The sequence below is a fragment of the Pieris napi genome, chromosome Z (assembly GCF_905475465.1).
Source record: "Pieris napi chromosome Z, ilPieNapi1.2, whole genome shotgun sequence".
NCBI classification, from domain to species: domain Eukaryota; kingdom Metazoa; phylum Arthropoda; class Insecta; order Lepidoptera; family Pieridae; genus Pieris; species Pieris napi.
In genome coordinates, this window is record NC_062259.1 from 7,887,540 (window position 1) to 8,133,658 (window position 246,119).

Below are 246,119 nucleotides of genomic sequence, written 5' to 3' on the forward strand. Positions count from 1 at the left end.
TCTACACCAGATCATGAGGCCCAGGTTTTTTTTGTTCATTTAGCCGTTTAAACGTTTTTCTGAAATACCCTATTGCTTTGTATAATTACAAAACGGGCCTGTACCTGCTTATATTATTCCCCTGTTAATGTTCCTACATTAGATGTCATTCATTGGTACGAGAAGTAAGATAAGACTTTGAAATTAAAATAATTACTTCATACTTACACGTTGACACAGCAAATACTGCAAAAGGACTAACGGAATCCAGCAAAAGTGAGAAATACCTGTATGTACAAACGCATGTATCCAGGGAGAGAAAACTTCAATAATAACAATCACAGTATATTTCTCAAAAACATTTTACAATTGAATTATTCACTTTTTATTCAGACATATTTACCAAGGAGTATACCAAATTTGTATTGTATTCGGTGGACGTACACTTCGCCTGGGTTTAAGACGGAGTTCGGGAAATTTCTCTGTAAAAGAAAATAAAATTTCACTTTATAATGCGTTTCGCTTTTGGTTTTTATTATTTAATTAGTAAACCAGACAAAATGCGCCTACACTATGAATATAATCTGGTCCATTTTTATTCTAATTCGATAGAAACCTATCCTACATAGCTAACACAAAGCGTTACTAGTTTCTAATCCCCTAAAGTTTCGCAGAATCTATACGATAAAGGTAAAGGAAACGGAATCGCATCTAGTCTTAATAGTTCCAAAAGGAGACAATTAATTAAACTCCACCTAGACCCATGTTCCTAATCCATTTTATGTGAATACACAACTTGTCTAAAAACAATCGCTCGCAGAACTATCCAGAAAATAAAACTCCGATATGTCAAACGCCTGCTAAATGTCGTTTTCCGTCTCTATACGAGTACATGTCAATTGCGAACTTAAATTCGAAATGAGATCCACAAGCTTAAACGCAAGATGGCTTATTCTTATAAAACAAATCAGTTGCACGTAAAACTCTTTAAATGTAAAGTCTCTAAAAGGCACTCTTTTCTTTAATATAAAAGGTTAACACTACTAAATGAATTTGAATCGAATTAATTCTGACCATATTATAAATAATACAAACTATATAATATCTTCCAAACCATAATTATATGAATTAATTTAGGTTTAATAACTTACATTGTTAACTGCATCGGGATAGTTTTGTGGCATTACGCAGAATAGTCCATGCTTTTTATAAAATGTTCCCTGCTTGCCCTTTAATGGCACATATCCGTAGCTCTTCTTACCCTGAAATATCAAAAAATATATAAATAATGGTGTAATTATGAACATATGTATGAAAGATTTAAAAACTTGTATTGCCAATTATTCACAGAATTCGTTAGAATTTTTATATCAGCATAAATCGTATATATATTCAATCATTTTAGATTCACGTGTACTAGATTCACTTCAATCTAGATGGTGTAGAAATAAAGAAATATTTGTAAAAGATTTCTTTGCCTATTTTCTTGAAAATTTTTCTTTATAGGCAAGTACTTCTCAGGTATGCTTCAGCGTACGGGCGATTATTTATTGCAAACATAGGAAATCCAATCATGCATAAACTATGTTCGAATAGACGACCTCAGGGTTGAAACATCTACAGTTACTGCTCTGAATAGTAGAAATTATATCCTACAAGTATTATAAATATCTGTATACCGTCAGTTTTAGCGAAAGTTCTCTAAGACTATTTTTATGTTACGTACATTGTGGTTAATTCTTTTAAATTTGTATGATTACCTAGTTTTACATAAATTGTGTAATTTTTTTTAATAATATATCTTGTAACTCTTGAAATTTTTGTGTAGTCACATGTGGTTTATAATCCCGAATCGGACCATACATTTTTTGTAAACAATCCTTTATAGTTTTGCTACAGATATATTCACCTCACTCTCCTCTTCATTCGCTTCTTCTCCATTCGCACTTGTTCTACTGCTCGAATCACTATCACCCTCACTTGCTTCCTTGCTGACTTCTCCGGCCTCTTCACCGTTCTGTTGCACAAAGTATATACAATGAAGTCTTCAGTTTACAATCAAAGCAAAAGCTGTCTCAAACTTTGGAACATGACGGGTGTGCTAGGGTTTGATTTTGGAAACACCTAACAAGTGTGCTGCCCGTAAAGTTATTTTTAATTTCATTCGTTCGTAGGAATTATTATCATAATTAATTTAAATAAAAGGGTGCGTCTACTTATGTACGCGCGTAAGAAGTTATACTTTTTTGGCATTATTAAAAATAGTTTTTGATTGCATGCAAATAATTAATTACAATTAAATAATCAAAGACTGCAAAAGGAGTCATTATAGTCAATAAAGTTCAGTTTACATTTGAAAAATTAAATAAATAAATATTTATTATTATTCTCTTACACTAAGTGTAACATAAATTCTATTATTATGTTGTTTTTAAATTAGGTCCAATGCCGTAGCATCTTCCGTGGGCAACTTCATTCTGTTAATTTTGTGTCACGGTGCGCGCGCATCGTAAAATTTCACTCTCATCAATTTTTCATAACGCGCCTAAAGTATATCTTCAAAAACTTTATTTAAGTGAATCTTGTGTTTTGGTAAATATACGTTACGTAGGTAAATTAATAAAAATGCATTTGCATTTATAGACTAGATTAACTAGGGTGTATGAAAAGCTTCTTAATTCTAGATCTATTAAATGAAGAGTGGTAAGCTAATGACCGGATTTTATTGTCAATGGACAACAAAAATTGGATAATTGACAAAATGCGACTAGAACAAAAGAAAGGTGACTAAAAAATAATAATAACTAACCTCAACAATTTTATCAGGATCTGGAAGCAGATTGCCGGTGTAAAACTGCATGCCTGGCTGGTTACTGTATACCTCTAGTACACGGCCTGATACGGGATGAAGGATACTGAAATTTTATAGTCTAGTTTAGGACACTGCTGCTTGAGTTTCTTTAATCAATTTTTTTTATTATCAGGACACCAGGCTTCTTCCTTATATACGCCGTCGATTGGTGTATGTCTAGGGGATTTTTACGAGGGGTAAAAATTTTCTAATGAGATTTTTTTAATCAAATTTCGTTGTTAACATAGAACTGCTTTTAGTAACCTTTTAAATACTCTTTCAGAAAAATTATATACTACTGGGGTCCAAATACACAGTGCTCTGGGATGTCAAAGTCGTTTTAAACCAGAGCACTTGATACTATTTTAATACTCACCGAGCTTGGAAGGTTAGATCTTGTTCAGTTCCTTGTGTTATACAGTAGTTGAGGTCATAGCCGCCTTGGGGTATCTTCGGCAACATCGTTCTTAATACTCGTGGTATGCGAAAGTCAAATGCTGTAGCTCCAACAATTTTCTTTTCACCTGGAAGCAGTAATATAATGCAGAAGTAATATTAACCCAATGTGCACGGAAAATAGATACCCTTAACCCTTAGGATAAAAGTGGAAATTGTACCTGTTACGAGCCCGTCGTCGTCCACTGCTGTATATTTATCCGCATTTATTGTGAAAATGTGATCGTACATTGACTCATTGCCTGCGTGCTGAAATCATAGAATTAAGATTTTTTAAATTCCACAATTGTTAAATTCATACTGTTCACATTTAAAAAAATAGAAGGAAATAGAATTCTGTATTAAATTATTGTACCTTGTAAACCTTTACTCAAAGTAATAAAATCGCTATTATAGTTCGATAATTAAAGAACGTTCAATCTTTTTAGTAGAGCGTTACCTCAGAATCTAATCACTTATAGTAAACCGAATGCATATAACAAAAAATGTTAGACTCCTTTAAATATAACGCAGACGTTTGTCTCTGTCAAATGGCAGAGCTACAAAACATATATGTATACTTATATACTATATAAACCATATATGTTTACTTACATGACCACCTAAGTTAAAGTATGGTGACATACTAAGATTCACTATCGTCGGTTCACTAGTTGTGCACTTCATTTCAATCTTAAGCGTGTTATCGCAGGTAACTTCAAATGCAATTTGAGCCATCAAAGTACCAGGATACCCTTCTTGGAATCGATCAGACACATGACTCATGACAACCTTATTTCCAACAACGTAGGACCGCCAGTTAACCTGAAAATGTATACAAAGTTACAGTAGTATGATCCTACCTCAAATATATACATGATTATTTAACAATATCAATCATTAAAATCAATTTTCCTTCAGTTTTTATAATTTTTTATGATTTTTTCTCTTCTGGATTGTTGTGCTTGTCACATTAAAACTTGTATTTTTTAATTTACTTAAGTATCAAAAGTCTTGTTAAGTCAAGTATGGCAACGCACCAACACTAAAACAAAGTTTTAAACGCAGGTTTAAAACTTTGTTGTCTATATTTGGTGATATTATCAAATATAAAAACAGCAAACTGATTTGGTTATTATACTTAAGTTCGTAAGTGTCAAATGTTTATTAGAAAAACATGTTCAATCAGCAGAAGAAAATGACTATATTATGTTCACAAGAACCGTGACGTTAAACATTATTATTTATAATTTATATATAAATATGGTTGGCTAACTAAAGCTGAGTCATATATGAAATATATTCTTTAACTAAAAAGTAGTACAGTTAAGTCATTTTAAATAGGTAATCAACTTTGGGTCTATTTTGTGTACAAGGAATTTCATTGGTTTATTATGTGCTGAGTTTTGTAATCGTCTATATATTAAAGTAATTTATACAAAGTTTTACATTTCACTTCCAATTATCTCTTATTGTTAATTAAACATAGCATAGCATTTGTTTGAAATTGGAATAAAATTAATTTTTTTTTTATGCTATAATATGGCATATATATAATTCTTAAACGAAATTGAACGTACAAGATGTAAAAGTGCGGATGACAGATGGCGAAGAGGAAGTTCCCACGTGAGGGCAAGTTAGAGGGCAGAATAATAAAAATAATAATAACTCTGTCAATCAGCCGAATAAATCTGTGTTTCAACAGCAAAGCTTCTCTAAACTCCGCAATTTTTTTTAGGGTCAATATAATAAATTCCTTCTACTTCCAAAAACATCTATATAAATATATTTATATAAAAACAACTTCCGGACAAGAATTTAAATAAAATGTTTTCTGAGAAATGCCTTAATAATATAAATCTTACCTTATCAAATCCCATATAGCCCCCATGATAGTGGTTATGCCCTCGATTCGTAGATAACATATACATTCTCCCCGAAGGCCTTACCACCATTGTGCCATCGCGTATATAGTTTGCATATCGTCCTATTGTTGCGCCGAAGTATGGGTTTCTTGATTGGAAATATTCTGTATAAAAAACAAAATGTATTTTTTATATAGGCCAATGCCTAGAGGCAGAACATGTTAAATGGTGCGCAGAAGAATGATTATTTCTACTAAAGAACTTTACATTACTCATGAATAATAAATGATGCAATATCTAGATACCCAATCTACGGCACTTAGTAATAGTAATCTATACCTCATAAGTGACGGTCCTATGGAGTTGTTTATATATAATATATATATATATATATAGTTATGTTTTTTCATTCAAACATTCAATCTGAATGCAACAATCATCGTGAACAGAAGAGTAAAGCTATTATTAAATAACCTTAATAGCATTGACATTTTCCAAGTCCAATTTTTTACAATATCTGGGAAAATTTCGCTCAGACTGAATCAAATTCCTTTTTTAAATTTGTAACATCCGAGTCATGCTCCGAATAAGTAACAAGTATTACACAGCGTGTAATACGTTAAGGCGTTTAGCACTCTATTTCTTTTAAATTTATAGATTTTGTTAAAGGGTTCGATTATCTCTATTGTCGCTCGATTATAGGCTGTATGAAACGTAACCATTTTGTCATTTTTGATGCACTACATAATACGTACAACTTACCTTCTAAAGTATCAAATCCTGCTACTACATCATCCGGTACCCCTTTACGATCAGGTGCTTGAATTGACGTAATTGTTGCTCCATATGTGATGATCTACATAAAGATTTATTTAATAAACGATGCAACAATTAAACATATACAGCTATAAATAAGTGTACTGTTTTTAAATATGATCATAGGACGGGTAATATCAGGAAACTATAAATTTATGAAGTCCCGTCCGCCAAAGGGACATGAGACATTATGTTTCATTGGTTCGGATGTTATTCCCCGGACTCTGCCGACATCGCGGTTAGAGTAGCATACTTAACTATGGTTTAACTGTTTATTGGATCTAGTATTGATCTCGTAATAAGCATTATTACGTTTCCCCTGGAGCAGATTTTTGATAGAAGAATATATAGTCTTATATATTTTCTTTATATTAAAACAACTTTTTTTTTTGCTTTAAAGACAATTCACACCAATTGACCTAGTCCCATGCTAAGCTGGTGAAGCTTCTGTTATGGGTACTAGGCAACGGATGTACATACATATTATAGATAGATAGACATATAAATACATATTTAAACACCCAAGACCTAAGCACAACACCAAATGCTCATCACATCGATGTTCGTCTCAGCCGAGGATCGAACCCGAGACCCATGGATTCGTAGTCAGGGGTACTAACCACTAGACCAATGAGTCGTCAACTTGAAAAGTAAATATATAATGTTCGCATTTAGCGATAAGCCATTGAAAAAGCATGACTTACCTGTACAGTCATTCTATTTCTTGTTTTCCAAGTATATCTTCTCACAATATCAATATTAGTACTAGATGCACAAGGGCTTTGTTCGGCTTCTGTTCCTTTAATTTCTTTCAAAATTTTGGTTGATTTCGTAAATACGTTAGATGACCTGCTGTGTGCCCTTCGAGGGTAGTCCTTGGGCATGAAACCAAAACCATCGACAATAAGCTCCACGTCAGGAATCTTGGGTGGTTCAGGTTCCGGTATTTCTTCTGGTTTCTCGTCAGAACCATCACCACTTGCCTTTTCATCTTCAACGTCTGCCATTTTTACAAGAATTTAGATATTTTTAAAAATTTATTTTGATAAAATATTTTTTTACATTTAAAACTGTTTATAAAATTCACTTGAAATATTTTTGTTTTCTAACGTCATTTTCTAAAAATTGTTTTAATTTCTTAAAGGTTGCATACGCAATATATGAAAACTTTTTGATTACATTTTTTACATATCGGAGCAACGTTTCATGTGTATGAATGAACGAAATTTTCGAATAGGTACATATTCTTGTTTCTTTTGTGTAAGTATTTTTTATTATAAATACTCGTTACATCGGCTTCTACTAATGTTTCATTAAGAACTTAAATAAAAAGGACAAAAGGTTACGTAACATAAAAATCATAAAACAATTGTAGTATGTCACATACCTCTTCATTTAATGATTTACCGATATTTTATAATAAATACGCAATACATTATAACTAAGTTTTAAGTTACTTCTGAATTTGTAAGTCTTTTTAAAAACTGCATACGATTTAACTAAATAATTTTCTGCTTTGATAAACATTAAGAGGGTGATCTCATTTGTTGATAAATACTTTCGCGTCTTATTACCAAGGGATATGACAAATTGCCCGTAATCATGTATGCATTGCCATAAACATTCACTATTAAACATTCTTCAATATTAATAATATAAAAATCGAATCAATCATTAAAACTTCGAAAGGGTTCGAAGTATCGGCCAAGACATGTTCGTATAAATTTATGATCTAAATAAAACATCATTTACGAATATGAACACGAATTTATTACATAATTTTTACAACATGACGTTTCTAGTATCAGCAAGATTTCCGCGAGCTATTGCCAGATTAAGTCTGCAGAATATTCTTTGATATTATTATTAGATCTACTAAAATATAAACGCCATCTATTGCCGAAGAAACGAAGTCAAAAAATTACTGAGCCTGCCAGGCAGTCTGATGTACCACATCTATCTCTATCGCTGCCAAGATTGCTGTAAAACACGTCGAGTACGTGTATCCGTTCAAGAAGCAAAAGCATGAATGTGTAGTACTCCAAACCAAAAAGAATATTAAAACTTATTAAAGATTATTCAATCCAAATGAAGGTCATGGCAAGAACAAAGGTCCTAAGGTTCATGCATCAAGCAAACTTCCAATTTGTTGGTACTAAACACCAGGTGAAAAATTTAAATATCATATTTTATGGTACTCTACGTTAGCCATAGTTTCTAGGGAAATTAGGTTGCAAATTAACACAGAAATATCAAGGTTCACAACGAGGTTATTTCGACTTTCGACATGTATTTGAAGGTTAAGTTAAATTTTTAAACACTGTATTTTAAACACAAATTACAAGTAAAGGCATTTATTTTTCCATAAAAACACAATGTTGCCTCACACATGCATCTATATTAATATTCTAATTTACGGCAGTATATTAATAATAATTATAAATAAGTAAAATTATAAATGCCAAATTTTATTGCGTACATTTCCTTTCTTATATCGTAAATTAAAGTATTACGCTCCTAATATATTAATTTCAACCTTACAGTTCTAACACAAAGGTGCATTAATGTATAAATTAAACCCAAAACACCTTGACGCTTTGCTTATCAAATTCGATAGAGTCAGTCTTCCACTTTTCAGTTTCGTTAACATCAGGAAACTCGTCCATATAAGCGATGTCTTTGTTTGGTGACGGTGGAATTATGCTTATAATAGGTATTCCAATCTCTTGAAATGAATTCATAGATGAAAACCCACTTTCGTCTTCAATAAAGTTTAGAACGGGATTAAAATCCGTCTTTTTATCAATATTACACGACTTCTCTTCGGGTGAAATAAATGGGCTTTGAGATAGTTTATTTTCATTATGCGTTATAGAGTCGTTTCTTAAAATGTGGTTGAACGGGGCTTGCGTGGTGTTGTTTGGGATGTGTGCCTGAATGACACCCAATATTGTGTCTTTGCTGAAATCGGTGAAGGAGAGGCTGTTATATTTAAGGCTTGAAGTGTCTGATTCATTTCTTTTCTCAACAATACAATTTTGCGATGTGAATGATTCGTCTGGTACTGTTTCAACAATCTTCATTTCTTCGATAAGTTTAAGGTATTGCTCATTTCCATTTAGTGAAACGGTGCAAGTAAGATCAGGTAACTTAGTGCTTAGGACTGTGTTGGCAAGAGTGATTAAGCGTGACATTTCTTCAGAAAGCTTCTTCGCAATTTCATTTTCCGAAACCAAAGGTAATTTTGGATATCCCCTGAAATAACAACATTTAAATTTTCTTCAATGTAAAACAAAAAATATTTAGTTATTAATAACTTTAAATGTTTATTATCTTCATCATTGTTCAACTTATCTATTTACTGTAAAAAAAAACAACTAATGAATTCATCTGAATACGCAACCGTCTTAGATCATCACGGCTACCAACCGTCTTCCCTCCTAAAGAAGGTTCCATGAATTTATCCGGACGTCCTGAGTTCGAGTCCCGAGGAAGCAAGAGTTTTAGGTTGGAAGGCGGACAAGGTTAATCACCTATAGGTAGGTTACGGAACTTCAAGCGAAACTTTTTAAAATAACGGTTCTTCTTATATTGTAATTTCGTAGACTCTTACAAAAAATTATAAGCAAAACACGCAAAACAGTAAACGACTATCAATATAAAAACCGGTGTTATATTTAAATGTTTCAAGGACGACTCATCAACTTTAATAAAAAACTGGGTTTTTATACAAGAGTTATTCTCTTTAGTACAGTAACTTTAAAACGATACAATTACAACTGTTAAATTTAATTTAAACAAAGTAATACTTACCAAAAATTATTGCAATCCTTGAATCCATTTACATTATTTATGGATTTACTGATTTTCTTTGTACTAATTTTTTTGGTGGGACTTATGGAGTACTCTACATTTTTATCTACGTGAAAAACAGATTTTGAACGTGGCAAGTCTAAATTTGACTTTTGTACGATTTTTGAAAATTCCTCCGGATCGAGATCAGTTTTCTGGCACTCTATATGTTCTTTCACTCTGTTCAGGAATGTAACTATTTGTTTAAGTAAAGCTATATGCATCTGCCGGTTTGTTTCAGTCTGCAATAAAGTACGATAAAACATTTATGCAATAAAAACATCTATCTTACAAGTTGCGTAATTATTATATTTCGCAATTCGCAATGCCATACATTCGCAATATACATAGAAAATAGCAAGTATGCAAAAATAAACACTTAAAATTAATAAAAATCTTAATTGTTGAATTACCTGAGCTAACTGCCACCGCAAAGTATCAACCTCCATATTTAAGGCATTAAGTTCTGTGTTATGAATGTCGTTGTTCTTAATAGTTTTATCGGGTGGTTTAACTACTTCTCCATTTTGCTCCATAATACTCGCCGAAAGTTGAGAACATTGCTCAATTCTTTCTGGAACCTGCAACAAAAAACAGCATACGTCGCAAATCTGTGTCATTTTACTATCACCGATCATTAAACTACAATTGAACTTGGAATCCGAGAAATCATGCATAGTGCGGAAGTTTCACTTAAATTACTGCATATTTATTTACATTTTAGCACATAATAATGCTGGGAACGTTTTCAAGATAATGGTACTATAAAGATATGAAAGAGAATTAAATGATGTGAAAAAGAATAGTAAAAATTGACCTGAATTGCATTATGACGAAAATTTGAATTTGGGACAGAGCATACGATCTCTAATTGTAGTGTATCCATACTTCAACGATAAGCCATATAGCCTATATCTTTTCAACTTAACACTACAAAATCAGCTGAGGTGAGTCGCATCAGTAAAAAGGTTACAAAAACCAAGTAACGGAATTTTAAAACATAGAGGTACATGCTTTGTGAACAAGTGACAAAAAGTATGGATCGATTGTAATTGGCAATGTCATGGCAATCCCACGGTTTTGCTACAACCACTTGCTGATTGACCTGTATGCGAACAATGCAACAACCTTACCGACCCGTTATCAGCAGATTCTTTAGAATCAAACCAAGAATATGTATTTGAAAGTATGTATATTTCCGACTGCATGGTGTATTACGAATAGAACAACACTTAAAACAAAGGTCGTCACGGTTATACATTATAAAAACATCGACGTGAGCAAGCCATTTCCGCAGACCGTGTCTTATATGGCGTACAAGTTACTACCAAAAAACAATATAGTACAAAGACCTTTCCAACTACTTGATTTAATCTACTGAGTGCCCTCAATCCAAATAATAAGGTAGCTATTGTGATGGGTAGAGCTCCTAGAACATTTTGATTGAAAATATTGTAATATTGCATATGAGGTAGCTGTGATTATTATATATTGTCATAGTAGAGAATCAGACCGTTTGAAATGGAAAGCGCGTGGAATGACATACATTTTACTACAATATATCGATTACACGTGCATCAGATCTGATGTATCCAGTCACCATATTAGGTTACAAAAATCTCATATGTCTGGACCCAGCAGGCTGGAACCACGCACCAAGGCTAGATGCCTATACGCACCCATTTAAATCGGTCAATGATGACGAGAAATTGAGTTGAGTTCAGGCCGTATTATTTTCACTGTTGTTATGCAACTCTGACTCATTGTTTTAAACGGTGAATTTAGGCGTGCCTTTTAATTCTGCTGTTTGTTAGGTGGGTAATGGTTATACGAATTGGTCGGTTAGTGTTGAGGTGAGGCAAACTCGTCATGCGCAAGCGGCGACGCGTGACGGTGGCATCCGGCGCGGACCCTCGGAAGTAATAAGGCCCAACCCTCGCGTCCCGTCCCTGGCAAGTGCGAGTAGTCACCTCTCATATTGTAAGAAATAATAGCATTGAAACTTTATTACAATACCCCTTGAAAGTAAAGCAGTGTGTTTTTTATTTATATAATTCTTCTTAATGTGAGCAGGTGTTGAAACATTGAAGGTACCTGCTTTTCGAAGAATGACAGCTGTCGCAATTAAACTATTTTTTTTTGTATTGGTTTGATTGTTTAAATTAAGCTGAAGTGTTATCTTTATCAACTATTGCTTAACTCTAATAACATTGACTAAAGATTATATTTACTCAGTCAAGTACTAAATTATCGCAACAATATATGTGAGAAAAAATATTTCTTCTGATGGTGAGTCATCGTACTTATTCTAGTGAATTAAAGGAAACGTAACTCACGGTGTCCCACCAGGTGTAACAAATATATACATCCATAGATTAAATAGGTCGGTAACCTTTCGTTACTATAGCAACTACCATGAAATACATCCTTTATTGGTGTATGGTGATAAGAGCATCATAGAAATCAATCGTGTATAAACATATCAAGTACTGAAACATTTTTTATTTGTATTTTTTATACATTTGCACGTAGACTGTAACTGATATTCTTTCACGCTTAAACGTTATAAGTTATTTCCAATTTATTCACTTCAGTTCAAAGAAACCTATCTTAGGTAAACTATAAAGCGTATAACTAAGAAATCCTGAGTTTTATTCCTAAACAACAGAAATCTTTAAAAATACCACTTAATCAGACAGATAAAAGTTCGAGTTCGGCGTTCGAAAAATAACATAAGATAGATAAAGTAAATAAATATATATACAAACAATTTTGAGTGCAGGATATCATTGATATCAAACGGAACTGTTATTTCCTATGACAAAATTATGAAATAAAACATTAAAGGCAAACCTGATACTAGAAGGAAGGAACGAAAGCTGATTTTATAATAGGTATACACGTTGGCTCAGTTCCGTCCAATGTTTCTTTCGAAAGTTGTTATCCATAGGATGTTTATTTTTCATACAATTTTAAACTATAACTATATGCTTTAAATTCGTTTAGTTGTTTAAATAATACATACTTATTTGTATTTGGAGGTGTGAATGTTGCTAGAAGTATAAAGGGAGCGCGTTCGTATAAAGATTTCTTCGCGCACAATTTTTAAAATATTTTCGAATAGTATAACACAATTACATACCAGATATATGTACGTATGTCTCATTTTGTATAGTTTAGTGTTTGAAATCGATATGTCACCGTAAAATTGTAAACACCGTTAGATTGTAATCTATCTCGCGAGATTATAAACTGTCGAAACATTGTGAACCTCAACGAACTGCTTACAATTTAACGTATTATTATTCGGTAGTTATATGAAATTGTTGGAAAGTAAAATTAATCTGTAATTGGCCAAAGAAGTTTGAATGATAACTAAGTTGATTGATTGATTGATTAGCCTTTATTGCTGACCCCCATACAATGTAATAACAATTATTTAAGTTACATAAAAAACACTTAATTCTAACACATAAATAAAATAAAACTTAATCTAATGCATCATATGACCCGCTTTTGGTGATCAGCGTGTCCTGTGACACGTAGGCCTCTTCCAGCTGTTTCCATTCTTTTCTGTTATTAGCTCTTCTTGTCCAAGTTGTGCCTCCTATTATCTTAATATCGTCTGCCCATCTCTTGGTCGGTCTTCCTCTTTTCCTTTTTCCATCACGTGGTTGCCATTCTGTAATTATTTTTGTCCATTTCAACCTGCTATCTCTCGTCATGTGCCCAGTCCAGCGCCATTTCAACTGCCTTATTTTCTTTATAATGTCTTCTACTTTGGTCGTTGATCTGATCTCTTCTGCTCTTTTTCGATGTCTCAGTGTTACACCCACCATGCTTCTTTCCATTCCTCTTTGGCATGTTCTCAACTTTAGAAGATGTTTCTGAGATAAAGCCCAAGTCTCGCAGCCGTATGTAACACATGGTAGGATACATAGATTGAACCTTTTTCTTAGCTACTATTGGGAAGTCTTTACTTTTAAGTACTTCCTTGAGTGACCAAAATCTAAGTAAATAACTAAGTTAGTGTAGTACAATCTACCGAATAATAATACGTTAAATTGTAAGCAGTAAGCTGAGGTTCACAATCTTTCGACAGTTTATAATCTCGCGAGATAGATTACAATCTAACGGTGTTTACAATTTTACGTTAACAGATATAAAGGGAAACGTGAGCATAGATCAAATATCAATATTCCATATATTCTTTTTATTTATTTCTACTGCTTCGCACACTATAAACTAATAAAACTCGTTAATAAGTACAAATGTAACGGACCGCCTTCCGCCTTATCTTCCAGGCAACTCGAACCAGGCAGATATTAAATTGCAGTGTTCCTAAAATGTTTCATACTTAAATCTGCTATAGCTATAAATACGCAAAATTTCTAGTAATAATAATATAATATAGTTTTAATATCACGAATAAATGTTTACGTAAATCTGAATCTCGGCCGTCATTAATATTCCACGATTTCATAGTATTTGGCATTGTATGTTATGAGATTATAGAAAAACGGATTTCATTTAAATAATAGAAACAACTTTCAAACTTAAAATTTATGGGGTTATAAGAGATTGTGAATAATAACGCAAAATTATATAATATTTCGGTCATGAGATATATCTCACAATATCTTATCACATTACCTAAATAACATATTAATCTAACATACCTAGGTACTCCACAATCTTAGGAGTATTGCAGTCCTTTTAATAAATAAATATATTATTATATACTGTTTATAATATAGTCTTATGTAAACCAATTAAAAACAATTGTTTTAATCAAAGGCGTACATTTCCATGACAACATCGGCATTTTAGTACAAAATATCTATTTGTTACCATTGTTAAGATATTTTAAACAAAATGGTAACCACGGTAACAAATTCATATATTTCTAGGCCGCGTTTTACAATTTGTCCTCATGAGTATAACAATCCCGACAGTTTAGAGTTTAGACCATGGAGGCTGTAAGTGTTAGGACAATATATTTGAATATATAACGTGTATATTTACGTAAATATAAAACAATTGTATGGGCACTAATTTGATATATTTTTTGATGCAGTATGTAAGGGATAACGCAAAACCTATAAGAACTAATGTCGAAAACCCTTTGTATTATTCCACGCAGACAACAGATCTATTTACATAATGTATACAAGCCCTAGTCTTAATGCCATCCATTAATTAGTAAAAATATTCTAATATAAAGGTAGTCTTAGATATCTTTACAAAACGCGAATGAACGCAATAGACAAGGTGCATGAACTACACATTTTTTAAGACAAAAACTTTTAATAAATTGAAATTAACAGAAATCGAGATCCGTTGTGTTGTAATTCGAGACGAAACGCTTCAGTGGACCAAATAGCTCTTTCATTTTTATGAATACCTGACATCGCTTATACACAAAAAATTTGTAATAATGAAATTTTTTGTCCACTTTCCACTCATTGATTTCACTATGACATTAATACCGAGAATTCTTCACCGAAGTAGTCCTTTTTAAGAAAATACAATTTCGTTTATACGTTTTTTTCCTAAATTATGCTCACATTATAAAACAAAAACATCATTTAAGTAACAAGACCTTTAATCGATTATGTACAATACACACCAATAATTTAATCGCAGACAAACAGCAAGGTTTACGTTTTACATAACGTCACACGATACATAGTGGATTAACAGTCGCACCAGGAGCTATGACACGCATATTATAACTACAGCGTGTTGGATTTTGACATGGGAGTTAGATTAGTTCAAAGTTAATTTCGATTTCTATAAGGAATTACAACTGGATCTTGTATTCAACTCGACTGAACAAATCGATTATTTCAGATCTCATTATCTTTTATCTATGATTTGTTATCAATAATGATCAGTTTGGAAGACTGAACTCCTGTAATTACTTGTGTGTCGCCGTAATAACTGCGCTCACGCACAACAGCCGCACGACTGAGTATCGCGACGCATTTTAATTTTTTAAATGTGCATGCGTTGCCGGATCTAATGTAAATAAAGCACAGACACGAACCTTATGCGTGATTGAAATAATATATTGGTTTACGTATACGTAATATAACGTAATTCGTCAATTTACGTTAAATAGTTTAATGTCAACTTTCTGTTGGTTCGGTTGATACAAACAATAATCAAAGTGTCGGGCAGTAAAAGGACGCAAAAAATGTAATTAAACAGACGCTATAGTCTTTCTTGAAAATACTAAGGCCGGCGAGGATATGCCAGACTTGTACTATTGGAAAATATAATTACGAAAAGAACTTTCTTTAATAAACTAACAAAAGACGAATTGTGGTGGATAACATTGTGGTACTAGAATTACATTAATAAACAATTTATTATTTCATCCAGTTCGAATTGAATATTAATAGGAAAGGGGGCGTTTATTGGGTAATTGTAAATGAAATATAGATGGCGCAGTACACCTAAGATTTCCATGTAAATAAATTTTCTACACTTAGATATTTACCACGCGATAATGGGGAAAACTTATCATCACAGACAGATTACTTATCAATGCCTGCGCTGAGAAACCATGGATAAAAGCTAATTAATTTCACTGACTTCAGCTTATATTTTCATGCCAGTACGATATAATCGTCTTCATTGCTTTTACTTGGAGATATTGGTATGTTTAATTGCCGACGAAAATTGTTCCAGATTATCTTCACGCAGAGAAAGACGCGTTTTAAGCGGGAAAATATTTTATTCGCATAAGGGACTGACGTTCTACTATAAGTGAGATCGTTATTGAAGAAGTTTCTTCTAAAATAAATAAAGCTATAGTAAACTAGAACACTCGATAATAATGAGTCTTCCGATAACTGTTATTAATGTAGTCAACTTGTTCATAGTAAATCACGTTTAAAAATAAAAAAACATTTATCAGTAAATCTTTGACCAACTTATCGTTCTTTTGAAGAAATTAAATAATGGTTAGATACCGTTTACAAGACTATCACGGATTCAGCGCTTTTAAATTTTAAATCTCGGTAATCGACTGAGAATAATTCATAAGCGTTACGTAGTGTTATCCTGTCTCCTTCAGATTAAACAGATTTATTTGTGAATAATTTGGAAAGTTTATGTTATGCAATTTCTGTATATCTTTTAAAACAATATTTCTCAAGGTGCTGATTATTGTAGTCTCTTCTTGTGGTGCCGTAAAGTTTTTCATTTATGTCACCTGAAGGGATTTGTGTAGTTTTCTGTTTTGAATTTTTATATGGCAATAATAAAAATTAAAATTGTATAACCTTTGTTTTTTTTAATGTAGATTGAGCAAACCCTCACCACATTTAGGCCCAACCATATTTTATAATAATGTCCACCATTATTACTGATACTATACTTATTTCTTTTGTAAAAATAAAAAAAAATGTGTGGGAAAGTCCCTTATCGACACCGCTCACATCTTTCTGTGATGCTCCGCTAGTTGCTAGTACCAATATAATAGCATAGCATTAGAGAAAAATGGTGCAGAAATTAGAAAAATTATGCGTTATTGAGAGCTTCCGCTGTGAGCGGTGCGTAAACGAATACTTACTACAAACTTTTTAAGTTAATTATTTCCTTATTTAAAACGTTATTTAACAAAAGCGTTTCACGTTCGTGAAATCGTGCACAGCCATACTATAATAAAACAATAAAAAGGATGCGATCATCCTCGATTAATACAAATACCGTAATCTGGGTATGTTTATAAAACAATGTTATTCTGACGCCCACACGTTTACGGTACCACCGCCTTTGTTTAGTTTTATTTGCATACAACTGTGTCACGCTCGATTATACAACATTAGACTAGAAATGCAATTTTATAATAGAAGAACTTTACGAACATAAGAGTAAAAATAAGTGTTAGCCAAAACCTGAACTCCTCGTTCGCCGTGACTTTAATACTGCATTTTATAAGCTCAAACGGAAATCGGAGTTGAAGGAAGAGGCTGCTTACTGCAAATAAACTTTTATTGCATAACACACGGTATGGAATTATATAAGAATCGTTGAATAACCGTTTAGAATTTTTACTACAACCGAAAATATGACTTCTATTTCTAGCAACGAAAACCAGTAGCTTTAGGGTGCAACTCTTAGGTCGTAGGTGCGGACCCCGGCTGTGTGTCTGTATTAAACACACGCTCGTAGGGTGCAGGAAAACATTATGAGGAAACAGGCATGTCCTAGACCCAAAACAGTCGACGGCGTGTTCTACCGCCACTGCTTTTTTTTGTAACCAACAACATGTAAAACAAATCCCATACAATAGTTATTTAGAGATCACGTATACGTTAGGCATTATATTATTCCTATGAATTTACAGATATAAGAGAAAGCGCGCAGAACGTTAAGTAATATTATGTGAAACCGTGTGACTTAACCTTTGTGATTTAGATGCTAGTTTAGGGAGCAAGAGGCGTGATGAAATAAGCAATTGCAGCAAATGCTTAGAAGAGACTACCAAGTCCAAAGGCCATACAGATGCACGTAACCATGCTTGTTCAAAATCAAACCTGAAGCAAGTAGTTTTGTTCAACAAAACAGCAATTTCATAATAGATTTTGCAAGCATCAAATCAAAAAAGGCCAGGAATTAATTAATCTATCTCATACACGCACTTTTGTATATTAAATACTAGAGATGAACCTTCTCTTCTAAAGTAGGAAGTTAAAAAACGAGAGCAGACAAATTAAAATAATATCGTTGCTCGATATTATTTATCTGCATTAAATTAAAAATAAAATTATTCAAACCATACTATAGTCTATGTAATTCTTTCACTGAATTCCGTTTTCCTCATGTAAAATATTATTCATGAGAAAAACGGGAAGAAAAAAAATATTTTGTACTTGTATTTGATAAACGTATAGGATAACATAAATCGATATGTCAAAGTCTACAAATGCGGGCAACAGCTAGTCTCACCTAATTATTATTCAGTACCTCAAGTGTTCAAAGACTACGCGTATATCTACGCGTATCAATCTTGTTTAATCTTCTGTCAAATACTTTTTGACTTTGACATTTACTTCGCTCAGGGGTCGCTCTAGGCAATATATGTAACCTTTTTTTTCGTGGGGAAATGCGTTACGCATACCCAACTGCGGCACGGTTGCCTGATGGTGAAGGGTTATGTGGGACTCGCTGCAATCGCCCGAGGCAGGACACGGTAACAGCGTAGCCTTGTCCACATCGTGTCGGTCGGGCCCTCACAACCCCACCATAGGCAGAGAACAAATTGAATTATTAATATCGTTCTCGCGTAGCAAGAGGCTTTATTTCAGACAGAGCCTACAATTCTGACCTTCTGATAAGTTTAACCTGGTTACTATTGCCGTCTTATCAAATTCCAATGTTATCAATCCGTGAGAATTATGATAACAAGTCATCAAGTGACAATCATTTGCTCGAAGCTGTAATTGGGTCCATTCGATTTATAAGAATATAACAAAAAAATTGGCCCACATTTTAGTTACTGATTTTAACCATTACATAACTTAAGTCCGCGAATCTGAGGAGAAGCGGTTATTATGGCTAATTAATGCCATTATTCGTAGTATGACTATTTTTGTTGTGTAAATTATTGATATGCGAACAATATATGAATTCTGATCTGAAGAATGTTACCTGAAGTAAATAACATTCAATTCAAATGGTCTGCTTTCGGAATATCAGTGGCCTGGGTGTCGGCCTCATTTATGTTTTTTGTATAAGCAATATAAACAGTCAAAGAGGTAGACACGAGAAAATAATATAGCACACTTTTTTGTCAACGCTTTTGAAACGTTCTTACTAAAAAGCGCAGCGCTACGATTGTGGCAGACTATTTCACTGCGGTCGTTCGCAGGGTTTTTAAACGAACACTGCAGGTCTACCAAGCGTGCATTTCATTTTTTTTTATTATTATAAAATTCTTAAAAAAAATTTAACTGGAATAGTCTGCCTTTTTTATTGTTTTCATATTGACAAGGTTTCTAAACATCAGCTTTAAAGGCAGAAATGAGCAACTGATAGGATACCTTTTTTTAACATTTTTAAAGAAAATGTCCCGCGATGTCGCACCGTATCATCAACCTAATGTAATTTTAATAACTTTAACATTCCTACTTTTTATTTAAATTACGTTTATGTAGTATATTACGTATATTATATTCTTACATTGAGCCTAAAATTTGCAGTAAATTGCCTACAAAGATCCATGAAAAATAATAAAACTACTACAAACACTGTACTCTCTTTAGTGTTTGTTTAGCATGGTTTCGATGTTTGAATTCGTAATTGTTACCATAGTTACAACTAATGTGTTATTTAAATTCGACCGACCGATTTTGCCATTTTGTATTTAAGCCGAAGCATTATGTCGCGTATATTTGTTCTGTTTGCAAGCAAGTATAACACTAAGAACTGTTTACTGAAATAGACGTTTAATAAAATGCCAACTTCTTCAAACAATTAATCATGGCCGTTATTAACGGAATACCGTCAACGACTCTAAAGACCAAGGACGTCAGGTTCAATAGTACAGTGCAAAACTAGTTTCAAGAACTAAAATTGGAAATGATTCGTTAAAAACTAGCTTTTCGTCTTAATGTCGATTGCTAAAAAACTTCTTATAACTGCCATATCTTTAATGTGACTTTTTCACATGAGAGTGTATTTGTCAAGTTTAAGCATAACTTGACAAATACACTCTCATGTGCTTTATGAATAATGTTCTTAAATTACAAATAAAACAAATGTGATTTTTTTAAGTGTGTAATATTCGTAAATAAGATTTATTTAAAATAAAAATCTGGAGCAGAATAGTTTGATAGATAAGGTTTCTAGGATTTTTAGTGCAACACATAAAACCCGATTTCCCAGTTTCACTCTTTCAATACAGTCGACTCTCGATTATTTGAAACTCAAGGGACCAGAGATAAATTTCAAATTATCGAGTGATTCAAATTAACGAGTGTCAAATTATGGAGCGTCGACTGTATATTCAAGAAGGTATATCAACTCGCTGACTTTAAAGAAGCAAAAAGCGTGCCTGTAAAAATGCTTTGAATAAATTTGGGTACTTTTCAACTACTTCTAGAACATATAATGCTGGTACTGGTACTGTCAGACCAGTACCAGCAGCAGTACCAGGTTCGTGAAAAATTGGTCTACAACTTGCCAACGCCAATAATAGCCCTAATAAATTTTGTCTGAGTAATAAAAACATTATTCGCATGTATTGAATTTAGCCATAGAATTATAACATAGCGAATATATTAAACAAAAAATCAACTAAAGTTTCTTATGTTTCTTTCTGTCTTCTTGTATTAATGCTTTGTTGGAAAGTGACAGATGTGAGATGAGTACTTTAGTTAAATGTGTGCATATTTTTTTGCACGTTACATTATCAAGGACTACTGTGTAGCGTGTATAATGGAAATATTTGGTAAATAGAAAAGCTTATTGTTATTGTTTTAGGACGGATTGAAATAGAAATTGTAGCGTAGAGCGAATATTAACTGTTGTTAAATTCCAGCATGTTTCTGATAAATTGTTACATTATTTTTAAACTGAATGTTATACAGTTTTGGAAAACGTTAGCTTACTCAAAATATATTTAGAATAACATCTTTGTATAATTAACAACATTTTTGATGATTTTATATAAGATATGTTTTACTTGTTACATCTTTATTCGTCGAATAAATTTGGATATTATAATTTGAAACAAACAAGAAAAGAAATTTCTATAAAAAATTCACGTCATCGTCATTAAGTCCCGTGTCCTAGAACGTCAATCAAACTTTAATCTAGTTTCAGGAGCTGTCAAACCATTTTCTCCGTGTGATGTTTGACATATTTGACAGCGCTCACGACAAGATTAAAATATGGACTTACGAACATAAAACGTTGTGGAAATTTACAATATAGTAATGTAGGTATAAGCGTATTAAAAAAAAATTATTTCTATGCACAAGTGTTCATTCCTCAAAATCAAAAATAGGTTTGATTAATTTCTTTCAATGTATGAAGGTCCTTTGTTGTTATTTAATTTACTTCATCTTTAGTTAAAAATTAATCAAATAAATTGAATTGTTATTTCAAATATAAGACAAGTATATTTATATGTGCTAAAGAAAATATTGAATCCTAGCTGAAAAGGTCGCAACTCGTAAGCCACAATTATAAAGCACTTGAAATAAAATATATCTATATGGTCTAAGATCCCGCTATACAACGACCTTCACCGAGATGCTTATTTAATGAAACTTATTTTATATTTAATTTAATATGTCAATAAATATAATCCATATGGGTTGCCTAGCAAATTTCAGTCCAGAGTATTTTAATTAATATTAAAAAAAAAATATTTTTTTAAACATTTCACCAGTATGATTATTAGATAAATTCTATACCAATCGAAAGTATGAAGCCCATAGAATATGCAAACGTTAGGTTGTTTTTAATCAATTAATTATTTATGTGTATATTTTTTATGTGACACTAAAGTATATATACATCTTTAGTATAAAAGAAGGTTATAGTGATACATATATAATACTACCCTGATTAAAAATATTGATTGAAAAAAGTTCAAAAAATTTACTACATGCAAATTATAAAAAACTTTTTTTTTTAAATATTAATTAAACATACTCTGGACTGAAATTTGCTAGGCAACCCATATGGATTATATTTATTGACATATTAAATTAAATATAAAATAAGTTTCATCAAATAAGCATCTCGGTGAAGGTCGTTGTATAGCGGGATCTTATACTAATAGTTTTTTTGTTACATTGAGACATTATTTATATAGGAATGTGAAAAAAGCAAGTCATCTTTATTACCCGTTTCGTATATGATCTTGTTTTGATGTTAAGTGCCTCTTAAGTATGTCACGAACATCAACAATATAGCGACATTTTTATAAAAACTTTATGAAGTAAATATACCATTTTTCTAGATAGGTTTTTAAATACGAGTTTAATTCAAGATGACGTCCACGCACAATGACCGTAGTAGGGATGTAGGCTCCAGAGTCCAGATCGGTTAATTCATAGTAAACATTTTGGAATTTTGGACAAACGACTTAGACTTGTAAGTCTCTTGAAGGAAAGAGCATAAAAAGTACGCTGTTTTTTATAATAGACGGAAAACGCGCAGGCTCTCCTGATGTTAAGTGATACCGCCGCCCATGGACGCTCACATTCCCGGTAACGCCTTTTTCTTGAAAGACCCTAAGTCGGATTGGTTCGGAAATACTTAAGCGGGCATCTGGTTCCATCTCGGTGTTGCAGGCGACCATGGGCGGCGGTACGCACCAGTGTTCACAACAATTATTGAATTAGATTTCGTACCGGGGCCGTAAAATCGTATATTGGTTATTGGATCAAAATTATATATACTATTAGGATATACCAGTTCTAGATACTAGACGTTACAAAAGTATCGTATGTGCGTACGCATGGCATCGTACATCGTTATGAGATTGCCCGACATGTACGTAATTAAACGTACGTACGTTGGGAACTCTGGAAAGCAATTCTTTCTACGTGCTGCTTACTTCCTATCTACCATTATTTTTAACCGACATCGATAAAGGAGGTCTGTTTGATTTGTATGTATGTTATTGTTAGAATTTTATAATATTTGAGTAGTATCTAAAAGTCATATTCTGTTTCTCCGAGTTTCATCAAAAGCAGCACAGTAGTTTTTGAGATATAGGTGAATAATGTTTACATGTATTTGAAGACGGTTTAATTTTTCCTGAATTATTTATTAATATTATTGAACTAACGCTTTATTGCTGTAGCAATACAATCGAAATTCGTTTGTATATTTTTTTTCTTTAGAACTAGAAAAACAATTATTTAATTTTGCCAAAATTTAGAAAACAAATATCGTCAACCCTTTTCGTATATTAAGCTTTAAATTTAATGTAATTTCTACTTACGTTAGTTTCTGTTATATAATGCAAAAAAACTATATCTAATTTTACATATTTCTTAGAACATATATTTACATGTGTATTCATGCTTGAAATTACGATACTTTTTTCCGTATATAGAGGAATTAACTTATTAGTGTTACGATTCATTTAGTTCGTAGTTTGTATTATAATCTCCACTTAATTAAATTATTAGCAAAATTTATAAAATTACAAACAAAACGTATCTTTAAACATTATACATACTCGTATATTAGCTATGTGTTTCACCCGCGTTAGTTCTATCTAACTGCGTTTATATATAGTATAAGATCCCGCTATACAACGACCTTCACCGAGATGCTTATTTAATGAAACTTATTTTATATTTAATTTAATATGTCAATAAATATAATCCATATGGGTTGCCTAGCAAATTTCAGTCCAGATTATGTTTAATTAATATTTAAAAAAAAAAATTTTTTTTATAATAAGCATGTAGTAAATTTTTTGAACTTTTTTCAATCAATATTTTTAATCAGGGTAGTATTATATATGTATCACTATAACCTTCTTTTATACTAAAGATGTATATATACTTTAGTGTCACATAAAAAATATACACTTAAATAATTAATTGATTAAAAACAACCTAACTTTTGCATATTCTATGGGCTTCATACTTTCGATTGGTATAGAATTTATCTAATAATCATACCGGTGAAATGTTTAAAAAAAATTTTTTTTTTTAAATTCATTAAAAATACTCTGGACTGAAATTTGCTAGGCAACCCATATGGATTATATTTATTGACATATTAAATTATATATAAAATAAGTTTCATTAAATAAGCATCTCGGTGAAGGTCGTTGTATAGCGGGATCTTAGACCAATACTATATGTGCCTCTTATATTATGACGATTAAAGATATATTTTTTTAGGCAGTTTTTGCAGCGCACCACCGCTATGTGGAACCAGCTGCCCACTGAAGTATTTCCGAACCAATTCGACTTTGGGTTCTTCAAGAAAATAGCGTACCAATACTTAAAAGGCCGGCAACGCACCCACGAGCCCTCTGCCACTGGGCTGTCCATGGGCGGCGGAGTCACTTGCCTCCTGTCCGTTTGCAAAAAGTTTATACACCATTTTTCTTTATAGATTAGAAGGGCAAACGTGTCTACGGGACATCAAAAAAGGCCACCCGCCCATGGATACCGATTTTGATTGGTGTGTTGACGGCCTTTGAGGGAGGAGTATGCAGTTTTCTTTTTTTATGTATCGATCTGCTATGACCACAGGAGTGTAACCGTCAAAGCAAAATTAACACTAAAAAACTGTTATAAGGTTTACATAAAATTGTAATAAATGTGCATTGTAGAATACACCTTAACGCAAAGGATTAAAGATGTCATTATTAAAATCTTAATAAAACAATTTTACTAACACTGGTCATGGTATAGGCTCTAGGTGTTTACCATGTCTATCGAAGCAAAACGATTTTTTTGTGCTTTTAAATATAACAAAGAAATACATTTTACGAGCTGTATGTATATTACAAATAATAGTGATTTTGACTAATACCTGACCAATTTAAAAAAAAACAGTGGTGCTACAACCCTCATGGTCTGGACCGCAGAAATCTGTATCCGTTTCGTAATAATTTGTTTCTTAAATCTGATCAGTATGGCCTTCTATGCCTGACACACGCCGTCGACTTTTTTCGGTCTAAAGCATGTCGGTTTCCTCACGATGTTGTCCTTCACCGTACGAACGATACTTACCCAGGACTAAGTTAATAGTAACTTAAATTTGCACGCCCTATAATCATGATCCGCGCATCCAACCAAATAACATTATTGTACAAGCTACGTCCCGGATGTATCATACGCTTGACTGATTCCAACAAAACCCTTACAGGTGTAACGACCAGGTGTGTCAAGTTTTAAATAAGTCAAGGTCAAACATTTAATAGGATCAAGTAAACGTGTCACTGAAACCTTAAATCAAATGTCTTTTAATCGCTAATTAAGATTTTGCCCAAATCTGGCTGGGTCGGTAAAATAGCAATGTTAATTTCATTTGATATATGTATATGCGGATACGCAAGAGTCATGGGTTATGTGAATGTATTAATTAATACTGCGTTTATATACTATATGTGCCTCTTATATTATGACGATTAAAAATATATTTTTTTTAGGCACTTTTTGCAGCGCACCACCGCTATGTGGAACCAGCTGCCCACCGAAGTATTTCCGAACCAAGTCGTCTGAGTAAGTAGTTAGAGTAGTTTCTTAAATCTATTGATTTAAGAAAAATCCAACTTTCAAGGATAAAAAATCCGTACAGTTTTTATTCCGAATTCCAATTTAAAAATCAATCAATCAATTTAAAAAAAAAAACATTAAACAAGGTATGTTCTGTGCTTCGGTGTAAAGAACATGCGATTGCAACAAAAAAAATAAAGATATTTTATAAATTAAATATGAAGATATTTTTGCTTTGTTCTCCGGTAAATTGTATTTTCTATGCTTTTACCATAATCGGTTTACCAGCTACCACAGTAACAACTGAGGATGCGCCGCGTAGGAAGTAGTGTTTCGTAATAGTTCCAGATCAAGTATATAAAATTGATTTTATGATTCCCACATAACGTTAACAAGGAGATATGAGGGCCGAGAAACAATGCCTCCACCTTATCTTCCTTTCATATCACGAACGTTTCTAACAAACAATTGTATTGCCGTATACTTCCGCCACAATCAACGCTTGGTTCAATTCACACCCCATAGTATGAATAACACAGAATAAAATATATATAAATCGCGTCACAGAGTATCTAGAATAAATCAGCCATGATACTGATAGGCCTTAAAAATTAATGAAAAAATTCATTACATTAAAAAAGGGTAAAAAAGTACTGATTCAAACTCATGATTGTTTTTATATAAAACTTATTTTTATAAGTAGGTTACGCTCAGCTGCGAGAGATAGTTGAGTATACATTGAGAAAATATATTTTTTTTTTTTAATAGGTACGCCGCAAAATAATTTCCCTGCATTAATGAGGGTGACTCGGAAGTAGTAGTACATAAATATTATTTGATAACAATGTGCATATTCTGTAATAAAGTCGACTACCGTTGCTCTTTTATATTTATATTAAGCATAATATCTTACAACAAACTTATTGAACTTAATGTTTCTTGCAGTTTTTATAGGTCAGATCTCTGATTAAATTGTACCCACTAATACACTGGAATTATACTATTGCATATTAAATAATTAATAATCGTTGCTGTATTTTGCTACTTATAAGTAAAAAACAGTAAACCACATTGTTTCATTAATAATATATATCACATCATTAACATTTACAATAATACAACATTATTATATTCGCTGACCGGATTAACAGAGCATAGTGGCAAACATTAAAAAACTCAAAATAATCGAAAGATTTACTTACATTTATTTTTGGTTTCTGTGTGTCAGTTTGGCATAATTTTAGGGCAGAATCCTTGGATTTCACACCTGGAGTCCAGGAAATATACCGATTGGATAGCTTTCTAGCAAAATTACTTTTGAAATCCTCGCATCGCATTATGGATTCCACCGGTTTATTAAAATCATCTTCAACGACGTCTGAATCTTGAGATTGATCGAGCATTTTTAAAACCGGCGCGGAAATAAAACCACGATGCCGCGAGGACAACCGTTACTAGTCGATGTGTTATTTGAACTGATGCAAATTGCAAACACTAAACAGCAAACGTAACTGTTTCTAAAGATTGCTTTTGATAGATCTTATAAAATATTTGAATGTGATTTTATATTTGATTTGTAAAGTGCTTATATTGTATGAATATTCGTGCCTACATGAATTAAATATTTTTTTAAATAATTTACATTTTGTAATCTATTTGTAACACTGTCACCTACCGGATTAATGTGCAACTACCAAAATACTGACTCAGTTGACTATACCGTCACATCCGTTCTACGCAATTTTTACACATATTTTTCGCATAAGTTCCAGTATTAACTTTTAAATATTTAAATCACACTTTTAAGACCTTTATATATTATATATCAAATCTAATAATAACGTTGAAATAATAAATAAAAAGATATAGCCATATTTTTTTTAAACGCCATCTAGTAAAGAACAATCGAACTACGATATAAATCACCATGAAATAGTTTACTGCAACGAGAATACTTGGAACGTTTTATTCTACGGTCTGTATTTTAAAAAAGGTAAGCAGATGGTGCTATTTGAACTTGTACCGAAAATAACTCCTTAATTACATTTATTTCTCTATTTTTAGGAGAAGGTATTGGGTATTTGTCCTGAATATTTGCTTTAAATGATCATAATATCTTGGATAAAAAGACGTACTAAAAGACGTAGAAATATTTCTAAGAAACAACAGGAGTAAGCTACTAATATGCATATACATATATACTACTTGATTGTAAATATTAATACAACCTTTTTGTTTCTATTTTTCTTAATAATTTTTAATGACATAAGTCAAAATTGACCAGTAATACAGGATTTATAACCTTTGCAATAGTTTTAAAATGGCACTTAAATAATTTCAAAAAAAAATAGAAAGCCTTAATATGCATTTAAAAATTAAATATTGATTTAAATACTGGCGCAGCGAACCCAATAATAACATCCCGAACGCGCAGATACGATTTTAAATAGGTAAATAAAAAATTTAATTAATATAAAATTAAGTTGGTCCTTTAATCTGGATTAAAAATAATTTCCCGTGCGTACATACTCTTCACAAGACGAAACAATAAACTAAGGCCATAGAACTCTCTCTTCTGGCAGATGGTCATCACATTCTGACAGATGGCAGAACGAGCTGTAATGTGGGTCAAGTCCGGCGTAATATGTTTTTGTAATAAAAAAATGATATTAGGTCAAACTTGGTATTTCCATTTATAGATAAAATGAACGAATTGAAACGAAAATCAAATCATTTTATTCTATCATTGATATATCTATGTCCTTCACACACATACACACTTTTGTTGTCTTCTTGTCTCAGGGGGAAGAAGAAAGAAGCGTTGCTCTTGCAACTTGCAAGTCATGGGATGTGTTGATCGTCTTTTGCGACTTTTTTGCGTCACAAACGGCAGAGGGGCTACAAGTATTGGTATCGGTACTCTTAGCGCGAACAGTGCGTAGAATCACATCGTTAATGATAACATAAACTTTTGTTTTGAAAACTTAAATTCTGGGCAAGTTTGGAATACGAACCTACACCGTACGAATGGTATCCGCGTAATTACGTTCTAGCATTCATTTTAAATCCATACGTAGCTGTTTTAATCACCTCAAACATATCGATTTTGTTCAACGGGTTTACTACAATTCTATTTTGCTGACGTATAGCTCCAAATACTCTTATCATACAAGAATCTTATTGACTTTGCTTAATGTTCGTGCTAAGAGACAGAAAGTGAGACCATCATATTGTAAAAAATGCTTCTTCTTGTATATACTTGATCTGTTTCTATCGACTCCTACCTAGAATCGAAAATAATCATTAAGAAAATCTTTAACACTTTCTTTCGTTAAGGTGAGAAGATGGATTCCAGTTCGATAAAGAATATTTTCTGCTCCAAATTTGAACTGTCAGAAGTTGTGTTCTTCTGCGTGGCTTTTACATTTATGCTCATCATTCTTTCCCAAGCCAGCAGGATGTTGGCCTCCGACTTTATACAGCTGTGAGTAATTCTAATAATGTAGTCTAGTTAACCTTTTATTGAATTTATTTCGGATGTACAAATGATATATTTATAAATATTAGAAGTATCAAACTCGTAGTTTTTGTTGGAATATGTGTAATCAGAGACAGTGTATCTTACCATTACCGAAATGATGTTTAAATCTGTTTAGTAGTTATAGAGATTAATATATACTAGTAATAATATACATGTAAACAAAAGACCACGCTAATAGGGTGTTTACTAAATATTTATTTAATCATTTATTAATTTATATTGTGGATAAAATATATTAGCAGACCCACCCAATGGTAAAAGTTTCTGAACTTTCTCTCAGATCGTTTTAGTATAAAATATATATATTATATCAAGTAAATCTACTTACCTTACAAAATATGAAAAAGATACAAATATGTGTCTGTACCTTGTGTCTTATTGTGAAAGAAGTTTAAGAGATCTTACCAGGATAAGTGCAGATAAATGTTATAGTTAAAAACAACTTCCGATGGTGCGGCATATATTTACAACTAGCTGACCCGGCTAACTTCGTTCCGCCCTACAACCTTATAATATCGTTGCTACTTTAGTTTAACTTATTTTAGGATTTCATTAATGTTAAGAATTACATTAATACAACTTTTTTGCTAATATAGAAATGTTTTATTGCTTGCCATTGCGAAAGAAGAATGGCAGTTTTACACATTAGGCATCTTCTCTCTAGCGTCAATATGGCGATACTGCATGTTAAGCACTTTCTGATATCCAACATCTTTTAATCAGGATCAAAGCATGGTTATGCATCTCCTCATTCACCTCAAGATCGGAATTTCTTGAACTGACACGAATTCGACGTAAAATGATGCGTAGTTTTGTCAACAGATGGCACCATATGGTTTTTGCATTCGTAAAATTAATTTATTAATTTATTGTTATTCGATAACTTATCCAATATTTTATTGCTTATTCTGCTATTCGGGACGGAAACAAATCAAACAAATCAAAAACCATGGGAATCGGTCCAGCCGTTCTCGAGTTATAAGTGTTGTAACAAACACGACTTTCTTTTATATATATAGATGTTACATATTTTTACTCAGTTACAGATTCCTCTAATTAAGTAAACAATTATAGATTAACAATTTTGATAACTCGGTGTCTATTACCAGCGTTATATAATGTTACAATTCACAAATTGAGAAACTGTTCGCTACTGTAGCCATTTTTAATAACGTTTGGCAACGTGTTATGCAATCATGGTCTACTTAGAACCTTCTAATAAGCATTGTTTGTCTTTTGGAGTCGTGCTTTGTCTGACAAATTTTTTGCTATAAACCTCTAAAATTGAATATTATCTATCTGTCACATATATATATATATCTTCTATTATTTTTAATACGATGTTGTGAGTTTGGTCATTTAATATAAAATATTACTCGTACACTTGGAACTCAATTCTATGTTATACATATTTGTTTATCAAAGCACCAAGTTATTGTTAAGAGGTGCGGCACCCAAAATTAAAGCCAAGATGATCTCCAACCTTCGAAAGCAGATGGCACTATAAGAAGAAAGTATTTGTTCCTTTGCGCTAATAATAATACTTTGTTTCAGATGTTGATAATGCAAAAATACCCTGGAAGCAGAGACCACATAATTATTATACTTTTGATGTGCTTTACACTTTTATTCATAGCATACAAAGACTCATGTAGAAAATACTTCCATTTATATTAAAATTTACATAAATTAGCATTTTAATTTTACTACCGATATACAGGGTGTCCCAAAAGTCGACGTCAAGACGAAATATTCTCATAGGTAATGCCACACCAGTTATCAGAAAAATTAAAAAAAAAAATTAAGTCATGTATTTTTGAAGTTATGGAAATTTTCCTTTTATTCCAGAAAATGTACACCATGTGACAGTTTTTTCATTCCTGTTGTTACAAATATTTACTTTTTGCTAATTTTTTTTCTCTTACGTCATCCCGAATAGTGCTTTATGTAACCTATGATCCTAAACCCTGTGCCGATCACTCCAACTTGTAGGAAAATTTCATTTTATACCGTACCAAGTTTTCAAAATTAATTTTCTCACTAGTTCAATTGATCGTCCTGAATAAAAAATGTACTAGTCCAGTTTGGCAAGCAGCTTTAAAAGTTTGCGCATTTAATAAGGATTCTAACGTGGTATAACACTTACTTCATTATTTCTTAGATCGGCCATAAAAAATTTTTTTGTTAAACAATGTCTGTTTTTAAAAATTTCTCTGGAATTACAAAAAACTATTCTAGTGTACCCAAAGCGTTCCTAATAACCACAGCGTGGTTTAAATAAGATGGCGTAAAGTGTGAGCGAGACAGATAGTGACGCTTATGGTATACGGACGCAAATAAGTAAAATAGACAGTTTCTTTTTTATGATTAGATTTATTACTTTTTTTATAAAAGATGTTCAAATTGCCGTCCTTCAGCTGCAATACAGGCTCGACATCTCCTTAAAAAAGATCGTGAAATGAAGCGGGCAAATCGTCCATTATTCACAAATTCTACTGCTTCCGCTATTCTCTGTCTAAGCTCTTCTACATTTTGAATCGACTTGGAATAGACTTTTTCCTTTACTGCTCCCCAGTAAAAAAAATCAAGAGGATTTAAATCGGGTGAGCGGGCGGGCCACGAGATTGTACCACCCCGCCCTATCCATCTGTCTGGATACTCCTCGTTAAGGTGGTTTCGAACTAAGCGGCTGTAATGCGCTGGACAACCATCTTGCTGGAACCACATATCTTGTAAAATAGTAAGCGGCACGTCCTCGCGAACTTTGAAACGGTACTGTGATCTGTCTGGTCTCATCAATCGTGGATTTTCGACGTGCCACTCGTGCAGATTGTGTAGGTTCAGGTAGCCGTTTTTTTTAAAAGTTGATTCATCCGACCATAAAATTTTGCGCTGGACAAAATGGATGGAACTCATTTTTTTGTAGTATTCGGTGAGCTACACTTTTGGGCACACCTGTGCTGGCCTCAATTCCACGTACCGAACAACTTGGGTCCTCATCAACTGTTTGAAGGACAACTGCCTCGTAGGGTAGTGAAATTCTACCTTCACCGTGCACTTGGTTTGGCAGTCGGCCCTCAGAGAATAGTAGACGGTGCACATTGGTAAAAACTCTGTGATCCGGATAGCGATCTGCATTAGGGTATCTCTCGCGATACCGTCTAGCGGCTTCACTGGCATTACATAAACATTCCCCATAAATGAGGTGCATGTTAGCATATTCCTGTGTAGTGTACGTAGCCATGGTATGGTACAAATACACAATAACACGTAAGTCCAGGGAAAAGTAAAGGTCGTCGTAGATCACAAATGTAAAATCCAAATCACAAGCAAACAAGTCCGTAAACGAAGCCAAAGTAGTTAGAACACAAAATAACACCAGCGAATACGAAAAGATGCGTAGTAAACGAAGGAGCGTTGCGTACTGACCTGTAGTGCGTGTGTCAATAGCAGTAAGTAGCGTCACTATCTGTCTCGCTCACACTTTACGCCATCTTATTTAAACCACGCTGTGGTTATTAGGAACGCTTTGGGTACACTAGAATCGTTTTTTGTAATTCCAGAGAAATTTTTAAAAACAGACATTGTTTAACAAAAAAAATTTTTATGGCCGATCTAAGAAATAATGAAGTAAGTGTTATACCACGTTAGAATCCTTATTAAATGCGCAAACTTTTAAAGCTGCTTGCCAAACTGGACTAGTACATTTTTTATTCAGGACGATCAATTGAACTAGTGAGAAAATTAATTTTGAAAACTTGGTACGGTATAAAATGAAATTTTCCTACAAGTTGGACTGATCGGCACAGGGTTTAGGATCATAGGTTACATAAAGCACTATTCGGGATGAAATAAGAGAAAAAAAATTAGCAAAAAGTAAATATTTGTAACAACAGGAATGAAAAAACTGTCACATGGTGTACATTTTCTGGAATAAAAGGAAAATTTCCATAACTTCAAAAATACATGACTTAATTTTTTTTTTTAATTTTTCTGATAACTGGTTTGGCATTACCTATGAGAATATTTCGTCTTGACGTCGACTTTTGGGACACCCTGTATTGGAGAGCAGTGTTGACCTAGTTATGGCAAGTTCTCAACGATTCGTATTCTATGTAATAAACACTAACGTTCAAAATAAATGAAGAAATAGGCGTATACCCAAAAAAACTATCTCCTTGTCTATAAATTTAATACAGCAATATAAAAGTCTAGCCCTCAAATTCAGAGTCAAGATGACTCCTGTATGTTTATTATTAAATTTTTACATACATTTACTGTTGATTTTGACGGGAGTCACAGTTCCCGCTAAATTCTGGTTTATCTATAGGGCTATTGAATAAGTATTGAACTACCTATGACTGAAAAAACGCATTGTGTAATAATAGAGGGTACATATTAAAGATGTAAAATTAAAAAAAGGGCACAATTAGCCATATCAAACACCTCTTCTGGTGCCACAAGTGCAAAAGGCGCCTGGCTGTTAACTTGAATTGCCGGATATCTGGCGCTAGTCTAGAAAGTTCCTCGGCGGATCTGACGTTCCGCAACCACGACTTCTTCCTTCTATGAGTCCGTCTCTTGCCTTGAATCTGGGCCATCATTATAAGCTGCAACAAGTCGTATCGATGATGACGCAAAACGTCCGAGATATGCTAATCTAATTATGTTTATAAGCAACGAAATTGTGTCAATTTCTATGGTAAAATCTCAAAACTTATAATTTAAAACTTATATTTGTGAACTCCTCACATAGTAAAAATCTAATCTAATCTAGTAGTTCTCTGCTATTGAGATTTCATCAGTTTCCTTTAATTTTCATCTTAGAGGAACTTGATCATGTCGAACAAAGTCACCATTGATTTCTGTCATTTAGGATGTTTTTAAAACAATTGCAACAGTTAGTAGTAGTTTTAAAAATCTTTGATGACCACTGACCGCTCGTCTTTTTAACCGACATTAAAAAGGAAGGTTATCAGTTTGACCTGTAAATTGTTTATACAGTATATTTATCAGAATATAAAATAAAAAAATATATTCTTAACTCATTAAAATCAGGTTCTATTTTTGTATTCTCGAGGATATTTATTTCGTTTATTCCTCAGGTTGAAATTTTTATTTTTTTGAAATATAGAAGTATAATTGAACTAGAAAAACCAAAAACTTACTTCAATGTATCAGACGTAAGGTGTATTGGGTGAAGGTCAACCGGTGAGGTCTCAACACCGCACCGCACCGGTTTAGGAGAAAATATTTCACAATAAGTTTTTAACACACATCCGATCTCTATAAAAGTAACCTAATATGTAAATGATAGATTTTTTAACATTAATCATTAATATTATTTATTATATTATTCGTCATTATTTTGCGGCTGAAGAAGCTAAAGCCTGCAAATACATGGTCTAGGCTCCGAATATCATTTTGTCCTATTCGGTGTCGAGACCCTTGGTCCGTGGGGTCCTAGCGCTATAAGGTTTTTTAAAGAAATAGCAAAAAGGTTAGTCAACATCACAGGAGACCGAAGAGCTGACAGCTACCTCGGACAAAGAACTAGTTTAGCTATTTAAAGGGGGAACGCTGCCAGTCTCTTCGGAACCTTGCCTAATGGGTCTCCTTTTAATAATATATTTTAGTTATTATATTTTTAGGTTAGTTATTGTTTTTAATTATTTATAGTATATCGATATGAACCTTTCATTGTATTTTTTGACAAATGGTTAATTTAAAGTACATATTTCTAATTTATTTAAGGCTTAGGCTATGTTATTAAAAACATGTAAATTGATTAAGGGTGAGGGACTCCCTAGTCAAAATCAAATAGTATCAGTCTTAGCGGTGAGTCTCTGAATCTTACTCTAAATATTAATATATTATGTATAATACGTCTGAGCCAAATGCACTCAGATCTATACCCGCTAGGGTTAAATGTACAAGATTCCTTGAACAATTCTAGAGCCTGAAATATTAAATCTATCTTAGTTTGCTTCTTAGTTCCTGGAACGGTGTCTTATTTCATAGATACCTATTATTTTCTAATTTCACTATCTAGATTTTAAGTAATGGCAAATATTAATATAACATCTGAGACAATCATTAAAACAGTATATTTTTTATTGTATTCCGTAGTATGTCTCAAACATCAAGAACAAAGTAATATGACAAGATGGCCTTTCTCATGCAACCTTGGCCCAGTGTGCTTTTCTGCCGTGTCGTTGACTTGATATATTGCGTTGGCGGCAACTTGCAACATTTGTGATAATTAGTTATTACCACTGTCAACAGTTTTTTTTTAATATAATGCTTACAGAATTTGTACAAAACAAGAAATTTCTGCCAAATCATGGCATATTGTTTTGTTCTTTAGTGTTTTATTGTTACGTAGAGAAATAGTTTTTGATAAATGCCTAATTTAGCACATTGACGATGTGTTCCAGTCTAGATATGCGATCAAAGCTGGATTTGATTGCCGGCGACTCCAAGCACCTACTACAAGCTTATAATTCAGATCTTTAATACAGTGTGCACAATAATATCCAAATAATACTAAAAACTAATCGAATATTTTAAGTAAGAGTCATATTTAACTTTTTATACCTATATGTAATATAACACGTATCATTTTCCATAATTATTCGATTTTCTTACTCACTTTCGACATATTTCCATGCAAATACAATTAGTTTAAGTAATTTCACATTATTGGGTCGTAGAACCTTTCTCCGTTGCGAAATGTCAGCAAAATGTCGGCTACACTAGATTTATTACTGAATCAATGTAACTTCTCTTGTTACTTACTATTATTAAATATCACGTTGACGGATCAGATTAATTTTTAGTTTATTTTCTACTAATTATTTTATTTCATTCGAGGGGCTGAAGTTTGTTGTTATGTCTATTTGTTTATGTTAATTTATTTTTATGTATTTTATTAATTAGCTTTCGTCACATTAAACAATTAAGAATGGGGTCAATATTATAAATATTCTTTCTTCGCCGAAATATAAATGAGTATTAGACCGTAGATCCACTGTCAAATTATATAATAGAAGCTACCTCAGGATAAATTGAGGCTTTCTTGACTAATGCTTGACACGCTGCTGCGTAATTTCGATTCAGCAGAAGTTTTAATCGTAATTCGTATATTAGTATTATTTTTAGTATTAAGCTGATACATTCATTGCGTTTTAAATCAAAATGATCTACAACGTGACTAATAAACAATGTTTTCAATATGAAAAACGAAATGCGGTCAGTGGCCTGATTTGATGTATTATAGCATCGGTAAGACTTCAGTTGCCAGACATTAATCTGGTATAAGTCTTAAAATAATACGATTTTTATGACCAAAATGATAAAGCCTTCTTTTCCATGTATCATAAAAATATGAAATTTAATATGAACTGATCAGTGTTCATTGGCATCACTGTGAAAACCAGTGCAGGTCTGGAATGGAATCCGGAGTATCTAGACCCAATTCTCAGGAATACTTAGAAAGAAACTCAGGTTTTATTTTTAAATAAATATGTATGATGTTGGTACTATATTGCGATGAATCGGCAACAACGATTCTTAGATTTATGATACAGATGAACTGCTGAAGGGCCAGAAGAAAGACTCTTCTGGCGTGATATAGAACTGATTGTAGATTGACAAATCTAAATGTGATATTATTACGTTGTGTTAAGGTTCATTTTTTTACATAGCCTTTATTCGAGTACTACAACATCGGGATTACATTAAGTCAATGTCTTTATAAATGGACGGGAGTTCCCCAGTACCAGCTCCTTCCGCTTGACCGTATTCAACGAAGAGCTATTCGAATCGTCGACAACCAGTCACTTGATCCCTTGGCGTTGCGTAGACATGTGGGATGGGAGGAAAAGAGTGTGCCAATTCTTAAAAGGCACGACAGCGCGCTTGCGAGCCTTCTGGTAGTGTGAGTGTCCATGGGCGGCGGTATCACTTAACATCAAGTGATGTTTAACATAAGTAGGTACAGGACCTCCCACAGTGTGATGGCCTCCTCCAATTTCTTCCCCTCTCTCTCCTCCCTTTTATTCAAAGGTTTGTTGTGGGCGTCATCTCTTTTTTCTTCCGACTGTGCCAATCCAAGTTAAGGTCGTTTTGAGTCAAAAAATCTGTCATCACAAACGCGGGCAATGTGATCGGCCCATTTCCACGTTAACTTTAATTAATGTTACAACGTCTATTGTTTGTAAGGCTTCGTTTATAACTTTGTGTCTAAACTTCAACCAAAGAATAGAACGCTCCTTTGCCCTTTAGCAGTCTCTACTCTTCTTACATTAGCGCCTTAATAATCCACGTTTGGCATCCAAGTAGGAATAGGAAGTATGCATGTCTGCATGTGTCCATGACTGTTCTTTTTATACTCAAGTCAAGGTCAGTTTTGTGATCTTCTTTTAATGCATTTAACAATAGACAAAATGATATTATTTAATTTTTTTCAACAGCTTCTAGCAGTGCATGCACGAAAACAAGCTCATGTCGACCCACATCTTCGAAGAACCTTCTTATTTCCATCGCATACTAATGGAACCAAATACACTACTCTTTTAACGAAAAAACTCAAATAATGATTCAAACTATTTAATTATGCATACTATTGCAGCAATGCATTGTTAAAATTAGTGTTTACAAATCTGTTCGACCTGTAAGCCATTTCTGCAGCATGGTAGTTTAATTTGTTAATGTAATACTTCAACTGTTTCGCGCTACGATTATTTCCTATAAATTTTTTTTCATAATTAAAAAGTGTTACATAGTACATTAAATTCCTTAAGTATAAAGTTCAACTATTTTATACTTTCTTCAGGATAACTTTATCAATTGACGTTATCCTTTTTTTATATAGGACAGGGGGCAAAACAGTTTATTGCCGGATTTTTACACCCCTTAAATGTAATTAATTATAATTATACTTTCGTATAATCAAAGCTGAATTTTATCATATACTTTTATTTTCTTGTCAGCGAAGAAAGCTTTTATATTTTAATTTATCATTAATATTTTAATTCGGATGAAACTTACAAATTCAAATTACACGTATTATATACTCTATAGAGATTTCCGAATGCAAAATTTATCTGATCTACCACATTATATTATATTTAAATATAGGAAGTAATAAGAACATGTACTGTACCTAACATTGTTTTTTAATAACCCTTCTTAAAGTTATTATGAAACTTTCTAGCAAGCGCAAGCATTATTCTTAATGATGGCCTCGAAATAAAAAATATAGTTATTAACATTACATAATAAGAAACACTTTTCGCCACGGGATCACCCCTAAGACTTGAATTCCTGTCATGAGCCTTCTTCGAAGAGATCCCAAAGGAGGAGTTTTATTTTTATGTACATTGGATCCATTTTAGGTTCCAAGTTAGAAACTTGTATATGAAGTCGAATCAATGTTCCACAAAGGCCTTGCGGAAATTAAAGGGATGTAATACATCTAGACAAAAATTAATTAATTAATTAAATTGACGTAACAATAACGTGCACCGGGTCAAATAAAATGTATGTCAATGTAGTAATGAGGATGGGACACTATTATGATTATAGAGGTATATTCATTTTAGAGTCTTGCTCCACGATAAAGACCTATTACAGAATTGCCTTAATTTGCGTGAGTTTTCTAAACCACGAGTGGATGCTGAAATAGCCTGATAATCAAAAGGTAATGACTATGTAACCGCGAAGCTATACTAAGACTACATTAAAAAGCAAAACAGCGTTGTGCGTTGCACCAACGGTCAGTGTTACTCATAACCAGCTCGTGAACGGACGACATTCCGGCAAGTTATTCTTCATACAAGTGAGTACATAATTTAATAGAACTTTTATATGCTATGCGATGAAATTTGGAGGCGAGCAAGGCGATTTATGCGGGATAATTGTTATCCAGATTGGTTGATATTATATTATTTTAATACTTATATTTTTTTATTAAACTTTTAATTTTTTTTTTAAATATTACGTTTACTAAATGATATAGATATTAATAGAAACTTCCGCTCTGATTTGAATAATAACTTATAAAGAATGCTTTATTTGGCGTAAAATAAAATAGAGAGAACTATTTGAATATAGGGCATCCTAGTGTGCAGCCTCATAACTGAGAGCCATAGTCAGGAACCTCCTTTGACGGTACAGAAGAACGGCCATCTGTATATACTTGAACTAAGCATGAGTCTAGAAGTTAGTTAAAACAGTTTATAATAATAGTTAAATTCAGAGTAAAATCAAATGCAAGTTATGTAACCACGAAAAATTAGTATTTCATTGCACAACATTGCTTGCTTAAGATCACGAGGCGGGAACTCTTACTCCATACAAAATGTGAGTAAATAATTTTGCAAGTTGTGACTTATGAAATTTAATAGTGAGTGGTGATGGAATGAGCTTTCATAATAAGCATCTGTTCATAGAATATAATTATCTAGTTTCAGACCGCTTTACATTTTATCGAGATCCTTTGTTGTTTTAATAGGAACTTGAGGTATTTTGTTGTTAAAAAACTTTGGGAGACGGGTTAAAATAATAACAGAGTATTGACTATAATATGTTAGTGTAACGTCCTAATAATAATGTAACGGCTTAGTTTTTCAAAACAGGAATAACCTCAGCCCAGAGGTCGTAGGTTCGAACTACAGCTGTGTATCAATTGAGTTTTCAATCTATGTGCGCATTTAACACTCTCTTGTATGGTGAAGGAAAACATTGTAAGGAAACCGACATGCCTTAGACCCAAGTTAATGGCGTGTGTCAGGCACAGAAGGCTGATCGCCTACTTTTCTAGTAAGAAAAAAATGATCACAAACACATACAGAAATCTGAGGCCAAGTTCAACGATTGTAGCGCTATTGATTTTCGTTAGTTTTACAAAAAACAATAGTGGAGTATTTATCTAGCGTTCTTATGTTTATTATATTACTATTATTATTAAATTGATCCTGTAACACCCTAATAGACCACGGGGCAGACATTTCTACAATTATTATCGTATCGGCGTATGTAGTAATATTTATAGGATTTTATTAGGTAAAATTGAATTTGTACCCGTTTATATTGATATAGTATTATAAAAAGTATCCTTTATAAGATACTAGGTTTTCTTAGCCGAAACGGTAATTACATGCATAGCTCACGGCTCGTATCCCAGTAATATAGTACCCCAAGTGATATTATGGAGGCGCATGGCTTTACCCCTTAAAAAATTTAAAAAACTAATATTACATGCATGATGTAAATGATATTGCCTCAGTTCCCAGTGGGTACTAACATTTGGGTAGGGTAACCTACCCAAACCGTACCTACCGTCTTTCACTCATTTCACAACCCACGATGTTATAATTAATTTCTATGGGGTTAGAGCATGCGCCACTACATTAATGCATGGTACACCTGCATTGCCGAGTGATGAAAATATGTAGAAAAATATTTGGAGCTGTGTTACGCCTTGATTCGACAAATTTACCAAAATTATTAATGATACACATATTATTTATATTGTAATTCAAAAACTTTCAATATCTGATGAACAATAAATCATGGTAGGTTGAACATCGTTCTTTACGCAACTTTAATAAACGTATGCATTTTGTCTTCATTCTGTTAAATAGAAAAAAATTTTTCTAGACTAGTAAATATATTTCTTGTACATTAGAATTAGCACCATTCTAAGTTATTATTATACTGACTTAATTATTGTAATTATCTCTCAACCATTGGACCTATTAATAATATTCCTGGCGAGTCTATCTAAGACCACTATTAACATTTTATTATTTTTGGTCGCGCACGGAATAAAAACCTTAATATATTGACGGTGGTCTCCGAAAAGTATATAAATATATGACAGGGTTTGATTACCTTTTGTTTATGTGTGAACTAAAGCTCCCGGTATATAAGTTAGCACAAGTTGTTAGATGCGTAAGACATATTCTGCAATTAAAAACAAACTTTCCTCTACCACGCTCTATCCATGTCAGTTTCCTGTCCATACAAATAATCCAAGATTAACCTTTCAGACAAAAAGAAACACAATGTCACGTCGACTGACAAAGCGACATCTGACGCCCGTGGACGAATATCAATGTCCTCTGTCTGCGGAGACGCAAGCCATTGCTGAGGAGCAGCTGAGAGAAACTGAAAACGCCAGATCGCAAGCTCTTGAAGCCTTAAGAAACTGGTTGGAACAACATCCAAAATTTATGGCTATCAGAATGGGTACGTAAGTTTGACAGGATAGGGTTCTCGTGTAACTTTTATATAAATTATTCTGCATAAGATGAGATGTAAAACGTAAGACAAGTGGGATAAAAGGGATCGCGAATTTCGTTTGATTGTGATTGGTTGGACGGATACATTACTGTACTAATTTCTTATACCTTAAATAATATTTTATTGTATTTTTTATAAAATAATAAAGCACAATCTGTGGCATTATAAAAACTGTAAAATTAATTTATAACATTACTGTAACATAGTCTAAATAAGTCGTGAATCAATAACAATTTTAAGCACCAGAACATTATCAATCAAAGACGTTACATATACGAAATCTAAGAGCCACATTAAGGGAATACTTTGAACCCAACAGTGGGTTCGAAACTACATAAACATATTTGGTTCCAGATTCAAATTTCCTCCTACGTTTTCTGCGCACGAAGAAGTTTAGCGTGCCCATGGTTCAGGAAGCTATCGAGCGTTACATACTATTGCGACAGTCGTGGGGTATCGCATTCAATCAACTCGATTACAAATTACCTGTTATGATGGAACTTATCGACCTTGGGTAAGATTTAAATGTGTAGTAGGTTCAAACATACTGAGAATAGTTTTTGATTTGTTTGATTTATACGTCACGTTTTCTATGATTAATATAATCTAAAAAATAGTGATTTATTTTCAAACCTTTTATAATCATTTTAAAACAAATGCGCGTTTACTTCCTCGTTTCATCCTATACTTAGACATACGATAATGTAAACAAAAAATACGCAAGTAAAGTAGTATCAAGGTCACGAAACACGATTTTAATAAAAGTTTGTTTGGTACAGTATTATTTCACGTACTGAGAATACAATCCATCTCAATCAGAGCTTAATGAGTTTGTTTACTTGATACATAGCTGGCAAAGCATGTATATACTAAAACTTTTATATTTCAGGTACATTTTTGTCAGCCCCTTCAAAGACAAGCTTGGACGACGAGTCGTAATTTATAGACCAGGTAATAGTTTTCTTGATAACGTAAAATCAACAGTACTTACAGAACTTTAAAATAAAAAATATGTTTTGGCCACTATAACGAGTAACTTCCATCGGTCCTGTGTCAGTTTCCGACTTTCAGCTGAGACACATACTCGATTACACTTTGGGCTTATTTTTTTTACCAACAGTTTCCTTTTTTTAATTTTACTCAAACGGGAGCAATTATTACAATATACCAATATTTAAAATGAATTTAAAATAATGAAACCGTTGACCAATTCCGGGCATTACACGCGACATTGATAATGTTACTAAAAAATTATTACTTACGCGTTTGAGCCTAATAGATTCGACCCTGGTTGAGTACCAATGAATGACCGCAATTAATTTGCTTATTAGATTAAGAGAATCGTCATAAAAAAGCTGGCAAACTCAAACCCAATATCAAATATCAATAATCAAAACACTGCGATTCTCTAATTATATTATGTTTCTTTTCAGGAGTATTCGATCCCTATAAATATACAAATCAAGATATGTGTCGGGTGATGGGAATTTGTTATGAGACCCTCATGGAAGACGAGGAATGTCAGGTCAGGGGTGTAGTTCACTACGCTGATGGAGCTGGAGTCAGTTTTCCACATCTTACCCTCTTCACTCCGAAAGAGGCTGTACGGATTGTAAAAAACGGAGAGGTAACTAGAGATCATATTTCATTCAAATAAATTAGGTCTTTTAAAAAATGGAACAAATACTATTTTCGTTATGTTATCACCCATGATAAATGTGAACCGTTTAAATGTGTGATTTATTTTTAATACATAAATGAATACAAAATAAATTTTCTAGTATCGTATTGCGCCACTAAGTTATTCACAAGACCTGGAAGGACTTGGTTTTAGTTTCATGCAAGTCAATGCTGATAAAAATCAGTACGAGATGTTCTTTCGATCGAGCGGTCAATTTAAACATTAAATTTTACAGAAAACTATACCGATGAGGCACAAAGAAATTTACGGCGTTAATGTACACCCGACCGTAAAGTTTGCTCTTGACTTTGGAATGGCTTTAATATCAGAGAAAATAAGAAAGCGTGTGAAACTGTACACTGCAGTTGAGGATGTAGAAATTGATAAGAGTCTCCTACCGTCGGAGTACGGTGGTACAATGCCGATGAAGGAAATGATTGGTGAGTATTTTTTTGTCAATAGATAATTTAGGTATTTAAAAATCGAATTGGATTTGTTAAACTTAGAGCTAAGTCGCATCTCTGATTCTTACCCTTAATATATTATATCCAAGATGCGAAATAAATATTAATAGTTTAATAGGTACAAATGTTTATGAAAAAAACTTTATAAAATCAGCTTAATTTAGTTAAATACAGTTAACGATTTTTCAAATAGTAATACCCTAAATTTATAACCCTAAATACATCGATAGTAACTGTGTTTCTATGAAATTAAATACTATACGTATTTAGTATTTTACTATTGATACATGAAATGACTAGCATTGCATGGAAAACTAGAACTAGATATATTTATTATAAAATACAACTTTATTCGGAATAATCAAATCCTGCGAAAGAAACGAAATTTTCTATCAAAAAAACAAAGTTAAGCTATTATACCGTTAACAACTATTCGGAAAAAATATATAATAGAAATAAAAATGAGTAATTGCATGAAGTATCAAGACACTAAATCATACTAACCTAAGAAATTCAATAACATTCTGTGTTGCCATCCGAAAGTTTTCAAATAATTCAATTATCTTCATTCATTAGCCAGACTCTAATATATAAAATATCGTTTCAGAGTTATGGAAAGTAGAACTGGCCAGTAAGAGAGACATTCTACTTCTAAACGACAAAATGGCCGTGCGTCTCGAAATGTACAGCGAAGCGGCGCGAGAGGGCGCAATATCAGCTCTACGCGCGGGTGCGAATACTTGCGCCGGCGCTGATGCAGTCGGGGACGCTATGCGAGGCCTAACAGGAAACTTTAGAAAACTTGAAGTCGACTAAATTAATTACATTCTAAATCTTCGAATGTTAAGACTATCTACATAATAAAGATCAACAACGCAGAAGCGTTTTAAGAACTCTTAAAATAACTATTTGATATAGTTTTGAGTGTTTTGGTCGTATTACTATTAGCGTTCAAAACATGAAAACACCTCCGTGCGTTGTCAAATACATCTTAAAGTGAAACATAAGGTCGCCACTTCACTAATGAGATATCAAATCAGCCCTATCGGAGCTTTAGGGTAGGTTATTATATTTCTCTAATAGAGGTTTGAGTAGATGCTAGATTAGTATGTAAAATTAGTTATACCATATATTTTTATTGTATAAGACTGCGCTTAGGGAATCTTATGTACCTAAAGCTAACAAATCTTTCGAAGATTGTCCAATACATACCTCTCAAAGGTATGTTACCCGTTATCCTGGGTACAATGGTTCGAAACCTAATATTCTTTTAACTGAACCACTAAACATATGTTCTATGATATATATGTAAAAGAATAAGACTAATAATTTTAAGTTTGTATTAAATAAAAGTCGCTATAGTAATTGTGTTATTTATTGAAAACTCATTACTTCCACCATTTTATTATCCTATACATAGTCTTTGTTACGCTATTAAAATTATATGGCCACGGTGAGTCAAGCATGGGTTCTATCGTCTAAAAAATTTGTTCTAAACAACTTGTAAACTTTAAAATGATTATCCTCTACTCTACTGTACCAATCGCATTTTAAAGTTTAGTACAAGATTCATTGAATAAACGAAATGTTTTGCATGTATCGGAAAGCTTAAAACTGTTTACATATAAACCGTTCACTATTATATTGGAGCATCAATTTACATGAACGCATACTGACGCTGCTATTTAAAATAGCACCTTAAGCAAATCGAACAAGGTTTTATTTATTAATAATTAAAAAAAAATCGTCAACTTAATGAGCCTTTGACGTTACTGCTCATCCGAGACAGTTGCATGGTATTGTCAAAGTTTCCGTAAATGAATATTGACCGTATTAATGCACGAATGAAACAAGGAGTTAACCTACAATTAAAAAAGGACGGATCGTGATTAATTGACAGATAATAATCTCGCGATTCAAACCCTTGTTAACTTTTCTTTTAACTGTAGTCTAACTCCATTCGTATACTAAATCAGTTTTCACTGTTTTAACTTTGCCAACTTTCGGACAAATTGACGCTGTGACAAAGAAACAATGTTATTAAAACATTTAAATAAATATAATATATGAAATGTAAGCCCATGTCGTAACGATAGATTGACGTCAGAACTCGTGATTGACACTTGACAAGTTTGTGCGTGCGTATCCATCGGATTAATGCATGAATAAAAACAATGTTTATTATAGAGAATTATTGGCACATTGGAAATTACTGAACACTTGTGTACTATCCTAACAGATCAATAAAAATACATAAGCATGCATAGCTTATATTAAACTTAATAATTTTCATTACTTTGTACTTATACATAAAAATAAAAACCATTTCAGGCATTGAAATTGATTTTTATTCCTCTATAGCGCTATTTTAATATCCTAAAATTAATAGGTATAGGTTAATTGAAGCATAACGAAACCAGACTATCTATTGTAGGCAAAATGGGTATGATATAACTAATTTAACTATATTTTATTATATGCATTAAAACAGTAAAATATTTATAATGTTAACACTCTTTGCTTAATATTGAATCTATGAAACATATAAAATTGATACATTTAAGCCAATTTATTTTATACTAGAATTACATCAAAAAACATTCATTAAGTATAAATATATTTAGTTGTCTAAAAATAACAACTTTAGTAAAATTGGTGTTTACTGTTGTAGTTTGTTTGGTATATAGTAACTTGTATATTATATAACTTCTACTATTATTTCTTAGTTTAGTGCATTAAAAACAATCATTTTACGCAAATGTTTGTTTCATACTATTCTAACACGGTAGATTCACAGGGATATATGACAATTAATGCAATCATTAATTACTTTTAAGGCAATCGGAACAGGAATCTATACAAGATACATAAAAATTTACAATTACCTGAACTGAATAAAGTTGAATGTAGAAATTAGACGTTTCGATAAAAATAATTAATACGTATAAAAATTTCACACTATTCTAAACCATTTTAAAATAACATAATATATCGAAACAAATATATGCAGTTTATTTTTGGAAAAATTCTATAAAATTAAAATTTTCAAGTGTAAATTTATTGCATGTCTTAAATTGAATATCTTAACGACCATGTTGCACATAATAAACGAATATCTATGGTCAATTTAGTGGGAACAGTCCAAGCATATTTTTTTATCCAATATACTATCTGGTTGGAATTGTGTCCTCACGCGTATTTTATTCGATTGAAATATATACTAACAACAAGTGATATACATCTTACATTCAGCCTTGATTGAGTAACAAATACCCAATCTTTTACAATTATTACGTTTTAGTAGGTTTTAAATACTTATAAAGATCTTAAACCAAATACTACAGTTGTATATAACGCTTAATACAGAAAACGTAAAATGGCAATAATGCATCCGAATTATCATTTCTGTTTGCCACTATTAATTCACATTAATTGTATACAATCAAAGTTAAATGGACAGCTATAAAACCATAGAATTAATACACAATCATGCGTAAAGGCAGCTAACTTCCATAAGCTACACAACACCACAAACAATTTTCCTATATAACAAAATACTGTTGTCTTTGGCACAATTTTTGACACTTTGACAGTTTCATAGACAAGTAAACTAAAAAATTAAAACCGTGTTCAGAGAGTAAATTCACAGCTTGGATATTTCGATACTTTGTAATTGCTAAGTAGAAAAGGTGTAGGAACTAATTCTACGCCACGCCGAGACTGCAAGTTACTATTTGATGTGACGCACACTTCGTCTTCAAACTGTATCGTCACTGAAATAAAAAAAAATATTACCATTAGTTGATTACATAGACATCTTGTGTTCCAGATGGAGTAAGAACTGTAGTACGTATTTCAGGAGCCTATGACTTCCTAGTTCCATTTATTGTGTAGCAATATTTAATAACAATTTAATATTGTTTTACATATGTGTGTAGCAGTACTATCAGGCAAGGTCACACTGTGTCCGTGGGTGGTATCTCTCATATCAAGCAAAATAATTAATTAAATTAATATAATTAGATTTTTTCAATTAAATCTATAAACCACGTTCTGCTAGATAGATATCGTGATATTTTAATAAAGCCTTAATTTTTTTTTATTAAATTGATTTAATTAAAACACAGTTTATTTTCATTGGGCTAAGACAATTTGAATAATGAGACAAAAAGTACTTTTAAACAGTGAATAAGGCTGATATTTTTATATACATAACTTAATAAATAAATAAGACAAAACATTCTATGTGTGGCTATTAATTACCTGGCTTTGGCAGTCTCGGCAAGGACTGTGTATCCCGGGGTCAGACCCAGTATTGGTTGCGTCTCAACATCGGGTTTGAAGGCGCTCCTCCCGGAGTTCTAATTGGGTACGCTGACTCACTTGCTTCGTAGCTACTCCAATCCTCCGCCTTATTATCAGGCGTGTATTGGAGTTTGAAAAAAAAAACAAAAAAAATCAAAATCCATATCGGTAACGTCAATATTAAAGAAATAAAAGGACTGAATATACGCTAAATATACGCTTTTATTATTAGAAATGTATGAGTCGCTATTACCGACCGAGTATTCTCATTACCGACTTTTTGATGATTATGAAAGAGGTATTAATAAATTATAATGCCTACTTAAGTTTCTTAATAACGAATTTGTATAATTAAAGAATGGATTTAAAATTAAACTTTTTAAATCACATCTTAGGCACGTCCCCTAGTGATTCAATACTTAATATACATAGCTACGTGATTCTAGCTGTGTCGCGATGATAAGAGTAATTAAAGGTAAAAATTATTGATAGATTAATGCCATTTGACAGATGACAGTTGACATTAGAATTTACAATCACATACAATTATTGTGAATAATTAAAAATGTATTTTCAAATAAAATCAATATGTCGAAAATGATTAATCACGGATGAGTCGGATAACGATCAACAAATTTTGATACATTATTTTTTTAACCGACGTTAAATAACCCGAAGTACTTTTTTTGTTTAATATGGCAGTAAAGTTAGTTGGCTAAATTAAATATTATCAAAAAACTTACGTCAGTATGATCATCGGTACCATACGGGTACCTAGCGTTAAGATCTGGTATGGCCGCATCCGCTAATTGTGTGACCTTGCACGCTACACTACCACCCGAAGGTAACGGCGTACTGGCACCAGTGTGAACCGATTGTTCGGACGATACGTATCTGAAGGAAAACATCAAGTTTTAAAGTATTAAGAACGAAATGAAAGGTAATATAATCCTAGACTCTTTTACATTACCCTTGAAATAGTAAATTAATTTGTGCGTCTCTTCTAATGATTGTTTTTAAGGCAGGTTGATCTACCAAACCCAGATTTTCAATTGTTTGACACGCCAATTTTATGAAGCCTTAAATATATTTAATTTTTAAATTATTTTAAAATAAATAATTTAAAAATTTATTTATTTATTATTATTATTATAAAAAACAAATGAAAATAACGTTTCTCGTAACGAGCCATAAATAGATTTTGTGCCCAGTAAAATGATTTATTTTCTCAGTTTTACATTTTTAATAAAACAAAAGCCTCCAACAAAAATGACCTACAAAATAATATATTAAGTAAATAGTCACACATACTCTCACATACACGCATGAACACATATATGTACGCGCAGCACACCAATATTTATAAGTATTATATTTTACACGGTAATACCGTTCATGGCAATTCTTTATTAATTAATCTTGGTTACATAAATAGTTTGGTTTTGTAGTTTTTATGTTGGCTACATAAATAAAATAAAGTACTGCTTTTTATTTTTTTTTAAACTAACCATGACTTAATAAGGGGTTTATATAACGTTTCCGATAGTATAGGTAATACATACTTAATTATCAAAACCATAGATAAAAACAAAATAATAATAATATACATTTGACAATAAATATACCTTTTAATTGGTGGTGTCGCTTGAGTCGGCGACGGCATCAGATGATCTGGCGGTCGCGGTAATGGTATAGGAGCTACTGCCCCCTGACTTTGTCCATGAATTTTCACTAAGGCATTCTGATCACGCATCATATATCTTCGACATTTCAATATACCAAATATGACTATTATTGCAAGAAGTACTCCAAGCAGTGCCATTAATATCATTAAGTAGTATGAACCGGAATTTCCGTTAGCCACCTGAAATTATTTGTTTTTATTTATTTCTACCTTGGATCTAATTATTTTAGGTAGAGTTGGTATATTCCTCATCAATTTAATTAATTCAAAACACAAATACCAATTATGATTACTTAATCTATATATATATAGTGAAAATGATCTTCGTTTGAGGCTCAATCACGCCTAAACCACTGATCGTATCGACATGAAACTACCACCATTCGATGCGAAATTTTTCCTAGATGGTTTATGGCTATTTATTTTTACGAATTCTAACGTTCCTTCATTTTTTTATTGCTGTTTTACTTTTATGAAAATTTATCCATACGGACTTCACCGCGGAAACATTCGGGGAGGCTTCCTAGAACCTCTAAACGTCAACATCTGTTAAAAACTCGATTTTCGAAATATTTCAATTTTCTTAGCGGGAAGTTAAAAAGAAGAATAATAAAAATATGAAAAAAAATAAAATAATGAAACATAAAATTTATTTTAATTCGTCCAGCAAAGCGGGCGCGAAACGGCTAGTTGATTATAAATTTAAATAATAATCTTACCGGTACTCCCTCATGGCTCTCTGGGTCATTAGGGCCCGGCAAATTCTTCTTCAGACCATTGCCAATAAACATCCTTAATTCCCCCGCAGCTGGTTGGAATATAGTCGCTGCCAGTAGGAAATGAAACCTATCTTCAAGTCCATTTAATTCATAAGCTTTCTTCTTAGTTACATAATAAATAACACCAGCCTTCACATCTTCATGTGTAAAATATGCAACCTCTCTTTCCCTTGCACTAGTTTTTTCGCCTGAACTACGTATTATTTTCTTAATCACCCCATATTTTGGCTTCTTAATCAACGTATACACTGGGTCGCTCGCTGTGAGCTTCGCAAGTTCTGACGCATCCAGATTCTTAACTGTCAGTTTTGTCTTTTCTTTCTCTACTTTCAGATCACTTAAGATCATTAATGGCTGTACTGTAACGTGTATAGTAAACGGCGGAGTCGAATTGCTATTATGAACATAAGAGATAAGTTCAAAACTATCATTGGCGACTGTCATATCATTTTGCATGTAAATAACGACTTTATCTATTAGATCTTTTTGTGAGAAGTAGGTAACTGGATTCCGGCCAACATAAATCATTCCATGTACAGGCTGCCTAGTGATATTGTACCATACTTTAGATTTCAGTGCGTTCGTTTCTATGTAAATTTGATCTGTGGATACAGTTGCAACATTGGAACCTTGTTGCAAATATATCGGATGAGATGACGTCGCATTTAAAATAACAGGAATGACGTCAATTGTAAACACGGTATACGTTGGTTTGAATTCCCCATCCCATACTCTGAAATAGAACGTTGCTGTTTGTAACATCCCGGAATGTTCGTATATGATTTTACCAGTATTAATATCTTCTTGTGTAAATTTGTTGATAGACTGTGCTTCGTCTATACTTTGATTTTTATCGAGCATAACTATTCTCCCTTGTGTTGGTCCACTTATAATGTCATACAGTATTCCCGACGGAGCAGTATCAGCATCTTCAGTTAGCAAATCGCTTTTAGTAATAGTATAATTTTCTCCATGAACCACTTGTATTTGTGGTGAGTCCGTTAATAATCTAAACGGTTGGTCATTAAGAGGTAGCACATGTATTGGTATAGTCACATTACAAAGAAGTACATAGTCAGGCAATAAGTACAAAGTCATATCTATTTTGTCTTTTAATGTGTCCGAATCGTCATGTTTGTATGTGACCACACCAGACTCCAATTGAGATTGTGTGAGTGACGATAGTGACGGTTCCAATATTCCATACGAAGGTTGGGACCACTGCGCTTCAATTTGGGGTTGCCTTAACCCGGCTTGATTCTCTAGGTACATAATAACATTCGTCACATTAACAACGATGGCAACATTTCCCCCTTCCTGTACTTTTAATTGCGGTATGTAAACGTATTTAGCTAGACCGCCGGAAGACACAGATATATCTATGTTAAAAACTTGATCGGTCACTGGTTGGGAAAGTGCCGCTTCAACGGAAAAAATGAAGGAATCATTTGTAAATAAAGTAGAGAACGGATGCGTGTGCTCATAATATACTAAAGTATTATTAATATCTTGTTGTGTAAATTGTTTAATAGATCTGTGGTGATTATCACCATTCAACATTATGAGCCTGCCTAGAGTTGGGGCTCTGTCTATTTTGTATATAATATTTCTCGATGCGTCAGAGCACTTCGCCATTAAATGATAGTTATTGAGTGGTTCTCTCATCAAAGGAAACACTCGTAACGTGTGTTTCCTAGCCAATTTGAGAGACACCGACTTGGTTGTTATAAGAAAAGTGATTTTTGATAACTCATGAAGGCCATCAGTTACGTTGAATATCATTTTTCCTTTCGTTCCATCTAAAAAACAAAATGTTACTATTAGATAGAAATTGTAGCCCTAAAACTATTTTATAGATTACCTATAGTAGTACAGTTTAATATTAGCGTATAATTTGTAGGTTCAATTAAAATTAATCATTTCTTTTGGATTACTCAACAAAGAAGGCTGATCACCTACTTTCCTATCAATCAGTCAGGAAAAGATTTCGACTAGAGTCTGGCTAATGAAAGAAGATAACGAAAAAGCGCGGAAAATAAAATAAAAATAGTATGGTATCCCTAAAAGTTCGATATATTTTGTGGATTAAACTTACTTGATACTTGATTTTGTTTTATTATTTTTTACATTGATAGCAACTGTGTTTATATGAAATTAAATACTATACGTATTTAGTCCTTTACTATTGATACTTTAAATGACTAGCATTTAATGGAAAACTAAAACTATATTTATTATAAAACACAACTTTATTAGGAATAATCAAATCCTGCGAAAGAAACGAAATATTCTATCAAATAAAACAAAGTTTAGGCTGTTATACCTGTTAATTATTCGGAAAAAATATGTAATAGAAATAAAAATGAGTAATTGCATGAAGTATCAAGACAATAAATCATACTAACCTAAGAAATTCAATGACATTCTGTGTTGCCATCCTAAAGTTTTCAAATAATTCAATTATCTTTATTCATTAGCCAGACTCTATCCATTAGGGGTGTAACCGGATTGTAAAATAATAGTAATATTACTTACTTGTATGAACAAAAATGACTTTACGACTGTCTATATCGCTCTGTGTGAAGTGATAGACAGGAGTTTCGAGGTTACCCCGTATCGCAATATAACCCGATACAATGTCGACAACACGAATCGTTACGTTCTCTAATGGCGTGTCGACATCGTTTACATCTGAAATATAATAATTGCTATAAATCTACGAGTTCGAGAAAAAAAATAAAGAAATATAAGCAGTAGTACAAAATACGTTAAGGATTGTTTTTTTCATGAATTAAGTCTCAAAAGGGTTTTGTAGAGACTTAAGATATGACGTTTTGGAATCCGTCCTCAGTGTATGATAAGTAAAGAAATGTATATCATATCTCAAAACTTACTGAAGATTTTGACTATTCCCTAAGCCTATAATTATAATATATCTTCATACTCAAATATAATTTAATTGCAACAATATCACACATATACATACAGATACATTTATTTAAGTCAAGTAAAATACAACGCAATACAAGATTAAGTATAAAAGAGATATATATATATGTAAGGAAAACATAATTTATTTTCCTATACAAACTCTTGTCTATATTGTATTTTATATAAACTCTTTTGTAATGTTGTCTTTGCCGTCTGATCGACGATGTTTAATTTATGTCACTTGACATAATATATGTAAGATATTTTAATTTTTTCATTATATTATTTTACTTCATAAAACCTTGAATATAGGCTTTAAATGTTGTTTCTTTTGTATTTACAGGTGAGTGAATAATTTGTAAATAAATCTTTTGTATTTACAGAGAAACGCAGTTGCGCCTTATTTATTCCCAGTATAAGCGATTGATACTAATATATATATATATATACTAGTAGACTCGGCCAAGCGTTGCTGTGGCTAAGGTTTTTGTTACAGATGTTAAATAGTATCTTATGTGAAACGTTGGTAGTTTCAACACAGCGCGGCGCCATCTGTTAGATTTGTGATTTGTGACTGTCAAATAATAACAGACAAATAATTAGCAATAAATTAAAATTGCGACTATAATTTGAGATTTAAACTATCCTATCTCTCAAGTTGGATCGAACTGCACATGGTGTGCAAATTTGATTGATATCGGTTCGGTAGTTTAGGAGTCCATTGAGGACAAACATTGTGACACGAGATTTATATATATTAAGATAAATCATACTCACATAACTCATTTCTTGTGAAGGTGAAAGTGCCGCCTTCCCACACACAAAGACCAGTGTTGGCAGCCACTATAGGAGTTTCATCGTTAACGGGTACTATGTTGATCATAACACGGAAAACTTCACTTTCCTTTCCGTTCTCAGTTACTGCCACCAATTTCATTGAATCCAACGATTCTTCTGACCCATCGTTCACATACTGTATTACAATTAATTTACATAAAAAATTGTAAAAATATATCTGCTTAATAGTAAGAGGTTTTGGTATGGATAGATATAATCCGACTTAGTTTTTTAATATTAATTTTAGACGGAAATAATCATATTTTACAAAAATCTTTTTGTCATATATTCACCACCAGCGTCGTTATATTGGGAACAATTACAAGAATTATCAAAAAACCGACTTGGAAATGCGTTGTGCCCATTTGGGATTCCAAAAATTTCCAATTTCAATAAATGTTTCAATTAATTTTCTAATCAAGAAATATTTTATCATACACATCCAAAAGTGGCTGTAGCTTAGAAGACTTCGATTTCGGTAAAATCTGATCAATAAAACACGTCATTAAATATTTCATAAAAACTTTGATATAAATATTACCTGTATATTCCCAGTATTAAGTTTCAAAACCGGAAGCAAACTCAGCTCTTGATCGCCCAAATTGATCTTTCCGAATTTAGGTTTCTCAACCACTTTATACGATACAACCTTCCCTTTATAATACTCAGTGACCGTCTTAAACATATCCTGTTTAATACTAACAACATCCCCCTCCACAACACTTATATTTTCCGCCATTACATAGAAATGTTCTGGAATTATTACGACCATCAATTCCAAAGACTTGAGCCAAACGATTCCGTTGGTGACGTCCATTTTGATTTTGTCCCGTGTTCGGTTTACGCCGGACTGTACATAGACCAGTCGGTTTGCGTTTATAATAGACTGGTCGAACATAGTTGAGTGTATGGGCTCTTCGTAGTTTTCGAGTTCGAGACTGTTTGGTGTGTTTGTAACCTCAAGCCATCCGTAGTACGGTCCTTCCGAGACTTTGTAAACTATGTTTGATGGTTCAATTTGAGGATGCATTACCTGAAATGGAGTTATTGTTTACCCATAATTTTACTAAACTAAGATTTATAGAACTGATTCGTATTAAAAACTTTAGATTTTATTTATTAACGCTTAAACTACAATGAGCCTCAAAGAGCCGTGATCGTTTATTGTTATCACTCGTGATATTTGCTAATTGTGACTAAATACTATTTAATTAATTAACGAAAACAGTATGTAGGTATAAGACGTAGATAGAAAACGTCCTATTTCATAAAACTTATTATAGTTTGTTAGTTGCAAACATTATTTAACAAAGTAACAATTAACTATAATACAAATATAACATACTAATGTTTCCCTATAACACCTTGCCCATTTATAAATGTCTATAAGCCTTAAGTAGCAATGGATGTTTTGTGCTTGTCACTCTCGTTAACTTTTGCATAAAAAAATGGTGACTTGACTTAAGGTAAGACGGTTTATGCTTTACAATACAAACCTCCAAAATGTCTCTTGTTATATTCACGCTCGTCGATTCTTCAACCACTAACGGTCGGATCATCAATACTTGTAATGGTTCCCAATAGCTTGAAGGGTATATTTTTATCGGGTAAATACCTTCTCCCCATGCTTCCAGGCACATAACCTTAAATCTAAAAATAGGACGATAAAATTAGGCTAAACCCTTTTACATACATTTCTTTTAGTATATTGCAGCGTGAATATTTTATCACATAGCAGAAACTAGCATTTGATAGTATTTAATCCTTTAATTAAATAAAAAAATAGAATTTTACGTTTAGGAACAAATTTTCAGAATCATTTATTTTAGTATTATTGAACTAACAAACTAACAAATTATAAATAATTATTTTAAAACAGCTACAACTAACAGTCAGGCATTTACAGTACTACTCGTAAGTGTAACGAGTAGATGATTTTTTCTATGAAAATCTCTGAGAAACGTGCGTTTTATACGAATAAATTACTAATTGGACAAGGCCAGCATAGTATGAGTACTGTGTTAAATGTTCAGGCTAGAATGTAGGCACGTTATTTGTAGATGAAATACAGACCTAAACGCATCTGTGGGCATTTTGGGTTCTCTGTGCCTGTAAGATACTCTACCAGCTGCCACATCCAGTTGTGTAAATGTTATAGCTCCCTGTCCTTCGCCAACTTCTATAGACCCATGTTTCGGCTGTTGAATTATTTCATAACGAATGTCCTCTTCCAAGCAATTCATATTTGTGTCCACCTAAAAAAAAAGTCAGAAGTGAAACTTCAGTGGCAAACTAATCTTGAAGTGTTGTTCATATTTATACAAATCTAAAAGTTTAGATTTCCGAGACTTAGAGGGAGGGAAAAAGGATGATATGTTAGGAATTTAATGAATTTAATTGTCATTAAAATATTAACTGTCGAATAATAAATAATGTGACGGTAAATTTTTTTCCAACGCCGATAAAGAAGTTTGACTTCAAAAAGGAACATGCCTCGTAACCGATAAACGTGACGCGTAACAAAAAAATGTTACACTAAATTTTTTCCAACCCCGATAAAGAAGTTTCACTTCAAAAAAAATTTCATAATTGCTCTAACAACTTCAGGAATTAAAAATAATTTTGTATTTCACACTTGTACTTGTTGTGTTTTAACATTAAAAAAAATATTTTGGTAAACAAATTACCAATATTAAAAAGTATTTTTTTGGTTCCATTATGCTTAAAGACATTTATACATGTCAGTTGTACCACACTAATATATCAGATAGTACTTACTTCCATATCTCTAGTAGAAATAACAACTGCCTTGCCATTTTCAACAATCGACCCATTCGAAGGGAACATCCTTATAAATGGCGGTGACGCTTGCACTTCTAAATTACCATTGACATCAAACAAACCATCGGACACCCAAAACGTCAGCTTCCCATTCTCTTTCCCCTGATGCTTGAATAATATGAGATTTTTATTTATGTCATCTTGCGTGAACTGCGCTATTTGTTCAGAGGGGTTGTCGGCTCTGAACACACCACCATTCGGCGGGTCCTTAGTAAACCTTTGAACCGTATAGGTTATATCTGATAGCTTTGTATCTAGATCCGAGTCAGTGTAACTCAAGTCGCGTGACGTTATTAACCGCGCTCCCCCGTGAACTATATGGAACACATTCTCATTCATTCTTACTGGACTGTTGTCATTCTTTAAAATGATATCAATATGAAACACTCCAACATATTGAAAGTCTTCCGGTTCGGGACTTAAAGCCATGAAGTGGAACGAATCATGTCGACTCTCGGAATCATCGTGTGCATAGTAAACTCTATCCGCATTTAGTTCCACTAACGTGAAATACGTTGTGTTATCTCTAAGTATCTTCAAGTTTTCACTAATAACTTCTATTTTACCGTGTTTCGGAAGATGAGTTATGTTAAACACGAGATTTGTAATGGAATCAGTTCGGAAATTGAGATGAGTGGCTGGTATCGCCATTCTAGACCCTTCCATGACTTGTAATCTTTCTAGAGTCGTGTGGAACCTTCCAGTGCGATCGGAAGGTGATGGGCCCGGAATGTGCCGTATCGTCATAACACCTGTGATATTTTCACACTCAGCCGCTCCTACCATAAAAGTGAATTCATCCTGTATATGGGAATAGGCTCGCCTGTGAAGTCTATACCATAACTGATCACTGTTAATGTTTTGTTGTGTAAAAGTACTATATATTTGTAAGTGATGTGTGCCAGAAGACAAATGCAGAATCCCATATTTGGGTGGTTTTAATAATGTGAAGGTTATTCTATCTCCGGACAATGAAAGCGGTCTTGTTTGGAATTTCAAATGCTGTGATGATATAAATGCTTCCCGGGTGTTATTGAGAAGTAATTCCTCGTTTGTCGTTTGATATAGTTCGAGTTTAATAAAAGTCAATCGAAAATCGTATAATGTGTTCGTTCGTATGGATCCAACTGAGGCTTTAAACTGAAAATTAAAACAAATTATTATTAAAGCAATCTCACTTTGAAAACAACTTGATATATGTAAATAATGTATATTAATAAATGTAGTTTTTTTTATATATTGTTACACACAAAAAAGTTCAAAAGTACATAAATTTATTTATAAAAAAAAACAAATAAATAACATCGACTCCACTTATTAGACGCGAGACTATTTGAAATGAGCGCACAATTTAGAATGTTGTGCTCATTTTTTGAGGACGTTTTTTAGACGTTGAGTGTACATCTTGGATTTTTTGTATATCAATGTTCCAAGTATAAGATATTTATTATTGAAAAACTATAAAAACAATAGATTTCTTTGAACTTTAAAACGTTAGACGTTAGCTAGATTATTTTTTATTAAAAACATACCTTAAATTCATCATGAGTAGGGCTTCCCAAGAGATGCATATATCTCACTCGCCCAAACATTACCATTTCACTTGTAAATGAATCGACGGTCTGCCATGTCCCGTCCAAAACTCTTAGACGTTCGACAACGCCAAATTGAGGCGGCTTCACTATATCGTATCTGAAAAGGTATTTAATTATTATAATATATTTAATTAATAAATTATATAACATAGTAGAAGGGGTAAGAAGTTCCACAGGAGTAAAATGGAAAGATAAAATAAAATTAAGCGATATTAAAATAAAAACAAAATTTAAAGTTGCATACACCAATACCGAAAACTAGAGTGGAGAAGAGAAATGAGAGAAAAGAAGAAGAACCCACGAAGTGGTAAACGAAAGGAAGGCAAGCAGATAAGTAGATGGGAGGAATATAAAAAAGTAACGGGTCCAAAGTAGATTCAAACGGCTAGAGATGCCAAGATTGGATAAATATAAAAAAGTTACGGGTCCAAAGTAGATTCAAACGGCTAGATGTGCCAAGATTGGATAAATTGATAGATGGCCTATGCCAAAGGTACACGATGTAAATAAATAAATAAACGTTTGCCGATATATATTAAATATAGATAGGGACTAAATATTATCTAACTTTCGGCATATTTAATTTTTATTTAGCATGCACAGCAATTAAGGCTTTTTATTTTATAGGAAAATGGAATCAAAATGGCTTACAAAGAATAATAAATCGGATCGCATTTAACATTTCTCTTGTTAACGGACAAACCTGATTCAATATTTCAATTACTGACGAAATTAAAATTTCAGGTAGATAATGCTAAATAAATACATATAACACTCACTTGACTTGTACATTCGTTTCGTCAGCGTTTGTGGTAAATGTGAGATTATCAGCACTTATTATTGCATACGAATTATGAACTAATTGCAGTCCCGTGTTGTTTATAAGCCTTACTTGTAAAGGCACAATCGATATTCGGAGAACGCCTGGGCCACTCGTTTCGATTCCATCGGATACCTATAAAATTTCAAAAAATAAATCGACCTAGGTCCTATGTATATTATAAGTACCTTAAGTGCGTTAATATAATCCCACAAACTACTGAACAGATGTTGATGTGTGTTCTAAGTCGAAATATAAGATCATATATGATATAACTTTTAGTTACATTAAATTTGTGAGCATAAGTTTAGATTCGCACTTGGGATCCTCAAAACTTGTCAAATTCCAAAAAAGACGTAACTCAGTTCAAATTTATAATTACACTTGTGGACCCGACAGACGTTGTCCTGCATGATATTTCAAGCGATTAGTAAAGCAAAGTATGAAAGTACCGACTGCAGCGCCATCTGGCGGGCTGATTTGTGAATCTAAACCATTCCCAGATCCCCTTGAACAAAAAATTTCATCAAAATCGGTCCAGTCGTTTGAGAGAAGTTCAGTGACATACACACTCACAGAAGAATTATATAATATATAAAGATTACTAAGATATAACCGATTTTGTTTTTAATAATACCTGTAAGGTCAGTCGAAGAGAGGTTTTATTGAGTTGTTTATCGCTCGTCGTCCCATGGACAAAGGAAATGATGCCCGAATCTATATCTTGCTGTGTAAAGGAATCCACCGGCTGTCCAGACATTTCTATGTGACCACTAAAAACAAACTCATAAATAGACCAACGACACTTGACTCCCAAATGGATCTGTTTCAATCAAAACAATTTTTACCGTACCTAGGACCTCCTAACCTATATTATATTATTGGCAATAGGATTGTTGTAATTAAAACGGCGGATGGCTTATTGGTCTAGTGGTTAGTAATCCAAGGGTCCCGGGTTCGATCCCGGCTGAGACAAACATCGATGTGATGAGCATTTGGTGTTGTGCTTAGGTCTTGGGTGTTTAAATATGTATTTATATGTCTATCTATCTATAATATGTATGTATAGCCGTTGCCTAGTACCCATAACACAAGCTTCACCAGCTTAACATGGGACTCGGTCAATTGGTGTGAATTGTCCAATAATAAAAAAACAGATTATAAAGTGACAATTTTCGCAAACAACGCGACTTTCACACAAAAGCATTAAATGCAGTATTTTTGTTTTCATAATTATTACCACATATATATTACCTGCTCGATTCGCTTTTTCCGTGAATAATAGTATATAATAAGTCTACAGGTGGTGTGTCGGGATCTTCAGCTTTTAATATTTCCGAAGTTATTACTTTTCTCGTACCCTGTAAAAACGGTAACTGTGCATTTACGTATATATTAAGATAAGGCGCCAAGTATTAGTATGTAGTTAAATGGTATGTTATTATAAAAATAAAAATCGATAAAATATAAAAATTATCATTTTATCTTTCTTTACTTACCATTACTATATAATTAAAATTTGTCATGTGCGTCTACATGAGAACCTATATCTAGTATATATTTTTTAAATTGCCAATCACTTGCGAATTGAATTTTCAATACGATTTACTTTTATTCATTTAGGTAGTCAACAGCTTTTATAAAAATTACAAAACCAAATGTATAGTAATTAAAATTTCCATGAACGGCCTACCCTAGTAAAAATATACATAAATCAAACAAGGCCGAGTATTTAGACATGACAGACCAGCCGCATTCTTAAATAAGCATTAATTTTCACTATCCACACGACTATACCTAGGTAACACTGAAAATGTTTAGAAAATGAAAAACGGCTTAATGTAGAAAGTTACCAATACTTTTATTGTTTTTCGAAGTAATCTCCGTTCCTCTCTACACATCGTCGCATTCGATGGAACCACTGAGAAAAGCAGTGGGCCCATTCTTCCTTAGGGGTCTCTTCTATGACATTGTCGTACGCTTTCATCGCATCTTCAGGGCTCGTAAAGCGAATACCTTTATCTTTAGTTCTTGGAAATAAATGAAAGTCGCAGGGCGCCAGGTCAGGACTGTATGGCGGAAGACTCATTATCTCGACACCTGCCATAGTCAAATATTCAACAGTCCGTGTGAAGGAGGATCTTGCATCGAGGGCGCTGCTGTCGAATTTTTCCAAGACAACAAGCAAATAGCGATTGACATACCAGTCTGCAGTAACTGTCCTTCCATCTTCTAGCACAACTGTCGCGAAATGACCCTTCCGACCAAAGAATGAGGACAAAGAATTCATCTTTTTTCCTTTCTTTACCTTAGTTGGCCGTCCTCGAAAGGAAACACCCACTAAGCTAATTCTCTTTTGGTTTCGGGTTCGTAGCAATATATCCAGCTTTCATCACTTGTGACGATCTCAAATACAGCATTTGTGTCACCACCATTGAACTTATCTAACATTTGGCGACACCAGTCCAAGCGAAGGTGTTTCTGGTCGTCGGTTAAAATATGGGGAATCCATCTGGTACAAAGCTTCCTGACGCCTAAATGTTGGCTGTAATATTTTTTGAACTCGACTTATTCCAATGCCTAGGCTTGCCCGTATCTGCTGATAGGTCACTCTCTTATCTTCCTCTATCATGCGTCGCACAGCACTGATGTTATGTTCAGTAGTCGCTGTTAAAGGACGTCCCTCAGGCGGATCATCATTGAGATTGCAACGTCCACGCTTATACTCGTTAAACCAATTGTAAATAGTGGCACGTGATGGGGCTTCATTAACAAATGCTAATCGTAGCTTTATTGTTGAGTAAGCCCACAACGAAAGTCATCATTGACCGAAAATTTTCTCGCGTTAGGTTCATTTTCACGTGTAACAAGAGTTATAGATTTGCCGCCAATTCACAAAAACAAATGACAAATGAATGCAATTACCCCTATTCTACCCCTTAGGTTACCAAAGAGTTCTAAAATTGAAATTCAAAAAAGTTTTCATTAGCAATGTTTCTAACTGGCCAGTTCTAAACATTTTCAGTGTTACCCACGTATCAAATATTAGACAAGCTATTATGTAAAATTGTATATTTGCAGTCATGCTTTTAGGTATAGTTTTAGTTTTTAGTTACCCAATTAACTGTGGGTATTTACTACAGGTCGTAGTTTATTCTACAGAAACAGCCTGCAAATACTATCAGTCGTAAATGTATGATAAGCCTCGTTGTACCTAAATAATCATTTGTACAATAACATTTATAAAAATGACCATAAGTATTTTGAGTATAAAAGCCGGGTTAGTGGCCAAGTTATGAAACAGTTTAATCTTGTGATTTAGGTAGGATTGTTGACGAGGAATACTTTGTAAAAATTATAAGGCTTATTTATATTCAACGCGAATGTATCACTAAAGGGTCACGTATTGTTATTAATTTTAACTACTAAAGGGAGAATCCAATATAATTATATACGACTTAAAACCGTACAATACTAATTATTAACGTTTATTTATTTGACATTAAACTAAAAATTTATACAAAATTTAATATTAAAAGTGCACTGCCTCTTTTAATGTAAAAAGTAATAATTATGGTTTGTGGTCTATTCTATCAAATAAATATGTTTAGAATATAGAATTTATATATATATATATAGTAGTAATTTATAGGTGTTGTCTAGTTGTCTGTGTGCTGGGTATAGTTTAGTTATGACACCAACCAATCGATCGAGCGCAAGAATTGTACGTTAGAGCTCCTTACTCTGTAGTTTCTATTTTAAACATTGAACTGGTTTCTCCCTTTACCATCTAAAGTTTTAGTAATCATACTCACTGCACTATCATTGATGTCTCGTGCCAAATAAAAACATGCAACTACTCAAAAGCAACCGATACAAATTAATTGAAGCACATCGAACACTCTGAAATAAACAAACCAAATATATATAAAAATGGTTTTGCTTAGAATTATACATTCCTTGATGTAAATAGTTGAATGCAACATGCGTGTACATAGTACATTTATTTTGGTGCAATTGGGTTATTAAAGTACGTTAAGTGAGATAAATCAGTGCTTAAGCAGCGCAATACTGATTTTCTTCTAATAAATTGTTTTAATGTATATGTGAATATATCAATACTTGTTAATAACTTTATTAAACTTTATTAGTGTGTCTGTACAAAACATGTGAAGAACAAAAGATATTTTCTTAAAGAATTCAAAATTTTATCAAAACTTTGTCGTCACAAACTTAAAAAAAAATGTATGACTTGAAAATGAGAAACAAAGCCAAATTAATTTGAATAAAAAGTTACAGTATAAAACAGATAAAAAATCTATGAAAAAAAATGTTATACCTGAGTTAGTCTTAAAACCTTTCCGGGAAGCAAATTGAGTACTGGTGGATCATTGACAGGAGTTATATTAACGTGAAGAACAAACGTATTACGTCCTTGAAGATAACTAGGCAATGTGAATTTAGTTTCGGGGATAAGTTCCATCTCTAGAACTATCGCGTCTTGGTGATTTTCTGAACCATCATGCACGTATCTAACCTGAAATATTCAAATATTATATAATTTTCGACCATTTCATTGGTTATAAGGATAGGTGATTTGACTAAATATATAAAATCTGCGCTGGAAGGTCGGAACTATGGATGTTAAAATTAAAGACTCCCTAGGACTGTATAGGTGTTGTATATAATTAACGTAAAATTTTAAAGACCGTTAGATTGTAATCTATCTCGCGAGATTATAAACTGTCGAAAGATTGTGAACCTCAGCGTACAGCTTACAAATTAACGCATTATTATTCGGTAGATTGTAATCTATCGAAGTGAAACCGTCAAATTGTGAAACGGATCGCACCTCGCGCGCTAATTGGTTGAACGGAATATGCCCCGCGCCACCATATTTGTTTGTTAATGCGCCGGATCTGTCCAATAAATGTATTATAAATATATATATAAATAATACGTTAAATTGTAAGCAGTTCGTTGAGGTTCACAATCTTTCGACAGTTTACAATCTCGCGAGATAGATTACAATCTAACGGTGTTTACAATTTTACGATGACATATATAAATAAAAAATATTAGGGAACGACTATTTATTTCTCTTTAATCTTCAACATATTGCAATATGCTATATTTATAATTCTATATAAGATTTTATAACTATGCAAATAAATAGTTCTTCACTAGTATTAGCAGTATTTTTTATTAATAAATGACTCGACTATTTTATTAAATGATGTTACACAGGAATAATATAAACTTAAAAATAATATAAAATGACCTTATCTCTCGACAAATCCAACAATGAAAAGAACTGTTTAGACTTGTCGCCTTCAATATAGTTTGTATATTGCGATATTCTTTGCGATGTTAAATCGACCGCTATTCTTCCATGTTGAGGTTTTTGTGCTACGTGTAACAATACGCCCGAAGGTCGAACTCCATATTTATGATGATCCAGAATAACGTCTATATTCTGTGTCGTTATTACTGTAACTCCCCCTTCTTGGACAGTTAAAGGGTATAAAGCGACGAGTTCCAGTTCACTGCTCGATTTCGAGAACACCTGAAAATGCGGTTTGTAAGAGTTTATATATAGAAACTTAATTTTATGCTTTAAGAGACTGAGGGGCGAGAGTGAAACGAAAGACGCAAGACCAACATTCGTTAGACTGATGGTCAAGCGGACGTACCGTAACCTGTTTGCCGTATGTCTGCCGTATACTCGTAAATCGTACAATAATAGTTTTCGCGACTTTTCGCCGGACACCGACTTAGTCTTGAAGCATATGGGGTTAACAAACTGTGATTTAAAAACATACCTCGAAAAGATTATGTTTAGAAAACTTTCTGGTAATTGTATAATTAAAAAATATATATATATTTATCGATAAAATTTGGCGTATTTACGCTGTAAATATGACGCATGATGTCAATGCGTATTGGACTTTAGATATTGTTGATTAATTAAAACCGGACGGAACGCAATTCATCTCCTTTGTTCATTGCTTTCTGGACTACCTTTGATTCACAGATCACGATTTCACGTATTAAGTGATATTTTATGGCGACTCTAAACGTACATGTCTTCTAATGGGGCATTAGTTGGTACTTTCAAGCACTCTTGCAATAGACTCATTACACAGATACATTACCTTATATTTTTCAGCGTAATCCGGGTTGATACATAATTCATTATCACATTTGCAAGTAAAATGATCAACACCATGTTGTCCACATATAGCTTTAGGCACGCAAGGCGGACTGGGACTCGAGTGGCAGGGATACCACCAAACACATTTTGGTGTCACCCCACAAGTTACCACTGCGTTTGGGAGACCAAATATTTTGTCTTCAACTTCAATGGGCTTGATGCAACCCTGGAAATTAACTTGTTTTAGCGAAAACTGAAACTTATTATTTGATTACTTGACCAGCGCCCAAGTTCGATGTTTGATTTAAGCAAACATTAGTAGTACAATCTTCGGTTTAACTACTATGATTGTAAAGCAGAGTTGTCCCCGAAAACAATGTTTGACGCTACTTGTGAGGCCTTAAAAAGGCTTGGGCTATTTTCGCGAGCATAGCTCTGTCCGAAATGGGTTTTTCTAAGATTTTCTCCCTATATTAAGGCAGAATTTTCGCTTTTGCTTTCCTAATTACATATTTTCTTTATACGTAAGAAGGGGATCAGGTTTTGGGGCTTCTAATTCGACACATAATTGTTTTGCTCAGCAAGTTTTCGGCTACACCTTGGTCTAAATCAAAAATAAACCAACCACGTACGAGTTGTTTAAAAGCTAATTTCCAGTTGCGAAAATTTAAAATATACATTTCACATATAATATCGTCATCATAGCTTAACATGATCTAAGGATATACTTTAAATTCTCACCATTATACTTGAATCAGCTGCTTTTACTCCCTTAGAGAACGCTCTTTGTCGTTTGTCCGTCTCGATACCTCCCAAGTAAAAGGTGTCCGACAAATCTAAGTATCTAGTTCCCCCACTTTCTATTCGAGTACTCATCGCTACATTGTCCACTGATAACTGAAAAAACATATGAATGTAACCGATTTATGTTTCACCATCATATAACTTTTTCTAGTATTTTTTTATAAATGCAATAAAAATATTGAGTGCGAAATAATATAATGGGTGTCGACTATAAACTACTATTGACAAAGTTTTACATTCACAATATAAATATTTCGCATATTTATTTATAGTTTTTCGCATCGCTTCAAGAGATATGCAGTATATTAAGGAAATATTATACTAAGTGTTTCTTAAAAAATTTGCAAAATGCACATCAGCAAAGTATATTTAACGCACGCAAATATTATATGTTATATCTGAAAGTGAGTTTATAAATATTCATAGAATAGTAGGAGTTTTTGCATAACAGACACAAGCTGCGAAAAGTATAACGCCGTTGAATTTCAACGTTTACCGAGCTGACAGATTTTATTAATTTAATATTCTATGTTTTTGAAAATTAAAAACCTTCTCAGTCATCCAATTCGAATTTCAATATGCTCACATGAAAGAAGCATTTCAGTTGTGAAAAGCAAACAACCATTCGAAACACGCCAAGTTTGTTTAATAGTATCGATACATTCGACAAAACCGCATTTATAAAAAATGCCCTATAGGCATAGATCAATCAAAGCGAATCGACACGATTTCATTTGCTTTGAGGTAAAGTTTTACCGCTGACCGTTTCATATATTACACATTTTCTGTTTGCGAAGTTTCAGGAATTTAATATTATTAAATTCCTGGTAGTTCGAACGTAACGCAACAATACTGTCCAGGAAACCTTTGTGCGAAATATTAATACATATATGAATTTTAATGAAAACGTTTTATAATTACATATTATTTAATGGGTTTTACTTTAAAAAATTTACTTTAACTTTAAAATAAAAGTTATCATATTTATTATACATTTAGTTAACGCTTTATTAGTACATAGCCTTCATCTACCAGTACAAAGCAAATGTCAACCTCAATACGTCATTATAAGCCGTATTAGCTCTAACACAACCTCATAATAAACAAACACAATAGTCCATTGAAATGTTACATTTGCTGCAAATTTGTTAGACGGAATTTAATTTATAGAATATGTATGGGGGATTAATATATATAGGGGGATTCAATACAAGCTTAAACCCAAGTTTGTGGACCTCCTCATGTCCTCTAACAAATGTTCAGTTTGGCCCTCAAATTGTAACATCTCAATGGACTATAAAGCAAACGTACAACCTGGAGGTTCTTACTTGAAAACAATAATTATTAAAATAGACTATCGTTCACAGTTGAATAAAAAACAAATGCAATAATATATGCATACAATTTGTTTTCGTACCGCGAAAACACCTCTAATACTAAAAAGCTCAGCTGATACAAGTCTATATTTAGCGAAAAGGTCAACCTTTCAAGCATAAACATCTTATTCTCTTAATTACTTTTGGTTAATAGGAATAAAATATATAAATAATAAGGTAAATGTTATTCTGGTTAATCGTGAGGTTTAAAAAAATACTAGCTGGTACCTGGACCTGGACCATTACTACACTGTTGTAGATATTAGTTTTATCACCACGTTCGAGCAAGAAAAATAGGTTACTTTCAATAGGCCGTTTAAAAAGTTACTAAGTTTAAAGTTAAAAAAGGGCAGTCACCATCTTTGTCCGTTTGTCATCATGTCCGTTTGATTGGTGTTCAAAGGAATCTGATGATCAGGCTTATATATGTTAACGTAAAATTGTAAACACCGTTAGATTGTAATCTATCTCGCGAGATTATGAACTGTCGAAAGATTGTGAACCTCAGCTTACTGCTTACAATTTAACGTATTATTATTCGGTAGATTGTACTACACTAACTTAGTTATCATTCAAACTTCTTTGGTCAATTACAGATTAATTTTACTTTCCAACAATTTCATATAACTACCGAATAATAATACGTTAAATTGTAAGCAGTTCGTTGAGGTTCACAATCTTTCGACAGTTTATAATCTCGCGAGATAGATTACAATCTAACGGTGTTTACAATTTTACGGTGACATATACCTACCAAACCGAACCATACATTGGTTGGGAATCATACTTCCTGGTTGCGCGTTTGCTCTACCCACTAAACCATGAACGTAAAACAGGTCAAAGCTGTGTTTTTATACGTAGGCAAGATAAATAAAAAAGTCCGAATGTCTGAATAAAAACGAAAAAAAAAAATGTTACAATTTCACTAAAAATATTTTATCAATATTTTAAATGTTAAAATGGAAAAAATAAGCCTAGAGGGCAAAACTGTGCATTCAGTCCAAAAAGCTTACCGACATTTTCAATATAATAATTTCGAACGACATATTCCGCAGCTTTAAGCTTATGCAATTATTTGACTGGATAAAATGTATTTTAAATCGCCAGTGGCCTTTCATAAAGTAAACGCTATATGAAAAAGTAGTAAAAGTAATTATTTTTCAAAATAATTACTTTTACAAGTAATTAATTTTCAAAATAATTACTTTTAATCAATTTTACGTGAAAAGCTATAGAAAATAAAATTCAAGGAATATTGTTTTTTAATTAATAACGGCAACGGATTACTGCTCTGAAGCGTAATTCTACCAAAGTGTATTAAATAGTACAATGTAAGGACATTGGTACAAATGAATTCGTTTAACTTTTACGCTTAATATTTAATTTTAAATATGTTTTAATGTAAGATTTGGTATTTTTTTATCAACGCTTTTTAGATTTAGAACATCTAACAGTTTAATTTAAAAGCAATTAACAATTAATAATAATTAACAATTAGTGGAGTTGAGGCGGGCGTGCGGCAATTGGCGGAAGGTTGCATTTTAAATTTGAACCGATAATCAGTGTTTGATCGATTTTATTAATCAAGAGAAATAATTAGATTTCAATTGTTCATTTTTTAAATCAAATTTGCATGTATGTTGCATATTGGCTTATTTTTATAAAGCTAAAAACATGATAACTCAGAAATGGGTCACTCACTACTTGATTTAAAATTATTGGAAATAGTCACCCCTATCACCTCCTAACGGGAATACGTCGAACTAGCAATAAACCTGTATATATAGCACTCAAATCATAACCGAAACTTTCAATATTTGTTTTAATAACCTACAGTGTTATTTGATAATAAGATTATATTTGATCAAATATACGAAATGTATGAACAAATATTCCAAATAAATAAACCTGTGTTTCGAGGGATTGGTAGTTACATTGGTAGTAAAAAAAATATTTTACGTTCCGCGAATTGTGAAAACCGATACTTTGAATATCGTCGGCGTAATTAAATCAAGCTTTAGTGAAAATTTATTTAATATCGACACGCATTAATTATTTACATAATTGTAATTGAATGGTTTCAATTCATTAGGGCAGAATAATAGAGACAAAGAGAATTAACCACACTGCAGTCGCCTTTGAAGTTACACATCATTATTAAATTAATTATGCTTTTCACGACATATAATTATCGTCAACTATGAGTATTGTAACCCAAAATAACAATTCAATACAATATGCGAATTCGCAGAACTGCACAGCAAACTAGGTATTTTAAATGCGATGCAAAATTTTAAAGTTTCGTACCTGTACTAACAGCCTCATTAGTTAGTTCTACGTTTACTTTGAAAGAGACACGATGATATGGACTTCAATAACAATTTTAAGGGCGTTTATAAACTCGTTAAAGCTATACATTACTTTTGAAATCTTATACCAAACTACGCCAGCAGAAAGCCATTAAAACAAAAGAGCTGTTTTCATTATAATGTTGGAATTTTGCAGCCCAACTATCTTCACATAAGCTTGCTATCAAACGTTGAAGTCTAGGTAGACAATAGCGGTTTAAAGTCAGGGATATCTCCGTACCAACGATTTTAAAGGCAAAAGCTGCATTTTACATTATCCGGACATCCAGCTGACATTTAAAGCCGTATTAGTTTGAAGTCTGTGAATTGTGTTTAAGTAGAGCGTAAATCTATTTGAAAGTCTGTTCAGAATATTTAAATGATATCTTCCCAGCATCTTTAAGCTTTGGAACACTTTAAACTTTGTAGAAGACGTTTATAAAAACGTATAACATTATAGTAGTTACGATTTTCGGTTCCAAATATTTATAATAAAGTTTTTTGTTAACAATACTTATATTCGTACTGTTTCAGAAAATGTTTTTAATAATAAATAACCACCCTTTGTGTCTTTCAACCTTAAACAATTAATTCTTCACCGGATATAAATCGCATAAATATTGCCAAAACCAACGTAATGGAAATTTCACCTATTTTATTACATCATAGTCGCATCGTAATCCAGTTATTGTAAAAATCATTAATATGTCGCAATGCTATATGATAAATCAATTAAAAATTCTTACCTCTATCATTGAGGGGTTGAACAAGAGATGTAGTTTGTGCCACTGTCCATCGTTGACCCTGACCGTGTGGGCTATCTGACCTCGAGCCATTTTAACTCGAACAACCCCTTCTAATATTTCTACAGCCAAGAAATCTGAACCTCGTCCGCCACCGGGATTATATAGAATAACAGCGTTGGGTGTTATCGTTTTGAATTCAATTTGCCACCTAATAAATAAATAAAAGTTTTCGTATTACACAAGTAAGAGGGAGATATATCTCTACATCTCTGTCACTGATTATAGTGACGAGTAACAGAAGGACATTTTAAGGAATCAAACCAATTATTAACCAATTAAATAAAAGTTTAATATATGAAGTAAATTAAACTTTTATTATATATATCATATAAAATGTATGAAGTAAATTTAGCATTTAATTACCTGCTGCCCGCTCTAGAGTTGATTTTAGGTAAAACCATATACGCTCCTTCATCAACAAAACTTATATCGGAATTCAAATCTGCATCGAATTCCGGGGCACAATTCCAAGTAACTCCTTCTACGTGTACAGATGCACTGCGACTTCGGGCCATTTCTATTATTTTAACGCCATTATAATATACCTAAGAAAATCAAAATGTTATAAATACTCTCTAATAAAAAAAATATTACCACAATTATGTTAAACTGAAAACTCACGTCTTCCATGCACCCACGAAAGTTCTCCATATGACCAAGGAACAACTCTGAAAAATCGCCTTGACCACCAAGAAACACACCAAAATGAATATTTAGTTCAAAGAAACGTCCTGGCAACTTCTTCTTTACTGTACTGTCGTCGACCTAAAAATAATAAACGATGTCAATGGCATAATCAGACGCTTCACTTGCGTGACTCAACATACGTTTATCAAGTAAACAACGTACGGCGGCGTGCCTTATAAGAAAACTTGCAAAGCTTAACTTCACCATTATTTAAAGTGAGCGCATAAAGCCAACGATAATCAGTTAGTTATTTCTAACCATTAAAGAAAAAATTGATTAACTTTTCGTATCTAAAAAAACTCCTTTATATTGTAGAAAGTCGTTTATCATATTAAATATCGAAAGGTCGCAATTGTTATATGCAGATTGCACGCATTGCAGAATATTCAAAAACATACACATATTTTAAATATGTGTATGTTTTTGTACCTAAACCTGTTATAGAGATTGATATAACTGTAAGTTTTTTATAGGGTCTTTATTAAAGATTCTGTATCTGCACATAAAGCGAAAACTCAGCTATCGATTAAAAATGTTACGTGCATAAAATTATAGCAAATTTTTATGCGGTTCATATTCAGGACTCATTTACATCAATTCGTTGAAGTATAATAGAGCTTTAAGTTTTTGAGAATTTCATTATCGAGCGTCGTTTTGTGCCGGGTAGACATTAACTACTATCTATATACGACTATTCAATTTAAGTACAAATTTAAACGAAAAGTACGGTTATAAATTTAATATTTCAGAAAATGACTTTGTCACATCCATTTATAGTTTCATTTTCAATATGAGCTACGATACGAAATTTGAGCGTCGCAAGCCTTTGATACAAAGTTCTTTGATGTTATAATGTACGTTTATTGCTTGCAGAAAATTGTTGAAAAGTGACATTTTTATGAAATAACGAATATAATAATTATTATATTAATTTAAAACCTACTAATTATTGTATTTTAAAAGTTTATTACTTCATAGGCTCACTATTTGGTTATTGGACATTTCAGGAAAATAGAAAAAAAACTTGATTTTATGTAAATTATACAAATTACGACACCTATTAGTTGCATCTACAAGCTTTAGTTTTAAAATTGTGTATAAAAATACTCATTTTTTTGGGAGGGAATACTCATTTTTCATATATTGCAGGGGTTAGTGTTTTGATTAGGTAATGGATAAATTGTGTAACATATTAGTTCAACAATAGGTGAAAAAATTATTCTGTTATGTCAGAGTAAACATAAAAGTGACCAAATGAAAGACAAATATGTTATATTCACAACCTAAAGCTTCAATTTCCAACAAAACAATATTTGTTTTAAGTTGGAAGTTACAAAGTTATTTTGAGTGGACATTCAATATTGAAGTAAGTTTATTCCCGCATGGCAATTTCAGATAATATGATTTATGATTAAGCTATTGGTGATTAATTAGATTAATAACACAACTACATATGTGTGAAAATAAGTTGGTAGCTTTCTGCAGAATCTTGTTTTCACTCTTTCTTTAATTAAAGACATTAAGAAATATTTTTATATAGAGTCAAGTATTTGATTCTAGCAAATTACTTTCTAAGTATTTTCAGTATACAATTTTGATGTGTTCCATGGAAACTAGAAATAAAATTATTCTTGCATGTTCGTTACATTATAGCATACCTTAAGTGTTAGATTGGCTTCTCTTCTTATGATATTAACATGATGCCACTGTGAGTCATTTAGATGTAGTCCTTTAGGAGATGATAGTTCACTTTCACCAGCCCCCAAGTTAATGTGTAACTTTAACCTTCCACTTTCCAAACGGATCTAAATAATGTCCAATGAAATAATGTTAATTAACAAATTGAAAAAGAAATGATAATATAAAATAAAACAAGTTTCTGCTAACTGTTTTACAACTTACCATACAGTAATCAGTTTTACCAGCAGCGAGGAGCAATAAAGCATCTGATAAATGTGTTCTAAACCTAAAGTTAATGTCTGTTACCCCTTTGGCTTCTTGAAGTGGATACGAAATGTAACTGGCCCCATAAAATGACGCTAAAATGATATAAACGTATGAATAACATTCTAAACTTAATAAATAATCATAAAATAAGTTGTGTACCTTTATCGTAAGCAGAACTGAAGGAAATAAGACACAAAATAAAAAGAACACCCGTTTTTACTTCCATTTCTACACGGTAACGGTAGTTAGAATCACAACATATTCTTGTATTATTTTACTCGTAGCACCACAAATTATTTATAACACCCTTCCCACAAAAAAAAGGAGAGCATCTTCGTAGATAACACTCGAGTAGTACGTATTTTACAGAAATGCTTAAATAAAAAATTCACTGTGCATTACAGTTAGAAGATACAAATAAGGTGTCAATTATTTACTCTAAAACTAAAGTTAAGATTTTTTTTAATTAATAATCGTCAACGTCCACCAGTTTACTTTCTTGTGTAATGTGAATATGGCTGACAAGCACAACTGCACTAACGCTACAACCACATCAAGAATGTTCAAAATTAAAAATTATTGATACTCATTTGATGTACTGACATACGTCATCCTCATTTGATGTATTGACATACGTCATACTCATTTGATGTACTGACATACGTCAAAGTGTTTGATATTATAGTTTTCACTTCCGTCACAGTGACAGCAATGTCAAGACGCTGAAAAATTAACAATCTTTCATAAGTCATCTTAGTTTAAGTAACTATAGTGCTTTTCATGAAAGAAGTCCCGCGGTGATTTTTGGAACTAAATTTGACAGATCGGCAATGTTGTCATTCGTCGATCTTGTCAAGTTCGTTTGTTGTGGTAGATTTTTGTGAATTTTTAACTAGCTTAGTGCATTTTGAAGATTGATTACAATGCCAAAAGTTGTAAAAAGTTCGGCTCCAGAAATAATATTAAAGGTGAAAGAATCAAGGTGTTTTAATACCACTAAACAATGTTCGGAAGAGAGTTACCGCCATAACAGGTACTTTTTAGAGTTGCCATTTAATAATTTTTTGCTGTATTGATGGGACTTTTATGATATAAATTCGTTTTTGCGACAAAATTGAACAAATACATAACGTGATGAAACTATATAATTTCATCATAAACTTAAAGTTACTATTATTTTTAACTGTTCATAATTTAATTGCAGGTGTGTCAAAGAAAACTGTAACAAGAATTACAAACGAAGGTATAACAGCGGCGTGTATTTCGAAAAAAATTGTAACCCAACAATTATGCATTAAAACTCTGAATAAAAATTGTATTGCTTTTCTTTACCCTATTTTCTCATCTTTTCCCTGTAAGTAGGTAGAACACCGGTAATATAAGTAAATAAAAATATAATTTTTACATAACATAAATATTGTTTCATCGAAGTATGCAGAAAATAGTATTATTTGATAAATTACATCTGCTAAATGTAAATAAAATAGGTAAATTTTTTACTCATAAATGGCAACATTACGTCATGCGATTGCAGCGCCGCGTCTGGGGGACTTTCATGAAAAGGACTATATCTAGAATTGGCATAAAGTTAAAACTATTGCCATGATTTAAAACAAAAAAAAGGGTGCGTGTACTTATGTTCGCACGTAAGAAGTTATACTTCTTTGGCATTATTGAAAATAGTTTTTGATTGCATGCAAATAATTAATTACAATTAAATATTCAAATGCTGGAAAAGGAGTCATTATAGTCAATAAAGTTCAGTTTACATTTGAAAAATTAAATAAATAAATATTTATTATTATTCTCTTACATTAAGTATAACATAAATTATATTATTATTTGAATATTATTTTTAAATTATGTCCAATGCCGTAGCATCTTCCGTGGGCAACTCATTCTGTTAATTTTGAGTCACGGTGCGCGCGCATCGTACAATTTCACTCTCATACATTTTTCGTAACGCGCCTAAAGGAGTATAAATTCAAAAAAAGTGTGTGCCTTTACGCGCGATTGAAGAAAAACTTCTTTGGCGTTGACTGCATATATCACTGAAATAATTAAATATTAACTTAAATAATAAATATCATATTATAATTTAATTATATTTATCATTCATGTGCTTTACAACGATTATTCAAATGTTATATTAATATTATTAATTCAAAAAAAGTAATAATTGAATGTCATCATAATTTCTTACGTATTAAATTATAGGTTTGTGGTAACTGTATAATGTGAAACATAAATGTTATTTTCTAAATTTGCTACTTTTCTTGAAAATACAGAATCTATCGTTGTACTGAAACGCGTTTTCAATGAAGTCGAGAAGTATTCATAGACAGATCAGAGTTTTCTTCTAAAAAATCAACTAACGGCATGATTCCTCAGAGCGAAAATTAATATTAAAATCTCCAGTTAGAATCATCGGTAATTATTCATGATAATTACTACATATTATTTAAAAGTCGAGAACCTTCAATTGTGAAGTGAAGTAATTGCTGATGAATATATTTTGGGTATGTTCCGATATACACTGCGACCACTGTACAGAGTACCGTCAATTTAGTATACTGTGAAACCGTTTCTCTATAGCCAGCTATACTGGTTACAATTTAAAACGGAACGCAGTCCAGTATACTAGTCAGCTTCGTTTTTCGACACAGTTTTCAAATGAGTGCATCAAAGTTTTTCAATTCAACAAGAAAAACTATTATTGGAGTATTATCGCATTAAAAAAATCTATATTAATATTAACTGTCAATTGAATTAATACTACAAAGAAAGTAAGTTAGAATTTTAAATGTTTGTTATTAAACTGTAAGTTATATCAGCCGTTAGGCATTCAAGTGGTTTTGATTGATCACGTGATCAAAGCACTGCGAGTACCTTACCTCGAAAACGCCAGTGCTCGCAGTAGAAGTATAGCGGGGATTTGTGACGTCATATATTTCCCTAGGACGCTGCGGCTGTATACTGGCAGTCCATAGCGGAACGAATTTTTGAACAGTGGGAGCACTATACAGTATACAGTACTCGCAGTGTATATCGGAACATACCCTTATGATATTTGACAGCAAATGTCAATATAACCTTGTTATTGAATATTATAGAAGAAAATTTATGATTAATTAACTTATTTTAAAAGAAATAAATCAATAAGTATATATTTAGAGTTTTTCAAAAAACTTTGCAATTTAAAATAATTTTTAGAACTGTTAAATTTTTTTAATCACTTTGCTATTCACAATTGATTCGTTTGAAAATTTGGAAATAAATAATCCTAATTGATTATGATATTCGCCACTAGATGGAGTATAAGTCAAGAAGCGTGGAGTATATGACAATTGACATACTCGTGTACTTACGACCAATCCGAATTATTGGAACGAAGTTCCATACGCGCGTTGTGAAAGGGGGCTAGAGTTAGACGGAAAAAATTCTTACGAAAAGTTGTCACGACACTTTTTTGCTATTTGCTATTAGTATTGTAATACACCGGTTCTCGTCCGATCACCGAAGTTAAGCAACGTCGGGCGAGGTCAGTACTTGGATGGGTGACCGCCTGAGAACACCTCGTGATGTTGGCTTTTTTTTGTAGGGATAAGAAATGAAAATTCTTTTTGGAATCACTTAACTAAATTAGTCTTGTTGGAACGAAGTTATCGAGCGTTGCAAAAGGGGGCTAGACGGAATAAATTAAGACCAAAAGTTGTAACGACACTTTTTGCTATAGTTGTTATATTTAACATTTTCGATATAGCTATCGTCAACGTCCATACCACGTTGAATACGTTTCGCGTCCGATCACCGAAGTTAAGCAACGTCGGGCGAGGTCAGTACTTGGATGGGTGACCGCCTGGGAACACCTCGTGATGTTGGCTTTTTTTTCGTCATAAGATTGGTGTCGAGAAAATCTATCATATTGTTATGATACCAATTAACATATAAATTAATCGAAAGGAATTTCGTTCCATCCGGGTGTCCCTTGACACCTCTAAAGTTTTTATTTTTTATGGCTCTGGCACGGTTTGTGCATTAGCCAACATCAAGTATGAGATTTTTATCATTCGTGCTGTTTGCCTTAGAAATTCGATGATCATCCAAGCCGTTTGCCCTCGGTCTTTTTTAAATATTTTTAAGAGCGGATATTGCTTTTATCACATTTTCTTATCAGTTATCGGAATAGGTAGGTGATAGGAATGGAGGAGAAAACGTAAAGCTAATTGCAGATGTGGCTATCATCGCTTGACCCATAACAATACGCTGTCAGTTTTCAGCATTTCTTACGTAAATCTTAGATACGATTTAGTAAATCTTAAAAGGTGTTTACAAATGAAAACTCTTGAATAATGTATTCGATATGGACTGTTCCTCAATAAAAGCAAAATTGAAGACTCGGGGCGGTTCATTAAAAGGAAGAAAGGCAGATCTTGTCACGAGGTTATCACATTGGATATTTAGAATAATTGGATAATTAGAATTACTTTGAAACAATAAAACCCACTGATTACTTTCCACTTTTATTTTACAATTCCTTCTTTAAAATAACATAGAATAACACAATTGAAATCAAGGTCAACCATTATTGCATATTTTTCACCACTTACAGCTAAAAGGGAACTTCTTTCAGTTATTTGGCGGTCACTGGTAAATCCTGGTCCATCTTAAAAATAACAATATCAAGCCACCAGGTATAGCGCCCACCAAGAATTTTATAGTGTTGTGGTGTTTGTAGCTACTAAATGTTGCTTGTTGTGCTGTTGGGTTTTTTAGATTTTATATGGGTATTTCTGTACTATCTATTATCACTCTGGTAGCTGGATGATATTGCTTAAATGAATCTGCCACCTAGCAGCAACCAGTGACGGTCTGGGCCAAATGTGTAATGACTTGGCTGCCCCTAAAATTATATTATTAAGATACTTGCTGTGGTAGTGGGTTTCTTCCAGGCGAAAACAGTTGAGATTGCAGTCTTTTTCAAATATCTATGAACTTAAGGTAAACCTAAAATGAATCCATAATAATTATTGCTTATTGCATACCTAAGTACCTTATACCATATACATAATTTAAAAGTAGTTTATGCAAACCTGTAGAAGATTCATTCATTCGCCTGCATGATCGGATTCAATAAAATATTCCGAACATAACATTTATAGCTTTGATGTTACGTCTTTTTAGAGCTTTTTCCCAGAGTCTTCTTATTCGTAAATCCTTAGGAAAACTGTGATTGCCATTATTATTACAACCGATTGCTGCGAAACGAGGTAATTTGGAGAAAATAAAGGTTTTAACTTGTTTTATAATTATGAAGTATGGGATTTGACGTTTGTTTACATTTGTTATGAGTCAAGCGATACCAGCGCTACTAGCGGGAAAGTTTGGCAGTTTTCTTCTCCATTCTACGAGAATATTTACGGTGATTAAACGTAGACTATAGAATGAGTGAGCAAGTAACACACTGTGGTAAAAAATTGAATTCTAAGTTCGGACCTCTGTCATCTGTTAGTTATGACATAAGTCATAACCATTCTACCGCAAAAAATAAAACAAAAAGGACATTTCCATTTTCCGCTTCTTCCTTTGCTTGTTAATGTTTGGTTCATGGTTGTTCCTTTAATTTTTTATGAATTATGATGAATGTTATGTTAAATCTGACATCGGTTAAGTTTAATTTTATTAATTGATAGTTAATAGTTTAAATTTCATAATTTAAAACTCATTATTAATTTGTGTGCAACATCATGAATAACTCTGCAGCAAAGGTAAGAAGATTTAAATTTATTTATTTTATAGAACATTTCACATCAAATAAAATGAATTTGAAAGTGAATAAATAATTATTAAACATAATGGTAACAAGTAAAGCAATGCCTTAATTAGTAGAGGTCCTAGGCCAAACAAGCGGTGGAGCTACTTGTTAGATATACTTCTGATATTTTTATATTAAATACTCTTTTAAATTCTTTGTCATGAACCAAGAGTACGTAAAAAGAGCATCAGAAACTATGATGATATAAGTTTCATGTCTTCATGAAATTGCCAGTAGCATAGTGTAGGTGATTACTGATTAGTTAACGTGTCGTGAAGAAACGGTCATGTTTTCTGAAAAGAACAGTTAGCCATCGTTGTCGTAAGATACGGTAACATGTCCTGACAAGGACAGTTGTTAGATGTTATCGTACAGATACAATAATATAGTTTATAAACGTTTTCGTTAGATATGATAATATGTTCTAAAAAAAAACAGTTTATTAGCGTTATCGTAAGGCTACGATATACACAACCAAATAATCCTGAAGCAAACAACCCTAAAATAGTATGTGTGACCACTGACCATACTGCAATATCTCAGATGGCACCCAGACTTCATACTGTCCAATTATATTATAGATATAAACATTTCTACTACATTGTCAATTTGTTGGTAATTACAATGACATTGTTAATTTTTATGTCATCAATATAGAGTAAGCTCATATGTGTGACATTGGTCGTGTATTAAGTAATCATAACAGGTCAACAAGATATGAACTCTGCTGTGGTATGAAAAAATTGCAATATATAATTTAAGCTAAATTTAAATGCTATTATGAAACAGACATAGACAAAATTAGTTTTCTGAGCATATTTGTTTTCAGCCCCAAAGCTATGAGCGTGTCTGTGCTGTGGTGCTGTCATGTGGAAAGCATCTAATCATCTACCGCTTACAGATACTGCTCTAGAATATGGTGACGTTTGAGTTGTCTCATATACTATGGTGATTTTGACAGCAAGTTCGCTGTGTGACAGATTAACCACTCTTTAAATTTAGCTGCCAGTCTCCAGATTTCCTCTTTGATTGTTCTCATTTCAAGGTGATTGTGAACTTTTTGTCAGTACTTTTGTAATTGCTCTTAGGATCTTGTTCTGTTGTTGATGGAGTATATTTATGTTAGTATCACTTGCGCTGCCCCAAAGTTGAAAGCCATGTGTCTAAATTGACTTTAGCATGACATAATATGTAAGGAGTTTGTTGTCTAGAGTAAGTTCCGAGTTTCCTCCTATCATCCAGTATAGGCTGTTGTACTTAAGCTGATAACTTTGTTAAGGCCCTTCTGCAAGTCCTTTGATGCCACTCTTAGGTCTTTAAGTCTAAGTCTTTTTACTCTTCTGCTTGCTAATATAACAGTGTCGTCTGAAAATGTTGCTGTGGTTATTCCTGGCAATAGCGGTGGTTCAGTAGTGTACAACGTGTTGAGAATGGGGCAGAGAACAGATCCTTGTGGTACCTTGGCATCAATGTTTTGAAATTCATAAGTGGCATCACCATCTTTCACATAAAATATGCTATCCTCTTGGTAAAATTTGAATATTGGAAAGTAGGAGTGAGAGAGAGAAAATATAACTTACCTAATTTTGTGTTTAAATTTATAGGTTTTATTTAATACTATCAAAATCTCTTTTTGTATTTTATCCATTAACAATTTTAATTAACACTGATCAGTCTACTGATTCATATCAAGTAGGCAAAATATCAGACATTTATTCACCAACTCAAATTTCTCATGGTTTCAAAATAAGAAATTGTTGTGGTTTTTATGTACTACTATACTGTGTACTGCTATACTGTGGTATAGCTATAAGGCCTGTATTCACGTTGATTAGTTCGAGTGCAAGTGATTAGTAATTGACATTGATTAGTGCAGGTGTGTAGTGCAAGTAGTGTCCAATTATTGTTTAGTGGCTCTATTAAGTAAATTCAGTTGTCATAGTTTGGCAGGCACGCTGCGATTGAGGGGGAAGGGACGTCACTACTCGCAGTTCACTCGCAAAAAAATAGAACACGCTTCTAATCACTTTACTACGCAGCCAACTAATCACCTGCACTAGTCAGCTTCTGTCCACACTTGTTTTCTCCTAATCACTAATCACCTGCACTAATCACTTGCACATACAAAGTGAATACAGGCCTTATATACAATCAGATTCAACTTATTTACTTATACTACGACCATTTCTGATACTGAAAATTCCGGTGAAATTTCTAATGGGGATATCTGAACTGTCTTATTAATAAATATACAGTCAGCATCCATAAGTTACAAAAAGGGATTTTTCTTTATTTTAATTTATATACAATTGTAAAGTGGCACAAGAGTGAAACGGATAAATATTTCATAGTTGTTTGTTATTTACACTATTTTTATTAATGAGGCAATTAAATTTCCTTCTTTGCATATTTTAGGTATTCTATGAAAAATTTCTTCTATAAACCACAGCTACCCAAATGATTCATCATTACGCTAATTAATTTTCATATTTCTTGTGGGCTCCGGGAATGTTGAAGAAGGCCAACTACATACTATACAGACATAAAACTTGGCTTCATATCTTTTTTCAGACTTTGTGGTTTTTATTTAGAGTGCAATTAGATTTGTTTAACTGTTATAGTTTAGTATTTTTTCATTTAATAGCAAATTTTGACAGGGCAGGATTTTATCTGATTTAATCTGTAAAAATACACTTTTTTATGTTTAATATAAAATGATTATTCATAAATCATTATCACATTGTAATGATTTATGGATAAATAGTAGATTGGTCTGTTGATCTCTTATTTGAGTTCTAGGAGAGTATCAGCTATGGTTCCCTGAATGAGTTACTATAGTGGATCTGTCTTCTTACCTTCATATCTTAATGTATACTCTTCAAAATTAATTCCTATATATATTACTTATACATACAAGTTACAACCCTATAAGTATTTTATAGATCCTACTTGGAATTAACTACACATTATTTCTATTGATGGTGTGATCCGTAAGTTCCCGAGAGTATATAAAATAGACCAAATGTAATTTTTTACTTCTGAGTATCTAATTTAATAAAGTAAAAACAAATATAATAATAATACTTGCATTTCTCAAGAAGGGACTGAGGTTATTTAGGATATTCTATAAATATATTAAAATTAATTTCGTAATATATTTTATTTATTAATAATATTTATAACAACTTATAGCTATATCGTCATATAGGTCCTATGTAGTTGTAGCTGCAGGCCCCGGCATTATCGATGTTGTTTTCGTTATGTTGCTATGCATTGACGGCAATGCCTCTGATTGGTAGCTCCTAGGAAACCTAGTATTGATTTTTCTTTAAATAGACCTCGATGCACTATGCAGTAAATTTTAGCTCAGTTACAATGTGCCTTCAGTTGTGAAAAGTTGTGTTATATGTTTCTGCTTATTTTTTCATAGTAATTCATTGTTCTCTATCTTTATTTTTCTAAGACACTCTTACAAACGGAATAGGAAATGGTAAGTGCGGCGGCTTTTGCTCTGAAATTATATTTGTCTTTCTTTTGTACGCTTTTTTATTTTGTAATTTTTTTTATGACTTTTTGAGTTGTATTTTACCAGCGGGCTTTATGAATAATCGTGTTGCGAATATATTATATCTACAGTTTTGCCTCGTTTGCTTTGTGATAATTTCGTTTGTTTTTAAATTGATTTTTTTTCAAGACGCCATAAATGTTATTCCTTTGTTGTTATTGTTAAGCTTGTACGGTAAGGCAAGCAGCAGGTATATATTTGCCATTACTTCTAGTACTGTTTTTGAAGACAGTTTTTCAAGTACCAATAATTATTTATTAATTATGCATTTCCTCATTTAGTTTTTTACAGCCTTATTTGCGATTTCTTATTATATAGGCGAAGTTACAAATTATAATATCGTGTTGGGTGGGGCTCAATTTCCGAAAAAATATAATCCGATGCAGGTGTATTGATTGTCATTACAGCGCATGCGCTAGCCCTGACGTACTATAGAATGCAGTGGTCCATTATATGTCGCCATCTTGAATGATGATCAGAACACCGCCCATCTAAATTAACCCGCCGTTAATAAAGAATTTTTAGTCATGATAACAATACACATTTGTTTTACTAGCCACAGATCGTTCCGTTCACAACATCAATTAATCCTATAGATAGAGAGGTTTTGAAAAATTACACAACTCCTTTGGCAATTTAGAAAGTTTATAGGTACTAGGTACTTTTATAATTTTTGTTATATTGATAAAGGTTTTTCCAAAACGCTTTGATGATATTAGACGATTTTTCAAATCGGCCACGCCCTTGTAAGACTCTATCAATTGTAGGTATCCATAGACGCAATTTATTTTACGCCCTGTAGTTTGCCCCCTGTTCCATTAAAAAAAATGTTGGTTCCTAGATGACCTAACAAAATAGGCCATCACGACCTAGCAACAGGCCCACCTTTTAGGTCATAGGGGGCGCTGTTATACCCCTGGAATACGCCCAGCCAGCTATTTTAGCAGCTAATCGATAACACGAATTGGTCACGGCGCATGCGTTCCAGTTGGCGCATGGGCATTACCGATTAGAGAATCTTCGGGAAAGAGCGAGCCGATCCATACCTTACATATCAATCCTGGGCCTTAAGCAACACACTTTGCTATTTTCTTGTTATTAATACAACAATGTCTAACGTAAGGACTTACTACTTACGTACTTAATTTTAGATGCATGAATATCCATGCTCATTATTTAACTGAATTTTTCAGGTCGGGGAGATCTTTCGTGAAGCAGGCAGTGCCTTCAATAAGTTGTCGGAAATGACGATGCTGTTACATCCAGTCGGAGATTCACAACCAGGGTAAGTCTGTATCCTAGTCAGTCACTTTTACAAGGCACCTTCGCCTTTAGGCTTGTTCATATCAATCTGGAGGTAATGAGAGATAATCAATCAATTATTTAGATGGCCGTGTCAGATTTTTTTTATTTGATAAATTGAAGTTAAGTAAAAGCTCAATTGGGTATTCGGACATGTCCCTCTTTGTTGGTACAGTAGAACTTCGATAACTCAAACCTCGGTAACTTAAAAGCCTCTATAACTTCTGTAACTTAAATAAGTAATCTCTGAATTGGCCCTCAGTAACTTAAACCAATGTTTCCACAACCTCTATAACATAAAACTGTTTGTCAATTAGTCATTTTGAAAAAAGCAAAAAGAGCTTTAACAACTGTAAGATCATTTATAGAGCAGTGTAGCAACATAAAAGATAATGTCTCTTTTCTATTTGTCATTGAAAATCAAATCGATTTAGAAACTGTGAATTGCTTAAAACAAAAGAAAATCACAGACTTTTTTAAGTAAACTAAACCTTTAATTGTTGTTTTATTTTTATGTAACGTGTGTAATGTGAATAAATAAATAGGATTATTAAAATTTCTGTATTTTATTGAACCAATCCCTCTGACGCATTCGAGTAAACATAGGAATAAGGGTACATACTTACATATGTACATACCTACCTCTATATTAACCTATCCCTAACATAGACCCTTGATAACTTAAAACCTCTATAACTTAAAATATTTTGTGTTTCCCTTGGACTTTAACTTATCGAGTTTCTACTGTATTACAAAAAATAATAGTAATTAAAATCAATAACACCATATTGTCAGTGCGTTTGACAGATCGATGCTGAATGGCCTAGGTATTTATTAGTTGAAAATTGTTTTGACTTGTTTGTTCTTAGAATTATATATTAATTTGCAGTGGCAAATGGACGGAAGAAGAAATTGAGATGCTACGGTCTTGCGTCCACCGTTTTGCCGTCGATCTCAATAAGCTCAGCCAGCACATCAAGAGCAGAACAGTGTAAGTAAAGGTTAAATGATAAAAATATGATTTGTCTTTGATCATTTTGTTGGTACTATGGATCCGAATTCGTAGTTTTCCTGTAGTGACTATTCTAGTTTTATAGTCGACGCTACTGAAATCAAAACCATTTAATCGCAAAAATCTTAACAGTAATTCATGAAAAAGTTTTTTCTTAGTAAAGGTAATTTATACCTGGTGCGTCATAATGGTGACAATCGGAAATAATACTAAGGGCTAATGTGACTCTCGTATGTAAAAAACGTAATGGATTTTGACATACCGTCAGTCCCCGATAAGTGTCGTTACTGAATCTGAACAGCTTGCTAGTTAGTGGACTGTGGAAAGTGTGTTTAAGATTCATATGTATTTAATGTCAGGAGTATCTGAATAGTAAATGTAATGTATGTATAAGCAAGCTTCACTAAATGACTAAATATATGAGAGGGTGAGACGTAAGAACCTAACAACCCTACGGATCCCTAAGCCCTACAGACGTACCCTAACACATAAATAGTGAATATATAAATAAGTACGGGATGTCTGCACCAAGAGACCTAAGGTAACAGACGGAGCCCTACGGGTAGGATCAAAGGTTCGAGGTAGTGGGATTATCTCAAAGCTACCGGGCAGGCTCACCACGATAATTAAGGGCTTGAAGTAGTCTTCGCCACTTTGAGAGGAAGCGAGAAATGAACAAGACAAAGCAATATTCAAATCTGATTTGTTGTTATAAAACAATATCTTAAATACTAATTACACCTATTCACACATACATGGTATTTTTCTAGTGAGCTGTTGGTGTATAGCGCAACCTCAGCTATTAAAATATGGAACACATATGAACCGTGTCAACAGCTGATTAAAATATAATTAAAATTGCTATTCAGCTGCTAATATTTAGCACACACCGGATCCATGTCAGTAGTTCGCTTATGTTCAAATGATGAAATCTGAACAGAATCTTACCCAAAAAACTCATGATGGTTCTCTTTTCGCACAGACTCTATCTTTAAGTCCATAATACTGAAGCCGATTATTTAGGTTTTGATTACTGGTAAAAAATATCTGTCCTAAATGTAATATAATTTGCTAGGCTAGCCGAATGACATAACGTTTAATAATTTAATTTCTAAAATTTTAGATCTCAAATCCGCACAACACTAAAAAAGAAGGCTTTCGAGGACGCAGGTATACCAGTACGTCAGGTTAGCAACTCAGTGAACAACGTACCACAAACAACACAGGTAGTGTCGTCCCTGAGCCTCCTTCGACCGAACATATTAGGAAAGAACGCCGAGGTTCAAATCTTCACTAATTTAAATCACGCTGTTTTTTTTTCTTTTTAAGTTAGTGAAGTTTGAATTTTATTTAGCTTACGCGTCACACGGCTCATGCATGCGCATTTTATACTCCTAATTGCCTTCAAAAAATATAAAATTATTTGAACAAAATATGTATATAGCAAACGCAAAGACAAAATCGCTAAGATAAACAAAATTGTTGGGGTTTAAAGTAAAAACGACGATGTGAAAATTATATAAAGCACGTCAGGGGTAAGATTCTCTTTATTGAATACTTTTTACTTTAAATCGTATAAAATAAAGTAGGTGTTATGGTGCATTATAGTATCTATTTAACTAATAATGCATACTAATTTCTTATTACAAACCGAACTATTTTGTTTACTTAAATTATGTATGTGAATGTAAGTAATTAAAATTTAAAATATGTTAAAAATCTCAACATTAGGTAAAAGGAGTTTATTTTGTATGGTATTTAGATATTATTTTACCTTTAGTTTTGTTTTTGTGCTTTATATGTTAGACATTACATGGTAAAATATGTAATATGCTATGACTATCTTGCGGCAAGTCTAGCGGTGACCGCTACTGTTAATAATATGCAAAATTTATTTGGTAAGAAATAATCTGTTCTGTACTGATAGATACTAGCGCAAGCCCTGTTTCTTTTAACGTACGTAATGGGTGTACACACGTACGTACACGTATACGTAAGTTGCAGCTATCACTGCTAGACATTGCCGATAACTGAATTAATAGCAGGATATTCCGTATTATTTTACAAATTAGGAGAACATTTTATTACTTAAATAGAACCCTCTTTAAATGTTTTGATTGATTAAAAGATTAGGGCACAATTTGGCCTAATCACAAGTGATATGAAAATTCTTATGGTAGGTATTTAGGGTAAGAATCGAGACGTATTCGAGAATCGTTTGTCTATGTCAAAAACGTCAGCTCTGAATATACATATAATCGTGTTTAAAATATACCTATTACTAAAAAAAAACTTAAAATGGAGGATATCATAGTTTTGTTTTGTTTAAGTTCAAATAAATAAAAAATAACATAAAAAGTAAATAATATCCCATCATTTACATATCGCCCACAAGGCACCAGTGCTAGAATATCCTGGCTTTAATTTTATAATGCTAAAGTTATCAAAGCGGACATTGGCACCATATTGGAAATTTCAAGTCTTTAGAAGAATATTATCTTTTATATTTCTATTTTATTACAACTATGAAGTCTTAGGCTATTTTTTAGTAGTGCAGTCGAGTTGGTTTTTATTGGTTTATACGATTCGTTGCCTCAACACTTTACAGGTTCCATATGCATAACAAAACCCGTCGAATTATATATAGTGTTGGGTATATGATCTATATACGAAAACCACTACAAGCTTATATAATTCTAAATTGAAATTTATTTTTAGTTTAAAATGAAAATATACAAACAACCAATTTAGAAACAGAGGATTTACTACGTGCTCCGTTATCCTGTAACTTCTCCACTTAAGCGCTATATCTAAAATACGAGGTGTAATTGCTAGAAGTCGTAATTTTCTATAGATGTGAAAATGAAAATGTTAGCGTTGTAAGCAGTTAGTACTATCCCTCTATTGGTAGTTGGGTAAATAGCGTTGATAAATCTGCTCTCAGCGCTAATATGGCGATATTCAAATCGGCACAAATATTAGTATAACCGGTCCAGCGTATTATATAGAGGTTAGTGCTCTGGCTCCATCGGAGCAGTTGCAGTACACGGAGCACGGTTGGTTCGGGTTTTTAAAAAAAGCTATATAACAATATGCCAATCGATATATTTTTACTTTTGCAGGTGACACTGAACATGTTAAACGCCCCTGAGAACGAAGTAGATGTCGAGGGTCTAAATAACGACGTCAAGCTGGAGTTCGAAGCGGGAAATGAAGAAGTGGCCACCTGAAACCTGCTTTGCTTCACGAAGGATCACCCTGGGGTGATGGACTAACCATGGCACTGTGTCTCTATTTCTTTTCAGTTTGAAACAAAAGCATTAGTTACTTCACGTATGCATCTTGCAGCTTGCATATTGGAAGTTCCATCGTTATGATATATTACGAATATGTTTTTTAGTTAGATTTATTTTATCGATATTGCACCGATATGATTGTAATTAGAATCACAATTACATTGTTAAGCTCCAGTGCCCATGGTTAGTATTGTATGTCGAGATGGATCGTTTAGATTTTTTGTTTATGTTTTAATTTGCAATTATAATTTACTGTCATTAAATTAGTTTTATATATTTGTTTATTTTTTATCCCTTCCTTTTTTTAATCCCCTTCATTTTTTTTAATCCTCTTAATATTTTTGTATCCCATTCTAATTGGTTTCATGTCCTTTATTATGTTTTTATCCCATTAATTTTTTCCATCCCCGTAATTTTTTTACAATACGGAATACTGATTGAAACGCAATATTTTTACCTTTTTATACAATTATTTATTACCTTCTAAAGTAAGATTGGTTGAAATTTATATTTTTTGTAAGTATGTACGTTTGGTAGTTTAGTGTAGTGATGCCTTTACTGCCTTAACGTGTAGGATTAATTAATAATAAGATAGAATTTAAATTTATAGATTTGCGTAGATTTTATTTTATTACATTTTTATTTCTGCCTTTCGACCTCTTTGAGTCACGTCTAAATCTTCGTCTTCGTACTTAAATTTAACCAATAATCGCCTTCGTTAGTTAGTTCGAATCCTGTTTCTTGTAGTTGTAGGTTCTGATAACATCTAAAGCCTGGTAGGGGCGTGCGAATGGTCGTTGCGAGTGGTCGTTGTCAGTGATTGCTATTTCGATTCGTTAGGCGCGCAAAAATGCGTGGTCGGTTTGAAATAAAATTTGCTAACGTTCATTTGCATAAAGTCGCCTAGTGCCGTGTACCTTGCCGTGCCGTGCAGGTGTACCTTCTATACAATGAATGCTAGCAAAATTTAATTAAGACCGAATCATTTACAACATCTTGCAATATAAATCAAACACTGATAGCGGTTAGTCGACGTAGGATGGCATAGGAAGAGAAAACATGCCTCATTTAAGTCTATTGAAAATAAATACCTCTAAAATTTAAAAGCAATAAACCACTGTTGCCTCATACGAATAAGTTGGATTCGGACTACCTCATATATCGGTAATGTAAGTTAGATTAATCGGTTAGGTTAGGAAAAGGTCGCGACATCGACATTTTTACACCCTCGATTTAGCCCTTTTTAAGTACTTTTAATATCCATTAGCTAACATACTCGCCAATAATTTAAGATTTTGCCTAATATTAGATAGTTTACCTACATTGGTTTCCTGCTCCTTTAGTGCGGTTCAGTTACCTCCCAAGTTGTGTGAATAGAGACAAAGCTCCAGCAAGTTCGATGTCTTTATGGACACAAAATTATATTTTGTATACTAATTTTTCTCGTCTATGGATCATTGTGTTCATTGTGCCTACAACACACATAAGATATATTTATTAAAGCTGTTAAATACTGTTATACATATATTAATACCATCGAGACGCCTTAAACGAAACACTTTAATTGGAGACTTTTTCACCGTGCCTCTATTTTTTTATTATTACGCAGCATAAACTATAGATGTTGGATGAGGTCGTTATAGATTACGCATTCGAATTATGAAAAAATCGTATACTATTTATTTCGTGTATCAAAATTTTTAAATTTAGTTCTTAACATTGCAAGGTCTCTAATTAGATTGTTATTGTTGTAATTATAAGGATAGGCTTCGTAATTGTTTATTCCATATCTTTAGTAGATGTTCATTACTCCAGTTTTCCACTGACGTCTTCCGAAGTTCTGAGTAAAGCTTTCTTATTACACCGTAAGCATATTCCGTGCTCAAGACTAAATCTGTTAGGCATGAGTATTGTAATGAATAAATTGTTGGATTCAATTTGTCCAATCATCTCTACAGCAATAGCACAGGTTCCTATTTTCTTACTACTTAAGTCGCATTTTTCAATTAGTTCAAAAGTATGCTATGACTAGATTTGATTACAAATTCGTTTATATGTTTAGATATTTGACTGCAGTTTATGTTTGATCACGTAATCTTTATTAATTTTTATTCGCAATAAACCGTAATAATACATTTTATATCTAGTCCTTAAACGAAGTAGAGATCAATGGACAACTTTCTAGGTATAATTTATAATTCTTCATAATAATAAAAAATAAAATAAAAATCTAAAAAACCAAAAAAAAATTTAAAAACGCAAAATACAAAAATAAGGTTATTTAGTTATACGAAATAGCGGCTAGATGAAAAATATATGAACATCTATGTATCACAGTTTTGCCTTGCATCGTGTATGGTCTCTATACACATATATACACACCGACGTAGCATCAGAAGATATATTTATTAAAGCTGTTAAATACTGTTATATATTAATACCATCGAGACGCCTTAAACGGAAACACTTTAATTGGAGACTTTTTCCACCGTGCCTCTATTTCTTTATTAATTCGCAGCGTAAACTATAGATCTTGGATGAGGTCGTTATAGATTACGCATTCAAATAATGAAAAAATCGTATACTATTTATTTCGTGTAATAATATTTTTTAAATTTAGTTCTTAACATTGCAAGGTCTCTAATTAGATTGTTATTGTTGTTAGTATAAGGATAGGCTATAGGTTAGATTCCATATCTTAAGTAGATGTTCAGTACTCCAGTTTTCCACTGACGTCTTCTGAAGTTCTGAGAAAAGCTTTCTTATTACACCGTAAGCATATTCCGTGCTCAAGACTAAATCTGTTAGGCATGAGTATTGTAATGAATAAATTGTTGGATTCAATTTGTCCAATCATCTCTACAGCAATAGCACAGGTTCCTATTTTCTTACTACTGAAGTAGCATTTTTCAATTGCTTCAAAAGTATGCTATGACTAGATTAGATTACAAATTCGTTTATATGTTTAGATATTTTACTGCAGTTTATGTTTGATCACGTAATCTTTATGAATTTTTATTAGCAATAAACCGAAATAATACATTTTATATCTAGTCCTTAAACGAAGTAGAGATCAATGGACAACTTGCTAGGTATAATTTATAATTCGTCATAATAATGAAAAATACAAAAAAAAAATACAAAAACCAAAAAAAACGCCAATTACAAAAATAAGGTTATTTAGTTGTACGAAATTAGCGGCTAGATGACGAATATGTGAACATCTAGGTATCACAGTTTTGCCTTGTATCGTGTATATATATAGAATATTTAAGGATAATTATTGAAGATTGCTTCACATAAATTGCATAAGATATTAGATATTTCTAGACTTAATACCTCAGAAGAGTATTTGTTGATTCTTACTCATAATTTCAATTTTGTGTTAAGTTCAGTTGTGTCATTGTTTGATTAGTATTAGCAAAATTTTAACAACATAGATCATTCCAATCGGTCTTCCAAAAATATTAGATGTCTACTTATGCTTTTGAATCGTAATTTTTTCTTCTATATTGAACTATTTAAGTATTACTAATGAAATTACAAGGTTTATATGCATTTATATCACAAAATTAACCGGTATAAGTTTTGGGCTAATTTCTAAATTTTTACATATATACCAAATAACGCCTTAGTGATACGCTTTATCGTTAACTCAAATGATTAAGATCCGGATGAGTGATTTGCTAAGTTGAACGAAATATAATAATGAACGAAAGAAAATGTGAAAATAATAAAAAAACGTGTAAATAAAAAAAAAATAAAAACTTCAAAAAAAGAAATGTAAAAAAAAAATATAAAAGTTTAGTAAAAAAATAAATAGGACCTTGGCAGGAAATTCTGACAGCCCGCCCGAAATTTTAATATTGATAATATTGTGGATAGCAAATTCACTACCATTATAAATTATAAGAGACGTTCAAAGGATCATAGCACCGCTCTTTGGACATAATATATGTACAAATAAGCCTATTACTATAATACATAGTTTTTTTACATAAAATAAAATACAAAAAAATATATAAAAGAAAAAATAAAAAAAATTATACGCCTGATGTACTTAGCTGTACTCACAACTATTTGGAAGATAGGTTCATCAGAAGTTATGCTTGTAAAAATAATTAATATCATTATATATAAGGTGTAAATGCCAGGAGATCTCCATGTTTTTACTTATTAGAGAATAATGTAAATATAGTAGTAATACTGTATAATATAGTAGACAAGTCTCCGATTATTTTGTATACTACGTTATGATTACCCGTGTAATGTATGACGCTCAGAACTTACGAAGCGGTTTGCACACGCGCCCGCCGCGGTTTCGGGCCCGCAGCCTTTGTAGAATACAGATGTCAAAAATTCGTATACTATTTATTTCGTGTAGCAATGTTTTTTAAATTTAGTTATTAACATTGCAAGGTCTCTAATTAGATTGTCATTGTTGTTAGTATAAGGATAGGCTTCGTAATTGTTTATTCCATATGTTTAGTAGATGTTCAGTACTCCAGTTTTCCACTGACGTCTTCCGAAGTTCTGAGTAAAGCTTTCTTATTACACCGTAAGCATATTCCGTGCTCAAGACTAAATCTGTTAGGCATGAGTATTGTAATGAATAAATTGTTGGATTCAATTTGTCCAATCATCTCTACAGCAATAGCACAGGTTCCTATTTTCTTACTACTGAAGTAGCATTTTTCAATTGCTTCAAAAGTATGCTATGACTAGATTAGATTACAAATTCGTTTATATGTTTAGATATTTGACTACAGTTTATGTTTGATCACGTAATCTTTATGAATTTTAATTCGCAATAAACCGAAATAATACATTTTATATCTAGTCCTTAAACGAAGTAGAGATCAATGGACAACTTGCTAGGTATAATTTATAATTCTTTATAATAATGAAAAATACAAAAAAAAAATCTAAAAAACAAAAAAATAAATGAAAACGCAAAATACAAAAATAAGGTTATTTAGTAATACGAAATAGCGGCTAGATGACGAATATATGAACATCTAGGTATCACAGTTTTGCCTTGCATCGTGTATATACATAGAATATTTAAGGATAATTGAAGATTACTTGCATTAGATATTAGATATTTCTAGACTAAATACCTCAGAAGAGTATTTGTTGATTCTTACTCATAATTTCAATTTTGTGTTAAGTTCAGTTGAGTCATTGTTTGATTAGTATTAGCAAAATTTTAACAACATAGATCATTCCAATCGGTCTTCCAAAAATATTAGATGTCTACTTATGCTTTTGAATCGTAAATTTTTCTTCTATATTGAACTATTTAAGTATTACTAACGAAATTATAAGGTTTATATGCATTTTTATCACAAAATTAACCGGTATAAGTTTTGGGCTAATTTCTAAATTTTTACATATACCAAATAACGCCTTAGTGATACGCTTTATCGTTAACTCAATAGATTAAGATCCGGATGAGTGATTTGCTTAGTTGAACGAAATATAATAATGAACGAAAGAAAATGTAAAAAATAAAACAATAAAAAAAACGTGTTAATAAAAAAAATATAAAAACTTCAAAAAAAGAAATGTAACAAAAATATTAAAGTTTAGTAAAAAAATAAATAGCTAGATACGCTTAAGTCACGACTTGAAATATATATATATTTATATAACAGGCCACGCACGGATCACAATATTTGAATAGTTAAGGAATTTATTGTTTATCACTATCGTTTTGAAATATTTTTATCACTTAGCATTAGTGCGTACTATATCTATCGCTTGTAGTTATGTGTATATTTTGTCTTATATGGCTATACCCACGCTACACCAAGTCTTTGGCAGGCAATTCTGACAGCCCGACCGAAATTTTAATATTGAAAATATTGTGGAAAGCAGATTCACTACCATTAAAATTATAAGAGACGTTCAAAGGATCATAGCACCGCTCTTTGGACATAATATATGTACAAATTAGCCTATTACTATAATACATAGTTTTTTTACATAAAAGAAAATACAAAAAAAATATATAAAAGAAAAAAGAAAAAAAATTAGACGCCTGATGTATTTATCTGTACTCACAACTATTTGGAAGATAGGTTCATCAGAAGTTAGGCTTGTAAAAATAATTAATATCATTATATATAAGGTGTAAATGCCAGGAGATCTCCATGTTTTTACTTATTAGAGAATAATGTAAATATAGCAGTAATACTGTGCGCCCGCCGCGGTTCCGGGCCCGCAGCCTTTGTAGAATTCTATTTCGTGTAGCAATATTTTTTAAATTTAGTTCTCAACATAGCAAGGTCTCTAATTAGATTGCCATTGTTGTTAGTATAAGGATAGGCTTCGTAATTGCTTATCCCATATCTTTAGTAGATGTTCATTACTCCAGTTTTCCACTGACGTCTTCCGAAGTTCTGAGTAAAGCTTTCTTATTACCCCGTAAGCATATTCCGTGCTCAAGACTAAATCTGTTAGGCATTAATATTGTAATGAATAAATTGTTGGATTCAATTTGTCCAATCATCTCTACAGCTAATAACACAGGTTCCTATTTTCTTACTACTGAAGTCGCATTTTTCAATTGGTTCAAAAGTATGCTATGACTAGATTAGATTACAAATTCGTTTATATGTTTATATATTTGACTACAGTTTATGTTTGATTACGTAATCTTTATGAATTTTAAATCGCAATAAACCGAAATAATACATTTTATATCTAGTCCTTAAACGAAGTAGAGATTAATGGACAACTTGCTAGGTATAATTTATAAATCTTCATAATAATAAAAAATACAAAAAAAAAAAATCTAAAAAAAAAAAAAAATTAAAAACGCAAAATACAAAAATAAGGTTATGTAGTTGTACGAAATTAGCGGCTAGATGACGAATATATGAACATCTAGGTATCACAGTTTTGCCTTGCATCGTGTATATATATATAGAATATTTAAGGATAATTATTGAAGATTGCTTTCATTAGATATTTCTAGACTAAATACCTCAGAAGAGTATTTGTTGATTCTTACTAATAATTTGAATTTTGTGTTAAGTTCAGTTGTGTCATTGTTTGATTAGTATTATTAGCAAAATTTTAACAACATAGATCATTCCAATCGGTCTTTCAAAAATATTAGATGTCTACTTATGCTTTTGAATCGTTAATTTTTACTTCTGTATTCTCTATTTATGTATTACCAGCGAAATTATAAGGTTTATATGCATTTATATCACAAAATTAATTTCAAAATTTTTACATATACCAAATAACGCCTTAGTGATACGCTGTATAATTAGACAATAGATTAAGATCCGGATGAGTGTATTGCTTAGTTGAACGAAATATAATAATGAACGAAAGAAAATGTAAAAAAATAAAACAATAAAAAACGTGTTAATAAAAAATATATAAAAACTTCAAAAAAAGAAATGTAAAAAAAAATATAAAAGTTTAAAAAAGTTTAGTAAAAAAAAAATCTAGCTATTTATTGTTTAATGTAAAGGAATTTATTATTTATCACTATCGTTTTTAAATATTTTTATCACTTAGCATTAGTGATTAGTGCGTACTATATCTATCGCTTGTAGTTATGTGTATTATTTTGGCTTATATGGCTATACCCACGCTACACCGAGTCCTTGGCAGGCAATTCTGACAGCCCGACCGAAATTTTAATATTGAAAATATTGTGGAAAGCAGATTCACTACCATTAAAATTATAAGAGACGTTGAAAGGGAAAAAAAAAATAAAAGAAAAAAAAAAAAAAAAAAAAATGCCTTATGTACTTATCTGTACTCACAACTATTTGGAAAATAGGTTCATCAGATGTTATGCTTGTATAAATAATTAATATCATTATATATAAGGTGTAAATGCCAGGAGATCTCCATGTTATTACTTAGTAGAGAATAATGTAAATATAGTAGTAATACTGTATAATATAGTAGACAAGTCTCCGATTACTTATTATACTACGTTATTATTACCCGTGTAATGTATGACGCTCAGAACTCACAGCAGATTCACTACCATTAAAATTATAAGAGACGTTGAAAGGGAAAAAAAAATATAAAAGAAAAAAAAAAAAAAAAATGCCTTATGTACTTATCTGTACTCACAACTATTTGGAAGATAGGTTCATCAGATGTTATGCTTGTATAAATAATTGATATCATTATATATAAGGTGTAAATGCCAGGAGATCTCCATGTTTTTACTTATTAGAGAATAATGTAAATATAGTAGTAATACTGTATAATATAGTAGACAAGTCTCCGATTACTTATTATACTACGTTATGATTACCCGTGTAATGTATGACGCTCAGAACTCACGAAGCGTTTTGCACCCGCACCCGTCGCGGTTCCGGGCCCGCAGCCTTTGTAGAATACAGATATTTATGCCAAAAATTAAATCACATTTCACGACACGTTTTACACCCGCGGCGTGTGCGATTGTTTGCGGGTCCCGCTGCACCGGCGGTCATCTTGTACCGGCGGGCGCGGTTGCGCGGGTAGCTCCCGCGCGCTCCGCAGTCGGTTTGCGGGCGACGTTGCTTGCAACCGCCCGTATTGCGATAATCAGCCCCCAAGTTTGCGGGCGATAATCGCAACCGCGGCGGCTGCGTAACCGCACAAAACTCCGGCCTCGTGAGTTTTGAAAATAAAACAACAAACCGCCACCACAGCGGGCGCGGGAGCAAACTGCTTCGTGAGTTCTTAGCGTAAGACACAGATAATGATGACGTTGTAATATTTTAATATAATTTATTATTTGTAAATATTAAACATCTTTGCAATTATCAAAGATTTTTAATATAAGTATACAAAGGCTGTGTATATAAATTAACTCCTCTTAAATTAATTTGCGAAATTGTGTCATTGCTTCAATTAAACCCCTTCCCAAAAAAGTGCATTTTTATTACCAATCCTCGACTCTCATAAAAGAAAACATCGTGAGGAAACCAGCTAGCCTTTGGCCCAAAAAGTTGACGACAGGCGCTGGATCACCTACTTGGCTATTAGATTGACAAATGGTCATGAAACAGATACAGATAAATTAGCCACCAAAAAGCTTCGTGTGCTCAACAAGGCAAGACGGTACTTCATTCCGGGCCACCGTTTCAAACTCTATAAACCGCAAATTCGGCCCCACATGGAGTACTGTTCTCATCTCTGGGCGGGAGCTCTCCAGTACCATTGATGTACTGGATTTTGGAACCAAACTTGTACAACTCGGACGCTTAAGCCTGTGTCTTTCGCTAAAGCTTCACGAACTTTTCGACAAGGCTTAGGACTCACTTCGAATGAGGCTTTAAATTGCCTGCGCTGAGCTGAGGTTAAAATCGTTCTTGGGCGTTTTGGTCCACGCCGTCCGTCCCTAGGCCGTTCTGATTCATCTATTATCATATCATCTTCGGCATGTTGCATCAGATACATTTCCTTTTCGAAGTCTTGTCTACAAAAGATTTGGCCAGCTCTGACAACGTATTGTTCTCCTTTTTGCAGGGGTTGACAGCACATAACGCACACGGAGCATTGTATATGAAACACATATTTTTGAGCTCTCATGACCATTTCTTGCGGAAGAAGCCTGTCGCCGCATCTGGTGCATTTGACGCCGAATAATCTGGGACAAATAGGATTCATGGATTTATATGTAAAAAGAGCGCAAAGCAATTTCGCATGGCATTTCGCTAGCATCGCAAGAAGTCGCTTAAGTTCTATGAAATTGATAATATTATATTAACCTATCGTAATCGGGTTTGCAGTAGAGTTTTGAATTTCTGGTGTAGCAGGTGTGTAATAACGGACAGCCGCAGACGTAGCAACTGAGGCAATGTTCGTGCCATGAAAGTTCTCCCACTCTCATATAATAAGATAACGATCTTGGATTTTCTGGCCACAGCCTTCGAATATTTCAACTATCTTCTCCCTCTTGATGCTCGCGCTTAGTTCTCAAAAGAAATCAGTATCTAGTTTATTAGAGAGTGATATGAAAAATAAGGTTTAAGATGGATCAAGGCTACAATCAGTATCAACATAACACAAAGTAAGATTAAGCATTTTTGAAGTTATACTTCTTTAGGCGCGTTATGAAAAATTGATGAGAGTAAATTTTACAATGCGCGCGCACTGTGACATAAAATTATCAGAATGAAGTTGCCCACGGAAGATGCTACGGCATTGGACATAATTTAAAAACAACATTCGAATAATAATAGAATTTATGTTACACTTAATGTAAGAGAATAATAATAAATACTTATTTATTTAATTTTTCAAATGTAAACTGAACTTTATTGACTATAATGACTCCTTTTCCAGTCTTTGATTATTTAATTGTTATTAATTATTTGCATGCAATCAAAAACTATTTTTAATAATGCCAAACAAGTATAACTTCTTACACGCGTACATAAGTACACGCACCCTTTTTTATGTTAGATTTGAGAAATTCGTTTACTCCTCAGATGAGTGTGTAGCATGTACATTCCGTCGGTACGCAACATCTTTTGCAAGAAAAATATGATGATTATAAAAAGAAATTCGCTTTTGCCATTAAATTCAGAAATATGAAATAAATATGCATAGATACCTATTTATTAAAAAAAAATTAAGAAATAAGCGTAAATATATAGATTTAATGGGTTCAATAATAATTTGTCAACTTAAATACAAAAATAAGTGAAGTTTACTTGAAGATAAATGTATAAAATATTCAGAATGTTACGTTTTTTTCCGTAATAGAACGAATTTCTGATGAATTCTAATAAAATGTTATTTATTCTAAGTATCGTGATTGAAGCAACACCGTCGATAATTGAATTAGTTTTCAATTAAATACCTAATAATTATCAAATAAAGACTATTAATGTAATTACTAGCGGACCCGACAGACGTTATCAAAAATAAAAAAACATCATCAAATCGGTCATTACGGCTTTGTCGGGAAAGATTCGATCTTGTTGGTCGTGGCATTGTTAATGATAATATCGGCACGATAAGCTAATGGAAACTCGAAATAAACACATCAACCTACAAAACTTCTAATTGTCAAATTTTCAATCATACTTAATCATAGATAACATTAATTTTAGCTGTAAGTTGCGTTTTGTTATAGTAGCTGTAAGTTATTTTGTTTAACTAAATACCAATTTTCGGCCAAATCGGTAACTAACACGACTTTCTTTGATATACATAGATGGAATAGTAAACAGATTACGCATTTTACTATTTCCAAATTGTATTTAGTGATCCGTTAGTTCCCGAGAGTGTATAAAATAGGCCAAATATAATTTTTAACGTCTTCGTATCTAATTTAATAAATAAATAATACATTCATTTCTCTAGAAGGGACTTAGGATATCATATAATATAATAAAATAAATTTCGTAATATATTTTATTTATTAATAATATTTATAACAACCTATAGCTATATCGTCATATAGGTCCTATGTACTTGTAGCTGCAGACCCGGGAATTATCGATGTAGTTTTCGTTATGTTGCTATGTTGACGGCAATGCCTCTGATTGGTAGCTCCTAGGAAACCTAGTATTGATTTTTCTTTAAATAGACCTCGATGCACTATGCAGTAAATTTTAGCTCAGTCACAATGTGCCTTCAGTTGTGAACAGTTGTGTTATATGTTTCTGCTTATTTTTTCATAGTAATTCATTGTTCTCTATCTTTATTTTTCTAAGACACTCTTACAAACGGAATAGGAAATGGTAAGTGCGGCGGCTTTTGCTCTGAAATTATATTTGTGTCTTTCTTTTGTACGCTTTTTTATTTTGTAATTTTTTTTATAACTTTTTGAGTTGTATTTTACCAGCGGGCTTTATGAATAATCGTGTTGCGAATATATATCTACAGTTTTGCCACGTTTGCTTTGTCATAATTTCGTATGTTTTTTTTTAAGACGCCATAAATGTTATTCCTTTGTTGTTATTGTTAAGCTTGTAAGGTAAGGCAAGCAACAGGTATAGATTTGCCATTACTTCTAGTACTGTTATTTAAGACAGTTTTTCAACTACCAATAATTATGCATATGCTCATTTAGTTTTTTACAGCCTTATTTGCGATCTCATAATATATTGGCGAAGTTTCAAATTATATCGTGTTGGGTGGGGTTCAATTTCCAAAAAAATATAATCCGATGCAGCTGTATTGATTGTCATTACAGCGCATGCGCTAGCCCTGACGTACTATAGAACCTATAGAATGCAGTGGTCCATTATACCCATTATACTTACATGTCGTAAAATCTTGAAAAATGATCAGAACACCTCCCATCTAATTTAACTCGCCGTTAATAAAGAATTTTAAATCATTATAACAATACACATTTGTTTAACTAGCCACAGATCGTTCCGTTCACAACTTCAATCAATCCTTTAGATAGAGAGATTTTGAAAAATTACACAAGTTCTACTTCTTTGGCAGTTTAGACAGTTTATTGGTATCTACTTTTATATTTTTTCTTGTATTGATAAAGGTTTTTCCTAAACGCTTTGATGACAGTAGACGATTTTTCAAATCGGCCACGCCCTTGTAAGACTCTATCAGTTGTAGGTATCCATAGTCGCAATTTATTTTACGCCCTGTAGTTTGCCCCCTGTCCCATAAAAAAAATGTTGGTGCCTAGATGACCTAACAAAAAAGGCCATCACGACCAAGGAACATACCCACCTTTAAGGTCATAGGGGGCGCTGCTATAGCATAGCTTTTTTAGCAGCTAATCGATAACACGAATTGGTCACGGCGCATGCGTTCCAGTTAGCGCATGGGCGTTACCGATTAGAGAATCTTCGGGAAAGAGCGAGCCGATCCATATCTTTCATATCAATCCTGGGCCGTAAGCAACACACTTTGCTATTTTCTTGTTATGAATACAACAATGTCTAACGTAAGGACTTACTACTTACGTACTTAATATTAGATGCATGAATATCCATGCTCATTATTTAACTGAATTTTTCAGGTCGGGGAGATCTTTCGTGAAGCAGGCAGTGCGTTCAATAAGTTGTCGGAAATGACGATGCTGTTACATCCAGTCGGAGATTCACAACCAGGGTGAGTCTGTATCCTAGTCAGTCACTTTTACAAGGCACCTTCGCCTTTAGGCTTGTTCATATCAATCTGGAGGTAATGAGAGATAAGCAGTCAATTATTTAGATGGCCGTGTCAGATTTTTTTATTTGATAAATTGAAGTTAAGTAAAAGCTCAATAGGGTATTCGGACATGTCCCTCTTTGTTGGTATTACAAAAAATAATAGTAATTAAAATCAATAACACCATTTTGTCAGTGCGTTTGACAGATCGATGCTAAATGGCCTAGGCATTTATTAGTTGAAAATTGTTTTGACTTGTTTGTTCTTAGAATTATATATTAATTTGCAGTGGCAAATGGACGGAAGAAGAAATTGAGATGCTACGATCTTGCATCCATCGTTTTGCCGTCGATCTCAATAAACTCAGCCAGCACATCAAGAGCAGAACAGTGTAAGTAAAGGTTAAATGATAAAAATATGATTTGTCTTTGATCATTTTGTTGGTACCATGGATCCGAATTCGTAGTTTTCCTGTAGTGACTATACTGGTTTTATAATCGACGCTACTGAAATCAAAACCATTTAATCGCTACAATTAAAATCTTAACAGTCATTCATGAAAAACTTATTTCTTTGTAAAACTATATTCAAACCAAAAAAAATATCAATAAACCTGTCGTCCTTGGTCTTTCTCTGGGCCATAGTAAAGCAAAATAAGTTTTTTTAGTATCTTAATAGAGTCTATACTTAAAGCGAACCGGTGTGGCGATTATGCGTACTAATATAATACTTATCTATTTTTTTTTATATTAAGTGTCTAGATGATTACAGTTGAACTATAATGACGTAACAGGGTTGTCAAAATAACAATAAAGGTAATTTATACCTGGTGCGTCATAATGGTGACAATCGGAAATAATACTAAGGGCTAATGTGAGTCTCGTATGTAAAAAACGTAATGGATTTTGACATACCGTCAGTCCCCGATAAGTGTCGTTACTGAATCTTACCCAAAAATCTCATGATGGTTCTCTTTTCGCACAGACTCTATCTTTAGTCCATAATACTAAAGCCGATTATTTAGTTTTTGATTACTGATAAAAAATATCTGTACTAAATGTAATATAATTTGCTAGGCTAGCCGAATGACATAACGTTTAATAATGAAAGTGTTTCTAAAATTTTAGATCTCAAATCCGCACAACACTAAAAAAGAAGGCTTTCGAGGACGCAGGTATACCAGTACGTCAGGTTAGCAACTCAGTGAACAACGTACCGCAAACAACACAGGTAGTCTCGTCCCTGAGCCTCCTTCGACCGAACATATTAGGAAAGAACGCCGAGGTTCAAATCTTCACTAATTTAAATCACGCTGTTTTTTTTTTCTTTTTTAAGTTAGTGAAGTTTGAATTTTATTTAGCTTACGCGTCACACGGCTCATGCATGCGCATTTTATACTCCTAATTGCCTTCAAAAAATATAAAATTATTTGAACAAAATATGTATATAGCAAACGCAAAGACAAAATCGCTAAGATAAACAAAATTGTTGGGGTTTAAAGTAAAAACGACGATGTGAAAATTATATAAAGCACGTCAGGGGTAATGGTCTAAGATCCCGCTGCAGGATTGGTGCGCTCATCGACTATTTGTTTAAAACCAAATTTTTATGTTTATTTATAATTAAGAGAATATATATTTACTAGGGTGCCTATCAAAATTTGGCCGCCATTATTTTTAATTAAATTATTTTTAAGTGATTTTTGGTAAAAAATTTCGTTCATTTATTATTTAAATAAAATAACGTCTACATCACGGTAATTAATATGAAGATTCTAAAAAATCACGGGTGCCGTTGCGCACATGGCCGCACCTCTTTGCAGCCAGGTGTAAACAGGTATGATTTCGATAAATTTATACGTTTATTACCTATTTTTATTAATTATATGTCAAATTGAAGCTAATTTTTTTCTATTAATTATCATATAAAGTTGCTTAGTTAAATCTGGCCGCAAATAAGGGCTACTGGCTGGTAAAGATAATAAATATTTAAAGTAGAGTGAAAGAGAGTTAGCGCGTAACATCATTTGTCAGACGAGGACAGCGATTGTCGGCTGTGCGACGCTTTTAAGAAATTGCGCATGCGTCGAACGTTAGTGTTCTCAACCATCGGGGAGTAATAGACACGACTTATAATAAATACTCCAAAAAATATGTAATTTTTTTCAAAATGACAAATTTAAAAATTGCAACAAAAAATTAATATTGATTTGATATATCGACGGTCTAGTTAGCAATTTGTCTAACTCCTTATTTTTTAGAGGGTGATTTTTTTAACATTTTGATGAAGCAATAATCCAATTACAAATTATTTGAATGATTCAAACTTAAATATTATATCTCTATTAGATATTAAATGGTTTTTTAAAATGATAATAAATTTTGAAGTCATTGTTTTTTTCGTACAAATAAAACATTCTCTAAAATGGAGTTAGATAATTTGCTAATTAGAACGTCGATATTTAATATTAATTTAAAAAATAAAAAAATAAAACCAAGGTGACTTAAGTAAAAGAAAATTTTATTGCGAAAGTATTATTTAAAAATTTTATTAGATTTTATTCAAGTAATTAATTGTCTATTACATATTAATTAAACATTTAAGCAAATTAAAAAATTAAACTTATAACTCTTATATTTCCGTAACTCTTATTTAAAAATCTGAATCATCGGAGCTTTCTGTTGTACTATCATCGGAGCTATCACTTTCATGGCTACAAATATCAAAATCGTCGTTATCGGAAGCTTTGTTCGTGGATTCACATAGCACACTATTAACTTGCGTTGGAGTTGAGTCTCCCAGGAACCATGTTGGTTTTAAAAAAACATCTAGTACCAGCCAGCCATTCTGGGCTGAATTTGTTACAATTTTTAAATTTGTCATTTTGAAAAAAATTACATATTTTTTGGAGTATTTATTATAAGTCGTCTCTATTACTCCCCGGTGGGTGAGAACACTAACGTTCGACGCATGCGCCATGGCTTAAAAGCGTCGCACAGCCGACAATCGCTGTCCTCGTCTGACAAATGATGTTACGCGCTAACTCTCTTTCACTCTACCTTAAATATTTATTATCTTTAACAGCCAGTAGCCCTTATTTGCAGCCAGATTTAATTAAGCAACTTTATATGATAATTAATAGAAAAAAATTAGCTTCAATTTGACATATAATTAATAAAAATAGGTAATAAACGTATAAATTTATCGAAATCATACCTGTTTACACCTGGCTGCAAAGAGGTGCGGCCATGTGCGCAACGGCACCCGTGATTTTTTAGAATCTTCATATTAATTACCGTGATGTAGACGTTATTTTATTTAAATAATAAATGAACGAAATTTTTTACCAAAAATCACTTAAAAATAATTTAATTAAAAATAATGGCGGCCAAATTTTGATAGGCACCCTAGTAAATATATATTCTCTTAATTATAAATAAACATAAAAATTTGGTTTTAAACAAATAGTCGATGAGCGCACCAATCCTGCAGCGGGATCTCGTACTATAAGATTCTCTTTATTTAATACTTTTTACTTTAAATCGTATAAAATAAAGTAGGTGTTATGGTGCATTATAGTAACTATTTAACTAATAATGCATATTAATTTCTTATTACAAACCGAACTATTTTGTTTACTTAAATTATTAAAATAATTAAAAATCTCAACAATAGGTAAAACAAGTTTATTTTGTATGGTATTTAGATATTATTTTACCTTTAGTTTTGTTTTTGTGCTTTATATGTTAGACATTACATGGTAAAATATGTAATATGCTATGACTATCTTGCGGCAAGTCTAGCGGTGACCGCTACTGTTAATAATATGCAAAATTTATTTGGTAAGAAATAATACAGTACATCTGTTCTGTACTGATAGATACTAGCGCAAGCCCTGTTTCTTTTAACGTACGTAATGGGTGTACACACGTACGTACACGTATACGTAAGTTGCAGCTATCACTGCTAGACATTGCCGATAACTGAATTAATAGCAGGATATTCCGTATTATTTTACAAATTAGGAGAACATTTTATTACTTAAATAGAACCCTTTTTAAATATTTTGACAGATTAAAAGATTAGGGCACAGCCAATTTGGCCTAATCACAAGTGATATGAAAATTCTTATGGTAGGTATTTAGGGTAAGAATCGAGACGTATTCGAGAATCGTTTATCTATGTCAAAAACGTCAGCTCTGAATATACATATAATCGTGTTTAAAATATAGATACCTATTACTAAAAAAACTTAAAATGGAGGATATTATAGTTTTGTTTTGTTTAAGTTCAAATAAATAAAAAATAACATAAAAAGTAAATAATATCCCATCATTTACATATCGCCCACAAGGCACCAGTGCTAGAATATCCTGGCTTTAATTTTATAATGCTAAAGTAACTTTTCAAAGCGGACATTGGCACCATTTTGGAAATTTCAAGTCTGTAGAAGAAAATTATCTTTTATATTTCTATTATATTACAACTATGAAGTCTTAGGCTATTTTTTAGTAGTGTAGTCGAGTTGGTTTTTATTGGTTTATACGATTCGTTGCCTCAACACTTTACAGGTTCCATATGCATAACAAAACCCGTCGAATTATATATAGTGTTGGGTATATGATCTATATACGAAAACCACTACAAGCTTATATAATTCTAAATTGAAATTTATTTTTAGTTTAAAATGAAAATATACAAACAACCAATTTAGAAACAGAGGATTTACTACGTGCTCCGTTATCCTGTAACTTCTCCACTTAAGCGCTATATCTAAATTACGAGGTGTAATTGCTAGAAGTCGTAATTTTCTATAGATATGAAAATGAAAATGTTAGCGTTGTAAGCAGTTAGTACTATCCCTCTATTGGTAGTTGGGTAAATAGCGTTGATAATTCTGCTCTCAGCGCTAATATGGCGATATTCAAATCGGCACAAATATTAGTATAACCGGTCCAGCGTATTATATAGAGGTTAGTGCTCTGGCTCCATCGGAGCAGTTGCAGTACACGGAGCACGGTTGGTTCGGGTTTTTTAAAAAAGCTATATAACAATATGCCAATCGATATATTTTTACTTTTGCAGGTGACACTGAACATGTTAAACGCCCCTGAGAACGAAGTAGATGTCGAGGGTCTAAATAACGACGTCAAGCTGGAGTTCGAAGCGGGAAATGAAGAAGTGGCCACCTGAAACCTGCTTTGCTTCACGAAGGATCACCCTGGGGTGATGGACTAACCATGGCACTGTGACTCTATTTCTTTTCAGTTTGAAACAAAAGCATTAGTTACTTCACGTATGCATCTTGCAGCTTGCATATTGGAAGTTCCATCGTTATGATATATTACGAATATGTTTTTTAGTTAGATTTATTTTATCGATATTGCACCGATGTGATTGTAATTAGAATCACAATTATATTGTTAAGCCCCAGTGCCCATGGTTAGTATAGTTGTATGTCGAGATGGATCGTTTAGATTTTTTGTTTATGTTTTAATTTGCAATTATAATTTACTGTCATTAAATTAGTTTTATATATTTGTTTATTTTTTATCCCTTCCTTTTTTTTAATCCCCTTCATTATTTTTTATCCGATATTTTTTTTTTAATCCTCTTAATATTTTTGTATCCCATTCTAATTGGTTTCATGTCCTTTATTATGTTTTTATCCCATTAATTTTTTCCATCCCCGTAATTTTTTTTACAATACGGAATACTGATTGAAACGCAATATTTTTACCTTTTTATACAATTATTTATTACCTTCTAAAGTAAGATTGGTTGAAATTTATATTTTTTGTAAGTATGTACGTTTGGTAGTTTAGTGTAGTGATGCCTTTACTGCCTTAACGTGTAGGATTAATTAATAATAAGATAGAATTTAAATTTATAGATTTGCGTAGATTTTATTTTATTACATTTTTATTTCTGCCTTTCGACCTCTTTGAGTCACTACTAAATCTTCGTCTTCGTACTTAATTTTAACCTATAATCGCCTTCATTAGTTAGTTCGAATCCTGTTTCTTGTAGTTGTAGGTTCTGATAACATCTGAAGCCTGGTAGGGGCGTGCGAATGGTCGTTGCGAGTGGTCGTTGTCAGTGATTGCTATTTTGATTCGTTAGGCGCGCAAAAAGGCGTGGTCGGTTTAAATAAAATTTGCTAACGTTCATTTGCATAAAGTCGCCTAGTGCCGTGTACCTTCCAGGTGTACCTTCTATACAATGAATGCTAGCAAAATTTAATTAAGACCGTATCATTTACAACATCTTGCAATATAAATCAAACACTGATAGCGGTTAGTCGACGTACGATGGCATAGGAAGAGAAAACATACCTCATTTAATTCTATTGAAAATAAATACCTCTAAAATTTAAAAGCAATAAACCACTGTTGCCTCATACGAATAAGTTGGATTCGGACTACCTCATATATCGGTAATGTCAGTTAGATTAATCGGTTAGGTTAGGAAAAGGTCGCGACATCGACATTTTTACACCCTCGATTTAGCCCTTTTTAAGTACTTTTAATATCCATTAGCTAACATACTCGCCAATAATTTAAGATTTTGCCTAATATTAGATAGTTTACCTACATTGGTTTCCTGCTCCTTTAGTGCGGTTCAGTTATCTCCCAAGTTGTGTGAATACCTAGAGACAAAGCTGCAACGTTCGATGTCTTTATGAACATAAATTATATTTTGTATTTACTTTTCTCGCGAATCGTGTTCAATGTGCCTACAACACACAGAAGATATATTTATTAAAGCTGTTAAATACTGTTATATATTAATACCATCGAGACGCCTTAAACGAAACACTTTAATTGGAGACCTTTTCCACCGTGCCTCTATTTTTTTATTATTTCGCAGCGTAAACTATAGATCTTGGATGAGGTCGTTATAGATTCAAATTATGAAAAAATCGTAAACTATTTATTTCGTGTATTTATATTTTTTTAAATTTAGTTCTTAACATTGCAAGGTCTCTAATTAGATTGTTATTGTTGTTAGTATAAGGATAGGCTATAGGTTAGATTCCATATCTTAAGTAGATATTCATTACTCCAGTTTTTCACTGACGTCTTCCGAAGTTCTGAGAAAAGCTTTCTTATTACCCCGTAAGCATATTCTGTGCTCCAGACTAAATCTGTTAGGCATGAATATTGTAATTAATTATATTGTTGGATTCAATTTGTCCAATCATCTCTACAGCAATAGTACAGGTTCCTATTTTCTTACTACTGAAGTCGCATTTTTCAATTGGTTCAAAAGTATGCTATGACTAGATTATATTACAAATTCGTTTATATGTTTAGATATTTGACTACAGTTTATGTTTGATCACGTAATCTTTATTAATTTTTATTCGCAATAAACCGAAATAAGACATTTTATATCTAGTCCTTAAACGAAGTAGAGATTAATGGACAACTTGCTAGGTATAATTTATAAATCTTCATAATAATAAAAAATACAAAAAATTAAAAAATCTAAAAAACAAAAAAAAAATTAAAAACGCAAAATACAAAAATAAGGTTATGTAGTTGTACGAAATTAGCGGCTAGATGACGAATATATGAACATCTAGGTATCACAGTTTTGCCTTGCATCGTGTATATATATAGAATATTTAAGGATAATTGAAGATTGCTTGCATTAGATAATAGATATTTCTAGACTAAATACCTCAGAAGAGTATTTGTTGTTTCTTACACATAATTTCATTTTTGTGTTAAGTTCAGTTATATCATTGTTTGATTAGTATTAATAAAATTTTAACAACATAGATCATTCCAATCGGTCTTCCAAAAATATTAGATGTCTACTTATGCTTTTGAATAATAAATTTTTATTATATTTTGAACTATTTAAGTATTACTAACGAAATTATAAGGTTTATATGCATTTTTATCACAAAATTAACCGGTATAAATTTTGGGCTAATTTCTAAATTTTTACATATACATACCAAATAACGCCTTAGTGATACGCTTTATCGTTAACTCAATAGATAGATCCGGATGAGTGATGTGCCTAGTTGTACGAAATATAATAATAAACGAAAGAAAATGTAAAAAAAAATAAAAAATAATAAAAAAACGTGTTAATAAAAAAAATATAAAAATTTAATAAAAAGAAATGTAAAAAAAATATAAAAGTTTAAAAAAGTTTAGTAAAAAAAATAAATAGCTAGATACGCTTAAATCAGACTTGAAATATATATATATGTATAACAGGCCGCACGGATCACAATATTTGAATAGTTAAGGAAATTGTTGTTTATCACTGTATCGTTTTGAAATATTTTTATCACTTAGCATTAGTGCGCACTATATCTATCGCTAGTACTTATGTAAATTTTTTGGCTTATATGGCTATACCCACGCTACACCGAGACCTTGGCGGGCAATTCTGACAGCCCGCCCGAAATTGTAATATTTAAATTATTGTGGAAAGCAGATTCACTACCATTAAAATTATAAGAGACGTTCAAAGGGTCATAGCACCGCTCTTTGGACATAATATTTGTACAAATTAGCTTATTACTAAAATAGTTTTTTAAATAAAATGAAATACAAAAAAAAATATAAAAATGAAAATATAAAAAAAAATTAAACGCCTGATGTACTTATCTGTACTTACAACTATTTGGAAGATAGGTTCATCAGATGTTATGCTTGTAAAAAAATTTAATATTATTATATATAAGGTGTGAATACCAGGAGATCTTCATGTTTCTACATATAAAAGAATAATGTAAATATAGTAGTAATACTTATATAGAAGATAAGTCTCCGAATATTTTTTATACTACGTTATGATTACGCGTGTAATGTATGATGCTAAGAACTCACGAAGCGGTTTGCACCTGCGCCCGCCGCGGTTCCGGGCCCGCAGCCTTTGTAGAATACAGATATTTATGTAAAAAATTAAATCACTTTTCACGACACGTTTTACACCCGTGGCGTGTGCGATTGTTTGCTGGTCCCCCTGCACCGGCGGGCGAGGTTGCTTGCAACCGCTCGTATTGCGATAATCAGCCGCCAAGTTTGCGGGCGCTAATCGCAACCGCAGCGGCTGCGTAACCGCACAAAACTCCGGCCTCGTGAGTTTTTAAAATAAAACAACAATCCGCCACCGCAGCGGGCGCGGGGTGCAAACCGCTTCGTGAGTTCTTAGCGTAAGACACAGATAATGATGACGTTGCAATTTACAAATATGTTAATATAATTTAATATTTGTAAATATTAAACATCTTTGCAATTACCAAAGATTTTTAATATATTCAAAGGTTGTGTATATAAGTTAATTCCTCTTATATTAATTTGCGAAATTGTTTCATTGCTTCAATTAAACCCCCTCCCAAAAAAATGCATTTTTATTACCAATCCTCGACTCTCATAAAAGAAAACATCGTGAGGAAACAAGCTTGCCTTTGGCCCAAAAAGTTGACGACAGGCGCTGGATCACCTACTTGCTTATTAGGTCATGAAACAGATAGCTTCGTGTGCTCAGAAAGGCAAGACTACGGTACTTCATTCCGGGCCACCGCGCCGTTTCAAACTCTATAAACCGCAAATTCGGCCCCACATGGAGTACTGTTCTCGCCTCTGGGCGGGAGCCCTCCAGTACCAGCTCCTTCCACTTGAGCGTAATGAACCACGAGCAGATCGAATCGTCGACGAACAATCTGTTTCAGAGCGGCCTGATCCCTAGGCGTTGCGTAGAGATGTGGGGTCACTCTGCATATATACCTAGGAAATGCCTAGTAGCCTAGCCAGTTGCTCAGTCGAACCTAGGTTATGCAACAATTTTTTTGCTCACATGCTGAAGGAAACGGCATTCGGATTCAGAGTCGCGACTTAGCCTGGTTCTCCCGTTTGTTAAAAACGTATTCCATATAATATTTGGGCTAATAAGTCTCTACTTTAAATTTTACACTTAAACCCTAACATGGACGACGTGCACAAAAGGCTGATCATCTTGTTCTATTTAAATACAATGATATTGTAATCTATGAGCCACTACATTAATATTTTTATCAGCGATTTAGTAGATGTGTTGTTCGGATCCGAACATCAGTATAATTATGTTAACCTATATACAAAAGGATTTATGCATTATTATAAATAATTGATTTGATTTGAGGAATAGAAATTAAAAATTTTTTTAAATAACCTATAATTTATCCTACTAGGTTTAAAGGTAAGTACACATAACTTAGTGGTAGGGGAGCCCAAGCGGGGATTTCGGGATTTACTAAAGCGCGGCAGATTAATATACAGGGGGATACCTTGTACCCGGTTAAGTACCTCCACAAAACATGAGGCCCATATATAAGGCCACCCGTGAAGGATACAGGATCAGATTAGTCAGAAATTCTCGAGCGCGTCAGATTAAGGTAGGGTGAGTTAATTACATCCTAAAAAGTGTATATTCCACTAATCTGACAATTTGAGAGTGACGTAAAAAAAGGGGAGGGCAACAAAGTTGTAAAAAAAACATCATCTCGACATTCTCGAGCGTAGCTAAATTTTTTTATTTTGAAGGAAATAATTCAAGAATAATGAAAAATATATAATCTGACGATTTCGGCAAGCCGAAATAAAAAAAATTCGTCGATAAAGTTAAATGCGTGCAGCTGCGTGATGCCTACATTTCCTTAAACCGATCGGAATCTACTGAACGGCGTTCTAAATATTTCCCTCAAAATTACATTTCCTGTGAATTTGAACCGATTCGGACCGATAGATTTTGAGAAATTTTGAAAAATCTAAAAAAAAATAAGTATTTTTTTTAAAGTGGTTTCTTTATCGATCAACTTCAAAAACTTATCCGCCTTTGAGCTTGAAAAACCACGTTGATCGCCACCAAGCTGGTCAAAAGCGGTTGATTCGTTCGAGAGATATCGTGAACGAAAGAAACCCGAAAAAGTGTTTTTTCGGGATTACTCCGAAATTTGTGGTTAGATCAATTAAAGTTACTTATGAGGATGATAAAACTGCGTCGAATGCCGCCAACCGCGTGAAAATTGCTTGATCCATTCAAAAGTTATTGCGGTTTGAAAATTCCAAAAATAGTGTTCTATGAAACTTCTATCAGACTTTCGAGCTGGGAGAGCTCAAATGCATATAAATATTATTTCTTTGAACTCAGCGAGCTCAAAATATCAATTTTAAGCGCCCAGGAATGGAATTAGCGGGAAGTTGCAGGGATGGCATTTAAGGTGAACCGTTTTTCTAAAATTTTTTGCACATTATGAAAATGGCCGCAGGTTTGCGTCCCATCGAAATCGTCAGATTAGTGAATGAGAGCTTTTTTTTTTAACACTCCCTTAGAAAATCTGACGCGCTCGATTTTTTTTTTTTCATTTTCAACCCTTAAATACAACCACCCGCATCATGCAAACGATCAGATTAACATACGTACATTATTAAAAATACGTAGGGCATTGATGCTATCTGACGCGCTCGAGGATGTCCATGCAACAGTTTTTTTTTACATATTTAAAAATCTATAGCCGCTTTCCCCACCTATGTAAAGGTATATACACTCGGCGTCAAAAAATCGCACCTTTCTTAAAATTCGTGTCAAGCGATTATAACTTCTAAGATCCTTCCTGTACCCTATCATTATTAGTATCATTTAAAAGCTCAATTAATAAGCTGTCAAAAAAATAATCATTTGTTTACGGAAAATCAAAAACCACAAATCGCCAGCACTTTGATTAAAAAGTGGCGATGTACGCATTTGGAGGCTCACTAATTGTACCACCCTGGACGCGAATAAAACGAGGGGGTAAAAGTCAATTATGGGTTATTTGCTATCCAGACGTCACAGAGGTCACACCTGAAGAGCTTCGACGGTAAAAAACCCAGTGAAAATGGGTACCATGGCAGAAGAAGCAGCTCAAGTGGTGGCCCTACCTCAAACCGGACTACGGCAGGTTGAAGTTGCTCGGCAACTGAAAATCAGCCGATTTCGAGTGCAACGGGTATACCAACGGTTCCAAGAGACTGGAGGTTACATCTGGAGGACTGGAGGAGACATGGATCCGGGAGACGTCGCTGCACTACCGTCAGAGATGTTCGCTACATTGTGTCGACGTCTTTGCGGAACCGCTTCTCCAACGCTGTGGAGCTGCAGCAGTGGCTTCGAGCTACTCAAAGGACAGCAGACAGCGTCTCCACTATCAGAAGAAGGGCTGCTACAGGCCCCTAATTGACTGCCATCCACCGGACGAACAGGAAGCGATTTTACGAAACGCACGTGCCGTGGACATTCGACCAGTGGAGGAATGTCCTGTTCTCCGACGAAACCAGAGTGTGCCTGTACACCATAGAAATGGGTAAGAGAGTCTACAGGCGTCCAGGGGAGCGTTTCACACCAGCCTTCACCATGGAAACCGTCGGGTATGGAGGAGGATCCTGCATGTTCTAGGGTGGCATTTCTATCGACGGCAAAACAGACCTCATGTGCGTCTCCAGAGCTGGAGATGGTCGCAGCCAGGGGTCTCTGACTGCCCACCGGTATATCACCGAGATTTTGGAGCAGCATGTGGTCCCATGTGCAGGTTTTGTCGGCGCCAACTTCGAGTTCATGCACGACTACGCCCGGTGCCACACAGCCTTGATTGTCAAGGACTACCTACGTCGAGTTGGCATCAAGGTAATGGACTGGCCAGCAAGAAGCCCAGACCTCAATCCTATCGAGCACCTCTGGGACGAGCTGAAACGGCGAGTTTGGGCCCGTAATCCAGCTCCTTCCACTCTCGATGAGTTTCGAGATGCCGTCATCGAGGAGTGGGACAATATTCCCCAGGAACACGTCGTGACGCTCATCAGGTCCATGACTGACCGCTTGGAAGCTGGTCGGAGGGCTAGAGGAGGCAACACTAGGTTTTAAGACTAATTTTTAATTATTGTTATTGTTTATTTTTAATTTTTGTATTGTTCATTTTCTTTGTAATTTTGATCAGAATACACATTGCTTCACATTTTCCCAGAATTTTCTTTTTTTATGGGGGTGGTTACCAATTTCCTACCGTTTTCAAATAAGGGATTTCATTAGCTTTCAAATGATTCTAATAATGATAGGGTACAGGAAGGATCTTCGGAGTTATAATCGCTTGACACGAATTTTAGAAAAGGTGCGATTTTTTTGACGCCGAGTGTATAATATAACATTTTTTTCTTCTTATCATCTAAGCTTTGCATCCCAATAGGTTATCAAATAAAGACTATTTATGTAATTACTAGCGGACTGACAGACGTTATCAAAACCTTAAAAAATCATCATCAAATCGGTCCACCCAATAATTGCATTACGGCTTTGTCGGGAAAAATTCGATCTTCTTGGTCGTGGCATTGCCAATGATAATATCGGCACGATAAGCTAATGGAAACTCGAAATAAACACATCAACCTACAAAACTTCTAATTGTCAAATTTTCAATCATACTTAATCATAGATAACATTAATTTTAGCTTTAAGTTGCGTTTTGTTAAAGTGACCATTTTTAACAAATGAACGGCTAGACTGATGACTGATAAATTTTAATAATTTGTTTGTTACGTTTTCTATGCCACGTTTTATGTTACGTCCCACGAAAACCGGATAAAAAGTATCCTTTATCTTCTGGGTCTAAGCTACCCATACCAATTTTCGGCCAAATCGGTAACTAACACGACTTTCTTTTATATAAGTACATAGATAATTGGAATAGTAAACAGATTACGCATTTTACTATGTCCAAATTGTATTTAGTGATCCGTAAGTTCTCGAGAGTGTATAAAATAGGGCAAATATATCTTTTTACGTCTTCGTATCTAATTTAATAAAGTAAAAACATATAAACTAAATTAGCCTCCAAAAAGCTTGGTGTGCTCAGCAAGGCGAGGCGGTACTTCACTCCGGGCCACCGCATGCAACTATATAAAGCGCAAATTCGGCCCCACATAGAGTGCTGCTCTCACCTCTGGGCGGGGGCTCCCCAGTACCAGCTCCTTCCACTTGACCGTATACAACGCAGAGCGGTTCGAATCGTCGACGACCAATCCCTCTCCGAGCGGCTTGATCCTTTGGCATTGCGTAGAGATGTGGGGTCGCTCTGCATCTTCTACCGCATTTACCATGGAGAGTGTTCAGAGGAGTTGTTCGGATTAATACCTGCAGCTGAATTTCATCATCGGACGTCGAGACAGAATACGAAATCCCACCCGTATCACCTCGACGTCCGCCGTTCCACAACTGAGCGTTTTTCAAGGCAGTTTTTGCCGCGCACCACCACTATATGGAACCAGCTGCCCACTGAAGTATTTCCGAACCAATTCGGCTTAGGGCCAGTTTTTTGATCCGTAGTAAAAAATGGTTTAACCATTTGTTACATTAACTATAGTTAAATGAATAACCATTGGTAAAATCGTAAATGCGTTTTTCAATGTCTATTTTAACTATAGTTAAACTTAACAATTGGTCAATTTGTTGCCAGTGCAATGAGCAATGACATCCCAAAAAATGTGGTTCTTTTTTGTGGGGAACATTTATTTTGTATGACAACACTAGACATATTGAGTGAATGAAATCCATTTTTGCCATCTTCATTCGTTATTTGCGCTTTAAAGAGTTTGAAGTATCAAATTAATCTAAATAACACGATATAAATAAAGTTTTTTTCTGTGTTTTAATACGGTTTACACCTTTTACGATACTTAAATATATAAATAACGATGTCCGCAAACAGCCAACGGTCAAACAAGTAAGTACAAACATATTTTCGTGTTATTTATTCCGGTTTATCTTGTGTTTCGTAATAGAAAGTAATACATTTATGTTTTGTTAAAGGGACCATACTGCTAACTTTGCCAAAAAAGAAACTGCCAAACTGGTGATGCTTCTCAAGGATTACACAGTCGTAACCTGCAAACAACTGATCACTGCAGCAATCTACAAAAAGATGCAGCTTGGAAATCTCTGTGACGTTCTCAACGTTTATTAATCAAGTCACATGTTTTATTTATAAATTCTTGTAATAAAGTAGGTAGATGCTAACTCACAAATGTAATAAAAGCCCTAAAGAATATCATAGGTCCCTAACTAATGTGTAGCTGTAGTTTATTACAAGTATGTACTTATAATAATTATAAGTTAATATTATTAGTAATATATAAATAATATTAACTCTAATTAATTATGTATTTTATTGCGTATGATATTAACTTATAATAATTATAAGTTATTATTATAGGCAATAAAACACATAATGAATTAGTAATATACTTAATTATATACTGCTGCGGTGCTGTAGCTAGTAATGAAGCAAAATAGGTTTGTATGAGCTGCTGTCTATATATAGTATATACTCTTGTTCATTGGCAGTTTAAGATCATTCCCAATTTCAGTAACAATCCAGAGCACTGTTCCCTTCGATAGGGGGTAACAGTGACAAAAATCTACATCATCCCAGGTTTCTAATGGCGGATGGCGTTGCCTAAATATTTTTGGTCACTCATTAACACATTCTCATATAATATTATCGTCTTCTTCATCGTCTCATTAATTAAAGTATCTCAATATGTTTAAATTCATCATTAGATAGTAATAAACGTATTTATCATAGTTTGATTTCTGTGACAAACAGCTGTTACTATATAAATTACCAGCGGCCATCTTGTTAACCCTCCGATACTGAGTAGTTAACTTTTTTGACTAATGGTTAGATATTTTACCATTAGATGCTCTTACCACGGATCAAAAAACGCATTTTGCTGATATTTAACTAATAGTAAGGATTTTTTATTAATAGTTGAGTTAACTACGGATCAAAAAACCGGCCCTTAGGGTCCTTCAAGAAAAGAGCGTACCAATTCTTAAAAGGCCGGCAACGCACTCGCGAGCCCTCTGGCATTGAGAGTGTCCATGGGCGGCGGTATCACTTTACATCAGGTGAGCCTCCTGCCCGTTTGCCCCCCGTTCTATAAAAAAAAAAATCATGTGTCCAATTCACACGTGGTAGAAGTGAAACCTTCAAAAACAAAATTTTACTGTCGCTTTCTCACTCTCTCCCACGCCAAATCCTATTAATTTATGTGTCTGTCTCTTTTTACGGTCGCTTTTTCTGTTGCATCCGGTTTGAAATCACAACGATTCTAAAGAAGTTTCACTTCAAAAACATATATAATAATACATACATTTCTCTAGAAGGGAAATAGGTTATTGAGGATATCATATAAATATAATAAAATAAATTTCGTAATATATTTTATTTATTAATAATATTTATAACAAACTATAGCCATATCGTCATATAAGTGATAGGTCCTAAGTACGTGTAGCTGCAGGCCCGGGAATTATCGATGTAGTTTTCGTTATGTTGCTATGCACTGACGGCAATGCCTCTGATTGGTAGCTCCTATGAATCCTAGTATTGATTTTTCTTTAAATAGACCTCGATGCACTATGCAGTAAATTTTAGCTCAGTTACAATGTGCCTTCAGTTGTGAAAAGTTGTGTTATATGTTTCTGCTTATTTTTTCGTAGTAATTCATTGTTCTCTATCTTTATTTTTCTAAGACACTCTTACAAACGGAATAGGAAATGGTAAGTGCGTATATTTTTGTCTTTCTTTTGTACGCTTTTTTATTTTGTAATTTTTTTTATAACTTTTTGAGTTGTATTTTACCAGCGGGCTTTATGAATCGTGTTGCGAATATATATCTACAGTTTTGCCTCGTTTGCTTTGTGATAATTACGTTTCTTTTTAAATTGTATTTTTTAAGACGCCATAAATGTTATTCCTTTGTTGTTATTGTTAAGCTCCGTAAGTTAAGGCAAGCAAAAGGTATAAATTTGCCATTACTTCTAGTACTGTTTTTTAAGACAGTTTTTCAACTACCAATAATTGTGCATTTGCTCATTTAGTTTTTTACAGGCTTCTTTGCGATTTCTTATTATATAGGCGAAGTTTCAGATTATATCGTGTTGTAATTTCCGAAAAAATATAATCCGATGCAGCTGTATTGATTGTCAATACAGCGCATGCGCTAGCCCTGACGTACTATAGAATGCAGTGGTCAGAACACCGACCAGCTAATTTAACTCGCCGTTATAAAGAATTTTTAATCATGAGAACAATACACATTTGTTTAACTAGCCACAGATCGTTCCGTTCACAACTTCAATTAATCCTTTAGATAGAGAGGTTTTGAAAAATTACACAACTCCTTCTTTGGCAATTTAGAAAGTTTATAGGTACTAGGTACTTTTATAATTTTTGTTATATTTATAAAGGTTTTTCCAAAACGCTTTGATGATATTAGACGATTTTTCAAATCGACCACGCCCTTGTAAGTCTCTATCAGTTGTAGGTATCCATAGACACAATTTATTTTACGCCTTGTAGATTGCCCCCTGTCCCATAAAAAAAATGTTGGTTCCTAGATGTCCTAACAAAATAGGCCATCACGACCTAGCAACAGGCCCACCTTTTAGGTCATAGGGGGCGCTGTTATACGGCTGGGATACGCCCAGCCATAGCTATTTTAGAAGCTAATCGATAACACGAATTGGTCACGGCGCATGCGTTCCAGTTGGCGCATGGGCGTTACCGATTAGAGAATCTTCGGGAAAGAGCGAGCCGATCCATATCTTACATATCAATCCTGGGCCTTAAGCAACACACTTTGCTATTTTCTTGTTATTAATACAACAATGTCTAACGTAAGGACTTACTACTTACGTACTTAATATTAGATGCATGAATATCCATGCTCATTATTTAACTGAATTTTTCAGGTCGGGGAGATCTTTCGTGAAGCAGGCAGTGCCTTCAATAAGTTGTCGGAAATGACGATGCTGTTACATCCAGTCGGAGATTCACAACCAGGGTAAGTCTGTATCCTAGTCAGTCACTTTTACAAGGCACCTTCGCCTTTAGGCTTGTTCATATCAATCTGGAGGTAATGAGAGATAAGCAGTCAATTATTTAGATGGCCGTGTCAGATTTTTTTATTTGATAAATTGAAGTTAAGGAAAAGCTCAATTGGGTATTCGGACATGTCCCTCTTTGCTGGTATTACAAAAAATAATAGTAATTAAAATCAATAACACCATTTTGTCAGTGCGTTTGACAGATCGATGCTAAATGGCCTAGGCATTTATTAGTTGAAAATTGTTTTGACTTGTTTGTTCTTAGAATTATATATTAATTTGCAGTGGCAAATGGACGGAAGAAGAAATTGAGATGCTACGGTCTTGCGTCCACCGTTTTGCCGTCGATCTCAATAAGCTCGGCCAGCACATCAAGAGCAGAACAGTGTAAGTAAAGGTGAAATGATAAAAAGATGATTTGTCTTAGAGCATTTTGTTGGTACTATGGAACCGAATTAGTAGTTTTCCTCTAGTGACTATACTGGTTTTATAGTCAACGCTACTGAAATCAAAACCATTTACGCCCGAACCCAATAATTAATCCACAATCTAGAATTGAAAACAATCTGAGATCAGACCGTGACAGTCGATCGATCTCCTATCTGCATCCCAATAACCAAACCCTGCGAAAACAATCCATTTTTGGCGACGGATATAATGCTCCTTGTCGTTCCATTTTACCGAGTTTACACTCATATTTGATAATCAATGTAAACCAAATAAAGTAAATAAAACCGTACAAATAACATTAAAATATACATGTGTATGTTTAAAACATAACAAACAGTTTTTCTAATTATTTAAAAAACTGGTGTAAGTTAAAATCTGTTAAAATAATTAACTGTTGAAATCGAGCTTTCGTCCACTGTCATTTTCATACAAAGGTCTATCCACAGACTCCGATACGACCTCCCATGGATAGCTTGTATCGACAGATGGCTATTACAATCCGTCGATTGGTTATTGGCACATTTGGTACAATGTTTGAATTAAGATTACTATCTCACATGGTGGATTATGGATTGTGATAGGTTATTAGGGGTTCGGGCGTTAATCGGTACAATTAAAAATCTTAACAGTAATTCAAGACCTTTTTTCTTGGTAATAGTATATTATATTCAAACCAAAAAAAAAACAATAAACCTATGCGTCCTTGGTCTTGCTCTGACTTTTTTTTAGTATCTTAATAAGAGTCTATGCGTAAAGCGAACCGGCGCGGTGTGGCGATTATGCGTACTAATATAATACTTATATATATTTTTTTTATATTAAGTGTCTAGATGATTACAGTTGAACTATAATGACGTAACAGGGTTGTCAAAATAACAATAAAGGTAATTTATACCTGGTGCGTCATAATGGTGACAATCGGAAATAATACTAAGGGCTAATGTGACTCTCGTATGTAAAAAATGTAATGGATTTTGACATACCGTCAGTCTCCGATAAGTGTCGTTACTGAATCTTACCCAAAAAACTCATGATGGTTCTCTTTTCGTCCAGACTCTATCTTTAGTCCATAATACTAAAGCCGATTATTTAGGTTTTGATTACTGGTAAAAAATATCTGTCCTAAATGTGAAATTTTAGATCTCAAATCCGCACAACACTAAAAAAGAAGGCTTTCGAGGACGCAAGTATACCAGTACGTCAGGTTAGCAACTCAGTGAACAACGTACCACAAACAACACAGGTAGTGTCGTCCCTGAGCCTCCTTCGACCGAACATATTAGGAAAGAACGCCGAGGTTCAAATCTTCACTAATTTAAATCACGCTGTTTTTTTTCTTTTTAAGTTAGTGAAGTTTGAATTTTATTTAGCTTACGCGTCACACGGCTCATGCATGCGCATTTTATACTCCTAATTGCCTTAAAAAAATATAAAATTATTTGAACAAAATATGTATATATAGCAAACGCAAAGACAAAAGCGCTAAGATAAACAAAATTTTTGGGGTTTAAAGTAAAAACGACGATGTGAAAATTATATAAAGCACGTCAGGGGTAAGATTCTCTTTACTTAGAATAGTACTTTAGTAGAATACTTTTTACATTTACCTACAAATCGTATAAAATAAAGTAGGTGTTATGGTGCATTATAGTAACTATTTAACTAATAATGCATATTAATTTCTTATTACAAACCGAACTATTTTGTTTACTTAAATTATGTATGTGAATGTAAGTAATTAAAATTTAAAATATGTTAAAAATCTCAACAATAGGTAAAAGGAGTTTATGTTGTATGGTATTTAGATATTATTTTACCTTTAGTTTTGTTTTTGTGCTTTATATGTTAGACATTACATGGTAAAATATGTAATATGCTATGACTACCTTGCGGCAAGTCTAGCGGTGACCGCTACTGTTAATAATATGCAAAATTTAATTGGTAAGAAATAATACAGTACATCTGTTCTGTACTGATAAATACTAGCGTAAGCCCTGTTTCTTTTAACGTACATAATGGTTGTACACACGTACGTACACGTATACGTAAGTTGCAGCTATCACTGCTAGACACTGCCGAAAATTGAATTAAGAAAAGGATATTCCGTATTATTTTACAAATTAGGAGAACATTTTATTACTTAAATAGAAACCTCTTTAAATGTTTTGATTGATTAAAAGATTAGGGCACAGCCAATTTGGCCTAATCACAAGTGATATGAAAATTCTTATGGTAGGTATTTAGGGTAAGAATCGAGACGTATTCGAGAATCGTTTGTCTATGTCAAAAACGTCAGCTCTGAATATACATATAATCGTGTTTAAAATATACCTATTACTAAAAAACAAATTTAATATTGGTTGTTTGTAAAGTAGGTTTACGATCGAGATGTTTACGTGATAACGTCTTATTGGTGATATAAGTTTTTGGGAAGTAAGGAATTAATGAAGAAAATTTTTCAAATTTTAAATTACATCTATCGTTTTATTCACACTTTTGATGATAAATTTCGGGTGTAAAATGACAAGTTTACTTATTCGACTATGATATACATTTTTCTTCATACATTCACGGAATGACTGGCAGCGCTCGAGATGAGACGGGAGATCGGTCCGTCTCTCTCTCGTTATACCTGCGATCGCGCTCGTGAGGTTTTGGTGTGACACAAGTTTCTGAACATGTCACCCGACTAAAACGATTTTAAAGACGTAATCACGTCAAAAAAACTTAAAATGGAGGATATCATAGTTTTGTTTTGTTAAGTTCAAATAAATAAAAAACCTATCGCCCACAAGGCATATCCTGGCTTTAATTTTATAATGCTAAAGTAACTTTTTAAAGCGGACATTGGCACCATATTGGAAATTTCAAGTCTTTAGAAGAAAATTATCTTTTATATTTCTATTATATTACAACTATGAAGTCTTAGGCTATTTTTTAGTAATGTAGTCGAGTTGGTTTTTATTGATTTCTACGATTCGTTGCCTCAACACTTGACAGGTATAACAAAACCCGTCGAATTATATATAATATTGGGTATATAGGACTACGAAAACCACTACAAGCTTATATAATTCTAAATTGAAATTTATTTTTAGTTTAAAATGAAAATATAAAAACAACCAAATTAAAAACAGAGGATTTACTACGTGTTCCGTTATCCTGTAACTTGTACACTTAAGCCCCATATCTAAAATATGAGGTGTAATTGCTAGAAGTCGTATTTTTCTATAGATATGAGAATTAAAATGTTAGCGTTGTAAGCAGTGAGTACTATCCCTCTATTGGTAGTTGGGTAAATAGCGTTGATAATTCTGCTCTCAGCGCTAATATGGCGATATTCAAATCGGCACAAATATTAATATAACCGGTCCAGCGTATTACATAGAGGTTAGTGCTCTGGCTCCATCAGGAGCAGTTGCAGTACACGGAGCACGGTTGGTTCGGGTTTTTTAAAAAAGCTATATTACAATATGCCAATCGATATATTTTTACTTTTGCAGGTGACACTGAACATGTTAAACGCCCCTGAGAACGAAGTAGATGTCGAGGGTCTAAATAACGACGTCAAGCTGGAGTTCGAAGCGGGAAATGAAGAAGTGGCCACCTGAAACCTGCTTTGCTTCACGTAGGATCACCCCGGATGATGATGATGGTGATGGACTAACCCCATGGTTAAAAAAAAATTACGTCACATTTTTGATTTCATAAGGAAACACCATGTGACCTAATTTATTCACTAATGCTAGCATAGGCTGAGTTTAAAAAAATCAGTGCGAAACTTACGCCAAATGAATTTGTTTGGGAATGGGATTCATGTCACGTGACAACAAGTTCGTCTGGCGTTAACGTTTCTCGCAGTGTTTTTATCTCGACCTGATGTTTATTTATATACGAAGTTGCCAGATTTGGTAATTGATAATTGTTTTAGTTGGAATTTCTTTTCAGTTTCCGACAAAGCATAAATGAAACGGTGTTACTTCATGTATGCATCTTGCAGCTTGCATATTGGAAATACCATCGTTACATTACGAATATTATGTTTTTAATTAGATTTATTTTATCAATATTGCACCGATGTGATTGTTAGTAGTCACAATTATATTTTTAAGCCCATGGTTAGTATTGTATGTCGAGATGGATCGTTTAGATTTTTTGTTTAAGTTATTTATTTATTACATGTTTTATTTGCAATTATAATTTACTGTCATTAAATTAGTTTTATATATATGTTTATTTTTCATCCAGTCCATTTTGTTTTCAATCCCTTCTTTTTTTTCCATCCTCGTAATTATTTTTACAATACGGAATAATGATTGAAACGCAATATTTTTACCTTTTTATACAATTATTTATTTACCTTCTAATGTAAGATTGGTTGAGATTTATATTTTTTGTAAGTATGTACGTTTGGTAGTTTAGTGTAGTGATGCCTTAACTGCCTTAACGAGTAGGATTAATTAATAATAAGATAGAATTTAAATTTATAGATTTGCGTAGATTTTATTTTATTACATTTTTATTTCTGCCTTTCGACCTCTTTGAGTCACTACTAAATCTTCGTCTTCGTACTTAATTTTAACCTATAATCGCCTTCGTTAGTTAGTTCGAATCCTGTTTCTTGTAGTTGTAGGTTCTGATAACATCTGAAGCCTGGTAGGGGCGTGCGAATGGTCGTAGCGAGTGGTCGTTGTCAGTGATTGCTATTTTGTTATATTGGTTTAAATAAAATTTGCTAAAGTTCATTTGAATAAAGTTCCGTGTACCTTCTATACAATGAATGCTAGCAAAATTTAATTAAGACCGTATCATTTACAACATCTTGCAATATAAATCAAACACTGATAGCGGTTAGTCGACGTACGATGGCATAGGAAGAGAAAACATACCTCATTTAAGTCTATTGAAAATAAATACCTCTAAAATTTAAAAGCAATAAACCACTGTTGCCTCATACGAATAAGTTGGATTCGGACTACCTCATATATCGGTAATGTAAGTTAGATTAATCGGTTAGGTTAGGAAAAGGTCGCGACGTCGACATTTTTACACCCTCGATTTAGCCCTTATTAAGTACTTTTAATATCCATTAGCTAACATACTCGCCAATAATTTAAGATTTTGCCTATTATTAGATAGTTTACCTACATTGGTTTCCTGCTCCTTTAGTGCGGTTCAGTTACCTCCCAAGTTGTGTGAATACCTAGAGACAAAGCTGCAACGTTCGATGTCTTTATGAACATAAATTATATTTTGTATTTACTCGCGGATCGTGTTCAATGTGCCTACAACACACAGAAGATATATTTATTAAAGCTGTTAAATACTGTTATATATTAATACCATCGAGACGCCTTAAACGAAACACTTTAATTGGAGACTTTTTCACGGTGCCTCTATTTTTTTATTATTTCGCAGCGTAAACTATAGATCTTGGATGAGGTCGTTATAGATTCAAATTATGAAAAAATCGTAAACTATTTATTTCGTGTATCAATATTTTTTTAAATTTAGTTCTTAACATTGCAAGGTCTCTAATTAGATTGTTATTGTGTATTCATTACTCCAATTTGTCCAATCATCTCTACAGCAAAAGTACAGGTTCCTGTTTTCTTACTACTGAAGTCGCATTTTTCAATTGGTTCAAAAGTACGCTATGACTTGATTATATGACAAATTCGTTTAGGTATATGTTTAGATATTTGACTGCAGTTTATGTTTGATCACGTAATCTTTATTAATTTTTATTCGCAATAAACCGAAATAATAAATTTTATATCTAGTCCTTAAAAGAAGTAGAGATCAATGGACAACTTGCTAGGTATAATTTATAATTCTTCATATTAATAAAAAATACAAAAAAATCTAAAAAACAAAAAAAAAAAAATGCAAAATAAAAAAAACAGGTTATTTAGTTGTACGAAATTAGCGGCTAGATGACGAATATAATATGAACAACTAGGTATCACAGTTTTGCCTTGCATCGTGTATATATAGTCCTTAAACGAAGTAGAGATCAATGGACAACTTGCTAGGTATAATTAACAATTCTTCATTATAATAAAAAATAGAAAAAAAAATTAAAAATCTAGAAAAAAAATATACTAAAAACGCAAAATCAGAAAATAAGCTTATTTAGTTGTACGAAAATAGCGGCTAGATGACGAATATAAAATGAACATCTAGGTATCACAGTTTTGCCTTGCATCGAGTATATATAGTCCTTAAACGAAGTAGAGATCAATGGACAACTTGCTAGGTATAATTTATAATTCTTTATAATAATAGAAAACCAAAAAAATATTAAAAGCCGAAAATCTGAAAATAAGGTTATTTAGTTGTATGAAATTAGCGGCTACATGACGAATATAATATGAACATCTAGGTATCACAGTTTTGCCTTGCATCGTGTATATATAGTCCTTAATCGAAATAGAGATCAATGGACAACTTGCTAGGTATAATTTATAATTCTTCATAATAATAAAAAATAAAAAATACAAAAATTAAAAATCTAGAAAACAAAAATTGTTTAGATATGTATTTGACTGCAGTTTATGTTTGATCACGTAATCTTTATTAATTTTTATTCGCAATAAACCGAAATAGTAAATTTTATATCTAGTCCTTACACGAAATAGAGATCAATGGACAACTTGCTAGGTATAATTTATAATTCTTCATAATAATAAAAAATACAAAAAAATCTAAAAAACAAAAAAAAATAAAAACGCAAAATCAGAAAGAAGGTTATTTAGTTATACGAAATAGCGGCTAGATGACGAATATATAAACATCTAGGTATCACAGTTTTGCCTTGCATCGTGTATATGTAGTCCTTAAACGAAGTAGAGATATATGGACAACTTGCTAAGTATAATTTATAATTCATTATAATAATAATAAAAAAAAAATCTAAACATCAATCAAAAAAATTAAAAACGCACTATACAAAAATAAGGTTATTTAGTTGTACGAAATTAGCGGCTACATGACGAATATAATATGAACATCTAGGTATCACAGTTTTGCCTTGCATCGTGTATATCTAGTCCTTAAACGAAGTAGAGATCAATGGACAACTTGCTAGGTATAATTTACAATTCTTCATTATAATAAAAATAGAAAAAAAATATAACAAAATCTAGAAAACAAAAAAAATATATTAAAAACGCAAAATCTGAAAATAAGGTTATTTAGTTGTACGAAATTAGCGGCTAGATGACGAATATAATATGAACATCTAGGTATCACAGTTTTGCCTTGCATCGTGTATATATAGTCCTTAAACGAAGTAGAGATCAATGGACAACTTGCTAGGTATAATTTACAATTCTTCATTATAATAAAAAATAGAAAAATAAAATCTAAAAAACAAAAAAAATTAAATACGCAAAATTAGAAAATAAGGTTATTTAGTTATACGAAATAGCGGCTAGATGAAAAATATATGAACATCTAGGTATCACAGTTTTGCCTTGCATCATGTATGGTCTCTATACACATATATACACACCGACGTAGCATCAGAAGATATATTTATTAAAGCTGTTAAATACTGTTATATATTAATATCATCGAGACGCCTTAAACGAAACACTTTAATTGGAGACTTTTTCCACCGTGCCTCTATTTTGTTATTATTTCGCAGCGTAATATATATATCTTTGATAAGGTCGGTATAAATTACGCATTCGAATTATGAAAAAATCGTATACTATTTATTTCGTGTAATAATATTTTTTAAATTTAGTTCTTAACATTGCAAGGTCTCTAATTAGATTGTTATTGTTGTTAGTATAAGGATAGGCTATAGGTTAGATTCCATATCTTAAGTAGATGTTCATTACTCCAGTTTTTCACTGACGTCTTGCGAAGTTCTGAGTAAAGCTTTCTTATTACCCCGTAAGCATATTCCGTGCTCAACCCTTAATCTGTTAGGCATGAATATTGTAATTAATTATATTGTTGGATTCAATTTGTCCAATCATCTCTACAGCAATAGCACAGGTTCCTATTTTCTTACTACTGAAGTCGCATTTTTCAATTGGTTCAAAAGTATGCTATGACTAGATTATATTACAAATTCGTTTATATGTTTAGATATTTGACTACAGTTTATGTTTGATCACGTAATCTTTATTAATTTTTATTCGCAATAAACCGAAATAGTAAATTTTATATCTAGTCCTTAAAGGAAGTAGAGATCAATGGACAACTTGCTAGGTATAATTTATAATTATTCATAATAATAAAAAATACAAAAAAAATCTAAAAAACAAACAAAAAATTAAAAACGCAAAATAAAAAAAAGGTTATTTAGTAGTACGAAATTATCGGCTACATGACGAGTATAATATGAACATCTAGGTATCACAGTTTTGCCTTGCATCGTGTATATATAGTCCTTAAACGAAGTAGAGATCAATGGACAACTTGCTAGGTATAATTTACAATTCTTCATTATAATAAAAATAGAAAAAAAAATATAACAAAATCTAGAAAACAAAAAAAATATATTAAAAACGCAAAATCAGAAAATAAGGTTATTTAGTTGTACGAAATTAGCGGCTAGATGACGAATATAATATGAACATCTAGGTATCACAGTTTTGCCTTGCATCGTGTATATATAGTCCTTAAACGAAGTAGAGATCAATGGACAACTTGCTAGGTATAATTTACAATTCTTCATTATAATAAAAAATAGAAAAATAAAATCTAAAAAACAAAAAAAAATTAAATACGCAAAATTAGAAAATAAGGTTATTTAGTTATACGAAATAGCGGCAAGATGACGAATATTTGAACATCTAGGTATAACAGTTTTGCCTTGCATCGTGTATATGTAGTCCTTAAACGAAATAGAGATCAATGGACAACTTGCTAGGTATAATTTATAATTCTTCATAATAATAAAAAATACAAAAACAATCAAAAAAACAAAAAAAAAATTAAAAACGCAAAATAAAAAAAAAGGTTATTTAGTTGTACGAAATTAGCGGCTAGATGACGAATATAATATGAACATCTAGGTATCACAGTTTTGCCTTGCATCGTGTATATATAGTCCTTAAACGAAGTAGAGATCAATGGACAACTTGTTAGTTATAATATACAATTCTTCATAATAATAAAAAATACAAAAAAAAAATCTTGAAAACAAAAATTGATTAGATATTTGACTGCAGTTTATGTTTGATCACGTAATCTTTATTAATTTTTATTCGCATTAAACCGAAATAGTAAATTTTATATCTATTCCTTAAACGAAGTAGAGATCAATGGATAACTTGCTAGGTATATTTTATAATTCTTCATAATAATAAAATACAAAAAAAAAGTCTAAAAGCAAAAAAAATATTAAAAACGCAAAATACAAAAATAAGATTATTTAGTTGTACGAAATAGCGGTTAAATGACGAATATAATAGGAACATCTAGGTATCACAGTTTTGCCTTGCATCGTGTATGGTTTCTATACACATATAAACACACCGACGTAGCTTCAGAAAATATATTTATTAAAGCTGTTAAATACTGTTATATATAAAGACCATCAAGATGCCTTAAACGAAACACTTTAATTGGATACTTTTTCCACCGTGCCTCTATTTTTTTACTAATTCGCAGCGTAAGCGATCTTGGATGAGGTCGGTAGGTATAGATTACGCATTCAAATTTTGAAAAAATCGTATTCTATTTATTTCGAGTATCAATATTTTTTAAAATTTAGTTCTTAACATTGCAAGGTCTCCAATTAGATTGTCATTGTAGTTAGAATAAGGATAGGCTTCGTAATTGTTAATTCCATTTCTTAAGTAGATGTTCATTACTCCAGTTTTTCACTGACATCTTCCGAAGTTCTGAGAAGAGCTTTCTGATTTCCCCGTAATCCTATTCCGTGCTCAAGACTAAATCTGTTAGGCATGAATATTGTAATTAATTATATTGTTATATAATAGTACAGGTTCCTATTTTCTTATTAATGAAGTCACATTTATCAATTGGGTCAAAAGTATGCTATGACTAGATTAGATTACAAATTCGTTTACATGTTCAGATATTTGGCAGTTTATGTTTGATCACGTAATCTCTATTAATTTTTATTCGCAACAAACCGAAATAATAAATTTTATATCTAGTCCTTAAACGAAGTAGAGATCAATGGACAACTTGCTAGGTATAATTTATAATTCTACATAATAATAAGAAAATACAAAAAAAAACTAAAAAACAAAAAAATATTAAAAACGCAAAATCAGAAAATAAGGTTATTTAGTTATACGAAATAGCGGCTAGATGACGAATATAATATGAACATCTAGGTATCACAGTTTCGCCTTGCATCGTGTATAATATATAGTCCTTAAACGAAGTAGAGATCAATGGACAACTTGCTAGGTATAATTTATAATTCTGTATAATAATAAAAAATACAAAAAAAATATAAAAAACAAAAAAAATATAAAAACGCAAAATCAGAAAATAAGGTTATTTAGTTATACGAAATAGCGGTTAGATGACGAATATAATATGAACATCTAGGTATCACAGTTTTGCCTTGCATCGTGTATGGTCTCTATACACATATATACACACCGATGATATTAATAAATAAATACTGTTATTTATTAATATCATCGAGACGCCTTAAACGAAACACTTTAATTGGAGACTTTTTCCACCGTGCCTCTATTTTTTTATTAATTCGCAGCGTAAACTATAGATCTTGGATGAGGTCGTTATAGATTACGCATTCAAATTATGAAAAAATCGTATAATAATATTTAAAATAATAATAATTAATAATAATAATAATTAATAATAATAATAATAATATTAATTAATTAATTATTTAATTTTAATAATATTTATTTTTATTTGATTTTTTATTTATTTATTTATTTTATTGATTTTTTTTTATTGATTTTTTTTTATTTCGTGTAATAATATTTTTTAAATTTAGTTCTTAACATTGCAAGGTCTCTAATTAGATTGTTATTGTTGTTAGTATAAGGATAGGCTATAGGTTAGATTCCATATCTTAAGTAGATGTTCATTACTCCAGTTTTTCACTGACATCTTCCGAAGTTCTGAGAAAAGCTTTCTTAATACCCCGTAAGCATATTCCGTGCTCAAGACTAAATCTGTTAGGCATTAATATTGTAATTAATTATGTTTTGAATTCAATTTGTCCAATCATCTCTACAGCAATAGCACAGGTTCCTATTTTCTTACTACTGAAGTCGCATTTTTCAATTGGTTCAAAAGTATGCTATGACTAGATTAGATTACAAATTCGTTTATATGTTTAGATATTTGACTGCAGTTTATGTTTGATTAATTACATTACTTATAAGATAAAACTTATAAGTTTTGGGCTAATTTCTAAATTTTTACATGTACTAAATAACGCCTTAGTGATACGCTTTATCGTTAACTCAATAGATAGATCCGGATGATTGATGTGCTTAGTTGTACGAAATATAATAATTAACGAAAGAAAATGTAAAAAAAAATAAAAAATAATAAAAAACGTGTTAATAAAAAAATATAAAAACTTAAAAAAAAGAAATGTAAAAAAAAATATAAAAGTTTAGTAAAAAAATAAATAGCTAGATACGCTTAAATCAGACTTGAAATATATATATATTTCAAGTAATGTATAACAGGCCACGCACGGATCACATTATTTGAATGGTTAAGGAAATTATAGTTTAAATTGAACTCTTTTGGGTGAAGGCGCACGTTGGCACTCCTGGAAACGAGAGGGCAGACGCTCTCGCGGGGGAGGCGGTTGGGGAAACGGAGACGCGAATAGGGTACGATGCGTATCCGCTTTCCTATTTGCGACGACTGACAAGACTCGAGACAGCTGCAACGAGCGCTATGTGGGGGGCGAAACAGCCTTAGTCACATAAATGTTTTTTAAAGATGCAAATGCGGCATACAAACAAATCAAGACAAGGCGTTTCGCACCTCACATGGCGCAGATCCTGACTGGCCACGGGGCTTTTGGACACTATTTACACAGACTCAAACTGAAGACAAGCCCCGCGTGTGACGTGTGACTGTGACGACAGAACCGACTAAACGTGGTTCATTTACTTGTTGACTGTGCGACTTTTTAAAGGGCCAGATGCGACCTGGAGCTCCAGACTGGCACGAGGGTATCCCGGGATGGGCTATCCGACATGTTGCTTGAAAACAGATCGCAGCTGGAAAAATTCTGTGACAAGATTGTCAGATATGTCACTCACAAAAATTGTACGAGCGGTAACGTGGCTGGCGCCGGGCAGCTGGCCCCGACTCGCCCATAAATATTATGACGATATTTTCGGAGTAGTCGTCGCCCAGGCCCGGCTGGAGACGCCTACCCTCCAAGATAATAATGTCCCTTTTTAAGAAAGGGGAGAATTCGACACTCCCCTGCTGCTTAGCCACTCGGTGACATATCTGCTTGATTGCGTGTCTGATGGGCTAGGATGTAGGGGTCCCAAAACATTTAAAAAAAAAATTGTTTATCACTGTATCGTTTTGAACTTAGCATTAGTGCGCACTATATCTATCGCTTGTAATTATGTATATATTTTGGCTTATATGGCTATACCCACGCTACACCGAGACCATGGAAGGCAATTCTGACAGCCCGCCCGAAATTGTAATATTAAATATTAATATAAAAAATATATTTTTTTGCATAAAATAAAACATTAATTTGCATAAATTAAACGCCTGATGTACTTATCTGCCTTGCGATTCTGTAACTCACTTTTCGAACTCTCGCGACCGCCGCTGTGAAAACAGCTGTGTGAGTTACAGAATCGCAAGGCTGTACTCACATCTATTTGGAAGATAGGTTCCTCAGATGTTATGCTTGTAAAAATAATTAATATCATTATATATAAGGTGTAAATGCCAGGAGATCTCCATGTTTTTACTTATAAGAGAATAATGTAAATATAGTAGTAATACTGTATATAATAGATAAGTCTCCGATAATTTTTATACTACGTTATGATTACCTGTGTAATGGATGACGCTAAGAAACTCACGAAGCGAGACAAGTTTGCGCTAATCGCAACCGCGGGGGCTGCGTAACCGCACAAAACTCCGGCCTCGTGAGTTTAGAAAATAAAACAACAAACCGCCACCGCAGGCGGCGCGGGTGCAAACCGCTTCGTGAATTCTTAGCGTAAAGCACAGATAATGATGACGTTTCAATTTACAAATATGTTAATATAATTTAATATTTGTAAATATTAAACATCTTTGCAATTACCAAAGATTTTTAATATATTCAAAAGTTCTGTATATAAGTTAACTCCTCTTATATTAATTTAAAAAATTGTTTCATCGCTTCAATTAAACCCCCTCCCAAAACAGTGCATTTTTATTACCAATCCTCGACTCTCTTAAAAGAAAACATCGTGAGGAAACCAGCTTGCCTTTGGCCCAAAAAGTTGAAGACAGGCGCTGGATCACCTACTTGCCTATTAGGTCATGAAACAGATACAGATAAATTTGCCCAGTACCAGCTCCTTCCACTTGACCGTAATGAACGACGAGCAGTTCAAATCGTCAACGAACAATCCCTTTCAGAGCGGCCTGATCCCTAGGCGTTGCGTAGACATGTGGAGTCACTCTGCATGTATACCTAGGAAATGCCTAGTAGCCTAGCCTTTGCTCAGTCGAACCTAGGTTATGCAACAATTTTTTTGTTCACATGCTGAAGGAAACGGCATTCAGATTCAGAGTCGCGACATAGCCTGTTTCTCCCGTTTGTCAAAAACGTATTCGATAAAATATTTGGGCTAATAAGTCTTAACTTTAAATTTTACACTTAAACCCTAACATGGACCACATGCACAAAAGGCTGATCATCTTGTACTATTTAAATACATTGATATAATCTGTGAGCCACTACATTAATATTTTAACCAGCGATTTAGTAGATGTGTTGTTCGGATCAGAACATCAGTATAATTATATAAACCTATATACAAAAGGATTAATGCATTACAATTGAGGAATAGAAATTTAACATTTTTTTAATTTCATAAATATTTTTCGATACAGCTGCAATTTAAGAGATAAAGACTTACAGAAGTACAGGGAATGTATATTAAAGAACAAGGAAATACTTAATCTTGTATAATATTTTACATCAATTACAAAATACCCGAATAACAATAAATTTTGTTGCATTCTTATATATCTAAACCGTATATTTTTGACCAGAGACGACACATGAAAATATGCCGATTACTACTATAATTTATTCTACTACTTGTGGAAGCTATAATTTATCCTAGAAGGTTTAAAGGTAAGTACACATAAATTAGTAATTGCGGGGTGGAGAAAAGTTCCAAATTAACTTGCCCACTCACAAGAACTATACAAATTTGGATACAATTTCAGGTCCGGAGCCGTGCGTGGTGCAATGCTATCTAATATAGTTTCTTTGATACGTAATAAGGGTGGGTGAGTAGCTATTGGTAAGAAAAAGATAAATGTATAAAATATTCAGAATGTTATTTTTTTTCCGTAATAGAACGAATTTCGGATTAATTCTAATAAAACATTATTTATTCTGAGTATCGTGATTAAAGCAACGCCATCGGTAATTGTATTAGTTTTCAATTAAATACCTAATGATTATCAATATATATATGTAATTACTAGCGGACCCGACAGACGTTATCAAAACTTTAAAAAAACATCATCAAATCGGTCCACCCAATAATTGCATTAGGTACGGCTTTGTCGGGAAAGATTCGATCTTCTTGGTCGTGGCATTGCCAATGATAATATCGGCACGATAAGCTAATGGAAACTCGAAATAAACACATCAACCTACAAAACTTCTAATTGTCAAATTTTCAATCATACTTAATCATAGATAACATTAATTTTAGCTGTAAGTTGCGTTTTGTTATAGTGACCATTTTTAACAAATGAACGGCTAGACTGATGACTGATGAATTTTAATAATTTGTTTGTTACGTTTTGCTATGCCACGTTTTATGTTACGTCCCACGAAAACCGGATAAAAAGTATCCTTTATCTTCTGGGTCTAAGCTACCCATACCAATTTTCGGCCAAATCGGTAACTAACACGACTTTCTTTTATATAAGTACATAGATAAATGGAATAGTAAACAGATTACGCATTTTACTATTTCCAAATTGTATTTAGTGATCCGTAAGTTCCCGAGAGTGTATAAAAAGGGCAAATATATTTTTTTACGTCTTCGTATCTAATTTAATAAGTAAAAACATTTATAATATATACATGCATTTCTCTAGAAGGGACAGAGGTTATTTAGGATATATTCATAATATATTTATATATTCGTAATATATTTTATTTATTAATAATATTTATAACAACCTATAGCTATATCGTCATATAGGTCCTATGTAGTTGTAGCTGCAGGCCCCGGCATTATCGATGTTGTTTTCGTTATGTTGCTATGCATTGACGGCAATGCCTCTGATTGGTAGCTCCTAGGAAACCTAGTATTGATTTTTCTTTAAATAGACCTCGATGCACTATGCAGTAAATTTTAGCTCAGTTACAATGTGCCTTCAGTTGTGAACAGTTGTGTTATATGTTTCTGCTTATTTTTTCATAGTAATTCATTGTTCTCTATCTTTATTTTTCTAAGACACTCTTACAAACGGAACAGGACATGGTAAGTACGCTTTTTTATTTTGTATTTTTTTTATAACTTTTTGAGTTGTATTTTACCAGCGGGCTTTATGAATCGTCGTTGTTCGTCGTGTTGCGAATATATATCTATAGTTCTGCCTCGTTTGCTTTGTGATAATTACGTTTGTTTTTAAATTGATTTTTTTTAAGACGCCATAAATGTTATTCCTTTTTTGTTATTGTTAAGCTTGTAAGGTAAGGCAAGTTTTTTAAGACAGTTTTTCAACTACCAATAATTATGCATTTGCTCATTTAGTTTTTCACAGCCTTATTTGCGATTTCTTATTATATAGGCGAAGTTTCAAATTATATCGTGTTGGGTGGGGCTCCATTTCCGAAAAAATATAATCCGATGCATCTGTATTGATTGTCATTACAGCGCATGCGCTAGCCCTGACGTACTATAGAATGCAGTGGTCAAGAACACCGCCCAGCTAAATTAATTCGCCGTTATAAAGAATTTTTAATCATGAGAAAAAATGTTGGTGCCTAGATGTCCTAACAAAATAGGCCATCACGACTTAGCAACAGACCCACCTTTTAGGTCATAGGGGGCGCTGTTATACCCCTAGGATACGCCCAGCCATAGCTATTTAAGAAGCTAATCGATAACACGAATTGGTCACGGCGCATGCGTTCCAGTTGGCGCATGGGCGTTACCGATTAGAGAATCTTCGGGAAAGAGCGAGCCGATCCATATCTAACATATCAATCCTGGGCCTTAAGCAACACACTTTGCTATTTTCTTGTTATTAATACAACAATGTCTAACGTAAGGACTTACTACTTACGTACTTAATATTAGATGCATGAATATCCATGCTCATTATTTAACTGAATTTTTCAGGTCGGGGAGATCTTTCGTGAAGCAGGCAGTGCGTTCAATAAGTTGTCGGAAATGACGATGCTGTTACATCCAGTCGGAGATTCACAACCAGGGTAAGTCTGTATCCTAGTCAGTCACTTTTACAGGTCACCTTCGCCTTTAGGCTTGTTCATATCAATCTGGAGGTAATGAGAGATAATCAATAAATTATTTAGATGGCCGTGTCAAATTTTTTTTTATTTGATAAATTGAAGTTAAGTAAAAGCTCAATTGGGTATTCGGACATGTCCCTCTTTGCTGGTATTACAAAAAATAATAGTAATTAAAATCAATAACACCATTTTGTCAGTGCGTTTGACAGATCGATGCTGAATGGCCTAGGCAGTTATTAGTTGAAAATTATTTTGACTTGTTTGTTCTTAGAATTATATATTAATTTGCAGTGGCAAATGGACGGAAGAAGAAATTGAGATGCTACGGTCTTGCGTCCACCGTTTTGCCGTCGATCTCAATAAGCTCAGCCAGCACATCAAGAGCAGAACAGTGTAAGTAAAGGTTAAATGATAAAAATATGATTTGGCTTTGATCATTTTGTTGGTACCATGGATCCGAATTCGTAGTTTTCCTGTAGTGACTATACTGGTTTTATAATCGACGCTACTTAAATCAAAACCATTTAATCGCTACAATTAAAATCTTAACAGTAATTCATGAAAAACTTATTTCTTTGTAAAACTATATTTCAAAGCAAAAAAAAATATCAATAAACCTATGCGTCCTTATTCTTTCTCTGGGCCATAGTAAAGCAAAATAAGTTTTTTTAGTATCTCAGACTCTATGTCTATGCGTAAAGCGAACCGGTGTCGCGATTATGCGTACTAATATAATACTTATATTTTTTTTTTTTACATTAAGTGTCTAGATGATTACAGTTGAACTATAATGACGTAACAGGGTTGTCAAAATAACAATAAAGGTAATTTATTCCATAATGGTGACAATCGGAAATAATACTTAGGGCTAATGTGACTCTCCTATGTCAAAAACGTAATGGATGACAAATATGTATAAATGCCACGTGATGTTACGTAATGAATTGACATACCATCAGTCCCCGACAAGTGTCGTTACTGAATCTTACCCAAAAAACTCATGATGGTTCTCTTTTCGCACAGACTCTATCTTTAGTCCATAATACTAAAGCCGATTATTTAGCTTTTGATTACTGGTAAAAAATATCTGTCCTAAATGTAATGTAATTTGCTAGGCTAGCCGAATGACATACCGTTTAATAATGAAAGTGTTTCTAAAATTTTAGATCTCAAATCCGCACAACACTAAAAAAGAAGGCTTTCGAGGACGCAGGTATACCAGTACGTCAGGTTAGCAACTCAGTGAACAACGTACCACAAACAACACAGGTAGTGTCGTCCCTGAGCCTCCTTCGACCGAACATATTAGGAAAGAACGCCGAGGTTCAAATCTTCACTAATTTAAATCACGCTATTTTTTTTTCTTTTTAAGTTAGTGAAGTTTGAATTTTATTTAGCTTACGCGTCACACGGCTCATGCATGCGCATTTTATACTCCTAATTGCCTTCAAAAAATATAAAATTATTTGAATAAAATATGTATCTAGCAAACGCAAAGACAAAATCGCTAAGATAAACTAAAATTTTGGGGTTTAAAGTAAAAACGACGTTGTGAAAATTATATTAAGCACGTCAGGGGTAAGATTCTCTTTGTGGAATACTTTTTACATTTACAAATCGTGTAAAATAAAGTAGGTGTAATGGTGCATTATAGTAACTATTTAACTAATAATGCATATTAATTTCTTATTACAACCGAACTATTGTTTAACTTAAATTATGAATGTAAGTAATTAAAATTTAAAATATGTTAAAAATCTCAACAACAAAAGGAGTTTATTTTGTGTGCTATTTAGAAATTTTACCTTCAGTTTTATTTTTGTGCTTTATATGTTAGACATTACATGTTAAAACTTGTAATATGCTATGACTACCTTGCGGCAAGTCTAGCGGGGACCGCTAAGGTACTGTTAATAATATGCAAATTTAATGGGTAAGAAATAATACAGTACATCTGTTCTGTACTGATAGATACTAGCGTAAGCCCTGTTTCTTTTTACGTACGTACACGTATACGTAAGTTGCAGCTATCACTGCTAGACATTGCCGATAACTGAATTAATAGCAGGATATTCCGTATTATTTTACAAATTAGGAGAACATTTTATTACTTAAATAGAACCCTCTTTAAATGTTTTGATTGATTAAAAGATTAGGGCACAGCCAATTTGGAATAATCACAAGTGATATGAAAATTCTTATGGTATTTAGGGTAAGAATCGAGACGTATGGCTAAGTTTGTCTATGTTAAAAACGTATTGAGTTTGACATACGAGAGTCGTATTAGGCTAATAACCTATCGCCCACAAGGCATCAGCGCTGGAATATCCTGGCTTTAATTGTATAATGCTAAAGTAACTTGTTAAAGCGGACATTGGCACCATATTGGAAATTTTAAGTTTTGTAGAAAATTATCTTTTATATTATTTATTATGGAAGAACTGCACAACAAACACGATAGCTTCAATGTGCACAAAAATATTAAAGAAATGTTGGGACTTAAGTGCAGCAATTTAACTAGCTTAGCCGATACAAATGGGGAGCTACTTTTTAGTATTGAGGCCAAGAAGGATAGATGGTTGGAATACATATCAAAAATGTTTGAAGACCCAACAAGACACCTCGCAATGTCGTTAACTGGTAATGATACTGGCCGACCCATAATAAAAGAAGAAATTTTACATGCGTTAAAATTGGCTAAATTGGGCAGAACCCCAGGTCCAGATGGTATCCCAGTAGAGGTCGTTAAACACTTGGAAGGGGAGAACATAAACTTGCTCAAACGATTATTCAATCACATTTATGACACAGGTGACCTCCCAACCGAGTGGCTAAGATCTACGTTTATTACCCTCCCGAAAAAGAAAAACGCTAGAAAATGCGAGGAATATCGTACAATTAGTCTTATGAGCCACGTGCTAAAGTTATTTTTGACCATCATACATAACAGGATAAGAAGTAAGTGTAACGAACAATTGGGAGATAACCAGTTTGGCTTTCGCTCTGGTGTAGGCACACGTGAGGCTCTTTTTGCTCTGAATTTCCTTGTACAGAAGTGTCAAGATATGCAGAATGACGTCTTCCTATGCTTTATAGAGAAAGCTTTTGACAAGGTAAAGCATGACGTTCCATAAATCGTTTAATTGACACCGGTCTCGATGAAAAGGATCTAAGAGTAATCACAAACTTGTACAAAGACCAAAAAGCAACCGTGAAAGTGCATCACGAGGAAACGGATGAGATTAGTATTTACCGTGGTGTTCGTCAAGGTTGTATATTATCTCCGTTGCTATTCAATGTATATTCCGAAGCAACTATATCAGAGGCCATTGAGGGGTTAGAGGTTGGTGTGAAAGTTAACGGAAAGATCATCAACAACATTCGCTATGCAGACGACACTGTTTTAATAGCCTCGTCAATGGATGATTTACAAATGCTTGTTAATAAAGTTCATGAAACTAGCGAAAGAGACGGTCTGACTATTAATGCAGTAAAGACGAAGGTGATGGTCATTTCCCGAAATGATACTTTAGGTCCTAATTTATCCGTAGCTGGTAGAACGTTGGAACGGGTGCGGCAATACAAGTATTTGGGAACTTGGGTTACAAACGAGTGGAATCCTGATCAGGAAATTAGGTCTCGAATCGAAATTGCCCGAGGATCTTTCAACAAAATGAAGAAAGTTTTGTGCTGCCGTCACATGACCATTAAACTCCGAGTCCGACTTCTCCTTTGTTACATATGGCCAATTGTTCTGTACGGCTGTGAAGCTTGGACAATTAAAGAAGATACCCGCCGGCGCATAGAAGCATCTGAGATGTGGTGCTATCGTCGCATGCTTCGAATAAGCTGGATTCAGAAGGTCTCTAACGAGAAGGTTCTGAAACGAGTTGGAATGTCGAAAAAACTTTTGCAGAACATTAAACAACGGAAAGTTGCGTACCTGGGCCGCGTGTTGCGCCATGACCGCTACCACCTCCTTCAATTAATTATAATGGGTAAAATCCAGGGTAAACGGCGTGTTGGTAGAAGGAAGAAATCATGGCTCCACAACGTTAGAGAATGGACAGGTATTGCAACTGCGGAAGAGTTGCTGCATCTGGCACAGGATAAGACACGCTTCAAGATACTGACGGCCAACCTCCAGTAATGGAGAGGCACTAAAAGAAGAAGAAGATCTTTTAAATGGAAACTATGAAGTCTTAGGCTATTTTTTAGTAGTCGAGTTGGTTTTTATTGATTTCTACGATTCGTTGCCTCAACACTTTACAGGTTTCATATGCATAACAAAACCCGTCGAATTATATATAATGTTGAATATATGATCTATATACGAAAACCACTACAAGCTTATATAATTCTAAATAGAAATTTATTTTTAGTTTAAAATGAAAATATACAAACTACCAATTTAGTAACAGAGGATTTACTACGTGCTCCGTTATCCTGTAACTTCTCCACTTAAGCGCTATATCTAAAATACGAAGTGTAATTGCTAGAAGTCGTAATTTTCTATAGATATGAAAATGAAAATGTTAGCGTTGTAAGCAGTGAGTACTATCCCTCTATTGGTAGTTGGGTAAATAGCGTTGATATTCTGCTCTTAGCGCCAATATGGCTATATTGAAATCGGCACAAATATTAGTATAACCGGTCCAGCGTATTATATAGAGGTTAGTGCTCTGGCTCCATCGGAGCAGTTGCAGTACACGGAGCACGGTTAGTTAGGGTGTTTTAAAAAAGCTATATTACAATATTATGCCAATCGATATATTTTTACTTTTGCAGGTGACACTGAACATGTTAAACGCCCCTGAGAACGAAGTAGATGTCGAGGGTCTAAATAACGACGTCAAGCTGGAGTTCGAAGCGGGAAATGAAGAAGTGGCCACCTGAAACCTGCTTTGCTTCACGTAGGATCACCCTGGGGTGATGGACTAACCATGGCATTGTGACTCTATTTCTTTTTTTAGTTTGAAACAAAAGCATTCGTTACTTCACGTATGCATCTTGCAGCTTGCATATTGGAAGTTCCATCGTTATGATATATTACGTTTTTTAATTAGATTTATTTTATCGATATTGCAACGATGTGATTGTAAGTAGAATCACAATCATATTTTTAAGCCCCAGTGCCCATGGTTAGTATTGTATGTCGAGATGGATCGTTTAGATTTTTTGTTTATGTTTTAATTTGCAATTATAATTTACTGTCATTAAATTAGTTTACCTATATTTGTTTATTTTTCATCCCTTCCATTTTGTTTTCAATTCCTTCTTTTTTTTTCATTCCTTTCCTTTTTTTCCCCTTCATTTTGTTTTTATCCGATTCATTTTTTTAATCCTCTTAATATTTTTGTATCCCATTCTAATTGGTATCATGTCCTTTATTATGTTTTTATCCCATTAATTTTTCTCCATCCCCGTAATTTTTTTTACAATACGGAATACTGATTGAAACGCAATATTTTTACCTTTTTATACAATTATTTGTTACCTTCTAAAGTAAGTTGGTTGAAATTTATATTTTTTGTAAGTATGTACGTTTGGTAGTTTAGTGTAGTGATGCCTTTACTGCCTTAACGTGTAGGATTAATTAATAATAAGATAGAATTTAAATTTATAGATTTGCGTAGATTTTATTTTATTACATTTTTATTTCTGCCTTTCGACCTCTTTGAGTCACTACTAAATCTTCGTCTTCGTACTTAATTTTAACCTATAATCGCCTTCGTTAGTTAGTTCGAATCCTGTTTCTTGTAGTTGTAGGTTCTGATAAAATCTGAAGCCTGGTAGGGGCGTGCGAATGGTCGTTGCGAGTGGTCGTTGTCAGTGATTGCTATTTCGATTCGTTAGGCGCGCAAAAAGGCGTGGTCGGTTTAAATAAAATTTGCTAAAGTTCATTTGCATAAAGTCGCCTAGTTCCGTGTACAGTCTATACAATGAATGCTAGCAAAATTAATTAAGACCGTATCATTTACAACATCTTGCAATATAAATCAAACACTGATAGCGGTTAGTCGACGTACGATGGCATAGGAAGAGAAAACATACCTCATTTAAGTCTATTAAAAATAAATACCTCTAAAATTTAAAAGCAATAAACCACTGTTGCCTCATACAAATAAGTTGGATTCGGACTACCTCATATATCGGTAATGTAAGTTAGATTATTCGGTTAGGTTAGGAAAAGGTCGCGACATCGACATTTTTACACCCTCGATTTAGCCCTTATTAAGTACTTTTAATACACATTAGCTAACATACTCGCCAATAATTTAAGATTTGGCCTAATATTACATAGTTTACCTACATTGGTTTCTTGCTCCTTTAGTGCGGTTCAGTTACCTCCCAAGTTGTGTGAATACCTAGAGACAAAGCTGCAACGTTCGATGTCTTTATGAACATAAATTATATTTTGTATAATATTCTTTCTCGCGGATCGTTGTCTTCAATGTGCCTACAACACACAGAAAATATATTTATTAAAGCTGTTAAATACTGTTATATATTAATACCATCGAGACGCCTTAAACGAAACACTTTAATTGGAGACTTTTTCCACCGTGCCTCTATTTTTTTATTAATTCGCAGCGTAAACTATAGATCTTGGATGAGGTCGGTATAGATTACGCATTCAAATTATGAAAAAATCGTATACTATTTATTTCGTGTATCAATATTTTTTTAAATTTAGTTCTTAACATTGCAAGGTCTCTAATTAGATTGTTATTGTTGTAATTATAAGGATAGGCTTCGTAATTGTTTATTCCATATTATCTTAAGTAGATGTTCATTACTCCAGTTTTCCACTGACGTCTTCCGAAATTCTGAGTAAAGATTTCTTATTACCCCGTAAGCATATTCCGTGCTCAAGACTAAATCTGTTAGGCATGAATATTGTAATTAATTATTTTGTTGGATTTAATTTGTCCAATCATCTCTACAGCAATAGCACAGGTTCCTATTTTCTTACTACTGAAGTCGCATTTTTCAATTAGTTCAAAAGTATGCTATGACTAGATTAGATTACAAATTCGTTTATATGTTTAGATATTTGACTGCAGTTTATGTTTGATCACGTAATCTTTATTAATTTTTATTCGCAATAAACCGAAATAATAAATTTTATATCTAGTCCTTAAACGAAGTAGAGATCAATGGACAACTTTCTAGGTATAATTTATAATTCTTCATAATAATAAAAAATACAAAAAAAATTAAAAATATAAAAAACCAAAAAAAATATTAAAAACGCAAAATACAAAAATAAGGTTATTTAGTTATACGAAATAGCGACTAGATGAAAAATATATGAACATCTTGGTATCACAGTTTTGCCTTGCATCATGTATGGTCTCTATACACATATATACACACCGACGTAGCATCAGAAGATATATTTATTAAAGCTGTTAAATACTGTTATAATTATATTAATACCATCGAGACGCCTTAAACGAAACACTTTAATTGGAGACTTTTTCCACCGTGCCTCTATTTTTTTATTAATTCGCAGCGTAAACTATAGATCTTGGATGAGGTCGTTATAGATTACGCATTCAAATTATGAAAAAATCGTATACTATTTATTTCGTGTAATAATATTTTTTAAATTTAGTTCTTAACATTGCAAGGTCTCTAATTAGATTGTTATTGTTGTTAGTATAAGGATAGGCTATAGGTTAGATTCCATATCTTAAGTAGATGTTCATTACTCCAGTTTTTCACTGACGTCTTCCGAAGTTCTGAGTAAAGCTTTCTTATTACCCCGTAAGCATATTCCGTGCTCAACACTAAATCTGTTAGGCATGAATATTGTAATTAATTATATTGTTGGATTCAATTTGTCCAATCATCTCTACAGCTAATAGCACAGGTTCCTATTTTCTTACTACTGAAGTCGCATTTTTCAATTAGTTCAAAAGTATGCTATGACTAGATTATATTACAAATTCGTTTATATGTTTAGATATTTGACTACAGTTTATGTTTGATCACGTAATCTTTATTAATTTTTATTCGCAATAAACCGAAATAATAAATTTTAAATCTAGTCCTTAAACGAAGTAGAGATTAATGGACAACTTGCTAGGTATAATTTATAAATCTTCATAATAATAAAAAATACAAAAAATTAAAAAATCTAAAAAACAAAAAAAACGCAAAATACAAAAATAAGGTTATGTAGTTGTACGAAATTAGCGGCTAGATGACGAATATATGAACATCTAGGTATCACAGTTTTGCCTTGCATCGTGTATATATAGAATATTTAAGAATAATTGAAGATTGCTTGCATTAGATAATAGATATTTCTAGACTAAATACCTCAGAAGAGTATTTGTTGATTCTTACTAATAATTTCATTTTTGTGTTAAGTTCAGTTATATCATTGTTTGATTAGTATTAGCAAAATTTTAACAACATAGATCATTCCAATCGGTCTTCCAAAAATATTAGATGTCTACTTATGCTTTTGAATAATAAATTTTTATTCTATTTTGAACTATTTAAGTATTACTAACGAAATTATAAGGTTTATATGCATTTTTATCACAAAATTAACCGATATAAGTTTTGGGCTAATTTTAAATTTTTACATATACTAAATAACGCCTTAGTGATACGCTTTATCGTTAACTCAATAGATAGATCCGGATGAGTGATGTGCCTAGTTGTACGAAATATAATAATAAACGAAAGAAAATGTAAAAAAAATAAAAAAACGTGTTAATAAAAAAAAATATAAAAATTTAATAAAAAGAAATGTAAAAAAAATATAAAAGTTTAAAAAAGTTTAGTAAAAAAAATAAATAGCTAGATACGCTTAAATCAGACTTGAAATATATATATATGTGTGTATAACAGGCCACGCACGGATCACAATATTTGAATAGTTAAGGAAATTATTGTTTATTACTGTATCGTTTTGAAAAATTTTTAGTAGTGCGCACTATATCTATCGCATGTAGTTATGTATATATTTTGGCTTATATGGCTATACCCATGCTACACCGAGACCTTGGCGGGCAATTCTGAAAGCCCGCCCGTTATTGTAATATTTAAAATATTGTGGAAAGCAGATTCACTACCATTATAAATTATAAGGATGTTCAAAAGGTCATAGCACCGCTCTTTGGACATAATATATGTACAAATTAGCTTATTACTAAAATAGATAGTTTTTTAAATAAAATGGAATACAAAAAAAATTATATAAATGAAAATATAAAAAAAAAATTAAACGCCTGATGTACTTATCTGTACTTACAACTATTTGGAAGATAGGTTCATCAGATGTTATGCTTGTAAAAATAATTAATATTAATATATTATATAAGGTGTAAATGCAAGGAGATCTCCATGTTTTTACTTATTAGAGAATAATGTAAATATAGTAGTAATATTGTATAATATAGTAGACAAGTCTCCGAATATTTTTTATACTACGTTATGATTACGCGTGTAATGTATAAGACACAGATAATGATGACGTTGTAATTTACAAATATGTTAATATAATTTAATATTTGTAAATATTAAACATCTTTGCAATTGCCAAAGATTTTTAATATATTCAAAGGTTGTGTATATAAGTTCACTCCTCTTATATTAATTTGCGAAATTGTTTCATTGCTTCAATTAAACCCCCTCCCCAAAAAGTGCATTTTTATTACCATTCCTCGACTCTCATAAAAGAAAACATCGTGAGGAAACCGGCTTGCCTTTGACCCAAAAAGTTGACGACATGCGCTGGATCACCTACTTGCCTATTAGATTGACAAATGGTTATGAAACAGATACATATAAATTAGCCACGAAAAACTAATTAGACATCTCAACTTATAAGAAATAATATACCTAGGAAAAGCCTAGTAGCCTAGCCTTTGCTCAGTCGAACGTCGGTTATACAATAATTTTTTTTGCTCACATGCTGAAGGAAACGTTCAGATTCAGAGTCGCGTCTTAGCTGTTTCCCCGTTTGTCAAAAAACGTATTCGATATAATATTTGGGTTAATAAGTCTTTACTTTAAATTTTACACTTAAACCGTAACATTAACGACGTTCACAAAAGGCTTTTCTATTTAAATACAATGATGTAATCTGTGAGCCACTAAATATTAAATTTTAGTCAGCGATTTAGTAGATGTGATGTTTGTTAGGCTCAGCACATCAGTATAATGATATATACCTATATACAAAACGATTAATGCATTATAATAAATAATTGATTTGAATTGTGGAATAGAAATTTAACATTTTTTTAATTTCATAAACATTTTTCGATATAGTTACAATGGAGGAGAAAACGCAAAGCAAATTGCAGATATATCGCTATCATCGCTTGACCCATAACAATACGCTGTCAGTTTCCAGCATTTCTTACGTAAATCTTAGATACGATTTAGTAAATCTTAAAAGGTGTTTACAAATGAAAACTCCTGAATAAAGTATTCGACATGGACTGTTCCTTAATTATTAAAAGTAGATTTTGTCACGAGTTATCATTGGATATTTTTTTTTAACAAAATATGAACAGCTAGACTGATGACTGATAAATTTTAATAATTTGTTTGTTGCGTTTTGCCACGTTTTTTGTTACGTCCCACGAAAACCGGATAAAAAATATCCTTTGTCCGTCTTCTGGGTCTACGCTACCCATACCACTTTTCAGCCAAATCGGTTACTAACACGATTTTCTTATATATACATAGATAAATGGAATAGTAAACAGATTACGCATTTTACTATTTCCAAATTGTATTTAGTGATCCGTTAGTTCCCGAGAGTGTATAAAATAGGCCAAATATTTTATTTATTTTTTACGTCTTCGTATCTAATTTAAAAAAGAAAAAACATATATAATAATACATGCATTTCTCTAGAAGGGACTGAGGTTATTGAGGATATCATATAAATATAATAAAATAAATTTCGTAATATATTTTATTTATTAATAATATTTATAACAAACTATAGCTATATCGTCATATAAGTGATAGGTCCTAAGTACGTGTAGCTGCAGACCCGGGAATTATCGATGCAGTTTTCGTTATGTTGCTATGCACTGACGGCAATGCCTCTGATTGGTAGCTCCTAGGAAACCTAGTATTGATTTTTCTTTAAATAGACCTCGATGCACTATGCAGTAAATTTTAGCTCAGTTACAATGTGCCTTCAGTTGTGAACAGTTGTGTTATTTGTTTCCGCTTATTTTTTCATAGTAATTCATTATTCTCTATCTTTATTTTTCTAAGACACTCTTACAAACGGAATAGGAAATGGTAAGTGCGGCGACTTTTGCTCTGAAAGTATATTTGTCTTTCTTTTGTACGCTTTTTTATTTTGTAATTTTTTTTATAAGTCTTTGAGTTGTATTTTACCAGCGGGCTTTATGAATAATCGTGTTGCGAATATATATCTACAGTTTTGCCTCGTTTGCTTTGTGATAATTTCGTTTGTTTTTAAATTGATTTTTTGTAAGACGCCATAAATGTTATTCCTTTGTTGTTATTGTTAAGCTTGTAAGGTAAGGCAAGCAACAGGTATAGATTTGCCAATACTTCTAGTACTGTTTTTTTAGACAGTTATTCAACTACCAATAATTATGCATTTGTTCATATAGTTTTTTAAAGACTTATTTGCGATCTCATAATATATTGGCGAAGTTTCAAATTATATCGTGTTGGGTGGGCTCAATTTCCGAAAAAATATAATCCGATGCAGCTGTATTGATTGTCATTACAGCGCATGCGCTAGCCCTGACGTACTATAGAACCTATAGAATGCAGTGGTCCATTATACCCATATACTTACATGTCGTAAAATCTTGAATGATTATCAGAACACCGCCCATCTAATTTAACTCGCCGTTAATAAAGAATTTTAAATCATTATAACAATACACATTCGTTTAACTAGCCAAAGATCGTTCCGTTCACAACTTCAATTAATCCTTTAGATAGAGAGATTTTGAAAAATTACACAAGTTCTACTTCTTTGGCAGTTTAGACAGTTTATTGGTACTTTTATATTTTTTGTTATATTGATAAAGGTTTTTCCTAAACGCTTCGATGATATTAGACGATTTTTCAAATCGGCCACGACCTTGTAAGACTCTATCAGTTGTAGGTATCCATAGATGCAATTTATTTTTCGCACTGTAAATTGCCCCTTGTCCCATAAAAAAAATGTTGGTGCCTAGATGTCCTAACAAAATAGGCCATCACGACTTAGCAACAGACCCACCTTTTAGGTCATAGGGGGCGCTGTTATACCCCTAGGATACGCCCAGCCATAGCTATTTAAGAAGCTAATCGATAACACGAATTGGTCACGGCGCATGCGTTCCAGTTGGCGCATGGGCGTTACCGATTAGAGAATCTTCGGGAAAGAGCGAGCCGATCCATATCTAACATATCAATCCTGGGCCTTAAGCAACACACTTTGCTATTTTCTTGTTATTAATACAACAATGTCTAACGTAAGGACTTACTACTTACGTACTTAATATTAGATGCATGAATATCCATGCTCATTATTTAACTGAATTTTTCAGGTCGGGGAGATCTTTCGTGAAGCAGGCAGTGCGTTCAATAAGTTGTCGGAAATGACGATGCTGTTACATCCAGTCGGAGATTCACAACCAGGGTAAGTCTGTATCCTAGTCAGTCACTTTTACAGGTCACCTTCGCCTTTAGGCTTGTTCATATCAATCTGGAGGTAATGAGAGATAATCAATAAATTATTTAGATGGCCGTGTCAAATTTTTTTTTATTTGATAAATTGAAGTTAAGTAAAAGCTCAATTGGGTATTCGGACATGTCCCTCTTTGCTGGTATTACAAAAAATAATAGTAATTAAAATCAATAACACCATTTTGTCAGTGCGTTTGACAGATCGATGCTGAATGGCCTAGGCAGTTATTAGTTGAAAATTATTTTGACTTGTTTGTTCTTAGAATTATATATTAATTTGCAGTGGCAAATGGACGGAAGAAGAAATTGAGATGCTACGGTCTTGCGTCCACCGTTTTGCCGTCGATCTCAATAAGCTCAGCCAGCACATCAAGAGCAGAACAGTGTAAGTAAAGGTTAAATGATAAAAATATGATTTGGCTTTGATCATTTTGTTGGTACCATGGATCCGAATTCGTAGTTTTCCTGTAGTGACTATACTGGTTTTATAATCGACGCTACTTAAATCAAAACCATTTAATCGCTACAATTAAAATCTTAACAGTAATTCATGAAAAACTTATTTCTTTGTAAAACTATATTTCAAAGCAAAAAAAAATATCAATAAACCTATGCGTCCTTATTCTTTCTCTGGGCCATAGTAAAGCAAAATAAGTTTTTTTAGTATCTCAGACTCTATGTCTATGCGTAAAGCGAACCGGTGTCGCGATTATGCGTACTAATATAATACTTATATTTTTTTTTTTTACATTAAGTGTCTAGATGATTACAGTTGAACTATAATGACGTAACAGGGTTGTCAAAATAACAATAAAGGTAATTTATTCCATAATGGTGACAATCGGAAATAATACTTAGGGCTAATGTGACTCTCCTATGTCAAAAACGTAATGGATGACAAATATGTATAAATGCCACGTGATGTTACGTAATGAATTGACATACCGTCAGTCCCCGACAAGTGTCGTTACTGAATCTTACCCAAAAAACTCATGATGGTTCTCTTTTCGCACAGACTCTATCTTTAGTCCATAATACTAAAGCCGATTATTTAGCTTTTGATTACTGGTAAAAAATATCTGTCCTAAATGTAATGTAATTTGCTAGGCTAGCCGAATGACATACCGTTTAATAATGAAAGTGTTTCTAAAATTTTAGATCTCAAATCCGCACAACACTAAAAAAGAAGGCTTTCGAGGACGCAGGTATACCAGTACGTCAGGTTAGCAACTCAGTGAACAACGTACCACAAACAACACAGGTAGTGTCGTCCCTGAGCCTCCTTCGACCGAACATATTAGGAAAGAACGCCGAGGTTCAAATCTTCACTAATTTAAATCACGCTATTTTTTTTTCTTTTTAAGTTAGTGAAGTTTGAATTTTATTTAGCTTACGCGTCACACGGCTCATGCATGCGCATTTTATACTCCTAATTGCCTTCAAAAAATATAAAATTATTTGAATAAAATATGTATCTAGCAAACGCAAAGACAAAATCGCTAAGATAAACTAAAATTTTGGGGTTTAAAGTAAAAACGACGTTGTGAAAATTATATTAAGCACGTCAGGGGTAAGATTCTCTTTGTGGAATACTTTTTACATTTACAAATCGTGTAAAATAAAGTAGGTGTAATGGTGCATTATAGTAACTATTTAACTAATAATGCATATTAATTTCTTATTACAACCGAACTATTGTTTAACTTAAATTATGAATGTAAGTAATTAAAATTTAAAATATGTTAAAAATCTCAACAACAAAAGGAGTTTATTTTGTGTGCTATTTAGAAATTTTACCTTCAGTTTTATTTTTGTGCTTTATATGTTAGACATTACATGTTAAAACTTGTAATATGCTATGACTACCTTGCGGCAAGTCTAGCGGGGACCGCTAAGGTACTGTTAATAATATGCAAATTTAATGGGTAAGAAATAATACAGTACATCTGTTCTGTACTGATAGATACTAGCGTAAGCCCTGTTTCTTTTTACGTACGTACACGTATACGTAAGTTGCAGCTATCACTGCTAGACATTGCCGATAACTGAATTAATAGCAGGATATTCCGTATTATTTTACAAATTAGGAGAACATTTTATTACTTAAATAGAACCCTCTTTAAATGTTTTGATTGATTAAAAGATTAGGGCACAGCCAATTTGGCCTAATCACAAGTGATATGAAAATTTCTTATGGTATTTAGGGTAAGAATCGAGACGTATGGCTAAGTTTGTCTATGTTAAAAACGTATTGAGTTTGACATACGAGAGTCGTATTAGGCTAATAACCTATCGCCCACAAGGCATCAGCGCTGGAATATCCTGGCTTTAATTGTATAATGCTAAAGTAACTTGTTAAAGCGGACATTGGTACCATATTGGAAATTTTAAGTTTTGTAGAAAATTATCTTTTATATTGAAACTATGAAGTCTTGGGCTATTTTTTAGTAGTGTAGTCGAGTTGGTTTTTATTGGTTTCTTGCCTCAACACTTGACAGGTTCCATATGCATAACAAAACCCGTCGAATTATATATCATATTGGGTATATAGGACTAACAAAACCACTACAAGCTTATATAATTCTAAATTGAAATTTTTTTTCAATTTAAAATGAAAATATAATAACAACCAATTTAGAAACAGAGGATTTACTACGTGCTCCGTTTTCCTGTAACTTCTCCACTTAAGCGCTATATCTAAATTACGAGGTGTAATTGCTAGAAGTCGTAATTTTCTATAGATATGAAAATTAAAATGTTAGCGTTGTAAGCAGTTAGTACTATCCCTCTATTGGTAGTTGGGTAAATAGCGTTGATAAATCTGCTCTCAGCGCTAATATGGCGATATTCAAATCGGCACAAATATTAGTATAACCGGTCCAGCGTATTATATAGAGGTTAGTGCTCTGGCTCCATCGGAGCAGTTGCAGTACACGGAGCACGGTTGGTTCGGGTTTTTAAAAAAAGCTATATAACAATATGCCAATCGATATATTTTTACTTTTGCAGGTGACACTGAACATGTTAAACGCCCCTGAGAACGAAGTAGATGTCGAGGGTCTAAATAACGACGTCAAGCTGGAGTTCGAAGCGGGAAATGAAGAAGTGGCCACCTGAAACCTGCTTTGCTTCACGAAGGATCACCCTGGGGTGATGGACTAACCATGGCACTGTGTCTCTATTTCTTTTCAGTTTGAAACAAAAGCATTAGTTACTTCACGTATGCATCTTGCAGCTTGCATATTGGAAGTTCCATCGTTATGATATATTACGAATATGTTTTTTAGTTAGATTTATTTTATCGATATTGCACCGATATGATTGTAATTAGAATCACAATTACATTGTTAAGCTCCAGTGCCCATGGTTAGTATTGTATGTCGAGATGGATCGTTTAGATTTTTTGTTTATGTTTTAATTTGCAATTATAATTTACTGTCATTAAATTAGTTTTATATATTTGTTTATTTATTATCCCTTCCTTTTTTTTAATCCCCTTCATTATTTTTTATCCGATTAATTTTTTTTAATCCTCTTAATATTTTTGTATCCCATTCTAATTGGTTTCATGTCCTTTATTATGTTTTTATCCCATTAATTTTTTTCCATCCCCGTAATTTTTTTTACAATACGGAATACTGATTGAAACGCAATATTTTTACCTTTTTATACAATTATTTATTAACTTCTAAAGTAAGATTGGTTGAAATTTATATTTTTTGTAAGTATGTACGTTTGGTAGTTAAGTGTAGTGATGCCTTTACTGCCTTAACGTGTAGGATTAATTAATAATAAGATAGAATTTAAATTTATAGATTTGCGTAGATTTTATTTTATTACATTTTTATTTCTGCCTTTCGACCTCTTTGAGTCACTACTAAATCTTCGTCTTCGTACTTAATTTTAACCTATAATCGCCTTCGTTAGTTAGTTCGAATCCTGTTTCTTGTAGTTGTAGGTTCTGATAAAATCTGAAGCCTGGTAGGGGCGTGCGAATGGTCGTTGCGAGTGGTCGTTGTCAGTGATTGCTATTTCGATTCGTTAGGCGCGCAAAAAGGCGTGGTCGGTTTAAATAAAATTTGCTAAAGTTCATTTGCATAAAGTCGCCTAGTTCCGTGTACCTTCTATACAATGAATGCTAGCAAAATTAATTAAGACCGTATCATTTACAACATCTTGCAATATAAATCAAACACTGATAGCGGTTAGTCGACGTACGATGGCATAGGAAGAGAAAACATACCTCATTTAAGTCTATTGAAAATAAATACCTCTAAAATTTAAAAGCAATAAACCACTGTTGCCTCATACGAATAAGTTGGATTCGGACTACCTCATATATCGGTAATGTAAGTTAGATTATTCGGTTAGGTTAGGAAAAGGTCGCGACATCGACATTTTTACACCCTCGATTTAGCCCTTATTAAGTACTTTTAATATCCATTAGCTAACATACTCGCCAATAATTTAAGATTTGGCCTAATATTTCATAGTTTACCTACATTGGTTTCTTGCTCCTTTAGTGCGGTTCAGTTACCTCCCAAGTTGTGTGAATACCTAGAGACAAAGCTGCAAAGTTCGATGTCTTTATGAACATAAATTATATTTTGTATAATATTCTTTCTCGCGGATCGTGTTCAATGTGCCTACAACACACAGAAGATATATTTATTAAAGCTGTTAAATACTGTTATATATTAATACCATCGAGACGCCTTAAACGAAACACTTTAATTGGAGACTTTTTCCACCGTGCCTCTATTTTTTTATTATTTCGCAGCGTAAACTATAGATCTTGGATGAGGTCGGTATAGATTACGCATTCAAATTATGAAAAAATCGTATACTATTTATTTCGTGTATCAATATTTTTTTAAATTTAGTTCTTAACATTGCAAGGTCTCTAATTAGATTGTTATTGTTGTAATTATAAGGATAGGCTTCGTAATTGTTTATTCCATATCTTAAGTAGATGTTCATTACTCCAGTTTTCCACTGACGTCTTCCGAAATTCTGAGTAAAGATTTCTTATTACCCCGTAAGCATATTCCGTGCTCAAGACTAAATCTGTTAGGCATGAATATTGTAATTAATTATGTTTTGAATTCAATTTGTCCAATCATCTCTACAGCAATAGCACAGGTTCCTATTTTCTTACTACTGAAGTCGCATTTTTCAATTAGTTCAAAAGTATGCTATGACTAGATTAGATTACAAATTCGTTTATATGTTTAGATATTTGACTGCAGTTTATGTTTGATCACGTAATCTTTATTAATTTTTATTCGCAATAAACCGTAATAATACATTTTATATCTAGTCCTTAAACGAAGTAGAGATCAATGGACAACTTTCTAGGTATAATTTATAATTCTTCATAATAATAAAAAATACAAAAAAAATTAAAAATATAAAAAACCAAAAAAAATATTAAAAACGCAAAATACAAAAATAAGGTTATTTAGTTATACGAAATAGCGGCTAGATGAAAAATATATGAACATCTAGGTATAACAGTTTTGCCTTGCATCATGTATGGTCTCTATACACATATATACACACCGACGTAGCATCAGAAGATATATTTATTAAAGCTGTTAAATACTGTTATATATTAATACCATCGAGACGCCTTAAACGAAACACTTTAATTGGAGACTTTTTCCACCGTGCCTCTATTTTTTTATTAATTCGCAGCGTAAATTTTAGATCTTGGATGAGGTCGTTATAGATTACGCATTCAAATTATGAAAAAATCGTATACTATTTATTTCGTGTAATAATATTTTTTAAATTTAGTTCTTAACATTGCAAGGTCTCTAATTAGATTGTTATTGTTGTTAGTATAAGGATAGGCTATAGGTTAGATTCCATATCTTAAGTAGATGTTCATTACTCCAGTTTTTCACTGATGTCTTCCGAAGTTCTGAGAAAAGCTTTCTTATTACCCCGTAAGCAAATTCCGTGCTCAAGACTAAATCTGTTAGGCATTAATATTGTAATTAATTATGTTTTGAATTCAATTTGTCCAATCATCTCTACAGCAATAGCACAGGTTCCTATTTTCTTACTACTGAAGTCGCATTTTTCAATTAGTTCAAAAGTATGCTATGACTAGATTAGATTACAAATTCGTTTATATGTTTAGATATTTGACTGCAGTTTATGTTTGATCACGTAATCTTTATTAATTTTTATTCGCAATAAACCGAAATAATACATATTATATATAGTCCTTAAACGAAGTAGAGATCAATGGAAAACTTGCTAGGTATAATTTATAATTCTTCATAATAATAAAAAATACAAAAAAAAAAAAAATCTAAAAAACCAAAAAAAAATTAAAAACGCAAAATACAAAAATAAGGTTATTTAGTTATACGAAATAGAGGCTAGATGAAAAATATATGAACATCTAGGTATCACAGTTTTGCCTTGCATCATGTATGGTCTCTATACACATATATACACACCGACGTAGAATCAGAAGATATATTTATTAAAGCTGTTAAATACTGTTATATATTAATACCATCGAGACGCCTTAAACGAAACACTTTAATTGGAGACTTTTTCCACCGTGCCTCTATTTTTTTATTAATTCGCAGCGTAAATTTTAGATCTTGGATGAGGTCGTTATAGATTACGCATTCAAATTATGAAAAAATCGTATACTATTTATTTCGTGTAATAATATTTTTTAAATTTAGTTCTTAACATTGCAAGGTCTCTAATTAGATTGTTATTGTTGTTAGTATAAGGATAGGCTATAGGTTAGATTCCATATCTTAAGTAGATGTTCATTACTCCAGTTTTTCACTGATGTCTTCCGAAGTTCTGAGAAAAGCTTTCTTATTACCCCGTAAGCAAATTCCGTGCTCAAGACTAAATCTGTTAGGCATTAATATTGTAATTAATTATGTTTTGAATTCAATTTGTCCAATCATCTCTACAGCAATAGCACAGGTTCCTATTTTCTTACTACTGAAGTCGCATTTTTCAATTAGTTCAAAAGTATGCTATGACTAGATTAGATTACAAATTCGTTTATATGTTTAGATATTTGACTGCAGTTTATGTTTGATCACGTAATCTTTATTAATTTTTATTCGCAATAAACCGAAATAATACATATTATATATAGTCCTTAAACGAAGTAGAGATCAATGGAAAACTTGCTAGGTATAATTTATAATTCTTCATAATAATAAAAAATACAAAAAAAAAAAATCTAAAAAACCAAAAAAAAATTAAAAACGCAAAATACAAAAATAAGGTTATTTAGTTATACGAAATAGCGGCTAGATGAAAAATATATGAACATCTAGGTATCACAGTTTTGCCTTGCATCATGTATGGTCTCTATACACATATATACACACCGACGTAGAATCAGAAGATATATTTATTAAAGCTGTTAAATACTGTTATATATTAATACCATCGAGACGCCTTAAACGAAACACTTTAATTGGAGACATTTTCCACCGTGCCTCTATTTTTTTATTAATTCGCAGCGTAAATTTTAGATCTTGGATGAGGTCGTTATAGATTACGCATTCAAATTATGAAAAAATCGTATACTATTTATTTCGTGTAATAATATTTTTTAAATTTAGTTCTTAACATTGCAAGGTCTCTAATTAGATTGTTATTGTTGTTAGTATAAGGATAGGCTATAGGTTAGATTCCATATCTTAAGTAGATGTTCATTACTCCAGTTTTTCACTGATGTCTTCCGAAGTTCTGAGAAAAGCTTTCTTATTACCCCGTAAGCAAATTCCGTGCTCAAGACTAAATCTGTTAGGCATTAATATTGTAATTAATTATGTTTTGAATTCAATTTGTCCAATCATCTCTACAGCAATAGCACAGGTTCCTATTTTCTTACTACTGAAGTCGCATTTTTCAATTAGTTCAAAAGTATGCTATGACTAGATTAGATTACAAATTCGTTTATATGTTTAGATATTTGACTGCAGTTTATGTTTGATCACGTAATCTTTATTAATTTTTATTCGCAATAAACCGAAATAATACATATTATATATAGTCCTTAAACGAAGTAGAGATCAATGGAAAACTTGCTAGGTATAATTTATAATTCTTCATAATAATAAAAAATACAAAAAAAAAAAATCTAAAAAACCAAAAAAAAATTAAAAACGCAAAATACAAAAATAAGGTTATTTAGTTATACGAAATAGCGGCTAGATGAAAAATATATGAACATCTAGGTATCACAGTTTTGCCTTGCATCATGTATGGTCTCTATACACATATATACACACCGACGTAGAATCAGAAGATATATTTATTAAAGCTGTTAAATACTGTTATATATTAATACCATCGAGACGCCTTAAACGAAACACTTTAATTGGAGACTTTTTCCACCGTGCCTCTATTTTTTTATTAATTCGCAGCGTAAACTATATATCTTTGATGAGGTCGGTATAGATTACGCATTCGAATTACGAAAAAATCGTATACTATTTATTTCGTGTATCAATATTTTTTATTTTTAGTTCTTAACATAACAAGGCCTCTAATTAGATTGTCATTGTTGTTAGTATAAGGATAGGCTTCGTAATTGTTTATTCCATATCTTTAGTAGATGTTCATTACTCCAGTTTTCCACTGACGTCTTCCGAAGTTCTCAGTAAAGCTTTCTTATTACTCCATTAGCATATTCCTTGCTCCAGACTAAATCTGTTAGGCATTAATATTATTATTAATTACATTGTTGGATTTAATTTGTCCAATCATCTCTACAACAATACCACACAAAAAAATCTAAAAAACAAAAAAAAAATTAATAATTAAAAACGCAAAATACAAAAATAATGTTATTTAGTTATACGAAATAGCGGCTAAATGACGAATATATGAACATCTAGGTATCACAGTTTTGCCTTGCATCGTGTATATATATGTGTATATAGAATATTTAAGGATAATTGAAGATTGCTTGCAATAGATATTAGATATTTCTAGACTTAATACCTCAGAAGAGTATTTGTTGATTCTTACTCATAATTTCAATTTTGTGTTAAGTTTAGTTGTGTCATTGTTGGATTAGTATTAACAAAATTTTAACAACATAGATCATTCCAATCGGTCTTCCAAAAATATTAGATGTCTACTTATGCTTTTGAATCGTAAATTTTTATTGAAATTATAAGGTTTATATGCATTTATATCACAAAATTTACCGGTATAAGTTTTGGGCTTATTTCTAAATTTTTACATATACCAAATAACGCCTTAGTGATACGCTTTATCGTTAACTCAATAGATTAAGATCCGGATGAGTGATTTGCTTAGTTGAACGAAATATAATAATAAACGAAAGAAAATGTAAAAAAAATAAAAAATAATAATAAAACGTGTTAATAAAAAAAATATAAAAACTTCAAAAAAATAAATGTAAAAAAAATATAAAAGTTTAAAAAAGTTACGTAAAAAAAATTAATAGCTAGATACGCTTAAATCAGACTTGAAATATATAGATATTTATATAACAGGCCACGCACGGATCTCAATATTTGAATAGTTAAGGAAATTATTGTATATCACTGTATCGTTTTTAAATATTTTTATCACTTAGCATTAGTGCGCACTATATCTGTCGCTTGTAGTTATGTGTATATTTCGGCTTATATGACTATACCCACGCTACACCGAGACCTTAGCAGGCAATTCTGACAGCCCGCCCGAAATTGTAATATTTAAAATATTGTGGAAAGCAGATTCACTACCATTATAAATTATAAGAGACGTTCAAAGGGTCATAGCACCGCTCTTTGGACATAATATATGTACAAATTAGCTTATTACTAAAATACATAGATTTTTAAATAAAATGAAATACAAAAAAATATATATAAATGAAAAAATACAAAAAAATAAATAAACGTCTGATGTACTTATAACTATTTGGAAGATAGGTTCATCAGATGTTATGCTTGTAAAAATAATTAATATATAAGGTGTAAATGCCAGGAGATCTCCATGTTTTAACTTATAAGAGAGTAATGTAAATATAGTAGTAATACTGTATATAGTAGATAAGTCTCCGAAATTTTTTTATACTACGTTATGATTATCCGTGTAATGTATGACGCTAAGAACTCACGAAGCGGTTTGCACCCGCGCCCGCCGCGGTTCCGGGCCCGCAGCCTTTGTAGAATACAGATATTTATGTCAAAAATTCAATCACATTTCACGACACGTTTTACACCCGCGGCGTGTGCGATTGTTTGCGGGTCCCGCAGCACCGGCGGTCATCTTGGTACCGGCGGGCGCGTTTGCGGGTAGCTCCCGCGCGCTGTGCGGTCGGTTGGCGGTAGGGATTGCAATCCGGCGTCATTTTCAGTCCGGCCGGATACGACCGGATTCCCATCAATCCGGCCAGATCCGACCGGATCCGACCGGATTGATTAAATCAAGATGATTTTCGCTTTTTAGTACAAAATAAGTGAGTTAATCAAGTGTCACTGCACTTATATGTAGGTAGTTTATAAAAAATAAATCACAAATATATAAAATCGACTTTATTTCGTAACCAATGTTAAGACAAATAGACAACAAGAAAACAATTAAAATTTAGTAGTGTACGTAACTAGTAATAATTTTACGGCGTAACGAGTAGCTCAGTCTTTCTAGATTTCACTTTCACAGATAGATCAATTTATAAGTAACAATATTAATTATCAAGTAACTATAATATCTAATAGAAACAATTAACCTTACGTAATTAACTGAAATGAGATCAAATCATTATAAAAGTATTTGAGAATGCTAACAAACAAGTCTTATAGGTATTTATGATTATGACAGATACCATCATGATTTGATGAATCTGTCGAACGAATGAATGGCAAAAATTATCACAATAATGAGTTTAGAACTCTTTAGTTTAATCAACTTACGATAAATAATTATTTTAAGTAATAATTGTAAAAAAATATAAGTATTAAAAGAAAATTAATATTGATTTTGAAAATAAGATCGTAGAAAACAAATATTGTTAATTGTGTCATCAGCTAAACGACTTCTAATACAGCTGCAAATATAGCCTGCGGCCGAAAAGGCCACATTTTGCCATAACCGCTAGCACCGGATCCGGTCTTCGGATACGGTATATTGGTACCGGATCCGGTAACCATTAAATGATGCCGGATCCGCCGGATTACCGGATCCGTTTTTCCGGATTGCAATCCCTAGTTGGCGGGCGACGTTGCTTGCAACCGCCCATATTGCGATAATCAGCCGCCAAGTTTGCGGGCGGCCTCGTGAGCTCTTAGCGTAAGACACAGATAATGATGACGTTGAAATTTACAAATATGTTAATATAATTTAATATTTGTAAATATTAAACATCTTTGCAATTACCAAAGATTTTTAATATATTCAAAGGTTGTGTATATAAGTTAGCTCCTCTTATATTAATTTGCGAAATTGTTTCATTGCTTCAATTAAACCCCCTCCCAAAAAAGTGCATTTTTATTACCAATCCTCGACTCTCATAAAAGAAAACGTCGTGAGGAAACCAGCTTGCCTTTGGCCCAAAAAGTTGACGACAGGCGCTGGATCACCTACTTGCCTATTAGATAGACAAATGGTCATGTAACAGATACAGATAAATTAGCCACCAAAATGCTTCGTGTGCTAGCAAGGCAAGACGGTACTTCATTACGGGCCATCGTTTCAAACTCTTTAAACCGCAAATTCCGCTCTCCAGCCCTGCGATTCTGTAACTCACTTCACGAACTCACACAGCGGTTTTCGCATCGGCGGTCGCTCTCCAATCAGTCGTGAAGCAGTCATTTTATGATTTGGCATTCTGAAAAGGTGGGAGCTTGTAGTTTATTGTTTATCAGAATGCCAAATCATAAAATGACTGCTTCACGACTGATTTGAGAGCGACCGCCGATGCGAAAACCGCTGTGTGAGTTCGTGAAGTGAGTTACAGAATCGCAGGGCAGTACCAGCTCCTTCCACTTGACCGTAATGAACGACGAGCAGTTCGAATCGTCGACGAACAATCCCTTTCAGAGCGGCCTGATCCCTAGGCGTTGTGTAGAGATGTGGGGTCACTCTGCATATAATATACCTAGGAAAAGCCTAGTAGCCTAGCCTTTGCTCAGACGAACCTCGGTTATGCAACAATTTTTTTTGCTCACATGCTGAAGGAAACATTCAGATTCAGAGTCGCGACTAAGCCTGTTTCTCCCGTTTGTCAAAAACGTATTCGATATAATATTTGGGTTAATAAGTCTCTACTTTAAATTGTGCACTTAAACCCTAACATGGACGACGTGCACAAAAGGCTGATCATCTTGTACTATTTAAATACATTGATATAATCTGTGAGCCACTACATTAATATTTTAATCAGCGATTTAGTAGATGTGTTGTTCGGTTCAGAACATCAGTATAATTATGTAAACATATATACAAAAGGATTAATGCATTATAATAAATAATTGATTTGAATTAAGGAATAGAAATTTAACAATTTTTTAATTGCATAAATATTTTTATATAACTACAATTCGTAGACACCGTCCATTGCTGTTTAGATTTCGCAGAATGATTTTAAGAGATAAAGACTTACAGAAATACAGGGAATGTATATTAAAGAACAAGGAAATACTTAATCTTGTATAATATTTTACATCAATTACAAAATACCTGAATAACAATAAATTTTGTTGCATTCTTATATATCTAAACCGTATATTTTTGACTAGAGACGACACATGAAAATATGCCGATTACTACTATAATTTATTCTACTACTTGTGGAACCTATAATTTATCCTAGAAGGTTTAAAGTTAAGTACACATAACTTAGTATTTGCGGGGTGGAGAAAAGTTCCAAAATAACTTGCCCACTTACAAGAACTATACAAATTTGGATACAATTTCAGGTCCGGAGCTGTGCGTGGTGCAATGCTATCTAATAGTTTCTTTGAAACGTAATAAGGGTGGGTGAGTAGCTATTCCATTCCACCCTTACTCACGTTTTGGCATCTGATAGGTAGATATCCACTAGGGATTTTTTCAAATCCCATCCCCGATTATTGACTTATTGACATGCCTAAACACTTGCTGCCAATTCCTACAACTCTCTACACTAAACAATTCTATTTGATCAGTCGGTAGTTGTAGATTTCCCAGTATTTTAGTTAATTTTTCAATATAATATTGAACCTAGTATAGATATTGTTCCCATTGCACTCGGGACCGATAAATGAGTATCGTACGTACGTACGTACTCGACGTTGTACGAGGTACGTAAAATCACGGAATCTATTTAGAAAGTTGTAAAGGCGATTCTAAGTCAAATTTTGTGCAAGAACGAATATTGCATTGATTTCAGCATATGATTTGTCACATAAAATCGATTAGCACCATTGTTTAACCGTGTGTCATTAACCTTTCATCCTCATTTATCGGTCCCGAGTGCGATGTGAACAATATCTATACACGTGTTCAATAATTTTGTGTACGTTAAAGCTGTTTATTATAAATATTAATGTTAATGGAACTTTTAGTATACTTTTTGTTTCATTAGGTCAGTTTAAATTAGGTTCAGTAGATTCGACTACGTAATCTGTAAAAGTGAGCTATTTTCTAGAGAGTTTGCTTTAAACAGAAAAGGTACTATACAAGATACATTTCTAATTCATATAAAGCGAGCAACACTAAATTTTTTAGACTAAAACTTATTGCATTCTATGATAATTTTCCTGATATTATAGTTCATGGGATTAATAAATTTATATGTAATTAGTTTTAAGGAAAAGAAATGTCTCCATACGATTGAATTATTATCGCGACATATTACAGATTTTATGACTAGATTTCTCCTTAATTAATATGATCTTCACAAGATACTATAAAATAGACACGAATCTATAAGTTCTAAGTTTTATATTTACAATTTCAGTTAAGTCCACGGAGAGCTTTCTTAGTTTCTACATTCATACATTGTTGGCTAAAAATCTTTTTAAATTATTACATATAACATACAGTTTTACAATTATATTTTTATAGATAAATTAAACTATTTGTATGTTATTAGAATACGTATTGAATTTTTAACAGTTAAATATCTACCATAATGCCTTAGTTACATGAATACATACGATGTAGGTTCTTAGGTATATATATATACAAAGGGTTGAGTAGGATCAAAATTATTAGGGTAAAGACACACAATTCTTAATATAATTAAAGAAATTTACTTTCGTAATTAATTAATTACTAATTTCAAATATGTTTTATTATTTTTCTCAATCATAATAAGCGTAACAAAAGATTCATGAACGAATCTGGCACGTTTATAGGAAACACTAAATTTTTAAGACATAGTAAAAGGACTAAAATCAAAGAAGGAGTTAAATGAATTCGTTTCGGTAATCGTGTGACTGGTGGCAGTGGCTGTGGACTTAACTGTATGGTCACCCTTAAAGGACCCCAAACGCAAAGCAGTATTATTCCGGCTTGCGCGGGTTTCGCTTAATCAATGTTCTGTACTAAAGTAGGAATTCTGCATCAGGTAAAGCTTGTCTATTGGATTTACGACGGCACCCGTACCAAGATTAAGGGGTTCATGATTGCCATGGTTTGAATGATTGTGACCGTGATGATTCACCTCCAAATTCTGGAGGCTCATTGTGTCAGATGCACCTTCGTCGAGTTGATCGAAATTGCTTCCATCTAGAGATATATCTGAACTGCAGAAGCTATCTCCAGAATGGACTGGATAATCTGGAATTAAAATTTAATTATTTAATTGCTAATATGTATTTATTACAAGTGTGTCAAAAGGATATTTACCATCAGGAGAATAAGGTAGGTTGGGGTTAAGAGGTTGGCTGGATGCAGAGTAAGCAGCGTCAAGCCCGAGATAGTTGCCGTGATCACTAGATGGCGACTCTTGTTTGATACTCTTCTCGTCCTTATCTTTATCTTTATCAGCGTTTTTGTCGCCTTCCTGCTTCGCTTTACGTTGTATCTTTTTCATCTTGGCTCGTTGATTTTGGAACCAAACTTGTACAACTCGGACGCTTAAACCGGTGTCTTTGGCTAAAGCTTCACGTACTTTTCGACAAGGCTTAGGACTCACTTCGAATGAGGCTTTAAATTGCCTGCGCTGAGCTGAGGTTAAAATCGTTCTTGGGCGTTTTGGTCCACGCCGTCCGTCCCTAGGCCGTTCTGAATCGTCTATTATCATATCATCTTCGGCATGTTGCATCAGATACATTTCCTTTTCGAAGTCTTGTCTACAAAAGATCTGTCCAGCTCTGACAACGTATTGTTCTCCTTTTTGCAGGGGTTGACAGCACATAACGCACACGAAGCATTGTATATGAAACACATATTGTTGAGCTCTCATGACCATTTCTTGCGGAAGAAGCCTGTCGCCGCATCTGGTGCATTTGACGCCGAATAATCTGGGACAAATAGGATTCATGGATTTATATGTAAAACGAGCGCAAAGCAATTTCGCATGGCATTTCGCTAGCATCGCAAGAAGTCGCTTAAGTTCTATGAATATTGATAATATTATATTTACCTATCGTAATCGGGTTTGCAGTAGAGTTTTGAATTTCTGGTGTAGCAGGTGTGTGATAACGGACAGCCGCAGACGCAGCAACTGAGGCAATGTTCGTGCCATGAAAGTTCTCCCACTCTCATAAGATAACGATCTTGGATTTTCTGGCCACAGCCTTCGCATATTTCAACTATCTTCTCCCTCTTGATGCTCGTGCTTAGTTCTGAAAAGAAATTAGTATCTAGTTTATTAGAGAGTGATATTGAGATACTAATTTGAAGTTTAGAAAAATAAGGTTTAAGATGGATACAAGGCTACAATCAGTATCAACATAACACAAAGTAAGATTAAGCATTTTCTATGTTAGAATTGAGAAATTCGTTAACTCCTCAGATTAGTGTGGAGCATGTACATTCCGTCGCTACGCAACTTCTTTTGCAAGAAAAATATGATGATAATAAAAAGAAATTCGCTTTTGCCATTAAATTCAGAAAGATAAAATAAATGTGCATAGATAGGTATCTATGCGCATTTATAAATAGGTATTTATTAAAAAAAGTTTAAGGAATAAGCGTTGATAAATGGTTTTAATGGGTACAATAATAATTTGTCAATTTAAATACAAAAATAAGCTAAGTTTAAATGAAGATAAATATATAAAATATTTAGAACGTTATATTTTTTTCCGTTAGAACGAATTTCGGATTAATTAAAATAAAATGTTATTTAGTCTGAGTATCGTGATTAAAGCAACGCCGTCGGTAATTGTTTAAGTTTTCAATTAAATACCTAATAATTGTCAAATAAAGACTATTTATGTAATTACTAGCGGACCCGACAGACCTTGTCCTGTACACACATCTTAAAGATAAAATTTCAAACTTAAAAAATCAGACAAAAAACATCTAATTGTAAATAATCGGAACTATTATCGAATCCACCCAAAAAAAATCATCATCAAATCGGTTCACCCAAATATTGCATTACGGCTTTGTCGGGAAAGATTCGATCTTCTTGGTCGTGGCATTGTTAATGATAATATCGGCACGATAAGCTAATGGAAACTCGAAATAAACACATCAACCTACAAAACTTCTAATTGTCAAATTTTCAATCATACTTAATCATATTTAACATTAATTTTAGCTGTAAGTTGCGTTTTGTTATAGTGACCATTTTTAACAAATGAACGGCTTGACTGATGACTGATAAATTTTAATTATTTGTTTGTTGCGTTTTGTTATACCACGTTTTATGTTACTTCCCACGGAAACCGGATAAAAATTATCCTATGTCCGTCTTCTGGGTCTAAGCTACCCCCGCCAATTTTCGGCCAGATCGGTAACTAACACGACTTTCTTTTATATAGGTACATAGATAAATGGAATAGTAAACAGTAAGTAATCTGTATAATAGTAAAATGCGTAATCGCATTTTACTATTTCCAAATTGTATTTCATCACTCGTGAATACACGTCCACACAAAGACTTTAAAATTCGATATACTTTTAAATAGCAAAAGGATTTTAGAGTTTTACTATTATTTATTTTGACCGCTTTCGATCGTAAACGATTTTACGTCCAGTAAAGGACAAATACCTAATTTTTAAGGAATTATTTAATTTTAAATCTATTTTTATTTTACTTCGCGGTTAAAATAAAATAAATTTATTTTAGTGATCTTTTCACGATAGTTTTCAATAGCTTTAGTTTAGAGCTTAGTTAGCTTTACAGATTTTATTTAAAGTTCTTAGTTTTAATTATTTTATCATTACATCTAAAAAGATGTGTACATAAAATTTATTATCAAAACAATTAGTGTGGAGATATAGCAAGAATAAATTCAATTGGCATTCCGACGGGACTCAATTTTGCTTTTTTTGTCTTTAATTCACTGTTAACTTAAACGCTAAAGAACAAAACGTCTGTGTTAATAGTTTATATAAAAATAATTGTGCAAACTAAATAAATCTTTCATAGAAATAATTTTTAAACATCATTTGTATTTACTGAGAGGCGTTTGATATTGCGTTTGAGATTTATGATAGAACTATAGTAGGTATAACGTTAGCAAAAAAATATCTGCGTTAAATACATTTACGAAAATTGTTTTATGATTCACAGCGCCTCTAGAGTTACGTGAAAAGATTTCCCATAAAATATTCGACGTACGCATTTTAAGTTCATTTAACAACTACAACATTTAACTTGACCAGGTATAAGCGACGAAACATGACACGAAACACGCCTTTTCTCAAAACCTAGTACAATTACACTAACCCAATGTCTGGAAGCCTATTTCGCTTACAGTATTTTGAAACATCGAGTTAGCACAAAGCTTTCTTAAGACATGGTCGATGCCTCAAGTCATTCCTTAGGTGGAGACACGCCCTTGTGGGAGGGGCTTCAGTCACCCGGGTCACGGATCAAACGGGGAACAAACCGTCGACATAAAACATGCCTAACAGTAAATCGATTCGAGGTGCGTGTTCGGAGAACGTGATGGTCTAAAGCAGCCTTGCGATTCTGTAACTCACTTTTCGAACTCACACAGCGGTTTTCGCATCGGCGGTCGCTCTCAAATCAGTCGTGAAGCAGTCATTTTATGATTTGGCATTCTGAAAAGGTGGGAGCTTGTAGTTTATTGTTTATCAAAAAAAATCATAAAATGACTGCTTCACGACTGATTTGAGAGCGACCGCCGATGCGAAAACCGCTGTATGAGTTCGAAAAGTGAGTTACAGAATCGCAGGGCAGGGGTCTCCAAACTTTCCAGCCTTAGGGCCATACTGATTACTCCAGTAAGTTCCGAGGGCCAAAACCATATATGTCATTATGCTTGTTATAAGTTATGTTTTTATTACAAAAACAATAACGATAAGCCTACAACAATGTTATGAGTAGTTAGCCCATGACCATATCAATGTAAATGTCATATTAATAATTATTCAACATAAAATTAGAATACTTCAGTAAACTAAATTTAATTTGCTATAAAAAATATGTTCTCTAAAAGGAGTTTTCAAGTATGCTAGCTCTCCGCGGACCGGACAAAATTTGTCAGGTAGTTTGGAGACCCCTGGTCTAAAGGAAGATGAAAAAGTTGAACGAATAAACGCATGCCGCGAAACAACTCGAGTTTTAAACGGATATAATCTCGAGTTTACAATTGAAATATTACACGCGTAAGCAAAGATGAAAATGGCAAGACTAAGAGTAAAAATTAAGATTGACTGAGCATTTTGTACGACTCCAGATTGTCTATAGCTAAAATTCAACCCTAAATAACTTATTACAAATACAGTAAATATCAACGAATAAATTTACGTATTGAAACTATAAAAGCTTGTATATTTTCCAACACTTTTAAATAAACAAAATTAAAGCTTTCAGTGTTTATTCATGAACAGTTATTTGCTAATCAAGTTCAATAAAAATATGAATAGTGAATTACGGATGCCTGTAAATTTCAAGAATTTTTGAAGTTGTACTTCTTTAGGCGCGTTATGAAAAATTGATGAGAGTGAAATTTTATGATGCGCGCGCACCTGTGACACAAAATTGGGAGTGTGATATAGCGTGCGCGAGCGAGATGGGAATAATACAATCTACAAGTAAAAAGAAATAGAATATGCGTGAAGCTAACTTCACGCATATTCTATTTCTTAGCTTAGCACCTTAACAAGAATTTTGAATGACCATGACATCTGACAATGACATTTACCTTTTAAACAAATATAGGAATTTTAATTATTGTTTAAAATAAAAGATTTAAGATTATATACCTAGTTATTTTCATTATAAAAGTGCGAATTTTATATGTGCGTCTGAATTATAATCAGAAGTGGTTTAAATTGAATATCTAAATCAATACTAATTAATATGATAAAATATTTGTGAAAAAACTGTGCCAACCTTCCTGAGTGCTTCAATTAATTGAGGTTAACTATCCGTATGTATTATCGAGTATTATTTTATTTATTACAATATGAATTTGTTTAACATAAGATTGCTTAATATTTGGTGAAATATAAATAATTCAAAACCCTATATATAGATACATTTTTCGAGTTATTTTTAAATTAATCTGGTAATTGTTCAATAATTTAAAGCGCAATATCAAACAAATAGTTTAATATGATGTTAGTATAGTTGAACATCATTCACGTTAAACGTTTAATACTTATATTTCATGCAGCGTTCAATTTACATTAAATAAATGTAAAACATGATATCTATTCCCTTAAATGGAAAATGAAAACTTTAGGACAAAGGTAAAAAGTGAAAACCATTTGGATTGCGTTTCAAAACCTCGCTTTCCTAGAAAAGCCGCGAGCATTTGTCACCGTTTTGCTGAAAGTTCCAACAAAACCGGTAAAATTTACGCTTCATGCCATTATCGGTCGCTTTCTATGTCAATTGTATTTTTTTGGAAAAACTTTTTTAAATAGGAATAGTGTGAAATTTTGTATGTATAGGCATTGTTTGTAGATTATATTATTTACCCACTATTGTTAAAGAAATGGTAGTAGGATCGCATGTTAGTTTAAATCATCTTTATTATAGCGCTCATTTTTGGTAATATTTTGTAACTTGATTTTGTTCTCTACTATATAAAAATAAGTCGGGTTTTCCTTCCTGACGCTATAACTTTAGAACGCACGAACCGATTTCCACGGTTTTGAATTCGTTGGAAAGGTCTCGGGCTCCGTGAGGTTTATAGCAAAGAAAATTCAACAGAAAAGCGGGATCACCAAACGAAATGTTACATAAAACGAAGCCATCTGGTGGCGAAACGGAGTTCGCCGAGTTTGCTAGTTACATATAATATTATATTGTTTATTTTGTGATACTTCCAAATGTCTTTAAAAATTTGTGAAAATCTATACAATAAAGATATTTTCGGGACAATATTGTTACAGAAGCGATCTTCTGGTGATATAATTAATAATATTAAGACAATATTTTATGTATTAGTAGGTACTTACACGGTTTAAATTAATAGAGATGAGGTTATATCAAGTCGTAGAGAACATCAGCCGATTGCACTGTATGCAAATTATATTTAACAAAAACATTAATTGCAAAGGATTTTTTTTCTAACGTTACTATTAAACTACTGTAGCAGTATAAATGAATATTATTTACTTTTTTCTATTTAATTCATGTCAATTTCATTGTACCTACCAACACATATTATTTTGGATTTTTTTATAAATTGCTATTAATCGCTTACTTGATAATTATAAATAAGATATCTACTATATAAAAATAAGTCGGGTTTTCCTTCCTGACGCTATAACTCCAGAACGCACGAACCGATTTCCACGGTTTTGCATTCGTTGGTAAGGTCTCGGGCTCCGTGAGGTTTATAGCAAAGAAAATTCAGGAAAAATTTCAACAGAAAAGCGGGATCACCAAACGAAATGTTACATAAAACGAAGCCATCTGGTGGCGAAACGGAGTTCGCCGAGTTTGCTAGTAGTTTATAAATTCGATCACATATGAAATTTTTTTTACTAAAAACAATTTAAAAACTCGGTCATCAAAATTCGCAACGTCCTTAAGAAAGTAACACTTTCACTAACCTGTTCTTCCGGCACACGAGAGCGGAGGCTGCATGCCGTCCTGCATCAATCCCGAATTGATATTTGTATAAAATTCTAACATTTTTTTCATATAAAACTTATCACACGGAACGCGTACGCCGCGGTAGCCGAAAACACAATGACGTAGTGTGAGCGAGCGCCCTCATCTTTCCTCTCCCATTCTTATCCCGCCAATCAGGTCCCCTCCTATGACTCCGCCCAATATTCTAACCCACCTACCTATTATACAGAAAGCTATTATATTTTACCATTGCGATACGGCACAAATTTCCTTTTTTTTTAGCCACAGGAAAATTCGACACTGTTGGTTAGACGATCGTTGATATTGGAACGCGGTGGATACATACAACAATAAAATTATAGACAAGTGATTTCTTTTTAATATTCGTAGAAATTAAGGAGAATTTTGCGAAGAATACAAGCTAATAGGAAAAAGGTATTGATTTCTCTCGAGGTATGGAGAGGCATAGTACAAAAACAATAGATTTACTCTTACGACTTACGTTAACCAATAACAAACGCAGATACTTAATACCATTATAAGTTACACAATACAATCGTTACACATCAAAGAATAAGTTATGATTTTTTAAAATATAATTTAGCTAAAGTTCAAGTTACAGTGGCCTGGTCGCAAGTGACAACACAGCTTAAATCAAAATATGTCATTCATACTTACTTTATTTAGCTTATTTAATGCAAAATTATGACTAAAATAATTCTAACCTCATACAAGTACATACGTTTCATACACAATTACTTACAAAAACATTTTTAAAATACTACTCTGATTTGACTGTGTTAATAATTAAATTAAATTGTAACTTTTAGCCAAGTCAAGTCAAGTCATTTATTCATATAGGTAACACAATGTACACTTATGCACGTCAAAAAAGAAATACAAATTAAATGCTTCTAATTTTCCATTTACTGCCAGTTCTCAAATCAAGGGCGTAGAACGGAAGAGAAGAACTGGCAATAAACTTTCCGCCACTCTTTTTTTTGCCGAGGGTCTAAGGACATTTCCTTTACTAAAAAAATGGGGTTGTGATAAACAAATGAAAAGCTACAGCGTCCAGTTTGATGACAATCCAATTTTGCTTTGAGACAATCCTTGTAATTTCAATATCACCTCCAGGGTCTCCTCGGTGCCTTGTGGGTTTAGTCTATCTAACTTGTTCTTGAATAGTTTATTTGGAACTTTGAAGACTGAATTAAACTATGAAGTTTGACTTGCCCGCGCTAACTTCAGTTCCTTGATTTCTATCGCCTGAGTTTCAGTTAGTCTTTGATCTAAGTAATTGTCCAGCGTATATAGGCATCTGTCTACAAACTTTATGCATATATATTGGTATTTTTATCTGTAACTAGCTATCAACGGTAGCCTAACTGTATTCGTACAATATTTCGTATAAGGATTATTGCAAAAGTGACAGCATCAACATTTGATTTCTATATGTGAAGTGGTTGTTGTTGTGTCAAAAAGTTGGCGATTCAAATGAGTGGCGGAGACAGTCTTGCCAGTTCTTGTCCGCTCTACGCGGGAACTGGTAGTAAATTCAGAGCTTTGGTTACTAAGGCGAAGGATACAATAAAATATTAACATGTTTTTTACTTTAACATTATCACTCTCTAATAAATTGGTGAAGTGCAGGGTCTATGAAACTGTTTAAAGTATGCGCATTTTCAACTTAGCGTGCTACTTTAATTCGATTGCTTTTTCTTTGTATTTGATAAAGAATACAACCGATTGTATGACTCAAAATCGACGATGCGCCTTAAATATTATACCTATACATAAATAAGGCGCAAAAATGTCCCGTGTCAGTATTCATAAAAATACTATATCTATGAGAGATTGTTTTATTTCGTTAATTCTTTTTAAAGTGACATGATAAACATAAAAACGAAGCTATAGCACTCCAAACACTGTATACTTCAATGCATACTTTAAAAACAATTTTAATTCATAAAAATATCCGGCTATTGCAATTTATATTGTGGTGAACTCAACTTTTTATACGAAAAAACAGCTGGAGAGCTATCTCGGTTAGACCACTTGTGATATACTATGGGTATTGTACTGGAGTGGACCAATTCTGCCATTGAACTATTACTTACACAATCCGTCTATAAACACAACTGAAGCAATAACGAAATGGATACGCTTTAATATTCTGATGTTTAGAAGTCAGAACCGTAAGTAAGTTTTAAACAACAACACTAGATTAACAATTTGTGTCGTTTCTACGAAACTTCTTTAACAAATTTACAGTAAAACAAATTGTACAATTCTATTACTACTTTTGGCAAGTGTTTTCTACTTTGTACTTGATAGAATAATCTATATATATAAAAAGAAAATGGTGTTCGTTTGAGGCTCTTTCACGCTTAAACCACTGATCGTATCGACATGAAACTACCACCATTCGATGCGAAATTTTTCCTAGATGGTTTATGGCTTATTTATTAAATTCCAACGTTCCTTCATTTTTTTATTGCTGTTTTACTTTTATGAAAATTTATCCATACGGACTTCACCGCGGAAACATTCGGGGAGGCTTCCTAGAACCTCTAAACGTCAACATCTGTTAAAAACTCGATTTTCGAAATGTTTCAATTTTCTTAGCGGGAAGTTAAAAAGAAGAATAATAAAAATATGAAAAAAAATAAAATAATGAAACATAAAATTTATTTTAATTCGTCCAGCAAAGCGGGCGCGAAACGGCTAGTAATTCATAAAACTAAAATATATAAGCAAACGTTTGTTACTCAGATACTGACAACATAATTTTGTATCGATAGATATGTTCCGATTGCCGCATCCACTTTCAATCTGGTTTTTATTTACATGGACTTATTATTGTGTTTTCATTTATCAGTAGCAATGAATGCCTCTGCGTGCGTTTGATTCTATTGTGTGTTCACCTCTCCACCACTTCAAGTCCAATGGTGGTATGAGCAAGTAGAATACGTCCCGGACGGGTTACCACAACTCGTTTTTAATACGAATACTATTTTTATAAAGCTCAGTTAAGCGTGATCATTGATGGTTCGAATTTTTTGCCGATGGCAATTTCAAAGGTACTCATTTTTTAAAGGTTTTTAACGAGTTTCCGATAATGTAACGGAATTTATTGTACTGCTGTTTAATGTGATGACATTTTAAATAACGTTAAAAGAGCAGTGTTGGCCTAGTGGCTTCAGCGTGCAGTGGCAGAGCACTCTCAACGCTGATTCCTTAGGTTCATATCATAGCGTTGCGAACTAAATCTAATATGTATGTTTATATGAACCTACAATACCAAGACTCAGAATAGGGAAATTAAATATTTCTGTAAAAAAATTGATTACATGACATACTAACCATTACGCCTAGTGTTTTCGGTTTGATTTCCTGTCGGCGCACGGACTTTAATAAGTTTTTAATTTGGCTCACCTTTTGTTAACGGTCAATCCTCTTAAATGACTAACACGGTGAAATATCTATAGAAGTTATACTGCCGTATGAAGGACAAGTACACTGTCTTGGTTCTAGATTAATTATCATGCGATTCAGATATAATATGTAATCACTGTGTTTAATATTCGGGATAATTGAAATCATGTATTTAATTAGTAGGCTATAACTCATTAACGTATTACATGCAAGAGGAACTATGATATATTCACTTTATTTTAATACCAGATAAAACAAATACAATTAAATATTGGTCAGGATAATAATGCTACGGCAGCCATATTCTCCTTATTTATGGACTATTCATGAAATACGCAATTACTAATAGTGTAATATTTAAATTGTATATACATATTTGTGTATCTAACTTAAAGATGGGTTCCGAGTTATAACTTTGAACACCATATTAAGATTAATTTTTATACTGGATATCTCTATTAATTTACGTAATTAATTGTAAATGTATTAGAGTCCTTATATATGAAATTGGCGTTTTGTATGTGAGAAACAAAAATGTAGATTTTTTTAAATAGAATATTATATATTATTATATTATTATATATTTAATTAATCAAAGTATAGACTATTGCTATCTATGCACTTTTGCCATCTTATAGGAAGTTCATTGATCCCTTTAGTGAAACACCATCGGACGAGAATCAATAAAACCTTTGAAGGTGGTTTCGACTGCTCCATCAGAGTTGAATTTGTTACCTTGCAAGAAGTTAACCAAATTTCGAAAAAAATGGTAATATGTTAGAGCATGGTCCGGGGAGAACGGTGGATTTCAATTGAAGCTCCCCAAATTTGGTAACAGTCCGTTGTGCAGTGTGTGGTCTAGCGTTGTCCTGAAGCAGTATTGGCCTAGAGCGATTGACCAGCCTTGATTGCTAGCTGGCTTTTCCATCATGGTTTGCAGTTGCTGACAATAGACATCTGCCGTAATCGTCTGGCCAGATTTAAGAAAGTTATAGTTAACACCCCGGGCTGGTCCACCAAACGTTCACAAGTAACTTTTTCGGAGTAAATTTTTACTTGGGGCATGATTTGGCTGGCTCGGCTTCGGGGTCCAGCCATTGCGATGAGCGCTTCCGATTCTCATACAGGATCTACTTTTCATCATAAGTCACATCACTCGATTTAAATTTAATTTACGTGGTCTTGTTTGCCCTACCCCTAGAGTGTATATAAAAAATCGGCGTTTAATTTATTTTTTTATGGCGTATTATTTGCCCATTTGTATAGAAAGTAAAAATAAATGTATCTCATGAACCGTAAGTTTCCGCAACATAAAACTTTGCAAAACGCTTTCTTTTAGTGAGTAGGTACTATCTACAAAAAAATATCGGCATTCAAATCGATGGACCATATTGGAAAGTTTAGCCGGTTTTACCTTTACCTTTCAAGCTTTTTCACCTTCCCAATTTGCTTCAAGTGGATTAATACAGTTATATCACTAACACAGCAGCCTGCAGCTAACTCAGACGTAGTTTGCGATGGTTCCGCTTCCACAATAGCCTTCGATCTTTATCTTCGATCTTCGAAATTTCCAGATCGAAATCGTAGGAATCAAAAACGCACTGTGTCTTTTGCGATACCGTCGTCATACACTTAATTAATCCTTCGAGACGTTTCTGCAGCACTGGTGCCACGGTGGAACTCGTACTCGTAAATAACGCGACATTTCATGTTTTCCATTTTATAAATAGAGTGACGCAAAGAAAAAAAATTAAAACCGGAAAATGAAATGAATCATGGTTATCGAAAAACAAATGCACCAGTAAGCTGTATAAAATTGAATTTGGAATTCCTAACCAAAGAGGAGATATTTGAGGTCAAAGTGGCCAGTACGACAAAACGCCAATTTCCATGTATGGACCCAATATTATGAGCACGTATTCACCTCACCAATGGTATGCATGTTAGACCGGAGTAGCAATAAAGCAGGCGAAACTTTTCAAACCACCAGAATTTTATTGTCCGTTCCACCCGGCATTGAAACCCTACTACGTCAAAAGAAGAAATTTTAGGTACTGTGCTTTCATTCGAAATACAAAGATAATAAATGTTTCATTCATACAAATGTAGCTCACGACCATAGCGGTTTTCGAAAGAACTCTTTCCGAGCTGGTTATTAAAGAAATATCGACTCAAATGTTAAGCACATTTAAGCACACATAAAAGATAATAAAGCTTTGAATTTGATAAGACATAGTATGGGCTAACTAATGTAAGTAGTAATTTTATCTGCGAGGCGCCTCGCGATTCAAAGTAAATTATTATTAGAAGTTAAAATTAAACTTGTTGTTAAAGGTAAAAACCTTCAATTAAAATTCCTCATAAAACGCAATCGGTTGTAAAAAGTTCGATAACTCGAAAATATTTATAAATCCTCTTTCATTCTGACTACTTCTGATTTTCCAATAAGCCTGCGTTGGTAAAGGCAATATTCAGTGCAATAAGTCCAAACCCAATGGTGTGTGAGAAAAGTGATTGGAAATATTGAACTCGACCGAATGAGAAACAAATAAAAATAAAAAACATTCCGCTTTGTTTTCTAGATAATTTTATTGGTAAGTGTCGGTTGGATAAGATTATCCACGTATATCGCACTTCTTCTGTACCTATAACGTAATTTTGCTCTCTTTCTTGAGTGAGTGGTGGTAAAGCAAAGAAACATCTACGGCGGACAATCTGTTTCCACCGGTTTCTGTCCAGCGCCTCTCTTATGTGTGTACAGTTTTGAGGACGATGAAGCTTTCACTTAATCGGTCCATCTGGTGAACGGCCACGTGATCTTTTCCCTTTTGTATGACCAACCACGATCAGTTTCTCCATGTTCACATCACCTTTGCGGATTGTATGGCCGAAATATGATAAAATTCCTTGTCGGCATATAGTAGACAGGCGAATGCAGAATTGAGTTTAAATCGAACAAGTAATTTTACTAGTATGCTTTAATTCAGATTCGTCTGGAGATAACGAAACATTTTTATTAATGATTTAGAATAAGCAAGTACATTCCATGTTTGTTATACTAAACTAAAAGTACCTCGGCAAAGAAATCCCAGCGCTCGGCAAGCTTAGCATTTAATAACTCCGAGAAAAGGATTAAAAGTCAGCTAGTTTTCGCAATAAGTTCATAAATAAAAGAGTGACGGAGAGTATTGCCATTTCTTCTCGTCCGTTCTACGCCCTTGATTTGAGAATAAATGATATTTGATAGCATTCACATTCATTAATAGTTAACAGTTAATTTATTTATGAAATTGATTTTGATTGAGCGGAATCACAAAACTGGACTCCACTGGAGGTTCTTATCGGACCAGGTCATAATTAGAAGGATAGTCTACAATTAAAAGTAAATCCGTCGCTAAAGTAGAAAATTTTTCTAACTCTTTCTTTAAAAGAACGATCATTGGAGCATCTTTTCGCGTCTAATTCCTTGAAATCGTTCATGAGCGTACGTATTGACTCGCGTCAATAACGCTGTACTGAAAATGCTGCCTTATCACTTCTTCATTTTAATATATACCATAATGCGTTCTGATAAAGTTCAATTTTCTTACATATGTGGATTGGATTCCATAAAAAGGGACGTTTTCCCCTTGTTTACTAAAGGGTCGTGTTTTGTTGCAGATCAAAGAAGTATAGGCATGGCGAACAAATAGACTTATATATGAGAAAATACCTAGATCTCAGTCTTATAAATATATTTATATGAGATTTTCTATGTTGGATATTTGTATAGTTCATATTGACAAGTAATCTCAGTAATGAGAAATAAGAAATGGTTCAATTTTTGCACTTTCTCACAGTTTTTTCATTACTGTAACCAGAGGTTTTCGCGTACAAGCGATAAGGCCACCAGTTGCACTATGTCATTTTTAAACTGTAGTAGGTTCAATAAAGCTTGAACAAAGGTAAATAGAAAACGATTAAAAAAGTTAAAAGCAGCCAACCGTGTAACAACAATATGAATTGTCAATATGTTTGCAAGCCTGTTCGTCGGAGCTACGCGTGTCGGACACGTGTCATGATTTAACTAAAATGTATTAGCTTTTATTTCAAGCGTTCATCTTCTATATTACTCCCTTCAATTACCGGTGATACACCCAAGGGAAAATTTAAAGTTTTAACGATGACGTGATAGACATACTCCAATGTGCGACTATCCTACGCTGTGATAGTGTCGCGTCTAGAACTTCGGAGTTCAATTTCACGACTACATGTTCTATAATGGAATGAATTTTAAGTGATTTGTCTTGTGCTGGCTTTATTTAAAAAATGTCAGTTTATGCGCCACCTATTTACGATTCAGCTACGGAATAAATTTGTTAATTTGTCTGTTAATCTTCGTAAGAAACGTGACAAAATATTGACATTAGTAATAAAAAATAAAAACATTGGCTGCACGAACTTATTTTAACCTAAAAATACGCGTAAATTCATAAATAAATCATCAAAACATTTTTTAATTCTAAAATCGTGCTACGGGTAAAATTCCAGTCAGAGGGGTATATTATGCGAGGCCCAATATTTGCCTGATCTCATGTCATTTGAAGATTTTTGGATAAGGAGAGTCATGCTGTGTCTCTCCCCTGGATTATGCGGGGTGACGACCCCCTAAAGTTAATCCTCATCACACGATGATTAAATATTTCCAAATGAATTGATATCGGATTGTATCAAAAAAAAAATTATTTTGCATTTTTTCGTATGTTTGTATGTGTATCTTACACTTTCTTTATTAATACGAATGTTCTGACGTTAAGAATTATCTGTTTATAGTTATAAAAATATAGACTTTGACAGAAACTAATTATAATTCATTCTATTTATCATCACACCAGAATAAATAAATCTGCTCGGCTGGATTGAATCAACTTGGAAAGAATTTATCATATTTTAATATGAAACGCCGCAGAGAGGTGAGAAGACTACTTATTACTTATAACTTTAATAAAATCTACGTCAATAAAAAGAAAGAAGAGAATATTTTATTGAAATAAAATTACAACATAGTTAATATAATAAAAAAATCGTGTGTTAATTATTATATACACGCGTTAGAAGTTATAGGTAGGTACTTCTTTGGCGTAACAAGATAAAAATCTTTTTAAAAAAATTACGTAATTCTACGTTTTAGAAAAAACTTCACTAACAATAGAAAAAACTAAAATGTTGACTATAGCTAACTTCAGGGTGTCGGTTTTTTGTGACGGCGTGCGTAGGCATCGTTAAAATTTACTCTCATCATTTTTCCCTAACGCGCCAAAAGAAGTATAGCTTCATACACTGAGGCCCAGTCTTAAAAGGTTATAGCGCCAATTGTTTTTTTAGTTATAACCATTTATATCTATGCTAATATTGATTTAAAAAGCGGCATTAACTCTCTTATGTCAAATCCTATATGTTATTGAAGCGATTGACATACGCCTCGACTCTGAATCTTATACCCGCCTTCCACTGCGAGCGGAACGGACCCATTACGGACAATTTACGCTATACTCGTAAAGATGTGCTTCACTAAAACGGAGACGAGCGCAGCGGAGAGAGCGAGTTGAAAGAGTCACATATGAGGTTAGCGAGTTGAGGTTTTCCCACGGAAATGAAAATCAAAATGTATGAATATCATCGTTACGAGTATAGCGGAGTCCGTAATGGGTCCGTTCCGCTCGCAGTGGAAGGCGGGCATAAATCTTAGATTACTTAAGCAAAAATGTTGACAACAAAACCTAATCTTTAAGCACCTGCTATAATTCTAATAGTACCGATTGTTTAAAAGGCTACAGTATTTGTCTATTTATAATACTATCCGTATTCTGAATTTCTTTTCGTTTAGATAGAAATATTCGATTTTTATTACCGTATTAAAGGATCACCCCCAGGGCGTTGGGACACGCCCTAGCTTGGCAATTCCAATAATACGACTTAGTAATGAAACTTGTTTTATTGCTATAAAATGAAATCGTTTTCAATACCGTTCATTACTTATGCATCGGAATATTTTTAACGAATCGTGTTCCAGGAAATCACTTATAATAATTTAGGAAAGCCTTTAATTTCCCAATATAAAGCAAATACAGAAATGTTTAAACAAAAAACGTTTTTTGTTGTTTGCGCAAGTGCTACATTTAAATTAAACTTATTTAAAGGATATACAAGCGAATTAATTACATTGTTAACATAGCTCAATGTTTCGAGTGTTTTTCAGAAATCGTCAGCGAGAGCCGGCGTTTATATCAGTTAAAGCAGTTTTATTCAAAATTCTACGTGAATATAAAACATTCAAATTGTGGCTTTTTCTTAGGAATGCCTTAAAAATAGTTGCAGGTACACATTTCATACCGTCTTGTTTATTAGTCAGCCTTAAAGTCTTAACACTATCGGGGAAGGAGATATATATTTTAGGAATTTTTGAACAATTCTACACACTATACTGTGTATTTTTTATAGTGCCACCAACTGCCCTGCGATTCTGTAACTCACTTTACGAACTCACACAGCGGTTTTCGCATCGGCGGTCGCTCTCAAATCAGTCGTGAAGCAGTCATTTTATGATTTGGCATTCTGATAAACAATAAACAGGGCAGTAGTCAAAAATGATCAAACAAGTAATTCCTGATGCGCATTTTTACGACATCTCTCCTTTAATAAGGCTTCCTGAGGCATTGTTTTGGACCAAAGTTCTATTTACACTTACATCTTTATATCGCAAATTAGTCTAGATTCTTGTTTATATTTGCTTCCGTCGCGTAGAATCGAGTGTAAACTTAGTCCCGCCTGTAATTATTTACATATCAATCAGACTCTTTACAATACACTTTAAACAATAAAAGTACCTATTTATTTTCTATTCGTTTCTAAAAGGAAATGGGGTCATATGAAAAGCAGCCATTATCAAAGTAAAAAGCTTGATGTTATGCGTCAGTGACGCCAATCAATATTATTAAATACAAATCTTGGCTTAGTATGTTATTGATAACATAACCATCGAGATATTTTACTCTACCAAACTGCATTACACAGTGTTGATAGATACTTTGTGATTAATAAAATAACACAACAAAAAATTATGTTTATTGAATTGTTTCAGTATTAAATGAGAAATAAATAAAAGAGGCGTTGATTATATCTTCTAGAATTATTGTTGCTTCTGTGCTTAACCATTAAATATCTTAATCATGTATGATCTAAAAACAAAGCACGAGCGATATTAATGGAACTCGAAATGGGGATTTCTAATATAAAATGAATTCAATTACTTTTACCAAGTATTTTATTTGTTTCAATACTAATTTTGAATGATGACGCCACAAATTAAGTTCTAGTTCATGTTAATGAGTCATGCTTCATACTTAACCCTCGACTGCACTGCAGGAGTTCGAAAGGCCGCCTATCGTGTACCAAGTGACCGGTTGCTTATAAGTGCCGACAGCAAGTGGTCAATTTGACGCAGATGACAGCAGAGCAAACATGCCGAGATTAATTTCGTATATTGCTATTTGCCTTAGCTTTTGGAAGTTCATTGCCTAAACTTTTTGCTTCTCTATTGCAGAAAACCATCCCAGAAAATAAAATTACATTTCTGTTCTTCTTATGAAAACCATTTCCGACCTTTCATATAAGGCCTCGTCGTCCTGTGTCTCAATTGTCTCACGTTCTTCGCAATCTCTCAGACAATGTAAAAACAATCTAAACAATATGCTATGTCGCTTACAATAATATAATTATGGATTCTATATATGTGTAAATAGAATTCGTAGTTCTGGCAATATTGTTTAAAAAACGATATCACTCAATTTTTTTCTTAAAGTTCGATTACATGATGAAAACGGGAACCCGTGAACCGATAACTATTTCCAGTGATTCATTGATTTAACAAATCGTTGGAATAGACAGTACTAGATTAATTTCATATACGGCACATCTAACCCTATTTCGATATGTATCGATACATTCAGTATCGGAATATGTTTGGAATTTACGGGGTCAGCCTACTGGGAGATTTCCCCACCTGCTGTCCAAAAACCCAATCAAGTACTTGCAAGTTATAATCCTGATAGGTCCAAACGACTGAAACGTGCAATTTATTCGGTCTGGTACATCCATTCGGTGAACGAGTAAAGGCCCGAAGGCAAGTATCACCTTTGTTCATTTATGAATATCTGAAATCGATGTCATCACTATTGTATTGAGTTAGGTTCCCGTGCAAAGATTAATTGTTATAGATTTAACTACATATGTGAATGGGGTGGGATTGTCATAGAGTAAAACTTTTACAGACGCAGCAAAATAAACAAAATAATATGTATGAAACGAGGTTTTATTGCCTTACTAAAAATATTTTGAAAAATATTTATTACCCTGGCTGTGCATAAAAGACACTCTCATTTTTGACTTGCAATAGATTACACGCAGAAAAATGATTAATACCTGATTATAAAGAAGATGATTAGCCTTAATAGAGACTGTAAGTAGTGTTATGGGATACTTTATTATGTTAAAAATCCTTATTAGTAAATTATGTTAGACTTAAATTACTTATTAGTCTTAAGTGAGACTAAGATCCTAATGTTCCATGTCCCAGTGCAGAGACAATGTCTTAAAAAAGGGTAAACAAAAAACAGACTACGGGCGAGAACTATGAAAAGTTGTTGAACCACTAGAGATTTATCAGAAATTAAATTTCAATATTAGATAACACGCCTGCATTTAACTTTATTAAATGATATAGTTTGCATTGGAATTAACCTAAAATATTCACTGTAAATGGTTTGAACAGAATAAGAATTCAAGTTGAATTAATTTATTAATATCGAGATTTTAATTTTAATTATAATTTATTAATTACTGAAAAAAATATACTTTAATTGAATACGTGTTTTACATTAATACTCTTTTGGTTAGTTGACAGCGCAGGGCAGTGTTTGTTGTCCAAAGCCAAACATTAATTGTTCAACAGTTATTAAAACCGAACTCCGAGATATACTGGAGTGAAAATATATTAAAGTTCAGATATATAAAATGACAGAGTTTCGGAATTTAAAGGCTATATTATTATTATTAAAACTGTAAAAAAGTAAAAAAACACAAGGCATATAGCACATGAAACTCATCACTCAATTTGCTTATTCTTTCAATTTAACCCCCACCCCCGCTAAAGCTATACTAACTTAAATCTCTCTCTTTTCATTAAACCATAAAACAGTTTGTCGGAAAGAGACGAAAGAGTTTTACTTTAATAGGATGGATTTAATTTTTATACAATAATTCTGATGTATTTTTACGTAATAATAAAAGATTTTTTTACGACGAAACCCCCGCTTTCGTAGCATCTACGCGCGTAGCACTTCTGCAAGCGTTTACTCCTTACAGGTACACTCGACACGCACCAGGCGCGTGTCGGGACGGGCGTTCAGCTGATAATATCTATATTGGCACTTGTCTCATTCAATATGATCACATCTGATCTTAAACGCTTTTGACTGGGGCTAATGAGTCGAATCAATGAATTCACAAGCGTTTAAAACTCGATAGATAATCTACTTCAACGCGTGCCGTTTTTGAGGAATACTATGAGAAAAACTTTGATCTGATGAATTAATTTAGGATTCTTTTGATTATTTGAAGGGTTATAACAAGGTTTACACCTGAGTCGATTTTATTGCTCCGTGCTACTTCTTACTACCTTTATAGAATTATCGTACGGAGAGTCCAAATACGCTACATGTTAACCAATAAGACCAGCAAATAGGCATCAAAATTTGCGACTTTTAGACACATGGCCATATCAACTTCATTTGCCATGTGCAAAATAGAGTTAAATAAATATTAGTAATCGACAAATAGGAAATAAATAGAAGGCCAATGCCTTTGGTATTCAACGGTATATGAAAAATATTATTTAAAAAAAAGGAATTTAAATATTAACCTTCCTACGCTGCTCTGTTCTGTAAACAACAGAATATTTCGTTTCAAACCGATTATTTCCTAAGATAAGCATTCAAACCTACACTTTATATTCGTACAACAGTAACATATAGAAAACACTTTTTTACCGGATTGAAGGTATGTATTATTATAAATTTACAATTATCGATATCGAAACGTCGGTTAAATTTAAAATTATGTAAAATAATTGTAAATTTATAATAATACATAACTTCAATCCGGTAAAAAAGTGTTTTCTATGTGTATGTCAATAAAAGACAATACTATGAACAATAACATAGTTTTAACTTTTCTAGCGTCTTTGCTCTATTTATAAACGCAAACACGTGAGACAGTGGGAAATAGCCATGTGGCGATAAATTGTTACAAATCGTTATCTGGTGTAGGATTGTATTCGCGGCGAAATTACCTTCGATATTTACCATAGGGCGATAACGTACCCTTGGGCGGCATTGAATTAATAATTGGAAATAGTATAAGCGATACTGTGTTTATTGTACCCCACATACAGGTCATTTTACTGCGTATGATTTTACCTGTTTAATATGGTACGGAATTCACCTATTTAAACAGGTGTTATATTATTACGAAGTGTTAACCTTTTGACAAGATTCATGATATATTCTACTTGTTGTACAAGATATTGGACTGATTATTTGGCACTTGTCTAGATTAGAGATTATCTGTGACACGGCACAATATTATTTATTAATTTTTCTGAATGTGTACGTGGGGTACTAACGAAGTATGGCTTTAAATAATTAATTAAATATTTTACCGTCTTAAATTCAATGCAAGTTATATTTGCATTCTTGAGGTGAATTTATTTTTAGAAATTTGATACAATGATGAAGTTGAGCGCAGCATATTTAGACATAAAATAATATTCAATCCAAAATTGGTTCAATAATTAATTATTACCGGAAGCATATCTATAGTCAGGCATTTTAATTAACCAAATTCAAATATGTACAGTTGCAATTTATGGCTTCGGCATTTTGTAAATATTTAACTAGCGCAGTGCAAATATCGCGAAACTAGGGAAAAATATTGTTTTTCCCATAACGGGTGACACGGCAGTGTTTATTGTGAAGCCAACAATGGGGTACATCCCACGAGGCAATAAAGCGTGGCGATGTTCATGTGCAAACATCGGGCAATCGCAGTCGCTTATCAATCGGCAAAAGTTGACGCTGGCTGAGCGGCGGGCGGCGGGCGGCAACGGATTAGAGCCTCGTGCAGCCCGCGGCTAGCACGTGCCAATAGTGTACTCTGCCTTTCGGATATTGTGGACAACAAAGCAGCGAAACTTTGGTATTTATTAGTAGAAAACCTGTTAAATCTAGTTTCGAAAATTTACCGAACAATTTCGTAGTTGGATTTTTGCACACATTTACACTTCAGACTTTTAAAGAACCCTTGTTTCTCTATTCCTTTTATATTTTTTCAGAGTTCCTAGGGAAGATTTTTATTTAGGATGTGGTTCCCTCACCAGATTCATTAAAATCTTATACATATATCCGACATAGAAACATTTTCATGGATACCTCAATTTAACTGCCAGGGGCAAGCGCCTGCTTTACAAGTCATAATTTTCACAACACTGTAAACACAAAGAGAGTCTTATGTCATTGTAATAAAATCGAAAATCGCATCGCTTAAGTTTTTAATAAAATTACTTATAATTGAGCAGTAATAGAGTGTCACAAAGTTCAAAATTGTTCAGCATTAATCTGGAATATTTTTAGTGAACGCGTGGCTATTTCGCTATTAGAATTTAAGTCAATAGGAGTCGGCATTACCGCGATATAAAGTATAGTTTCATATCGGTCCGGGATTATCTGCGGTTGCCTTGGCTTACTTCTGTCAAACGAGGAGGTTATATATTATTTATTAACTTGGCAGTTTGGTGGGAATTTGCCTTAATGTACACATGATTAATTCATAGTAATATTAAACTATTTAAAGCGCTTTATATTTTCTTAATTATGGGGTAGTTTTTATAAATGTCTGAGAATTGAGGTCGGAGATTTTAGTGACTCATAGATGAATTTTGACAGATTTTGTTTGTTGGTGTGATTTTCCGAAAAATAATAAAGGAAGTGAACGAAGAAAGTTGTAAATATTATTCAAAAATCTTTTTCTTAAGATGTTTTTAATTTGGTTATTAATGATAATAGTAACTTAGACTTAGTAAAATAGAAAATAAATATCAATTTCCATAATAATGTATAGATCCCTCCATTGTATAAACAAACAAATGCAAACCTAAGAAATAATTCCAGAAAAGCTCGGGCGAAAATAATTTCCGACTATCCGTTACCGCAATTAGTGGCTTATTACCATTTTATTAATCTTAAAATATGTTAATTTTATTGAAATAAAGTCAAATGAGTTTGCGTAAATGAAATGATCATTGCCTTAGTTTTATTCATTTGTATATAAATGTACATTTATAGTTCATATTTAATCAGAAAATGTAAATTAAACTAGAACTTGTACAAATATCAAATAACGGAAGCGTAAATGTATTAAATTCGTAGTTTCCCAGTTTATTTGTCAAACAAACTATACAGGTGTTCGAGAATCATAGCATGGATTAATAAAATAAACTATTTTGGTAAAATTTAATAATGTAGAACCTGACCATGCGTATGGGAGAAACGCACGAAGTACAGCTTTTCTATATGCTTTAGAATGAGGAATGAATAGCAAAAAGTGAACAGGTCGTATTATTTGTAATCTATCTATAATATAAAAATGAATCGCTGAATGTGTTGCTAAGCGCAAATCTCGAGAGCAACTGAACCGATTTCGCTAATTCTTTTTTTATAGTATTCCTTAAAGTACGAGGATGGTTCTTACGGAGAGAAAAAATTAAAAAAAAATGCCTGAAAAAGTCTAAAAACAACACTTTTCTATCTTCTCATACAAAAGATAGTGACGTTATTATCGTATAAATATTAATGTTGATATGTGTATTTGTCTATATATATACGATGGTAACATTACCTTTACGTTTGTGCCAAAACTTTAAAAATTAAATGTCCACCCGTGCGAAGCCGGGACGGGTCGCTAGTCTATATATAAAAATGAATCCCTATTTCCCTTGGTCACGGGATTACGCGTGAACGGCTGGACCGATTTCGCTAATTCTTTTTTTGTTGTGTTTGTTATTGTCAGGAGAAGGTTCTTATGAAAGAAAAAAATAAGAAAATGGCGCGGAAAATTAGAAAATTTAAGAATACTTACCACCATACAATTCAAACTTTTTTGATTTAACCTTATGCCGTTTGACATAACATTGACAGAATGCGTGCTGCAAATATCGTCGAAGAAGATGTAAGAAAATTATATTGATAAAATACGTATCAAATAATTATCAATAAATTTATTTAAAAAAGTTAAAATGTGTAATAAGACTATACTTATAACTAGATCAGCACACTACATCAAAAAACTTTTAGAAAGGGAGACAAGAAGAAACTGTATGAGCAAATATATAGGTATATAATATCTTTATATATATAATTCTGCTGAACGTGTGTATGTCACTGAACTCCTCTTAAACGGCTGGACCGATTTGAATGATTTTTTTTGTATGCGTTTGGGTGACGCCCTGGATGGGTTAGATTCACAAATCAGCCCAGCAGATGGCGCTGCATTAGGTACTATCATACTTAGTTTAATATACTAATCACTTGAAATATCATGCAGGTAAGGTCTGTCGGGTCCTCTAGTGTTTAATATAAACTAGAAGAAATAAAGGACATGACAAAGGTTAGAAATGCTGTTACTTCTAGTAAAAGATTAAAATGGAAATGGACAGGACACATTATGAGAGTAGATAAAGATAAATGGACAAAGAAAGGACAACAGGTAAACAGCAATTGACATACCAGTCTGCAGTAACTGTATTTCCATCTTCTAGCACAACTGTCGCGAAATAACCTTTCCGACCAAAGAATGAGGCAATCATCTTTTTTCCTTGACTTCTTCCTTTCTTTACCTTAGTTAGCCGATTCTCAAAAGGAAACACCCGCTGAGCTGATTGTCTTTTGGTTTCGGGTTCGTAGCAATATATCCAGCTTTCATCACCTATGTCAAATACAGCATTTGAGTCACCGCCGTTGAACTTATCTTACATTTGGCGACACCAGTCCATGCGTGGTGTTTCTGGTCGCCGGTCAAAGTATGGGGAATCCATCTGCTACAAAGCTTCCTGACGCCTAAATGTTCGTATAATATTTTTTGAACTTGACTCATACCAATTCCTAGGCTTGCCCGTACCTGCTGATAAGTCACTCTCTTATCTTCCTCTATCATGCGTCGCACAGCACTGATGTTATGTTCAGTAGTCGCTGTTAAAGGACGTCCCTCACGCGGATCATCATTGAGATTGTTACGTCCACGCTTAAACTGGTTAAACCAATTGTAAACAGTGGCACGAGGTGGGTGAGGAGAAATGCAGCACAAAAACAAATGACAAATGAATACAATATACTACATTAGGTTACTAAAGAGGTTCTAAAATTGAAATTAAAAAAAGTTTTCATTAGCAATGTTTCTAACTGGCCAATTCTAAACATTTTCAGTGTTACCCACGTATAACTGAAAAAAACCGGCTTGCCGAGTTGCAGTGCAGAGCAGTGTTAATTTATTAGTGCTTTCTATTGCTAATCTATTATTATAATAGATACATACCTTATACATCAGTATTAGCCATCTAGACTCGAATCCTCGTTGTAGAGGATTTCGTACAAGCCTTAGAGTCCTTCAGAGGCCTTCAGGATTAAAAGTCTTTCAACTCTGGGAGCGTGCATTCGAATTCCTATGCATTAATGAAATCAATAAAGTTTATATGTATTCTGAATTAATACTCGCTTGTCCGGTAAATAAATGTCTCGAGATAACGTCTAAGACCCAAATCGCCGGCATAGGAGGCTGATAAATAAAAATGTTAACATACACAACGCTAAAGTCATATTTAGTCAATCATAGAACAGATACCCAAATCTCTTATTAAAATGAACGTCGAGTGATAGTCGACAGATGTCGCTAATCGGCTTAGAGGGACAAACATCCGACATTTTCGACCTACACGGTATGATGCATACAAATTATAGTCTTATCGTAATTAAATTGATATTTGAAATCTTTAGCCTTTAGGGCCAGTGTTTTGGAACATGTGGTACATGGTTAGTCAAATTGTTATATTTAGTAGCTTTAAATTAAGTATTTCTGGCTTCTCGTGAAAAAATACGCTTTATAAGTGCCTTCTAGAATTCTAGAATTCCTTATTCTTCGTGAATAAATATCTAAAGCTTCTTAGTTGTGGATTACAACTAAGAAATAAGCCACCCCAGCATAACCAGCCCATCCTCTACACCACGGGAGTAGTAGACAGTAGTAGGACAAAGCCTTTTGAGCAACTATAAGTGTAGTAGAAGGAGACCTGGCCGCAGACGCACGTCCTGGTTGAAAAACTTGAGACAATGGTTTGGCACCAAGTCATTGTTTAGAAGCGCGGCATCCAAAATTAAAATAGCCATGATGATCGCCAACCTTCGCAAGGAGATGGCACTATAAGAAGAAGATAAGTGTAGTGTAGTAAAACTAAAAAGCTTAGTAACAAGTAGAACACTGTAAACATTGGTTTATAATATAGTTCTTTGAAGACAATTGTTAGAGGACTTTAAGGCCCTATCCCAGCACGAATTGCAGTGTCCGTGTCTCGGGGTGGACTGCGGGGCGCAGTGGAGAACTGGAGCACTGAGGCGCGCCGGCCCGTAATTACAATTTAAAAAAAATGTGTTTATTCATTTTGAGTACATTACAATGTGTAGAACCCTTTTAAGTAAGAAATACCTGTGTCAGGGGTCCCAGCACTTCCATAACAAACTTAATTATAAATTCCTTAAAACTTATTTTATTTACTTTTGTTTTTAATTTGACAACTGTTATCAACACGCCTGAGTGCATGAGTGTGTGTGTGGGTGCAAATGTGTGAGTGAGTGAGTTTGTTTAGTAATGTAAAACATTAAATAAATGTAATTCTATCAATTTTTTTTTCTGAAATGGATTACTTACTTGGCTGGATAAAATATATCGTGAAAAAATCCCGTTCTATATACATTTTCGTCATAAAATGAATTCAAAGTGACAATAATTGGCTATGTTTGATTTTTTCTATCAAGGGAAGGTATTTAAATCGTGTATCGATCTTTCATAAAGAATACATAAACTACTCAACTCCACCATATATTTTTCCATTCTTCCAACTTCAAGAAACGATGACGAAAAATGGAAGGAAACAATGTACTTTTTTGGAGTTTGGCGACCAGATCGGTCCTTAATTTAAGTAAAAACACAAGTACGTTATACTATAATTGTTTATTACATTAAATAGATAGCTAGATTACAGTATCTTAGTTGTAACTGCACATATAATATAGTATAATACGTTACAAACGATGGCTGCGTAAAATATTTCTCTGAAAATTGTAATATTGTACAAATTGATATATAATTTCTTATATCAAAGCTTATTAGGGCTACGTTTTAATAAAAGATCCATTAATTGAAATCTAATTTTCTTTAGAACAAAGGAACACGTAGAGATAATTAAATTAATCGACTTCTCCAGTCCATATCACTTATGAATAATTTATCTATTGATGAAAGAATTTTCCAAACCGCTTACATACCGTTTACGTTTTTGTCATTTGAAATCTGTTTGACGATATATGTAGCATGTTTTCTTCAAAGATAAAGCGGAAACCAAACGTAATAAAAATTGTTAGATAATAACGTATATAAGTACTCATAGAATCTATTTATAGAAACTATCTAGTTTATGATCGGCAGTCCAACGATAATTAATATTTTAAATAATAAACCATTGAAATATAATAATAAAATAGAATTTAAGAAGTCCTTATCGCCTCTTGGTAGAATTTCTTTGCTGTATTGCGATGCCAACCGTTGAGCGAGGAAAGCACGGGTGTCGCCGGTACTGTATCCCAAACGCCATTTTTTTTATTGTTTCTGTACAAAAACACAATTTTACATTACGATCTTGCCTAACTCAAGACAAATAAGTAATTTAAAACTAACCTAATTTACTAACTACTGACTACTTTGCCAAAATAATGCAGATAAATTAGGCGTTTTCCAAACCTCATGATAACGTTATGCGTGACACATTAAACATTAGAAACGTTTTTCGTATATGACGCGGATTTTTAGGTTATAGTTTAATACTTTGTTAAACTGCTAGAGGTACTCTAATTCTAACTGTAATTATCAAATCGCACTAGGGTACACCAACAAAGGCCTATGACAGTAATACACATCAGCATTATTGATGACTGGACGTGCTTTCGCGGGAAGCTCGTTGCACTTGCACTAGGGTTGTAATTAATTCCCCGTCACACTTGCTACAGAGACAGTGACACGCGAATCATATGGTATATGTGCGGACGGCTGGAGTTTAATTTCAACTTCTTTGAACATTTTTTTTAAATAAGCAAGTCTACATTCTGTGTATGACACAAGCAATTTACTGTTTTGGGTGGGATTACCTACCATTGCTTCGAACCTAAAATAAAATAAAATAAAATATGTTTATTATGGAACATAAGATACATGTATCACTTATTCCACGTCATTAAATTTGAATTTGTAGGCATCCCTACTCATCAGCAAAATGACCGGAGATCAGAGTCGCGACCAAACGAATAGGCCAACTGCCTTGCGATGCGATAAGGAGGGAGCTTGTAGTTTATTGTTTATCAGAATGCCAAATCGTAAAATGACTGCTTCACGACTGATCTGAGCCCGACCGCCGTTGTAAGAGTTCGAAAAGTGAGTTACAGAATCGCAAGGCTGCTCCAGTTTAACATTAAAAAAAAAATATTTAAAATATTTAACGAATTATAGAACTTTTATACTAATATACGTAAGCCAATGTTAGTATACAAGCAGTTTTTTAAAGTTTTGTAGCACTGCGCCCGTACTCTGTAAACGGTACGGTCTGTACACACGGGTATTGAGAAACTACATCCAAATTGCATACAAATACGTCGGGATTGCGATCGATGTAAAGTTACAGAGGATGTACGATGAGGCACATTAGAGCGTCTGTTTAGTTGCTATTTTTAAGGCATTATCTTGATATCTGTTCATGTGTTTGTAAATAACTCCTAAACGACTGGACCGATTTCATGGAATGATCTTGATGTTCACATGTATCCCAGATCGTTTTAGATTTACAATTAGATGGTTTTATTTTTGTATTAAAGACGAATTTACAGGAAAACGTCTGTCGGGTTCGTAATAACACTTTTTTTACATCACAATAACACAAAACCTAAAAAATCATATAACAAGACAAAGGAGCTAAAATAGTTTGCTAAAAACAGTTTCTTCCAGATTATTCGTTCGTAATAAACATCTGTTGTTAACCTAATTCTAGATCCGTCTACTAAACTAAATACTGGATTTTTTAAACAAACGCATACCGTACACTGTTTATTGAATCTCTCCCTTTGATCAGCAGATATGTGTATCGCCATACTAAAGTCACGACGTAATCAGCCCTAACATTTAGCGATCAGTTGCGGACAGCATCACAGCACCTGTTACAACGCCCCTGGGTATCGTCCCCTTTTGCTTTCAATATAATAAATTATTGCTATTTCGTTAAAATAAGGTTTCATTTCCCATTACAATTCGTAGTTCTATTTTTGTAAATCTCCGATTAATACGATTTAAAATGCAAGACGTGTTTGCATAAACTAAAAATACGCTAAACCGATTGTCTACTTTATAATTTTAATATAGTTCTGGAATGTCCCCTTCGATTTCTACCCTGCAAATAGGTTTTGTTTAAAAATTACGTAATGTATAGAACTTGTATAAGTACCGTTATACATATTTTGAGCTCCTTCAACTTAGGGCCGATTTACATTATCTTAGTGTTTAGGAGAGTGCTTTAGTACAACTTGAAAGGCAAGTTCTTTAGCGTAGCGTTTACTAAAGCAAGTAGCGTTTACATGTTTCAACTAAAGTACTATCCTAAAGCACTCTCCTAAACACTAAGATAATGTAAATCGGCCTTAAGGCAAAGTGGCAGGTAGAAGGAGATCTGGCCGCAGACGCACGTTCTGGTTGAAAAACTTAAGACAATGGTTTGGTCAAAGCACCAAGTCATTGCTTAGAAGCGCGGCATCGAAAATTAAAATAGCCATGATGATCGCCAACCTTCGCAAGAAGATGGCACTATAAGGAGAAGAATACATATTTCTACTTTAAGATTCTATTGCACTTATTTTAATAACGTATAACGCTTTAATAAATATATGGAAAATAAGTTGTCACGTAATATTTATCTTATCCCGAGTCAACGAAACGAATTCACAATTCTGCCTGAAATTTGTATGAAATATGTATATTTTTTAATAATATATATGATTTTTAAAGTTAATAAACTAATACAAAAGCACTATTATTATTAAATGATTAACGTAAACGTATAAGATCTATAGTGAAGACATACTATATGTATATATGTCGCAAAGAAACAGTCTCGCAAATCAGATACTGTGTGTGCACACAAGTACAACACGATGTTTAACTTATTATAATTTAATAATAATGATTTATACTAGACACGAGGTTTATGATTATGAGAGAATTAAAGTAAAAATTATTTCAAAACAGAAGCAATCAGTCTGGCAAATCAGATACTGTGTGTGCACACAAGACGATGTGTAACTTATTATAATGTAATAATAATGATTTATACTAGACACGAGGTTTATGATTATGAGAGAATTAAAGTAAAAATTATTTCAAAACCGAAGCAATCAGTCTGGCCAATCAGAAAGCACACTCAAGACGATGTCGTATAGAACTCCTCAGGCTATTAAGTAACATGTCGAAGATTTCATCAGTAAGGCATCCAGGTCACACAGACAGATGTGTTTGTAATTCTGCGCCTGTGTTAGTATATCTTTGAGCGCACGTGACGCCGCCGTGTCGTCGTCGTTGCGATATTAAACCGAGGGACAGCGTTTTTCAAACTACCCTATTTATAGCATCCTTAATTTTTGATATGAGATTTAAGGCATGGAAATTTATATGTTAAACATATATGTATTGTTGAAACATATGAATATCGATTTCCTGTTTAGTTAACGACACTAAGACTTGCTTTAATAACATAAATTTTGTTTAAATATTCGAAAGCTTAGTTATTTCCAAATCTGGCAGTAAAACGTTACCGGCTCTGAATACTGTCGGGTTTATTTATTTCGTATAGTTTTTGTTAGTATATATTTATAAGTGATTAGTAAAACCAAATGAGCTCCACGTATTTGCTGTCCAAAATTGACCAATTAAAAAATCCTCAATCTAAGATGAAAATAATAATTTAGTTTGAGAATCGCTATGTCTCACCCCAAGCGTGCGGCGTTGCTCAGCGTATACATTGCGAGATCGCGCCAGAAAAATTTAATTGTGAAATACGACCACCCTCTTCTCATACTCCCTGTAGCCGAAAATCATTCCAGAGGTGGGCGTGCCACTAGTTTTTAGGGTCCTCTTTAAAATTCTTCGCCGTTTTGCTTAAACAACATCGTTCAATGTTAAAATTATTTATTTATTAAAGTTTGCCAACGACGAAGAAAAATGGAATAGGTACAATATTTAATGTGACGCGCACTTATAGGCAAAATATTCAATATATAATTGACAATATAAATAAACATCATGATATAATATAACTATGAGGGATACATATAACGATAAGAACCTTATTAATATAATGTAATGACTAAAATGGTTATATTATTAAAAGGGACTTTTGGAAGGTTCCGAAGATACTGGCAGCGTTCCCCCATTGAATAGCTAGACTAATTCTTTGTCCAAGGTAGCTGCCAGCTCTTCGATCTCCTGTGATGTCGACTAACCTATTTGCTTAAAAAGTCTTATGGCACTAGGACCCCACGGACCAAGGGTCTCGACACCGAATGGGACAAAATAATATTTAATTTTTTCAGCCGCTTCACAAGCTGCACTAACTCTGTTGTTGGTTCCATGTAGATGGGAAGTGGCCAGCGTGTCTGAACACGTTGCATCCCATACCAGCACCCGGCCCATCTTCCATGGAATCAAACTCATACCGTCCGGTCTCTTGCCATCATCAAGAAAAAAAAATGAAACTAAAGATAAATCGATTTCAAAGTGTGAGTAGAGCAACTATAGGTAGATATCCAGACCTAGATTGTGTATCAGATGCACAATCTGGATATCGGTGAGATTTGGCCAAAATGCGTTCTGACTGAAACTGAAAGGAGGGCCAAATGGGATGATGGGATGGCTGGGGTATCTAGTATCTAGGGTTGGGGCCATCAATTTGATTCTTAAATATCTTAAAAGCAAACCATATATTAATTCATATTCTGCGATTATCTAATGATAACATTTTAAAACTATCATGATTTTACTGCCAATTAATTTTGCGGTTTAAGTTTTTTGCTCTATTTTATCACATTAGTACATCAATTTATCTATCTATAATACGTAGTCACTTCGACCATACTTATGTCACCGATGTAATAAAATATTAAAATGTTTATTTAATTAAAACTAAGTCACATGGAAATCTATCCCTGCTCGATCAATCCCTTTATTATTAATTTTTAACATAAATTGATAAAGTCATCAAAATTAGTACTTATTATAATAAACAATTAATTATCCGCCTAACTAGCAACCTCCCTTTATAAAACACCACACGTGGACCGAGGAATGCAGTAGGGGTGCAAGGAAGGGGTGCATAATAACGACCTAACATATTGCTGTACGTAATAATAATTCAATTTTGCGGGGACAAAAATAATTAAATAATACCGTATCAATGACAATAAAAATGTTTATCAGGTGGCTTAATCCTTGTTTAAATGTTTAGTTAGCTTGGTCGTGTTACGTCAGTTACGTGAAATTGTGGAATATATGAAAAACTTTTTCGATGTACTTGTATCAGTGATTAGAATAAAACAGTTAATATTTAGTTATACTCGTTATAACGTCGTTCATTGTACAACGGTTACATAAAAATTTCAAATAAAATTTTCCATAACACCAAATGGAAACTTAAAGGAAGCTTAAAGCTTTATATTAAAATCAGATATTAACTAACGAGGCATTGAGCTAAGTGCACCGTTATTTGAATTTATTAATCAAACAGCTAGATGGCTGGCCATTAAAGAGCTGCGAGTGACTGTCACTGAAAAATGATAGGCACGTCCAAATATGCGAATACCAGTTCCATATAATAATCATTAACTTACCACTAAATATTTAATGTGCGCAAATATTTTATGGTATTGTGAAATGAAGGTATGCTGTTAAAACCACAATTCGATGACTATATCAGGAACATTTGCCTAGTTGCAAATGAAAATTAGTCAAATTAATGAATATTTATTTATATATATATATATATACTTTATTACCTTATTCAAAAACATACACATAACAAAAATAAAAAAAGCCGTTTACAAAAGTTATAAGGCAACGGGCGGCCTTATCGCTAACAAGCGATCTTCCAGGCAACCCTAATGTGGAACAATGAAAAAGAATCAAATCAAAAAGAAAATGATAAAGTATAATCTAAAGAAAAAATAACAATAATAATAATAAATAAAAATTTGTATAAACAAAAATCAAAATAATCAAATAAAAGCCAATCAAAATGTTAACTGAGTCACAATAATTAATATATATATATATATATATATATATATATATAAGCAGAGCTAATTACGAGGCAGAAAGAAAATGATCAAAAAGAAGCTTTTTAAATAAATTTAAAGACTGAGCTCGTCTAATATCCATTGGTAGGGAATTCCAAAGCAGGATACTTTGCACAGTAAAGAAGGAGTGATAGATTTCAGTTTTATGAATAGGAGTTTCAAGAATTAGATTGTCTAAGGAACGGAAGTCAAAACTACCGCCAGAGAGGAACATAAAATTTTGCTTAAGTAACTAGGAGTTTTAGAATTAAAAGGAACATTATATATATCGGTAGTATCAATAACAATTCGCATATATTAAATCTATAAACTGTTAAAGAGTGTCTCGATCACAAATATAAAAATTGTACATGAAACAAATGTTATTGAAGCCGTTTTATTAACACGTTCACTGCGGCAAGTAAAATAATAATTTTTCATCAGGTGCGGCGGCGGGCCAAAATGCGCCCCCAATGATATTTCCGCCGGTGCGTGGCAGGTCTTTCTAGACCCAACAGCACTAGGATAGATTAAATTGCTATAACTTTGTGGAAACATAATGTATACATTTTTTTTTATATTGTTAGAATGACCTTGAACCCAACCTCCTTAGGTTTGATTCGCCCCGGGATCTGGCAAACAGGAAATGAGAAATAAAGCAGGAAAAGCGGCAGGCCGATATCGACCTGAACCGCACTAGAATATATTTTTAGTAGTGATGGGACAGAGAAATATCGAAAATAAAACAGAATTATCGTAAACTCAACTCAAACTTAAACTCAAAATATCTTTATTCAAGTGGGTAACCAAGTACACTTTTGAATCGTCAAGTTAAATTAATCGTAAATTTACATTTACTACTAAAGGAACTGAAAAATTTATTTATTTACTTATGTATGCCTGTCTTGGAAACAAAGTACTTTTTATTTTTATTAGTGGAAAATATTTCTTCACTGCTGTCACTATCACTGTCAATAACTGCAAGGCGAATTACTCTATTTTCCTTAATTTGTATTTTTCTTGTATTGCTTGCCATCGTTGATAATATCGAACGCTATGTTAGATCAGTTAGATAGCACAACACTAACTGGTCGGGCGCGCGCTCTGTGCGGTATCGGGTCGCCAGCTGCCTGTTGGGTGGGCGGGCTGAAATAGGCCCACTGCCGCACTCAGCGGATGCAAAGCAGCGTCAGTGCGTGGTAGGTCGATAAAAGCCTGCCGTTATGTTTTGATGGGGAAAACCTACAATTTTGACCGCAAGATGAAATATATATTTGTCCCTGTCGAATTTTTACAAACACCTGAGATAATCGTTACGCACCAGCGAGAGGGACATAGATTTCTTCGTCCGCACCAGCGGAAATACCGCGGCAGGCTGATATCGGCCTGATACGCAGTGAACGTGTTAATCCTCAGTAACACACGTTATGAAGCTTTTCAAGTGACACACTTGTTAGTAACAGTAAACAATGCTTTGTTACCTTATATTCGCTTCAGTTGTCACGGTTCCTCCCAATTGGTCAGGGCTGATCAGCCACGGTATAGAGAAGCCCCAGAGCTTTGCAAACGCGCAACGTTACGCAATATCACGGATGGGTGATTTGTAACGCGCACTCGGTTCATTGATTTGAGGGATAAATACATTTTATTCTTTTAGGAGTGAATTCTAGCAACAATTTCTTACATCCGAGATTGATATACTTACGTAAACTTAACTTTTTGTTTTAGGAGTAAATTAACACATACCCCGGTACACCTATATATCTTTTTATACTTCCGACCACATTTCAGTGCTTCAAGCAGTGTGATTAATTAATAATTAATCCATATTTGTGTCTATCGCATGAGGCGTCATTACAATTGTTCACACACAATATTGGCTGGTAGTCACGGGACTTTTCTTAGGTAAAAATTTATTACTAAATTAATGTTAGATGACATTCGACTAACATAATTTTGGAAATGACATTGGACTTCTAAGTGTAATGGTTTTCGTGTATGATTGACGTTTAAAATATGAATGTTATTTTTTAAATTCATATCAAATAGATAAACAATGCATTTTAATAATCGGAACATTAACCTACCTCATTTATACGCCCGGGAGCAAACGTGTCGTTACTGCAATGGTATTTCGATTATTATAAAATAAAATAAATCAGTGGCGCTACAACCTCTTTAGGTCTGGACCTCATATTTCTGAATCTGTTTCGTGATCATTTTTCAATCAAATTGGTAAGTAGGTGATCAACCTCCAGACCAACACACGTCGTCGACTTTTTGGGTCTAAGACATGTCGGTTTCCTCACGATGTTTTCTTTCACCGTTAGAGCGAATGTTAAATGCGCACATGGGAAGTCCATTGGTGCACAGCCGGGGATCGAATCTACGACCTCAGGGATGAGAGTCGCACGCTGAAGTAGCGGCTAACACTGCTAAACAAAACCCAAAAAAAATTTCGCATTTTATCTTAAAGAATTTTTATTACTAGGTTTACCTGATCTGTTACTTTACCGACTTTAACAAATACGTAATCTGTTAACTTAATCTGTAACTTTATAGATAATAAATAAAACATATTGTGTAACATACAACAAATTAATAGTAATTGTATCACTTTTACTTATTTACAATATTACCAGAGTGATACGGACAAAATATCCAATAGCTTTAATCCTTATAGCTAATATTTTATTTTAGCAAAAGCAGCAACTTTAACACAACTATTTTACTTTTCCTATAGCTGAATATTAGAAAATTATTATTTCACTAACATATGCAAAAATGTTATAACATTCAGTTTTCCAAAAAAACTTTTTTTATTTATTTATTTATTTATTTATTCCTTATTTCCTATTTTTACAGTAACTTTATACTAATACAATAGAAAACTAACTTAAAACATAATATCACCATAACAAGTAGAAACTTAAAAACCTAAACAGTTCTATAACTAATTATGTATAAATAATGAAATTCTTGTGAATTCAGCCAGTGTGCAACTAAATATATCCGTCTCACAAGCAATAGTGTTTAGGGTGCGCAGAACACGCGTAAATGGTGCTTCTCTAAGTAAGTTCGTCCGCGCCCGAGGCACTGCCAGCAATTGCGACCGCTTACCCCGCCGAGTGTGGTTATTTGGCACACGCAGCCCCAGTCTTTCCAATATTTCCGCATTATATATTTTACCTCTAAGGATCTTAAAAAAATATAGCGTGATAGTAAGGTCCCTCCTTACCTCTAACTTGTTGTATCCAACCATGCCCAAGACAAACAAAGTTGGATACATTATTGGGTAAAATGGGTACACTCCATACAACCTCATGTATATGTATCTCATAAATTTATTTTGGATGCGCTCCACCATTAGAGAATATTTTTTTTCTTGTGGGGCCCAAATCATAGAATTATATTCCAAGTGGCTCCTAACAAGTGCATTATACAATGCCATTACCGCTTTTATATTTGAAAATCCTTTGGCCATACGCAAAATAAACCCTAAATTCCTATAAGCTTTTTTACAAATTATTTTTATGTTATCCCGAAAATTTAATTCCACGTTTAAATGAACCCCTAGGTCTTTTACTTCGGCTACTCTTGGAATTGGCTGTTTCTCAATGTTATAATTATAAAGAATCGGTGTCCGTGAAAAAGAAATAACAGCACATTTTTCAGAATTAAGCTGCAGTCGATTTTTCCTGCACCAATTTACTACCCGATCAATATCCTGCTGCAATCGTAGACAATCTTCCGCACTATTAATCGGCCGTGATAATTTAAGATCATCCGCGAACATTAAACATTTTGCCTCTTCTACTACCCCTGGTAGATCATTTACCATTAACAAAAATTCTAAAGGTCCTAAATTGCTCCCCTGTGTCACGCCAGACCAAGTGTAATAGTTCCTAGATTTAATGCCATCATATTCCACATACTGCTCCCTATCTGTCATGTGACTTGCCATAAACCGAATCAATGACGCAGTGAAGCCAACTTTTGCTAATTTCATCAAGAGCACGTCGTTATCGACCGTGTCAAATGCTTTTCGCATATCAAAGTAGGCTGCATCAACTTGTCCTCCACTATCCACAACTGGTACTATGCAAGTCAAGAAGCTTAATAAGTTGCTCGTGGTACTTCTTGCTGCTCGAAATCCATGTTGTGAGTCAGAGAGTTGAGATCCTACCTGATCAAGAATGCACTTTTGAAGCGCTGACTCCATTACCTTCGCTGGTGTTGACAGAATCGCCACCGGTCTATGATGGTCTACTTTGTCACTTTGTCTACCTTTAGGTACCGGAACCACTTTGCTAATTTTCCAACGATCTGGGAATGTTGACGCTTTAAGGCTAAGATTGAATATATGGAGAAGGGGTTCCGCCAATACTGCCCGACAGTCTCTAAAGATATACGGAGGTATACCATCAGGCCCCGCGGACTTTTTTGGTTTTAAACGTTGTAAGGCATTCCGTACCTCCTCTAATTGCAACTTATCTACGTGAACCAATGTTCCCCCACTTCCACAATCCGCCTCCGCAATAGCTTTCTTAACGTCAAGCTTGGGCTTTTGCGTAACATACACTGAACTGAAATAATTAGCGAATTCCTCTACCCTCTTATCCATAGTTAACTCTTTTCCGTTACTAACAATACCCCTAGGCTGTCTTTCAGCCCTTTGGCTCTTTACAAATTTCCAAAATGACCTAGGATTTTCTATGACGTTCGTTTCAATAACTTTCCGATACCTATCAAATGCCTTAGCAATCCCTACCTTTACCTAAGCCCTACACAAGCTAAACGCTTGGTAGTCACATTGCAACTTAGTTCTCTTATAACGCTTATGTAGCTTAGCTTTCCATTTTATTTTACAAATAATTTCATCATTATACCATTCCGGATACGCGTGTTTTGAGTGAACATATCCTTTTAGGGTTTCTTTTGGCACACAATCGTCAAAGATAGTATTTAAAATATTATAAAAGCTATCTAGACTCGCATCTAAGTCCGAAGAAAATATACTAGACCAGTCTGCTGCTCCTATCCTCGAATACAACATATCGTAATTGGCTTTTTGAAATTTCCATTTCAATGGTCTACCTACCTTATCTACCGCCTTCGTATATTTCACCAGGGACGCCGCCGATCGGGGCCATACACACACTTGAAGCGGTGGATGTTGTTTATCCACTGACACCAGAGGCTGATCAGATACACACACATTTGCGCTGCTAACCCCCCCAACCTTGCATAAAACCAGATCCAAAATTCTTTCATTAATATTTTCTACTGAATTGCACTGGCTGAATTTACAATAATGTAAAAAATAATCCTCAAAATAATTTCTAACCAAATTAGAACAAGAGTATAAATTGAAATCCCCTAACACTAATACACTACTATATTTGTGGTAATAATCTTCTATCATTTTAAATAATAACAAATATTCATGATCATTACTATTAGGAGGAATATATAAGACACACACAAAAAATAAAAACCTACTTTTTAAAAAAACAGTCGCACAAACAAGTTCAAATGCCCGACACTCGATATATATATCGCTAGGCAATATCACTCGCCTCATCTCTAAACGCGGAGTGGCTATCAAACAGGCTCCACCCTGCTTGCGGCCGTCCGCGCGATCACATCGTAGTATAGTAAAGCCTATTGGAACCAACTCAGCATCAGCTATTGACTCATTACAGCCTGTCTCTGTGACAGCAATCAAGTCTGCCTCTGCTGTCAACACACTTGCGTTAAAGTTAACTAATTTAGTCCGAAGCCCCCTTACGTTTTGATAGAATATATCAATTGGTTTACTTCCACCCTTCTTTACTTTTGTTCGATCTCCGAATCCACACCCAATCACAAAATTCTATATTTACTGGCCAATTTTCAGGTTGACAGAGTAACTTATATTCACTTTCTGGTACACCAATAATAAAAGAAGCATAGTCCCTCTCTGTTTTATGATTTATCTTTTCTACGCTAACTGTCACATTTTTGTTATATATTTTTTTCACATAGCTTTCCAAACATTCCACCGACGTTTCCTTTTTTAAGCGCCATACGTGTAAAAACTTCTTCCGCTCGGTCCCTTCAATCTGTATAGCGTTTCTGCAATCACCCTTTTTTACCTCTTTTCGAGGGTATTTGCTCCGGGGACTGTCATCGCCATTCAACTTTGCCTTGGTTTCCAACATATTACACTTTTTTCGCAATTTCTCCTTTACTTGCTCTTTAATCGTTGGCGATCCGTTTTGGTCTTCAATTTCTATTGACGCCGACGTCGTGGCCTCACATTCCTTCATGGACGCATCGGTAATTTGGCTATTATGATTTAGGACATCCACAAAAGATTGCACAGGTGTCGTTGTATTCAAACCGGTCGGCTTATTTATTATTTCCTCCCCAAGTAGATCGCATTTTGTTTTTTTTTCGACTACCCTCATTATTTCCCGTAATTCTTTTAATTCCAATTCATCATTAATGAATCTATTTTGTAGCTCATTATAGTCTTTTTTCTGCTCTTCAAAGCGGTTCAGCATGTCTTGCCTAAAATCCTTCATTTCTTTAAACAAGTAACTGAAATAATTCTCAACAAGAACATCATTTTTTTGAGGACTTACGCTTTTCGGTGTTAATTTGAGACCCTTTACGATTAATTTTATCCACCTTGGAAGCGTAACACAAACATTCTGGACACCTCCACAAATCTTTCTCGTGCTGATTCATCATCACCAATTTTTCTTTGCTTATATTTAAACACTGAATATGATACATATTACCGCATTTAAACTTAGAACACTTCAAGTACAAAGTACGAAGTACTAAGCACTAAGCATTCCTTGAATATTTGGTGAGTTGAAGTTTGAAGAACATCGTAAAAAGATCACGAATAGCGGACGCAAACGCTGTTGTTAAACGAAGCTTCAATAAAATGCAGTCAGGAATTTGACAAACGAGTCAAACCGAGAAAATGCACCATACATTTTTATTTTTTAAATAATATTAAACAACTACAGTTTGAAATAAAAAATAGAGAGTGTAGTAATAAATGCATTTATAATAATTTCATTTCTATTTTCTACGCTCAGCTACCACAAACTATTTAGGTTCGAATCCCGGTAACCAATGGATTTTTTCTTTGTACGCAGCTTTCTCGTTCAGTGAAGGAAACTGTCGTAAGGAAACTAGCATTTCTCAGGCCCTGAAGGCTGACCTGCTTGCTTAGGAAGAAATATTATCAAGGATACATCTTACGTCCAAGTCCAGTTGTATTAAAATAGTTGTCTTAAAGTTGCTGGTTTTAAGGTTGTAGTAAACAGCTTTTACTAGGTACAGTCATTAAAAGATTAGCTATAATGATTAAAGCTATTGGGTATTTTGTTATTATCACTCTTTTGTAATTCGAAAATAAATAAACGCGATAAAATTACAATTAATATGTTGTATGAGACTATATTACACAATATATTTTATGTATTTAGAGATTAGGTAAACCTAGTAATAAAAATTCTTGAGAAAACTTAGGAAGTTTTTTTTTACAATAGTTAATGTTCGAAATACCATTGCATAGTTACCGCACGTGTTCCCCCAGACGTATAAATTACTATGTATTGTCCCGTGTCGCCACGCGTCCCTCTGTAGCATATTGCACCATCCCCAGCTTGAGCAGACAACTCCAGGACATATCAGCGTTATGCATAAAAACTTCCATACAAATATGGAAGTATAAAGCTTATTGCCAATACAATTTTGTGGTCGGTGAAGTGTCAATTAAACATTTCTTATAGGCATGTACCTAGCGGTCATCTAATGATGTCATACCCTGATATGCGCTTCTCGACTTTAGCCATTGGTGCCTTTGGGATATAGCTGTTAGAATGACCAAAGATTCTTCCTGTATAAGTGTAAGACCAGTACATGATCCGTTCTCCAGACGTGTGTAGTGTTTACGTAACTAAAAATCAATTGCACTCATAGGCAGGATTCAAATGTAATACCTCAAAAAATCTGCAAAAGCAGTCTGCAAATTTCACTTTATTTATTATCACGTTTAAATACCATCCCAGTATTACCAATATTGATAAAAAAAATATAGAGTCTAAAGAACTGTTTTTTGTTAAAAGTTTCCTAAATGACGATGCCCCTTATGATATATGATATTTATTTCATGCAAAATCATTTAAATTATGTTTACACGTATGACTAACAACGTGATCAGGTTGCTACTAGCAAGATTGTTTAAAAAGAGTCATCAGACTTTGAATTTAATTTGTGATAATCATATACATCAGCATGTGACAGCAGAAAAAGACATGCTGCAAACGCAGGCCTTTTGAGATTTTGAGCGTAAAATCGATGAACTTTTTTCAATTAACAGGGTACCGCGCTGGCTTTCTGATCTTGTCCATTTCAGCCTGTTAAATTATGCTTAATTTGCCTTTGCCAGTGTATTTATTTTATTTATTAAATTGTGCTTCGATTATAGAAACGTGGAGGCGAAATAGGCCCGTTATTACTTAGAGTGTGAGATTTACAGTATGAGGTTTTAGTGAGTAGATATGCACAGTAGCGATTCCACGTAATATGACCCCCATTAAAAAAATAGTGCAAGCATACAAAAATATTTAACTGCTAATAATGAGTAAACGACTAAGGAGGCGATTAGGATAATACGAATATATGAGAAAAATCAAGTAAACATTACTGGTAATCTTTCGTTCTGTTTCGGGATTATTGAATATGTTTCTAGTACTACAAATATATCGATATATTGGTATCTACCCGATTATTTATCGTAGGTATCAGCACTCGAAAAATAATCGTGATAAAATCGTTGCAATTGATTTTTCCCGACTCTAATTTCTCATAATGAAAATATTCCGAGCCAAATGTGTGAGTGGGATGGCAATGTGTTTCTATTTCACACGTACCTATGGTAAAGGCGGTTCGGATATTATTGATGAGGACTCTTTCACTGAATTTTTTAAATCATAGGGCGAGTGCGTTGCCGTCCTATTACGAATTGTTATACTCTTGACCTATAGTCGTATAGGTTCGGAAATGTAATTACACTGACGGAGAACTGGTTCCAAATTTCGGTGGTGCGCAGCAAAAAACGTATTAAAACGCTCAGTTGTGGAACGACGGGCGTCGGGGTGATATGGGTGAAATTTTATATTCTGCCTCGACGTCCGATGGTAAAACTCAGCTAGAAGTATTAATCTGAACACCTCCTCTGAACTTTCTCCATGGTAAATGCGGTAGATGATGCAGAGAGATCTGTACGTAACGCCAAGAGATCAAGCCGCTCGGAAAGAAGTGACTAAAGTCAACAAGTACTTCATGTTGGCCCGAATTTACAATAAATTAAATACTAAAAAATTTGTATTATATTATGTAAGTTGTTTAAAAAAAATTGTTGTCAAAAGTAACCAAATTTTAATATATAAATAATATAAAAAATTTGGATCTCGATAAAATTTATATCCTCTTATAAGTGTTAAGTTTGTAATGGGAACCCTGACACAAGTATTTTTACTTAAAAGGAATATTAGTATCGTAATAAATTGTAAAAAATATTTTTTTTTAATTCGGTATCCCGTGCGGACTTTCCTTGTTTGTGACTATTACAATTAAGGCAATATTATTTGTGTGTGATAATAAATAATTTATTATGAACAAAATTACTTTCAAAATTAAAGACTGATTTTGATGGTACCTACTCAAAAGTCAGAATCATTAAATCATATAGGTAACACAATGTACACTTATCAACGTCAAAAAAAAGAAATGTATATGAAATGCTTCTAACTTTACATTTAGTTCTCTGGCACTGGTTAGGGATCTTCCTTAATCCTTTTCTTCATCCGATCTTCAACAAGCATACAACTCATAAAATTAATAACAGAAAAAAAATTTAATTAATAAAACATTTGTGCTTTTTTTTAATAAATTATTTTTCGACTTATATCTTACACTACAAATTTAACAAACCCTAAAAAAACACGTTGAACTACTCTTTTTTTATTAGTAGAATGGTCAAATACATCAATTTATTTGAAATTCGAATGTAATTATAAAAAATCTCAGATCTACCTGAGCGCTCTATCTATATTGTATAGTTCGTATAATTGCACAATACATTACGTCTTAGAGTCAATGATAAAAGTAGACCTATATTGCCACCTAGCTCTACTTACTTCATTCAAAAACCTCAGACTGACGTAAACAAACCTTTTAATACGAATAGGCACAAGTTATTATCACTTACATTTTGAAAATTAATGAACACAACAAAAAATTAAACACAAGTTTGAACACAACAAAAAATTAAACACAATTGAGTATTAAACTCAAGATTAGGAAGAAAAATAATAAACAATCTGGAAAGTTTCGAGCGTAAACTATAATGGAGCTACACTATATTGAGTGTTAAACTTAAGGATGGGTTAAAATTTAATTAGTTTACCTTGTCAACGAATATTTATACAGATTTAGTATTGGGCAACCTTAATTCCGTCAACGTATGCATTTGTAACCAACTCCCTCGACAATACTTTCGCTGACTTACAAATTGACCTAAATGTATTTTTAAATTAGCAGCCCGCAGCGTAGCCCGGATTGATATATATCCTTCTGTGCCAGCGTCGATTTTAGGACTATGGGTGTGACAATATCCAATATTTCTTGTTATACTTAATAAGTACAAAAAGTCATTTGAAATATATTTTAATTATTTATATTCTTCAGTTACCAGACTGGGAGTTCAACTGTCCGGTTCACAATCAAAGAATAAAAACGCCAAGGTACTAGTGTCTTATAAATGTGTATTGCGTTTATTAGGAAAAACACAATACACAATTTTTTTATAGTAAAGCTTGCTACTATTATCTTATTAACCACAAAGGTTACAAATGGGTAAGATAGTACATATTCATATATAAGAAAGAAGATATGTTACACATTATTTAGTACTTGCAATGCAGGGCTCGAGCCCTAAGAATACCAACAGAGAACCTGATCTCAATAAGTTTTAGTTCCGCGCGATCCCAAGGTTGCGAAATCAGCGCAGGATATTAAGAGAACTACTTTGAAATTGCTTAACAAAACGTAACGATCCGTATTGCTGTCCTTATTTGAAGAGACAGAGTAAGGGCGCGTACCTATCAGACATCAATTATTTTCAAAATCGACATAAATAAAGCATATGTTACGGAGATAATGTAGCAATCTAGTAGATTTTGAGCTTATTCTTCACACAACAAAAATACAAATCTTTTATCTATATAATATTGGCATAGATTGATATGCTGAAATATCTGTTAGCCTTGCTAGTGTTTCTATTAAAATTCTTTGATTACAGATTATACTGGAGACCTGCACTTCAAACGTAAAATTATTTTAATGTCATGAAAATAAATCGCCCCAATCGTTTTATATATTTTGCCTGTTGCTCTCGAACTTTATAAGCAAAGAAATCGCATTATCATAATCGTTCAGGAGAAGTATTCTTCAAAACAGCATTAAACGAATTTGATAGACATCAAAACAAATACAAAGGGTGTGAAGAAAAACAAAAAGTTGGTTATGTCTCTGACGAGTGCCGTATTTCGGAAATAGCAATGGTTTTTTGAAAGTCAATCTGGTATACTTAAGGGTATATTTACCATTTTATTGCGTTAAACGAAACGATGATTTTTGTTAGTTACACTTATGAACGTTTTGTACCATCGTGAGGACTATCATCCATTGCTGCATACATTAATAATATTATTACCTCACAACTATAATTATTTGATTATCACACTTACCTATTTTATACATTGACTCTATTAACATTCAGGTGCTAAGGATAAGAAACAGTCGAGATTCAGCGAGAAATATGACTTTTGAATGTTTAAATCTAATGCATTTTTAACAGGAGTCATATTTAACGCTCAGTCTGGATTCTGAGTCAAACCCTAAGGTTAAGTAACTATTCGTTTATCGAGTCTCTGCCTAAAGTCTAACTACAACAAAGTCTAACCAACAAAATTTTAAAATCAGTAGTGCATGCTATACATTTCTACTTGTGTATAATTTATATCTTTTCCTTGTATCGTGTTTATTTGTCACTAAGAAAGGTGTTCAGCTTTTGTGTCTGACACATGATGACAGTATGAGAATGCTCTTGACAATGTTTTTCTTTCACCGCACGAGAAATTATTTATTCATTATTGTTTTGCTGGAGCCCACGAACATAGACTCCACCATCGCGTGAATGTCGAGGCTATTCAAACCATTTGAACTAGTGAATTAGTGTTAGTGTTTTGGTTGTTAGTGGTTTCTTAAGTGCTAAACAGTGGTAAGAAAAGAAACAGAACACAAGAACAGAGTGTTTTCCATTTATTAGAGACTGGAAGTAGTCTTATTGGACACTTTCTTATGTTATATATCCTAATTAGTAAATTAGGTTAGATTTAAATTTACGTATTAGTCTTAAGTTAAGCTAGATAGTAATTGTATTAAAAAAAATATATATAGTGCATTTATAATGATAGATATACTAGTGTAAACTCGGTGTTCCATTATAGTCTACAAAGTAGTTAATACTTTAACCATATAGTTGACCTGATTGAAACTTAAATATCTTCTTGATTGATATTCTTATCAGCTGTTACAGATCTCCGAAGATATATCGTGTATGTATATATCAAGAGAAAATAATAATTCCGAGGGTTGGCATTTCTAAGCAATATAGTCATAGCCTAAAGCGATAAATAGTCTGAATTCAATTTTACTTGAGGGACATATTTGCATATTTGGTCATCTAAAACTTTGTAAGTAAATAGACAGTGCAAATACTGTAATGGCCGAAGTTGTACATTTAAGTGTATCTTAGTAGAATATTTATATATCTACTTCGGTGTTAATTCTAAATACAGTAGCGTTATTTGAAAAAGTCAATGAAATAAATTAAAAAATGCTTGACGACCTTGCACTTCTTTTGAGCAGTTGGCCTAGTGGCTTCAGCGTGCGACTCTCTGTGATCGTAGGTAGGTTCTGTGCACCATAGGACTTTCTTTCTATGTGCGCATTTAACATTTGCACGAACAGTAAAGGAAAACATTGTGAGGAAAGCGGCTTGCCTTATCGATTGCAAATTTTGTTCTTATAGAAATTGAAACAAAAATAAAGACCGCTAGGGGTATATTTGTTGTGTGGTCGTCCATCTTGAGCGAATAAATGAGTTTAACTAGTTATTTAGTATTTTTACGTGTAAACGGTTACTTAAAATTACGTCCCTTGATATTTAGTTAAAATGTAGTAAATTTTTAGTCAACTTGATACGTGTAAATCAGCCATTAGACCCAAAAAGCCATTAGATTGACAATAGATCATGAAACAATAAAAAATAAACTGAGGCCCAGACCTAAAAACGTTGTAGCGCTGCTGATTATTTTTAATATTATGACTACGTCGTCTATCTACTGTATGATTACGTCTGAATAAAAATGCATAAAACAGTTTCTAGTTTCCGATTGTATTGATCGATTAATTAAATACAAGATTTATATTGAGTTTATTTACTAGCGACTACTACCCGTTGGTGAGTAAGATAACATAACCACGCCATGTAAAATGTGTTAAAGTAATTATTACAGTTAAGTATAGTATACAATTTTCACAAATTTACGACCTTAACATTAGGTTTAAACCGTCTTGGTAACCTCTTGAAAAAAAACAAATAATTAAAATTGTGACATAACATGAAAAATTATGCGTCATGTCATTAAGCTGACGAAATTTTCGTGCAATCATTAAAAAATTGAAAAATGTAAATATGTGTAAGAATTTCAAAAAAAATTAATTAAAAAATGATAATACCCAGTCTTTAAATTATTTAGGTAGAAAATACTACAAAAATGGCGAGGTAAGACAATTTTTTCGTAACTAATCTATCACTCGATCACTTGATGGGAGGAGTAAAACGAATTGAGAAGGTAAAAGGGAAGATGAAGCGATTTGATTTGTTTCATTGTTATTGGTCAAGGGAACTACTTCCTCTATCCGTTACGTGACGAGTGCCTACTTATTGTCATTACAAAGATATTTAAACTAAAATTTAAACAGGATAAAAGTCTAGCAAACCGTAACACATATATGGAAAAGCAATAGTTTTCAATATATTTTTTTGTCGTAGTTGCTGCGCGTGTACTAACGCTGCGGGCGGCAGCACAGCCAATGCCTTACCCTTAATCTGTCTGGTTCCACGTGATGACGCTCGCGAGCCCACGCCTGGCCAGAAACCACGTCCTATGTCATCTGGAACACCCTCTGCAGACTTCCAATTACTCGATGAAGACTACATCAAGAAACATTTCAAGCTGCCGCAGCGTGCTCTTTATTTGGATCCATTCCGGTAGTTATATGAAGAAAAACAATTTTTTAAATTTAATGGGAACCATAAGTTCAAGCTTAGTTTTGTTTCTGGATCTCAGTCTATGTATTTATACTAAGTTATGTTTAATCACTACTTTACGTAAATCGGTCTGTCGGTTAAGCCCTGAGTTCGTGTGTTAAGTCCCGGCTATGCACCATAGGGTTTCCTTTCGGAAAGGTCACGAAACAGTAAAGGAAAATCATTGACACATCTTAGATATTTTTATTAAAATGTGTAACTAGCCTCTGCCGCATCTATAGCTTGTTTTTTTTTAATTTATAGACGATAGAGCATAAATTTATTACCTGTACCTATCGGCGGCTTAAAAAATCAGACAATATATTTTATATTTGTACTAGTGGACCCGACAGACGTTGTCCTGCATGATATTTTAAGCAATTAGTAAAGCAAAGTATGAAAGTACCGACTGCAGCGCCATCTGGCGGGCTGATTTGTGAATCTAAACCATTCCCAGATCCCCTTGAACACACACAAAATATTTCATCAAAATCGGTCCAGTCGTTTGAGAGAAGTTCAGTGACATACACACTCACAGAAGAATTATATATATAAAGATGGGTAAGACCCAATTATGAATGCTTTGTATCTAGCGATTTTGGGAAGGTTTCTCGCGAGGTCGAGATACAGCTACTTACATTAATCATAAAATTTCAGTTAGCCATTTAACGCTTACTGTTTAAAAGAATACCTACTGACTATTTGCAGCCGACCTCTGATAACATTTCCAATGACCCAAGAGGATGTAAAACACTTTAACTTAGCAAGGAAGTATAAAATTAACCAACAAATATTGGACGGTTCTCTCGACCCGAGCGAAGCTATTTCAGCACCGAGTGTCTTCGTAAGTAAATTTATTAGTTAACAATAGCATTTTGTACTTCTGTTTACTACATTTTTATTTCTTAAAATCTGAAGTAGGTACAGTTTGAAATATTTAAATTATTAGAAAACCACATGATGGTGTTGTGGTTAAAAGAAAATATTAGTCTTGAAATACTAGTCATTACGAAATATTTCGTAGCTGTTATTTAAACTAAACAAAAACAGATTTAAGTAAGAAGATATATGTAGGTAGTAAATATTAATCAATTATATGACGCTTTATTAAGGAATTTTATTAATAAGATAGGAATTTTTCGCATCAAATGCTCTCACCGAAGCAAATTCTATAAAAAAGGATTGCTTTATATGTCGCATTACGCTGTGCTAACATAATGTATAATTCCATTCTTATTTATGTTTTACATGCTTTGTTTAATAAGATTTTAAGTTTTTGAGGAAAAAATTCAGCAGTAGTAAACAAATATTAAAATACCCGCAATAACTATATCGGCCTATAAAAACATATTTATATTCACAATTCTAATATGTTTAGCCCTACGCGAAATCTGAATCAGAAAAGAAGAAAGAAGCGGAAGAAGAAGAGGAAATTATTTATATTCTTCAGTTACCAGACTGGGAGTTCAACTGTCCGGTTCACAATCAAAGAATAAAAACGCCAAGGTACTATTGTCTTATAAATTTACTTAAGAGAATTCTGGCAATGTTTTTTTACATTGCCAGTATTAAAAATTATAATCTCAATCAATAAAAAACAATTTTTGTTATTTTGCGCCATCTTTTGTCAGTATTAACAAACTTAAATGTTATGCAAGGTTATCATCATATAGATGACGCTTTAAACACACAAAAAAATTTTTTAGAGAAAGGTAGATAAATTAGTGAAAGATAATAAATTTATGAACGAATCCAGATTTTACTATAATTTATGGAAGATTTAGAACTGGAAAACATTACTTGAATGAAAGTAATCTTTTACTTATTTGCGCCATCTGTATAAAATAAGATAAACCACGAAGACGTTACAGCTCGGCTGATTTTATACTTGATAAAATGTTTCCTAGATGACGTTGCATACCAAGATGTTTAATTTTAATTTCAAAATTTCCTGATAAATTAATTAAATACAATTATTTGTAAGAATTCTTAAGATTGATATTAACGGCCCTTCTACATTAAGGTTTTAACTATTGATTGGGTACAATATAAATAAATGTGTATAAAACTTATCTAACCTATTTTCTAATGGTGAATTGAATTATAACTTTTAATTATTTTTAGGTTCATATGGCACTCCTGTAAAAAGACACCAAAAGGAAAAGAAGGTGGACCCAAACGTGGAGGTGGACCTCTGAATAAACCTAAACCCTGGCTACTTAGTAGGCATACAGACTTTGACTTGTTATCACAATGGTAAAATGTTGTACCGTTTCGACATCAAATTATATGTATTAGAAGAATAAAGACAAATACAAAAGACAAAAACAAATAAAATATTTTTTTTTCCTTTACTACTTGTAATTTTTAGCTTCATATTTTAATTTATATCTCAAGCTACAATCTGGTCCGGGCGCTGTCAAATATGTCACAGAGAAAGTAAATTGACAGCTCTATTAACTAGATTGAAGTGCTAGGACCTAAGAAATGAATTCATCATAGTATGAAAAATGTTTAATAAGAAAAGACGTTCATTATTTTTATTGTTAAGCCCCGTATTCATGGTAAACATTTGTTTAGCAACAGTTGCTAAACATTGTTGGTGAGCGGCGAGAATGTTGCTAGCAACTATGTTTAAATCAATACAGGTTGTCCACACGCCAGTCTGCGTTAAAATGTTGCCCGAGGAGGTAGTGTTGTTGTGTTCTCTGTATCAGATGTATAGAATCTCTAATAAAAAAAAGAGAAAAAGATGGTGGATTCGAAATTATCTTTTGCAAAGAGAAAATTTGATGAGTGACCTCAGAATGACAGATGGATCATTTTGTAACTTTACGAGAATGTCGAAAAGTGATTTCGAACATCTTCTAGAAATGATTGGTCCATCAATAGCCAAAAGGGAAACAAATATTCGTCAGCCAGTTTCACCTCAAACGAGGCTGGCTATTACATTACGGTATCTTGCAACTGGAGATTCATACAGTTCTCTTTCATACACATTCAGAGTATCAAAACAATTGATTAGCAAAATTATACCAGATGTATGTCAAGAACTAATTAACTCACTAGCAGGATATGTCAAGGTACAAGAACACTATTTGTGTAATCAAGTATTTTATTAATTAAAAAACACAAAAAAAAAACAGTGTATGCTATTGCGTTGATTCATCACTGAGATAGTTAACTAAGGGTATGTTCCGATATACACTGCGACCACTGTACAGAGTACCGTCAATTTAGTATACTGTGAAACCGTTTCTCTATAGCCAGCTATACTGGTTACAATTTAAAACGGAACGCAGTCCAGTATACTAGTCAGCTTCGTTTTTCGACACAGTTTTCAAATGAGTGCATCAAAGTTTTTCAATTCAACAAGAAAAACTATTCTTGGAATATTATCGCATTAAAAAAATCTATATTAATATTAACTGTCAATTGAATTAATACTACAAAGAAAGTAAGTTAGAATTTTAAATGTTTGTTATTTAACTGTAAGTTATATCAGCCGTTAGGCATTCAAGTGGTTTTGATTGATCACGTGATCAAAGCACTGCGAGCACCTTACCTCGAAAACGCCAGTGCTCGCAGTAGAAGTATAGCGGGGATTTGTGACGTCATATATTTCCTAGGACGCTGCGGCTGTATACTGCAGTCCATAGCGGAACAAATTTTTGAACAGTGGGAGCACTATACAGTACTCGCAGTGTATATCGGAACATACCCCAAGTTTAGTATAGCCGAATCTTCTGTTTCGTCTCGTAATGCATCTAGTCTATTTGTTTCGTGTCTCTCAATTTCCCTTATTTCAGTTTCCTGAACATTATTTGGTGTTGATGATGGATGAGAAGATGCCGTTTGATATCCATATGTATTATATCGTCCCATTTTTAATTCATACAGTATATTATTAATATGGTACTTTGCCTGTGTCACGGCTTGGTCATCTTTAACACTTCTTAATTCAGCAGCAATATATTCACCATATATATCAAATGGATCCTTCTTCTCCCTTTCATCCATCTTTTTTTTAGCACTTTTCAAAACCTCTAATATTTCATTTGATTCATCTGTCTTATTTCTTTTCCTCGAAGATGTAGATGTTGTGGCTCTGACTCCATACCACTTTCAAGTGCATTGTTTTCATCTACCTGTAAATTATTATCTTATTATATATTTATTTATTTTTTAGGTTCCAAGTTCGGAACAAGAATGGAAACAAATAAGTCGTGAATTCGAAATACGATGGAATTTTCCACATTGCATTGGGGCCATTGATGGGAAACACGTTATGATTGTGGCGCCAAATAATTCTGGAAGTGAATACTACAATTATAAAAATCAGTTCAGCATGGTACTTATGGCAATTGCAGATGGCAATTACAACTTTATTTACGCAAATTATGGAGCTAAGGGTCGGTCGTCCGACAGTGGAATATTTCAAGAAACACCGTTTTATAATGCATTGTTAGAAAACTCACTTAAACTGCCACGGCCTGAACCAATAACACAAGGCGGAACAGAAATGCCGTATGTAATTGTAGGTGACAGTGCTTTCGCGCTAACGGAGAACATCATGAAACCATATCCTGGCATTCATGAACGTGGGAACAAAAAGCGTATATTCAATTACAGACTATCGAGAGCTAGGAGGATTATAGAAAATGTTTTTGGCATTTTATGTGTGGTGTTCCGTGTATTCACTAAACCTATTCCGTTAAAACCAGCCAATTGTGAACTCGTGGTAATTGCTTGTGTATATTTACATAACTTCTTAAGACGTAACTCAGTTTCCAGATCCATATATACACCTCCACAAACTTTTGATTTTGAAGACTCTGAAGGTAACCTATTAGAAGGTTCTTGGCGAAGGGAACTAAGTTCGTTTCCTATGATTGATTTGCAAAGACGGGGCAGGCCTGCATCACAATCAGCTCTTTGTATTAGAGAACAGTTTGCCGATTACTTTATAACTCCAGAGGGAAGAGTTCCATGGCAAAATAATGTAGCGTAATTGTAATAATTTTACAGACAATAGTATAAAACAATTATATACAAAAACAACTTACTGTTTTATTCATAGTATCCGTTTCACCAGAAGTAGTTGCACCACATAACAAAAATTCCAATGGCTCGTAATAAATCCATTTACATTTTTCTATTGCGCCGCTGCCTGTAGTTTTTTTTGCCGACATCTTTTTTTTCTCTCTAGTAAATTGAGTACGCAGTACATGTATTTTAGTTTCTACGTCTTTTTTGGGTATATTTAGGACTTGAGAAATTTCTTCGAATGCATCGTTCTTTTTGTTTCTATCTTTGTATTGTTTTATAGAACAATCCCATAATAATGGTTTTGATTGAAATAATTCTATTAATTGCATTATTTTATCATTGCTCCACACTACTGCCATGTTTATAAACTGTTGCAAACTCGTCCACACAAATTACATACGGTACCCTAAAGAACTTTGCTGACATCGCGGCACGTGTATGGTCAACGTGCCGGCTTCAAGGAATTACTCTGCTGACACAGTGTTTACCGCGATTTAACATTTTAATTAAATAAAATATGTTTGCCACTCCGATTATATCTAGCATCGATAACGGATGTCATTTTGTAATTTAATTATAAGTTTAAATGTAATAAATACCTAGCTAACTATTGGTTTTTTTTGGGAGTCCGGGCTGACGAAATCGTAATTGGCGCAGTCGGTAGGATACTTTCGGGGCTACTACGATCGTTATAAAGAAGATTTCCGGGGTCTAGATTCGACACCGCGCGCGGTCGTTCTAGCTGTCGCTCTTAAGCGTTCACCGAAGTATCAAAGAACATTTGGAAGCAGCCGGGGCGTACTCAAACTTCAGTACAACGCAAAGAAAACCAGGGAAGTCGACGAGTTATGTGAGTACATTGAATTATTTTTCCATCAGTGTTGCTTTCTCCTCGTCACAATTTTCCGTCCTATGAAAAATAGTCCTGTGTCCTCCAGGCATAAAATTCGTAGGGATAGCTTAGTAGACTTGAATCGTCAATTAGGTATAGACTCGAATCGTCAATTAAGTGTAGACTCGAATCGTCAATTAGATTTAAATAATTTTCCTGAGAGCTCGAATTGCCCTCAAAGTTTAGACAGTAGGTTGAATTTAAGTTTTAGTAATATAAAATATAAAATGGATCCTGATACAGTATATAAGGCTCTCCGCCCAGTTCCTGAATTTGACGGTAACCCACATATTCTCCCTAGATTTATTAGAATTTGTGATCAGATCGTAATTCAATGTGTGAAGGACGAGCTAGGATACGAGTTATCGAATTTATGTGTTATCAATGGCATATTAAATAAAATTACTGGTTCCGCAGCTCGTACGATAAATTCAAATGGTATTCCTGAAAATTGGATAGGAATTAGGAATACTTTAATTAATAATTTTTCTGACCAAAGGGACGAGACCGCCCTTTACAATGACTTAGCATTAGCGACACAGTGTAATGAGACTCCACAGGAATTCTATGACAAATGCCAAAACCTTTTTAGCACTATAATGTCTTATGTATCGTTGCACGAGACTTTAGAGACAACTATAGAAGCTAAGAGAATTTTATATCGAAAATTAACTTTACAAGCGTTTGTAAGAGGTTTAAAAGATCCTCTCGGGTCCAGAATAAGGTGTATGAGACCTGAAACTATTGAGAAGGCTTTGGAATTTGTCCAAGATGAACTTAATGTTATGTACTTGCAGCAGCGAAATAATTTAGCAACAGATCTGAAGAAACCATTATTACCATTAACACCACACAACTCACACCAACAATTTACACAGCCTAAATTTCCTCCTATGAACAATAACTTTAATCCTCCTAAATTTTTACCCGGACCTAGTTGGCATAAACCTAATTTTAATCCCCAATTTAATAGTCATCAGCGCATGCCTATGCAACCAACGCGTACTCAGCAAATGTTCCGAGCACCATTGCCTAATAATAACAGTGGTTTTAGAATACCTAACAGGAACCCTCCACAGAATAATTCTGGCCCTAAGCCTATGAGTGGAGTGAGTCATTTTGTGACAAAACCTTTACCACCTAGAATTACCGGTCATGATTGGCAAAAATTCGGCAATCCTCCTCCATCTAATTACTTTAAGTTTAGAGAAGTTAATTTTAATGAATTTAATGATTATAATGATTATGAATACGACAATGATTATGTTGACTATAATTATTGTAATACTGACTATGACTATAATGACTATTATGGACAATACTCTTATTGTGACTCAGATAATTATCAGTACTATGAACAACAAGATTTACCACCAATAGAGGATACTCGCTATAATAACATGCCTAGTACTAGTAAGGACATTGAACCAAGACATTCCAAAGGTAGAAAACGTCAGGATTTTCAACAGAGCCATCGAAATTCCCCACCAGAATAGAATTAAATATACAATCAAAAAAAGAATTACCTTATATCAAAATTAACAATCCACCTTTAAACCTTCTTATTGATACAGGAGCAAACCAATCATTCATAAGCCCTGAAGCAGTAGATAAATATTTCAGTAATATTCCGAAAATGTACGATCCTTTTGAAGTTACTAATTCTAGATTAACAAGTGTTCATGAACACTCAATATCAATTCCTAGTTTTCCTGAATTTAATGAGACTAAAAATATAAAATTATTTATCTATAAATTTCATAATTATTTTGATGGTTTGATAGGATTAGATTTATTAGAAAACTGTAGAATCGATTTTAAAGACGATATACTAATCACTGACAATGCAAAAATCCCTCTATTGCGTTATAAATGTAAAAAATACACAGAACAAATAATACCAGCGAAATCATCTCGTTTAGTTGGTATACCGATACATCATGACGATGGTGACGTGTTTATACCAGAACAAATAATAAGTAATTGCATTATTCACGAATGCATTACTAATGTGACTGATTGGACTGGTATAGTAGAAGTTGAGAATATGACAGACGAAGACATTGTATTTCCAATAGACAGACCTTTACAACTTGACTTATTTAACTTTGAAAGTTCTTATACTGAACTAGACTCAGACAGGGTAAACCAAGTTTTAGACAGACTTAGAACTGACCATTTAAATAGTGAAGAACGAATAAATTTAGAAACCTTATGTAAGCGATACGCTGACATATTTTACATTGAAGGCGAACCATTAACCTTTACTAATAAAATCAAACATAGCATTAGAACTCATGATGAAAACCCAGTCTATACCAAAAGTTACAGATATCCTTTTGTACATCGTCAGGAAGTTAGGGAACAGATAAGTAAAATGCTCGAACAGGGTATAATACGACCTTCTGACTCTGCTTGGAGCTCACCCATTTGGGTAGTCCCAAAGAAAGCTGATGCATCTGGTAGACAAAAATGGCGACTTGTAGTGGACTTTAGGAAGTTAAACGACAAGACTATTGACGATAAATACCCTATTCCAAACATCACTGACGTTTTAGACAAATTAGGTAGGTGTCAGTATTTTACGACTCTTGACCTTGCATCTGGCTTTTACCAAGTCGAGATGAATCCTGAAGACATACCGAAGACAGCATTTAACGTAGAACACGGTCATTTTGAATTTCTACGCATGCCAATGGGACTCAAAAATTCACCTTCGACATTTCAGCGTGTAATGGACAACATCCTTAAGGGTTTACAAAATGAGATATGTTTAGTGTACCTTGATGACATCATAGTTTTTAGCACATCTTTGCAGGAGCATATAATTAATTTAGAAAAAGTATTTAACAGACTGAGAGAGTCCAATTTTAAGATCCAGATGGACAAATCTGAATTTTTAAAACTTGAAACTGCTTACCTTGGTCATATAATTAGTAATGAAGGTATTAAACCGAACCCCGATAAAATTAGAGCCATAGAAAATTATCCTTTACCTAAAACAACAAAGGAAATTAAACAATTTTTAGGACTATTAGGTTATTATAGGAAGTTCATACCTGACTTTGCACGACTAACGAAACCGATGACTAAATGTCTTAAAAAGACTAACAAAATAACTTTAGACTCTGACTATATCAAATGTTTTGAGAAATGCAAAACCTTACTTACTAACGATCCTATTTTACAATATCCCGACTTTAACAAAGAGTTCATTCTGACAACAGACGCCTCCAACGTAGCTTTAGGGGCAGTACTTTCACAAGGCACAGTAGGCTCTGACAAACCGATCTGCTATGCTTCTAGAACATTAAGTGACAGCGAATTGAATTACAGTACCATCGAAAAAGAACTTTTGGCAATAGTTTGGGCCACTAAGTATTTTAGACCCTATTTGTTTGGTAGGAAATTCAAAATTATTACAGACCATAAACCACTCCAGTGGATTATGAATTTGAAGGAACCGAACTCGAGACTGACGCGATGGCGACTTAAATTGAGTGAGTTTGACTATACAGTGATTTACAAAAAAGGAAAATATAATACCAACGCTGACGCTTTATCCCGTGTACAAATTAATAACGAGGAAATAGAGTCACTTCTAAAAGAATGTGGTATAGATGTGTCAGTAAGACCAGAACCACCTGGATCTACCACTGTAACAGCACACACATCCGCTGAAAATCCTATCCTTGAAATACCTATCACAGATGAACCACTTAACAAATTCCATAGACAGGTTTGTTTGACTATAGTAGGTGACATTAAAAGAAGACCGAATGTTACTAAACCTTTTGATACCCATACGCGTACGCATATACAAGTCTCAGAGTCTTCATTAGAACAAGATGTCATAAATGCAATAAAAGAATTTGTCAATCCTAAAATAAAGACTGCTATTAAAATAACTCCACCATTAGGTATGTATTCGATAATCCCAATCTTACAAAATAACTTTAAATGTAACTCTATGCATCTGGTTTTAGTGAAAACTGAGTTAGAAGATGTTAAGGAGTATTTACGGCAGCAAGAAATAATTAAACACTATCATGAAGGTAAAACTAACCATAGAGGTATCAATGAATGTTATTTGGCCTTATCACGTCGTTATTACTGGCCTAAAATGAGGGAAGAAATTACTAAATACATAAATGAATGTACAATTTGCGGACAAACTAAATATGATAGAAATCCAATTAGACCACAGTTTAACATAGTACCACCTGCAACAAAGCCTTTTGAGATAGTTCATATGGACCTATTCACAGCGCAAGCTGAAAAATATCTTACCTTTGTAGATTCTTTTTCAAAATACGGCCAAGCATATCACTTACGAGATGGTACAGCTATAAGTATCATTCAAGGTCTATTACATTTCAGTACTCATCATGGACTACCTTTGACTATTGTGACAGATAACGGGACTGAGTTCACTAATCAACTTTTCGCAGAATTTGTTAGACTTCATAAAATTAATCATCATAGAACACTAGCTCATTCGCCTAATGACAACGGCATTATTGAAAGATTTCATTCTTCATTACTAGAACACCTTCGTATCCTTTGCCTGAAAAATAAAGATGAACCCACGATAAATCAAATACCTTATGCAATCCTAGCTTATAACAGTTCAGTACATAGTTTCACCAAATGTAGACCACACGATATCATTAGAGGTCATTTTGATCCTAGAGACCCTTTAGATCTTAATTTAGCTGAACACCTTATGCAACAATATATTATAACTCATAGAGACCAAATGAAGACAGTATATGAAATGATTAGCGAAGCTACAACTATTGACCGTACGAATTTAATGACTAATAGAAATAAAAATCGTGAGCCAGAAACTGAATATGTACCCGATCAGCAGGTTTTTATTAAGAACCCCTTAGCAAGTAGACAAAAGTTAGCACCACGATACACTCACGACACAGTTCTTGCAGATCTACCCATACACATTTACACTTCAAAGAAAAAAGGACCTGTTGCTAAATGTCGCTTGAAACGAGTACCAAAGTCATCAAAATTGTTACAGGTACCGACTAATACTGATAATGACAATGACGAAGGCAGCAGAGATAAAACTTGAGACTCTTGACAATGGACCTGGACTTTTACCCTTTAAACTTGGTCAAGCTAAGCTAATATCTCATTATCATACCTTTATACAATATTTAGAACTTTCAGAACTAGAGAATCGTATTAATTCTATAAATGAACAGTTAGACTATTTTAAAATTCAACTAGATAATACTACTTTGCCTATATATGAAATTCAGATTGATTATCTTTATACTAAATTGTCAAAAATAGATTCGCAATTAAAAACCTTGGAACCTTCTAAAGTAAAAAGGGGACTTATTAATGGATTAGGATCATTAATTAAAGGTCTTACAGGTAATTTGGATCATGAAGATGCTGAAAGATTTAATAAAGCTATAGAGTTATTAGAAGCAAATGAAAATAAATTAGTTTCTGAGTTAAATGATCATATAAGTATTAATAAAAATTGGACGAGCCAATATTCGCAACTTATTAGTAATTTAGCGGAAAATCAAATTAAAATCAATGAAACACTGAAATTAGTTATGGATAAGCATTATCTTTTTGAAGTTAAGTTTGCTAAATTCGCTCAATTATTAGCTATTATTACTGAAAATACAGATGATTTATATTTAGAGCTAATTAGAATAGAGAATATTTTAGGATTTATACGTGCAGCGAGCACGCATCATAGTATGATAAGCATAGATAACTTAGAATACATGATAGGTAGATTAAGAGAAATATATAGTAATAATGAAATCTTAGATATTGATTTGAGAGAATATTATAATCTTATAAAACCAGGTAGTTATTTCATAGGTAAGAGAATTGTTATAATTTTTAAAATTCCTGTAATATCTAAAGATAGTTACGACTTATTTAGGCTTGCCATTGTTCCTAATAAATTCCAACAGACCTTTATACCTATACATCCTTTCATAGCAACCAATGGGAAATATTTCATGTATTTGCAAACCGAATGCCCGGAAGTCGGCGAATACCTTCTCTGTGAGAAAAGCACAAATTATTACCAGCCTCAAGAACACGCAGATTGTATCCAGAGTATTATCATTCATCAATCTTTAGATAAATCATGTATCCCCACTGAAGTCTCCATTACAAGACAAGCTATGGAACAACTGGATGATAGACACTATACTATTGTCTTCCCAAAGCCTACGAATGTCGAACTTCAATGTGAATGGCAGGAATATGTATCCTTATCTGGCAGCTACTTAGCAACAATTCCCCATGAATGTTCATTACGAACAGATACCTTTAAGATAACCAATAGCGAAGATGAAGTCAAGGGACAGCCGCTGAAGATCACCGAGATACGAAGTAATTTCACTGAAGTTCAAATTAACGAGATTCCACATATAACTCTAAATTCTTTAAATCTCGATAACTTACATCATCTGGAAAACAGAATTATGCTACAGAATCCCATACGTCTTGCCCACTTTGATTCTTCACTGTACCATACAACGTTGCCCCTCTATGCACTTGTATCTGGTATAGTTATAATTTTCCTTGCCTATATTCTTCGACGATACCTGCGAAAGAACCCTACTACACCAGAAGAAGAACCAAGAAGCAACCCTATATATGCTGTTCCTGATTCTGAAGAACCTGGAGTACCAGCAACATTTTCCCTCAAGGTGCTCAAATAGTTGCTGTTCTGAGGGTGGAGGAATTACATACGGTACCCTAAAGAACTTTGCTGACATCGCGGCACGTGTATGGTCAACGTGCCGGCTTCAAGGAATTACTCTGCTGACACAGTGTTTACCGCGATTTAACATTTTAATTAAATAAAATATGTTTGCCACTCCGATTATATCTAGCATCGATAACGGATGTCATTTTGTAATTTAATTATAAGTTTAAATGTAATAAATACCTAGCTAACTATTGGTTTTTTTTGGGAGTCCGGGCTGACGAAATCGTAATTCACACGTCAACAATTGTCGCTAAACTGATGTTTACGCTTGTCGGGCGAGAGCTTGTCAACATGATGCTGTCAACTCTGCAACACGCAGTGTTGCCAGCAACATGTTGACAGCAACTCCGCAACACGTTGATTCAACTTTGTTGCTCAACAAATGTTTCCCATGAATACGGGGCATTACAGTCATAAAGTATAACGAAAAATAAAACGCAGTTTATTATTAGAGCGAGTACACATTGGGCGTTTCACGCGCGTTGGTTGTATACATGCACCGCGCTCGACGAGCGTTACTAGGGCGAGTATACTGTATATTATGTCGAAGTAAAGTAGCTAAATCAGAGAGGTAATTGAATCTCTAGACATTTAATTAAAGATCGATATTCATTCAAGTCGCTAAAGTTCCTTTAAACAAGTGAATGAACGAAACGTTTAACGAGTTTCCTAAACGTTCCTAGACAACAAGACGCATTTCAACTTTGGTAGGGTAACCAAGATATTTGATTGGAAAAAATATATATTTTTATATTTTCCTAAATAATATTTCATTATTTAGGATTTTTTTTTATTTTATGTTTCTTTAATTGTACACTTCAATCAGACCTCGTAATTTTTATAACACGCGTTCAAAATCGCACGCTTCAAAACGCCTAATGTGTACCCGTCATTGAGTTCAACGTTACGAACGTTCGTAACGTTGAACTCAATGGCGCGGGCGGCGCGTAGAGGCCGCAATTGAGTGATCACGCATCAATGCACAGATGCACGTGTGTGAACTCATCGGTAGCGCGCAAACGACTAAAGGCGCGGGTTTTGTTTTTTTTTAAATGGAATAAATCTATATTATGTTGACCTGAAAGGCCTTGACAGTTCAGCTCGGACTGTTTTGGCGAGCGTTTCTCTGCCGAGATCCTGACCTCAGCTTGGGCCGTCGTGAGGTGGTCAGTAGCCTGAAGGGCAGTAAGAAAGCTCACTGGAGCTGTCTTCCTCGGTGAAGGCGGTTATTAACCTTAATCTGAATTTGCTTTGACACGCTGGCGGCTATTATTTCGTCGTTAGCTAACGTCAAAATTCCATCAGGATTACCCGGATGCGTTAAGATGTGTGAGGGCCTTGGGGTGTTGTAGTTCATGCTTTTACGCACCAACGGATTGGGATTGTGTTTAGCCTTGTCGATGTGGTGTTTGGACGCCATCTTCATCCTTTGGGCTATGGTATGGAGCGCGGGACAAGCTGCTCCCATATTTACAAGAAGGGAGCGGCGCGCGGCCCGCGCAATTAAGCTCGGCGTCGGCGCGGATATCATCTACGTTATCAATGAATGACAGCGCGCATTATTTAATGAATATTTGTATAAATTATGCACATTTTGCTTTGTCAAATATACTTTGGATTTAGCAAATATATCTAAGATAGAGGTTGTTCGAACACTTATAATACGAAAAGGGCTGTACCGATTTTCTGGCTTTTCATTTGTCGCCGAATAACTATGGAAAATTTACGTATAAAAGGAGATTGTACATGTGTTTCGTAACTGTCAAACATTTAAAGTCCATCCCGTCGATACGGTAGGTAATCTTTCTGCTCAAAATGAAGAACGTATTTAAATAAAGGTTTTGAATCGACAGGATATATCAATAATATCCGGCATAATGTAGCATAATGTCAGTTATGAAAAGGGATTGACATATTGGCGGTCAAATATTTATGCGTGCGTTCAGATGCTTATTTCTTTTTGTGTTCATCTTTACATATAAAATTCTACTGTACGTTTGTATGTCACTGACCTCCTCTTAAACGGACCGATTTTAATGATTTTTTTTTGTATGTGTTTACGTGGCGCCGTGGATAGTTAAGATTAACAAATCAGCCCGGCAGATGGCGATGCAGTCGGAATCTAGGTTATTAAACTAAAAAAAATAAACAGCTTGTATATATAAAATATACTGTGGATGTGTTCGTAATTAAATGTAAGAAGTGTGTATGTACAAATGTCGTCGTCTGTCGGATCCGCTAGTTTTTTATAAAGTAGTGAAGTTATAAATTAAGTTCAGCTAATCTGTAACACGACATTCATTGACTGTAAGGCGGCTAGGTTATATATGAATATGTAACACTGACATATTTATTTATTATTAGGTTTTTTGGGCCTTCCAGGCAGCGGTACTTCTTCTAAGTGGTAAGACTGGTCGAGATGCCTTTTTTAGATTGGAGGAACAGCACCACCTTCCGTTCTTTAGGTACCTATATACCCAGAAATATCTTTCGGTAGGAATATTAATACTTCTCGAAGGAACTTTATTGCAAAAGCTAACTCATTGTAAGGAAATAAAAAATGATTGTCTTGAGGAATCCTTAATTATGACCTCGTACTTATTAAAACGAAAAATTAATTTATTTGGATTTTTTTACATATTTCTGGCAACCTATAAAATAAAAATAAATGTGTTAAAAAAGTCAAACACCAACATCTGAAAAAAATATTGGACGCTGAAAAATTTACAAGAAAAATCCCTTCTTTTATGGATAAACAAAAATAGTGTATAAAAATTAGGATCTAGATTAAAATTAGAATTAACAATGGTTGAACATAAGGACATATTATCAAAAGTCGCAGATATGTAAGTTTTATTTTCTAACAGGCATTGATAAAATTTGCGAAACACAGCTGTGTCTGTTTACCTGATACTGGACCTGCATATTTTAGAACTAAATGTTATTGTTTCGAAGTTTGTTTGTCCTGAGGACGAATTCAAGGTCGGTCATACTTACTCAGTCCTATACAGGTATAAAAATTGAAACAATTTAATTGTAAGTTTATAATAACCGCCAAAAACTCTGCAGGAAACGCAGCCCTCTTTCAATACGGTACGCTATCATATTTTATTTTTATAGACCTCTGCAGCGGCCTGGTTTTGATGCCTTAGAGGTATCAGCACCTGTCCTTGTACAAATGAATCCAAATGGTAAATGGGAGAACACAAAGCCTGGCAATTTGGACGAAGAGCGATTGAAAGCTATTGTTCAGCATTTGGTAAAGTCGAAAGCTTTATCGGCTGCTCAAAGTTACTGCTGCCAATGTGCTTCCGAAGGATTGGTAAAAATCATTTTTAATAACAGTATCTAAAATCCTTTAAATACTAGTACAAAGAAATAGTATAGGCATTTTCTGTTTGTAATATCGACGCAGTTGTTCTATGTTGTACTATTATACTGCATGCCATACCTAGGTCTAAGCGGTAGAAAGCTTATGTTTTTCAAAAAGTTCACGTGTATTTCACATAATATAGGTTATATAATTCAAGATTTAAAAAAATAAAATTTACTCTTTTCAGAAAGGCAACGACAACCCTAATTATATTCCAGTAATTATGATGCCTATATATTCTGCAGATGACTGCCCTTTTGATTTAGATTGTGAGGCAAAAAAAATTCAAGAAGCGGAAACGAAACCAACAAAAAAAGAAAAAGTACAAAGCTTGCAAAAAGACTCAGACAAGGATAAGGATAAGAAAAAAAGCAAGAAACGTGGCTTTGTCCTACAAAGGCTAACCGATTTTGATTTACTTTCCCAATGGTGATTAAAAATAGTATTGTAACGTTATATGTGGTGGTTTGTGAAGCGAATAAAATGTTCAGAATTGGGATATTATTTTAGAATATCATGCCATCTAGATGGTCGAAAGAGAATCGTATTCTATTACGCTATGCTACTTTGCGCAATATTGTAGTGTGCCAAGCCCACGGGTCATCTGTCTGCTCACTACTAGAATGGTATAACCTCATGTTGTGGGAGCCCACACCAAAGACTAGGCTAATATATGAAAAGGGATCCCGAGAAACTACAGAGGCACTCTTTTTACAAAAAAAACAATACTAGTAAAAAATTTAAACCCACGAAAATCTAAATTCACAAAACAGTAAAACAATAACAATTTCACTGGCCGTGCTATAAGTTAGAACTCCAAATTTAAAGAGAAATATATTCATCAGCCAAAATCATCCCTTGATGTTAAACATTCTTTGTTTCTGTCACTGCCGCCGCAATTAACTCCTTTTTCTACCTTGTGGTTATTGCCCATGTCTTTATGTATTTTAATCAATATACCTGATTCATATATAAGTTTGATTTCATATAACTGTAAGAGTATATTATCGATCGGGTTAATAAATGTACGAACGTACTTAGTGATTATTATTTATTTATCTGTATTATTTACTGCTTGACATTATTATAGAACTATTTTACGACATTTGTCTGCGAATTAGGCTAGGAAAATGTAAAAAAAACAATATTTGAATTGGCTCTACGATATTTTAGTCTATAATATGTTATAGAAGGCAGTTCAAAACTGTACTCTACCACTCCATGAAACTATAGAGCTTTTCGATTCGAATTTGAAAATATTAAGTAACGAAATTTACATAATAATATGTAGTCCACGGATCTAAATTATATGGTTTATTTTTCTCTATATAGTATAAAAGTTGTTAATGACATAAGCTATGGAATATATTATCAGCAACAACAAAATATATTTATAAATTGAAAGTTGACAGTAGTGTTGACAACTGACAAATGAATATTCATGTAAATTAATTTTCAGTTATACAATTAGTATTTATTATTTCTTTGTCTGTTTATTTATAAATGGTATCTTGATTGACTAAATATGATAAAGCATAAGAAAGTTAAAAATCAAAGAGCTATAATATGATGTCTATGTCATACCGATTTAAAAAAGGAAGCTAGCGAGGCGCAGCGCAGTGTTACCAGTTAATTTTGGGCACTTACCCATCTCTATTCTCTACAGTATAGACATACGACTATTCACTTGCCATAAAATTAAAAAAAAAAAGACTATTCACTATTGTCGAATGTCGACTGTCGAAATGCAAGCACCACATTTCTAAGTTAAATGAATAATTTTAAACCTAATTCACTTTGATGCTGCAACCTGCATCAATTTAAAAGTGCTAATAAAATGTGTGTTTAGGAAATATAAAGTATCTTCAAATGAAGATCTTCCGTGGTATCTAAAAACAGGTGAGTGTTAAGTAAATGTTTGTAGCGGACGTGGTTTTAGTTTCTTTTCATTTAGTCTTACAGGGTGCTTTCAGTCCAAATGATTCTAAAATATCGATTCCTGCTTTATTGGTAAATACTATTTTTCTGTTCTTAACGTAATCCTTCTAAATCCTAATACGTGCAAGCGATTTTCAATACAATGGATCGTCACGGATTCGTTATTAATTGTCCATACTTCTCCTAGGTAGATGTTTTTTTTGTAAGCACGGATGCATCTGAATCCTGTATTCAGTGTAAAAAATATTCTCACGGTTCGAGTCCTTTTATCTCGCAGTTATTTTTTTCTTGAACGACAACACATGGCGATACTTCCCGTTTATATGATTTCGACAATTGAAATACGCAATTACGTATCAGATATGAACTTAGTATTGAGAGATATTATTTATGTTAAGTGATTTAAGGTTTGAATTGGTATATAATGTTATTTCAAGGTATATTCAATAGATCACAATATGATTGAATTGGCCTTGATTATGACAGTGGCAGATTATGCACTGAGTAATGGCCTTGTGGGGCTCTCAAATGCTGAGGAAATTAGTAAATGATTTTGGCATCAAAAAACATCTAATTGAAATATTAATAATTTTAAAACTGATTTTACTAACTTGGGTTTTAGTGTTAAGGGCAATTTATGTATTCAAACAAAATGTTTATCAGACACAAAGCTGACATACACTTGTGTTTAGTCTAAAAAGAAAGTAATCACACCAATAGATTGAGTCGGAAAATTTTAAAGGGTTTATTTAACAAGTGGGAAAATTAACTATAATCTTGTTGCAGTATGCATGCTAGAGTATCTCGTAGGCTCACAAGAAATAGACTTATTTAATTATTGACTGCGTTGGTCAATACTGTTGTCTACTGCCTATCACACTATATATAATATAAAATAGGCCGATGTCTGGTTTTGTTGTTTAAACTATTTCTAGGTTATGTTTGTAACAAACACATCTATAACACAACATAATTTTGTCTTAGCTTTTTAGATATTATAATATTGTATTATTATAAAACTTTGGTTAAATTAAATAATAATACTAACAGTGTTAATATCTACTAACCGGCCAAATGCATTTAGTAGGAAGGTAAAAGTGCAATGGAATAAATGTAGGAATTATCTCTCTGAGGTGTTTCAAATGTGTAAATTTCCTTTCAATTGAAAATATTGTATAATAAAAAGCAGATTATATAATCATAATTTCTCAGACTTTGTATAAACAAAGTGGATCTGTGAATGTTATCTTTTTTATAAGCAGATGCCATGTTAAATAATAACACTTAATATATCTATCAATCATTAGAAACCTGTTTGGAATATGCTATCTATTAAATAAGAATAGCGTTACAATATATATTATGGACTTTGCATAAATCAGTTACCCATTCTTGCTTCTTTTTGAGTTGTAAGAAATTTTATATTCATAAGAATATTTAAAAAATAAATTTTTTATGCTTATAAATACTGATGTATGGTAATGCCCTTTAAGTGCATGAGAGCATTTTCAACTGAATTTGAATTCCAAATTTGTGGATATTAAGGCTTCTACTCACTCGCTACAATAATTTTGTACTTTTGAAATTTGGTGTTCTATAAACTTTTAATTGAATGTAGAGTGAGATCATTACTGTTTCTTAGTTAAGTATTTGTGTTAATCCTTATTAAAAATATGGATTCTTCCAGAAATCATCACAATGGAGCCATCCTGCTCATACTCTGAATGTGATATATTTAAAGGAAGCAAAAATTCATTTGAAGACAATGTGGAAGATAAGACTGATGCCAATAATGTAAAGCCTGCAGAAATACCTACTGAAAACAATGAAGACCAACAAATTGAAGACATTGAAAGAGATGACTTTGAGGAAGAAAACAGAATTCTTAAACATTGCTCTAATATGGTAGTAGATGAAGATGAGGCTTCAACAGCACAATATTCTCGGCCTGTAAGTAGTGTCGACCCTGATTTATTAAAAATAGCCAGTGCCGAAACAATTGCTAGGTTACAACATTTCATGTCTGAAGATTTTGGCCTCCCTGGCTGTGGCCGAGAAGCAAACAAAGTTATAGGCAGCAAATTAAAAGAAATGATACAAGATAAAGCAGGATTGTTTGTACAGGGAACATCTATGTCAAAAGAAGATTTTATGCAAAAACTAATTAATAGTGGAAAGCCAGAAAAGAAAGATTTTCCAAAGGGCAAACTTTATAAGGCTGACTTGGAAGAAAATGCAAATGATAGTAACATGGAAATTGATGCGGTTAGTGGGCCATCAGGTAGATCTAATTCTAATGCTTCAAGTATTGCAAGTACTAGCTCAGATAGTAAGGATTTCACAGTACCTTCTACTTCAAATGCTGAAAAGCTTTTGGGGCTTTGTGATGCTACAAAAAATGGAGAAAGAAGTTCCCAGGTCTCGGTAAGTAATTTCTATTAAATATATTATTAATTCATATATATATTATTACAGTGATTTTAAAATTTTATATTTGATGTCAATATGAATCATGTTTGCAGAGTTACGCATATTGCGATCCTGATGATGATTCTGATGAGGATGATGTGGAAGAGACTTGGTGTACCTGTCTTTCATCACCTGAGGTAAGTTTTTAATATGCAAGTCAGTAAACCGTTTTTTAAATGAGGTTCATTTCTGTAAATGTTCTCATGTTCTGAATTCCACTACAATAGCATCACATATATTTAATAATATAATTAGATAATAACACTCAGGCCATGCTAGTTTTATAAAAGTCTTGATTTAAAATTGTAAACTTTGTTTTAGGATGGAGAAGATGATGACGAACCAGAACCTGAAGAAAGATTTTGGGTAAATTGTTTTTGTTGACATTATTTTTCAAAGATCTTTAATGGATTTAAACGCGTTAAAGACATTATTATATTCAGAACTTTCTACTTCTACAAATTGTGATATAGAAGAATAATTAAAAAAAAATAGATTTTATGTAACCACTATTAAACTATTATTTTTCACAAGCCCATTTGAAATATGCTTACAAAGTTTAATCAACGAAGTAAAGAATTTTCCTTTAAGTGAACAACTTTCGTAAAGTTGACGTTCTTATTCGCAATGACGACGTTATGAGTTTTAAATTTGGTTACTTGCAAATTTTACCCTTTCTTACGATTTGTATTCAGTGTGAATAAATAATTCATATGTTTCATTCAGAGAAAAAGACGTTACGAGCCTCCGCCGCCCCAGTCTGCAAAAAGATTCCGTCCTGATGGTACAATGGTACAATACACCGGCGAATGGAGTAATTCTAACCTTGGACTTCAGTCATTGCAGCATAATATAAATCAAGCTTCGCCCGAATTGAACCAGTGGCTCAACAGGTAGATATGATTATTTTATTCTTTAATATGGTTTACATATTTTGGGTATAATATATATACAGAAAAAAAGGTTTTTTTATAGATCACAGGCCACGGTGGCTTTCACATTATATTAAGATTTATGTGTATACAAACTTATAGGTATGGGCCTCAGAGTTCTGTAACTATTCGTGATGATTTGTTTTTACTAATGGGCCAGTAGGACGCCTTCGAGTTTTTGGCTCTACGGCCTAGAAAATGTCAAGAAATCACGACATTTTCTATGACCTTGCAAGCGAGTTAAATGCTAACATAAAAAGTCCATTGGTCAAAGCCGGGGTTCGACCCTACAACTTCGAATCCCAGGGATGAGAGTTGCACGCTCAAGCCAGGCCAACACTGTTATATAATAATATAATGTATAAAAATCCTTTATTTCTCATTAAAAAATTGAATTATTTTTGCCGGACGGATGAGGTACAGTCCTATGGGTCTGGTATAAACTAGTTTATACATTTTTCTATTTGGTCTTTAATGTTTTCTGGTATCAAGAAGTTATAATAAATATTTATCGATCACAAGCTGCCTATATAATTTTATATATAATATGCGATTGATAAATTTGTGCCAAAAATAGGTTAGAGTGATGTCGAAATTCAAATATTTATTATTTTCTTGGTAGTCGAATACCTGAAGGATTTCAAGGCAAAGCAAATGTATGGTGCATCCCTGGGTTAGTTGTTGTATTATTCATTATTAGAGATAATGTATATAACACGACAAATACACTCTGATATAGTATATCTTGGAATTTTCAAGGCGTTGTTTTTTTTATAAGTGACGTATTATTACACGCAGATAAAGCACGCGGTAAATGTCTTATATCGTCTCAACTTTATTGAAATCTAATTCTTAATTTCTTCTAGAATAATAAATATACCATATAGTATTGAATAACTGCCACTAAAATCGTTGAGACAAACATTCCTTTTGCTGTAAATCCTTATATTACACATATTGAATTAATGTGCTGAATTGTTATACATAATTAAAATTACGTTGAAACATGTCTTCGAAGTTTTATCCGTGTATATATCATATTTCTCCCGATTGTCAGCTTTGTATTATAAGGAATTTTGTAACGAGAAACCTAAATCGGCAATTTATGATATTTCTAAGTAGACGAAGTCACGTTCAGCAGCCAGTATAACACGAGTTTATTAAATAGGTGTTAGTTACGAGCTATAATCCTACAGGGCCGCTTGTCAAGTTTTACAAGAATGAATGCCAGGTGCGCAAATTGTTAACTGTTTGCATATTTAAGATCGTGTTTAGTCGTTTCATACTTTGTTTATTTTTGGATTATTCACTTTGTTTACCAAAGATTGTACCTGTTTTACATATCTTAATTCTCAGTATATATTTGTAAATTTACGCGCAGTTAATTTTATAGTAATATTAAGTATGTGTGATAACTTGGTCGTACTGTTACATCAGCAACGTAGGAAGTATGTATGAAATTTTTTATTAAAGCTTTACATTTCATTTCAATAAAAGCATAGACAGCTTGCATTTTTTTCACATTTATGACCTTCCCATTGATATGATTGTAATTTATTGCATCTCCATTCAATCATTTACAATAGTTTCTTCGAGAACATTGTGTTGGTCACAAAGGGGACCGTGTCTTTTATTAAATCGTCTCGAATGTTCGTTAACAAAGGTAAAGTTTCCAATTAAATTGTTGACTTGCAATTTGAAATAATTATGTACTATTACAGGTAATGTATCAAATTATGTAGCGACCGGATTCTTGTTTCAGATGACGGTGAAAGATATATGATTTCATGTGACGGCACATATGTAATTTGCAAAGAAATGACTCTGTTATTACAAATACGTTTTTGTGATGTAACTAAGCAATAATTTCATTTAGATTCCAGTCTTGGACTAACGTTGAGAAGATTCAAGCTATCGACGCTCTCATAGGTCGCTGCACGGCAGGACACGTGCGCCACATGATGAAGGCTATAGAACCTCTTTTCCAACGGGATTTCATATCGCTTCTACCCAAAGAGTTGGCACTTACAGTGCTCGGTTACCTGTCGCCCAAGGATCTCTTACGGGCTGCACAAACCTGCCGCTATTGGAGGTAATAATGTTGTTTTTAGTTTTCGAAGTTATAACAAAGTCATGGTTCTTTTTGATCAACATAGTATAATAAGCCTCAAATAATTATTGAATTTTTACTAAGCCTACCTTTTTAGTAGCTACATTCGGAACATTTTGCTATGCTACCACCACCATAGAAACTGTTCGCTTTTCCGCAATAAAAACTTTAGTACTAAACAAAACTATGTATTTCTTTTTTATTTTTCCAATTTTACTCTCCATAAAAACCTTCCTGAGAGTTCAAGGAAGAATAAAAAAAAATACTCGAATTGGTCCAGCTGTCTTTGAGTTTTGCGCTTAGCAACATATGGCAAAAAGGACTCAAAAGTCGCTACTTTGGTATGAATATTAATTAAAAAATATTTGAATCAACAATGAATGCTGGCGGATTTGTCCTTAAAAACGTTATAATTTTTCACGTAAATTCTTAATTTAAAAATGAGTATTTAATCTAAATGTATTACAGATTCCTCGCTGACGACAATCTACTGTGGAAGGAACAATGCCGTCGCATAGGCCTGACAACATTAAAAAAGCGTCTTCGCTCTATGCCCCGTTGCGCCAGTCCATGGAAAGCTGCCTACATGCGTCAGTCGCTTATTCAAGACAATTGGCTGTACAATAACGTAGATAACCCCATAGTGATGCGTGGACATGATGATCACGTGATAACTTGCCTACAGTTCTATGGAAATCGCATACTCAGTGGCAGCGATGATACAACACTCAAAGTATGGTCCGCCATTACAGGGAAGGTATGTCTTGTTTGTATTATTTGATGGCTTTTATGACTGATTAAATTGTATTTGCTACTTTCAAAAGGATATTTTGCCTCGAGCATTGCCTTACTTAATATTTTTAATACATACTTTTTTATATAAATAAGGGTCTTTTAAAACTAGCTGATTCCCAAGAATTATTGAGATTTTTTTTATGGTTTACGTCCCTTCGTCTCGCATAGAAAACATCTTACATCATACTTGTGGAAATGTGTTTGTTTTTTAATTATTTATGTTGATTGCAATAATTATAACTACTTCACATTTAAACCATAGTAACAAGCTGTATGACAAGTGTATATGGAAATGTTAATTTAATTGTTAAATATCTTAAAGTCAAATAATTTAATTGGTTCAGTTTTTATAAATTAATAGCTATACCAGGTATGTGAAGAATAAAATCCTAAATTAATTTTTTTTTCAAAAAGAGTGTGACTTGATTTAATGCATAGAAAAAAAAATTTGTTGTCTTTTTTTTAAATTTGATTTCGCTTATTGTGTCCACATATGATAGAGACAGCACCAGTTTATTATATTTATATGTAAGTCTATGTTTTTAGTGTAACGTGTTTGTCCTATTATAATATATAATATTTTGTGACCCAAATAAAAAATATATGAAATAATATTTCAGTGTCTGCGCACATTGGTCGGCCATTCCGGTGGTGTGTGGTCATCGCAGATGATCGGTGATCTTGTGATAAGCGGTTCCACTGATCGCACACTGCGTGTGTGGAATGCGAAGACCGGCCGTTGCCTCAAAGTGTTAGCTGGACATACTTCGACTGTACGGTGCATGCACTTGCATCAAAATAGGTACGAAAGCAATGCGATTAAGATTTTCTTATCAATTCATATGTTTAACTAATTTATATCTTAATATCTAGAGTGAGAACTTGCAAGTGTATTAAGAACTTTTGGTGGTTATGAAATTTATAAAATTAGAGTTATAATTGATTAACTTACTTATGTGAACTTTTTCTTAAATTCTAGTATATTGTTAATTGGTAAATGTTTGTGGTCATTTCTTTTTTTTTTAAATTGTATTGCGCTGGCGTTACATTAGTGCTACATGCGAAAATCGTTATTTATCATTGAAGACTTCTTCGTTTTAAGCAAGCTCAAGCTTTTGCTATACCTATTAAATGACTGCTTCCCCGTTAACATCAGGGTACAAGCGAGTACGTTGTGACTGTTTTATTGTTGATGTTATATATTTATATTATTGTTCTCCCGAGAGTCGAACTTAAGACATATCGTGTCAAGTATTGCCTATTTATGACAGGCGTAAGATAAATGTCTAGTAGTCGTAGTAGTAAAGCAATAAATAGCTTTAAGCGCTGTAATTTTTTTTGCCAATTAATGTAAATGGCTGGTAAATTTATACAACCCATGAAATGATTTTCTTTTTTTAAGTCCCATTTGAGGTTTTATTATGTCCGATTTTCGCCGAGAATAGCACCCAGAACTTCCGAGTTTTAATACGTTAATAAACTACGGAGTTTAATACCAGCTGCTGCCTGCGACTTCTTGTAAAATGGTTTTTCCTGCAACATGCCGTGAATAAAAATACAATGTTTTGCACTTATAATTTTTATATGAATATCGTATCTACTAGAGTGCATCTATCTTATCTTTAAGTTTAATATCAAGTAGGATTGTAGACCATTTATGATAGGTATAAGAGACATGATTTTGTAAACACAATGCAGGCAAAATTCGATGTTTGGTTGAAACGTAAAATATTGCACGTATAAATTAATTTCTATATAGTATCTCGAATGTGTGTTTATATCATATATTTGAACATTGTAATGTAAGTTAAATGATTATTTCTACATAATTATTTAAAGTGGTTTTTAATAGATTAAATTTTGCTTGTCATAAATTAATTTAGATTAAATTATGCTTGTCATAAAGTATATGCTGCGCGGGGTAATGACAATTGACATATTCCCTAAAACGCGAATGCAATGAAACCTTTTTGATTCCGTGAGCCGTTTTCTCGATTCGACTCTGAATATTATTTCTTAGTTTTTCGCTTGTCCACAGAGTGGTGTCAGGGTCGCGTGATGCAACTCTACGCGTATGGTCGATTAGCAAAGGCTGTTGTCTTCGCGTACTCGTTGGCCACTTAGCGGCGGTGCGTTGTGTCCAATATGACGGTAAAGTGGTCGTGTCGGGCGCATATGACTACTTCGTGAAAGTATGGAATCCAGAGACAGGGGAATGCTTGCACACATTGGCGGGACATACCAACAGGGTTTATAGCTTGCAGGTACGTACGTTTATGTAAATATTTATATCTATAAGGGGTGTTTAATTAGTAGTGATAAAGATGCTAGATATATATATGTTAACGTAAAATTGTAAATACCGTTAGATTGTAATCTATCTCGCGCGATTATAAACTGTCGAAAGATTGTGAACTCAAGGTACTGCTTACAATTTAACGTATTATTATTCGGTAGATTATAATCTATCGAAGTGAAATCGTCAAATTGTGAAACGGTACGCACCTCGCGCGCTGATTGGTTGAACGGTTTTTACAATTTAACGTTGACATATACATCTAGTATTTTTTATATCCTACGTAAGAGAATATAAAAAAATACTAGAAGACATACCCAGATATTAGGGATATTTTAAATAGAAGTCATTTATTTGTCAGAATGTGCTCTTAAGAATGGGTTAAATTTAAGTTCGCGCGATAGTAAAATATCACTGCTTGAACAACATTAGGGGTTACTAGAAAGAACTTCTAACGACGACGCACAGGACGCCTTTCATCGATAGCGACTCAATAAAAGATTTAAAAAGATATCCGCGTAGATCGTCGTGGCACTTATAGCAGCAGAAATAAAGATTTCTATAGGAAGTATCAATAACACACACATACAACCATTTGAGTATGAAAAAGTGTCATCGCGCTAGGTGCTCAGAATGCTCAGTTCTGCGCATATTCTGATTATCTGAGAATTTCATAAAGCTGTTTGGGTTTGTTACAATAAGATCTGGACTGATTTTTGGCTCGATTCTTAACTATGGACGAAATATGGCGTCACCATTACGAACTGGAAACGAAAAAATAGTACATGACTTGGAAGAAGCGTCATCGATCTCCGAAGAAATTATGGCGATTAAATCCACGGGTTAGTGGGCTTTTTTTCAGCGATTGCTAAGGAGTGGTATTGATCGAATAGCTTATTCATGGAGCCACTATTACTCGCAAAAAAATTTTGTTTCACCAATATAACGCCCCTGCTAACAAGGTGTAAGGTACGATGGCGGCAATTCAACAAGCTGGTTTCAAATTGTTGTCCATCTTCATATAACCCAGCTCCTTATGATTTCTACCTATTTCCGCGGTTATAGTAACATCTCAGGGGCAATAAATTTGAAAACGGTACACGTTTCTTAAGGGATCAGGAAGAATATTTATTTTTTTACTTTATCTTTGGAAAGATATAAACATAGTGTATAAATCTAAAAGTCGTCGTCGAAAAACAAAATGACATTTAAAAAGTAGATTGTTGAGTCATAATCGTTATCATTTCTTATTGAATACACCGTATACGTGTATTTGGTTTATTGGTTTTTATAGTCAAAAGATGGCGCTTTATTAGAGTAGGACAAGTTGAAAATGCTAAGATTATAATAAATGGGAATGTCGGTATACTATATATTGACCATATTTAATTTAAGACAATATTGCATACATTTAACTTTTGTTCCAAATATGTTTTTCCTTTTTTCAAAATTTAAAAGCACGACCTCACGCTAGAGTCTTAAAAGCTATTCAGGGTTTTTTAAATAAATAAAATATCTAAAACATCTCTCTAGGCATCCGTCCCGGCCCACAGCTCTTTGCAAATGTATCTCTCCAATTTCTTCTTCACTCTGGTCCTTCCAAATCCATTGTAGGTGCTTAATACAATCTTTTACTTCATGATTCTTTTATGTCTCCTGTTAGTTTTGTTATTATCCCTATTAGGTATTTTTAGTCTTAGCTTACTCCTTTCCATTTTCCTTTGGCACATTGCTAGTTCATTTTCATCTTCTTTTCTTAGGGCAAGTTTGCTTTCCGTACGTATGGCATGGAAGTTTCGCTATGTTAAAGACTTTTACATGGTCGAATATAAAGAAGATATTGGGGTATTTATTACACTTATTTTATTAATAATGTATCAGAGGCGCTACCACCTTTTAGGTCTGGTCTTCTGATTTCTGTATCTGTTCGGTGATCATTCTAATAGGCACTGGTGATGAATCTTCTGTGCCTGACACACACCGTCGACTTTTTGGGGCATGCGGGTTTCCTCACGACTTTGCTTCACCGTACGTCACCGTACTGTTAAATCCATTTGTTGACAGCCGGGGATCGAACGTACGACACCAGGGATGAGAATCGCACGTTGAAACCACTAAGCAATCGCTGCAGATTTTATTAATAATACCATAGGGGCCTCATAGCCTAGCGGTCTTATTAAGTGGCAGCTAGGTGAGGGGTACCGGGTTTGATTCCCGGTTCGAGAGCAAGTTTTAATTTAATTTACATTTGTTCTCGGCCTTTGGGAGGGTTGTGCGGTACCAGGCGAGTGCTTAAACCGTACATGGAGGACACGGTCGAATTTTTGAAAGACAAGTACGAATTATATAAAAAAAATCCAATACTTGACGCTGGCTAATGCACAAATCGAGCCAGAGCCATAAAATAATAATACCATAGATAATCATTATATAAATAAAGTTACATATATTTTTAAATTTTAATATACTATTAAAAATTACAGTTTGACGGTGTGCACGTAGTGAGTGGTTCTTTGGATACGTCGATCCGCGTATGGGACGTTGAGTCTGGTCAGCTGAAGCATACACTCACCGGCCATCAGTCCCTAACTTCAGGCATGGAACTTCACTCAAATATTCTCGTTTCGGGCAATGCTGACTCGACTGTTAAAGTGTGGGACATCACCACTGGACATTGTCTTCACACTTTATCAGGTATATTTTTTTTAATATTCCAACTGGAGGAACCGACACATGTTATCCTCTACACGCGTCCTAAATTAAAACAAAAAACTAATTGTAAATCTAAACCATTTTCGAAACCACGTGAACACGTTACAGTCCATCCATTTAGAAGAAGCTTAACTACTTTAACACACCCAGTAGATGTATAAACAAGATACTACACAAACTTAAGTGTTTTGTTTTTTATAGCTACGGTGATATTGTTAAAACCTATAAAAAAAATTACTTGAGGTATCGGAACCTCATAGCGCATTTGTGCATTGGTTTTGTTGATAATTTTTAAACAAATAATGTCTGGAATCAAACCCAGGTCATACCCGTACGCTATGATGTTAAACATTTCCATTGTTATAATTACGACTTTAAAGTTCACAATTATAACAATGGAAATGTTTAAAATTTAGTCTCTTATAACAAGGCTCTCTTTCTTTTTGTTCAAAATCCCTAAAAAATTGTGAATTCAGCAATAATTTTATTTCCCTTGGTTTAAATCTGCCTGAAAATAAGGCTAATATTTTTCTAGTAGTATTCAAGAATTCTGGTTTTGACATTCACCGCTTTGACTACAATTTTACTTATGATGGAATGTCTATGGAATATTTTAATTATCCACGCCTTTCACTAGCGACGTGCTGCCTGCCTGCGCAAAATAAGTTGCCTCTATTATGGCAACTAATTTTCGCAATTAGTTTCTCAAACTATACCTTTAAAAAATACTCTTGGTCTGTACTCGTATATTGCGTATACAATTAATAAGAACAAAAAGTCTGATTGCCAAGCTCCGTTAAGATGGAAAGACAAACAGATTTTATTTTAAACTTAAAATTTTTAGGACCAAACAAACATCAATCGGCTGTCACCTGCCTTCAATCCAGCAACCGTTTCGTGATAACATCGTCCGACGACGGGACCGTGAAGTTATGGGACGTGCGTACCGGTGAGTTTATAAGGAACCTAGTCGAACTCGGCTCTGGCGGTTCTGGTGGAGTTGTATGGCGTATTCGGGCTTCAGCGACTAAACTCATTTGTGCTGTCGGGTCCCGAAACGGCACCGAAGAAACCAAACTATTGGTCCTCGACTTTGACGTTCCTGGGGCTTGTAGGAAGTGTGATGAATAGCATAGACTAAATCGGCGCCTTATGCGCCGACATGCCAATCTCTATGCGCCCTGGCACTGTTAAACTGGCGTGGTAAAGAGAGGCATTAATTCTGTAATATGTGTTGACAGTTGACAATTGACAATTGACCAAGCATTCGTGTGTCATAAGAATACTCATTTTATGATAATATTACCGTACGCGGGATGGTTTTCACATGTTGCCTCCAACCACACCTAAAACGTAATGATAAAATATGTAATTTTTCGATAATTAATTATTTTGATTTAATTTTATTTATTTTTATGTATGTAAACTGTTTAAATGTGTTTGTTCAATTAATTAAACTTTAGAAATGGCAATCTGCTTATACTTTGACATTGATTTCAATTTGATTTCTCTTCCGTGTAGGTGGTTAGAATTTTATTACATAATATTATTATATTTATATTTCATATATTAGTTTTTTATGTGTTTGTTTAATCAATTATTAGAAAATTCAATCTGCTTATAATTTGACATTGATTATAATTTAATTTTCCTTCTGTGTAAATGATTAGAATTTTAATTAATAATATTATTATTTGTATTTAATATTTTTAAATTTTAACTGACGATGTTCTGTATGAACAATTAATTATTTTTTTTGCACCAGGCCCTTTTTATTTAGGCTATAGATATGACCTTTTAATTTAACGTTTTATACATTTTATTATTATATCTTCTAAAAGGAGGATATCGATTCGATTTCATAGGCGATTTGGTGCAATGTTCACGAGCAAAATAACAAGTTCAAAAACACTTTCATACTTTTTGATCATTATGACTCTGTTACTGTATAGGAGGCAAATAATCTCGATTCAAGTCAAATTGAATTGTCTACCATTTTCGTGCAGTGCCTGATTAGCCATACAGTCTGGTATAAGCAACCAGTTCTTTGCTGTAATTTTACGATATTATGACCTTTAATCATTTAATACCAATATTATACCATTTATGTAAACTGTAGTTGTTAGATTTGATCTTGAATGATGATGGCTGCCATTATGTATTGCCAAATTATTGCACTAAACGGTATGCTTCATTATCCCAAAGAGTAAGCTGAAATCGGATTGTAGTAGGGTTTCTAATTTAGCCTCGATTCTGTTATAACATAATTATTTAACATTGACATTAGTTTCCTGACATTGTGAAGATGTTCTTGTTATAGGCTTAAGTTTCCATAAACAGTAGAAACCCCTACATGTTAGTTATAGTGTAGATAGTGGGCGGACTTCGGAGTGTGTGCCATTGTTTGTTTTTAAAATTTCCTATTTTAGAGTTTATCGTATTTTGCCCATTTGTACGTGTTTCTCGATTTTTATTTTATTTGGACAAGATTATCTAAACAAGTATGAGAGATGTTATTGAGTGGTTATGCCTAAGTGGTAGTTGTAACTCAAATTATCACATGACCACTCCACAATTGTCTGATATAATAAATGGGCTAATCATCATCACAAATAATTTTAGTATACAGTTTTAGAAAACTATTTCATTTCTATTATGATAATACATTTCAACGACGCTTTCGCCACAACTTTATTTTTAAATCTATTGTTTATCGATGTAAAACACTCCTTGGCGTAGCCAAAACTTAGTTTTATAGTTCCCTAGTTTAGTCGAATTTGTTATTATTATTTTTAATTTGATTTGTTAATTGCAATTTTATGTTCCCATTAATTATTGTTAATTATGTATACAATTAATTGTCGTGGTGTTTTATTTATTATAACTTCTGCAACCAGTGCATAATAACTTTGAAATTAAAAAAATCACATTATTCTTAGGTAATTATTCTTCACAATTCTCGAAGGGATCTCTCAACATAATAATTATATTTATTGTAGTTAGGGAATAATTTCAATTGCATAATTTTGATTCAAATGTAACATTAAATATTGAATGACGAAACATAGTAATAGAATATAACTGTAGTTCTTAATATTATCCTAATAATGTATCAGTTTTGTGATGTTAATTTTGTAGATTTTTCAATGGCCAGACATTTGTCTCTTGTAATATAGACTAAGGTTTTATTCATGTATAATCCTGAAATATTTCAGATTTCCAATTAAGCCTAATTAAAAGGCCCAAAATATTTGGTGTATAGCCTCCCGTAAAACAGTTACGAATACATGTGGTTAATATCGTATGCACATGCTATAAGATACTTTCTACTATTCTATGTATATAAATATAATCAGCGATATGTGAGACGTAACGCGTTTGTGTATTTGACTGGAAGTCTACGACGTGGCCAGTTTGCGTTACTCGTTCAATGGCTGAATATTTAAACGAAGACTGAGGTATAGGTATAGTGTAATTATAGTATTTAGTATAGCGAACGGTTAAAATGTCTAAAGCAATAAGCGAAAGACGTTGTAACCGTAGGCTCTTGCACTCCACGCTACCCACCATCCTGTCTTTGTTTTTTTCTATAAATTCTTTGTATTGTTGTATGCGTTTCGCGTTTGTTTCTAATTTAGTATAAGACACGCTGACCAACTTAGCAACGACCTATTTTTGTAAATATAAAAGCGCGCAACAATGTAAGATTTCCAACATTAATTGTAAGTTCATTTTGGTGTTATTTAATATGGATTGTATTTTACTGAATTATGTTAAAGAATTAATATTTCTTTTTTAAATTTATAAATTTGATGTCCGATTTTCGTATTGAGTTTTATCCAAAATTTAGCTTTTTATGTAATTAATAAATAATTAAAATTGATGTATCATTATCTGTTTTATTTCATATCTTAAATTCGAAAGTTTTAATTAAGATTAGAAATCCTCACTCGTTCAACACATACTACTACTAAAATATTTAATTTGTTCCTGTTAATTTGTGTTACGTTGATTAAAATACTTAAATAGTACTCCGTAATAATGGGATTATTCACTAAGCAATTTCTTTACATCATGTCATTGCTATTTGGACCTATGTAATGAAATAACTTATCAAAAAGTTATTTCCTAAATAAAATGAAAACATTTTATACTTGCAGTGTTAAAATGAAAACTTGTAGCATTCAAATGAATAAAAAATTTCTAGTTTAAACTCAAGACTTAGTTCTTATTCTAAGTATTTGACACAAAATATATATATAAATAAAGTTTATTAAAATGCATATCTGAAACTTTATGGCACAGTTGCCTTAACACATGTGTTTATATTAGCATCACTCAAGTATTTACTTATTTTGTCATACTTTATCTGATTTCATAAATTCAATTTTATGGGAAAGGTATCACACGGATTGCTTTAAATAATGTGAAAATTGCTGCCCCTACACCTGCAGCGCCAAAAGTAGCCGACCTTTTTTTCTTGAAGAGCCCTAAGTCGCAAGTACTGTCAGCTGGTTCCACAATGCGATAGTGCGCTGCAAAAAGAACTGTGTTGTGGAACGCCAGGCGTCGAGGATGGTATTTTGCATTGCTTCCATGTCTAATAATTCAATTCAAACATAAAAGGTCGTGTGTACAGGTACAAGTCGAAATCTAAAGCTTTTAAACTATATGTGCTGCCACTTTTCATTATTTGTAGCACCCTAGAAGGTTTAACATATGAACTTTTTTATGTAATAGTTCATAAATCATAATAGTTCCTTTTTACTAAATGTCAACTTTCTGGCAGCTTCAGCTTTGACAATTGGCAGCCACGGACAATACTAAAAATGGAGTACATACAGATAAAATAATATAAATGACAACTCCTGTCAAATACTTTGACGGCTACCGTACAGATTTGTCATTACTTTGTCAACGATCAGACGTGTATATAATTTATAAAAACAAATCAATCAGAATTACCTATCACACGTCCGTAGTATGTATCCCATCATCTGTAAAACTCTCTAAGAACATAAGACTACGTAGCAAGCTTGCAATGCTCCTCCTCTAAAACTATAATATTATATATGTCTATGTAATCATTTTATTTTTGAGGTTCCCAATTTAATGGAGGTAAAGATAATGTCAATTTG

The 246,119-nt window shown here is 33.2% G+C and overlaps 15 protein-coding genes, 1 long non-coding RNA gene and 2 pseudogenes across 28 annotated transcripts; 13 read left to right on the plus strand and 5 right to left on the minus strand.

The window, feature by feature from the left end:
- Positions 1-311: 311 nt before the first annotated feature.
- Positions 312-7,462, minus strand: LOC125062668 (galactose mutarotase-like). 2 transcript variants are annotated; one of them, XM_047668732.1, is made up of 10 exons: positions 6,651-7,462; positions 5,893-5,986; positions 5,131-5,294; positions 3,881-4,090; positions 3,448-3,535; positions 3,207-3,354; positions 2,789-2,894; positions 1,889-1,996; positions 1,131-1,241; positions 312-461 (listed from the first exon to the last, which is right to left on the minus strand). In XM_047668732.1, exons 1-10 carry the CDS (start codon positions 6,951-6,953, stop codon positions 369-371), a joined length of 1,425 nt encoding a protein of 474 aa, XP_047524688.1. In that variant the 5' UTR covers positions 6,954-7,462; the 3' UTR covers positions 312-368. The 2 variants fall into 2 exon arrangements, with proteins under 2 accessions (XP_047524688.1, XP_047524689.1); XM_047668733.1 differs by lacking the exon at positions 1,889-1,996.
- A 118-nt stretch (positions 7,463-7,580) lies between these two features.
- LOC125062669 lies at positions 7,581-27,504 on the minus strand. Its single transcript, XM_047668734.1, has 4 exons — positions 27,218-27,504; positions 10,212-10,379; positions 9,760-10,040; positions 7,581-9,201 (listed from the first exon to the last, which is right to left on the minus strand). Exons 1-4 carry the CDS (start codon positions 27,416-27,418, stop codon positions 8,520-8,522), a joined length of 1,332 nt encoding a protein of 443 aa, XP_047524690.1. The 5' UTR covers positions 27,419-27,504; the 3' UTR covers positions 7,581-8,519.
- A 788-nt stretch (positions 27,505-28,292) lies between these two features.
- Positions 28,293-31,248, plus strand: LOC125062879. Its single transcript, XR_007119352.1, has 3 exons — positions 28,293-28,465; positions 29,352-29,499; positions 31,111-31,248. It is a non-coding gene; the product is annotated as an uncharacterized LOC125062879 (long non-coding RNA).
- An 8,042-nt stretch (positions 31,249-39,290) lies between these two features.
- On the plus strand, positions 39,291-45,375 carry LOC125062363 (alpha-tocopherol transfer protein-like). The gene is made up of 7 exons (XM_047668235.1): positions 39,291-39,397; positions 41,613-41,811; positions 42,220-42,379; positions 42,755-42,816; positions 43,299-43,492; positions 43,782-43,986; positions 44,618-45,375. The coding sequence occupies exons 2-7, from the start codon at positions 41,628-41,630 to the stop codon at positions 44,824-44,826; spliced, it is 1,014 nt and encodes a 337-aa protein (XP_047524191.1). The 5' UTR covers positions 39,291-39,397; positions 41,613-41,627; the 3' UTR covers positions 44,827-45,375.
- LOC125062362 (chondroitin sulfate proteoglycan 4) lies at positions 45,370-74,485 on the minus strand. Its single transcript, XM_047668233.1, has 25 exons — positions 74,084-74,485; positions 73,880-74,016; positions 73,636-73,782; positions 71,912-72,055; positions 71,654-71,835; positions 71,231-71,438; positions 66,698-66,853; positions 65,958-66,182; positions 65,084-65,368; positions 64,142-64,339; positions 61,057-61,163; positions 60,440-60,575; positions 59,762-59,937; positions 58,920-59,079; positions 57,325-58,527; positions 56,620-56,801; positions 56,043-56,196; positions 55,088-55,579; positions 54,487-54,682; positions 53,314-53,469; positions 50,719-52,577; positions 49,941-50,179; positions 49,059-49,209; positions 48,274-48,421; positions 45,370-47,783 (listed from the first exon to the last, which is right to left on the minus strand). The coding sequence occupies exons 1-24, from the start codon at positions 74,148-74,150 to the stop codon at positions 48,314-48,316; spliced, it is 7,068 nt and encodes a 2,355-aa protein (XP_047524189.1). The 5' UTR covers positions 74,151-74,485; the 3' UTR covers positions 45,370-47,783; positions 48,274-48,313.
- Positions 74,486-77,395: 2,910 nt separating this feature from the next.
- Positions 77,396-77,514, plus strand: LOC125062891 (annotated as a pseudogene).
- Positions 77,515-77,692: 178 nt separating this feature from the next.
- LOC125062892 lies at positions 77,693-77,808 on the plus strand (annotated as a pseudogene).
- Positions 77,809-79,459: 1,651 nt separating this feature from the next.
- On the plus strand, positions 79,460-89,190 carry LOC125062177 (chromatin complexes subunit BAP18-like). 4 transcript variants are annotated; one of them, XM_047667877.1, is made up of 5 exons: positions 79,460-79,692; positions 84,498-84,589; positions 85,496-85,597; positions 86,742-86,898; positions 88,741-89,190. In XM_047667877.1, the coding sequence occupies exons 1-5, from the start codon at positions 79,672-79,674 to the stop codon at positions 88,846-88,848; spliced, it is 480 nt and encodes a 159-aa protein (XP_047523833.1). In that variant the 5' UTR covers positions 79,460-79,671; the 3' UTR covers positions 88,849-89,190. The 4 variants fall into 4 exon arrangements, with proteins under 4 accessions (XP_047523833.1, XP_047523837.1, XP_047523835.1 ...); XM_047667881.1 differs by having other exon boundaries at positions 79,462-79,692; positions 86,742-86,844; XM_047667879.1 differs by lacking the exon at positions 79,460-79,692 and adding an exon at positions 83,099-83,229.
- An 8,842-nt stretch (positions 89,191-98,032) lies between these two features.
- LOC125062592 (LIM homeobox transcription factor 1-beta.1-like) lies at positions 98,033-100,133 on the minus strand. Its single transcript, XM_047668603.1, is given in 4 exon segments — positions 98,033-98,533; positions 98,655-98,776; positions 98,779-98,861; positions 100,130-100,133. Coding segments are annotated over 4 exon segments (669 nt in total). The 3' UTR covers positions 98,033-98,073.
- A 355-nt stretch (positions 100,134-100,488) lies between these two features.
- LOC125062178 (chromatin complexes subunit BAP18-like) lies at positions 100,489-109,531 on the plus strand. Of its 2 annotated transcripts, none has more exons than XM_047667883.1 (5): positions 100,489-100,637; positions 101,891-101,982; positions 102,311-102,412; positions 103,149-103,305; positions 107,107-109,531. In XM_047667883.1, exons 1-5 carry the CDS (start codon positions 100,635-100,637, stop codon positions 107,212-107,214), a joined length of 462 nt encoding a protein of 153 aa, XP_047523839.1. In that variant the 5' UTR covers positions 100,489-100,634; the 3' UTR covers positions 107,215-109,531. The 2 variants fall into 2 exon arrangements, with proteins under 2 accessions (XP_047523839.1, XP_047523838.1); XM_047667882.1 differs by lacking the exon at positions 100,489-100,637 and adding an exon at positions 101,792-101,815.
- Positions 109,532-118,496: 8,965 nt separating this feature from the next.
- LOC125062182 (chromatin complexes subunit BAP18-like) lies at positions 118,497-126,904 on the plus strand. Of its 2 annotated transcripts, none has more exons than XM_047667891.1 (5): positions 118,497-118,620; positions 119,815-119,906; positions 120,235-120,336; positions 121,540-121,696; positions 123,903-126,904. In XM_047667891.1, exons 1-5 carry the CDS (start codon positions 118,618-118,620, stop codon positions 124,008-124,010), a joined length of 462 nt encoding a protein of 153 aa, XP_047523847.1. In that variant the 5' UTR covers positions 118,497-118,617; the 3' UTR covers positions 124,011-126,904. The 2 variants fall into 2 exon arrangements, with proteins under 2 accessions (XP_047523847.1, XP_047523846.1); XM_047667890.1 differs by lacking the exon at positions 118,497-118,620 and adding an exon at positions 119,618-119,739.
- A 9,068-nt stretch (positions 126,905-135,972) lies between these two features.
- On the plus strand, positions 135,973-142,323 carry LOC125062180 (chromatin complexes subunit BAP18-like). 3 transcript variants are annotated; one of them, XM_047667888.1, is made up of 5 exons: positions 135,973-136,100; positions 136,965-137,056; positions 137,387-137,488; positions 138,262-138,418; positions 141,884-142,323. In XM_047667888.1, the coding sequence occupies exons 1-5, from the start codon at positions 136,098-136,100 to the stop codon at positions 141,989-141,991; spliced, it is 462 nt and encodes a 153-aa protein (XP_047523844.1). In that variant the 5' UTR covers positions 135,973-136,097; the 3' UTR covers positions 141,992-142,323. The 3 variants fall into 3 exon arrangements, with proteins under 3 accessions (XP_047523844.1, XP_047523843.1, XP_047523845.1); XM_047667887.1 differs by lacking the exon at positions 135,973-136,100 and adding an exon at positions 136,866-136,889; XM_047667889.1 differs by lacking the exon at positions 135,973-136,100 and adding an exon at positions 136,866-136,889 and having other exon boundaries at positions 138,262-138,364.
- Positions 142,324-148,235: 5,912 nt separating this feature from the next.
- On the plus strand, positions 148,236-153,256 carry LOC125062179 (chromatin complexes subunit BAP18-like). Of its 3 annotated transcripts, none has more exons than XM_047667885.1 (5): positions 148,236-148,384; positions 149,659-149,750; positions 150,081-150,182; positions 150,956-151,112; positions 152,807-153,256. In XM_047667885.1, the coding sequence occupies exons 1-5, from the start codon at positions 148,382-148,384 to the stop codon at positions 152,912-152,914; spliced, it is 462 nt and encodes a 153-aa protein (XP_047523841.1). In that variant the 5' UTR covers positions 148,236-148,381; the 3' UTR covers positions 152,915-153,256. The 3 variants fall into 3 exon arrangements, with proteins under 3 accessions (XP_047523841.1, XP_047523840.1, XP_047523842.1); XM_047667884.1 differs by lacking the exon at positions 148,236-148,384 and adding an exon at positions 149,560-149,583; XM_047667886.1 differs by lacking the exon at positions 148,236-148,384 and adding an exon at positions 149,560-149,583 and having other exon boundaries at positions 150,956-151,058.
- Positions 153,257-162,372: 9,116 nt separating this feature from the next.
- LOC125062133 (LIM homeobox transcription factor 1-beta) lies at positions 162,373-171,073 on the minus strand. The gene is made up of 4 exons (XM_047667722.1): positions 170,957-171,073; positions 165,390-165,591; positions 164,651-165,267; positions 162,373-164,581 (listed from the first exon to the last, which is right to left on the minus strand). Exons 1-4 carry the CDS (start codon positions 171,045-171,047, stop codon positions 164,334-164,336), a joined length of 1,158 nt encoding a protein of 385 aa, XP_047523678.1. The 5' UTR covers positions 171,048-171,073; the 3' UTR covers positions 162,373-164,333.
- Positions 171,074-210,950: 39,877 nt separating this feature from the next.
- Positions 210,951-213,997, plus strand: LOC125062616. The gene is made up of 5 exons (XM_047668655.1): positions 210,951-211,115; positions 211,386-211,604; positions 212,352-212,487; positions 213,022-213,149; positions 213,768-213,997. The coding sequence occupies exons 1-5, from the start codon at positions 211,108-211,110 to the stop codon at positions 213,901-213,903; spliced, it is 627 nt and encodes a 208-aa protein (XP_047524611.1). The 5' UTR covers positions 210,951-211,107; the 3' UTR covers positions 213,904-213,997.
- Positions 213,998-214,181: 184 nt separating this feature from the next.
- On the plus strand, positions 214,182-216,704 carry LOC125062440 (protein ANTAGONIST OF LIKE HETEROCHROMATIN PROTEIN 1-like). Its single transcript, XM_047668375.1, has 2 exons — positions 214,182-214,726; positions 215,833-216,704. Exons 1-2 carry the CDS (start codon positions 214,259-214,261, stop codon positions 216,652-216,654), a joined length of 1,290 nt encoding a protein of 429 aa, XP_047524331.1. The 5' UTR covers positions 214,182-214,258; the 3' UTR covers positions 216,655-216,704.
- A 9,873-nt stretch (positions 216,705-226,577) lies between these two features.
- Positions 226,578-228,226, plus strand: LOC125062139. Its single transcript, XM_047667730.1, has 3 exons — positions 226,578-227,202; positions 227,477-227,678; positions 227,917-228,226. Exons 1-3 carry the CDS (start codon positions 227,162-227,164, stop codon positions 228,160-228,162), a joined length of 489 nt encoding a protein of 162 aa, XP_047523686.1. The 5' UTR covers positions 226,578-227,161; the 3' UTR covers positions 228,163-228,226.
- Positions 228,227-229,436: 1,210 nt separating this feature from the next.
- LOC125062307 (F-box/WD repeat-containing protein 7) lies at positions 229,437-244,871 on the plus strand. 3 transcript variants are annotated; one of them, XM_047668130.1, is made up of 12 exons: positions 229,438-229,628; positions 231,355-231,617; positions 231,792-232,091; positions 232,190-232,273; positions 232,458-232,502; positions 232,863-233,029; positions 234,945-235,160; positions 235,647-235,935; positions 236,594-236,775; positions 238,012-238,237; positions 240,753-240,963; positions 241,826-244,871. In XM_047668130.1, exons 2-12 carry the CDS (start codon positions 231,366-231,368, stop codon positions 242,110-242,112), a joined length of 2,259 nt encoding a protein of 752 aa, XP_047524086.1. In that variant the 5' UTR covers positions 229,438-229,628; positions 231,355-231,365; the 3' UTR covers positions 242,113-244,871. The 3 variants fall into 3 exon arrangements, 2 of the variants coding, with proteins under 2 accessions (XP_047524086.1, XP_047524084.1); XR_007119236.1 differs by lacking the exon at positions 241,826-244,871 and adding an exon at positions 238,972-239,111 and having other exon boundaries at positions 229,437-229,628; positions 231,355-232,091; positions 240,753-240,881; XM_047668128.1 differs by having other exon boundaries at positions 231,355-232,091.
- Positions 244,872-246,119: the final 1,248 nt, after the last annotated feature.

What these genes read in the sequence shown, in the direction of transcription:
- LOC125062362 (XM_047668233.1), bottom strand. Translation starts at nt 74,150, where the DNA reads ATGGAAGTAAAAACGGGTGTTCTTTTTATTTTGTGTCTTATTTCCTTC. An exon ending in CAGCTGATTCAAGTATAATG is followed by an intron (nt 66,183 to 66,697) that starts GTGAGAATTTAA and finishes GTTAATTTCCAG; the next exon opens with GGTTGCATCAAGCCCATTGA. An exon ending in ATTACGCTGAAAAATATAAG is followed by an intron (nt 65,369 to 65,957) that starts GTAATGTATCTG and finishes CCGCATTTTCAG; the next exon opens with GTGTTCTCGAAATCGAGCAG.
- LOC125062668 (XM_047668732.1), bottom strand. Translation starts at nt 6,953, where the DNA reads ATGGCAGACGTTGAAGATGAAAAGGCAAGTGGTGATGGTTCTGACGAG. An exon ending in GAAATAGAATGACTGTACAG is followed by an intron (nt 5,987 to 6,650) that starts GTAAGTCATGCT and finishes ATCTTTATGTAG; the next exon opens with ATCATCACATATGGAGCAAC. An exon ending in CGAATGAAGAGGAGAGTGAG is followed by an intron (nt 1,242 to 1,888) that starts GTGAATATATCT and finishes TTGATATTTCAG; the next exon opens with GGTAAGAAGAGCTACGGATA.
- LOC125062363 (XM_047668235.1), top strand. Translation starts at nt 41,628, where the DNA reads ATGTCACGTCGACTGACAAAGCGACATCTGACGCCCGTGGACGAATAT. An exon ending in ATGGAACTTATCGACCTTGG is followed by an intron (nt 42,380 to 42,754) that starts GTAAGATTTAAA and finishes TTTATATTTCAG; the next exon opens with GTACATTTTTGTCAGCCCCT. An exon ending in GCCGATGAAGGAAATGATTG is followed by an intron (nt 43,987 to 44,617) that starts GTGAGTATTTTT and finishes ATATCGTTTCAG; the next exon opens with AGTTATGGAAAGTAGAACTG.
- LOC125062669 (XM_047668734.1), bottom strand. Translation starts at nt 27,418, where the DNA reads ATGCTCGATCAATCTCAAGATTCAGACGTCGTTGAAGATGATTTTAAT. An exon ending in CACAGAAACCAAAAATAAAT is followed by an intron (nt 10,380 to 27,217) that starts GTAAGTAAATCT and finishes TTTTTGTTGCAG; the next exon opens with GTTCCAGAAAGAATTGAGCA. An exon ending in AAGGATTGCAATAATTTTTG is followed by an intron (nt 9,202 to 9,759) that starts GTAAGTATTACT and finishes TTGTTATTTCAG; the next exon opens with GGGATATCCAAAATTACCTT.
- LOC125062182 (XM_047667890.1), top strand. An exon ending in CACATCAAGAGCAGAACAGT is followed by an intron (nt 120,337 to 121,539) that starts GTAAGTAAAGGT and finishes GTGAAATTTTAG; the next exon opens with ATCTCAAATCCGCACAACAC. An exon ending in TATTAGGAAAGAACGCCGAG is followed by an intron (nt 121,697 to 123,902) that starts GTTCAAATCTTC and finishes TTACTTTTGCAG; the next exon opens with GTGACACTGAACATGTTAAA.
- LOC125062139 (XM_047667730.1), top strand. Translation starts at nt 227,162, where the DNA reads ATGGTTGAACATAAGGACATATTATCAAAAGTCGCAGATAT. An exon ending in TTATCAAAAGTCGCAGATAT is followed by an intron (nt 227,203 to 227,476) that starts GTAAGTTTTATT and finishes TTATTTTTATAG; the next exon opens with ACCTCTGCAGCGGCCTGGTT. An exon ending in AATGTGCTTCCGAAGGATTG is followed by an intron (nt 227,679 to 227,916) that starts GTAAAAATCATT and finishes TACTCTTTTCAG; the next exon opens with AAAGGCAACGACAACCCTAA.
- LOC125062180 (XM_047667887.1), top strand. An exon ending in CACATCAAGAGCAGAACAGT is followed by an intron (nt 137,489 to 138,261) that starts GTAAGTAAAGGT and finishes CTAAAATTTTAG; the next exon opens with ATCTCAAATCCGCACAACAC. An exon ending in TATTAGGAAAGAACGCCGAG is followed by an intron (nt 138,419 to 141,883) that starts GTTCAAATCTTC and finishes TTACTTTTGCAG; the next exon opens with GTGACACTGAACATGTTAAA.
- LOC125062307 (XM_047668128.1), top strand. Translation starts at nt 231,366, where the DNA reads ATGGAGCCATCCTGCTCATACTCTGAATGTGATATATTTAAAGGAAGC. An exon ending in ATGCACTTGCATCAAAATAG is followed by an intron (nt 236,776 to 238,011) that starts GTACGAAAGCAA and finishes GCTTGTCCACAG; the next exon opens with AGTGGTGTCAGGGTCGCGTG. An exon ending in ACAGGGTTTATAGCTTGCAG is followed by an intron (nt 238,238 to 240,752) that starts GTACGTACGTTT and finishes TAAAAATTACAG; the next exon opens with TTTGACGGTGTGCACGTAGT.
- LOC125062616 (XM_047668655.1), top strand. An exon ending in CTTTATTTGGATCCATTCCG is followed by an intron (nt 211,605 to 212,351) that starts GTAGTTATATGA and finishes GACTATTTGCAG; the next exon opens with CCGACCTCTGATAACATTTC. An exon ending in TTTCAGCACCGAGTGTCTTC is followed by an intron (nt 212,488 to 213,021) that starts GTAAGTAAATTT and finishes TAATATGTTTAG; the next exon opens with CCCTACGCGAAATCTGAATC.
- LOC125062440 (XM_047668375.1), top strand. Translation starts at nt 214,259, where the DNA reads ATGTTGCTAGCAACTATGTTTAAATCAATACAGGTTGTCCACACGCCA. An exon ending in CACTAGCAGGATATGTCAAG is followed by an intron (nt 214,727 to 215,832) that starts GTACAAGAACAC and finishes TTTATTTTTTAG; the next exon opens with GTTCCAAGTTCGGAACAAGA.
- LOC125062178 (XM_047667882.1), top strand. Translation starts at nt 101,795, where the DNA reads ATGAATACAACAATGTCTAAC. An exon ending in TGAATACAACAATGTCTAAC is followed by an intron (nt 101,816 to 101,890) that starts GTAAGGACTTAC and finishes TGAATTTTTCAG; the next exon opens with GTCGGGGAGATCTTTCGTGA. An exon ending in CACATCAAGAGCAGAACAGT is followed by an intron (nt 102,413 to 103,148) that starts GTAAGTAAAGGT and finishes CTAAAATTTTAG; the next exon opens with ATCTCAAATCCGCACAACAC.
- LOC125062133 (XM_047667722.1), bottom strand. Translation starts at nt 171,047, where the DNA reads ATGAAAAAAATGTTAGAATTTTATACAAATATCAATTCGGGATTGATG. An exon ending in CTCGTGTGCCGGAAGAACAG is followed by an intron (nt 165,592 to 170,956) that starts GTTAGTGAAAGT and finishes ATTTCTTTTCAG; the next exon opens with AACTAAGCACGAGCATCAAG. An exon ending in CCTACCTTATTCTCCTGATG is followed by an intron (nt 164,582 to 164,650) that starts GTAAATATCCTT and finishes TTTTAATTCCAG; the next exon opens with ATTATCCAGTCCATTCTGGA.
- LOC125062179 (XM_047667884.1), top strand. An exon ending in GTCGGAGATTCACAACCAGG is followed by an intron (nt 149,751 to 150,080) that starts GTAAGTCTGTAT and finishes ATTAATTTGCAG; the next exon opens with TGGCAAATGGACGGAAGAAG. An exon ending in TATTAGGAAAGAACGCCGAG is followed by an intron (nt 151,113 to 152,806) that starts GTTCAAATCTTC and finishes TTACTTTTGCAG; the next exon opens with GTGACACTGAACATGTTAAA.
- LOC125062177 (XM_047667877.1), top strand. Translation starts at nt 79,672, where the DNA reads ATGAATAACTCTGCAGCAAAG. An exon ending in TGAATAACTCTGCAGCAAAG is followed by an intron (nt 79,693 to 84,497) that starts GTAAGAAGATTT and finishes TGAATTTTTCAG; the next exon opens with GTCGGGGAGATCTTTCGTGA. An exon ending in CACATCAAGAGCAGAACAGT is followed by an intron (nt 85,598 to 86,741) that starts GTAAGTAAAGGT and finishes CTAAAATTTTAG; the next exon opens with ATCTCAAATCCGCACAACAC.